A 288,358-nucleotide genomic window follows, 5' to 3' on the forward strand; every position below is an offset into this window, starting at 1 on the left:
TGCCCTACGACAGTTGTGATCTATTGCTCATCCTTTAGGTGAATGTGTTGGATTCCCTCTTGGAGGTGTGGTAGCCCATAACAGGAATGTCTGAAGGATGTAACTTCCCTTGTATTTTCTCTCAACTTTGACCTTATTGGCATGTTAAGCATTGATGGATATGTTTCAATACATCCCTCTTGAGTCTAGGTTAAACGAAACTTTTCTTTACTAACATGTAACTTGGGGTGTCCTTGTATAACTCAATATTCTTCTCTTCAATTTTCCACCTTGAGAACACAGTTAATTATTTAAGTACAAGCAATCATCTTATACCCTTGAATTTTCTTCATCTAATGGGCCATCATGCTCTGATATAGGGGTGAAGAATTTATCTAATCCATTTTTCTCCTTGATTTCAATGAGTAAGGGATTGGAAATCATAGTTATCATGAGTAAAGAGGATTTTTTGCTGAGCACATCTGTGACCACATTCTCCATCCCTGATCTCTAATTAATCTCAAAGCATAACCCTTTAAGAGTTGGCATCATCCATCTTCTTTATCTCATATTGAGATCACTTTGAGTGAAGATCCATTTTAAGTTCTTATATGCTCAGTTACCAGGGTGAATTTATGCTCAAGAATTTCACCATAGATTTAAAGCATGCACTATTGCAAGTAGATCTAAGTCATGGACAACATAATTTTGTATGGCCTCAAATTTAAAGATTCATATGATGCTATGGGGTGTCCCTCCTGCTTTAGGATTCTACCAATAATAAATCCATTGGCCAGTGATAGCTTCAAAAGGTTTGATATACTCTAGTAGCCTCAAAATAGGAATCTCATGATCTACTTCACGAATTGGACACATTTCAGTCGTCCTCAAGAAAAACATAAACATATTTCTTAATCATTTGGGTTCCTTGGTATTAGATTCGTTGCCTACAACATTCACATGGTAATTCATGAATCTACGTGGTACCTTCATAGGCTTCCACAAAAAAATAACACATATATATCACATGAATATAATGTCAAAATGTTTCAAAACATGATTTCAAGCAACATGCCATCATACATATAATCAAAGTAGTGTAAACCATCGTAAGTTTGAGGAGACATCCTCTAGCTAAAACTTTGAATAACTAGCCACATGTATCCTAGTGAGATCTTCTCAAGACACTTTCTTTTCAGTATTCTTAGGATTGCACTCAACTTTCTCAACGTGAGAACACAACTCTATTTCCTTTACGATCTTCTAGGCTCATCATAATTTTTGTTTGAATTCAATTTAAGATCCTTTCTTAGCCATTTTTAATCTAAGTTCATAATCTTAATGATTTATGATCCCTAAGGTTGATGATCTAGATTCCTTGCCATAGTAGTACTCCAACTAGCTCTCTCTCACCCTCCCAATGATGGAACAGCCAATGGTGTAACATCATTTGATCTTAGATTCTTCACTATTTATAAGGAGTTCTTGAGAGTCGAAACTATAGAGGATTGTGAATCATGATCCCCCAATATATGGTGCAATATGGGGATTGTTGAAAACATGGGAGAATACTCCATTCATACTCTCTCTATCAAAACTTGTTGTCTTTGTCAAGATTGTTTTAACAATACTGCTTGTTGTAGTCTTCTTTATATTTGCATCATCAACATAGTAATCCTTTGTTCTCTTCCAAAGTTCCTACTCTCTTTTTCTTTTCTTCCTCTGCTCCTACGTTTGTCTTTTGACACTTATGATCTCTGACTCAGGGGATGTGGAGGCATCTTGGCCGATGGAGGTATCCCCAGGTTGTGCATCACTCTCCAAATGCTGAACTGTCTATCCACCAGCAACAATGGAAAGCCTTCCATTGTAGCTAGTAATACAGAAAATAGTAGAGGGAAAGTCTAGAGACCAAAACAACAAGGTACCAAACAAAGAAAGAGAGAGAAAGACGTCGCAAACCATTCAAAGTGAAGGCATTACGTATGCACGTTCAGAGTGAAGGCACTACGTGCGCACATTTTGTAGAAGTAACTGAATTGAATTCTTTAATGTTAAACAATTTTTTGCACGTTTTGTAGAAGTAACTAAATTGAATTCTGAAATGTTAAAGAATTTAAATTTATTAGCATTCCTTCAAATTGGTAAATAACATTGGAGTTGCTACATATCACGATGTCTAGGACACTGCTTTTTGGTCCACCTTACCATGCTTCCACCACTTGTTATGTGTTAGTCACATCGAATTCTAGTTTCCTTTGGTCTTGATGGTGATGTATTAATTTAGCAAGCTTGTCTACATATATATGTGAAGGGATTCATGCTTGTGTTTTTGTTCTCTCTTATTGTGTGTCTCCTCATTACCTCTTCTAGGATGTGCCTAATTGATTCTTGTTCCTCTCATTGTACTTCAACAATTGTGCACCCAACAAGGTCAAATGGGGAGCCCTAGCATTTACATTGGTGAGAGTGTACATAACCCATAATTGAGAAGATAAAGAGCGTGGGTGGACTCTTGGGGCTTCCATGGAAGAGTTGGTAGTTCAGTACCCTTCTTTCTATACTTCTAATTTTTTCATTAAGTGCATAGCCTAGGTTGGTGAGGTAGCCAAACTGGGTTGCCATGCTCATAGAAATCGTGAGCTACAACCATCTATTTTTCCACCCATATTATGATACTTTGTAGATATCTAGACAATGATTTTTACAGTGGAGCTACCTTTATTAATGAAAGATGAAGGTTTGGTACCCTTCTTAGAATGAGCTTATGAGAAACCACCACTAGTTTTTGTAGGTTTGCGTAGCATTAATGATGAGTCTTGAGTCTAAAATAGAGAGGGCCCATCCACGTATGTGGATTTACCTTTGTCAACTCTATAGTGGTTATCTTCCGTGCTCTCATCAATGCTTTAGGGATTTTTATGAGAGGGGCTAATAAAGTGTTGGTTGTATAAAGTTTTTCTCCTTTGGTAAGGTTGGTTGAAGAGGAGTTCTGGGATTTAATCAGATTGTTGCCACTCAAGCTAAAGTATGCTTCAGCAGAGCAATACACTCACTTTGAAGGTTGACAAGATAAAGTTGGTGATGGTACCATTTTGTGATAGTAAATATATAACATTAAATGACCTCTGTGATGCTCAATGCAAAAGGCTACTGACTTCCTCCTAGAAATCTCCTCTATTGAAAAACGTGCTTTCTCCATCAACATCTCTCAGTTCCACCAATCCTGACGAGATAGACATTCCTAACCATGTTCCACCTATCCTGATAATAGCCATTCCTAAAACCACCAATCCTATTAACACCATCAATAGTCACCTACCCTCTACACCATCCCTTTATGTCGATAGTCCCACATAATGAAGCCTCTACTTAAGGAACTACATTAAGTGAGCTCCAAAGTATATATTGAGGTGGTGTCTTATTCCTTCACTTCAAAATCTCTACATTGGTTCTATGAGGCTTTGAGGTAATTCATCACATTCCAAGAATTACACTTTTGCACACTTTTATGCTCCATGTGGAGAATAAATCAGCTCAACATGCCAAGGTAAAGGAAATTTCTCAACCAAAAAAAGCTTCTTTTTTGTGATGCCTCTTGCACCTCATATGAATTTTTTCTAAGGTTGAGCTATAGCATCCAAAGGCTTGTAGTTTAATTTTATTGAGAAGAATATAACTTACACTAACATTATACTTTTCCCATTGCAAGCACAAGTGATCTGTGGTATTATTTGCTCCAAAACAAATTGAATTATTTTTGTGCCACTTATCCCATCACACTATCCTACTTATTTTGTGTCACATATCCCATCATTTATCTCATTAACTTACATCCCACTTATCCCCCCATGCATCTCATTGCCTTCGATCGGCCATGAACACTTGTTAACAAGTGTTGCTGCACGTGTGGATTTTATTTTTTTATGGGCAATTTTTTAGGTGGATGCTTCAGCAGTGGTGTGTAGTGCTCTTGCAAACAAGAAGAGAAATCTCAAAAATACTAAACTAATATATGCGTTGGAGATCATGCATTCACTGTGCGAGTCAAAAAGGTAAAGGCAAAAGCCTTTTCTCAGGGCAGCGTATAACCCAAAGGTAGAATCAGCCCATTCTTCTCGAAAGGATGCCAAGAAGGGGATATAAATCCTAAGAAGAAAGGAAAATACAACAATGAATATAAAAAAAGGCTAGAGAAGGAGAAGAAGAAAGAGTTAGGCATGGATGTGGCTAATGCATCAACACACAAGTGTTGAAAAGGAGGAGTCAGCAAACTATGCACATGATGATTGGTTCATTATGCACTCTAGTTATGACCCTTTTGTCCATGTGATGTATCAGTGATAGATCAACATGTCAAGTTTTTTGAAAGCAAGCACGTTTCTTAAATATCATTTGTTTTCCTCTCTTGAGTCTACTCCTCAACAAGAAGGCATAGTCACATGTGCAAACAACTTCTCATGTCCAATGAAAATAGTTGGTAAGGTTGTTCTCACTACTTTAAATGGTGGGAAAATCACTCTCTCAGACATCTTGTTTGTGTCAAGAATTAAAAAGGACTTGTTATCAGGCTCTTCCATTACTGGGGCAAGCCTAGTGGTCAGATTTGTTGATGATAGGTGTATAGTTCATGACCGAAGTGATGAAGACATTACTCTAGTATTCAATTATGTAAGACCTGGGCTTTACAGATTGGACAAATATGAGAGATCAACACATAACGCTTGTTCAATTACTAGCACACGTGTTATAAGTGATGTGGAGCTATGGTATGCTTGCTTTGGTCACTTGAATTTTGGCAATTTATTGCACCTTAAAAGACAAGAGATGGTGTTAAATTTGCCAAAGCTGGAGGCCCCTATCAAAACATGTATGAGGGGTAAATTTTGGGCTAGATGCAACGGGTAATCATTCCCAAAATATGGATCAGTAAGGGAAATCCAAAAATTATAGCTTATACATAATGATGTATGTGGTCCAATGAGGACACCATCGATTCAGGGATATCTCTACTTTGTGAATTTTATTGATGACTACTCTAGGCACATTTGGGTGTACCCGTTTTGAAGCAAAGGCAAAGGTTTTTATTGATGACTACTCTAGGCACACGGAAGTACCCGTTTGAAGCAATGGCAAAGGTTTTTACATGCTTTAGACACTTTGTTTCTAGGCTGAAAATGTGTTTGCGTGTAAAGTTGGCACCCTTCGTACACATTCAAAGAGGGGGGAATATATGTCAACAAAGGAGTTTCATGTATATATGGCTAAAAGAGGCATAAAACATCAATGTGCAATGCCTTATAGACCTCAGCAAAATAGTGTGGCTGAGAGAAAGAATATATCTCTCATAGAGATAGCATGTTACATGGTTAAAGAGACCAGGATTTACATCATGTTTTTCGGTTGGAGGTAATTATTTGTGCCACTTATGTGCAAAGTTGATGCCCCACCAAGGCCTTGCAAATAATTACCCCTTATGAAGCTTTGAATGGGAGGAAGCCCTTTGTGTCTCATTTGCATATTTTTTATTGTCTTGCTTATGCTCTTGTGCCTGAGCAACAACGTAATAAGCTAGATCATAATGCGATAAATTGTATTTTTATGGGATACAGCTCATAAAGCAAAGGGTATAGACTCTACCATCTAGTACTGTAAGATTTTTCCTCAACCTGAATAATGAATAAGCTTTTACCTCAATCCCTTGTAATCATCCCCTATTTCAGAATGCAAGAAAATATTATTTTTCCTTGTTTTGGCCTAGAGAGAAGAAATATTCTAGAGAGAGATAATTCAATATTGAGATATTTATGGATATAAAAATTCTCCTAATATCTAAGATATATTTCCCTGAAACAGAAGTTCAAAATAAATTCTCCAATGTGCCTTAGGAATCAATTAAAAATGTGTATTAAAGGCCTTAGCCTAAGGGTCCAAATTTCAAAAATTTTTGGATTATGGTCCAATTAAGGTTCCTATGGGCCAATTGGATTAATCAAAGTGTTGGGATGAGATGAATCCAAAGAATAAAAGAAAATACCCAAAAATGAGTAAATTCTCACATAAGATGAAGAGTTGACTGAGTCCAAGGTTTATTAGTTAAAAATTATGAGATATTAGTAAAAAAATGAGATGTTTAGGAGAAATGATAAATTTTTGACACCTTGGTAAGGAGGGGGAGCCCCATCAAGAGGCGCCTTTTTCTAAATCATTGCTTGGGTTTCCTAATTCAAAAAAATGTGATATTTTTATCTCTCCTCTCTCCTGGAAAACAAACTGGATCAAAAAGGGAGCCAAACTGGTCCAAATCTTGTCCAAATTGAGTCAAACTGAAGTTGGAAAGCTCTAGAACCTAGTTGGACTTTGTTAGTGGCCTCCCTCACATATAAATAGACTATCATTCCTTTTTGTATTTTCATCTTTGAGCTATACCATGCCAGTATTATCCTAAAAATAAGCATATTTCTATTATCCCTTATTTTTCCTCTTCTCTTGGGAGCTTGGAGCTTCTCTCTCTCTCCAACAACTCTTGAAGTTTGGTCTTCTCCTCTTGGTGGCCAATTGATTGTTTGGGGGCTTCACTGCTAATTAAAGAATCAAGCCAAACTTAGAGGTAAGACTAATTTTTATGGTTTTTTCAATTATCTCAATGACTTTCTTCTTCTCAACCCCTCTCAAGCTTGAGAAGCTTTCAAAATGATAGTTTTTATTCAAATCAAGCTTTCCCTGAGATTCTTAATGGCTAATTAGAATTAAGTTAATCTTTATGCTTAATTGTAATGCTTTCCTTAAGTAAATCTCTATTAAAAAGAGTAGTCATCTTTATGGCTAAATCTTTAGCAAAAGAATGTTTCTCAATGATAATCTCTTATTTCAAAACTAAACTCTAGGATTAATGAGTTAGAGATTAAGAATTAATATTTTCATGATTTTATGTTAGTAAAAATAATGGTTATTTCTTTTTAGATTGTTTATGAGTAGATAAAAATTACTTTAACTGATTATAAATGAGAAAAAGATTATCCTAACAAATTCAAAAAAGAGGAATGTTTAATTTAGCTTAATCAAGGAAAATAATCATAATCATGCTTATAATTATGGTTAAAATTATGATATGTATACATAGTTTAATTTTAAGCTTAAAAGAAGAACTTCTATCATATTTTCATTACAAGTTTTTATTCAAGTAGAAAAATTGAGAATTATCAGTAATAGAGCGAAGCTATGGCAAAAAATTTTAGGAAAAAAAATATATATCTTATTTTTATGCATAATACTAAAAGAGGAATTCCTACCATATTCTAGGTTTAGAAATTTTAAGCAAAAAGAATGATTTTTATCATATTCATGGAAGAATACTTTTTTGTATTTATGCATAATTATTTAATTTAAAAAGAGAAATTTTCATGGTATTTAAGTAGAAATGAAAGAGGAGTTTTCACCATAATTTCACATAAAAAATTAGGGTATACTAATGTTGATGATTAACTTGGTGGAAAGAATATTTTAAGATATTTATATGTGGATAAATCAACAAAATGATATATACTTGAAATTGGATTATTGGAAGAAGAGTATTTTTATAAAATCTCGATATTCTCGTATAGAACTATTTCTTAATTCTATTGTGGTTAGGAAGAAAAGAAACTTATAAAGTTAGAAATTTCCTTACGATTAGGAGTTCCGTTAAATTATCTGAACAAAATCCTTAGGAATCAAAGTTAGAAGTAAACCAAATAATTTTTGGTTAGACCTCGACCGTGAGAATGGCGGCCAGTAAATTACTTGCCCATCTCTCGAATCTGAATCAAGCAAAAACCTCGTGACCAATTCCAAATCTTCGATACAAAGAATAGACTACCGCTGAGTTAGAGAAGTTTTCCTTTAACCGAAATCACCAAGAATTAAGTTGAAAATTCAGTCAATTGATGGGTAGATTACCCTGATGCGAGACCAATGATTCTCATTAAGAAAATGTGGATTGTGGGAAAAAGGGTTTTGTGAATCAAACTCAGACCGAGAATTCTACTTGCATAGAATCTCTGCTTTTTTTAAAAGGACTGTTTTACGCCAGAATGCTGGAGAAAGCATTTAGCTTGTGATTTAACTAAGGAGAGATTCATTGCCAACAGCTTGCGGTCGGGGAGTCGTCGAGGGGCATCGCTCGAGCAGCAAAGCCTGTCGAGGTCTTGACCAGCCTCAGTATGGTTAAAATGGTGCACTTCCGTGTACGATAGGCGAGGACCGATGAAGCGGTCCCTCAGTGAAGCGCTAGGACACCTAAGTAGGATCCTAGAGGGTTCTATCCAGGTGATGCACGGGCTCGCGGTTGCTAGGATACCCATGCGTTTGTCGAGGAAGATATGGATGAACTGGAAAAAGGAATTATTTTTGTGAACTGGATTTTGATATTAGATCTCATTGGTTGACCAGTTGGTCTTCAAAAAACGGAGAGTCCGGATGATAATTTCTGTAAAACAATGGACTGGATATTTTGGAGGATTATGATCAGTAATACTATGGTTTCATTGAAAGATTGTTTTAAAGACAGCCGAATCTATTAAAAAGGCAATTTCATATTGGGTGTGTAAGTGGTGTGACTACCTTGAATTTTGCTTGAAGCGCCAGCTAGGGGGGCTGGGAACCCTTTTCCTCGGTACCCGGGCAAAACATAACCAAAATTTTATAAAGGAATCCCACCAATACAGTGGTTGGGCGGTTGGCTAACCCATGGGCCGGTTGAGGCTGGATCAGGGGATTCCTTCGATACAAATAGTTACGATTAAGTTACGTTAGTCAGATTAAGTCCTAGGAAGACCCTTGTTCTGTTTGGGAGGGAATCAACCGGCTATGCCTCGCTAAAGTAAAAGGGGGGAAAAAGCGATTATTCTATGGACCAAGTGCAAGTCTCTTCCTTGATCTGGCCATGTGACTTTCGGGTTTGGTCGGATCAGTTTGGTTAGTTAAGACTTTGACGACTCGATAGATTAATTCTCCCGTTAGATGATTTTCCTAGTGGAATCTCTCGTGCCTTCGGGGCGAGGGACGTTTTTCTGGGTTCGGTTTCAGAGGAACCGCCGAGCTAGTCTCTTGTCCGGACATCCGTGGGTGGGTGAGGCCCCGAGTGTGGATCCCTACCCCGAGAGGCTGACGCTGCTTGTGCTGCCAGCGCCGTCGGAGGGAGCATCGCGGAGGGGGCGGCGGGGGTCTCACAGTTGGTATCAGAGCTTTGTTGGAAGCTAAGAAGGAAAAACAAATTTTATCAACAATTTATATAAAAACTCAGAAAGAGCATTTATGTATTCTGTTTTCATTCTTTAAGCTTCATTAATGAAGAATGAATTTGGTTTTATAGATGGAAGTTCCATATTTATCTGGTATTCCCGATCTCACTCAGTCTGAGGATATGACTGCTTTCGCCTTTAAGCATATCCTCTCCTCCGCATGACTCGAACGGGCAAAGCAAGACTCACAAATCATTTCTAGGAATTATATTTCCCGGACCCAACTGAGAGACGATAGCATAATTGTACGGCACGCAAGGCAATATGTTCATGCCTCTTGCAACAACTAGCGCCTGATGCTGAGGAAGAATATCTCTTTAGCCATGGTCCTGTTGTTGAACCTAAAGGTGGTTTGCAGTGTTATCCTATATCACCCCACACCTCGAGATTTTAGACTTTCTTGTCATATTTATAGACTTCTTAGATGTTTTATCCCAAGTAGTAAGATTGTAGCACCTTTAGCGGTAAGGGAACAATTGTATCACGGCATGCCAGTAGCTCAGTATCGCCGTCTCTCATGCTTATACCACGAAGGTTTTGATTTTATGGAGCCATGATGCTCTATGTACATATTGCAACCTTTATATAAATAAAGAAGTGTTTTGTGGAAAATTCTTAGTTATATAAGTGAATTGTTTATTATATAATGAATTGAAGAAACAAGATCTGTTCCTCAGACATATGTCGTAGATCTCCAATAAGATTGACTATCTTGTTTAAGCAATTATTTTTCAAACCTCTTAAGTCTTAGGATCTCGTTGATGAAATCAAATAGGAATTTAATAATGTATCATTTTTGGCAGAATCATGAGGCGCGCAAACCGCGCGGCCGACAACCAGACCCTCTCACAGATGAGGAAGAGCTTGACCCCGATGTTCGCAAAGCCCTTCACAGAACTCAGCCAGAACCCTTCAAGGGTGAAGGGGAGAACTTGGGCGGCGTGAGGCTGTGGAGAACTGGATCGAAGCAATGGAACAATACTTCAATGTCACCGGATACAACGAGAGGAGCAAAATGGCTCTTGCAAGGCGAAAGAAGATAGCGGAAACAGCCAGGGTGGCATGGAAAAACCATTGCGAGACTAACCGTCTGGATAGGAACACCTAGTTCTGGAATGATCTCAAGACTTACTTAAGGAAGAGATTTTGTCCCCTCGGATTTTTGGAAACCAAGATGAACGAATTCTTAGAGTAAACCCCGGGGAGCAAAACTATTAAAGAGTACCACCAGGCGTTCGCTCTTCTCCTCAAGTACTCACCAATGCTAGATGAAGAGCAACTCATGGCCAGGTTCATTCGAGGAATGAACGAACCTTTGGACACCCTGGTCAAGAATGCCAAGCCAGTTTCAATGGGGCTGAAGCAATAAGGATGGCGAAGGACTTCACCAAAGCCTTTATTGTTAAAGTCCCGCCAAAGCCAGCTCCCTCATCCTTCAAGAGGTTCCAAACACCGAGAAGTTCTTCCAACCTTCCGCCTCCAAAGAGACACCAAGGTCCCAATCAAAATCAGGAGACAGGAAGTTTCAGGAATGAAGGGAGACCTTTTCCTCGAAGCTCTTTTTCAAGAACTCCGAGTCTTTCTAGAATGCAGAGGGAAGAGCTTCGAAGTGAAAACAGGTGTTTCGATTGTCAAGGGTTCGGGCACCAGCTCAAGGATTTCCCATCTCCTTGTGTGGGCCAAGGAAGCCAGGGTCCCAGAATTCAGAGGCAGACTCCTTCGTATCAGTCCTATCAGGGTCCCTCATGCAAAAATCAGGGCAACCCTAGAAGAGTGCCAGCTCAGCCTGCAGCCTTCATGCAAAGTAGTCTCCGAAATCCCTCCCAAAATTGGGGAAACCAAAGAGAGAGAGTTCCACCACCTCAGACAGCACACAGCTAGAGCCGTCACTATAGCTGAGGAAGTGGAGGAAGAAAAAGGTCAGATCTATGCCCGCGATTGAGCATCAGGGGTAGAATCGTCAATTCTCAATCCTCCAAACTCCAAGATAGTACCAGGGTAAGCAATTCAAGCTTTTGATTAATTCAAGCAGTACTCATTCTTTTATTTCCCCAGCATGTCTGCGTAAGTTAGTCCTAAATAAAAAATCAAGGAAACCTATGCAAGTGGAATTGGCCAGTGGAAAGATTTTTTTCAAACACCTTGAGACAGACCCTATTTAATTTAGTCTAGATGGGAACGTAACAGATTGCCAGTGCAGAGTCCTACCCTTGGGAATCTCTGATGGAATCCTTGGAATGGATTGGCTCCATAGAATCAGGCTGACATTCTTTGTCACAAGGGAATCATCACCTTCATGGGAATAAAGTTCAAGGAACTGGAATTTCTGGATCCCCAGTGCTACAATTAGTCAAAGCTTCAAAACTGTTAAAGGGGTGTAGAAAGAGGCAAGCTGTTTATGTCGTGAAGATGAATCCTGTAGACATAAAATGCAAGGCTAAAGAACCAGAATGGTTAAGTGAGTATGTTGATGTGTTCCTTGATGAGCTGATTGAGATGCCTCTGACTCGCGAAGTAGATCATGAGATCGAGTTAACCCCCCCCCCGGAGCTCAGCCAGTAGCCCAACGTGCATACAAAATGCCAGTTCCAGAAGCCATATAACTTAAGGAGCAGTTAAGACAACTGCTAGAGCAAGGATTCATCAGACCTAGTGTTTCACCTTGGGATACGCCCGTTCTCTTTCAGAAGAAGAAAGATGGAACGTTAAGACTCTGTATTGATTACAGAGGATTAAATCAATTAACAATTAAAAATAAGTATCCTATCCCTAGGATCGATGAACTTCTGGATGGTTAAGTGGAACCCAAATGTTCATGAAGATAAATCTCAAATCAGGGTACTACCAGATCAGAATCAAGGAACAAGACATCCCGAAGACAGCATTCAATACTCGCTATGGGCATTATGAGTTCAGAGTCATGCCGTTTGGATTGACTAATGCCCCGACGACGTTTAATTGTCTCATGCAGGATATTCTCAGAGAATACTTGGATGATTTTTTTCTTGTCTTCTTTGATGACATCTTGGTATACTCAAAGAATGCTTCAGATCATGAAGATCATGTGTACAAGGTCTTGGAAATCCTAAGGAAGCACCAACTCTTTGCAAAAAAGATCAAGTGTTCTTTCTCTATTGTGACAAGGTGGAATACTTGGGATTCATAGTGTCTAAAGATGGGATTTCTCTTGATCCCACAAAAATCCAAGTAGCCGTAGATTGGTCAGAGCCCAAGACAGTGAAAGAAGTCAGAGGGTATAGAATCTTTATACCCAGGTATGCTCAGATAGCATCCCTTTTAACTAACCTTCTTAAGAAGAGTACCCTATTTCAGTGGACTGCTATGTGTCAGAGTGCCTTTGATAAGGTGAAGACAACCCTAGTAACCAACCTTGTCCTTAAGTTGCTAGATTTTTCTAAACCTTTTGAGGTAGTTACTGACGCCAGTGGTTTTGCCTTAGGCAGTGCTCTTATGCAGGAAGGTATGAATCCAAAAAGCTCAGAACACATGAGAGAAATTATGTTGTCCATGACTTGGAGTTACTCTCAGTAGTTTATGCTTTGAAGTTGTGGAGACATTATCTTTTGGGACAGAGGTTCATCTTGATGACAGATCATCAAAGTCTGAAGTGGATCTCCAAAGGGATCTCAACATGCATCAAAGAAGATGGATTCAGACCCTGTAAGAATTCGATTTTGAAATTAAGTATCGGCCAGGGAAAGAAAATGTGGTAGCAGATGCGCTCAGTAGAAAAGCCTCCTTGCTTACAATAACATTGGTGTCAAATCCATTGATTCAGTGAAGCAAGGGAGAGAATCATGCAGGACAAATTCTTTGCCCCTATTGCTTCCCTTCTGATGCAGGAAAGCAAGAGTCCTCAAGAAATGAGTCGAGTTCTTGGGTACAAATTGGATGAAGGATACATTTATCATAATAATCGGCTATGCATTCCCAATGATGAGGGAATAAAGGAAAAGATTCTGAGAGAAGCCCATGATAGCCTGATAGCTGGACATCCAGGGTTTATAAAAACTTACATGTCTGTGAAGAAAAGCTTCTTCTGGCCAGGAATCAAAAAGGATGTACTTGATCATGTGCGGTAATGCTTAATGTGTCAGAGTCAAGGCAGAGAGTCAAGATGCCAGGAAAGCTGCAGCCCCTAGACATTCCACAGATGAAGTGGGAATGTATCAGTATGGATTTTGTCACTGGACTACCTTCAGTGCAATCAGGTTACAACTCCATTTTTGTGGTAGTTGACAGACTAACCACCCATTTACACCTGGTTGAGTTTTCTTACAATGCTTCTTATCATCAAAGCATCGGGATGAGCCCTTTTAAAGCTCTGTATGGACAAGATTGCCTTACACCATTGATGTGGTCCGACCCATTGATCAGGGTCAAGATTGCCTTACACCATTGATGTGGTCCGACCCATTGATCAGGGTCAAGATGTCCAGACAGATGCTTGATGACATGGACCAACAAATGCAATCAATCCGTAAAGATATTAAGGCTGCCCAGGATAGGCAAAAGTAGTATGGGATAAAAAGAGATCAGAGAGAGTGTTTGAAGAATCAGATATGGTCTTCATTCAAGTATGACCCAAAAGAAGTTCCTTATCTTTAGGGAAGTACAAGAAGCTCTCTCCCAGATACTGTGGACCATACGCTGTTGTAAGGAAAGTAAGTCATTTAGCTCATAAACTTCTTCTACCTCCCCATATCAATTTGCTTAAGAAGTATGTACCCAGCCCAAGTCACGTACTTGATGATGAACAATTGATTTCTCCGACTCAAAGCTAGATGGTACTCCAACTTAAATAAATCCTTGATGTTCCAGAGAAGGTTCTCAGGAGCAGAGTCCTCAAAGAATTTTTGGTCAAGTGGAAGTTCTTCCCTTTAGAAGACGCCACTTGGGAGAAAGAAGAAGAGTTGGTAAAAGATTACCCCCACTTTACAAGATAAGGACATCTCGCGTTTTTCAAGTGGGAGAGAATGTAAGATTCCTCCTCAGCCTGAATACTGAATAAGCTTTTACCTCAATCCCCTGTAATCATCCCCTATTTCAGAATGCAAGAAAATATTATTTTTTCTTGTTTTGGCCTAGAGAGAAGAAATATATAGAGAGAGGTAATTCAATATTGAGATATTTTTGGATATAAAAATTCTCCTAATATCTAAGATATATTTCCTTGAAACAGAAGTTCAAAAAAAATTATCCAATGTGCATTAGGAATCAATTAAAAATGTGTATTAAAAGCCTTAGCCTAAGGGTCCAGATTTCAGAAATTTTTGGATTATGGTCCAGTTAAGGTTCCTATGGGCCAATTGGAATCCAAGTGTTGGGATGAGATAAATACAAAGAATAAAAGAAAATACCCAAAAATGAGTAAATGCTCACATAAGATGAAGAGTTGACTGAGTACAAGGTTTATTAGTTAAAAATTATGACATATTAGTAAAAAATGAGATATTTAGGAGAAATGATGAGTTTTTGACACCTTGGTAAGGAGGGGGAGCCAAATTGGGTTTAATTCAAAAAAATGTGATATTTTTATCTCTCCTCTCTCCTAGAACAAACTGGATCAAAAAGGGAGCCAAATTGGTCCAAATCTTGTCCAAATTGAGTCAAACTGAAGCTGGATAGCTCAAGAACCTAGTTGGACTTTGTTAATGGCCTCCCTCACCTATAAATAGACTATCATTCCTTTGTATTTTCATCTTTGAGCTATACCATGCCAGTATTATCCTAAAAATAAGCATATTTCTAGTATCCCTTATTTTTCCTCTTCTCTTGGGAGCTTGGAGCTTCTCTCTCTCTCCAAAACCTCTTGAAGTTTGGTCTTCTCCTCTTGGTGGCCAATTGATTGGCTGGGGGCTTCACTGCTAATTAAAGAATCAAGCCAAACTTAGAGGTAAGACTAATTTTTATGGTTTTTTCAATTATCTCAAATGACTTCCTTCTTCTCAATCCCTCTCAAGCTTGAGAAGCATTCAAAATGATGGTTTTTATTCAAATCAAGCTTTCCCTAAGATTCTTAATGTCCAATTAGAATTAAGTTAATCTTTATGCTTAATTGTAATGCTTTCCTTAAGTAAATCTCTCTCTTAAAAAGAGTAGTCATCTTTATGGCTAAATCTTTAGCAAAAGAATGTTTCTCAATGATAATCTCTTATTTCAAAAATAAACTCTAGGATTAATGAGTTAGAGATTAAGAATTGATATTTTCATGATTTTGTGTTAGTAAAAATAATGGTTATTTCCTTTTATATTATTTATGAATAGATAAAAATTACTTTAACTCGTTCTAAATGAGAAAAGGATTATCCTAACAAATTTAGAAAAGAGGAATGTTTAATTTAGCTTAATCAAGGAGAATAATCATAATTATGATTAAAATTATGATATGTATACATAGCCTAATTTTAAGCTTAAAAGAAGAACTTCTATCATATTTTCATTACAAGTTTTTACTCTAGTAGAAAAATTGAAAATTATCAGTAATAGCAGCGAAGCTATGGTAAATTTTTTCAGAAAAAAAAATACATATCTTATTTTTATGCATAATACTAAAAGAGGAATTCCTACCATATTCTAGGTTTAGAAATTTTAAGCAAAAAGAATGATTTTTATCATATTCATGGAAGAATACTTTTTTGTATTTATACATAATTATTTAATTTAAAAAGAGAAATTTTCATGGTATTTAAGTAGAAAAAGGTCTAAATTAATTTTGATGATAAAAGATGAGTTTTCACCATAATTCCACATAGAAAATTAGGGTATACTATAATTGATGATTAACTTGGTGGAAAGAATATTTTAAGATATTTATATGTGGATAAATCAACAAAATGATATATACTCAAAATTGGATTATTAGAAGAAGAGTATTTTTATAAAATCCCGATATTCTCGTATAGAACTATTTCTTAATTCTATTGTGGTTAGGAAGGAAAGAAACTTATAAAGTTAGAAATTTCCTTACGATTAGAAGTTTCGTTAAATTATCTGAACAAAATCCTTAGGAATCAAAGTTAGAAGTAAACCAAATAATTTTTAGTTAGACCTCGACCGTGAGAATGGTGCCAATAAATTACTTGCCCATCTCTCGAATCTGAATCAAGCAAAAAACCTCGTGACCAATTCCAAATCTTCGATACAAAGAATAGACTACCGCTAAATGAAAGAAGTTTTCATTTAACCGAAATCACCAAGAATTAAGTTAGAAATTCAGTCAATTAATGGGTAGATTACCCTGATGCGAGACCAATGATTCTCATTAAGAAAATGTGGATTGTGGGAAAAAGGGTTTTGTGAATCAAACTCAGACCGAAATTTCTACTTGCATAAAACCTTTGCTTTTTTTTAAAGGACTGTTTTACGCCAAAATGCTGGAAGAAGCATTTGGCTTGTGATTTAACTAAGGAGAGATTCATTGCCAATAGCTGGCGGGGAGTCGTCCACGGACGTCGCTCGCCGGCAAAGCCTGTCGAAGGTCTTGACCAGCCTCGATATATGGTTAAAATGGTTTGCTTCCGGTACGATGGGCGAGGACCGACGAAGCGGTCCCTGAGTGAAGTGCTAGGACACCTAAGTAGGATCCTAGAGGGTTCTGACTAGGTGATGCTGCATGGGCTCATGGTTGATAGGATACCCATGCGTACATCGAGGAAGATATGGATGAACTCGAAAGGAACTATTTTTGTGAACTGGATTTTTATATTGGATCTCATTGGTTAATTTTTGTAAAACAATGGACTGGATATTTTGGAGGATTATGATCAGTAATACTATTGTTTCATTGAAAGATTATTTTAAAGACAGCCAAATCTATTAAAAAGGTAATTTCATATTGGGTGTGTAAGTGGTGTGATTACATTGAATTTTTCTTGAAGCGCTGGCTACGGGGCCTGGGAACTCTTTTCCTCGGTACCCAGGCAAAACATAACCAAAATTTTATAAAGAAAACCCACCAATATAGTGGTTGGGCGGTTGGCTAACTGGTTGGGGTTAGGCTGGATCGGGGGATTCCTGCGATATAAATAGTTATGATTAAGTTACGTTAGTTAGATTAAGTCCTAGGAAGACCCTTGTTCTATGGGAGGGATAAGCCTATGCCTCCACAAATATAGTGGTTGGGCGGTTGGCTAACCGGTTGGGGTTAGGCTGGATCGGGGGATTCCTGCGATATAAATAGTTATGATTAGTTACGTTAGTTAGATTAAGTCCTAGGAAGACCCTTGTTCTATGGGAGGGATAAGCCTATGCCTCGCTAAAGGGGAAAAAAAGCGGTGATTCTATGGACCAAGGACAAGTCTCTTCCTTGATCTGGTCATGTGACTTTTAGGTTTGATCGGATCAGTTTGGTTAGTTAAGACTTTGACTCGATAGATTAATTCTCTCGTTAGATGATTTTTCTGGTGGGATCGCCCGTGCCTTCCGGGCGAGAGAAGTTTTTCGGGTTTGGTTTCGGAGGAACCATCAGGCTAGTCTCTTATCCAGACATCTGTGGACGAGGCCTCGAGTGTGGATCCTTGCCTTGCGTGCGAGAGGCTAATCCTGCTTGTGCCGCCGATGCCCTCGGAGGGGGCATCGTGGAGGGGGCAGGGGTCTCACAAGTACAAAGCATATTTTGGTGAGTGGAGATGTTGTCTTTGTTGAGAACTCATTTCAACCCATGTCTTTATGTAAATTCCAGTTTGAGATCGGTTTCGATAACCTTTTTTCCGTAATTCCCAGTTTCATAATGAGGATCCTTGATCTCTCATGAGAGTAATCTACCCATCATTTTTTCCATTTGTCCAACTAGATTCTTGGTGAGTTTGGTCAAGGAAAAACTAGATTAGTTTCGGTAGTCTATTCTTTGGATTTAGTAACTAGAATTGGTCACAAAGTTTTTGTTTGATTCAGATTGAGAGAAGGATAATTAGGTTTACTGTCCGTCCCTCTCGTAGTCCAACCAAATTCATTCGGTTTAGTTCTACAAGGATTCCCTTCAGATAAACATCTAGTTTTAGGTAATTATCAATTTAGTGATTTTACCAATTAAAGTATCCAAAGATATTCCTTCTATCACATAATTTCTCAACCTTAATTCATTAGGTAGAATTATGGTGGAAATTCATCTTTTGACACTTAAATTTAATTCAAATCTATCTTTTCTTAAATATCATAAAAAATCTTCTTTTAACTAAAATATCAATACCTATTTTTTGAATAAACTTGAAATCCTTCTTTTTCCCATTTCAATGAGTGTAATCCAATTATCATGGGAATTCCTCTTTTACCATAAATCAAATCTATCTAAAATTCTTCTTAAAATTTTACATAAAAATATCCATTAATTCCATTAAGCTAAAAAATTTCACTTTTCTCATTTAAACATTTGAATTCCAATATGGTGGGAATTCCTCTTTCATCGTTTTAACTTATCTATGCAAAAAGATAAGTTTAACTAAATTTTCTCTTAAAACTTAAATAAAAATCTCCATTAATGTTGAGATATCGAGCTTATCTAGTGAGGTGCTGGTTGGACACTGATGACCCGCGTGGGGGATAGGCCCCACACTTACACCACTGGCATGGTTGGTGAGATCATGGGTGATATGCGGCCAGTGGGATGATAGGCTGTGTGACAACCATTCTAGAGATTGGCATAGTTATAGCCCCAGCTCATTTAGTTGGGTTCACACTATAGAGAACCCTAGTATTCAGATACTTATAGGGCACTCAGTCCCTTGGCCTATTCTATGCTAAGGGGGGTGATATTCAACTGCATGCTTTGAGTGATTTTGATTGGGTTGGATGTTATGATACGCAAGTGTCCAGTGGTGTCTTTTGCTTTTATCTTGGTGATTCATGTATATCATGGCTCAACAAGAAGTAGTTGACAGCCACTTCGAGCTGTGAAGCTGAGTGTAGGGCAGCTTTTACAAAGCAACTATGGAGTGTGTATGACTCAAATGCCTTTTGGTATATCTAGGTACTACACAATAATCTCCCACCTCCATCTTCACTAACACAACCAGAGTGCATTAGCCGTTAGTGAGGAACCTAGTCTTTCATGCTCTCACAAAGCATATTGAGGTGCATTATCATTATGTCGGGGAGAGGCTCCTCGCATGAGAGATTAGCCTGGCTTAAGGTATACACATGACAATGTGGCAGATATGTTCACAAAGGCTCTCTCACGAAAGAAGTTTGAAGTTTTTTGCAAATATTTGGGCTTATTACCATTGGGGGATTGATCATCCAAATGATATAGCCATTTATATGGTTGTGATGTGTGGACATAGGCTAATAATGGGTCGGGGCACTTTTTCTCTCTTTAGGAGGTTTTTCCCCTCGAGCATACGTACACTCTCTTATAAGTGTGTATACGTGACTTTATCATGTCACTTCACTTATACTTCAGTCATTCTCATCAATCTATTTTTTAAATGTTATGCCTTTATCTATCTCTTCTTGCTTGCTACATTTAGGTGTGTGTTGCTACTTGCTTGCTTGCATCTAGGTGTGATCTCCACTCCAACATGTAAAATATATAGACTTGCCTATATCATCTAAACTAGGGAGCGGGCAAACATCATTTAGCATCACCTTATTCTTTGGACAAAAATCCATTAAAAAACTTGTATTAGCCATGATCCTTCTTCACTAAGTGTGGTTTTGCTACCCAAGGATTGTGGAAGAAGACCTAATGACTCCTTTTTATAACATATCCTCCACATTTACACCTAAGAGCCATCTTGGTGGGGTTACCAACAAAGTGATACATATATGCAATTATAACACATTATCATTTGTTATCAAGAAGAAGTTTGGGAATTTTGTGACAAGGGACTTGAGGTCAATAGAACATTTAGTTGGAGAAGCTATGGGAGGCTCTAGAAGAGAGAGAGAGAGAGAGAGAGAGAGAGAGAGAGAGAATTCATGAAAATAACCAATGTGGAGAAGTGCAATAGAAGGCATGGAAGAGAGAGAAAGATTTGGTTTGTTAAAATCTAACTTGGCCTTAGCTTTGACAAACCAACCACAACCTAATGTTAAAAGTAAAAAGCTAGAAGAGGTATAAAACATCAATGCACAGTGCCTTACACACCTCAACAAAATAGTGTGGCTGAGAGAAAGAATAGATCTCTCATGGAGATGGCACATTACATGGTTAAAGGCTAGGATTTGCCTCATGTCTTTTGGTTAGAGGCAATTATGTATGCCACTTACGTGCGAAGCGGATGCCCCACCAAGGCCTTGCAAATAATTAACCCTTATGAAGCTTGGGATGGCAGGAATCCCTTTGTGGCTCATTGGCATGTTTTTTGTTCTCTTGCTTATGCTCTCGTGCCTAAGCACAACAGCACAATAAGCTAGATGATAAGGCGGTAAAATGCATTTTGTGGGATACAGCTCAGAAAGCAAAAGGTATAGACTCTACCATCATCCGACCACACAAAGCAGATTTTGGTGAGTGGAGATGTTGTCTTCATTGAGAACTCAATTCAACACATGTTTTTATGCAAAAAATAGGAAAATGTATGCTCACATGACATCTTTAATACACTCCTACCTTTGTACAATGCCACGCAACCATATGTTGAGTAAATGAATGCTCAACAAGGTGCTACAAAAATCAACCCATACCGACTAAAAATTAGCTCAAATTTTAACCACATATCACCTATTGATAAGACAATTGTGGATTATGCAATGGATGAGGAAAGGGCAGCCATACATGCATCCCAAAATGGTTGGTACAAACATTGCGAGACAACAAATTAGCTACTCCTTTATCTAGCAAGACACGTGCAGGTTCTTATCATGCATCTTATTGTTTTGTGGAGTCATAGTCTAATTGTCAATATATGCAATGAACAGGAACATGTTTCCTTTGAGGCATAGAAAAAATGATCATTGGATGCATGTCATGTAGGATGAATACAACTTAATCCTCAAAAATGACACTTGGTATTTAGCAGATTTATCTTATGGTAAAAAAGGCTATTGGTGAGAGTACGAGTCTATGTAAAGAGTAAAGATTATTTTTTGGTCATTGTTTTCTACGTTGATGTCATGCTACTCATCATCACATGCCCTAATGAGAAGAAGATTTCATTGCTCAAGGATGAATTGCATGTGCCATTTGACATGATCAATTTGGGCTCATCACATTATCATTGGGCATATAATTTATGCATCGTGATGATGGTATTGTGATGTACATACAGAGGTGCTTATATGGTTTGGTCTTATAGACTGTAAGCCTATTGCTACACCAGTAGAGACGTGCTAGGCTTAGTCTCCAGGATGCAGGTGAACCATTTGATGCATCACTTTATCTCAGCAGCAGCAGCAGGTTATTGGGTGTTTCATCTATCTATGCAATACAAGGCCATACATTCAATTTAGGATCTCAGTATCTCCCACTTAAGCAAGTTTATACACACTCCCGGAAGTAAGCATTGGCAAAAAGCTACCAAGTGAGTACTTTTAGATACTCGGTCCCTTGGCTTATTCTCTAATAAGGGATGTGATATTCAACTGCATGCTTATATCATGGCTCAGTAAAGGAAGTAGTTGACAGCCAGTCTGAGCTATAAAGTTAAGTGCACAAGGCAGCTTTTACAGTAACTATGGAGTGTGTATGGCTCAGATGCCCTTTGGTAGATCTTGGTGTTGCTACACAGCAATCTCCCACCTCCATCTTCACTGACAACCAGAGTGCATTAGCCCGTTGGCGAGGAACCCAATCTTTCATGCTCGCAGAAAGCATATTGAGATGCATTATCATAATGTCAGGGATAGGCTTATGGCAGGAGAGATTAGCCTGGCTTATGTCTCTACACACGACAATGTGGCAAATATGTTCATAAAGGCTCTCTCACGATAGAAGTTTGAAGTTTTCCACAAAATCTTTGGGCTTATTACTATTTGGGGATTGATCATTAACATGATCCCTGTATATTTTCACACCATCATCACTACAGGGAGGATTTGTAGCCATTTATATGGTAGTGATGCGTGGACATAGGCTAATAATGGGCTGGGCACTTTTTCTCTCTATAGGTGGTTTTCCCCTCAAAAGCACGTACACTCTCTTATACATGTCTGTAAGTGACTTTATCATGTCACTTCACATATACTTCACCAATCTATTTTGAATGTTATCCTTCTATCTATCTCTCTTTGCTTGCTGCATTTAGGTGTGTGATATCCTTCTATCTATTTCTCCTTGCTTGCTGCATTTAGGTGTGTGTTACCACCTTTCTTGCTACACCTAGGTGTGATCTCCACTCCAACATGTAAAATATATGGACTTGCCCATATCATCTATTCTAGGGAGCAAGTAAACATCATGTAGCGTCACCTTATTCTTTGGACAAAAATCCATAAAAAACTTGTATTGGCCAAGGTCCTTTTTTCACCAAGTGTGGTTCTGCTATCCAAGGATTGTGTAAGAAGACCTAATGACTCCTTTTTGTAACATATCCTCCACATTTACATCTAAGATCCATTTTGGTGGGTTAACCAACAAAGTGATACATAGATGCAGTTATGACACATTGCCATTTATCAAGAAGAAGTTTGGGAATTTTGTGACAAGAGACTTGAGGTCAACAGAACGTTTAGTTACAAAGTTGCAGGTCCACAATGTTGGCTCCACATTACAAGCCTGCATCCCTCGGCTTTGAAGACTGTGGAACCCTTTTTAAGCCTGTGGACTCAGAACACTCAGCAGTGAACAGACTCAGAGAGTGCTTGGGAATATAGAATGTAGTTGCTATCCATGTTTTCACCAACAAATTCATCCACTTCAGACTTGTATGCATTCATATATTTTTGGTTCCTTCACAATAGAGTGTACATATTTTCAATGGCTTGAAAGAAGTTATGGTAGAACTTAACCTTAACGAATTCCCACCTATGCTCTAGCAAAACTGGTCCTTCTTAGAAAATCTTGAAGATTGTGTGTATTGATGGCAGGCCATCTGCTATTGGGAAAATATACACAACATCCAGTCAGAAAGGCTGTCACTAGGAATGTTTCTTCTTGTCCTGCATAAAAAGTTAGTGTTCTAATATTATGAAGGAAAAAAGATCCAACTTCAGACACATCCCCAGTGCCCTGAAACACTAGGGGGTAGAGATCAGGTCCCAGACTTGGTTAAACAGTAGAATTGAGAAAATCCTAGCAGGAGCCTGAGATTCTAAGGATTTACCTGCAAACTTTGATCACCCAACTGATGAGTTTTTCAGACTTTTCACACTTCCAAAAGATGTGCACTAGGGTCTCTCATGCACTTTACAGAAAGCTACAGACTGTGGAGTTCATTGACCATTTCATAGTTCTGACCTTGACCCATAAACCTTGATTAATGGACTTGATTAAGCTTGGGAGTTAGGGTACAAGACGAAAGCTCTGTAAATTGGCCATTTCTCACAATGCCAATTTGTACCCACTTGAGGTTTAATCTGTTAGCCAGTTTAGGAGAGAAGCTCAAGCTTTTTAGGAAGGCCATTCAAAAGACCAGCACTCCCCCAATCTCCACATCTTCAGCCAGGGTTGCCTTTGATTTTGCAGATAATGGAGCTTTTTTGGGGGCTAGAGATTCATCCTAGCTTCCACAGTATACACGTCCACTTGGAAAAGTGAAAATTTTCTTGAATATAGTTCCACTTGTACCAATTTCTTGTGGAGGTTAAAGGCCCACTTAACATGAATATAGGTAGAAAATTAGATAGAATCACCTTCAGCAGCTCCCATCCTACCTTTTCTACCACCAATTTGAGACCAAGTTTGGCCCTACACCAATCTTGCCAAAGACACTTCGAGAGATCAGATTCTGATGTGTGAGTTTTAAAGAATCCACACATGATGGAAACTTATGGGAGATTACTCCACTTTCTGCAGATTGAGAGAGAGACCTTGTGAAGATTAACCGGCAAAACTTCACAACAAGCTTCCTCTCTGTTGTGGAGTGCTCTTACCAAAACATTTAATGGCTAGTTTGTCAACCACCTTTTTAAATTTGAGTCTCCCCAGTCCTCCAGTTTTCTTTGGGTACAACAAATGCTCCATTTTATTTTGGCTTGTTTCCATTCCAAAGTATACTTCTTATGAGCTTTTCAATCCTTTCTAGCTGTCTGTTTGAAAGTCTCCAAAAATAAAGGAAGTAAATGACATTGACCTCCATAATTCTATTAATAAGGAATAACCTTCACTTGAAGACTAAGAGCTCTTTTGAACCTTCTGTAAGACTCATCCCATCTTTGGGTCATTGAGACTTCAGTTCCCAGAGTGATTCCAAATACTCTAAGAATCTACTCGGAATTTCCATCTGATGTCAAAGTCTGGTGATATCCTTGTTCACTGCCCCAGATGACAGATTTCTCCTCTTTAGCCAAAGATCCAGAAGCGAGGCAAAAATCATTGATACTCTCCTCATTATCATCTGCAGACTGTTCTAGACAGTGATGATGCTTGCTTGAGGGAATACTTTCCACCTATCCAATACCTTGCTTCCATTGGAGGTCCCAAGGCAAGGGAACTCATAGTAGCTACACCAAAGAGAAGAAGAGAGAACGGGCAGCCTTTTCTTACACTTCTGCCTCGAGAACACCATTGACCATTGACTTTTATGGATTATTTAAAGGTTTTTAAAAAGTAACTTGACAGTTAATGAATTGATCCCCATAGACACAGGTGACATGAAAAGAACGAAGTCCCAATTCTTTCATTCGTATGCTTTGTCTAGATCAAGTTTAAGGAAGATGCCCTCTCCATTGATTTGTATCCAGTTTTGCCCTCCCCATATAAGGATGATAGAATCAAGGATGTATCTTTCTTTAATGAACTACTTCTGTTCACATTGTACGGTCTCTTTCATCTAACTTCTTAAGCTCAAGGCTAAGGCTTTGTCCAAGGTCTTGTATGAGACATTAATAAGCCTACTGCTAAGAGATCTGGCATTGCCTCCTTTAGCCATGAGTTGAACCCCTCCAAAACTCAGTGGATGTAGAAATCAAGTTGCTACAATACCTTCTAGAAGAGTTCTAACATCCAAAGCTTTTCTATCCTCCTAAGAGTTGTGATAACTGGCCACATTCTTAAAATGATATACCCATGTTAGAACATCCTCCACTGGGAGAACTGCAAATATTTTTGGCCACAATTTTGGATCTGATCTATGTCAGTCATAATGTTGAAAGCATCAATGTTTGGTTGTCTGATTAACTTGCATCATGAGATTGCAATAAAAATATGTTCTAAGGGGGCTGTGTCTCCAGCTGGAAATTCCAGTGCATGGAGGCATCAGGGGAAGCCAACATTCTAGGAGAGGTCATGGAAAGCAAAAACTGAAGATGGCAAGGAAGGAAAAACTAGTCAGTTTTAGCTTTCCATTGCCATGAGTTAGGTTAAATTCTAACTGAGTTTTAATGCAACGTCCTCAATTAGAATTTACCCTAAGACAAAAGGACAGCAGTTATTTTAATTATGGAACAGGCCAATTAACCAAACAGAGAGGTAGCCATCTACTATTATGGAAACAATTCATTACATTTCAACAGCCAATTAGGCAGTTATCCTAAGGTGCATGTACATCACAATATTATCAACTTCAGCCTAATGGAGAAAACCAAAAAAAAAATGGTTCATTTGCAACAGGCAAAATCATTAAGCCTGCCAGATCTGCACGTGATTGCCGAGGTATTACATTTAAGGACAAGATGAAGCCCAAACAAGAACACCAAAGGACTAATAAGCCAAGTCTTATTCAAAATAATAGAAAGCCCCAACTTGGATAGATGCACTGTGCACATGTTCTTAGAAACCCAAAATCTCTGTCAAGCCTTGCAAGGCAAGTTTTCAATGCAAAGTTAGAACTGATTGTCAACATTAGTACTACAACATCAGCCTCATTCATACTCACAAATACCCATCAAGCAACTGGCCTATTCCATGTGCATGTGTGTAGGGTGGGGTGGGGTTGGGTGGGGTGCAGATACACGAGGGAAAAAGCCCATCTCCACAGTGGAGATGAAGAACTTGTAAAAACAAATCGAGGAGAGGATGCATGCATATGGAGAGGAGAGCTCTTGTGTACCCATGAATGCATATAACCCACATAGCTACTCTCAACCCAGTAAGAGACCAACTGCATCACACTTATGAGCTCGTCCAACACCATGTATTACGCTTAGACATATGACATCCAACACATAGTTTGAACTCATGAGAGATTCAATGCAAAATTCCAAAGACAGTGCTGTAACACACATAATGCTTCTTTTTGTCATCAATCGATCTAAAAGCAACAATGCAAGCCATGAATAAGTCTCTAGATAGACTCAAAGTCACTTCTAAGCTTAATTCTTGTAATAGTAAACCAAAGCTGCTAAACCCATTGAAAAGAAAGATCTAACTCTAGAACCTAAAACAAGGGTGTGCTTCCACACACACGTTAAGAGCTCATTCATTCCATCCAGTTTTGTACTCGTAATCCTCTTGACTTGGCGGAGTCTCGAGTATATCCGACACCCAATGCAGCCCGAAAGCCGGGCTTCAAGCAGACGTTTCCGCCTTCATTGAATGAAGTCTTCCCCCGTCAAGTCTGATAAACCACACATGTATGCAAAGTTAGTAGAGCAGAGTGAGAATTCGACCTAATCAGCAGCTGTGGAGGTGAAGGTTCTGCACTCTGTAAGTGAAGGAGGGAGCTCTCCAACCTGGAAGGCACCAGGCATGTTGCTCCACACGCAAGAGCCAAGCTCCCAAGCATTGCTGATGTTGCTCACTGCCCCAAGCTGCTCGAAATCAAGAGCTACTTCATGCCCAAAAATGGCTTCGAGGCCCCCTGAGTGATCCCCTAATTCTTCTTGGTCACTTGTTGTGCTTACCTCTGCTCCTTGATGATACAAGTCTGTGACAGGCAATCCGTCTGGCCTCTCAAATGTAAGCAGTGTGAACAGCTCATCATCAGTGTAAGCTCCAATGCCATTGTCTTCAGTCTTCACACTATAGTGCAGCAATGCCTGCTCCTTAACCTTAGGCTGGGAGTCATCCCCTCTTTCTGGCATGCCCAAAGTGTCTAGCAGTGTACACAAAAGGAAAGAAATGAGAGTGATGACAAAGGCAGTTTGTCCACATACACCGCTACAATTTACTGCCCTTTACTGCCTATATACAATAGTAAAACTTAGGACCATCTTACCTGCTTGCAATTTGTTTGAAGGAGAGAAATCTTTGCATGCATTCGAACACGAGTCTTCAGATTTCACTACTGTGTCCTTAAACTCATCACTGAGGAGAGTTAAAGAGCGGCCACCCAAGAAAGAAAGAGGATCACTGTTTGTCATCCACTCTAATGTAGGTGCACTGGCACCAGACACTCTTGAAGAGTTGTTGTTTGATGTGATCACTAAGAGCTGCTCCGCTGTGTCTAACGATGGCATGGGATTGATACCTTCTTGCAAGCTTGAGCCCTGTTGAAGAAGCTCTTCAAGCAAGTTGTTATCAATGTCACTATGGTTATTATAGTTATTTTGGGCATCATTGCTTGCAGAACCAAAACTGTCAGCTTCTGAAGGTAGTTGGCTCGGCACTGTGTGACAAGATGCAAATGGGCTGGAGAGGCATGAGCTGGGCGTGCCGGCACTATCTGCAGACTCTGCCAATTGGACTGAGGGGAGCTCGACTTTCAAGCCAGATAACAGATTGTCTGGCCTGAAAACAGAGAAGAGGCAGCTATTCGTGCTGCCGCCGGCATAACAGTTGCTGTCATCGGTGGTGGTGTTGACAGAAAAGCCCAAACCATAGCTGTTGATTCTCATCTCTGGAGGCTCGGGATCGTACGGAAAGCCTTGAGAGAATGAATCCAACCTCACATGATGACGGTCAAATATGTGTCTTGTTTTGAAGAAAGGCTGCAGAGAGGAACCATTCTCAGAGAAATTCTGGAAAGTTGGGTCTGCTGGCACAGAATATCGTGTTGCTCCATCATATGAATAGAGTGCTTCTTGGCTGCGTTTCAAGCTATGGACAGGGTCACCAAGGGCACTTGGGCCCACTTGACTCAGCACAAGAGAGCTACCATTTCCTGCAGAGAGGGTAGTTAAACCCATACTGGCTTTTATCTCTACCGGATTGATACGAATTTGATGGGTTTTCATGTTGGTTCTGGCAGAGCAAGCTCCTCCTCTTAGGTTCATTTGCTTTGTGCTGTTTGGGATGTTAACTTGATTGAAAGCGACAGGCAATTCGGTGCCTGGGCTCAACACCATGTTGCCTTCTGAGTCTCCTCCAGAGCTCAGACTTGCACTTACAGCTTGCTGCTCGGGGCGGCATTGTGGGTCCTTGGCGCTGTGTGAGGCATGTGCGGCCGGGATCACATCAGGTGGGTACAAAGGCAGCCCAGCTCGCATGTGCCTCTTCATCCGAGTGTTCCAGAAGTTCTTAATCTCGTTATCTGTGCGCCCAGGAAGCTGCACATCCAAATGTACACGATGTCGAATTTGAGCGGTAATGATGAATCTTCACGTTTTCATTCACATTTGAATCAGGAAATGCCTAAAATTGTTGATTTAGCTATGAGTTTTGAAAAAAAATCAAAATAAAAACCCAATTGGGCGTCAAAATTCGGGTGAAAATGTAGGAACAGCGCCAAATTGTTTGTACAAATAAGTGAGAAAAAATCGTCGGTCTTTTTGGGTTTAAAAAATAGATGCGCGCAAAAGAAAACGTGTGAGAATTTGAAATTTGGAAAGCGCCATTCATGCCAATTGGACAACATAGTGCTATGGTAAGTGGGCGGGAAAAAGGGAGAAAACAAGGGAAGATCCTACGAGAGAGAGAGAGAGAGAGAGACACACACACACACACACACACACACACACACAGCGAGAGAGAGAGGGAGAGAGAGGGAGAGAGCAGGAAAAACATAAGTATTTGCACAATATGGTAAAAGAGAGATGATGATGGGTTATGCAAGAGATTGAAGTTAAAAGACAGTAAATGAGGGAATTAAAGGACAGTAGATTGAATGTAACAGACAGCAAATGAGGGAATTAATGGCGAGAGAGAGAGAGAGGGGGGGCGGGGGTTTACTAATGAATCATGATTAACATCTGGATGGGTGGAATGAAAAGAGGAAGTTAATGTAGAGAGATGAGTGAGAAAGAGAGAAACACACACACACACACACAGAGTGGTAAGTCCTTCTAAGTAGTAGCTAAGGCCCGGCGGGCGGGGGGGGGGTTGCAGGCGGGGGAGGGAGGCTGGGTTTTGAGGAACTGTATTCTAAAAAGATGAACCTCTACAGATGTAGGAATACGTATCATCCACCCTGCATAGCACGAGAGAGTCCTCAACAAATCCAAATATGTATATCGCTCTGTAAGACCTAACAAAAAGTTGCAACATTTCCATGAAAACGTAGAAAGAAACAGCCCTCAAGGAGATCAAAATATGGCCTATGAGACCTGAAAGTACCCATGGTAACGTAGTTAAGAAAAAGCCCTCAAAGATATCAAAATATGGCCTATAGGACCTTTACAAATACAAGAATGCATGGGACTAAACAGTAAAATGAGATCAAAATATGGTCTATGGGACCTTACGGCATGCGAAGAATGCAGTGATGGGAGAAGGAGTCTGGCCTTACCATGGTAGCAATGCGAGCCCAGCGGTTGCCGAGGGCTGCATGCTGGGTGATGATGGTCCTCTCTTCCTCTGGAGTGAAGGAACCTTTCTTGAGATCCGGCTTGAGGTGGTTGGTCCAACGCAGGCGGCAGCTCTTACCGCAGCGCCACACTCCCGAAAGCTTCTGTACAGAGTTCCAATTCCCCTCCCCATGCTTCTCCACATAGGCCACCAGCAGCGCGTCCTCGGCAGCTGTCCATGGCCCCTTCTTCATCATCACCATGGGTGGCCCATCCTCTCCAACCTCTTGCTGCTGCTGCTGCTGTTGATGATGATGATCTTGGTTATTATGATTATACTCATTATGACCGTGGTGATGGAAATGTCGGCGAAAATCCCTTTGCTGCTCCATCCCTCTCAAGTCACACAAGAATGAAAAAGAGAGCCCACCAAAATAGTGGCCACTTTGGCCCAACAGTAGCAGTGTAGGCAAGAGAATGAAGTAAAGTAGTGCCCAATCCAACCCTCAAATTGATGCAAATAGTTCCCAATCCAGCCCTCAAAATGGTGCAAAATGATGCAAACACTGCCCAATTATGCCCACAAAATGTTGAAAATGATGCCAGTAGTAATAGATGGAATGCCTAAAACCAAGATAATGGTGCGAAACACTGCCCAATCATGCCCACAAAGTGTTGGAAAATGATGCAAAAACAAGGGCTGAACAGTGCCCAATTCTGCCCCCAGTGTTTGAAATGGTGCCCGAATTAGTGCCTGATTCAGCCCGCTGAGTGATGAAAAGGATGATGCAATAGCCCACCAGATTGCCCAATTTGGCTAAGTCATGCAAAGCAGTCACCCAAATGCTGCCCAAATCCCTATTTCTGGCTAAGAGAGGACCGAAAATTCAAACAAAGAGTGCCCAAACCAGCCCACAAAATGATGACGAACAGGACCCAAATCAAAATAAGGGCAGTCAGAAGCCACCCCTTTCTGCACAAATTGAAGATAAAAACAAGTATAAAAGGAGGTTTAAGAGCGCCCTCAATTTGAGAAAAATGGCTGTGCTACTCAAGAACTCACCTGCTTTACATGGAGCTGAACGAATAGATGGGAAGTGCCAAACTGAGTCTCAATCTGGCTATGGAGGCGAGCATGGGAAAAGCGGGCTAAAAACAAAGGGCAAGGGCAAATTGGGCAGCAAGTGCATACAAAGAAGATGGAAGCACTGCCCAATTTGGCCCTGTGGAGAGATAAGGAGGAAGCTAGGCTATGGAGGTGGGAGGAGCCAAGAAAGGGGTGAAAATGGGCTCTATTGGAGAAGAACCCACTACTCTCTGAGCACAAAAGGGCGTTAAGAAATACACAGGAAAATGCCCAATTCAGCCATGAAAGCTTGTGCGTTTAAGAGAGAGATGGGGGGAAAGCAAGAAAATGGCAACATGGTGGCGGATTTCGCTTATTGGTGTTGGTGGTGGTGGTGGTGGTGGTGGCGATGACTGCATAAAAATGTTTGTTCTGTGAACAAAAAAAAAAAAAAGCTTCCCTATTTTATTGACTCCATGTCGTGGGATTGTGAAAGAAAGAGAAAGAAATGAAGAAGAGGAGGCCGCGCGCATCCCCATTGAATGGCCCCCATGCCCCATCATCATGATATTACATGTTTATCATCCCTTATATGTATCACTCTCTCCATCACCACCATCCATCACATCCCACACCATCCCCCTCCCATCCCCATCTCACAACATTCTTGGCATCTCCAAGTTCCATTTCTTTTATTTCCAAAATTTAGTAAATACACACCCCTTAAATTGAAAAAAAAAAGACTTTCCATGGTTTCGTTAGACCTAATCGCATGCACAAGAGAAGTGCCTCCATTTTTGGCCACCAATGTCACAGACACCCGTATGTGGCACCATTTCGGGTGTCTTCGACTCTATTTCCCTGCGCACTCAAGCCATTTCGGGTGTCGTCTACTCTATTTCCTACGCACTCAAGCCATTTCGGGTGTCGTCTACTCTATTTCCCTACGCACTCAAGCCACCAAACGGTCAAGACACCGGCCACCCACCGATGGCTATCTCATGAGAACAACCTAGTTGTCACCTTGTCCCAAAGGTCTTTCCTAACATGCCTGGTTTGGCACATGAGTGTGGGGAAAAGGTTCACTTGAGCTTTACATATCCATCTCATTGTGCGAGGAAAAAATCACCTAAGCTTTCCACAGCTTAGGTGGACCTTTTCCTTGTACAATGAGGATGATTTGTGGAAGGAGAAGAAACCTTACATGAAAAGTACAAATATGATCTGAATTTTGTCCCAAGGTAACGTAGAAATCGTGTTCATTTATGTGATCAATAAGGTTTGATAAATGGCTGACACCAAAGGTATCCCATGGAACTATCCAAGTTTCAGTCTAATAATTTGTCTCCCATTTAAAGTTCTTTTGGAAGGAGCTTGATGTGAGGTTCAAGCAAAAGAGGTCCCCCAAAACAATGCATGATACCAACCAAGCTTTAGTCCAATCTTCCTTTTGGCCACCACCACCACTCTTTTCCTAATTGGAAATAACTTGAGCGGCACTTTCGTTTTGTTTGCACTACACAATGTGTGTGACCATCAACTCTTCCCAAGAAGGGAGTGGCATGGGTAGCCATCAAACCAAACTTGTGTGTCCCCTTCCTCAAAATCGGTGACTTAGTGCCATGACTCGTGCAAACCTTGGGCATGAAGCACAAACTCTGAGCAAATCTCCTTATAGTTGTAAAACTTCAAGTTTCTTTATGTAGAGGTTAAAATATATCAATGTGAAGGCATTCTCAATCCTATCTAAAATTTTCCCTAGAGCCTTGTCTAGAAAAAAATTCAAAGTCTTCAACATCCTCACCAAGTCTTAACATAGACAGTAGTTTAAAAACTATTAGCATAATCCTTCTTCTTATTGAACCTTTTTTTTCTATGAGATCTACTTTTAGATTTGATAAAATGTGAATTCACCTCTTTCATAGCACACTCTCAATACTTAAATTTTCTCTTGTTGGAGTGCCTAATATTACTTTTACATGTACCTCATACAAGTTCACATTATTAACAAAATCATGATATTAGGAAGAGTCCTTGAAAAAAAGATAAGACAAAGTTCAAGGGAAAATAATTTCAATTTAATGAAAGACGCATGACTCTATAAGAGAATTATTTACATGGGCACACTCTTTTTAGCAACATGATGCTAGTGTATTAGTAAAAGGTAGAATGAAGGCCATCCTGTAACCTCATTGTGGAAAGAAGTGATGGACTTATGCATTATGCACACAATAAATAAATTTAATTTAATTCTAATAAAATAAGAGGTTACATTAGAAAAACAAAACTAAGACCCCCTCTCCTCCCACCACCTCTCTCTCTCTCTCTCTCTCTCTCTCTCTCTCTCTCTCTCTCTCAATAAATTTTATTTAATTCTAAGAAAATAAGAGGTTACATTAGAAAAAAAACTAAGACCACCACCTCCCTCCCTCCCTCCCTCCCTCTCTCTCTCTCTCTCTCTCTCTCTCTCTCTCTCTCTCTCTCTCTCTCTCTCTCTCTCTCTCTCTCTCTCTCTCTCTCCCCCCTTCGCGGTGTAGACATGGTACTTCTCAATTAGGATAATGAAATGTGAGAATCATGGATCTTGCAAAAGATGATGTGATATCTATAGCTTGGCATAGTATTTACTTTTACCTTCACAATGAAAAAACACACATGAACTAAAGTACAAGAAGATAAATATTGTCAAAATCAAAACTTACCTTTTGATGCGCGAGATAATTATGTGCTTAAAGTTGGAAGGGAGGTATACTACATGATGTCCAACCTTGTGTACACGTTGAGTATATATCTGCAAGTATTTGTGGCATGACATGTTGTCTTTTGATGGAAACAAATAATGTTGATTTAAATGACGTGTTTTGGTGCACTATTGTAAAGGAAAGTAAAAGTGTGAAGATGGTAGATAGTTTGATTTAGGGTGTTGTTGATTGAAAAGGGACATGTAGGGTGGTGTGAGGAAAAAGTGGAGAAAGAAACAAAATGGGAAAACAATAGATGGGAGTGAAAAGTATGCATTCCCATTTAATCCCATTTAACCATAGATAATTTTGAATCAAAAACACCAAAAGTAAGAAGACACGTAGCACAAGATCGGGTGCAATCCCCCGCCCCAATTGGTGGCTCCACGCTTCCCACTTGTATCAAACTAGATGGAGGAGCAAGTATGTGCATGATATGCCTTAGTCTCATGTATCATTACTTATGAATTGATATTTATCATTATTTACAACTCAAGTTCATGTGCAATACTCATAATCTTATGGATTGATTTTTTCCATTATTTAAAACTCAAGTTCATGTGCAACACTCATAATCTTATATAATAAATTTAAAATTATATGTTGCCTAAAGTTTTATCATACCTTATATTTTTATGGAATTAAGGAGTCAATTTATGATAAAGTATTTTTTATCTTAAAGGTTCCCATTTAAAAAATAATCATAAATTTATTGACATGGAAGCTTGTTGAAAGGACTCATCGGTTTCAAAAAAATAATTGGTGGAAAAAACTATGGTTTTTCATCTTTAAAGAAAACAATGGATAAAACAAGTCTCCCTCTGCCAAGAAATATCCATAAAAAATATGAACATATAGGTACTGCAAAAGTGTCTTGAGAAGACCTTCATAATAGCATTATAGCATTCCAATCCCTTAAGTGATTTACACTTAACGGATTGTAATATATTCATGGTTATGTATGATTCTTTCACCTTGTTTTAACATCACACACATGCACGTATGCAAGCACGCGTGCGTACGTGTGCACGCACTTGCACACACACACAAAATTTTGGATATAAAAGGGATAACAATGAGGGAAGCATGAGTCTAAATTGTCCTTATCCATCTTTATTTACACGTGTAGGTTCATCTTTAGATGAGAAGTCTTGATGCTTCCTATAAGTTCACTGTTTAGATGGGTCCAACATATATAAGCTTTGATGCATGCTCAAGTGAACCATTGTGCTAGGTCCTAGCTCAAGTGAACCGTTGTATTGGGTGTACTAGTTGTAGTTTGAGAGTGATAAATCATTACTCACCTCAACAAAGGTGCTTTTTTAGTAGCATGCCTCAACCACCTTAAGGGTATATTGTCTTTAGGGGTTTTAAATAAATATTAAATTAATCTAGGAATAAATGTTGCATATTGAAGGGATTTCTCTTTGGCTTCCGAATTTCTTTTGGCGTCTCTTGATTGGTTGTTTTTCTTTGGTACTTGTTACATAAAATGGAAAACATTTTGGAATCATCAATGATTTATTTAATACCTCAAGACACCCTTAAATTTGTAAAAGCATAATATCTTTTAATCACCTTTCACTTTAGGCAAGTATCTTGTTGAAATTTGAATTTAATAAGGAATATAAGGATCACCAAAAAATTAAAGTTGCATGAAAAGAGTTGCCTCTTTTAACAAGAATTTATATTAAAACCTTTTCTAAAATAAAGACATGAGACATTAAAAAAGGCAAAAAGAAGCAAAATGCAAATAGAAAGAATATTTTTCCATTGTCATCTTTCAAACTTTTTAGAATATTTTTGGTTGTCGTGTCTCAAACTTTTAAGTAAATGTAAAAACAAACACATCAATTATGGTTCAGAAAATGTCAAAGATCCAAGAACAATATATATTCTTATCGACAATCACATGAAATCTATAAGAAAAATTATAATATTCACCTTCCTATCAAAATACATGAGCAAAATCTCAACATTCTTGTCAAGATTGAGAGATTATCATAATTATATTGCCACTTGAGTTTGTTTTATCCAATCCTATAACTCCAATTCATCCTATTTTAACTATTGAGAGAAGTAGCTAACTTATAAGTAACTCTTGTGATACCACTAAAAGAACTATGAATTGTGCATTGAATCACTATAGTATGTATTATACAAACACCTCCACACCTTAGGATACCACTTAAGCACAAGGACTCTAGAGGAAATTTGTTACATTCTTGTCAAGATTGAGAGATTATCATAATTATATTGCCACTTGAGTTTGTTTTATCCAATCCTATAACTCCAATTCATCCTATTTTAACTATTGAGAGAAGTAGCTAGCTTATAAGTAACTCTTGTGATACCACTAAAAGAACTATGAATTGTGCATTGAATCACTATGGTATGTATTATACAAACACCTCCACACCTTAGGATACCACTTAAGCACAAGGACTCTAGAGGAAATTTGTTACATTCATGTCCCCAGTGAACTTTTTGCCTCAAAAAGAGTTTTCACTAAGTATAAGAAGCCAATACATTCAAGCATCTAATTTAAGATTATTGCTCAAATATCTTCTTTGACCATTAAAGCTTCTCATTTTTATAAATAACTCATGGTAACACACACTTCAATAGTTATCCTACCAACACATTGATTAGGAAAAAGGGCACCATAACTTTGGATTATTATTTGTTTGCAATTTCAATAGTAGAAAATATCTAAACTATAATAGACTCATGAATCTTCATCTAAATAATAGATTCACCTTGTCTTTAGAGTAAGTAGAATATATTTCTTTTAGAATTGGAGGGTATGTTAGAGAGAGAGAGATTCTAAATTTTTTCAAAGACCCCCTCCCCCCCTTATACACACACACACACACACCCATAGCAAGGGGTTCTTTGCTATCTTACGTATCGTTCAAACGCGCACACACACACCCCAAGCAAGGGGTTCTGTGCTATCTTCCATATGGTTCAAAAATTCATCATGAAATAACTCACATTGATTACAAGAAAAATTTTGAATCGTGTCTCTTTTATTAAAAAACCACATTTTGTGGAAAAACTATAAAAAAACGGTGCATGTGTGCTTGTTGGCTTGAGTTTACAAATATAAAATTTGGGGCATGTGATTACTAATGCCCTAGAAGTCATTTGAGAAGAAAATTAATGAAAGGACTATCACACATCCTTCCCATAGTATAGGTGAAGCTCTTGAAAATCTTTAATCTCTCTCTCTCTCATCCTAAAGACGATTCTAATAAGAAGAAGAACAAGAGAGAAGAGAGGGGAAAGTCCTGCAATAGCTCCTAATCTCATAATACTATTCTCAAAGTAGAGACCCATCACTAATATATTTTACCACATGGCTAAATAACTTGGCTATAATGCCATTTTGAATTTCAAGTTTGATCAAAGGTAATCATTATCAACTCCATGATAAACTAAACAAGATGATTAACACTCAATCACAAGGGCTTAATTAAGGAGAGAACTCAAGGCATAAGCATGACTTTCATTAATGATCAAAGGTAATCATTATCAACTCCATGATAAACTAAATAACATGATTAACACTCAATCACAAGGGCTTAATTAAGGAGAGAACTAAAGGCATAAGCATGACTTTCATTAATGATCTCACTCTCTAATAAGAGGTCAAGTACATCCATATATATATAACTCTAAGAGAAATCCATGCATCCCCAAAAATGCATGCTCACACTTTCAGACGTTCATTGATGAGATCACACTCTCTAATAAGAGGTCAAGTACAACCATATATATTTCCTAAGAGAAAATCCAGGCATCCCCAAAAAACTGGCACCTTGCATGCCGCCACCCATCTAGAATGAATCTCAAGTGTTTACTCATTCCCATCCATACCTTTTCTACTTGTCAATGTGGGATATAAATGAGCCTTTGGATTATACAATCTTATATTTAGAGAACTCTAACTTCTCACTTTTACATGCGTGCACACACACACACACGCACGCATGCACGTGCACACGCACACACGCACGCACAAATGAGAACTCTAACTTCTCACTTTTACATGCATGCACACACGCACACACACCGCATACACGTGCACACACACGTGCACACACACGTACACACGCACGCACAAATGAGCCACAGAGGGCTTCTTGCCATTCCAAGCTTCATAAGGGGTAATTGTTTGCAAGGCCTTGGTAGGGTATCTGTTTAGCACATAAGTGGCACAAATAACTCCTTCCAACCAAAAAACATGAAGTAAATCTTGGCCTTTAACCATGCAACATGCCATATCCATAAGAGATATGTTCTTCCTCTCAATCACACCATTTTGCTAAGGTGTATAAGGCACTATGCATTGATGTTTTATGCCTCTTTTAGCCATATATAAATGAAACTCCTTTGGCATATACTCCCCCTCCCTCGATCTGTACGAAGGGTGCCAACTTTGCATGCAAACACATTTCTAACCATAGAAACAAAGTATCTAATGTATATAAAAAGCTCTGACTTTGCCTTACAGAGACACCAAGGTGTGCCTGGAGTAGTCATCATCATCAATAAAAGTCACAAAGTAGAGATATCCCTTGATTGATGGTGTCCTCATGGGATCGCATACATCACTATGTATAAGCTATAATTTCTAGACAACCCTAACTGATCCGTGTTTTGGGAATGATGCCCATGCATCTTGGCCAAAATGCACCCCACATACATGTGTGATGGGAGCCTCAAGATTTGGTAACTCTAACACCATCTCTTACCTTTTAAGGCGCAACAAACTATCAAAATTCAAGTGACCAGAGTGAGCATGCCATAGCTTTGCATCACTCATAGCATGTGTGGTGGTAACTGAACAACCATTATGTGCCAATCTCTCACACCTGTCTAACCTATAAATCCCATGGCTTAGAGTAGCAGATACCATAATGATGTCTCCATCACTTGGGTTATGAACTATACATAAATAAATCTAACCAAGGCTTCTTCTTGCCCTAGCAATGGCAAAGACTGGGCGAGTTCTTTTTTATGCCTAGCATAAACAAGGCTTCTAAGAGAGTGATCCCACCATTTGCAATAGTGAGAACAATCTTGAGCAGTAACTCTTTTTACGAGGAGTTGTTTGCTCATGTGATGAGGAGCAGACTCAAGTGAGGAAAATAAATCATGCTAAGAAGTAACGTCATGGAAGGATCATAACTACAATGCACAATGAATGCTCAATTAGCACTTGGGCATTCATTGTGCATAGTTTTCTAACTCCTTCTTTTCAACACTTGGTGTGCTGATGCATCAGCCATGTGTGAATCTTTCTTCTTCTCCTTCTTCAACCTTTTTCTACATTTATTGATGTAATGTCCTATGTTCTAATAGTAGTTGCATTTGCCTTTCTTCTTACTATTGTCACTCCCCTTGGCATCCTTTCTAGAATACTTGATTCTACCTTTGGCTTATAGTCATCTTGAGAAGAGGCTTTGCCTTTACTTTTTTGACTGGTAGCGTATACTTGATCTCCCACATGCATACTAGTTCAGTTTTGCTAAGATTGCTCTTAGTTGTAAGAGAACTGCAACTTTACCTTTTTGATAGGCAGCAAGCCTGATCTCCCACTTGCATACTAGTTCAATTTTGCCAAGATTGCTCTTCAATTTTACCAAGATTGCTTATAGCCTCCCTAAGAAAAGGCTTTGCCTTTACCTTTTTGACTAGCAGTGAATGCCTAATCTCCCATATGCATATTAGTTCAGTTTTGCCAAGATTGCTCTTCTCATAAGAGCACTGTAACCAATTCATAAAAATTAAGGGCATTGGGGTTACCCTTCAGTTTTGCCAAGATTGCTCTTCTCGTAAGAGCACTGTAACCAATTCATCAAAAGTAAGGGCATTGGGGTTACCCTTCATCATGAGAGCCAAAGTGTAGATGCAAAACCCAGTTATGAATCCGAGAATTGTGATAATAGTAGATAAACCAAATAACTATCCAGGTAGGCCTCATCAATACATGCTTGCTCCCTGAGATCTTTAATCATTATGAGGAACTCATCCATTAAATCTCCCTTATTTAAATAATTGGACTCTAATTTCTTGCAAAGTGACCACTCGTACCTCATTATGTGCCACCTCGTAAAGCACAGCAAGCACATGCCAAGCATATTTGTAGTTTTACATGAGTGAATATTAGGAATAATGCTCTTTTTCACTGAAAGTTCCACTAATGTATATGTGAAGGTGCATCCCTGTCATCCCACCTGGCTTGTTCTACTATAGGAGGTGCAAAGGTGGATGCTACAGTTACATCAGAACTTGTATCACCATCCAAAGTACCTATACTATGCTATTGTGTTGGTGAGTATAGGACTACAATGGGTAGTTAGTCCCGTCAAGCTTATCCTTAGCAAAAAGCATCCCAAATACATCATTGCCTGCCATTCTACCTGTAAATAACTAATCTCTGACATAGAATGCAAATATCCCAACTACCTACAGGTACTATCAATGCCCACTAAAATGTAATCGAAATGGCTTCCAAAAGATCATTGATGGTGATGGGAACCTGCAATGTGTATGAAAAATTTGAGAGTGTAGAGTGTGGAAATGATACCTAGCAAGAAAGCAAAAATCGATGGATGATGTTGACAATGATGTTGAAATTGTTAAAGAGGAGCTCAAAGATGGGATGTCGAAGATGATGACATCATTGTCTACACACCAAATGCTATTGTATTGCACAGAAAACCCAAAATCGAACTAACACCCCTAGGATGCCTATGAAAACCTTATAGCATGCGAACGAGCCCCCAAACAAGTTCAAAATGCTCTAAAATGCGTAAAAATTATGTTAACGATTATTAACGTAGTAACACAATATATGGTATACCTTCTCCACCTAAGAGGACAGGTCAATATAAGACAATTAAAAGAAAAATTCGAGGAGAAGATGACAAGGGGGGTAAGAGCCAAGAGAACCTGATCTAACACCAATTATTAGAGTGGAGATCAATGTAGCATAATAGACATATAGATGCAATAAACAAGGAGAGATAGATGGAAGCAAAATACTCAAAGTAGATTGATGAGACTGAGTGAAATACAAGTGAAGTGACATGATATGGTCACTTACACACTCATAAAAGTGCATACATACGCTCAGGGGAAAAACCTCATGGCCTATTATTAGCCTACACATCACTACCATAATGCTATAGATATTGCAATTTTCCTTTCATTTGATTTGTTGATAACTTAATATATCATTGTGCTTGGATCTTTGAAATTTTTTGAACCATAATTGATGTGTTTGTTTTACATATACTTAAAAAAGTTTGAGAGACAAAAATGAAAAATATTCTTTCTATTTTCATTTTGCTTCTTTTTGCCTTTTTTAATATCTTATGTCTAACTTCTTGTTAAAAAGGCAACTCTTTTCATGCAACTTTAATCTTTTGATGAGACTTATATTCCTTATTAAATTCAAATTTCAACAAGATACTCGCCTAAAGTGAAAGGTCATTGAAACATATTAGGCTTTTACAATTTTAAGAGCGTTTTGGGATATTAAATAAATAATTGATGATTCTAAAACGTTTTCCATTTTATGTAACAAGTGCCCAAAAAAATAACCAATCAAGGGACTTAGGTAAGATCTCTAACTTAAAGGTGATTAAACACCATGAAAGAAATTTGGAAGCCAAAAAGAAATCCCTACACTGTCTAACATTTATTCCTAGATTAATTTAATATTTATTTAAAACCCTTAAAGATAATATACCCTTAAGATGGTTGAGGCATGCTACTAAAAAAGCACCTTTATTGAGGTGAGTCAAACTACAACAATTAGTGGACCCAATACTATGGTTCACGAGCTAGGACCTAACATAATGGTTCACTTGAGCATGCATGAAATCCTATATATTTTGGACCCACCTAGATAGTGAACTTACAGGTAGCATCAAGACTTCTTATCCAAAGATGAGCCTACACATGTAAATAAAGATGGATAAGGACAATCTAGACTCATGCTTCCCTCATTATTATCCCTTTTATATCCAAGATTTGTGTGTGTGTGTGTGTGTGTGTGTGTGTGTGTGTGTGTGTGTATGTGTGTGCACGCGCATGCACACACACGTGCTTGCATACGTGCATGTGTGCATGTGTGTGTGATGTTAAAACAAGGTGAAACAATCATACATTACCATGAATACACACGTGCTTGCATACGTGCATGTGTGTGCGATGTTAAAACAAGGTGAAAGAATCATACATTACCATGAATACATTGCAATCCACTAAGTATAGATCACTTAAGAGCTATAATGCTATTATGAAGCTCTTCTCAAGACACTTTTGCACTACCGATATGTTCATATTTTTTATGCATCTTTCTTGGTGGAGGGTGAATTGTTTTATTCATTGTTTCCTTTAAAGATGAAAAACCATAGTCTTTTCCCTTTAAAAAATGAAAAACCATGGTCTTTTCCACCAATTGTTTTTTTGAAATCAATGAGTCCCTTCAACAAGTTTCCATGTCAACAAATTTATTGTGATTTTTTAAAATGGGAACCTTTAAGGTAAAATATACTTTATCATAAATTGACTCCTTAATGCTATAAAAATATAAGGCATGATAAAATATACTTTATCATAAATTGACTCCTTAATGCTATAAAAATATAAGGCATGATAAAACTTTAGGCTTTACAAGATTATGGGTATTGCACATGAACTTAAGTTTTGAATAATAGAAAAAATCAATCCATAATATTATGAGTATTGCACATGAACTTGAGTTTTAAATAATGATAAATTATCAATTCATAAGTAATGATACATGGGACTACAACATATCATGCACATACTTGTTCCTCCATCTAGTTTGATACAAGTCACACATCTCCCCTCCTCTATTTAAATGGGATCCAAGGTTAGTCGATGCTAGTGGAGTCATACATTGTGATTTTATTAGTATGTAGGGTAAGACTCTCTCTCTCTCTCTCTCTCTCTCTCTCTCTCTCTCATCATTTCCTTTTATTACACTTTTAGCTAGCTCTACTATCATTGATAACGCTTTTAGAAGTATCACTTATTTTTTTTATTGACTCATATAATTAATTGGATATACTAGCATTGATAATGTTTTGAGATTCTTCCTTATTTTTTGGTTAACTCATATTGTGCTATATCATAAATTTTTTGGTTGACTCATATTATGCTATATTAATAGAACTTAATAGGCTCTACTAGCACTAATAATTTCTTGAAAAGTATTGTTTATTTTTAGATGAGTTCATGTTGTATTAATGAAAAAGAGAATTTAATGTAGTATTAAAAACTAGACTAAATTCATTACACCTTTTTGTCTTGTGTGTGTATGTCCTTGTTGATATGTTATAGCCATGTTTTTCATATTAATAGAAGTCTCCCTTATTTTTTTAAAAATAAGAAAACTTTATGTGTATAGAACAAAATGACACATTTAATGCACCTACCTTTCTTTTTTGTGTTTTTTTAGAGTATGTTTCATGCTTATCTTGTGAAGTATACAATGTGCACAAAACTCACAAGAAGTAGGATATTACATAGAAAAAAATATCAAACTCAAATTTTACAATAGTAAAGATAAAGAATAACACTATAATATGGATGTTTTTAGCACAACATATGATTGTCAGTTCCACATGTATATGCTCTACTTACATGTGCTTTAATTACTAGTGTTGAATGGTGAGATGAAAGCTATATGCTAAAGGAAACTTGGGTGCATTAGACATTGAAGATATACAATTACTGTGTGGATGGGGTGAATCCTAGCTTTCTCAATAGCCTCTATAGACCATGTTTATTCTTGGGGTGAATCCTAGCTTCTGTAATAGCCTCCATAGACCATGCTTATTTTTGGGGGTCATATGTTTCACCTCCACATACACATAGATACAATAGGTATAGTTACCACAATCACCTCTCGACCATAGATCCACTACTCCCCTAAAAATAGGAGAGTTAAGATGGGTCATTAGGGGAAATTTAGGCTCATTTTTGGGCCCTCTAAGGAATGCCACATCATAAAAAATGGGGCCATGGTAATTTTTTTGTAAATCAACTCCAATTTTTTTGGAGGTTGCATATATAGAATCTACTCTTCAAGATCTTTCCATTGATATATAACATGATGGGGTTTGGACATGACCCATGGAAGATGTACAAAAAGTAGGTTCAAAAGTGATGATGTGGACCGTTACGATAGCCTTTAAACTTGATTTTGAGGGAAATGGTATATCTTGAATTTAGCAACTCCAAATGTTTCGGAGTTTGAAATTATAAGATCTACTTTTCGTGATCTTTCTAATGATATGTCATATGATGGGGTTTTAACATAATGTAAGAAATGTTCACTACGGCCCCCATTTTCAAGGCAAAGATTGCAAAAAATCCTATAGAGGTCCCGAAAATGAGCCCAAATTTTCCCTAATGGGAGTTTATGAATGTGTTACCGCAATCACCTCTCGGCCATAGATCCTCTACTCCCCTAAAAATAGGAGAGTTAAGATGGGTTGGAGTTTCTAAATATGAATCCACCTAGCCTAAGGAGCACCTCATTGCCATACCAACATTGCATGTGTCCCATACCATGCATGACACTAGCCTTATTAATAACCCTACTTCTATATGAACATTAAGTAACCCTCTCAATATTCAATAGCTAACCCTTGTTAACTCTTATGGCACACAGAGTAATACCATACCCCATGCCAATGATGTAGTACTCCCATGTGACCACACCACATCACGGGTGTGTTGGTGGTAACACTTCCATGACCACTAACCAATAATGAAAGTGCTAACAAACCTAAAATTTTTGTAGCTTTCCTACTCATTTCTAAACATGTGGGCATCTAGTCAAGCCTCACAACTTAAGGATATGATGTCTCGAGTGTACTGCATGGCTTGATGTATGGATATATTAGTCCTATACAAACACGGTACCTATTTAGTAGTGCATCAATCTACAAAAGATAGGGTCCTAGGTGTATCTCGACTGCATGGCTTGATATAGAATAAAGATTTTGCCTTATATAACCGCATCTAATTTACATACTGGGGTCATCTCTCTATACTATATGTTAGTTAACTGATATGATATTATAAAATCATGCAATATATAATGTATACAAGGGGTACATTTATAGGTCTCCTTTAGAGTATGTATATAGGTGGGGTGTCTAAAATATAGGAGAATGAATGTATATGTACATTAGGCCCTCTAATTAAAATGATATTCTATACATTTAGGGATCCTAAAATCTCTCTTTAAAATAAAAATAAAAATTTGGCGACTACTAGAAGGGAGCAACATACTCCGTGAGGACCCCTCATATCCTCTACAAAGGAGGGCAAGGTAACAATCGAGTGTCTAGCCGAGGATCGAACCTGGTACCTCCAAGTTACAAGCCACCCCCTTTTAACCACTAGAACAAGCGTCCGATGTTAATCCTAAAATCTCTCAAACATGTGTAAAGGGGGTTCTTTTATAGGGGCTTGAATGCAAGTGATAGGAGCATTTATTGCATAGTGACTCAAGGACTAAAAGCACTTCGATCTTGTGTCTTAAAAGCCTAAGAAAGACATTGGAATACCCTTGTGACCAAATTAGCACAAGTATTTTGAACTACCATTATAAAGTTATTAAATAGTTTTTGAATGGGAATATATCTTAAAAGTGGGTTAATGCAATAACTAGATTGTGGAGATACATTCTTAAGAGCCCCTACCAAAAACCTAATCTAATAGCTTTGGAAATCTAGATGTCAATTTATGATCATTTTATTATTTAAATATTTATGTAATACCTATGCTATTATATTGAAGGAGGCATGATTGAGTCGTGATGACCACATATGAAAACTTTACAAACATGCTATTTTTCTTGGACACTCGACATTTCAAGGCCATAAGGACCAATCAATAAAAAGCATTCTTGACCCAAAGGCCTCTCACTCCTCAATATGAGGGAGTAACACTAAGTGCTATCAGTAGGATCAATGCCTTAGAAAAGGCTTTCAAGAATTTTAGGAAAGGTGTCACAACAGTGCTTTGGGTACCCTACCTACCGAGGGTGAGGACAAGTGGACTACTTAAGGAGCACACACCACATATTAGTATGTAATGTGAATGATGGGCAAGGCCCTTGTGCATAAATATTGGCATAATGATGGACCCTTATACTTATGTATGGTCATGACTTACGATCCATAAAGACCTCGGCCTACATGTTTTTGGCATGCCTTTATAAATGGTGAGGATGAGTGTTGTGTATTTTTGGACCTCGGCCTACATGTTTTTGGCATGCCTTTATAAATGGTGAGGATGAGTGTTGTGTATTTTTTGCTGGAGAGGGTAGCTAAAATAATTTGGAAAAAAAATAGAAGTAATTATGTCCCTCTTTCCTCTCTCTCTCTCTCTCTCTCTCTCAATTTTTTTAATTTTTTTAAAAAAAAGAAAAAGCTCTAGCCTCTTACAACTTACAAGGGAGAAATTCTTCTTCATAAGCTAATGGATCATGCCACATGGGACATTGATGATGGCATGATGATTGGCCTTATAGTAACTAGGTGTAGTTGGCTACCTAGTACCAAGTAGACTAAAGTACGAAATTCTACGAATGACAAAATATTCACTGCCAGCGCTCATGAAAGTAAAGGATCAAATCAATGGTGGAAGAGATTTGAAGCTTCACGTCAACCCCTTGAGAGTCCTTTTCGTAGACTCCACGCTTCCGCAGTTCCACTATTGTTTTGTTTTGTGAAAAAAAAAAGTGAAAAAAACTATTATTTGCAATTAAAAATCCACCAAACAAAAATTCGGAGCTAATCTCGAGGATACGGATCCCACAAGCAAGGTAGCCAATCAAAGCACGGTCAATATCAGTCAACGTACCATCATGAGCGAGCAAGGGCACTTGTGGATCCACGTGACCCAGGCGTGCCTCGTCATCATAGATCAACGTCGAACGTCGCACCATATATTCCCTCTTCAGATTCTTCTGGGGAATTTTTTTAAAAAAAAAAACAATCCTTGCCAGCTGGCTCAGCTCGCATGCGCCACGCATAGACTTTGCGTCCGACGTGTCTGGCTTCTTTCGGCGCTGTTTTCTTCCTCATGACGTGGCTTGACCGCTTCTAAATTCTCGCGCGTGAGAACCCCCTATTTTCAACCTCTCTAGGCCTAGGCACTGAGATTCCTGTAGCAGGTTGCCCAGATAAGCTTCAAATCTTTGATAATTAATTAATTGATTGAGAGAGAGAGAGAGAGAGCTTGATTTCACAAGCCATCACCATAGGGCCCATTAGGGGGTTTACACATGTTAGGGTGGACAAGGCCCCAGTTTTTATGGGGCTTTCACATGTGTCCTAAAATATAGGGTGGACAAGGAGATGGACGAGAGACTCCCCCCCGACACAAGGAGATGGACGAGGGAGACATGGGCGACAGAGACCCCCCCCTTTTCCCCTAAATTTCAACACTGATCAAAGGAATTTCAACGAATATCACATTGAATTCATAGGCTTCACACCTCACAAGGGGATAGGGGGCAAGGCCTACAACCGTGTTCATCATACCCTTGCTTGCAACCAGATTCTCTAACATAATGAGCAAGAGAGATGTGTAAACCTTTGTATATCGCATATCTTTATTCCCTATAATGTATGTCCTATTGAAGCTTTAGAGCCCGATCAACCCATTGGGAAGGGCTTGCCACTTCTCAACTTCGTCGTGTAAGCTTTGATCCTCCTTAGATCTAATTTTCAAGTTGGTATCAAAGCCTCCTAAGGAGGGTTAGCAATGCTTTTGTGGTTTATGTTTAGGGTTTTTATGTTTGCTTGGAAACTTTCATCTTATGAGTTTTTTTTGGATTAACCACCTTCATGCTCTAACAACAACCAAAAATACGTAAAAAGTGTTTATGATTGATTTAATTTTTTACATTCAAGTTTATGATTGATTTAAGTTTTTACATCATTCAAAAGCTGAACAACAAAGTAGAAGCTATTATTGGAACTTAAAGGGCCTATGTGCTTGAACTATCTAAAGTGATTTTGAACATCAATTCTTTGTTGACAATGGCTTTCATGATTAAAAAGTATGTCTCTCATTTACTAGACCTAGAGATTTTAATGTAGGAAAGCTAGATGATTGTCCCCTCTTCCATTTAAAAAATTATTGTGTTTGGAAACCTTCAACGACTTATCTTCAATTTTTATTGACCACATAAAAACTATTATTGGAAACCTTCAACGACTTATCTTCAAAGGTCAATTTTTATTGACCACATAAAAACTATTAGAATGGTAAAAAAGTTATAAACCAAGTTGGCCCCACAAGGGTTCCACTTTGTATCATGTGGGTCAGATTTGACATTTCCAGCTCATAGCTCTAGTCCTTGTTTTCTTTTGTACCATGATGAGATTACATGGACACTGTTGTATCACTTTTTGGTCTCATAGACCCACTGGGTGTTTTGAAGATGTTTCGTATCTCTCTCTCTCTCTCTCTCTCTCTCTCTCTCTCTCTCTCTCTCTCTCTCTCTCTCTCACATTTTTTCCATTAAGAGTATTTTTTAAAACTCTCCCTTTGACACCTTGTGCACACCATCCGTAACTCCCCCTTTGACACCTTGTGCGTGAGAGAATGGAGACGGCGACCTGCGTAGGACGGCGTGAAGCAATATCCGCAGGTAGACACACTCCCATTCGATAGGGTGCCATGAATATATAAACATTGATTGCATGGCTGCCTAGAGCAGAGTGTGCTGAGCGACGAGCCACATAGATGCCAAAATGACTATAGTGCTACACACGATGCGCACAAGATCACACCCCTCAAAATAATGGGTTATTCAACATGCCATTTTGCTTCATATAGTTCGTGCGGATAGTCTTGTACACTGCTCAAAAAAAACATTTTTTTTCAAACCTTAAAATTAAAGGTAATGCTTAGGCTTAAGTGTAAAAATCACTAAAAATTATACAAATGTCAAGATTAATAACTAAAATATTCAAATTTCATCCCTTAAAATTAAAGGCAATGTGAGATTCCGATCGGGATTTTTGAATTTTAGCTAGGAAAATTACACTACGAACCGGGTTATGTGAGCACTGGTCTCGTAACCTTGACCCGATCACGCTTGCCTGCCTTGGTGGACAAAGAGAGAGTGCTCCATTGAGAGTGCCTGTCTTGCCTCTTGAGAGAAAGAAAGGTGAATAGTGCCCTTGTGAGCATTCTTATTACTACTTGCCGACCCACGCCTTACTGTCACATTATTATTTGTAACTTCTAAAGAGACTTCTTGTTCAAACAAAGCTCACTGATCTCTCCCTTTAGGTATCTATTTTGTACTATTGCCTTTAGTGTTGGTGTCCCTTTAGGGATCTATTTGTACTACTGCCTTTAGATTAGTATTGATGTTATGTTAATCTGGCCCCTTCATTTGGGGGACATGTTGAGCTGCTCCATTCACTTGGCTTTGATGCAGAGCACTTTCGTTCAGAAATAGGTTCTCCTTCGCCTCTTTCTCGAACAACCCACGCACATTTCGATTACCATCACCATCAACAATTTTGTGAGCAAGCTTTGGGTAAGGGTTTCTATCTAAAATGAGGGACCTCCTCATTGGCCTACCATGGAAAATTTCCATTAGAATTTCCTCAGGATGGTATGCCTTCCTCCACTACCTGGAGGTAATGGAGCTGTAGCATATAGCTCATTGCCACCTACCTCACCTATCTTCACCCTCACCATCCCCACACATCTAGGGTCTTAGCCTCTTCAGAAAGCCTCTCTCCCGACTAATCGAGCACGTCCTTCTTTGATTAATGATGGTGATCCTCCACCAGTGAGGTGGTCCCCTACTCTTGTGATCAGAAAGCCACCCACTAAATGCCTCTGTTGCCCCCAAGTCTATGTGATAAGCACCACCTTCTTCCCCTCCATCACATCCAAGATGGAGGGGTTGACAATGGTGAAAGTAAACTTGAGGTAAGGGTAGAGGCTGAAGAAGATCTATCTGCCAGAGAGGAGGTTAGAGGGTGTAAGGAGGTGGGTGCATTGAGAGCTTTGTAGAGGCCTAGCTAAGATTTGTTAACAAACCCTAATCCACTTTACTGTTTGATTTCTTGAACTTCTTGATCTTCTTGATCTTGATTTTCGAATTAGGGTTTACAAAGATTTTTGCAAGCAATATTAAGGGATTTTCTTGTATTATCTTGCTTAGAGAGCCTACAGTTCCAATTATTAATCCTTTAAGCTCTTAATTCTTCAAGAATAGCCCTAGATTCCTAGATCTTGAGTTCTTAGAAGAAACATTGTAAGAAGCAGGTCGCTGTGCAGAAAATCAAGGTTGATGTGCAGAGTTTTCAGATTGTTGTGCAGAATATTCATATTGCTATGTAGAGTATTCATATTATTGTGCAGAGAATTCAGATTGCTATGCAGAGTTCTCAGATTTTTGTTGGAGAACTATAGAGTGCTATGCAGAGTTCTCAGATTTTTGTTGGGAAGAGAACTGTAGAGTGCTATGTAGAGTTCTCAGATTTTTGTTGGAGAACTGTAGAGTGCTATGCTAAGTGCAGATTCATTGCAGTTTTGAAAAGATTTCCAAAATCTTGGTGCAGATTTCAAGATTATATGCAGTTGATACAGATTTTCAAGGATTGGTGCAGATCTATAGTGTAGAATAGAGCAATTTACAATTTATGCAAAGTTTATTGTGCTAAAATCAAATCTTGATACAAAAACAAAACAATAAGTGATTCTTGATCAAATCTTTCTGATCTTGATACTTTCGTACAAAGAAGGTATACAAAGATTACAAATCTGTTGGAATAATACAAATCTACACATATTAGTATAAATCTTGATGTATTAGAAGTAAAGGAAGCAAGAAAAGTGTTGAGAAAAACAATGTTTACAAGCACATACCCTGGTTTACAGCATTTTAGCACATTGCCATCAAGAAGATGTATAGCATGTTATTCTATTACAGATCTAAGCATCAGTATTATGCAGAGAACATGTTGATGACTAGTTGATGCAAAAGTGTACAAGCTTTACAATTTTGAGTGCAAAAAGTTGTTAGTTAACACTGTGTTTGGAAGTATGGCCCTGCTGGGAATTGAACCCAGTCCATTGGTATGAGCAAGTGTGCCTCATACACCACAGGCCCTCTCCTAACTTGCATACAAAATTTCTTGAGTGTGAAGATCTCCAAGCAATAGTGCAGAGTTTGGATGAGAAGGCAAACAATTTGCAGCTTGAATATTGGCATTATTAATTAAGTCTTGAGTTTCTAGCTCTACAGAACATCATCACAAGACAATGTAAGATTCATGTTGTGGTCATTTCAACAAATACAAATTAAGTGTAGAATGCAAATGATATGAAACAAAACTGAACTCAAGTAGGTGCTGCTCTACAAGAAGAGTCCCTTTGTGAACAAAAGAGATAACTTGTTCTCTACACATAGCACATATGAGCTGGCTTACAATACAAAGATAATGGGAATAGCCTTAAAGACCAAGGATTTCTTCTTTTGCTGCTACACCATTAGAGGTCAAACAATCAACATAGATGTGGAAACCTAAAATTCTTGACCCCTTGGCTTCTAAACATTCTATATTCATGCTATTTGCAATAAGAATACTGATGGAACTTTGCACAATGCTTGTGCATTTAACTAATGGAAAAGAAAATGGAGAGGGGTTCATATAGCTTGGATAGAATGCATCCAACATTCATCTTAACTCAGATAGCTTTGATGGATTCAGTTTAAGCTCATCACAATCATCATCACACTTAAGCCAATATTTACCACATCATCTTTGCAGTTTAAGCTAGCACACAAATGGCCACACTGGGTACCACCTTGGGCAAACAAGCATTTTAGAGAATTGTCTTAGTAAGCTGAGGTGTTACAAAGCATCTCTCTCAATGGGTGACACACAAGTGATCAGTGCAACAATCAGTGTAGGGGGGAGATGGCTTTCAGCATCTTCATTCCATAAATGTAGGTGCACACGTCATCTAGGAGGTGAGGCATCTCAACGCATCCTTCTTGAGCACTTGAGCTTTTACCTACTAAAAATACCATTGAAATAGTGTTGGATGAGTAGGATTTAGACAATATTTTCTCCCCTAGAAGTCAATTTGAGAGCACTCAAAGCTCAAGTAGATAGAAAAAAAAGAGCTTAGACATTCCAACACATCATCGTTCTCAGCGCATCATTCTTTGCAGCACAAGCATCATTCAGTGGTGCAATCCAAAGCACAAGTACCATTTAGTGGCAGGCAAAGAAAAAACGTCATGCTCAACAGATCTTACACGTAGTAGCAGTGAGTGGGAAGCTCAACTGTTGCCGTGACTTCTACAGGCACAAGGTGAGTTCTCTGTTCTCCATTTTAGCACTTATTAGTCATGCTTTCTTTCATTGATACATCATTACAGTCCTACAAGGTCGGGCTGCTAGAAGTAAAAGCTACGCTACTCGTAGCATCTACATTGATTCGACAGTGTATCTTCCTGGCGAGCATGCAAGCATAAGTCATAGTGCAGTGCAGTGGGCTTGCCAACAACGAAGCGACCGTAAATTGTCCAGTTTAAAAAAAGAAGTAGACGTGATCCAAGTGAAGGCATCTCAGCAAGTGTTTCACCAGCGTCTTAGCACGGCAAGCGCAGATAAGATCTGGTCCATCGTTCATCACAAGCACTGTGACATGAAAAATTGATATCTTTCATTTTTAATTTTGTGCATATTTTGATGGTTTCTCAATGGTAATAAGGTGGAAGCTTGTCCAAGAAGATTGCGGTGCCCACAATGGAATAACGGCGTGGTGATACGGCGGCTTGACGGCTACCCTGATAACAGTATTCTATCTTCAAATATAATGGTTTTATATGATTTAGGGTGCACACATTGTAAATGCCACAAGTATGCTTGATAAATACTTTGGTATGGTAGATAGGCTAGTGATGTGGAAAATAAAAGTGGGCCTTCATGCTCACATGGATTTTAATTGTATTATTAATGTAGTATTCACCATAAGGCTACAAGTTGGGGAGTGTGGAAGGCATGTGGAGGAGTCTGTGTAGGTGCATAATTGGGAAAGATTCTTCTAGAATGCCTACATGGAAGAGGAGAATTCCGCCATGTGTAAGTGGAATCTCCACCTACATGCCACTTAGACTTGGCTATTAATCACACTTTCAAAGTAAAAAAGTCTTCAATTTTATAATCAATAGAAGACTTAGTCTAACAGGACAATTGATGGTGACATCTACCCTTATGTCACTGAAGGGTTGAAGATTTTTATGTTGTAATTTGTAACAATGGAAGAGAGGGTGATTCTCCATCTATAAAAGGAGCCCCCCTCTCCCTTTCAAATCAAGGAATGAGCCTCCTCAATTGAGCATTTTGTGTCATTGCCATTCTCTTATCTTCAAACCCTTATTCAAACACTCTCTTTACATGTGAATGTCTCATTTAGCATTAGCTCCTCATGCTCAGCCCAATTTTGGATCTCTTTGATGATTCATGATAAGTGGGATAAGGAGTTATTATCTTGGCGGGCCTGTGACTTCTCAAGGTAGCCCTTGCCTTATTGCCGCCCTCCTTTGGAGGTACCAATGGTTTTAGCGGTAATGAGCATGTGGAAAGACTTTGGGGACCATAGGTAAATCTTTACAATTGTCCGCTGAGAGCAATGTTAACTCTTACCCTCTAGCTTGAATCATGAAGGAGATGAGAGGCAAGAGGCTATGTGAAAATTGTGGAAGTGTAGTTTTGTGGTCCAATACCCAAATTTCAATTGGTAATTGCTCATCACTCGGGTTTTGTTTTCTAAAATTGATCATATGGCTAGGAAGCTCTTTATATTCTCTTTCCACTCATATAACTAACGTCTTAATCCTTTACTTCATTGATGATCATAATTTCTCCCAAAGTTGCTAACTTTTAGGCGAATTTTGGTAGTTTTATAGTAGTCTTGTAGTAAAATGCTCATAACTTTTCGCTCGGTTGCCCGTTTTTGAAAGTTTTTATATAGGCGTGAAGCTCTCTTCAAGCTCTACGCACCTATGTAATCCTCTTTTGCACAATCTATATGGATTTAAAATTATCATTCTCTGTGTATCTCTATTTTTATAAACTTTTGGCCATTCTTTCTTCTTAATAATGATTAATTCCTCTTAATCTCTTATCAAAAAGCGCCGATGTGTCTTATCCTCTTGTAAGTGATTGATATATTGTTTTACTTTAATATTTTCCGTCCAAATCGCCCAATTCGAACGGATGAACCTTACCACAACATTCCCCGTATGTTTCCGTTCACATAATCTTGAGTCGGAAGATTTTCTTCCAACAAAGAATTGCTCTCTTGTTTGGAGCTGCCAGACTGGCAGAAATTCTTGCTTCTCTGGAGCCTTTCATCTTTCCTTCCATGAATTATGATCTCACGTTTGATGTGTATATCTGTATCTTAACCTAGGGAGAGAAAGGGAGGTGAGGAGGCTGTGAGGTTTCATACAAGTGTGTTTTGATTCTAAGAAGTGACCGAAGTCAAAACCCCAACTTTGTGTCACATCTTTTTGGTGGAGATGGCGGGCAGGTTTTACTTAGAATTATTCTATTTTAACCTCAAGGTCCCGCATGATTAAAGGAAAGTTATTTTAAAATAAGTAAATTTCCCTTGTTGCTACTCATCTTTTGGTGCAAGATGTTCAACATTCCGGTGTTCCAAGGATCGGAAGGAGAAGACCCAGGGAGTTATCTCTGAGAGTTTAATCGAGCATGTCGCACAGGTTGGTCTATGAAGGAGAGGACAGAAATACTTCCAGATTTCTTGGAGGGTGTGGCCTTAACTTGGCATGAAGCTTTGCCAGAGGAGTCCAAGAATGATTGGGAAAGGTTGACCAAAGCAATGAAGGAGAGATTTGGGACAGAGGAGTCACCAAAAGCTTTACTATTGCAATTGGATCAAATTTTCCAAAAGGAAGGAGAGTCAGTTTCTGCCTTTTCATCAGTGAGGTATGAAGCCTTGTTCAATATGGGAGATTCAAAGAGTTCTTTAGCAATGGAGCACCTTAAGATGAGCAAGTTTATCAGGGCTTTGGATTCCCGCTTGCATGGAAAAGTTCTTAGCAAAGATCCCAATAATTTTAAAGAGGTTCTTTGTATTACTTCGAAGAAGGAGGCCACTGTTCATATTGAGTCCACATTCCAATCTTCTCCGAGTGTGGTGCCGACCCCACCACGAGTAGAGATAGCCTCAACATCTCAGGTATAAGCTCCATCCTTGGATCATAACATTGCACAACTTATGGCAGAATTTACTGATTTGAAGTTACACTTAGTCAACGCAAGGCCACCTAAGGTTCCACGAGTTGAGGATAAACCTAGGGATAGAAGTAGTGTCACATGCTATGAATGTCAAGAGAAGGGGCACTATCACACTGAGTGTCCAAAATTGAGGAAAAGAGAGGATAGAAGTTTAGCACTTTTAGAGAAAACATGCTCAGAAGAAGAAGAGGAAACATTGATGCCATTAATGGCAAAAAGGGGTCGTAAAACTAGGAGCCAAGAAGAAGAAGAACAAGAAGATAAATTTGAAGAAGAGGAGAAAAATAATAATAAGAAGAAGTTGTCTAGGAGAAAAATTGGACAATCTGACTTTCCTCTTGGACAAGGATCTCTTAGTTATGACCTCTTAACAGATCTTAGGGAGAAAACAGCACAAATCACATTTGGGCAGCTTTTGGCACTCTCTCCAAAGCTCAGAAAGGAATGGGGTAAGCTAGCTAGCATAAGGGAATCTAAGAAAAAGAAGAAGAGGGATAATGGGACTCCTATGGCAGCTCAAAAGGTGGATATTGATGTAGGAGATGATGTGCATGATTGATGTCATCATTGAGGGGCAAACAATTTCTAATGCATACATTGATGGAGGTGCATCAATCAATGTCATGAGTGAAAAAACAATGAAAGATGTAGATTTAAAGTTTTCTACTAACTCTCCCTAACGCATCAAACTTGCTGATAATACTAGGGTGAAAACCTTAGGAATTGTCAGGAATTTGGGAGTGGATGTATGTGGTATTTCTGTGCCTACAACTTTCCAGGTCATTCCTACAAAGCCTGATGCTAGGGCTTACCCATTGATATTGGGTAGGCCATGGCTTCGCCAAGTGAAGGCAATTCAAAAGTGGAAGACAAGTGATCTTATTCTACAAGGTGAGAATAAGAAGGTCCACTACAACATCAAGAGTTGTCGCAAGAAAGTGGTCAGAGGTGAACCTTCAACTTCTGAAAGTTTAGAGTCAAAGTCATCTGATGAAGAGGAGACAAGTGGTAGCTCCGAGGATTCCATCTCAGAAGGGGAGGTGGAGGGAGTTGCATTTGGTCTTTCCCTGGGAAGGGATCAAGGGGATGCTAAAGACAATGGAGCCTTGGAAGGGGAAGCTTCTTCAACCATGTGCAAGAAAGGAGATGTGGACCTCACTAGTCTTCACCAACAGAATGAACTTCTTCTTGATAGCAGGTACTGAAAGGGAGAATTACTTAAAAATGTTGGATGGGTTTCCTAACCTTTTTTGCAATAAGTACGACAAGCTATCCTAGTAGAGCACAAGATTGATCTCATGCCCCAAAAAGTAAGCCAGTGGTACAGCGGCCAAGGCGTTTCTGAGTAGTGCAAGCAGAGGTGCTTAAGAAGGAGGTAACTAATTTGCTTGAAGCTGGATTTATTTTCCCAGTAGAGAATTCAGAGTGGATTTCCCCAGTTGTAGTCACTCCCAAAAAGGGTGGAATATGGCGTGTGTGTGTGGACTTTTGCCCTCTGAATGCATGCACAAAGAGGGATTATTATCCTCTACCCTTTCAGGATGAGATTTTGGATCAAGTTGCAGGTCATGAGTTGTATTCAGTGTGTGATGGATACTCTGGATACTTTCAAATCCAGATTTGTGAAGAAGATCAAAGGAAAACCTCATTTATCACCCCTTGGGGAGTGTATGCCTATAGGGTGATGCCATTTGGCTTGACCAATGCACCAGCAACTTTTCAACGCTTCATGAGTCAGGTATTTGCACCTTACTTGGGAAAGTTTATAAGGGTCTTTTTGGATGATTTTGCATTTATTCAAGCCGCATGGATCACTTGGAAAAGTTGAGGTTGGCCTTGCAAAGTATTGATGATGCAAAAGGGTGTCTTAATCCTGAAAAATGCCGCTTGGCACGAAGGAAGGTGGTTCTCTTGGGACATGTTATCTCAGAAGACGGCATAGAGATGGATCCTTGAGAAGGTGCAGGCAATTGTGGCCCTCCCACCACCTACCAATGTAAGGGAGGTAAGGAGGATTTTGGGTAAAACAAAGTATTACCAATGCTTTGTTGACATGTTCTCTGAGAAGATGTATCCTATAAATTTGTTGACAAAGAAGAATGTTTCTTTCCAATGGGGGCCCGATCAAATTCAATCTTTTTGTTTGCTCAAGGAATGCATGAGTCAAAGTCCAATTGTGGAGCCTCCTAAAGGTGGGGGGAGGACTTTTATGTGAACCCAAGCATCTCATCACATTCAGTGGGTGCTATACTCTTGCAAAAGGGAGAGTGCAAAAGGGAGAGCAAGGGCATATGCAACTAGTGTATTATGCAAGCCGACAACTCACTGATGCCGAGGAGAGGTAGGTGAAATGGAGAAAGGTGGTTTGTCTCTTGTTTTTGCAGTAAAGAAGTTCAGGTCATACCTTACCTCGCCCTTTTTTCTTCCTCACATCTTAACCTTCTTTACAATTCTTGGTCCGCAAACCCAATCCTGTAGGAGGGAGGTTTGCAAAGTGGATTTGTGAGCTTCAAGATTCTCTTTCACTTTTATTACACAAAACACCACTAGGGCCTCTCTTGCAGATTTGCTTACAAGGAAGGAAGAGGAAGAGGAAGAAGGAACAAGAACAAAGGAAGAAGTATATGAAGATTTGGAGACACCACCAACTGCTTTCACTATGCATTTTGATGGAGCCTTTAGCCCCTTCCAGGCAATGTGGGCTGGGGGGATAGCTTTATTTGATCCAGAAGGAAAAGACGTATGGGCCAAGGGTAGGGAGTTTCCAAAGGCTATATCAAATAATGTGGCTGAGTACAATGCATTAATTTGGGGATTAGAAGATTGCATAAAAGATGGAATTAAAGAGGTAGAGGTTAAAGGGGATTCGCAATTGGTCATCCGACAAATGAAAGGAGAATATAAGGCAAGGAGTCCTAACCTCCAAGAATTGTATAAAAGGGCAATGGAGTTAAAAGAAGCTTTTGAGTTTTGTAAATTTGTGCATGTTAACAGGAAGGATAATCAAAAGGCTGATGAATTGGGTACTAAAACCTTGGCTTCTTTCAAAGTAGCTACTCTTGCATTAATGGATATAGGTTGGCCTGAGCTCCAAGATGTTCAACACTATTTAGATACAGGATACTTCCCTCCTCGATTGAATCCTCAACAGAAGCAAAGGCTTACCAAGAAAGCTCATCCTTACACAATTCTAGGGGATGCTCTTTACAAGCAAGGTAAGGATAAGATTCTTAGGAGGGTAGTGAGCGTGGAAGAATCTAAAAGGATTATGGAATTATGTCATGAATGTTCAAGTCACTTTGCCTCAGCTCCCCCCAGCACACCGAAGGATCCTTAACACAGGGTATTATTGGCCTCGACTCAGCAAAAGATGTCTATGAGTGGTGCAGAAGCTGTGAAGTATGCCAGGCATATAGGCATAAGCAATTGGTTCCCGGACCCTTAAACCCTATCCCAGCATATGGTCTATTTAAAAGGTGGGGATTAGATTTTGTGGACCCACTTTCTCATTCCTCACATGGGAAGTATTACATATTGGTGGCCACAGATTATGCAACAAGGTGGGCAGAAGCAAAGGCCATGGTCAATAATAAAGCAGTGGCTATGGCATCCTTTCTCACGGAATACATATGTGCCCGATTTGGGTGTCCATTAGAATGGGGGGAGGTCTTTCAGGAATGACTTGATTGAAGCTTTGATGCAAAAATTAAAAATAAAGCATGCTATGTCAACTCCCTATTATCCCCAATGTAATGGTTTAGTAGAAAAAACTAATGGACTGCTTTGTGGATCTTTGTCTAAGCTAGTGGATACTATGAAGAGAAAGTGGGATGTGCATTTGCCAGAGGTCCTATGGGCCTATAGGACAACTCACAAACTCTCTCTTGGTTTCACACCTTTTCAATTAGTTTATGGAATGGAGGCTATTTTGCCAATAGAATTGAAAATCACAAGCCTTCGCACATCTTTTGCGCACGCTTGAATAATGAAGAAGAAACACATGCCCAACGCCTAGTACAATTGGAGACATTGGATGAGAGGCGACTTCAGACACTTCAAAATTTGGAGGCTGCACAACAACGGTGCAAGGCAAGGCATGACACTCTCACGAAGAAGAAAAAGAAGCCAAAACTTAAGCAAGGAAGCTTAGTCATGAGGTATGATGGCCGTGTGGAGAAACGGCTAGATAAGAAGCTTCTTCGACGCTGGGAAGGCCCCTTCAAGATAAAGCAAAAGTTCAAAAATAACACCATCTTCTAGGGGATGCAAGTGGCCATGAGATTCTCGGATGTGCCAATGAGTACCGGCTAAAGATATTTTACCCTCGAGCACCATGGCCAGCAGATCCCCAAGACAAGCATGGAGGATCTGCTGGGGGGGAAAGATGTGACATGAAAATTTGATATCTTTCATTTTCAGTTTTGTGCATATTTTGATGGTTTCTCAATGGTAATAGGTGGAAGCTTGTCCAAGAAGATTGCGGTGCCCACAATGGAATAACGGCGTGGTGATACGACGGCTTGGCGGCTACCTTGATAACAACATTCTATCTTCAAATATAATGGTTTTACTTGATTTAGGGTGCACACATTGTAAATGCCACAAGTATGCTTAATAAATACTTTGGTATGGTAGATAGGCTAGTGATGTGGAAAATAAAAGTGGGCCTTCATGCTCACATGGATTTTAATTGTATTGTTAATGTAGTATTCACCATAAGGGTACAAGTTGGGGAGTGTGGAAGGCATGTGGAGAAGTGTGTGTAGGTGCATAATTGGGAAAGATTCTTCTAGAATGCCTACAAGAAAGCAAGCCTACACCTACCACCTTACTGGACTTCCAAGAGCTGGCCTCTCAACTGGAGAATGCCTGCTTGATGTTTGAACGTGACTATAATTCTTCAGCCTCTGGAGTCATGTCCTCACCTGCCGACCCTGTGGCCACACTCATAAGGGAGATGGATGCCCTGAAGCTTCACAAGGTGCAAAGTGAAGACAACACCCTAGCCCACCTAAAGAATGAGATAGAAGAACTCAAGGGGCTACAAGAAGCAAAGAAAACAGTGTGGTGTGCCATTTGCCAAGGCTCGCAGCACTCCCCCAAGAGTTCCCAAAGTACTGCTCTTTCTACGAGAAAGGTGGCCATGAGGACAAGGAGTGCTATTATTTGAAGGGCTTCCACAATTGCATCACTAGCAACCGTTTCATCCACCAACCAGCCCTGCCGATCATTTCACATCCTTCACCCTAGCACTCACACCTGTCTACCCACCCACCATTCCTACATACCCCCATGCACCCTCACCCCCTAACGCTTACCTTCCACCCCTCATGCCTAGTCCACCATCTCCTACACTTGCCACCCTTGCTATTACCTTTGCTCCCCGCCACCCTACTCCCTGTAAGCATCCCATCTTATGCTACCACCGTGGGGAATACGATCACTACCAAGGTCGATGTCCTCATCCAGAAGGGACACCCTCGTGCCATCACTGTCCTGATTCCAAGGATCACTACATCCGAGACTGCTTGAAGCAACGAGTTGGTGCCTCCATTGACTTCACCTCCCCAGAGCCAGCTGCCACTCACATAGTCTCTGTGGGAAGTGCTGTAGACACCCCTTCCTCAGTGCCAGTTCGCCCATCTGTCACCTTGGGAGTGTCCCCTCACCCAAACAACCCACCACCCTCATCTCATGTGGAGCACCCCACCATAGGTGTGGTCACGCGTGAACCAGAACCATGAACGGAGCAAGGTGAAGTCCCCTCACACATCTCTCATAATGTGGTAGACGCCTTTCTGCAAACTATCACAAAGATCTTCAGGAGAGGCATGTTCCCTACTAGGCATGGTGATGTGACTCCCCACCTCGCATCTTCAACAACTTCCTTGGCTGGCCTCCTCAAGGAGAGCAAGGTGGGGATGTCACTCTACCAATTGCTCCAATTTAGCCCGCCTGCCTGAATGCAATTGGATCTGCTACTACTGCACCAACTGGAGGAGGGTCCAAAGCTTCCAAGTAGCAAGCCATGGATTTGGGCGGGCCTGGAAGCGGTAAAATTTCTGGGCATCACTCTTGCCATCAGTGCCCTCACTAATTTCAAGATCCCTCACCTCATAATACAAATAAACGGCACTCCTATAGAGCTGTAGAGCCATTATAGATAGCGGATCCAGAGTCAACCTAATGCCAGAGTTCACTCTCAAAGCCACTGGTCTGGAGATCACCAGCGTGAGGTGACACCTCTGGGGGGCTCGTGGAGGGAGTACCGGTCCAAATTCAAGATGATATCTTCTCTCTAGATTTTGTGGTCATCCACCGTCTTCCCAAAGTCAAAGGGGCATAATCCTTATTGGTTGGTCAGCCATGGTTGCGAGGTGTGCGTGCTGCATGACTGGGGTACTGATAGGTTGCGGATCCCTTAGATCCATGGTAAAAAAGAGTTCAAACTCAAAGAAGGTCCTAGACTTGCTGGCCGTGTGGGGTGCGGTGATCACACCCACACCAATGGAGGAAGGCATAATGCCTTATTTTACGGGGATGACTCAGAGCTCTTAGACTCGCTCCAGGCTATGCAGGGATCTCTCCTGCTACATGGTGGACATCACGAAGGTTCATGACGCTTCCACCCCTCTGATACTAAGTGTGATGGCTGTACAAACGTGAGCCCAATACGAGCACACCATGCCTTTGTCGCACGCGGCCTTCCACGGTCCATGCTTTATGACGCGGCTCCATCGGTCCGTCGAGCGCGTTTTCCTTGGTTGCGGGTCTCACCGATCACTTGCGTTCATGCCCGGCTCGGCTCTATCGGCCTCGACTTGGGTCTTGCCTTCCATCCATGATCCGTCGGCCTGGCCTCATCTCAGCCCGTCGGCACGGCACGGCTCGCCGGTCCTGCCAGTCGGCCGTTTCCACCGTTTTTGATCCCGTCTCGACGTTTTCGGTCCCGACTCCGTCAAGGTGGGGAGGGCATCCCCCGGAGGCACTCGGCACCCATGAACACCTCCCGCACCCGGGAAAGCTCAGGATCCCATGATTGAGCACTTTGAGGTGATTAGCTTGGGAGAGCCTGATAGGAGGTGTGGCAAGTACTCCACCTCCATCACATCTGAACCAAGGGATCAGCCCCACAATGAAGGTGCACTCAAATCCCCCCATAGCCAAACCCATCTCAGGCAGCCAAAGGTCACGGCTACCATGGATCCCTCAATCCTTGTAGAGGAACTACCCCCATCTTGGACAAAGGAGCAGTTTGGTGACTTTCCTCTAGACCAACAACCAACACATGACCCCAACATCCTTTCTAACTCCGTGGCCACTGGAGAGCCCCTCCCACTTCCTTCATGTTAGGACCCAATCAAGGAGTTCAACCTAGGCACCCCTGAGGATCCATGTCCTATTCTACTAGCTTGCTAGTTATGGGATCACCCTACCTTACTTGACCAGGCCACCACTTTTTTCCACTCCTACAAGGATGTATTCGCTTGGACCTACCAGGATCTAGACGACATGCTAGTCGACATAGGCGTGCACACCATCCCTCTCCAGGAGGGTACTCGACCAGTCCGGGGCCGCGCCTACAACTCAACCCCAAGTATGTAAAAGCAGTGAAGGTGGAGCTTGAGAAAATGGAGGCCACTTGCATCATTGCCCCGGTTGAACAACACACAGAATGGCTCTCCCCCATGGTGATCACCCCCAAGAAGAAGACTAACAAAATCCGGGTTTGTGTTGACTTTCGTGCTCTCAACAAGGCCACAATCAAAGATGGATTCTCAATCCCCTTCATGGACAGGGTGCTAGAAGATGTAGCTGGTCACGCTCTCTATAGTTTCATGGATGGTTTTAGTGGCTATAACTAGGTGGCCATCCATCCGAATGACCGGTCGAAAATGGTCTTAGTCACCCAATGGGGCACCTACCTCTATAAACAAAATGCCATTTGGGTTGTGCAATGCCCCAACCACTTTCCAACGCATCGTGACCAACATTTTTTAGGAATTTCTCAACAGCTTCCTCCGAGCGTTTGTGGATGATTTCTCCAACTTCATCGGCACACATCTTGCAACGTGTCTGGAAGCCTTTGTTGACCATCTTCACCAATTAGCCTTAGTCTTTGGTAAGTGTTGCTCCTCTCATCTCCATCTAAACCCCTTCAAATGCCACTTCTTAGTTGCGCAGGAGGGCACACTTTTGGGCCACATAGTCTCTGCTCAAGGCCTCACCCCAGATCTCGACAAGATAGTTGCCATCTTGAGGTTACCCCCTCCCATCACTCCTAAGGGCACTCAGGTCTTTGTTGGGCACACCGGCGGCTATCACCGTCGCTTTATCCGCATGTATGCCGACATTGCCGTACTCCTCACCCGCCTTGTTAGTCTCACCACCCCATTCCTCTGGTCCACCCTTGAGTCCTTAGCTTTCTGCTATCTTAAGCATTGTCTCACACAAGCACCCATCCTCATACCTCCCGATGGTCCATCATATTTCATGTGCATGCAGATGCTAGCATCACTACTGTGGGGGTGCAGTGCTAGCCACAGTGAGAAGTACCAGATTGATCGGCCCATATACTATGCTAGTTGCCTCCTCAGCAGAAAGAAACTACAACACCACCAAAAGGGAGGTTTTGGCCATAGTGTATGCTTGCCAAAAGTTTTGCCCACTACTTATTGGGTGTGCACTTCATAGTCATCACAGATCATCACGCTCTAAGTACCTCCTCTCAACAAACCTCAAGTGGTGGGACGAGTGTGGAGATGGATCCTCTTATGCCAAGAGTTTGACTTTGAGATCCTTCTATGGCCAAGCAAGCACCATGTGATGGCAGATCATATCTCACGCATCAATTCCCGTGAGCCCGCCACCCTCGTAGGTATCCATGATGATCTTCATGATCGTGTACTTTTCAAGGTAGATGTTGCCCCAGCTTAGTATGGGGATGTGGTTGCTCTTTTGTTCACAGGTGGATTTCTAGTCAGTCTCTCTCCAAAGGACAAGCACCAGCTCTTGATGAAAAGCCATCCATTTCAACTGGTGGCTGGCTAACTCTACAAAGATGGTCAAGATGGCATCTACGTCAACTCCCACGAGGTCTCTATGCTTGTGGAGGATGCTCGTGATGGTTCATTTAGGGGTCACTACCTTGGTCACACCATGACTGAATGCCTTTTTCACTCAGGACTCTGGTGGCCCACCATGTTTAAGGATTGTTGGGTTCATGCCCAATTGTGTGACATTTGTCAAAGGTGGGCTCCCAAGTCGATTAAGCAAGCCAACAAACCTCTCCACATATCCTTGGGGTAGTGTCCATTTGAAAATGGGGGCTAGACTTTGTAGGTCTCCCATTGAATCCATGGCCCACCCCAGTTGATGCAGGTACATCCTCGTGACCACTGATTATACCAGTAAATGGGATGAAGCCATCGCCCACCAAAGACTGCATATCTCAGACAGTAGAAAATTTTTTGTATGAGCACATATTTGCTTGCTTTGGTTGTCCCCTAGAGATCCCCAGTGATCATGGCACCCACTTTGTCAACGAGCTGATCACCACCCTCCTCACTCATCTCAGTAGTATCAGATTTTCCATAGGAAGTAATGTGCCTATTATCCTCGTGCGAGAACGGTCAAGCCGAAAGCACCAACAAAGTCGTGTGTCGACTACTTTGCAAGGCTTGCCACCCACCAACATCCTTGACAATGGCTGAATACTCTCATTGGTGTACTTTGGGCCTATCGCACAAACTCCAAGGCCACCACCCAGCCATCACACTCCGTTCCAGCTTGCATTCAGTCTTGAGGTAGTCTCTCCCTTCGAGTTCAACAATGGCTCCCCTAGGGTGGCCGACCCTCTTACCTCATAGGCCGACCCTCTTACCTCACAGGCCGCTAGCATTTTGTGGCTCTCCATCCTCAAAAAAAGAAACCCATGCCCGTGTCGGTCAAGCATTGGCCGTGGAACAAAACCGTCACAAAGCATGGCATGACCGTCACTTGCATCCTTTCCCTTGCATCTATCGCACCCCCACACTACCCGGATACCCCCCTTCATTGCATCCCCCTTTGCCATATTTCCCTCCTGCACCCCCATACAGATCCTTACGCAGCTTCAAAAACAAAAATATCATTATCCCAAAAACACAGACACCCCCGGGCATACCCACCTCCGCGCGCTCGTCAATTTTGTGGTTTCTTTATTTGTCTCTCTCTTTCCAACTCGTGGGGCAATTATCCCTCTTTCTTTCTTTAAATCTTGTGGTGTATTTTTCTCTTTCTCCCACTTTGTATCCTGTGGTGGATAATTCTTTTCCCTTCTCTCTCTATCTTGCGGTGGATGTTGCTCTTCCCTTTTCTCTCACCTTCTTCATCTTGTGGTGGGTGGATAGTTCTCTCTCTCTCTCTCTCTCTCTCTCTCTCGGTGGTGAACTCTTTTGTCGTTGCTTTATGTCTTGTAGTGGACATCTCTCTAAGTCCTGTACTGCACCTCAACATCTGCCTCTTTGCTTTTGTGTTCACCGGGATGGTGAACGAATTTATTGGACATCTCTCTAACTCCTGTAGTGCACCTTAATATCTACCTCTTTGCTTCTATGTTCACCGAGATGGTGAACAGATTAATTAGATATCTCTCTAACTCCTATAGTGCACCTCAACATTTGCCTCCTTGCTTTTGTGTTCACCGGGACGGTGAATGGATTAATTGGTCAGGGACTTGTAGCCACCCTCACTGCCTGTGGGGTCAGGCAACCAAGCCCGTGAACCCCCACCAAGATCGAGCATCCCCAAGTCGGCATCCTCACTATTTTTGGTTGGACATCCCCAAGCTCATGAACCCCCAAGATCGGGCACCCCCAAGATCAGACATCCCAAGTTCATGAACCTCAAGGGCACCCACCACTCACCAGTCACACAAAGTGGGAATCTTCGGAGGCCCCACTTCCCAAGTTGGCTACCCACTTGACCGATGAAGCGATGCTCACCTACTCGTGCTCGATGCCTCTCACCTACTCCAACGACATCTGTCACCTACTTGTGCTCGGTGCCTCTCACCTACTCCAATGGCATCTGTCACAGCAGTGACCATTTTTAGTACTTGGCTCATGATAGCCCAAGGGGCCATGCCCATTGTATATAGAGAGACTCTAGTGTACTGAGAGGGGATCCCCAATGCAATACATGGTCTTGTGATGTCCCAACTATTGCCTACTTCTATCTTGTGTTGCGTGTATGTCACTTAGGTAGCTCTTGTGTGGTGTTCCATTCTTGAGTCTGTGTGAGTGCGTAGTGGAGTGGGACAGAGAGGTTGCCATCTCCCTAGCCTGTGCCAACTCTTAAGGGTATACTACCCCTGGAGAGGACCCTAGTGATTGTTTGGGGTTCTCAAACACAACACAACTAACTACTTCTGACACAGCAAAGACACCCCCATTAGGTAACACTAACCTCAATTCCCACATCAGGCTAAACACAAACAGAGCATAGAGAACACGGATTGAACAGAGATTTGCTAAACAAGATAGAGAATAACAGAACAGAACTGAAATACCATGTTTGATTGATCAAAATGAATCGTACATTGCTTTCTTCTTGTAAAAGACGACTACAAAGCCCCTATAAATAGGCAACTTCAGACAGTTTAGACGGATGTAACTAGAATGTCACAAGACACTAACAAATGATATCCGACTAACCAGATCATAACAAACTCCGACTGATCAACAATCCGACTGAGTAGAATTCCGACTGAGCAAAGATACATATATCCGACTAAGCAACTATTAGGTATTCTATCTGTAGTTCAACACATGGCACAGCCCGGTGGTTGATTTCAAGGAAATCGGACTTGAATTCACAATCCCTTGATCAGAAAATACTGGCCACATGACAAAATTTGATGCTGCTTCTTCAAATGTCAGGTACGACATCACTTTGCTGCTCAGCCTGCATCCCTTCAACAACTGGAACCTCCTTCAAAACTTCAGTCTTCTCTGCTGATTTATCTTCCACTGAAGTCTCCACTGGCTGCTCACTCTGACTTGCTGTTTGCACACTCAAATTTATAATAGGTACTTCCACCTGAACTTCTGGTTCCTGAAACACTTCCTCCACAGTCCTATCACTCTGAATCTTCACACTCTGCATCTTTTTCAGTTCCTGTACCTGCTGAATCCAGTACTCACTTTCTTTCTTCAACTGTCCAACCTCTTCTACCAATCTTGCCTCATGCTGAGTTACAAACCCTGTTTTCATAATATCATAGGGATAATTTATCATTGTAGACATCCTCTCCTTGATCATTCCCCAAGAATCCTGCATAGTGCTATGCATTTGTTGCTTCAGAATCTGTACATCCCCTTGTGCCATCAGCACTCCATTTACATCCAACTCTTCATTCATCAACATCTGTTTTTCCAGCACCTGTACCAATGCTGAACTTGCCCAATCCAAATGTGGTGGTTTTCCTTGAAACTTTTTCAACCTGAACCCATTAATTGGTTTCTCAACCCTAGTTCCAAAAACATCAGCCACAATAAAGGTTCCTTGTCCCAGATCTTCAACAATTTGATAAGGCCCTTTGTATCTCAGTGTTAGCTTACCAGGATGAGGTCCCAACCTGGAATTGTACACCATCACCCAATCACCAACCTGAAACACCTTAAATTTGACATTCATACTCACCCAAGCCTGTCTTCTTCTTTGAACCACCTCAGTGATGTAAGAACTGACTAATCTGTCCTCTTCCAACTGCATCAAATACCTGCTCCTGTACTTCACTGACAAACTTGGAGACATTTTCTCAGCAGTTACTCTTAAACTTGGTACCACAAATTCCATAGGCACAACTGCTTCTAATCCATATACCAACCTGAATGGTGTCATCCCTGTTGTAACTTTAAAAGCTGTTCTATGAGACCACAAAGCAGAGTCCAGCTTCAAGTCCCAATCTTTCTGGTTGTCCTGCACAATCTTCTTTAGGATCCTTACCAATGTCTTGTTGGTACTCTCAGCTTGTCCATTCGCCTGGGGATGATAAGCTGTAGACTTTTTGTGCATAATCATATGAGTTCTTGTCAGTTCAGAAATTACATCATTCAGAAAGTGAGTTCCCCTATCACTTACCAGTTCTACGGGACACCCAAACCTAGTCATGATATTGTGATACAAGAACTTTGCAACACTTGCAGCCTTGTTATCCTTCAGAGCTACAGCCTCAGCCCATTTTGTACAATAATCAGTAGCAACAAGGATATACCTGTTACCTCTTTGAGTTGTTGGTTTGACAGGTCCCACAAAATCAATTCCCCACTTCTGAAATGGTTCCAAAGGCAAAATAGGATGATCTGATATCCTATCTGAATTATCTAGCTGTCCAAGCTTTTGACAAATCACACATCTCTTGGCATATTCATGGGCATCTTTCAAAACTGTAGGCCACCACAAACCAGCCTGCAATATTTTCTTTCCTGTAATATCCCCTGAGAAATGTCCTCCTGCTGTTCCTGAATGTGCTTCCTGAATTACTGCCTTCTGCTCATACTCAGGTACACATCTTCTTATCACCTGGTCAATTCCCTTTTTGTACAATGCTCCAGCAATCACTAAGAATGGTCTACTCTTCAAAGCAAACTTCCTTCTCTGATCTGGAGTAAATTTTACTGGCATAAATCCCTCAGTTAAAAATGTCAAAAACTGATCATACCAAGAATCCGACTCAGCAGCCTGAACTTCAAACAATGGGGCATCTGGTAGATCATCATCCACCCCACTTGGTGCCAGTTTCCAACCTGCTAAAGTAATCAGCAATAGCATGCTCTTTTCCTGGAGTATGGACAATCACAAAGTCAAATTCCTGTAACAAAAGCATCCACCTGGCTAATCTTCCTGTCAACAATGGCTTCTTAATCAGATACAGCAGGGCTTGGTGATCCACATGAAATATTACCCTGTTCCCCAACAAATAATGCCTGAACTTATTCAAGGAATATACCATACCCAAAGCTTCTCTTTCAGTCACAGCATAATTCCTTTCTGCAGATGATAATATCCGACTAGCATAAAATACTGGCCTGTACCATCCTTTCACCCTCTCCTGCATCAGAATTGCCCCTAATGCTACATCTGAGGCATCAACAAAAATATGGAAAGGTAGAGTCCAATCTGGTGACTGCAAAACTGGTGCAACAGCTACCATCTTCTTCAACAATTGAAATGCCTTCTCTTGAGGCTCAGCCCACACAAAAGCCACATCCTTCTTAGTTAAATGTGTCAATGGTGCACAAATATTGGCTAAATATCTGAGGTACCTGGCATGCCATTTGATCTGACCCACAAACCTCATTACTTCCTTCACACTGGTAGGAGACTTTGCTGTTTGAATAGCCTCAACCTTCTTCACATCAATTGCCATGCCTTCCTGTGAGATCACATGACCCAACAAAATCCCACTCTTCACAGCAATCACACTCTTGTAAGGGTTCAAGGCCAGTCTGAACTGCCTACACCTCTCCAAACACAACTTCAGATGCATCAGATGTAAGTCCTTCTTACCAAAAACAGAGAAATCATCAACAAATACTCTCATGAAGTCTTGTAAGTGTGGCTCAAAAACCTTATGTGCCACATAATTGAATGATGGTGGTCCATTTTTCAAACCAAAACTCATGACAGTAAAATCATATGCACCAAACTCAGTGATGAAAGCAGTTTTATGCTGATCCTCCTCAGCAACACTAATCTGATTGTAACCTGAAAAGCCATCCAGAAAGCTATACATTTCATGACCTGCTACAGCATCTAACACTACATCACAAAATGGCATTGGAAAAGGATCTGTTATGGTTGCTGCATTGAGTTTCCTGTAATCAACACATACTCTCAGCTTCCCATTTTTCTTAGGCACCACAATTATTGGAGATAACCATGTCACCTGGCTCACAGGTTTAATGAACCCTACTGCCAACAACTTATCTATTTCTTCCTTCACCTGCAATGCAAAATTCGGATTCATCCTATACCTTTGCTGCACCACTGGAACTGCATCTGTTCTTAAATTAATCCGATGCTGATGTAATGCAGGATCTATCCCCTTCACCTGAGAATACTCCCAAGCAAAGACATCTATATAGTCCTGTAACAACTGCAAAAGATCCTCCAAAAATTGTCCTTCCACCTGCACACTTACTTTCACCATCCTTGGTTCTGCATCTGTACCCAAATTCAGTTCCTTAAGATCATCTTCTTTAACCCGACTGGACGTGCCATACTTCTTGTCATAAATCCTTACAGCCATCTCTCCTGCCTCCTTTTGCTCTTGTTCCATCTGTTCCTTGGTAGCAATCTCTGTTTTCTGTTCCAGCAACTGTCTGAACACTGTCCCTTCAATCTCTTGACCTGGCAAGAACTCAGACTCTTCCTGATTCTGATATTCCACAAGCTGCAATATTCTTTCTACATCAACATCAAATAGTGGCACCACTGTTGGATTAGCCATTAAAAACTGTTCCTCCTCATCATCTTCTATTTCTTCAGCAAGATTAATTGTCTGTGCAAACAATGGCTTTTCTTTAAGAGACATGTTTCTCTTACCCTGCATGGTTACAGTAATCTTCTTTTTCCCCTTGGTCAGAACCACCACATTCAATCCCCAATCCTGTTTAACTTTAGCCATTCTAAACCAAGGCCTACCCAGTAACATTTCATAAGGTGATAGTGATTCTGACATTCTGATTACCACAAAATTTACCAAGAATCCCATACCTGCAACTTCAATTTCCTGCTGCTTCAGAATTCCCAATGGTTGCACCCTGGTTTGATCTGCCATTTTCACCTGAAATGGTGCTGGGGCTAAACTTGCTGCACCCATTTCTTTGTATACAATTTCAGGGAGAATGTTAACCCCTGATCCTCCATCCAAAAGAACTTCATCAAACACCCTGCCCTGGTACTCAACCTTAATGACAGGAACCACAAAGTCCACATCGGCTGGATCAATGCTATTAACGGCTGGAACCAAAGTCGGATTATCTCCTGACTGCTGATCCTGAAGTCTTTTAAGCAATCTTTCCTTAAATGCTGGAACCAAAGCTAACAACTGATCTAATGACAATTGCAAGGGAGAATTTATGAGTACCTCAAACCAATCTTTGTCCCTTTCATCCTTCATCTTCACATTGCTTTCTGACTGATGCAGAACTAACTCTTCTTCATCCTCCAACTCCGATTCTTCTTGCTTGTCCTGATTCTTCAAAATTCTTCTTTGTACCTGGTCCCTGATGCCTTTTTGTTCCTTCCAATCAATTGGTCCTTTCTGTTTAGACCTGGTAACAGCCAATACCTCAATATCCTCAATCTGCAAACATTGGTTACAGTCACAAGCCCAATCCTCAGTATGCTCTTTGCTTTGCTGCTCCTGTATTTTTGGACCTTGCTTTACCTGTACCTGTTCATCTTCTAATTGAATCATGATTACATTTGCTTGAGCTGCTGGTTGATTCTGTTGTTGCTGCTGCCCCTGCTGGTTATTCTGATTGTACCTAATCACTGGGACACCTCTTTCTTCTCTATGTTTCACCCATAAGGCACATCCTGGCCCTATCCAATGATCTGGTGCTGAACAATAAACACAAGGCATGACTCTTGCCTGTCTTCCTTCATTGTTTTCCTGTTCCCTCCATGGTGGTCTATCAGATCTTGCTCTCTGAAATCCTCCTCTGCCCCTAGTTGGAGCAGCCTGGTTTGCTGCAACCTCACCCCTGCCTCTACTTGCATAAGGTGTAGTCTGACCCCTGTTCTTGGGATTATACCAACATAAAGCTGTCTTATGCCCATCCTTGTCACAAATTTCACAGAACTTCTTTTCTTTTGGTGCTGCAACAGAATAACCTATCTTTCTCAATTTACTTACCAAATCCTCCTCTTTGGATTGCTTTGCTTTGGTCTTGTGCTTTTTCTTTGTCTTCACCTCTTCTTCCTCACTGTCGGATCCTGCTTCTGAATCCTCCTCCTCAGAATCTGATGCTGACTCTGGCTGGTCATCTGAATCCGAATCATTCTTTCTGGTGTGTTTGCCCTTGCCGCTTCCAAGTCTTTTCTCTACTCTAGCTGCTGCAATTACCAAATCATTAATTCCACCTGCAATATCAATGCTAGCCACGGCATTTTTCAGCCCACTTCTCAATCCTTTCAGAAAATAACCTGCCAGCATCTCATTGGTGGGTCTCTCATTTCCCTGTAACCTTTCAACCAGAATTCTGAATTTCTGAGCATAGTCCTCTACAAGCATCTTCTTCTGTCTGATGTCTCGGAGTTTTCTTAAAATGTCTGTTGGAGTCTTTTCCCTCCTGAATCTCTGTAAAAAGGCTGTTCTAAGATCATCATATGTGGGGAAGTGTGGTATCCCATATTGGCTAAACCAACTCATGGCCTTCCCTTCTAGAGTTGCTGCAAATTGCTGCAATTTAACTGCATCATTGTACAACACAGTATACCCATTTGCTTCCCATTTTGTCTCAAACTGAGCTACATGACAATCAGCATCCTCCTTAGATCCTCCGCTGAATTTAGCTGCTTTCACCCTAGGGTTGGGTAGTTGTTGAGCCATCGGATTTGGCTGAGGTGGTTTCCTAGGTCTTTGCCTGGTAGCCCCCCTTAATGGGTTGAACTGAAGACTCCTTCTAACTCCTGCAGACCTTCCTGTCAGGATTAGGGCGCCTAGAAGTCCCCCCACTAGCCTCCTCTCTGGTGCAACTGAACTTTCCCCCCCTTGGCCTACAACAATTTCTTCAGGGATTTGGTGTTCCTGATCATCTTCACCCTTGTCATCATAATGAAACGGGTCAGTGTTACCAATTTGGGCCTGAGCCCTGGTATAGTAAACCCTTCCTACTCTTCTGTCCCCCTCTGACATTCATTTCCCTTCTCGTAACAGAACGGGACCAGCGGGATCGCCAATGTGTTTGGGGTTCTCAAACACAACACAACTAACTACTTCTGACACAGCAAAGACACCCCCATTAGGTAACACTAACCTCAATTCCCACATCAGGCTAAACACAAACAGAGCATAGAGAACACGGATTGAACAGAGATTTGCTAAACAAGATAGAGAATAACAGAACAGAACTGAAATACCATGTTTGATTGATCAAAATGAATCGTACATTGCTTTCTTCTTGTAAAAGACGACTACAAAGCCCCTATAAATAGGCAACTTCAGACAGTTTAGACGGATGTAACTAGAATGTCACAAGACACTAACAGATGATATCCGACTAACCAGATCATAACAAACTCCGACTGATCAACAATCCGACTGAGTAGAATTCCGACTGAGCAAAGATACATATATCCGACTAAGCAACTATTAGGTATTCTATCTGTAGTTCAACAGTGATTTAGTGTTCCTGCATGATGAGCATCCCAGTCTGCTACACATGCCTTGAAAGATTATGGACTAGAGATGAGTGTGAGATGATACGTATGACTTGTGATTGCTTTGTTTTGGAATGAATGATTTGTATGCATGTGTATGAGACTCGACATGAGATCTTGAGATTTGGGCCCCACAGGGAACGCTGGACAGATAACGAGATTTATGCCCTTTGGGAGCCATGTGGTGGAACCCGGAGAGGATTATCCAAGGTTACATATAATTTTATGATTGTTGGACTACATAAAGCACCCTTCCTTATATGCAAACAACTGGCATATAAAGCTGGTCTGGCTAGATTGAAAGGTGAGGAATTTTAGACACACCATTCAATACTGCACAACGGCTCGCTCTATGAAGATTGCAAGGTATAGGGATCCCAGTACCCAATACTAGGTTACCAAGCTTATTCCCTATCTTTAAAATCCACAAAAATAAATTTAGATGGATCTCAAATGCCTCCTTTTGTCTATTCTTTGATATAACAAACACTATTACTAAATCCCTCAATTTGATCCTAGCTGAATTTCATGAAATTTGTGCCAATAAATAAAGGCAGCTTAGAAAGTTCATTGGGATTAACACTAACCCCTTTTGGGATACGAAAAATACCACGGAAGTGCTCTTGAATTTACCGAACCATATCACTAATTTATGTACTACCGATATTACTCAATGTTATGAGAATATCCCTCTAATAGGCCAACAACACGGCCTGATCAATATCTTAGAGAAAATTTGTGATATGGCATTTAAGACAAGATCACAACATGGCTTCTACAAAATGTCACTCAAGAATAATGACCCTACTTGAGTAAAAAAATCTACACATAATTTTCCCCACCTTAAAATGGCTATTTAACAACAATGTTATCCAACTGGGAACCTACTACTTTAGACAAATGAAGGGCATCCCCATGGGTTTCTCTTACTCTCCCGTAATGTGTAACCTTTACTTCGCGGTTTTTGAATATAATTTCTTTACTACACATGCAGACATCCACAAGTACAAAACTACACTAGAAAGACTGATACACTCTGCGGTACATGGATGATATTCTTAGCATCAATAACCTAGATTTTCATCACATTGTTAAGGACATATATTCAACACAGGTAATTAAGATTGAACCAACTTCAACAAAAACAATAGTAAACGCAGGTGAAATCTTTGTGGTGACAACCACGTATCTTAATCTTGAAATCAGATTAAGAACACCTTTTTCTAGAAAATTCTTGGTCAAATACTCTTGGAAGCGGGATAAGTCTCCCATCAACCCCACTGAATTTGTCAAGAGAAAAACTAATAGACCATTTGCTCAAACAATTAACACAATCATTGGAACTTTCCACCTAATCATTTGCTCTTCTCATAACCCATTCGCTACATTTGAAGATTCAGTTAAACTCATGAATTTTTTTTGTAACAATGGGTTTAGGAAGAAAGATGTGATAAACATGTTGACTAATACACTGGTAAATGAATAACTAGAGAGGGCTTAAATTCAATCTGTCTCTACTCATCACACTGATGAGGTAGTAGGCCCATACTCATGGGGCATATTGCCTCAATACTTATGAGTATGATGCCTATTTAAGGGTGGGCGCACACACACACACACACACACACACACACACACACACACACACTCTCTCTCTCATTTATGTGCTCATGAACCATACATTAACCTTAATATGGGCATGAGACTCTAAGTGCCTTCACACACTTGCATTAATGTATGGGGATTTTATGCGTGTAGAAAAAAAACTTTTTTTCCCCTTTTACTTTCCCTCTTCTCTCCTCTATTTCGCATACACACAGTTCTACGTCTTGCAATAGTGATGGGGAGCGGTTATGCCGCGTCGCCTGCAAAGAGTAGTGCTCATTATCGTACTTGGCCAAGGTTGGTGTCACAACCAAGTAATGATTCAACTGGTGAGATCAATTGGTATAAAGAGGTGGGTATCAAACCCACTTAGCCTTGTGCGTATTCATTGTGTTCTAAAAGGATGTCTCTTGTGTGCTAGCCTCTGCTGGGAATCCTTCCGCCGAGGTACTTGCAACCTCCTTTAAAAAAAAAAGTGGTTCCACATGATATTTCTTTGGTTGTCCTTTACTCTGTGCAATCGGATTGATTATATTACTATAATACTTTTGGCCATGGCTAAGATCTATTCTGATCATTCTATGAAGTTGTTTCACATATTGATTGACAAAACTTCTTTTGGTTGATTCTTCTTGGTGTCTATACATGGTTTAATTTGACGACCTTATCTCTTTTTAGCCTTGAATGGCTATACGGCTATATCTTAAGAGTCAAGCTGTTGTCCTCTCAACATGGGGTTTAAATAGCACACGGCTCTCTATGTATGTACCTTTGGTTAGAGTGACGATTCTTACTATATTTAAAACCTTATTGCGTGGTCGGATAGCACCACCAACTCCTTTTGGTCAATTCATCTTGGTGTTTACACATGGTTTTATTTCACGCCCTTGTCTCTTTTTTGCATGGCTATATGGCTGTGTCTTATGAGTTAGGCTGTTGTCCTCTCAACTTGGGATATAGATAACGTTGGCTCTCTGTGTATATGCCTCTGGATATATTGACGATTCTTACTATTACTAAAACCTTGACTGAAAAATCGCATGGTTATATAGCACTGCTTCTCGATACCACATAATTTTTTTTGCTATATAATGATTGAATAATCATTTGAATTAACAACTGTTCTTTGTTTACTGTTTTCCTGCATAGTTGAAACTATGTAATGGTTTTATTAAAACTGCATGCATCACAATTTTTTTAAGGGATGCATAGGCCACCCCACAAGCCTCATAAGTTTGACGATGTGTTGGTCCTTGTATTTGTGCAGCAATAATGTTGAGTTAGAATGGCCGTCTCATGGCCGTATGCGCTCTGCTTATTCAAATCTGTGCTGTGTGTGCCATCTCCCGAAGCCATATATAATAAAAACCTGATTCCATAAATGTTTGGCAGATGCCCATAATGTCTTTTGTATGGGTTGGCTTACAGGAGACCAGGGGTATCTTCTAGCAATTACCTTATCTTTGTTGTTTGAGGCTCTGTTGGGCTCTTTTTTTCAAACTATGTTTTTCACTCGGGTTTTGACAAACACACGCACACACATGCAAAAAGTTTATACAAGTTACTTAACACACACCCCTAGGACCTAGACCCACTTTTGTACATACCTTCTCACTACATCTTAAGGCCATGTATTAGCTACATAATGGTAGGACATAAAAGACCTTGAGGACTTACAAGTTGAGCATTTTTTGCACACATATATGTAGTATTTTGGTCCCCACATATATGTACATGTATGGTTAATAATTAGCATCACATATGAAAGTAAACTAGGTTGAACCCTTTTTAACCACACTCTATAATATGACCTATTGCATATACAGAGTACATACATCTTTTTTACTCCGGCTAAACAGTCTATCTAGGGATAATTGTTGCTTGGATTATAACAGTGATCATAAACTCACTCGATTAAAAAGATTATACTGTAAGGATAGAGTGACCCTTTATAGCATGTGGATAGATTCTTTAACACTTGTAATACGCATTCAGGCTAACCAAATGTTTTGTCTGTTTGTATGGATGCAGGTAACAAGATCTACCTTCTCTTCTCTTATAGTAAAAATCGAATGAGCTTTTTCTAAACTTGATTTCAACTAGATGCAACTTGTCATCATTAACATAAATTGTATAGGACTTATAGTTGGGCTTGTTTCTTGTATGGCATTTCTTTAATTCAAGTTGGTATGGCTTCATAAATAGTTTGGTCTATTCATCTCTGAGTATTGTATATATCCTAAAACTAGCAACACACACACACACACACATGAGAGTTTCTCGTTTGCTCATTTGTTCCCCCTAGCACACATAAACACACTCAAACATGTGTGCATACACATACACATACACACACATATAATATTATATTATGTGCACATGTGTGAGAGAAAGAGAGCACACACACACGCGCTCGCGCGCACACACACACACACATTTATACATATATTTATAGGCATGTAAATATGTATATATAAATAGATCTATATGTATGCTAACATAAACACATGCATGTGCATGCACACAATGGACTAGAGACACACACACACACACACACACATGCACACAAAAAATAGACACACACACACACACACACACTCACACACTCGCACACACGTGCACATACACAAATATGCACACTTACTCAACCTTGCACATACACATACATGCATATGAACTTACATATATATACACACACTGACATACACAAATACATGTGCACATAGCATCGATAGGCACACATGTATACATAGATGCACATACGCGCACACACATTTGCACGTGCACATGCACACACTTTCACACACATATGTGTGTGCGCGTGCACACACAGACACAAAAATGCCCACATAAAAAAATTCACATGCCCGCACACACACATTCATATATATGTGTGTGTTTGTGTGTGTTGTGTGTATAATATACATATCTATATATTATATTATATTATATTATATTATATAAATAGTATAATGTGTATATAACTATACGATATATATATATATATATATATATATATATGTACATACATTGTGTTTGTTTGTTTTATTATGATAAATATATTAATTTTTAAAATAATTATAATTATATATATATATAGATATATATATATTCTCTCTTTCAATATATATATATATATGTATATATATATAATTACTACATATATATACATATAAATATAATGTAAATAAATATGTGTTTATATAATAAGTATTTGATTACTATAAAATAAACAAACATATTAAATATAATAAATGTATAGTAAATATAAACTTATATATTTATTCTATAGGCAAATATAAATTATATAAAAAGTAGAAATTTAATGTGTTTGTGTGTGTTAGTATGTAGATGTTATGGATAAAATCAAGATATTCAAGCTTTTATATATAAATATAAATATATTATAAACAATATGATGTGTGTATATATATATCTATGGTCCTGAGAGAGAGAGAGAGAGAGAGAGAGAGAGAGAGAGAGAGAGAGAGAATATATATATATATATATGTTTATTATATAAATATACATATATTTATATAGTAAATCTACATTTATATTATAAACATATCATAAATATGTAAATTTATATTTATTATATAAAATATATATAACGAATGTATGTGCACGTATGTATGTATGTATGTATATATATGTATATATATATATATATATATATATATATATACACACACACACACACATAAAGGCTCGGCATCTCCAAGAGTAGGTCGAGAGTAATTGGTGGAGAAAAATAGTATTTTGTTTCTTTGTTTCTTTTTTTCAAGGTTTTCAAATACGTTGATGTACCAAGGAGAAAAAGAAACCTTCAGGTTCGTCGTAGAAGGTTAGGCGTACATATGGGTTTGACATGCATACATACTACGACATAAACAAAGTTTGACGATAGAGAGAGTTTCGTGTGATGAAAAGGGAAAAACAATTGTGTATATATAACATGATGTGATGAAAATGGAAAAATAATTATATTCATACATTTCCCCTTTTAAGAGTGGGTCAGACCCATGTCCTATATGTGCATGTGCATGTGTCATAAACACTAACACATGTGAACAATGGTTTAGACCATTCAATAATTGAACCGCTGAAGGTTGGTCTGAGAGTGGGTTAGACCCACTGTAGGTGGGTCTGGGCCACTTGTATTACTAGTTGTCGAACCACGCCTCGCTGTCACATTATTATTTGTAACTTCTAAAGAGACTTCTTGCTTAAACAAAGCTTACTGATCTCTCCCTTTAGGTATCTATTTTGTACTATTGCTTTTAGATTAGTGTTGGTGTCCCTTAAGGGATCTATTTTGTACTACTGCCTTTAGATTAGTATTGATGTTATGTTAATATGGCCCCTTCATTTGAGGGACATGTTGAGCTGCTCCATTCACTTGACTTTGATGCAGAGCACTTCCATTCAAAAATGGGTTCTCCTTTTCCTCCTCCTCGAACAACTCACACAGGTTTTGATCCCCATCCCCATCAACAATTTTGTGAGCAAGCTTCGGGTAAGGGTTTCTATCTAAAATGAGGGTTTCCTCTGGATGGTATGCCTTCCTCCTCTGCCTGGAGGTAATGGAGCTGCAGCACATAGCTCACTATTGCCACCTGCATCACCTATCTTCACCCTCACCATCCCCACATGTCCAAGGTCTTAGTCTCTTCAGAAATTCTCTCTCCCAGCTAATCGAGCACGTCCTTCCTTTGATTAATGATGGTGATCCTCAAATGAGGTGGTCCCCCTACTCTTGTGATCAGAAAAGCCAACCACTATATGGCCTTTGATGCCCCCAAGTCTATGATATGCACCACCTTCTCCCCCTCCATCACATCCAAGATGGAGGGGTTGACAATGGTGAAAGTAAACTTGAGGTAAGGGTAGAGGCCGAAGAAGATCTATCTGGCAGAGAGGAGATTAGAGGGTGCATTGAGAGCTTTGTAGAGGCATGGCCAAGATTTGTTGATTGTTTTGGGTAGCAAGGCCTTCCATGGGCCACACTCTGAATAGATTCTTGAGAGGGAGAGCTGCTCTTGCAACATATTAGTGTAGTCCATCTGGCCACTTGCAATAAGAAAGCTTACACACTTGAAAAGAGGCTGAACGAGGAGGAGACTCCTCTCATCTGACCTCAACTCTTAAACCCAAGTGTGTGGGTGGTGAGATGATGATGTTGATGATAATGTTGCTAATGATAGTGATGATAATGATACCTGAAATCCCATGATCATCATCATGTGCTGAGGGTTAGAGGGAGAGGATTGAAGAGGTGAAGAGGGGGGCAGAGGGTTAGAGAAGAGAAGGATTGAAGAGATACAGGATTGAGCGAGAAATAGGGGAACTCTCTGGCTAAATCATTCCAGGCCTATGTTTTTCTTTTGCCCATTAGCTCCAATTCTCTTTTGTTCCAACCATGGTTCACTCCTCTGTTGCTAAGCGTATGTCAAGGTCAACACCTGCAAGTTAACATTGTGATGGGGTTAATTACATAGGACTCATCCATTGTTCTGATTCTTTTGCTTTATCAAAGGAGATATGTTCCTCTTTATTACATAAATTGGCAATAAGAGTATGACCTACGTCAACATGAGATGGGTGATGAGAACTTGCACATGTTCTACTAGGCAAAGGAGTTGTTCTCACATAGTGTTTGCATCAGCTATTTTGGTAGCTTTTTGACTCCTCAATTTCCTTTCTTTTCATGCATACTTATCTTATAAATAGACTGATCTATGGACTGAAGAATATACTGATTTTTAACCTGTGGGTTGATTTTTAGCATTCCTTTAAGTACCCAGATGCTCTATATCAATGTGTCCTACATTGAACAATGGAAGAAGAGTGTCGAATATGTTCTGCAAACATACATTTTACTATTTTTTACATGAAAGCAAGGGTTGAATTACATCTTCCTCCACAAATACGTCTCTACTCATAAGAATCCGCTTGGTAGTAGTAGGATGATAGAGATGGTAACCTTCTGCAAAGTTTCTCAGGCAAAGTGAGCCACAAAGGATTTTCTACCATTCCAAGCTTCAAAAAGTGTAATTGTATGTAAAGCCTTTGTAGGAAACCTATTCAAAACACATGTTGCACACATGACTGCATCTAGCTAAAAACCATCTACTATTTTTTTACATGAAAGCAAGGGTTGAATTACATCTTCCACAAATACAACATCTCTACTCATAAAAATCCGCTTGGTAGTAGGATGATCGAGATGGTAACCTTCTACAAAGTTTCTCAGGCAAAGTGAGCCACAAAGGATTTTCTACCATTCCAAGCTTCAAAAAGTGTAATTGTATGTAAAGCCTTTGTAGGAAACCTATTCAAAACACATGTTGCACACATGACTGCATCTAGCTAAAAACCATCTACTATTTTTTTACATGAAAGCAAGGGTTGAATTACATCTTCCACAAATACAACATCTCTACTCATAAAAATCCGCTTGGTAGTAGGATGATCGAGATGGTAACCTTCTACAAAGTTTCTCAAGCAAAGAGAGCCACAAAGTGCTTTCTACCATTCCAAGCTTCAAAAAGTGTAATTGTATGTAAAGCCTTTGTAGAAAACCTATTCAAAACATATGTTGCATACATCACTGCATCTAGCTAAAAACCATGAGATAAATTCTGACTTTTGACCATACAACATGCCATCTCCATGAGAGACTTGTTTTCATTACTCTAAACCATTTTGCTAAGGTGTATAGGACATAGTACATGTGTGCATGAAACTCCTTAAATATATACTTTCCCCATCAATCATTATGCAAGGTACCAATCTTGCATGGAGAAATATTTTCAACCATAGCAACAAAGTGCTTAAAGCACATAAAAATCTCGAATTTCTATTTTAATGAATATACCCAGGTATGTCTAGAATAATCATCAATAAATGTGATAAAATAGAGGTAGCTTCCAATAGATGGTGTCCTCATAGAACCACATACATCACTATGTATAAGCTGTAATTATTGGATTGAACCATCTTTGGGATTTGTCGCCTTCCTTGTCTACAGGCTTGCCCAATGACTCTGATTTTAGTTTATAACTACCTGAAGAAAGGATTTACCTTTGCCTCTTTGTTGTTAACTTGCAACAAAAGCATGATCTTCCCTGTACACCTGACAGATTTGTTTTGCCTACATTTCTTTTCTTGCAAGAGCACAGAAACCAACTCCTCAAAATTTAAAGTATTTGGATTACCTTTCATCACGTGTTTGATAGAGGTGTGCTCAGCGCATATCCTTGAGGGAGCTCTGGAGTGAGAAGAGGTCTAGGCCAAAGAGCTCCATAAACAGAGGTGTTGAGCTAGTCACATGAGCTTTTTTGGATAGTCCATGCTTGGTCATGTTTGGCTAGGCGTGGTGTTCATATTTGGTCACATTGTATTGGTAAGCCTTGTATCGTTGTTGTATTGGACTAACCTCCAGTACTACGATGCTTGGCTTGTGCAAAGCCTCGACCACTCATACTCGTCTTCTAGCGCTAGTGGTAGAAGGACCAAAAACTCACCCAAGTCATTATTTTTTTTCTTATTGTCGTGCTTGAAAGAAATAAAGAGAACTTTGCTTGCGTCTTTTCTTTCAGATATCAGCTTTTCTAGCCAGCTTAACGATAGGTGAAAGATAAGATAGTACATAGCCTTTGAAGGCTTTCTCGGAGGCCTGCAAGATTGCTCTTTTCCTTATGCAATGGCCAGCGAAGCCCTTCACTTCATAAGCAGCAGTGACCATGGCACGTCGTGCACCCCTCTTTGCACTATCAACAGTAGATGACTCTCCCCTCCCTACACACGATGGCGCGATCAAAACCTTCCTCTCTTGTGCAATGGTGTGAGCAGAATCTTCTCTCCTTGCTTCTTTGCCCTGCCACCAAGCGGCAACGATGAGCTTCACCTCTGCTTTATATTGTCGCTGCATTGGGCCAGGAGGTGATGCATTAACAAGGGCCATAGAAAAACGAGGCGTCCCGTGAGGGAGGGGGTAATCCTAGCTAAAGGAAAATGAGTAGTAAATTGATGATTGAATTGATTAACTGCTAAATGATCACACTTACCATCATACTGAATTTGGTTTAGTTCAAATGACGATAGTCTATGTCGCGAGCTACTGGTTGGTGGCATCTATGGCTAGGAAAACTGAAGAGAGGTGCTAATACTTTAGATGTGTATTACTTATTTCAACAAAAATATGTTCTCAATATAACTCAAGCCTTAATAATGAGCCCACTTTTGTTACAAGTTTCACTACCAATGGGTATCCAAGATGCCTTACCATTTGATTTGGCTAAACTATTTGACCTTATCATAGAAGTCGATGCCAATCCATACAACATAAAGAAATCAACTTTGACTTCTCAAAATTTATATACAATCCCGCAACATTACCAAACAACTCTAAGACACTCATGATGCGTGTGAGATGAGTTGGTTTATTTTTAGGCATGTTTCATCTTAATCACACACACAATCTCTCTCTTGCATGGGCACGTGCACACACACACACACATGCAACAAGGAAGATAATCTTTATGAACGTTGATGAGCAAAGTGAAAAGCAAAGCTTTTTTAACTGCTTTCCATTGCCTTCAAATAAATCCATCTATTGTGTAGAAGAGTGTATGAAACTTCCTCTAAATCATTTTAAATCCACATATGCATGCGCACACAAAGATGTCCATGCACGCATGAGCATGCATATATGAGCACTACATAAATATTTTCTTGTAAATGAAACACTTGTATAAAATGCAGTTATGATGGATTTCCTTGTATATCAAGTTCTTCATTAAAATAGTCAGAATCAGTAGCCACTTGGGTTCGAATCCACCCATAGTGGTTCATATCCATCAGTCGTGCTCTAGAGACACCTCAACCACAATGGTTGATGTTCTCCAAACATCAAGGACCTTAACATCTCCTATGGACCACAGCTAAAATGCACCTCAATGTGATCAAGGATAGTGAGCTCTCTACCAATTGGATCCTCTTGTATTCTACTAAGAGGGGGGTGATGTTTGTGGATATTGAAATTTCATTAATTAGTGAAAGAACCTTAGTAAGGATTGTTGCTCTAGAAAAACATTAATCATTCCTATTGATCCACCTTTGGTTACTCTCCCTTAGAACCGCTTCACTACATTGCTTACTGACTCTACATATATGTATTACAAACTTATGAGTTAAATGTTCATACTTTTGCTCGCTGTGTTCATCTGTACGAGAGTTCAACTTTTAAGGTTTCACCAAGTGACTGGTTATAGCATACATAACCTCTTCTACATGACCACCCTGTCCCTGCACCCATACCACATTCATGTGAATTGCATTTCCCAAAAACAAGGCAGTATATTTGCCCAAAAAATGGCCATAGAAAAATGACTAGAATTTGTCCCTCTGAGTTTTTTTCCAATCTCAGAATTTTAAAGCTTTATGGCCTTGTGTATGGTTTTCCCACCACAATACACTCCTTACAAAGTTGGCATCCCTCATATATAAAACAGATCGTTTACATTGGTAGGGTAGAAAAATTTCTGTCTCTAGAGGTATGTTATGTTTATCTATACTCTCTGCAGGTGCAAGCTCCTTCCAAACCTTTCTCAGACCTTTCCTGTCTTCATACTTATGTGGACTTCTTTTGTGACTCTTAGCAGGAAGGCCCCTTGAGATTTCAGATCTCAATCAACTTGAGGGCTCTCAAAAAGGTAGGATGGTCCCTTGGGTTATATCAATGCCTTATCTTCCTGAGTATTCTAGAGCATTGTTTGCTTTGAAAGCATGCAAATACGGATTGCACACAAGCAAACACAACAATGCAGATGTAGTTGTCAATGGCGAAGCATGTGGCAAGAGTATAAGAAAAGAAACCTCCAACCAATGAGGTGATAGCTCAATTGGTGAAGGCGTTTGTCTAGGACCAAGAGGTCCTGGGTTCAAAACCCCTCCCTTGGCGGCATCGCTTACGGGCGGATAATTAAGGGCTTAAGGGCGGTGAAAAATCAATAACTGGGCTTAAGGCCAGTCGGAAAAAAAACAAAAAAGAAAAAAAAAAGTAACTTCCAAAACTTGGTTTCTGTCTAGATTAGGCTGTGGATCCAAAAATTCAAAGGGGTTTCTAAAATAGCTCCTCAATCACATCAGCATCTTCAGAGCAGGTATGCAATCAACCTTTGAGCTGAAATTTCAGGAGCTCCATTTAACTCTGGTTTTGTGCCATGGTATGCGACTTGGCAGAGCTTAGCAGCTGGCATGTTATATTACCAGTGTCTATGGCTCTTTGCATTTCCGTAAGGACAGAGTTTCGAAGTCAGAGTCATCACTCGAACTCTCCAGAATTCGGCAACCTGAATTATCTTTCCTCTTCTTGCCTTTAGAAACCTGTCTACTTATGTTCTTACATGAAGAGGTCTGGGTTTTTCCATTAGTGGAGTTGTTTCCTTTTGCGGACATTGCTGGTTCCATCACACCATCGAGAAGATCATCAATATCCTTCAAGCTGTCCTGGACATCAACAACACCTTTTGAACTTATCTTGTGAAATTGCACCCCTCTTTTCCTCTTAAGTCTGCTCATAGAATCAGGCAGACTGCGGCCTGATTCTTTGTCTTCTGAGCATGCCTTGGAATTTAGATTGTCTTTGCCACTAGCTGCTTTGTGTTGACTCTGTGTAGAGGAAGAAGTAACCTTAGGACTCTTTGCATCAAAAACCTGCTGTGTTGTCTCATCTTTTGATTGATTGCTGATGCTGTCGTAGCAAACTGTTCGACGCATCAGCCCTGCTTTACCATGAAAATTTTCGACAAACCATCAAAATATTTTACTAAAATAACTTGTGTCGAAAGAAATACTTACCACCAAATATAAGAAAATTGAGGTCTTAAACTCTACAGCACAAACCTTTTGGGATGTCTGCCAGAAACCGAGATGGTAACATGGATTGTTGGCCATGAAGCATAACATGCGTAATCTGGTTGCCAAACAACCACATCATCAGCACTCAAAATCACTACTAATCCTGTAATTCAAGATTCAAGAGCCAGCCTAAGAATACAAGACTATTTAACAAAACAATACCTGGTGAAGCCACTCACAGCCAGCAATGCAATAATGCCAACGAGAAGGAAACACTATTACTGTAAGTGATGGTCTGAAAGAGTGCATCTATGACGACAGGGAATGCTCTAAACTTGGCTAAGATGATCTCATGCAGCACCAATGGCCAGAGTATATACATGCTGTATGTAAGTGATGGTCTGAAAGAGTGCATCTATGACGAAGAGGGGATGCTTCAATTTCATATCTCACGCAACACTCTGGATCATAGTTAACAGGCGCTTCCAAAAACACATCTCCGAAACGTTTCCTACAAATGCCAGAAGTTTCCTAAATGTTTCCTTTTGGGGAGGGGGAGAGGAGGGTGGGTGCCAGGTCAAAAAAATCATATATATGCTGCCTATTTTATGCCAAAAATCTGAACAAAGCAACAATCAACTTCAAGACAACAAGCATTGAATACAAATTCCTAAACGGGAGGGGGGTAGCAGGTCAAAAAAAGCATATGTATGCTGCCTATTTCATGCCAGAAAGCTGTACAAAGCATGGAAGCTATGAAACAATCAACTTCAAGACAAGATTAACATTGAATAGTTTCCTACAAAGACCAAAAGTTTCAAAACGTTTCCTACATGGGAGGGGAGTACCAGGTATAAAAAAGCATATGTATGCTGCCTATTTCATGCCAGAAAGCTGTACAAAGCATGGAAGCTATAAAGCGTGTGTCCTTGCTACTATGCTCCGGATCAATAGGTGTTAAAGACCATGACCTTGGTTTTGCCCAGGTTGACCATGAGGTCTCTCTTGTTACAAAACCTATGCAATGCATCTACATGCCATAACTGGACTGTCATCTGCACATAGCAAGATGGGCACCACTGTCTGAGCCAACCGTGAGCATGTCCCTCCAAAACTGTCTACAAATTATGTGATCTCATCTATATACAGCCCATAGTGTAGGACATAGTGAGCAGCCCTGCTTGAACACAATTTTACTGTGGATGTCTCTTGAGAGCCATCCACACCCTCGCCTCCTAAATGGTGGCTAGGAGAGTAAAGACGTGATTCAAAGTAAAGTAGTTTCTCCTAAAGCATGCCTGGACTGTGGCTCTCTGTCCCTGTCTATCTAACAAAAGACCAGCCTCCAAAACTGTCGGTCATGTAGTTTTTGAGATTGGTGAGGTCTCTTGCTTTATGGATGGAGATGATGGTATGGGTGGTCCGAGAAGGGGGAAAGCCTTCACATAAGGCCCTATTGAAAAGGAGAGAGCTATCCGATGGAGGATTGCGGTGCTTCAGAGGGAACATGAGAAGCATCCACATCCTCCTTGGATTTCAGATCTTTTATCTACCGTCAGAGCTGAGCTGCAGGTGGTCTTGGATAGATGTTCTGAGTTTTTGTTTCATGCTACTGAAGCATTCTGGGTACAGATGGGTGGCAGATGCAACACACATAGACCTACCCATAGCAACAGGGAATTTGTCAGGTGTTTGCAGGACTTGGTGGGAGTGATTTAGACTGAACCGGATACAGTGAATAGTATTGCTTCCGATTTTTATCGGATTTTGTTGTCTGCAGAGGCACCCTCTCCGCACAGAGATGTTGCACAGCAGAAAGTTTGGGAGTGCATGCCCAAACTCATTACAGCTGATGTGTGTTCCTCTCTGGATGCTCCTTTCTCGAAGGATGAGTTGAGGCTGGCTTTGCTGGCTCTCCCAAAAGCAAAATGCCCTGGGGATGATGGTCTCTCCCCATCTTTCTTTATTCAGTTTTGACATCACATTGGGGATGAGATCACTCTTACCTTGCAGGAGATGTGGTGTACATGCCATCTTATGGAGGGCCTTATCCACCTTATCCCAAAAGGTGGGGATAAGACCAACCTCAAGCAATGGAGGCCGATTACGTTATTAGGTTCTACATATAAAATCCTAGCTAGGCTCTGAGCATGAGGCTGCAACCGGTCCTCCGCATGGTAGATCTCTTGGCGCTGCCACACATATCCATTGGGCTGCTTGGGAGATGTTTTTTCCTTCTGTCCTGGAATGGAAGAGGTTTAAGAGCCTCACAAAGGATCAGAGGGTTGGCCTTACTCAGCACTTGAGGAGAGCTAGTCGGAGGATAATGCAAATTGATGCAGCCATACCCAACCATTGGGTTACACGGGCTTTTCAGGATGGATCTCCTTACTTGTGGTTTGGGGTTTTTTCAAGGACCGGGTTTCCTCTGTAGATTATGGGTCTCCCCTCGCTAGGGAAGGGTGACGTACCATTTTTCTTTTCTGTTCATGATGGGTGGCAGTTGGAGAAATGTGTGGTGCAGGATATGGTTGAGGGCTTGGTGGTTCGGCCTGTAAGAGTTGTTGTCAGAGCAGGGAAGCACTTTTATATTGAAACTGGAGTGGAAGAGGTTTAAGAGCCTCACGGAGGATCAGAGGGTTAGCCTTACTCAGCACTTGAGGAGAGCTAGTCGGAGGATAATACAAATTGATGCAGCCATACCCAACCAATGGGTTACACGGGCTTTTCTGGATGGATCTCCTCACTTGTGGTTTGGGGTTTTCTCAAGGACCGGGTTTCCTCTGTAGATTATGGGTCTCCCCTCGCTAGGGAAGGGGGAGGTACCATTTTTCTTTTCTGTTCATGATGGGTCGCAGTTGGAGAAATGTGTGGTGCAGGATATGGTTGAGGGCCTGGTGGTTCGGCCTGTGAGAGTTGTTGTCAAAGCAGGGAAGCACTTTTATATTGAAACACACGTCGCCCCCCACCTCCCCCCCCCTCACTTTTGGTTTGGGGTTTTTTCAAGGACCGAGTTTCCTCTGTAGATTATGGGTCTCCCCTCGCTAGGGAAGGGTGAGGTACCATTTTTCTTTTCTGTTCATGATGGGTGGCAGTTGGAGAAATGTGTGGTGCAGGATATGGTTGAGGGCCTGGTGGTTCGGCCTGTGAGAGTTGTTGTCAGAGCAGGGAAGCACTTGTCAAATGACACCGTGATGTTTCTAGAGGCCTCACATGCTAGTTTTTGTGCTTTTCGGACAGCCCTGGATATGTTTTGTTTGGCTGCAGGTGCCAAAATTAATTGGCACAAGTCTATCAAATTTTGGGTCAGTGACTCCCCATAGATAGATTGGGGCTTAGATGTGGGGTTTACTTGGATTGAGAGAGGGTGTACCGCCACATACCTTGGTTGTCAGGTTGGCATTGACATTTCCCCAGCACAGTAGTTTGCACCTGTACTCATGAGTATTAAGTGCAAACTTTAGTATTGGAGTAGCACAAAGATTGATCTGGCATCTAGAGTGTTGGTGGTTAACCAAGTGCTGCTGGCCACGGCCTGGTTCATCACCTCGTGTTGGGTTTTCAATAGAGGATGCATTGGCCAACTTCGCTGCCTCATTAGGAACTTTTTGTGGTCAAGGTTGGATGGCACTGCACACACCTGGGCTAGAGTTGCCGGGGAAACCATTATCAGACCTAAGCATGAGGGGGGATTGAATATCATCGACCTAGAGGTGCAGTGTAAGACGTTGCTTTGCAAGTTGATTGTCCGAGGATTTCTTCCTGGCACTGAGCCTTGGAAGGATTTTCTCATGCAACAGGTTATGAGATGCACTCCAGTCAGAGGTGGCGAATGGCTCTACAGCTCACGGTTCATCTTTTCTGAGGCAGATCACCGGCCCCCCACCTCCCCTCTGGTTAGGTCCCTTCTTTGGGCCTAAGAGTGCATGAGAAGTTTCCTAGTTCATACACCTCCTCGGTCAGTTGAGGAGGCTTACAGACAGCCCATTTTGTGGAATGATTTGATCGTGGACGAGCATGGTAGATCTCTTGGCGCTGCCACACATATCCATTGGGCTGCTTGGGAGATGTTTTTTACTTCTGTCCTGGAGTGGAAGAGGTTTAAGAGCCTCACAAAGGATCAGAGGGTTGGCCTTACTCAGCACTTGAGGAGAGCTAGTCGGAGGATAATGCAAATTGATGCAGCCATACCCAACCATTGGGTTACACGGGCTTTTCAGGATGGATCTCCTTACTTGTGGTTTGGGGTTTTTTCAAGGACTGGGTTTCCTCTGTAGATTATGGGTCTCCCCTCGCTAGGGAAGGGTGACGTACCATTTTTCTTTTCTGTTCATGATGGGTGGCAGTTGGAGAAATGTGTGGTGCAGGATATGGTTGAGGGCTTGGTGGTTCGGCCTGTGAGTGTTGTTGTCAGAGCAGGGAAGCACTTTTATATTGAAACTCGAGTGGAAGAGGTTTAAGAGCCTCACGGAGGATCAGAGGGTTGGCCTTACTCAGCACTTGAGGAGAGCTAGTCGGAGGATAATGCAAATTGATGCAGCCATACCAAACCATTGGGTTACACCGGCTTTTCTGGATGGATCTCCTCACTTGTGGTTTGGGGTTTTTTCAAGGACCGGGTTTCCTCTGTAGATTATGGGTCTCCCCTTGCTAGGGAAGGGTGAGGTACCATTTTTCTTTTCTGTTCATGATGGGTGGCAGCTGGAGAAATGTGTGGTGCAGGATATGGTTGAGGGCCTGGTGGTTCGGCCTGTGAGAGTTGTTGTCAGAGCAGGGAAGCACTTTTATATTGAAACACACGCCGCAACCCCCCCCCCCCCCCCGCCCCCACCACCAAGATGATCATAGATGCTTCTTGTCTTTGGCTGTTAGGTGGATGCCCTATCAAACATTTGCCTTGGGATCTCGGTGAGTGGGAATGGATGGATGCCACCAATCCGATGAAAGGTTTGCCTTTCTATAGCTACATTGTGAGGAATGCCAGGCAGCTTGTCTTGCACTTGGGACAAATTTAGAGTGTCCCTACCCTTAGACCTCATTGGGAGTCCTATGGTATTACCTCTGACATTCAAAGGAGTTTCTAGCAGAGGCTGTGGCACTCTTACAGGAAGGCACAAATATCCTCATTCTTTTGGATTTCACTACATAGTGGACTGGCCACCAACTAGTGGAGATCGGTTGTTGGTGTTAGCCCAACTTGCATGAGATGTGCAGGAGCTTCAGAGAGAGTTTATCACTGCCTATGGGAATGCAGGGAAGCACAGAGGATTTGGACCGTCATAGCACACCTATTTGGTAGGATTAGTAAGGATGCCGACATATCTTTTGGTGCTATCATTTGGTTGACTCAATCGGACCCCAACTTACGTATAAGGGGGACAACAGGAGTCATGTCATTTTGATCAGGCAAGGAGTTTCTCAGCGGGGTTGTCTTCAAGATTTGCCAGATTCAGGATACACCCCACCGGCACAGAGATTGGAAAGTGCATGGGAGATTATTGCTAGTATTACAATGTGGCACATCTGGAAGGCTAGATGCTCTGAGGCCATAGAGGGCACTATTGTCTTGTATGCACAGTGCCTTTGCAGGATTTGGAGTGATATTATCCATACCCTTATGGCAACCTGGGCCAGAATCCAAGGATCTTTGAGGGCCGCAGAATGAGAGTGGGATCATGGTCTATTCTTCATTTCCACTCATATGGGACCTTGTTGGCAACACAAGGCACCCAATTGGTTGAGATCTCCACCTAGTTTGGTTTGAAATCTCCCTTTTGTATATTTTTTCATACTTAATAGAAGTCTCTTCTCTGGGAAAAAAAGACCCAAAGGGTCTATGAGACTAAAAGGTATCACAATAAGTCCATGAAACGACCAAGTCATGGAAGAAAAAGCTTTTGTTTTTAAAGATATCTATATTATATAAAGATGATGATTTGCATATTGAGTTATAAGGTACTCGTGCAGCTAAAGCATGTGATATGGCAGTCCATACTATGTATCTCAGATACAACTACCCATAAGAAGAGAAGTCACTGAGTTGGGGCGGCATCTAAGACATCATATCCCCCTGTCTCCTAAGAATCTCTCGGATTTGAGGCTACCGTGCATAGAGGGCTGTGTGGATCTGATGGGCCTCGGACACTGGTGCAGTGGCTGGAGTGCTCTTTCCAATGTAACTCCTTGAACTCTAGACCCTACTGTATGTGCTGCCTAGTCCGTCAGGTAAAGTCCTCAAAGTAAAGGGCTCCTTGTGGTTGGCATCAGATAACTCCCTCTTGTGACACATGAAAGAGACTAGTGATAGGTGGCTAAGGAGTATCTGGTATTAGCATATAGGCTATGAGTAGTGCCACTTGTGAACATGGGCTAACCAAGGGCACTTTTCTCCCTTTGGGTTTTCCCCCTTGGATATTAGGTGTGAAAGGACACCACACTTATTTTATTGTATTAGATATTGTGGAGTCAACTCCCTTGCTCTCATCTTGTATTCATCCACTTGGAGTAGCTATCACTATCTCTCTCACTCTCTTGAGAGCTTGTTGCTGTGTGCATCTATGTGTGCGTGTGTTCTCTATTTCTTTGAAACCCTAATCACCCAACAGTGGTATCAGAGCTGGGCTGCTTCCTTCTGGCCTTGCAGTTTCTGGCGCCCGAGTTCCAGCCAGCTACCTGTGTTTTTCTGTCCCCTGCACAGTCTGTTCGTCCGTCACTGGGAGATTCCGTCGATTGCGCAGTCCCTCCATCCATCACTGGGAGATTCCGTCCGTCGCCTCCGTCCAGCACTCCGCTCAGCCTAGTAGGTCACGCCGCCCTTTCCAGCCATCTAACTGGGCAGCAATAGTGCAGAGGGCTCCACCACTGCCCCGCCAACAAGCGACGCTCGCACGAGAGGAGGTGCTCCCTGGCGGTGCAACGTCTTCCCGTCGCCGTCACCAGTCCGGTGGTGGAACCGTCCTGCGGCCGTCGCACACTCCCATCAATCGACTTCGCCGTCGACACACTGCCCGTCGTCCGTTGACGTTGCCAGTCGCCTCTTCCCAACTGTGACCCAATCGCCTGGTCTGCACGCTGTTCGCTGTTCTCTCCCTCCCGATCGCCATTCACTACCTTTGCTCCCTGTCGCATGCTCGCCACCTCCTGTACCTTTAGGGTCCATCAGACCAAGTGGATCAAATCCAAAATCAGGCTTTGTTTGGAGGCAAACCATAGCTGCCTGTCAGCCTTCATTGGCTTGTTGGAGGCAGCTCGCACAACCATAGAGAAGCGCTTGGTAGAGGAGAGCATAGAGGGAGCAGCGATCCGAAGAGCCCTACCGCCCACCAAGAACTGCTAGCGAGAGCAATCAGGAGAAGTACTGGCAGGAGCAATGGTTGAAGAGAGAAGACAACAACACCTTAGAAGCTACAACCACCCTTCAAAATCAAGTAACTGTTCTTTGATTCAAATCAAAGGGCTTTTGTGAATTCATTGCTTCATTGCAACATTCAAGTGCAGGCAGCTATGCAAGGCAACATTAGGGTGCAAGATTCAGGAAAACTTTGGGAATTTGTCAAATTTTGGGGATTTTCAGAATTTGGGGATTTTTCAAAAATTGCACAATTGCATTTACAGGACACAGAAAACTGGGGCTTTCGTGAAGTCATTGCTTAATCGCAAAATTGAAGCTCATTGGTACACAATTTTTTGGGGCTTTTGTCAATTATGTGCAATTGACACTTAAATTAGCCCATTGGTGCTCAAAAATTTTGGGATTTTTAGCATTGCAACTTGAAATTTGGGACAATATTTGCATAGGACATTGTGGTTGCCTGGCATTGCACTTCGGTGCATTTTGGATTTTGCCCACAGGTGCTTTTTACAACATATTTGGTGGCACATGTTTGCATATCTCTTGGTGAAGAGATTTGAGCAAATGGTTATAAATACGACCGACATATTCGAGGTTTTGTCCCAAGAGGACAAATTGGATGGTAGTAATTACTCCCTATGGAGTTTCATGGTCTGAAATCTACTTGTGGCCAAAGGATTATGGGGTTGTGTCAGGTGAAGATGTACGCGCTGTTGACATAGCAGCTAACACGCCTGGCCGTGGTGCTCAACAAGCAGCAACACCCACTCCTCCCTCACAAGGGCAAAAAAGATGGGATACTCGAGATTCCCAAGCGATGGCTTTGATTGCTTTGTTAGTAAAGTGATCAATCATACCGCATATTCGGTCTTGCAAGACCTCAGGGCGAGCTTGGGATGTACTTGAAACCATGTATTAGGCAAAGAATGAGGCCAGGGTTGCATTTCTAAAAAAAGAGCTTGAGAACTTGGACATGAATGAAGGTGATAGTATGGCTGATCATCTTACGAAGATCCAGGATCTTCCGGAGCAGCTGCTCAACATTGATGAGGTCATTTCCGAAAAAGAGTTAGTTTCCAGAACACTATCATCTTTGCCAAAAACCTACTTGAATTTCCACACATCGCTCACTCTATGTAGAGTAACCCCGAACCAATCTACGGGAGGAGCAGAATCCGAAGAACAAATCTTCCAACATGCATGGTGATGGGCTTTTGCTGCCCAAGACAAGGGCAAGGGAAAAGCCAAAGGTTGATTTGGGACAGCCTTCACAAAAGGCCAAAAATGATGCAGGCAAGCCCAAAAAGAAGGGCAAATGTCACTACTGCAAGAAGCCAAGTCATTACTTAAGAGTGCAAAAAGAGGCTTGCAAAGGGGAAGAAAAAGGAAAGCGGCATGGCTGTAGATTCTTCTTCATCACCCACAGGGAAAGATGATGCATCAGTAAATCTTGTGTTGGATGAGTGGACTTTCACCACTTGCAGTTATGATGCATCTTTGGAGTATATGTCTCTCAGTCTCAATGAAACACTCGACACATGGTATTTTGACAGTGGTGCTTCTAAACACATCACCTCATGGAGGGATTTGTTTAAGAGGCTGCCCCAAAAGGCAAGCGGGTAACATGTGTAACCAATTCTTCTTATCCAGCTCCTCAGGGTGTTAGTGAGGTGATCCTCACAACAACAGATGGTGCAGACTTACGTCTTTCAGATGTATTGTATGTGCCGGGGATTAAGAAGAACTTGTTGTCCATCTCCTCTTTTGCCAAAAGAGGATATGCAATCAACTTCGAGGACGACAGATGCAGAGTGAAAGACTGTGAAGGTGGCTATGCATTGGTCACTTCCAGCACATTGTACCATGGGTTATATCAGCTTGACAGGTTTGATAGGAGAGAGCATGATGCTCATGTGGTTACCACTCTTACACCTGCCATGCACGGCATGTGAATTATGGCAGTTTGATGCTATTGCAAAGGCATAATATGGTACAGGATATGCCTCATGTAGAGCTGTCACCAAAACATGTATGTGAAGGGTGCATTTTGGGTAAGATGCACAGAAATGCATTCCCAAAAGATGGATCAACAAGGGCTGTCCGAAAATTATAGCTTGTGCACAGTGATGTGTGTGGTCCTACGAGGACACCATCTTTTGGAAAGCATCTATACTTTGTAACCTTTATTGATTACTACTCCACATTTGCATGGGTGTATCCTTTGAAGGCCAAATTTGATGTATTTGCATGTTTTTAGCATTTTGTGGCACAAGCTGAAAATTGCACAGGTTGCAAAGTGCAAACCCTCTGTACAGATTGAGGGGGGAGATACATGTCCATTGCTTTCAAAGCATTTATGGCAGAGAAAGGCACAAAGCATCAATGCACGATGCCATATTCTCCTCAGCAAAATGATGTTGCTAAGAGAAAGAATAGGTCTTTGATGGAAATGGCTAGATGCATGGTTAAAGGCAAAGGATTGCCTCACAAATTCTGGATGGAGGCAATAATTTGTGCTACACATGTGTTGAACAAATGCCCTACCAAAGCATTGAAAACCATCACCCCATATGAGGCATGGCATGAAAGGAAACCTAAAGTTGATCACTTTAGAGTTTTTGGATGTATAGCATATGCACATGTACCTCAGCAGTTGAGAGGTAAGCTTGATGACAAAGCTACTAAGTGCATATTTGTGGGTTATAACAGTGGCAGTAAAGGCTACCGTCTGTTTAATCCTTCCACATAAAGAATTTTGGACAGCAGAGATGTTGTATTTGCTGAAAATTCAGACCAGCCATTGGCTGAATTTTTTGGACAGCTACCTTTGGGCCTACATAACATGTTTGAAGGACTTCTCCCTTTGGGAATTGACGGCTCTACAGATCAGCCCATCAACTTTGCCCAATGGACAGCATTTGGGTACTCCAAATCAACCCATGAATGAGCTCATTACACCTCAAAATGTGGAGGCAGCAGTGGAGCAAGAGCGGACAGCAACTGAGGAGGCTAGAGTTGTGCCTCGTTGGCTGCTCCGTACTTTACAAGAGAGCAAACTTGCAGCTCCACTTGGAAGCAGGATACGGGCTGGTTCACATAATGCAAGAGAACAAGCAGATGTTGCTTGCATGAGTACACTTTGTGATGTAGATGAGCCAGATTCATTTGAAGAGGCTCATGAAGATGAGCATTGGATGCAAACCATGCAAAATGAGATGGATTCTATCCATGAAAATAGCACTTGGGATTTGGTAGACTTGCATGCTGGCAAGAAGCCCATTGGCAAAACGTGGGTTTACAAATTAAAAAGAAAGTCTGATGGTACCATTGACAAGTACAAGGCCAGGCTAGTAGCCAAAGAATATGCCAAGCAAAAAGGCATTGACTATGATGAGACTTTCACACCCATTTCTCGTATGGCCACAATTAGATGTGTTGTTGCATTGGTTGCCCATCATGGATGGAAAGTGCATCAATTGGACATAAAATCAGTTTTTTTCTCAATGGGGATTTGCAGGAAGAAGTGTATGTAAATCAACCCATTGGTTTTGTGTTGCATGGTCAAGAAAACAAAGTATGCAAGCTTCGAAAAGCGCTTTATGGTCTCAAACAAGCTCCTCGAGCTTGGTATGAGAAGATCCATACTTATTTGACCACGCAGGGATTTTGTAATAGTCCAACGGAGAGCATCCTCTATGTGAAAGAGGATCATGGTACTTTGATTATGCTCATTTTTTATGTGGATGACATCTCTAAAAGGCCTTGCCTCTCTAAAAGGCAGATCTCTATGTGGACATAGCTCCATCAAGAGAGACCAAGGCAATGCTGGTCCGGACAATCAATGATCATAGAGAGTGGGCAAAATCTGTCTCTCAAGAAGCAGTGGAATCTCCCCCAAATCTCATAGTATACCGGGCATCTACAGATAAAGTGCTTGCTAATTTTGACCTATAGAGAGAAAATCTATGTCCTCCCATGCAATACCCAATGTCCTTCCTGTCTTCACTCTCGAGTGGCATCTGCTTGATCACAATCCTGCATGGCATGTGACATGTGTCTTTGAAGGTATCCATGCTTCTAAATGAAGCCATCCTCTGTCCCCAACAGAAAATGGTCCCAATAGAGCTGCATCTTTGGGGATAGCTGTGGTGGTGTCAATTATGTAAGAGAGTGTAGACAGAGGAGGTCGGTATGGATGAGTGGGTTAATAGAGCCTAGAGATAGTAGGGGGTGCGTCCAGACTAAAGTGGAAAGGTGGCAGATGGTCCATCTGGAGCCAGTAGGAGAGGGACCACAAGGTAACCTTGGCATACCAGATCGTGTCATGTCCGTGCTCTTTTAGTTGCTCAGACAACTCCAGTGCAACCCTGGGGACTCTATCTGTCCAGGGTGTAGACGCGGTTTGTCACTATCTTGAAGAATGCATCTATTACCAAGGCTGCTGCACCAAATTCTGCTAGTAAGATGAATGCGGTAGCAATGGTTTACTCCGAATCATGTGGGACAACATCGGCACCTATAGTCTCCCAATCCTCCACTCCAAGATCCGGCCCCCAAAAGGGTACCCCATACATCACTGCAGGAGTCACAAGTGTATCAAAAAGCCACCCCTTATCACTAGGTTCCTGGAAGTGTACCTGGAAACACTCTCTAGGAGAGCCAGAGCAGCATATCCCCTTGTCAGCCAGCTTTGGGTTGTTGGCCCATTGTAAAGATCAGGTGAGTGAATACAGCCCCCAATTATACATGGGATCTGGCACCATCCACAGACTCTCCTAAAAATGTGAAGTGATACATGGAGACCACTGGATGTGATGTCAAAGATCGTAACCTTGGTCTTGCCCAGGTTCATTGTAAGATCAAGTGCTCACAAAAAGTCTGCAAGGCATCCAGTCTCTGCAACCCCTTTGCTGAATCTGAAATAAGCACTGTATCATCTGCAACTTAAGGCCTTAGAAGAAAGACACAACATGTAGCTGTGCATAACGGAGATAAATGAGAACGCAATGCTGCCACTGAAGTATCATCGCATGAGTGTCCTCACACTCCCACCACACAACTAGCCAATAGTCAAACCACATTAGCGTGCCTACTCACCACCCATCTTGGACATGACACATATGGTGCAAGTGTTATGGTGGACTAATAATTGGCTTTTTGGCGGCTAATTGAGGTCTATCCTAGCAGATGTACCATTGTGATGCTTGGAGGCTGAAGCCTTGGCTGTTTTTCTGTTATGCTGCTGAGTTTGGGTAGTTTTTGGGGGCTGATTGAGATCTATCCTAGCAGATGTACCATTGTGATGCTTGTAGGCTGAAGCCTTGGCTGTTTTGCTGTTATGCTGCTGAGTTTGGGTAGTTTTTGGTCTGTTGTATGGAGACCCTGGCCAATAAGGGGACGTGTAAAAATCTATAAAATCCGAGAACAGCAAGTGCAAGATTCTTGACCTCAAGAGTCAAATCCTTGGATTTGCTTGATTGATTGTTTGAGAAGCCACGCTTCTGCAAGATTTCAGCTACAGCAGTTTCCTTGCCTAGTGTCCTAGTTATTGCTTGTTTATATATCTTTCTAGGCCGAAGTTTCAAACAAATGAAGTTAAAAGTTCTCAAATGCATGCTGAAAATACTTACAAGCAAATTCTGTTTTGCTCGTGTTAATGCAACATACATTAGCCTCCTCTGCAAGGGAAAAAAGAACAATTGTCATTTTCACATTAAAGATGTCAGCCCATCCTTTTGTTCAATAATTCTTCAAATTACATCACATTTCAAAAGGATCTTTCCACCACAAATAATGCTCATACAATAGAGATGAAAAGATGACTATACTGCTGAGTTGCTTGTACGGAAAATGGATAAACCTAACACCTATGGGCTAGCATTGACAGCTGCAATAGGAACATGTTGTAAACGCACACCTCTCCTTGCTGAAGATGATGGGAAAGGCTTCTTGCAATGCTTGTGTAGCTGTTTAATGAAAGGAGGCCCCAATATACAGCTCGGCCAGGCCTGCTCCTATCTGACCTTGATGGCCTGCCTCAAATGGGAAGCTGGCCTAGACACCCTCCCCTAAGGAGCTTTTACACCATTCTTACATCCTTCAATCAAGTGTTCCCTAATGGGATCACCTTTTGGGGTGAAACCATGATCTCTTAGGCATCCAGGTTGCTCAACTTCAGCAAACTTCATAAATCATGTTCTTACATATGTGAGCTTACACACACCTGGGAAGGTATACCAATCTCTAATCCCCCTCCTCTCTCAATATTTACTCAAAGGTTAGTAAAGTATATTTGATAACATCTTCTCATCTTGGGAAGCTGTGGAGTGGGCTATATCTAGCCAACAACCCCTTGCCATCCTCCTGTTGGACTTTGAAAAAGAAAATGAGGACACATTCAGAGAGCCTACTCTTTGATCTCATTGGGACGCTTATGGTATCACACCTAGCATTCAAAGGACTTTTTGTAGGAGGTTGTGGTACTATTATAGGAGGACACAAATATCCTCCTTTATTTGGTTTCCTTGTCTTGGTGGCCTTGCCACCAACCAGTAGAGATCAGTTGTCGGTGTTAGCCCAGCATGCCCGAGATGTGCAGGAGCTTCACAGACAGTTTACCATTGCTTATGGGAGTGCAAGCATAGAGGATTTGGACTCCGATAGCACATCTCCTTGGAAGGACGAGGAAGGATGCTCACATTTCTTTTGATGCTATCATTTGGCTGACACAGTCAAGCCCACTGCTCAGGTATGAGGGGAATGTCATGGATCTGGTCATTATGGGGTTTTCTCAGCAGTGCCCCTTCAAGACATGCTGGAGTTAGGATACCACCCCCCAACATAGACGTTGGACATCGCATGGGAGATTATTGACAGTACTACAGAGCCGAGCACATTTGGAAGGCTAGATGCACAAGGCCATCGAGGGCGATTTGGTTTATGAGTTAGAGTGCATTTGCAGGATTTGGAGTGATATCATCCACACCCTCATCATAGTTGTCAGGTACGATACTATACCGTTCGTACGATACAATACTGTACGGGAAAATACAATACGATATAAAAAATTTTCTTATCGTACAATAAAATACGGTGTCTTAAGCAAAAAAAGACCATTACCTCCCCAATTTTTTTATTTTTTTATTTTTAAAAAACCTGTACGAGTACGTACGGTATTCCGTACGATAAGCCGTCGTACGCCGTACGGAAACAACCCTGACCCTCATGGCAGCTTGGGCCAGAATGTAGGGATGTTCAAGGGCTACAGACAAGCGCGGCCAATTTCAGAGAGTGGGATTATGGCCTCTTTTTCAACTCCCACTCATATGGGACCTTGTTGGTAGGACTTTGTTTGGTTTGAAATCTCCCTCTTGTATATTTTTTCATACTTACTACTAGAACAAGCGCGGCCAATTTCAGAGAGTGGGATTATGGCCTCTTTTTCAACTCCCACTCATATGGGACCTTGTTGGTAGGACTTTGTTTGGTTTGAAATCTCCCTCTTGTATATTTTTTCATACTTACTACTAGAAGTCTCTTTTCCGGGAAAAAAGAAAGCATTATGACAAAGTGCAACTGAGTGGACACCCCCATGGAAGATGCAGAGTTGTCCACATAAGACGCTTCTCCACAGCACTCAGCAATAATTGTTTTTGGTAAAAGCTTTCCAATCTTAGACATACGCTTTGTTTAGCTTATTTTGGGAAAAACATGCGCAATTTTGGAGTCCTGCAATACTCAAGAAGCTACAATTCTGTCTCAAACTCTCTCTCTCATGCAGTCAACAGTCACTAACATCAGAGCAAGGTGTTAAAGCTTTAGAGGGAGCAACAAAGCCTTCAAAGATATATGGTGATTGTGGGTGCTCCTCGTAAGTCAATGTACCAAGTGGCTGGAGCAGGCAGAGAAGCCTGTACAAGCTACCACATTTATTGCTTCTCTGTTCAAACAGCAGTAACTGTGTGACGTTTAGGTGCATCTCTTTTTGCAGCAGTCACAGGAGCAATCAAGCATATCTATCTTCGCACAGCAATTCTTCTCAACGTTTCTCAGCTAAACAACATATAGATCGAGGAGAAGGCATGCAGAGCATCGCAGCGAAGATTCTATAGAGTGCCCTATTCTTGCAATTTTACAATATCCTCCAAAATTTTTCATTAAACCTCTTTAAGAGGTGGTTCACATGCAAGATAGTTCTTGGTGCATTGAAGTAACTCCCAGCTTCTAGTGATGATATTCTTAGCAAAACGATCATATACAAGCTTCATTTCCGACTTTATTTTCGTCCATTGGCTTGCTCTTTGAAATCCTCTCCAACTTCCTACCATCCCCTCAAGTCTCGTGGACTTATTTCTCAACTTGAAGAAGGTATATTTCCATGGACTTATGTGCTTCTGTTCGCCAGAATACTCTTCTTGCAAGTATCATGGCACGAGAAAGCGAACGTTGCAGTGCTATTCTTTAGGACAACAAGCTTGATGGGAGGAACTATTCCTTATGGTCTTCTATGCTTAAAAGCATATTGATCAGTAAAGGTCTTTGGGATCTCGTTAGTGGGGATGAGGTAAGGCATTCGAGGGTGGAGGAATCAATTGGCAGAAATAGGTTGGAAAGTTGGGGCAATTATCAGAAATTGGGGAAGTTGAGCACGAGGAAAGGAAATGGGGGGCAAGCAGGCAGCAACCAGCAGGCCTACAAGAGGGTGAACAAAATACGAGGGCGAGCAGAAATAATTGGGAAGGTGAGCAGGAGATGGGGGGACAACCAGGAAATGGCCGAGAAAAGGAGAGGAGCAGGGGGCCGAGTAGGAGTGAGTCTAGTAGAGTCAAGCTTACACGACCCCGCAGTATGGGGTTCCGCTGTGCTGCCCGTCTAGGATTTTGTCACCATGCCTGCCTTCTTTTGAATGTGCTGCTAGTTGGTGCTCTCACAAGTGGGCCGCCAGCATGGTCTGTGTTCGTGGGTGTTGTAAGCTTGACTCTACTCGACTCCCTGTTGAGAGAACGAAAGAGGGAGTAGAGAGAATGAAAGCACGCAGGATGGCCACGACGGCCATGCAACCCCACAGAGCACTCCATCCCTTACACCACTCACCCGTAAGAGGGTGTTGTAAGCTTGACTCTACTCGACTCCCTGTCACTCACCCGTAAGAGGGTGTTGTAAGCTTGACTCTACTCGACTCCCTGTTGAGAGAACGAAAGAGGGAGTAGAGAGAATAAAAGCACGCAGGATGGCCACCACGGCACCCCACAGAGCACTCCATCCCTTACACCACTCATCCGTAAGAGGAGGTTGAAGCGAGGAGGGGTGCCTAACCCTCATACTAAGGGTTTTAACCCTTTCATATTGCATGTGGGATAACTCAATCCACGTGGCAGCTGGAGAGGACAGTTCCAATACCCTCTTAGCATGGAACTTGATGGCTTGGCTCAAAGGCACAACAACAGCTTACGCTCAGAGCCGAGAGAGGCTTGGCTATGGCTGCAATGGCTTGGCTCAGCCCAGAAGCTTGTACACACAAGCAGGAGTAAATGACGACCTAGAGCACCTGCTGGGATCGCGCACGACGGCCACCATGGCCATGCCACCCCACAGAGCCCTCATCCCTTACGCCACTCACCCGTAAAGGGTGTTGGAGGGATGAGGGGGGCCTGAGGGTCCGTTGACCCTTATACTAAGGGTTTTAACCCTTTCATATTGCACATGGGATAACTCAATCCATGTGGCAGCTGGAGAAGACGGCTCTTCCAACACTCCCTCCACCTGACTCCTACTTGACCCTGTAGCCACCAAGGGTGCCCACACCGCAACAGTGTCACACTGTTACACTGCCACAGTTGATCAACTCTTACGAACCATCAAGAAGCAGCGGTGCACACATCAGGATTGAAGGCACCACACTGACACTCCAACGGCATCTCTGGGGGATAGGAGATTCTCCCAAAGGGCACCGCTCTGAGGGCATCTTCTAAAGATAGAGGATGCCACCGACTCAACCTCAGGCCATCCTTCATCCTTCATCCTACATCCTCACCCATCATCGGACATCCTTCATACCACTTGGTACCCTGTGTTCTACAGTTACTTGTCATCAGCTTGAGTTGTGTGTCATCCTCTTCACTATGACCTCTACTGAGTGTGCACGGTACAGAGAAGGACGTGTATCAGTGTTCTTGGAGTTCCTACACCTCCTCCTTGCCAACCCACTCCTCAGGTGACCTACCTTCCACCACTCATCCCTAATCCTCCTACACTAGCCACCATGCCAGCAACCCCCATGAACCATCCTACTCGCCCTCCCCAACCCTGCAATCGCCCTGTCCTCTGCTACAAATGTGGAGAATATGTTCACTAGCAAAGTCGTTGCAAAGTCGTTGAAGGTGCTCTGCCCTGAAGACATTGTCCCGAATCCAAAGATCATTATACCCCCGATTGCCCCAAACAATGGGCATCCACTTCCTTCAACTTCACACTTCCATTCCCAACCACCCACTTAGTCTCTGTAGGACATCCTCCATCCACTTGCCCCCCTCCCTCTCCCACCCTTGGTGCGTCACCCACAACACCTACTCATGAGCATCCACCATCCGCCATAGTGGTCACTCACAAAGGAAGGCATGCCTAAAGAGCAACAAGAGGATGAGCCCAACGGTAACACTCCTCCACTCCCCTCCACAGTCATAGATCAGTCCTTGCAAGACTTCAAGGACCTCCACAACAGTGTCAGACAAACCACCTACCCCCTTCCTCCCACATTCCAAACCACAGCTTACACCTTTCTCCATGGAGGATCTACTCGCGGAAAATACAATGTCGGTGAACCTCTTTGATCTTCTCCGGATTAGCCCTAGTATCCAACAATATCTCATTACACTACTGGAGCAACTCAATGGTACTTCCACCAATTCAAGTGGTGGATAGTATGGTGGGTTTCCCCTTCCCTCAGGTGTTGCTGGTTGCATGGGTATCAGCCGTACCAGTCCCTCCCTTACAGACTACCGAAGCCCCCACCTCTCAGTGGAGATAATGGTACCCCACTTTCTGGGGCAATCATCGACAATGGCTCTAGGATAACCTCATGCCAGAATTCCCACTTCATGCATAGGTCTCAAGGTGACGCGACCAACCCACTTTTGTGTTCGGATGGCTGACCAACGGGAGGTTATCTCCATTGGCCTAGTAGGTGTCATTGTAGTTATCCAAAGGATTCCATTCCTATTGGACTTTGTGGTGATCCGGCTTCTTGAAGTCAGAGGGGCCTACTCATTACTCATTGGTCATCCATTGCTTCAGAGTACAAGTGTTCTACACAATTGGGATTTCGACCGATTGTGGATTCCTCAAGAGCATGGTCCACAGGAGCTCAAATTCGAGGAAGGTTTGGACCAAGGGATCTGTGGTGCCACAATAGCCCCCACTTCATCTCCCAAAACTAGCAAGCAGCACCACCAAAAGTGTCTAAGGACACATCAACTTTTCCAGTGGGAGAGTGTCCTAAGTCCTTGACGGAAGACCACTATGGCACCTTCCCAATTTACCACTAGCCGGCCCAGAACCCCACTCTCCTCTCCACCAAAGCAACTGAGATAGGGGAACTGCTTAACGTTCCATCTTGCCAAGACCTCGTGTCATCCAAGAATTCAATCTCAGCACTTCCGAGGAGCCTCATCCCATCCTATTGGCATCTTGGATGTGGGACTACCCCACCCTACTTGAGCAAGCTACCGCCTTCTTCCAATCTTATAAGGATGTCTTCGCTTGGACATTCAAGGACTTCTTAGAAGGTGTTCTAACCGACATTGATGTCCACACCATACCTCTTCAAGAGGTCACTCGACCCGTTCGTGGGCGGGCCTACACTCTCAACCCAAAGTATGTAGAGGCTATCAAGGTGGAGCTGGAAAAGATAGAGGACGTCCAAATCATCTCCTAAGTGGAACACTCCGAATGGCTTTTCCCCATGGTCCTCTCTCCCAAGAAGAAGACAAACAAGATATGTGTCTGTGTGGCCTTCCGGTCTCTAAACAAAGCAACCATCAAGGATGGATTGCACCTTCCATTCATGGATCGGGTTTTAGAGGATGTTGCCAAGCATGCCCTTTACAGCTTATGGATGGGTTTAGTGGATACAACCAAGTTGCTATCCACCCAGACAACTGTGCCAAGACAACTTTCGTTCACACAATGGGGTACCTACATCTACAACAAGACACCAGAACTAAGCGGGAAGGCTTGGCTATAGTCTAATGCTTGCCAAAAGTTCTGAGTCCTGACACATCTCTTGGGCTCTCACTTCATCGTCATCTCGAACCACCATGCTCTCAAGTATCTTCTCAATAAACCCCAGCTGGCTAGTCGTGTTTGGTGGTGGTTGCTACTCTTCCAAGAATGACTTTGAGATCCTCCTTCGACCGAACAAACATCACGTCATGGCGGACCACCTTTCCTGCATCGACACTGGGGAGCTGCAATAGGTATTGATGATGACCTTCCTGATAGTGTTCTTTTCAAAGTTGATGCCGCCCTGGACTGGTATGGGGATGTCCTTGCTTTGTTTTCCACAAGACGCTTTCCAGTTGACGCTAGCCCCAAGGACAAGCACCGGCTTCTAGTAAAGAGCCGACCCTTCCAAATCATAGCTGGCCAACTCTACAAGGCTGGTCATGATGGTGTTTTACACAGGTGCGTCAGTCCTCATGAAGTACCCCACCTAGTCGAAGATGCCACTCTAGCCCTGGTGGTGTTCACTATCCCGGCCACATCTAGGGCGACCTTTTGTTCCAACATGGCCTGTGGTGGCCCACCATGTTGAAAGATTCTATTCAATTTGCCAAATCTTGTGATACTTGCCAACAGTCGGCGGGCCCAAACCCACCCGCCAATCCCACCGGCCCCTCCAAATCTCCCTTACTTGATCCCCCTTCGAGAAATGGGGCGTTGGTTTCGTGGGGCCCATCGACCCAATGCCACACCCGAGCTAGAGCAGATACATTCTCGTCCCACCGATTACGTGACCAAGTGGGCGGAAGCCCAAGCCACCAAGGATTGCACAGCCAACACAGTTCTTATATGAGCACATCATCGTCCGCTTTGGTTTCCCCTAGCAAGGCACCAGTTGACAGAGGCTCCCACTTCGTCAATGAAGTCATCACCACCTTACTGAGCAGCTTTAAGATCTTCCACCGCAAGTCATGTGCTTATTACTAGCAGGCCAATGGGCAAGCAAAAAGCACAAACAAAGTGCTATGTCGCTTACTCCGCAAGACATGCCATCAACACCCCAGTCATTGGTCGGAGGCCCTCCTCCGCACCTTGTGGGCTTACATAACCGCCTTCAAACACCACAGTCGCTTTCTGTTGGTTCACGGCTTGGAGGCCGTTCTGCCCTTTGAATTCAACCAGGGGTCATGCCGAGTAGGGACCACCTACCAGGATGATACTTACCACACTGGTTTGGTACTCCGTCTCACCATCCTGGATGAAGCCAGGGCATTGGCAAACCAGGTGGAACAAAATAGCCAGAAGGCATGGCATGACCGCCATATCAGGAAGCCCCTGTTCTCCAGGAAGTCCAACTAGTCTTGGTGTACCAAGCCCGTTATTTGAAAAAAACAGGCAAAGAAGCTCATCCCAACTTGGGAAGAACCATTCCTCATCCACCAAATTCTTCCTCACAGCATCGTGCAACTCCACACTTTCGATGGCTTGCTTCTCCCACTGGTTAACGGCTCCAAGATCAAGGCTTATCGCCCCCAAAGCCTCCCCTGCAGCCTTTTCCACCCCTTTCCCCAAGCCCCCAAAAAACGAAAGAAGAAGAAGAAGAAGAGAGAAGCCCCAAAAGAAAAAAATCCCCAACTACTCCACCCAACCGTGCTCCGCCAAGCCCACCCATCTCTCTCACTTCTCAATAGTAATCATTCCTTGTTGTGCTGAGGTGACGTACCAGGTGCCCCTTATAACACAGGTGCCTGCCACGCCACGCCTCAACCTCTTACGACTCATCAAGCCCACCACCTCCTCCTCACGACTCGACAACCCCTAACTGCAACTGCTCAACCCCTACTAGAAGATGACAAGAGCCCCACACCGTGCTCGAGACAACTACTACCACAATTGGTGACGGCTCCATCAATTATGTGTGTTCACTTGAGGATCGCCACACCAATCAACAGTGGCTCTATTGCTTGCCTCGCCATAGTTGTTATGAGGCGCACCTCTAACAGTTCAAGGCATTTGACTCCTTGATCGAGGCATCCACATTTGACTCCTCTCTCTCATGTACCCCATTTTGACTAGTAGCATTAGCTTCCCACTCTCCCTAGTTGCTACTTCCGGATGCTCCCTACTGATGTATTGTAGGGCTAGATACTTACCTTCAAATCTTTCTTTTCTTTTCCAGACAGTGTATCAGATGTCACATGGTTGTAACTTTGGTCTCATAGGTCACTTTGGCCTTTTGAAGACGTTAATATAACATTTCATTTCATTTCTCTCTCTCTCTCTCTCTGGCAGAACCTATGGCAGCTCTATACATGAGAGACATGGATATCACCTACATAGCCTCTTCCACCGAAGATGCTATACTACAGAGATCACTTCATGAGTATCACTGATGATGGATTTATAGAGAGGCCTAGATACATGGAGGGCTTTTTACCACACGGCTCCCGAGTAGCTATTGGTCAGCTTAGAGTCTCATCACATCGATTGGAGATCGAGACTGGCAGAGCAGCACGGATCCCCTGAGAGGAGAGGGTATGCAGATTGTGTAGAGAGGAGGTGGAGAGTGAGGAGCATTATGTATGCAGATGCAGAGCATATACAGCCATCACAGAGAGATATCCCATTTTATTCAGAGAGCCGCATTCCCTACGCCAGATCTTTGAGGTAGCAGACCACCGCATACTAGGGAGATTCATTCTAGACATACAGCGTCACAGAGAGACATCATTACAGGCTCAGACAGCTCCAGAGGGGGGACAACAGACAGATTACTACATTTTTTCAGAGATCCACCCCACTCCCAGCCCCTACACACCAGGGAATTACTCTCCAGAGAGCAGAGACACTCAGAGCCCGTAGGAGAAAGAGGAGACCTGGCTTTCGGACACCACGCCTATACCAGAGAGAGATGACAGAGATCAGAGCTCAGTTTCACAGAGAGGGTGCGGAGCGACTGGCTCGCTTCAGAGCAGACCCAGGCATGTTCTTCAGGGAGCTCTGGACACCCCCTTCATTGATGTATACCATTCTATACCCCAGTATGGTACAGGATGGAGCTAGCTAGGTTGCATATCATGATTGTATACTCCATGCATATAGCTTTGCATTCTCCTAGTAGTAGAGCTCCATCACCTCCCCCACTCATTGTACTTATTGCACACCCAGACTCAGCTTTTTTAGTTCAGCACTTTTTCATTTTGTTGGGATGACAGAGGATACCCCACACAGGTACACTGATTTGTCTCATAGGCCGAGTTCGGTCTTTTGGAAGACGTTAATAAAATCTTTCTTTCTTTCTTTCTCTCTCTCTCTCTCTCTCATTTGCTCTCAGCCGCACAGAGCGGAACAGGGTTATCAGGAAGGCCCTGTCATTTGCTCTCAGCCACACAAAGCGGAACAAGGTTATCAGGAAGGACATTGTCAGACTGGATACTCAAAGGACATGGAGTTCACCTAGTCGTCCACTGGGGACAAAGATTGCCTTCTACAGAGATCACCTCCTATGCCTGACAGAGGATGGGTTCATCATCCGTCCACGCTACATGGATGTGCGATCGGCCAGATCCGCACCTCGTCCCACCAGCTGAGAGTGGAGACTGCCAGACATGGGCCTAGGGCGGCCGCACCAGAGGACACGATATGCCAGCTCTGTCACACGGAGCCCGAGACAGAGGACCATTACATATGCCGATGCCCTGTGTACTATGAGATTCGGGGGAGGTTCCACTGCCTCTTCCGAGCTAGGTTCGGACCACGTTCCAGATCATGGACTTCTCGGATCAGAGATCCTGGGACTTTTTCTTCTAGAGCTCCGTAGACATGAGTCCTTAGTGAGATCCAAATCAGTTGTACTTGCTCGAGGACTAGCACAAAGAGCTCTCACTGACTTCTTCCATACCAACACTCCGAGGGCCGATCCACCCATCATACCCAGACCACAGGCTAGTGTAGGAGCTCGGCCGAGAGGTGTGACACTCGACAGAGCCATTGAGTTATGCAGAGCTCGACGCCCCAGACCCCATGGCCCTCGCCCACGGCCATGCCACCACACGAAGATCCAGGCCATCATCTCCCATCATCGCAGGACCTTCTCGCACTAGCTCAATTTTACCACCTTGAGCACCATGTCACAATGGCCCATGAGGGATGTATTAGGGTGATATGAGAGCTCTCTGCTCATGTACCTAGATCAGATTTTAAAGTTCTACATTTTTGTTGTCTTTCTTTATTACTATTTTGTACCCAGGATTATGTACCTCATGGATATGATGTAACCTTTTGGTCTCATAGGTCATTTTGGCCTTTTGAAGACGTTAATACAACTTTCTTTCTTTCTTTCTCTCATACATTCTCTCCCTCCCTCCAACCCTTCTCAAGATCCAAACACACACTAGGATGATGATGTTTTTAATACCCACTTTTGGAGCTATCTCTATACTTTACCATGTACTTTGTAGTTGGATCACCCGCCGTTACAACCTCAGCTCATAGACTTTAGAGCCTAGATAGCTTAACCTCCATTATACCCTACTCAGGTTTATCCCAGTTCATTCATTTAACTTTGTACCCTTGATGATTTATCCAAATGATGAGGATGTACTATTTTGGTCTCATAGGTCAATTTGGCCTTCTATAGACGTTTAATACAGCTTTTTTTCTTTCTTCTTTCTTTTACACACACATACTCTCTCCCTCCCTCAAGGCTCATACATACACACTCTACTCTCTCTCTCTCTCTCTCTCTCTCTCTCTCTTAACATGCTCACAATATCAGCACATTAGGAGAGATTTCAGCACCACTTTAGAAGGATACACCGACTTAGTGAATTTGCTCTCGCATGGCCAACTTGCTGCCCTTGGCATATACTTCATCAAAATTCTCAAGCACCGTGACTACCTTGTAACGCAATTGGCCACACACTAGTTCCCTCCCATGAAAGGAGGAGGCTTTGTTTACAACTTTTGTACTTACTTCGTGGGGGTCCCATGGGCCGTTTTTTCGGCCTCCCGAGGACGATAATATATTCTTCTTCTTCTTCTTCTTCTTCTTCTTCTTCTTCTTCTCTCTCTCTCTCTCTCTCTCTCTCTCTCTCTCTCTCTCTCTCTATATATATATATATATATATATATATATATATATATATATATATATATAACGTCTCTAAAAATATATATATATAATGTCTCTAAAAAATACAAGTCTTTCGAGGTGCGTACCATACCCATCTCATACCGAACGCCAACAACCTTGGGTGTGGCTATTGTTGAGAGCGCACGAGTTGCAATAGGTGGCCATCATTGACAACGAAGGACAAGCAAAAGAGGCGGCCAACCTCCAACGAAGAAGAAGAAATGCTCTAACCCCACCGCATCCTCATGACTCAGACAGACTCTTCACGGATCCTCCAACTTCCCTCTCTTCCCCCTCACGACTCAGCTAGATGTCCCTCCCACTCCCTCCCCACACTCATCTCACCCCCCCCCCCCTCTCCAATCGTCTGCAACCCCCCCCTCACACTCTTCCCAGCCCCCCCTCTCCACTCATACAACAACTCCCCCTTTAACTCGTCCAAAATCCCCCCTCTCACTCGTCCCACTCCCTCCCCTCACACTCATTCCACCCCCTCCACCTTGGTTCATCCGCCACCCCCCCCTCTCGGTTCGTCCACCAACCCCTCTCTCTCTCTCTCTCTCTCTCCCCTTTGCTCGTCCGACAACCCCCTCACTCTCGGTTCATCCGCCAACCCCTCTCTCACTCGTTCCACCTTCCCTTGGCTCGTACGACAACCCACTCCCCCTTGGGTCATCCAACAACGCTTCCCCTTGGTTTTTCTCTCCTTCCCTCATCTGACCATCACACCCCCCCCCCTAATCACTCGTCCACCAATCCACTCTCTCTCTAGGCCCCCCCCCACTCTTAATCTTTCCACCCCCCCTTCTTGACTCGGACAACCCACAACCCACCACTCACGAATTGTTGCCAGCCCCACCCCTCCACACCCCCCTCCCCCCCCCTTCTGACAAACTCCCAAACCCCCCCTCCCCCCTCTCTCTCATCTCGGATTGTCCGCCAGCTTTCCCCCTTTCCACTCGACTTCTCCGACAACCACCCAACACCCCCTCCCCCCCCCCTCGTCGACTCATCTGACAGCCACCCAAACCAACCCCCTCACAACTCGTCCATCACCATCGAGTTGTCTCGCCTGACCCATCCTCACAACTCGTCTTCCCCTTGGCCCATCCTCACGACTCCCCTGGCTTGCTCCCCTTCACTCACAACACAGCATATGGTTCCCTCCAGTACCTACCATACGTGCCCTGGTGCCTTTTGGAAGCAAGCCTGTATTCGGGTGGTGGTTGCAACAGTCGTGGTCGCATCATTATTTCTTTCTCAGGCACCTCTGCATGTTTCAAAGGCCTTCAAACCAACCGTGGTGTAGACGTGGAAGCTCTACAGTGCATAAACAGTACAAAGAAGAGTATGCTTAGACAGTGGAAGCTCTGCAGCGCATAAACAGTATAGACAAGAGTATGCTGTGCAGATGGGAGCAGAAGGTGAAGCAACCGAGAGGGTAGATCCCAAGGGGATGCAAGGGAAGCTTTATGACCTTACCATATGCTTACGTGGCTTCTTTGGGCAATACAACATTGGCATTCTAGGGATTCTTGGCAACTCCTCGACATCAGCATTACCTCTTGAGTGCATACACATGTATGCAATTATGTCAACTTGGTCGAACTTCCTCGACATCCCTATTCTACACTTGGGCATAGTACTTCAGTCACATATTAAAGTGTATTTCCATGCTTACATTGGTGTAAATTTTCATCATGTATCCAAGGTTGATGGTTGTATGGTTGGGCTTCATTTCCAAGTCAACAATATCTGTATGAGAAATTGTAGGTGCCACTGAGGTGTGGTGCATTAGTAATTTGAAGGTTGTTGGAGCCCCTGCAGTTAAGAGCAAAGCGGGCAGAATCAATGCCTTTTTTTTTTAAAAAAAATTCTCCCAGCATGCTCATTTCTTTGAAGCCATTTCTTTTCTCTCCTCACTGAAAATGGTGAGCACTCTAGTGGTGGGCGACCTATAGCCACCAAGGTGCCCACACCGCAACACTGTAGCAGTGTCAACAGTGCACACATTGAAGGCACCGCACTGTCACGCCAACAGCATCTCCCAGGGATAGGAGATTCGACCAAAGGCTGCTGCCACCGACTCAACCTCAGGCATATACGGTCCCTCGACTCATCCTGAAGGACATCCTTCATCCTCACCCAGCATCAAACATCCTTCATGCTTCGTCCTTCATACCCTGTGTTCTACAGTCACTTGTCATCAACTTGAGCTGTTTGTTGTCCTCTTCACTGTGACCTCTGCTGAGTGTGCATGGTACAGTGAAGGACATGTATCAGTGTTCTTGGAGTAGTGCAAGTATTCTTGTTCCTCTTGCAGTCTTGTCTCATGTGTTGTGTTCTGCTCCATAGTGTCTTGGGTGTTGTGCTGTGAGCATCGAGGACTCCAGACATACTGTCCAGAGAAGAGCCACCACTTATTGTGCCGGGCAACCAACCCTGCTAGAGACCCTTCTCCTCCCCGCCTCTTCTACACTCGGCCCCCTTTTCTGCCATTTCCAGCTCGCCCCCCATCTCTTGTTTGCCTTCCCGATTGTTCTTGCTCACCCTCCTTGTGTTTTGTTAGCGCCCTTTTAGGCCTGTTGGTTGCTACCCACTTGCCCCCACTTCCTTTCCTCATGCTCAACTTATCCAATTTCTGATAATCACCCCCCCTCCCCCACCAATATATGCCAATTTATAGGCTAAGGCAAGAGGAACTCTTAGATGTATGGAATTTTCTCAGAATTGGATCAGAGGTATCTCATGCTTGTATCAGGATGCTCACAGTAGTGTGCTTGCATATGGTGCTAGAGATGATCGCTTCCATATCTGTCACTCTATACGACAAGGATGCCCCTTAGCCCCCCTGTTATATCTCATTGATGCCGAGCATAGAAACATGGGACGGGGAACGGGAACGGGGATTGGGACGAGGAACGGGACGGGGACGGGGCAAAAGGCCATCCCGGGGATGGTGGAAAAAATGGCAACCTGAAAACGATTGTTTTTTTGCAATTTTTTTTAACACACTTGATTTACACTTAGAAACCAAGACATTAAGCACAAAATTGCACCAAAAAGAGGAGAAATGCATAGTCGTATTAGCAAAAAACTATAATGGGGCGCCGATGGCGTGATAAACAAAAGTGAGTGTACAATCTAAACAAAAATGCCCAATGGCATAATGAAAGGCCCAAGGAGGGTGTACACTCAAGGCAAAATGACTAAGTGCCAAGATACAAGATTGCTAGCAAAAAAGTGGGGCAAGAGTCGAGACTCGAGACTCTAGACTCAAGAGACTAGGCAAGAGGCTGAAAAGGGTGAAGATCAATCATGACCTCCTCAGTGAAGTCCTCCATAGGCTGGTCCTCAAGTGGAGGGGGAGGGGGAGGTGGGGGGGACAATGCCTCGGGCACAACCTCAAGCTCCTCTAAAATCTCGGCCCTTTGCTGATCAGAGAGATGTGGATCCTGCTGTGCCTGCTCCCATTCGGTGAAAGGATCTGCCTTCTTTGTCAAGCCCTTGCAAAGCATTCGCAAGTTGGCACTGACAAATACCAAATCATTTGCACGCTGTACACCAAGGCGGTTCCTCTTCTTAGAGGCAATGTGGCTATAAACTGACCAGAGTTGCTCTAGGCAACTGCTAGTGCAAGCCTGCGAGAGTACGCGCACAACAAATTCCTGCAACTTTGGAGTTTCCGCACCATAATCCTCCCACCAAAGTGCAGATTCTATCTTGAAGCGGTCCGCCTGTGCATCTGCCAAACCAAAAGCCCCCCCGCTTCTCTCTATAGATCTGCAATTGGTCCTTGATTGTGCGGCAATCCTCCTCACTAGTGTAAAGGCAATCCAAGGTTTGTCGAAGGCCTTTGCTCACCTCTTTGTCCTTGTGTTGCCCTTTGCCTTGAAACTCAGGATCAACAATGTAGGCAGCAGCATGGAGGGGAGAGTGGTAGGCTTGCCACCTTTTCAAACATAAGGATTTGACCTGTTTATAGTGAGGCTTGACTTTGAACATTGCTTTTAGCTTCTCTGTCATGCGATCCATTGCCTCGTACACTTTGCCAATGCATGGTTGAGTGGAATCCACTACCCTAAGGAGATCAATAATCGGTTGCGCCATCTCCACAAGCGCCTTGGCCTCCTCCCACCATGCCGCATCGTCCGCCCTTTCCCTGCAAAATTTGCCGACCGTCGTGGAAGCCTCTAAAGTGCGTGCAAACTCATCACTGAGAAAGAGTCCCCTCAATGCCCCGCTACATGTACACAAGCGGCCTAGCATGAGAAAGTTGAATGCAAACCTCGTCTCGGAATACTTAAGAAGAGAGAGGCTTGACTTCTTGGAAAACTCATGCTGCACCCTTTGATGGTTGAGGACAAAGGTCACTATTTTGTTGGCACCCTCAATGACAGGTGCAACCCAATCCAAGGCCCCTATGTCTTTGATAAGGTTGTTGAGGCAATGGGCCATGCAAAAGCACACAGTGATGCGAGGATAAGGTGCTTGGAGAATTGTCCCCGCCGCCCTATTTGCCGGTTCTCCATCCGCACATATGGCAATGACATTCTCCGCCCCCACCGTCTCTAGTGTTGTTGCCCACTCCGCAGCAAGTATCTCCGCACTCTTCCCCGTCCCGGAAGCATCATGGGAGTCGACAAAGTATGTCTCCACTCATGAGTAGGCAACAACTCCATGGATGGAGCGCTTTCTAGTGTCACTCCATCCATCAACGACGAGGGTAACACCATTTTCAGCCCATTGCTCTTTCATGTGGTTGGCCGCCACCTCCACGCTTGCCTTCTCCTTCTCAAGGAGAGAGGTGCGGATGGTCTCCGAAGAGGGAGGAACATAAGAGGGTCCATACTCCGCTATCAATTTGCACATGGTCCGAAAGTATGGAGATCTATCCAAAACACCATATGCAAAACACAAACAAAATTCAGATTTTTACCATCATTTAGTCTTTTAAGTTTGAGTCTTTAGAGCATGATATTTGAATAGTACATGAGCATAGTGCCGAGGACTTACCGTGCCGCCCGAAATGCTATGTGGTCATGAAAGAAGAATCGTGCAACCGCCATGTCCACCTCCTCATTCAATTGAGGGTTCCAATTCTCATCAAGAGTACTTTGGCGTCCCCGGGAAGCGGATGCCTCTCTTGATGAACGAGGTACATGCGGCGTTGATGTCCTCACAAAGGATGTGGGATCGACGGCCACTTGTTGAGGATTGCGTTTTGCCAACTCGGCCGCCTCATAAACCACAAGCTTTTCAAGGAGCTCCTTCTTCTTCTCGGCCGAAACCTCCTTGCAAAATTGCACTTCGTTGCCGGGCTCATGCAAGAAGTAAGCACGCACTTTGTGGGCACCGCCGGTTCGCTTGTAACCGCAAAGCTTACATACCCATGGTCTTGAACCACCCCCTTGACCGTATTGCGAGCACTCTACCTCATCCCACCAACTCCATCGATGTACGGCGGGCCTCCTTCTTCGTGATGGAGCGGGTGTTGAAGTGGTGGAGGCGGCGGCGGACCCGGGTTGAGGAGAGGAAGGGGTTTGAGAAGAGGATGCCCTAGTGATAGAGTAGAGCTTGAGAGAGAATCGGGATGCAGATGTTGGAGAAGGAGTCCCGGAACGCGTTCCCGGCGTCCCCACATCGCCGTCAGGAATCCGTCCCCGTCCCGCGGACGTCCCGCCCCCGTCCCACGCGTTCCCCGTCCCTAGGGTCCGTCCCCCCCGTCCCATGTCACTATGATGCCGAGGCTATGAGCAAGTTTCTTTGCTCTACTGCTGAAGTTTCTGGTTTGAGTCTTCCCTTCCACAGTGAGGATGAGCTTTTGGACTACTATGTTCCTCGAGGCCTCACACATGTTTATGTTCCTTTCGGATTGCTTTGGAGGTGTTTTGCTTGGCTGCAGGGGATCTCATTAATTGGCATAAGTTAGTTGGCTTTTGGATTAGTGACTCCCAAAGAGTCAATTTGGGTGCAGAGCTCGAGTTTACTTGGATTGAGAGAGGTCGTACTGCCAAATATTTGGGGTGTCAAGTTGGGGTTGATATTTTGCTTGCAGAATAGTTTGCATCACTACTCATGAGCATTAGGAAGAAACTTCTTTAATGGAGTTCTAGGAGATTGGATCTATCCTCCAAATCTTTGGTTAACCAAGTATTACTTGCCTCAGCCTGGTTCATTGCCTCTTGTTGGTGCTTTTCTCGTGGATGCAATGGCCAACTGCGGAGATTGGTCCGTAACTCTTTTTGGTCAAGGTTTGGGTGGTTCACTAGACACCCGGGGCAGAGTGGCTTGGGACACTATTATATGCCCCAAACACGGAGGGGGGCTGAAAATTGTAGATTCGGATATACAGTGCAGGGCATTGCTTTGCAAGCTAGCAGTCAGAGCATTTCTCCCAGGCCCTGAGCCTTGAAAGGATTTTTTTATGTTTCACATATTCAATTGTACACCTTGTGGTGGTGGAGATTGGATGTTCGGTTCACATTTCATTTTCACCAAGGCAGAGTATAGGCCACCTTCTTCTCCACTCATAGCTGCTATTATCAGAGACTAGTGTAGCATGAGACCTTTTTTGAGACAGGGGCTTCCTACATCAGTGGACGAGACTGATAGACAGCCCATTATGTGGAATGACCTCATTAGAGACTCCTCGGCACACTTCCACGTTTTTCTCTCTTCAAAATCGTTTTTTTTCCATCCCTCTGTATATTGTTGTAACCTTATCCCTTTATTGGCCAGACATGACGGCAGCATCATCTGGCATTACCCGCCCCCTACATTTGTAACAAAAACCTACGATGACATCTTCTCAGCATCATCACTCCGTACAATTACATTGTTATATCCATGACCAGATACTAAGCCTAGTCGTTGTCAAAGTGCTGACAAAGCACCACTTTCCCCATAAAATTCAGATATCAACATCACTGAAAGCAAAGACAAGGATCCAGGTGAGGTACTACTCAATAACCGCCTCCATCACCCTTCTTTTTAGAGAACAGGGAATCACTATCCTTGAATATTCAATTCCATTGTGACATCCACTCATCCTTTTGGGGACAAGGCAACCTGTATTTTTGCACCCTATACAACCCCTGAAGAAACCAGGCATATAAAAGTCAACCTCCAAGCCTTAGCATTTCAAGGAGGAAACACATACCTCTTCTTCAAGTGCCTCCAAGACCCAGTCCCTGCCCTTGTCTGCTGCTTTTAATGTATAGGTATCTCTTAGCACAATGATGTTGGCATTATCGGGATCATCAATCAAGAGGTTGTTCACTTCATCACTTTGTGCATCCACCGTTGCACATCCTCTATTCGATGCATGAGAACCACTATCAACAACTTGGGGAACAACTCTTTCTGCAGCACGTTCACAATCCATCAAAGGTAGGACACCTTCATTTGCCCGCACAAGAATAACAGCCGTCCACTCTAAACCCTTAGCCTGTAAAAGTATCCAATATTTTCTTTGAAATAAATACCACCGGGTGGTATACTGCTTTAATATTGTGTTGCTAGCATAAATCCAAAAACAAGCTAGGAAAAAAGATCACGACAGACCTGATGTATAGTGGAGAGAACAACTGAATCGGGAGATGCACTTCCACCTAAGCATTGAGCTTCTCCTGTGGAAATAGAGGTTTCACCACACTCCCCAAGCTCTCCATCATGCAATTTGAGGAAAACATGGTCTAAAAATGACTGCAGCCGCTTGATGTAACCATTCTGTGTTCTATCAAAATTACTTTGTGATGATGATCTATAGCTTTCTCGGAGAGACTGCCGGGCTGTTTTCTGCTGTATGAGATGCTTGTAGCTATTGGATTTTGCACCTCCTGCTTGACAAGGTTTTTGAAAATGACTAAATACCCATGGACAGTCACGTTATTTCAAGAACTTAAGAAAACTAAAGTCTGATCTTGACTTCATGAGAGTTTACTCACAGAGCTTCAAATCATCAGTCACTATCAAAAAACATATAAGTAAAATTTTCAATGGGTCAGTACTAGTGTTAAAAACCCTTTTTATGAAAGATAGATCAAATCTTCTAGATTAGAGACCAGATCAGATAGGAGACACAAGATAAGGAGAGAGCACAGCTGCCATAAAAACCATCACTGGTGAGGGATGTGCAGGCACTGGTGAGGGATGTGCAGATGGAGCATGTTGGCAAGATGCAACTCTCTGTGGTACTACAAGCCTACAGCATTTTCTTTTCTAGAAAGCGACTATAAGCCAAATCACGGCTATAATCCGGCTTGGGGTGATTCTATTGTATTCTGGCTTGGGGTGCACACAACAATCACCTTACATATTGGGGTGATTCTATTGTATTCCGGCTTGTAGCCGTGATTGTTGTATGCCTATAGCAATGACCTACAGAGGTATGCCTATCCTCGAAAAAAATCCCAGCCAACTCGGATGATAATCTCCATGAAAGGTTCCAGAGAGCCACTCATGCAGAATAGTTGCATCAATCTAATCAATACATATGCGAGAAACCCTAAGATGTTGAATGGATGCAACTCTCCGATCCACCGGAAGACTCTTAAAGGTCTTCCAAGCAAGAACTATGTATGCACATCTCTCCCATCCTGACCACTGCATGTAACAAGATGCACCAAGTGGCCGACCAGCCTCATCCTTGATGAACTCGTTCCACAAAATAGATTGTCGGTCAACCTCATCCAAAGACCTAGGAAGCCTTTGTCGCAAGAATGGTCTCATGCTTCTCCATGCTCTGACAATGGTTGCAATAAGAGGGGAAGATGGTGCCCTGATATCAGCCTCTATGAACAAAAACCGTGTGCTATGCAGCCAATCTCTCCCAACACAGGGTGTACATCCCGAAATCTGAGACAAGAAAAAATCCTTCCAAGGTTCAGTGCCTGGTAGGAAACCTCTAACCACAAGTTTGCAAAGCAACGCCCTACACTCAACATCCGGATCAATAACATTCAGCCCCCCCTCTTGTCTAGGCTGAATAATTGTGAGCCAAGCTACCCTTGCACGTGTCTAAGGTGCCATCCAAACCCGACCAAAGAAAATTGCAGATCAACCTCTGCAATTGACTAATGCACGCATGAGAGAAGCACCAACAAGAGGCAATAAACCAAGCTGAGAGAAATAATACCTGATTAGCTACCAATGCTCTAGAGGCTAAATCTAATCTCTTGGAGCTCCAATGAAGAAGCTTCTTCCGGATACTCATAAGTACTGGAGCAAACTACCGTGCAGAAGAAATATCAACCCCAACCTGGCATCCCAAATATCTAGCAATGCATCCTCTACTGGTCCAAGTAAAACCAAGCTCTGCACCCCAAGCAACTCTGGGTGATTCACTAATCCAAAAACCAATAGATTTGTGCCAATCAATGAGTGCCCCTCCTATCAAACAAAACGTTTCCAGTGCCACCCGGAAGGAACATAAGCATATGTGTGAGGCCTCCAAAAACATGACTGTGTCATAAGCCAACTTTGAGTCAACTAGCTCCTCTTGACTACAAAGAGGCAACCTCAATCTAGAAATACCAGCACTGGAGCGGAGGAAGATTGTCATGGCCTCTGCAACTATGATATATAATAATGGGGCTAAAGGGCAACCTTGCTCTACTCTACTGAGCAAGAGATTTGAAACCACTCTCCTCTATCACCGCAAGCGAGCACACTACTGTGGGTATCAAGATGAAACTCCCCTGGTCCATCTCTGTGAGAAGAAATCCATATGACTAACAATACCCTCCAGGAAGTCCGAATCCACTCTATCATAGGCGGCCTCAAAATCCAAGAGCCGAATGGCTAAGGACTCATTGCTCACTTTGGCCCATTCCACCGCCTCCCAAAAAGAGAAAATGTTATCAAAGATGCTCCTTGCGTGTAAGAATCCATTCTGAGTATCACGAATGACATCCTGCAAAATTGGCTATAATCTAGCAAGAATCTTATATGTACTCCCAAGTAAGGTGATAGGTCTCCACTGACCAATCAATGTCTTATCCCCACTCTTAGGGACAAGGAAGATAAGCCCCTTAGTGAGAGAATAAGGCATAGAACCTATGTCCCACATCTCCCAGAGAGCCAATGTGATCTCAGTCCCAATCTCATCCCAAAAAGTAAAGAAAAAAACAAGGGAAAGGCCATCCTCCCCAGGACACTTACCGTGATGTAAGGCATGATTTTCATGCCCTCTTTTGGAGGAAAGGGGAAGGAAGAAGAAGAAGAAGAAAAATAAAGATATATTAACGCCTCTTCAAAAGACCCACAAGGTCTATGAGACCAAAAAGGAAGTACAATGTAGTAGCGATTGAGTTGGAGCCCCCCTCTACCCACATTCGTGCACCTCCTCATCCCCTAGTTTCAGCCTCAACACCCCCCCCCTCCCAGCCCCCTCGGTCGTCCTCTGCTCTTCCCCTTCGTCTCACTATAGCCTGTGCCCTCCATCCTCTCACATCCTCTGCCACTGTCCTCCTCTACTGCAGTGCCCCTCCTATGCTCCTTTCTGTTGAAAATAAGTGCACACTAGGTGTACTATTTCTCTAGTCTAGTTTCAGTTGAGTCTTTGTGTCTTGAGTCTAGTGCCATGTGGCACCTCTACTGCAGTGCCCCTCCTATGCTCCTTTCTGTTGGAAATAAGTGCACACTAGGTGTACTATTTCTCTAGTCTAGTTTCAGTTGAGTCTTTGTGTCTTGAGTCTAGTGCCATGTGGCACCTCTACATTTATCCCATAAGTCAGTCTACTCAATCTTGTACTTCTCACCTATATATTGTAGGTGTCACATCAATGAAAGTATCAATCTTGTGTCTTGCCTACACTCATCTCAAGGTATGTCTAAGCTTTGTGTTTCCTTTTAGTCTTGCTCTCATTTCAGTTTCAGTTTTAGCTTTGTCTCTCCCATTTTTCACAACATGGTATCAGAGCAGTGCTACTATGCTGCATTTTTCTTTCCATTTTCTGAACTGCTTCATCACTGCCTCGCCACTGAAACCACTGTGTGTTTTTTATTCTTTCCGCTGACCAAAATAAAGGCACGTCTGCTGCCATCAGATCTTTTAGCGCCACTGCAGCCCACCTGTACCTCTCACAATGCTGCGTCGCTTTGCTGCAACGCTGCCCACCTAGCCACTGCCACCTTTGCTTGTTGTCTGTCATTGACTTGCTGCTGCAGCAGGTCACCCACCTCTTCGTGCCTACTGCTCACCTGCTCGCGCCCCGCTTACTCCTGTCCATCATCAATCTATTATCATTGTACGTGCTGCAACCATTGTCTCTTTCATTTGAGATTGTCACATCTCTCTCTCTCTCTCTCTCTCTCTCTCTCTCTCTCTCTCTTATGAGATGGAGGTACCTCCATAGTGTACCTTCCAGTTCCAGTTTCATTTTTTAGGTGCCAGTAGTATCATCTTTATTTTTTCATTTTCTGGGTTTTTTTTATCCAGACATTGTATCAGATCCACCATGATGTAACTTTTGGTCTCATAGGTCATTATGGCCTTTTGAAGACGTTAATATAAAATTTCATTTCATTTCATTTTTCTCTCTCTCTCTCTCTCTCTCATCCATTCACCACAATGGATGTTTTTCACCCTCCATAGCTGGAGTCTCTCCTGGTTGACATGTCTTCTCAAGTCGTGGACCTCCTGGATATTCAACTCATGCAACAACTCGCCATTTTTGGATCTCTGGTCTTCTCGATCAGCTCGACACCCCTTTTGTGAAGGTAAACTCCAATGCTGATTTTGGACCTGATTTGCAACATCTGTGCAAAAGGCATTTTCCCCTTTGTTATTTCCCATTTCCTCTCCATCTTCACATGTGGGTTAGCTGTCCATTGGACCAGCCAGACCTGCAGCAGCAAATTTAAAGCAGCAATCAAGTGTATGTTGTGTTCTATTTTCAGTCTACTCTTTATCTCTTGAAAAATAAAAATAAAAATAAAAAAAAAGGTAAAAAATAAAAATCTCAATACTGAATTTCATTGACTTCTCTATCTTGTACGGGATTAGACACTGCCCTTGCATTTCAGCAAGTGGTAAGACCTTCCCTTCATCTATCTGTCTCTCATGTACGGGATTAGACACTGCCAAATATGGTAAGACCTTCCCATCTCTCTCATATTTGTCTATGCTTTCATGCTATCTACCACCATTGATCACCAATGATGTAGATCATGGGGGTAATATCATGTCTATTTGTCTACATGGACTTATCTTAGTCCCTATCCAAGAGACACCCCTGCATTACCCACTCTAGCAGGAGGATTGACCTTGAGGAGGGATTATCTATCTAGGTCCATCTCTCTGTCTATCTACAATCAGTCAGTCTCTCTGTCTATGTGTCTATCCTGTGTGTCTATCTTGTCACATGTCTTTGACACTCTATCTATCAGTCTATATGCCTCTCTTTTGTGGTTTAGCTACCCACATTCTCTTGGCATTTTTTTGTCTATGTCCCCATTTATCTTCTATTTGTCAGTCTCTCTCATGTCTATCTGAAAGTCTCTCTCTCTGTGGGACCACTCTACTGGCTGATTGTCTCTCTCTCTGTCTGTCTATGATCCACTCTTGTCCCTACCCTTGTGGACCCATATGAGGATATCACTTGAGGAGGGGTGCCTCAAGATCTTTTGTCTCTCATGTCTTGTCTCTCAGTCTATCAGTCTTTATGTCTGTCTTCTAGTCTTGTCCATCTTGTCTTCTAGCTTGTCTCTCAATCCTTGTCTAGTCTCTCTGTCTTGGTTTTATCTTTTGTCATGTCATAGTCTTGTCTTTTTGTCTTCCTCCTAGTGTCCACTTAAGGAGGGTGTTGGAAATAAGTGCACACTAGGTGTACTATTTCTCTAGTCTAGTTTCAGTTGAGTCTTTGTGTCTTGAGTCTAGTGCCATGTGGCACCTCTACATTTATACCATAAGTCAGTCTACTCAATCTTGTACTTCTCACCTATATATTGTAGGTGTCACATCAATGAAAGTATCAATCTTGTGTCTTGTCTACACTCATCTCAAGGTATGTCTAAGCTTTGTATTTCCTTTTAGTCTTGCTCTCATTTCAGTTTCAGTTTTAGCTTTGTCTCTCCCATTTTTCACAACACTTTCTGCTCTACTTTAGTCCTTTGCTTCTCCCCCTCCCTTCTTCCCTCCTTCCACCTCCTTCCTCCCTTGCCACCCCCCCTCTTCCTTCCATCCCTTGGCCCCCATTTGTATCTGCGTGGTTTTGCATCACTCTAGGCCTTCCACCCGTGAGAGTGACATGATGATCTTCTCCTTTCCTCTAAGTGCGGTGCCGGGACGGACTGGAGCACTGAGTCTATGCATGCTACCATTCATGGGCGCTCTCACATCATTTGCATGATCTACACATTACCAATGTGCTCACTCACTTTTGGCAATTGGCACGATGGAGATGGGTGGCTCTGGCCACAAAGACCCAAGAGGGAGGTGCTTCTTTTCGTACTTCATGTTTCAGTGGCAGTACCTCTCCCTCCCTCCTACAGATATCTTCATAATAGGGACCGTAAAGAGTGGCTCCATATGGAGAGAAGGATTCGCCTCAAGACAGATTGTGATTACTCTCCATGCAAACCCATGTCCAAGACTCTTTGAGTGGAGGGCAGTTCCAAGAGTTCCACCTCCCACCGCTCTTAGTCATGCAGATTTTCTCATGGAACATTCACGGTTTGGGAGGATACGACCTTGGATAGATGATACTCTTGGAGGAAGAGAATACCAATAGGTCCGCCAACTACGGCTCTGCGAATCTTCTCTCTAAGGATCCCACACCTCTGCTGTGGCCTAGCGACTCTGGATGGAAAGCCCACACTTGAAGAAGAAGACAAAAAGGACAAGAGTAAGGAGGGCAGGGAGGCGCAAGCAAGCCCAAGGGGTGGGAGCCGAAGGCGAGGAGGGAAAAGGGGGGATAGGCAAGAGGTTAAGGTGAGGAGCACAAAGGCGAGGAGGGCAAAGGGTAACGGTCGGAGGCGAGGGCAAGGGCGAGGAGGCAAGGGCAAGGCGAAGGAGAGGCCAAGGATGCGAGGGCACGGAGGGCCAAGGGACGCGAGGCGAAGGGCAGGAGTGCTATTGGGAGGCTAGGGGCTACGCATAGGCGCAATGGCAGGTCAAGTGCAAATGCACAAGGGGGAGCTCCAATCAAGACAACCTCTTTCATAGCTAAGACGCCTTCTTTCTTGCAAGCCGACTTCTAGTGCATGGGTGGTGATTTTAACATATTAGAGATGGCAGAGGACAGACTCGGAGGTGGAACGGCCATAGTTTTAGCCACAGGGTACTTGGCCTGGGAGAAGCTTATTCTGACTTTGAGAGGACAGGACCCTTAGCATTTACCGGAGTTCGGATGCAGCATTGGGAGTTTGTACTTCTCGAGATCCGACAAGAGGGGTACAAGCCACAACCTTTCCATATTAGGCCGGTTTTATGTGGATGAGTGGGCTTGCGGACAAGGTGACATGGTTTTGTTTTTTGGCAGGAGACTCTATTTCTTCCATCATGCACCCGTCATTCTCTTCCTAGAGGACCTATGGAAACAGGGCAAACATTTGAGCACCTAGATCCCAGACAACCTCATACAGGATTGAGGAGATTTAGGAGAGTCTAAATTGCCATAGGGGCTTTGGACACAAGCCTTAGAGATATCAACAATTTGTTGCAGGAGGCCGCACAGAGTAGACTGGTTGGCTTTAGAGAGTAGGAGCGCAACATTTCATCCTTGCCTCCCTCCAGCAGCTTTAGAAGTGTATAGCCGGTGGATTAAGGCCCAATAGAGAAGTGGAGGTTGGAGTACGGGTACCATGCTAGAGCTTCCTTTTGGACCCAAGCGGGAGACAAGTTCACCAAAGATTTCTTCAAGATTTCAGGCCCACACAAGCGGAGCGATAGTATCCGCAGCTTGCAAGGCTAAGATGGATACATAGTTGTTGATCCCCCCCCCCTAAGTGCGAGCCATTGCCAGATTTCTTACATTCCCTAATCCCCTTATACTCTCAAGTGATGGATGCATGTGAGCGGGTTTGGTGGCATACGAGAGAGGTGGTCCCCCCTGCTCTTGAGACTTTCCTATGGACCCCCTGCTCTTGAGACTTTCCTATGGACCCCCTTTACTTCAGAGGAGCTTGCAAAGGCTCTATTGTCTCTACCCAAGGGCAAAAGGCCTAGAGAGGATGGGCTTCTTGTCTCCTTACTTCTTCGTCATTGGGATCTCATGGAAGGTGGCTTCAAAGCTGCCTTCGATGAGATTATGACCACGAGCTCCATGCCGCAGAGGTTGTTAGAGGGATTGATTCATTTGATTCCTAAGAAGGGTGGTGGCAAATTGGAGATTTGGCAACCATCATCCTCCTTGGTACGGCATACAAAATCTTAGCCAAATCCATCAGCCGGAGACTGCAGCCTTTCCTCCCCAATTTGATTCATGTTACCAAGACAAGTTTTGTACATGATCGGAGCATTATGGACAACATCTTCACTTTTTGGGAGGTTAACGCTTCCGTCAGGTTGAGGCTGCAGGACTTCTTGATTTTGAAAAAGCCTATGACAAGGTGGATTGGGGTTTTCTTGGAGGGGAGGATGTTCTGGATGGGATTTCCAGAGGAGCCCACTGGCACCTTTTCTCTTCTTGTTTGCTGTCGAGGCCATGAGCAGTTTTCTCTCCGCACAAGAGACTCAGAGTTTGTAAATGACACAGCGGCGTACTTATTCGGGGATAATGGGAATCTACAAAGATTTGTTGATGCGATTGAGATCTTGTGCTAATTCGGCACAGAGATCAACTAGCACAAGTCGTGTGGGTTCTAGGTTGGCTCATCGCCCACCCCGACTTGGAGGCCAGTTGAGAACTTGAGGCTTTTCAATGGATCCGAGCAGCACTCATGTTCTCTATCTTGGATGCCAGGTTGGTATCGATATCTCCCTGAAGCAGTGACTAGTCCTCCTCCTTTTAAGCATTCGGAAGAAATTGCTATACTGGAGTTCAGCCAAGCTTTTCTTAGTTGGCCAGGTCTTGGTGGCAAAACACGACCCGGGTCGCGGTGGCGAACCAAGTTCTGCTCGCTTTCTCCCAACCCAGATCTCCGCCCCCACACCCTTGCTTTGGGAGGTCACTGGCCCCAAAGCACAAGATGCATTTTCACAGAGATGGAAGCTCATGGCTTAAGCCTAGCATTTGAGGACAGATTTGCAACTAGCCTCCTGCGAGCTTGGGACCACCTTAGGCCGGCCTTTCACCACAGACCACTCCAGTTTCATCAGAGGAGCACCTCTGTCAGCCCTTGATATGGAACCCCCGGTCCATTTACTCAGTGGTCATATGTTGGAGGCCCGCCCACACAATCACGGGGGGCCTTGAGTATGGGCACAACGCGGTCACTTGGTAATTGGCTTCTTTTCAGACAACTCCCCCCAAAGGCCCAAGAGAGGAGCCTCACTGGTATACGAAGGAAGGAAAGACATAGCCTCGACAACGACTCTTCCATCCCCCGGAGTGGCTCGCCCCAATCCAGGACCCCGCGCCCCATGCAGTGGTTTGACTGTGTTCACTAGACATGACATACCCTTGGCTGTCCATGGTGCTGATGAGATCTCCGCCCTCCTCACCTCCATCGGACCACATGGCAGACCCGATAGAGCAAGGCCCCCTTGGAGGATTTTAGTGGATACACCATGCAGAGGGTAAGGGTGAAAGGATTCCATGAGCATAGTTGGCACGTTGACCCTCCATCGGCCAAGCTGGCTAGAGAGGGATTCTAGTGGTTGTGGCTATGGGAGGGGCCCCTCGAACACAACTTTAGTGGAACCCACGGGAGTGGACATGGCACAACCCCTTTGATAGAGAGGAGGCTCCTGGCAAACCTTTCTTTGCGAACACTGCACGGTTGGGCTGGAGGATCTTTCGTGGCCCTGGTAACTGTCCTACAGCCTGAGGGAGGGAGGCCCTGAGACTTTGTGTGCCCTGCTATTGCTGGAGTGCCCTCAATCTCGGGCATCTGAATCACTCTCTTTCTATGGCAATTGGTGCATTGGAGTCTGGCAGTCGGAGGTAGGCGAGCAGTTTGTTCGAGGCCATCTTTGGGGGGGGGGGGGGGGGGTTGCTTTTCCTTATATGTCATTTCATCACCACATCTCTGCAGTCCCAGTTCCAGCTCCCACTTCTGATCATTGGACTGCCAATTCCTGCGAGAGATGGGAAATTTCAGTAGTACTGCGGCATGGCATATTTGGAGAGCTCGTTGTATAGAGGCCATCCAGGGCACCCTCACCCCGCCAAGGGAGTCCATAGGGAGCATCTGGCTCAATGTCATTCATACCCTCCGAGGACATTGGGGGAAGCTCCAGGGTGGCTCTGATCCCATGCGGAAGCGTCACCACGAGGCCTTCCTGCGGATTTGGCATCATGGTCCTTTTCTCACTGACGGTGGTGGTGAACCCACTTGGCACTATACACAACCTATGTGGTTGCACCCCCCCCCCCCTCCCTTTTTCAGTTTTCATGATTATTGCTCCCCTCCATGGAGCTGAGTTTGTACTTAGCCAGCATGGCTGTTAACTAAGAGAAGGATCTCTTTCCCGGGAAAAAACAAAAGTTAGTACAATGTTTCCATTGAACCATGGAAAAGAAAAATACCTACAGAGAGGAAGAAGAGAGAAGAGGATAAATAAAGACAAATAGGAAGGCACACACGTGTGCCCACATGCACACACAGATGTTTGGCACATCCAGCTCTGCGTTTCCTACAATGCGACCTTGACCCCTATGGAAGAACCATCATATAAATTTAAATAAAACCATGCAGGATTTCCTTTTAAGGATACCTCTTTAGGTAAGAGCTCTAACAAAATCCAGAAGTTTACAATTTTCTTTCTCAGCTGATTGCACATGGTGAGATTGCCTCTGATGTTCTGCACAGTCGGAAACCATTCAGGCAATGTATTTATAAGGGCATCCACAAGATTGTGCTCTCTATGGATTAGTTCATTTAAATTTAAATAAAACCAGGAGAATTCTTTAAGTGAGTATGCAGCTCTGACAAAATCCAGAAGGTTACGTTTTGCTTTCTCAGCTGATTGCACATGGTGAGATTGCCTCTGATGTTCTGCACAGTCAGAAACCATTCAGCAATGCATTTATAAGGGCATCCCACAAGATTGTGCTCTCTATGCTACTCATGGATTAGTTCATAGCACAGCCATGGATCTCTAGTCCTGAATCTCATGGCATGCATTTCTTTATTTTTCCCCCATCTGCATGTACATCAACACACTCACTCACAAATTCTCATCTTATGTCACTTCGAAGAGCCAAGGTTTACAGACTGCAGACCCTTTTCAATTGGCGTACTACGACCACAATAACACAGTAGAATAAAGCTATCAACACATGCAGACAAACCAATCCATGCCTAGGTAATTCCCTTTTGAGATTAATGGCTCAAGACACTCTACATGGCCATAAGATCTCATCATGCAACTGACTGGGGAGAGCACCCAGATACAAATAAGTTTCTCTAAAGTTGTAAGAAGTTTTGAGTAAATTTCAGATGCAACTTTTGAATCATTGATGAAAAGAATTTAGATGAATTCACCAGAAAAAATAGCATCCAAAAAAATACATGCATCCAGTCATCTCACCTTTACTACTGATACTATCCTGTTCTTTGCATCCCCTTTCCATGTCAAACTGGCTAGCTTCTTTCAGGAGCGCCTTGATACCAGCAAACTCAATATTAGCATTTTGAGAGCGGTCAACACTTGATTCTTTGGTAGAAATCGCATCCCCCCTGCTAAAAGATTTAGTAGTAAGTCTTGTTCTGAGCGGGGAAATCTGCTGCAGCAAGTTCATGATAACATCTTTCATCCGAAGCTTTTTCAGATCTTCTTTAGCTGTTTCCAGAATCCTCATTAGTGAATGCAGACCCTCAACAACATGCTCATCAGCTTCACAGAGCCTTTCCTCTGAGCCGCAGAAGGCCAAGCTTTCATGTTTCTTGAGCCCAATCAAGTGAGAACGTGTGGACATCAAAGCTTCATATAACGGTACCCCTTGATGCCGTTGAAGGCGTTGCACACAGATAGATACAATTGATGAATGAAAATCAGGGCAAAGAGCCTCCATAATCTGCCTGCAAGCCAAATCATCTGATTCACATAGCAACAAACGTAGAATCGCCAATATGTCATGAAGTACGGCACCCACTGTATCCATTGCTCTCTGATACCAAAACCCTTCAAAGGAACCTTCGTCAACTCCAGATCCATGGCCTTTACTGCTACAAGGGATCCCCCTTGCTCGTAAAATCTCTTGAAGTTCAAGACCTACATGCTGAACCCGATAAAGAACTGCTATCTCTCGTAAAGGTATGTTCTGCTCTTTCAATGACAGGATAAACTGTGCCACAGCAGCTGCCTCACATTGCTCATTACGGCACTCACAAACTGACAATAGTAACCCAGTTGGAGATATTGTTCGTATTGTTTTCGGTGTTCTGTTCACATTCTTGGTTATTACAGATCTAGCAGCTGCCACTATTGCACCAGTGCTTCTAAAGTTTTGTTCCAACTTAGTTACTGTTGCTCCATTGAAAACTTTGTCGAACATTGTTAGATTGTGAAAGCCAGAAGCACCACGCCACGTGTAAATCTGCTGATCATCATCTCCAACAATTGTAAGGCAGTTATGATCTCTGCATAGCAGCCTCAAAAGCTGGAATTGATCCACATCTGTGTCCTGAAACTCGTCCACTTGAAAGTATGAATATGTCAGAAATTGCATAGTGTAAAATTTAAACAGAAAAGGAAATTGTAGAGCTTAAATGGCAAACCAAAATTTACCCAGAAGTAAACCAGCTTCGATATATGAGTTAAGGTATACTAACATACACACATAGGAATATACACTCTCATGCATATGTACTTTTATTTTAGTGAAACCAATGCTTTATTAATAGAAGTAATGTAAATTCATAGCTGTCCCAAACTGGGACAGCTACGCCTCAAATCAGAAACAGTAGGAAAAGCCTGGAGCTGCGGAAAAGAGAGCTCTCTAAGATCAAAAGAATCTCTAAGAGATTGGTAAAGTGATTTACGGAAGAAGGAAAAAGGGTCAACATGAACAACATAAAAAAGCAGCTGATTTGAGACATGGTAGATAGTCAGAGTGCCCAAAATCTCCTCCAATCCAAAAAGACTACATAAGCTGGCAATGGTGGAGAGTTAACCAAAAAGCCAAAACTGCCTCCCAAAAAGTCTGCCTGGAAATCGTGCGCATAGGTGCCTTGACAATCTGTCCAGGAGAGCTCGAGAGTGGGAGCAGTACCACAAAAGATGGGGCACTATCTCACGTAGGTGAGACCATCGCCTACATGAGGCTGAAGCAGTGTCTACATGCCAAAAGAATCCCCACCGGAAAACACCCATAATACATCTCCATAGAAAGAATCATTACTTCAAGGGAAATTTGCTCTTCCATATCCGTCCCAATGCTTCTTTCCACCAAGGCGAGGATTTAGACATCATCCATAGGTGATTTGTATGCTCATGAATCCAAGAGGAGCTTGTACACCCTAGAAACTGTGAGCTGATGACAAGGAAGAGTATATCCACATGCGTGTCAAAAAGCCAGCGGCCTTCTTCTTGAAGTGCATGCACTGGCTACAATGGTTGCATCATCTCCATAATGACCCTCCAAATCGACCTATAATGCAATTCCAAATGAGAATGTCTGATTATTTGAGGAAACAAAAAAACCATAACATGCTCATCAATAACATCCCGTATGTGGCGAATTCCAAGCACGAAAAGCTTATAGGCCTTCCTTGGCTGGGATAATGCAAGAGGCACTTCACACACCCTACTCCAATGAATGCTCTCTATAGTCAAAGAGTTCCCTGGTTTGGGGACCGGCCTAACCATGTAGGTAGTGTAACAAAGCTTTCTAGTCTTGAATGAGAGCATTCTGGAGATGAAGCCCATGTTATCTGTCAACCTCACTGAGCTTATTCATATATGTCAAGGGATGAGTAGCAATAGCATAGAGCAAGGCACTGAAAGGGCAGCCTTGTCAAGCAAATCTACCCAAAACCCATTGAGAGGATAAGCCTTTTCCGAAAAATGCATCTGGCAATGCTATCTCGATAAAGCCAACAAATTATATTCTGCATTTTTAGACCGAAGCCCAACTTTGCCATGACTTCTGCAATGTAATCCCATTGGATTGTATCAAAAGCCTTAGCAATATCAACCTACAATAAGATCACATCCTACTTGGTATATTTTGCATACTCTATGCCAACATAGACGTTAGCAATGTTACCTATTATTTGTCTACAAGGCACAAAACCATATTGCACTAGAATTTTTTTTTGACACAATCCTTTTTTGGCACCAGTCTTATTAGTCCCCCCTGCCAAGCAAAAGGCATGACACGTGAATCCCAAGCCTCATTGTTCATAAGCAAAAGTGACTTTTCAAGTATAGGCCAAAACTACAAAAATAACTCCACAGTCAATCCATCCCATCCTGGAGTCTTCCATATTCCAAGCGCCTTTACTGCCCTGTTCAATTCCATACCTGAAAACATGGACTCCAAATCAACCGCTTCATCCATATCTACAATGTTAGAAACGCGAGACAGAAGCTCGTGCTGCGGAGCCCTACGAATATCAGGGGTCTACAAACATCGGGAGTCATCTTGGGCGGTGTTGCAAAAACATGTTGAAAATGCATAACACATTCATGCTCTAGTTGGTGTATGTTTTGTCTAATTGTCATCCTCTTTTATCACTACAAATATACATTGTTTTTGTCTTGAAACATGCAAACTTTTGAAAAAAGCTTTGGATAAGCAACCCTTATCCAAAAGGATTTTTGGCGTGATCTAACTTAACATTTCTACAATTTCCGATGGCCATTGAGAGTCAATGCATGCTTTGCGTAGACAATATGATCTTCCTCTTGCTGGGATAGTATGCAAATATGATTGGTCTCCTCCAAAAACTACAGCATATTCCTCAGCTCCTAGAGATGAAGACAATCCTTCCCATGCATCTCATATGCTAGTGAATGAAAGACATGAATGGCAGAATTTTATCCTTCAAACGGATACCACTGCTTCATCAAGGATTGTATGGTAAATTTACAGATGTCCTAAGTTGGGAAAGCTGCTACTCATATATCAAAAATAGTGGAAAAAACACTTCCAACTGTTAAGAGGAAAGATCTCCAGATCAAAAGAATCTCGGAGTGAAAGGTAAAGAGACCTAAAAAAGGAAAGCATATGATCTCCTCAAGACTGAAAATGACCTGATTTTGTGCATAGTAGATCGTCCACAAAGCCCACTATCTGGTCCAAGAAAGGAAAAAAGTGTGATCCAGCAAAGGTGAAGAAAGGCGGCCAAACATCTAGAAGAATTTTCCGAAGTTGTTGCTCGGAAATCGCAATCTCAAGTGCCCTGACAGTCTGTCCAAGAGAGCACGAGAAGAGGGGCATCCTCATAACAAATGAATAACTCTCGATGATGACGATGAGAACACCGCTTACAAGAGGCAGGTGCAATGTTTCTCTTGGCTAAGAAGGTGCCAACTAGGAATGCACCCATAATGCATCTCTACAAGAAAAGTCTATGTTTGAGAGGCAATTTGCTTTTCCAAACCGCAGTCAAAAAGGCCTTCCACCATCGAAGAGGTTTGTTTACATGCCACAACTGATTTGCATGTGATTGTATCCAAAGTGGAGGGAGAAAATTTTTACAGGCTCTAGCTACCGTGTGGTGATGGAAAGAAAAAAGGAGTAACCTGGAAGTTTCCTGTCAAATTTCCAGTCTCTTCATCTTTCCTCGTCCTCAAGTGCAGGCACTGGCTGAAAATCTTGCAATATAGAGCGTATTTCATGCCATACATGCTTGTGATGCATACCCAAATTATATCTTCTAGTAGTCTATGGAAAGGAGAATACATTGCCTTGATCATCAATACCATCACGAACTAAGCGAACACCAAAGTTGGAGAGGAAGTATGCTTTTCGGGGTTGTAATGCAGCCAAAGAATGTTGAAAAGCCCTACTCCAATAAATACTTTCTTTTCGTAAGGAATTCCCTCTATCTGGCCAAGAAAGATAACAAAGAAGCATTTGCCAGTCATATATAAGCTTAGTGGAATAAGGGCAGCTCACAATCCGACCTTCAAATTTTCCAAATATTGTAAAAATATGGAAACAAGAACTAGAAACTAGAAGACTAGAAGTGAAATAAGAACAAGATTGAAGGACAAAGAGTTACCTTGAGATGAGTGTAGACAAGACACAAGCTAGATACTTCTTATGATGTGACACCCACAATATATAGGTGTGTAGTACAAGAGATAGTAGCCACGCTGATATGTGGGACAAATAAAATGCCACATGGCAGACACACAAGACTCAACACAAAAGTTTATACTAGACTAGAAAAAGAGTACACCTAGTGTGCACTTATTTTCAACACCCTCCTTAAGTGGACACTAGGAGGAAGACAAAAGACAAGACTGAAAGACAGACAAGACAAGACCAAGACTGAAAGACAAGATAGAAGACAAGATAGAAAAGATCCTGAGACACCCCTCCTCAAGTGATATCCTCATATGGGTCCACAAGGGTAGGGACAAGATGGATCTAAAACAAGACATAGTCAGATTGATAGACAAATAGACAGACAGACAAGACTAGATAGATAGAAGACTAACTGTAGACAAATAGATGGACCTTGAAGACATCCCCTCCTCAAGGGCAATCTCTGCCTCTTGGGTAGGGACAAGAGAGAGGTCCAAAAGCAAAATGAGTAAGACACTAGAACCCCTTGACCTACATCATCGGTGGTCAAAGAGCTGAACCATAAGACTGCGAAGATAATTGACATGAGAGGCTATAGTAGCTCCCTCCTGCATATATAGATCAAAGAATGAGATCATAAGTGCAATCTTAGAGTTTTTAGAACGGGGTCCAAAAAGGGTATCCAAAGTGATCCATCTTAGAGTTTTTAGAACGGGGTCCAAAAAGGGTATCCAAAGTGATCCATGCTCGAGAAGCAGACTCTATGTCGGAAATGTGATGAATGTAATCATCTCCAAGACCGAGCAAGATGATAGCATAGGCTTTGTCATTCTTGGCAGTGGGAACATAAGTGACAACTTGCTCAATGTCGGAATCTTCGGGAGCAGCATGGTGAACAACGTCCCAAAGACTTTCTTTCATAAGATAGCACTTGATTTTGATTTGCCAAGTATGAAAGTTGGACCCGTTGAATTTGTCGATAGACATGAGAGAATGAGTAGAAGAGGCCATGTGGGAAGGTCTTACCTCTTGCTAAAATGCAAGGGCAGTGTCTATTCCCTTACAAGATTGCATAAGTGAATGAAAGAAGAGATCAAATTGGTTTTAGAAGCCGGCTCTCTCACCACTTGTCAAGGCCATAGCATGTGACAGCCCATCGAAGCATGAGGAACCAGCAGTTTGCAGATATGAGGATAACAAAAGGACTGACCAGCAAACTGAAGGAGACAATGCACAGTACCTTGTAGACTCTTCAAGAGGAAGCGATGGCAGAACTGAATGCAGCAAATAGCTCGTTAACAGGAGGAAAGTCGATCTGCAGTTGCCTCTAGATGATGCGCAATAAATCCCAGGCAGAGACAGTCCCTTGAGTCGATGAAGAAGGCAGCCAAAGGAGAGCAGCAACAGTACAGCGGGCTATAGCAGTTATGACGGGCAGCAGCAGCTCAAAGAGAGATAACAGTAGCTCCATGAAAACTTTGAATAAGGATAGCCCGATGGCTGAGATGAAGGCAATGGGCTGAAGAGGATAGGAGGAACCTCGCTCTGATACCATGTAAAAATATGGAAACAAGAACTAGAAACTAGAAGACTAGAAGTGAAATAAGAACAAGATTGAAGGACAAAGAGTTACCTTGAGATGAGTGTAGACAAGACACAAGCTAGATACTTCTTATGATGTGACACCCACAATATATAGGTGTGTAGTACAAGAGATAGTAGCCACGCTGATATGTGGGACAAATAAGATGCCACATGGCAGACACACAAGACTCAAGACAAAAGTTTATACTAGACTAGAAAAAGAGTACACCTAGTGTGCACTTATTTCCAACAAATATGACATCTTGGTGAGAAATTATCCAATCCCCAAAAGGTTCTATTTTCATAGTCACAATCAAATGTGCCAGTATTTGAGTCCAAGGTAAGGAATTCAAGAAGTAAAGTTGCCTTTCTTGCAATGGCATGGTAGTGAATATTGAGTATATTCAAGCCTCCATGCATTTTGGGAGTACACACTAGTTCTTTTTTGAGCAATCTGACAACCTTTCTATCTGTTTTTGTGCGGCATAGACATTCTAAAGCTTTGGACATGAAATTGTCAATATCCTTATTTGACCGCGTCATAAGAGGCAAGTGGAACTAAACATAAGCCATGATGGATTGGACAATACGCAGTCGTACATGTAATGGCCATGTTGACAGTTTCCAATACTCAATCTTATGATTCAACTTATCTATGACCCCTTGTCTTTCTTGCTTGAGAGACACTTTCCATCCAATAGGATATCCAAGATGCCGCACAATCTGATGTGGAGGTAATATGAAACCTCGCCAAAGAACGGAATGGCAGTCACATTCTTTAAGAGGCAATAGCTTGGACTTCGTAAAATTAGCCTTCAATCGAGCAGCTAGTCTATATAGCTTCAAAGCATTCATGATTGCATTGAAATCATGTTGTGTGTTTCTGGGAAAAAAGGAGGAATCATCTCTACGAAAAAAGAAGGAATCATTTGCATACACTTGACTAACAAATTGGCTAGCTCTTGTAATGTCAATACCATGAAACTTCCCTTCTACAATCAAGTTATCCATATACAAGAGCAATGGATGAGTGGCTATGGACATCCTTGTCTCAAAAATCTTCCAAGCTTCCACGGAGAAGAGAGTTCATTTTCAATAATACATTGGGCTATGCCTTCCTCATACAACCAATATATGATATTCCTCATTTTTTGACCAAAACCCAATTTGTCCATCAATTGAGCTATGAATTGCCATTGAACACTATCAAAAGTCTTTTCAATATCTATGTGCATGATGAGTACATCCTAATTCCTATATTTAGCAAATTCAATGCCTACATAGGCATTTGCAATATTGTCCTGATTTTTCTCCTAGGCATTCGCAAAACCATATTGAGCAGGGTGCATCCCATCATGAAGGACATCTTTCAATCTATTGACCATCATTTTAGCAACTAGCTTGTAAATAACACGCATATGAGTGATAGGTCTCCAATCTATCAATCTGTTTTTTAGGGAGCACATGCACTAGCCCTTGCCTCCAAGAAGCTAGCAACATACCACAGTGCCAACAAATATTAATCATATAAAGCACTTCATTTTTAAGTGAATCCCAATTTTCAAGAAAAAACTCTGCTATCAAGCCATCCCAGCTAGGAGATTTCCATTTCCCTAAACCACGTAAGGCACCATGCAATTCTTCCTCTGTAAAAGACACTTCCATTTCCAATGCTTTTTGAGGTGTGAGAATTTGGTTAACCTGTTTGCAGAAGAACATGACGGGCATGCAGTAAAATGGTTCAATACTTCTGTCTCTAGCTAATGTTTATTTTAGGTCCACTATCCATTGTCCTTTTTGAGTCTATGAAAGGACTAACTCTACCTGGAAGCATGCAGATTTTTAAAGAAAGCATTTGAAGAGCAACCTTTATCCTTGAGAGATTTTCGTCATGCCCTAATTTGCCATTTCTTAAGCTTCCTTGCATCATTGCGTTTCAAGCAATTTTGAGCCTCCAAAAGATCATCTTGCTCCTAAGCATCCAATGTCCTATACTAAATATACTCCATCAGTAATTGTATTTTTTATTTTGCAATCAATACATTTTGCCTTTCCATGCCCACACAGCATTTCCCATATTTTTGAATGACATCTTGAAGTCTGATTGCAAATCTATACCATGCCACATCAACATCTATCTACATGTGAAGATTTATAGGCTGAATTTCAGCCTCCACCAAAACTTTGAATTGCTGATATGTCAGGTAACTATTATTAACAATAAGCATTTTTTTACGAGGCAAAGGTACATCACGCATAGTCATGCCAAAATGCAAAGTCATCCATATTCGAAATTTGCATAGAGAAGTCTATGGACAAGAAGTCTATGGACATAGTGCAAGTAAAGGCATCAAATTGATCTGCATATAGCATATACCATCGATCCAATATAGCCCAGAAGTCATTTAAGCCAGAATAGAATAAAATCAGCCCAATATGTAAGGTGATTTCAACCACTGAGGAGAATCATGATGCCATGACAGACTTGTGGTACTAGAGGAAAAGAAAATGCCATGGTCCCACCCCCGCATAAACACAACGCGCTTTGCCTGCGCGGAACAAGAGGACCCCTGAATAAGAGCCCAAGTAGCCATGAGAGTATGGATGATATCACCCCATATAGTACTAATGCACTGAGACCCAAAAATCTGGACACCCTCAATAGCCTCTGTGCATCTAGCTCTTTAGGTTTGCCATGCTGTAATATTGGCAACAATCTCCCAATTGGTGTCAATCCTCTGACGGGAGGGTGTGTAATCAAAGTGAGGGAATGGATGATATCACCCCATATAGTACTAATGCACTGAGACCCAAAAATCTGGACACCCTCGATAGCCTCTGTGCATCTAGCTCTTTAGGTTTGCCATGCTGTAATATTGGCAACAATCTCCCAATTGGTGTCAATCCTCTGACTTGAGGGTGTGTAATCCAAGTGAGGGACATCCTGCAATAAACCATGCTGGGCAATATCTCTACGAATGAAAATAATAGAGTCTGTACCACTACCCTCATAGAAAAGTTGTGGACCAGACTGGGAAAGCCAAGCAATTGCCCCCCAAGTCACATGCATGGCGCGGCCACTCTATTTGCCCATAAGTTGGGCTATAGAACCCCAAATATGATGTGCAGTGCTGCATCCCCATAAACAATGTTGTACAGTCTCAGAATCTGCCGCACATCTCACGCAAGTAGGTGCTACACTGAAAACCGATCTCCATTGATTGGTGGGGAGACCACCATGTAAAAATAACCAAAAAAATCAGAGATATGGCTCCTTCTATATGAATGCCAAAGCCTATGCCAATATCTGCACTGCATCACTGGAGAGATATCATAACTCTCCCAATGAGGCTGAGAGTAGGGATCCACATTCACTGTAACTCATATATTTCACATTCACCATACATTGAATGATCATCCATCTGCATAGAAGATACGAAAAACCAACAAAGAAACCTTCCCTCCCAGCAAAAAAATGTTGGTTGCCTTCTTGTAAGCAAACTATGTGCGGCAAAGTTCTATGTATGTAAGCCCAAATCAGCCTCCATTTATTTATTTGATAGAGGCCTTGTACATTATATGTCAAACATCTAAGTAGTATATACATATTTACATGTTTTGTAGTGGGAGCAACAGCTCTTAAGTTTCCACCAACATGGTTGCCTGGCTCCCAATGTAGCCATGCTCAACATTAAGCATAGCATCTGAATCACTTGCTTTTCTAAGGTTCTTTGCAAGGAGTAATATTTGGGTTTGCTCATATAACGGATCAGCTCTCACAACTGTTGACCAAGGCCAACTCCTGTAACATCATTAGTTATTTCATTAGTGCGATGACCACTAGTGGAGCCAACCTCCGTCCAATTGCGCCAGACAACAGGTCTCGGTCTTATTGTTTTTTTGGGGGTCTGCCAAGCATCGCACTCGCCCAACTTCACACACACTTCTTTTTTAGTTGTGACACGGTATATTACAAGTGGGAAACCTCCAAGTGCATGGGAAAAACAACAATCAAAATACAAGAAACATAAGGGAAGTTACAAACCCAGTTGTTCAAGTACAAGACAACTAAAGTTCAAATGCAGTGAAAGAGAGAAAGCTTACTTTTTTTTTAATGGCCCGAAAAGAAGTACGGCTGAACTGAGTGTGCTTGCGCTATTGCTTCCGCCGCCGCCTCTGTTTTCGCTGCACCTTGTTCCCGCGCCTCTACCCCTTGTGCTCCCGCTGCCCCCCCTTCTGCTCCCGCCCTTGCTTCTTCTCCTGCTGCCCCCCCTTCTTCTTCCACTTCAGCCCCTTCTCCTCCCACTGCCCTTCTTTCTTTGCTTCCGCCCTTGCGTTTGCTCCCGCTGCCCCCCCCCTTCTTCTCCCGCCACTCCTGTTGCTCCCGCTACCCCCCATTCTACTCCCGCTTTTGCCTTTCCCATGTCTGCCCCTCCTGCTCCTGCTGCTCCTCCTTCTGCTACCACCCTTGCTGCCCCCCGCTTGCATTCGCCCTGCTGCACCCGCTTGTCCCCTTCCTCCATCCCCACCACCTCTCCTACCCTACTTCCGCCCCCGGCCACTTCCTTTTCCTTGCTCCCACCTGCCTCTTCCTCCCCCCACCACCTCTTTCCTTCAACAACAATCTTTTATTTGGATTCGAGTCGGCCGCCCACTGTTGATTGGCTCTATGGCTTCTGCCACAACCAATCTTTCATCACCCCCACAAGCCGGGAGAATCATTAATTATTCGCAACACGAGCTCACCTCTCTTCAGCACGACATTGACATTGAGGTCCAAACCACCCTTGTTGTGAGGGTTTGTGGCTCTCACCCCTCTTGTTTGCAGGCCCGTGAATGGCTTCTAGGAGCTCTCCCTCCAGAGCTGATTGTGCACTTCCAAGATACTCATTTGCTTGGTCGAGGCTTCTTCCAAGTGGACTTTCATTCTCCAAAAGCTACTTCTCAGGTTCTGGCTGGCAGCCCCTTCCCTCTTGGCCCTAGGAAGATTTTCTTTTTTCAGTACAAGGTGGGCTTTGATCCAGTGGCGGAGGATCAACGCCTTACCCCGGTCTCATTACAGTTCCCTGCTCTTCCTCGGTCTTATTGGAAGCTTTTAGCTTCCATAGGGGCAAGCATCCTTTAAAAAGGTTCTAAAGGTACCGGCCCTTCCAAGCTATCCCGCATCAGCTTCCATGGCTGTTACCGCCACTTCTGATGGTGTACCCTGGGTCCTTGTGCTTGTTCTTGATCCATCGATTGTTGATGACCATATTATGCTTCAGAGACCTAACGACTCTCATTTTTGCCAGAGGATAGAGATTGCAGGCAGACCTGATGTCGGATTTGCCCTCGACAAGGCCACATTCCTAGAGATTGTCCTAGATCGAGGGGCCATGCTAAGAGGCGGCGTGGTCCTAACCCATCAGATGCCTTCTGCAGTTGCCCCTATGCCACAACAGACCACATAGCGTTGGGTTGTAGTTAGAGATGGCAGGCGCCCTCGGACCCCTGTACTTGCCCCTTTACCCGCAGTCCTAGTGGAGCACCCCAACCTGTATGCAACTCTTGCCTCACAGGATGTTGATTCTTCTTTGGAGGATGAGGCTCTGCAGGCACAGGATTTGGATCCCTCATAGAAGGATGTTGCATTATACTTACAGGATGATTGCACCCTTAAGGATGATGTGGCGCAGTCACACTGTCATGGTACCTCTCCAGTTTTGAGGACCAGCCCTAGCTTTTCCACGGAGTGGGAACGAGAGGTATGGTTTACATCGTTAGATTTTCCCTCCCTTACCTATGCGAGACATACTTCGTCTCTAAAAGGGGTCCTTTGTCGACCACAAGATCTGGCCATTCCTAATTTAAGTCACCTATGGATGTACAGCTCTTGCAAGAGCATAAACTGGACGCTAGCTAGTGTGGGCGATCAGGCAAGCTTCTCTCGGGAAACACCTTTTGGTCACCAGCTTTGGTACCAAAGGTGGTGTCTGTATCTCTGTTTCAACTTTGATCTTGCCTTGCATCATTGGACATGGTGTCATTTTGCCTGCGAGAGCACAGTGGATCCTTCTTATACACGCATTGGTATTCTCAACCTCTATGCTCCTAACCATAGAGGTGAGAGGATTGTCTTTTGCAAATCTCTCACTACATTGATGCCTCTTGCCAACCATTGGATTATTGGTGGGGATTTTAACATGGTTGAGTTGCCAATGGATAAAAGAGGTGGACATGAGGGCTTGGTGCATCCTCTTGAAAGAGCATCTTGGGAGAGATTTATACTCTTTTTTTTTTCTTTTTTTTTCCGAGAAAAGATCCTTTCATTAGTTATATAAAAACGCCCGTAGGGCTACAAAAGATCCTCTCTTGCTCACAAGAAAAACAGAGCAGAGAACAAAGCAAGGCAGCCAGGGAGACTCTCCCTAGGTGCTGAAAAGTACAAGTATCAGTACAAAGAACTGAGGGGCTATATCATACAATAGGAGGGGGGGAAAGCCAAACAGGTGGCCTGTAGTGCCAACGGGGGGACCCCGCGTGTAGGGTATAGAAGGGGCCGCTGCACCAGGTGGTGTGAAAGGCCTGGCGCCGCAAGATCGCCTCATCCGAGTCGCCCCGGATGCGGTCAAACTGTCCTCACATGGTGTGGATCAACTCTTGCCAAATCCCCCGAACAGTCTCTGCTGGTGGCTCCAGTCTCCCCTCAAAGGCCCTGAAACACCGGGCCCTCAAGGTGAACCAAATGGTGAGGCTGCTGAGGAGCTCCCATCGTAGATCCCTCCCCTGTGTCCACCTGGCGGACGAGAAATCCGGTGAAGGAACAAGGCGAGGCTGGCCCCTAATGAATCTGATGGCCTGGCTGTCCTGCTCCGTCTCATAGCCCATAGCAAGCCCTGACGAAGTCGACCAAGCAACGGCACCCCACGTATACATACCCTCTGGAGAGAGGGGGGCCAGAATCCGCAGCATCTGCAGCCAAATCTATTGTGCCTGAGGGCAGTCCCATAGGCAATGTCTCTGTGTCTCCATAGGGTGGCCGCATCGGACGCAGGCCGCCGGAAGACCGCTGTAGACAAGCCAAGTGCCACCAACTGTTGAGCCCCTGTGGGCGACCAGCCCCACTGGAAAGTCGAGATCCTGCGGGCCTGTCGACTAGCCCAGAGCCGGGCCCAAAAATCCTCCAGGAACTCCTGTGAGAGTCCTTGTAGCCGCCAGTGCCCCGCTGCAGCTGGAGAGACCATCCTCCTCGCCGTCAAAATATGCCGCCCCAACCGAACAGTATACTGGAAAAAGGTGATCTCTGTGGCCTCAAGGGATGCATAAGGATCATGCCACTCGTACTCACCAGGGTCCCACTGGAGCCGGGCCAAGGGGCGCGCTGCATATGCCCATATGCGCCAATCCGGAAGCACATCTGCAGGGTTTGGGTCAATATGCCACTTCTGAGAAGCGGCGGGGCCACTACCCGTATCCTCTGAAAGGTGCACTCTGCAACCAAAGGCGACTCCACCTCCACTCTCTGAAGTCTGCCCTCATCCTGAATCTCATAGTAGAGGCATCTGCTATCCTCAGTGCAAGCTCTGACAGCAATCAGGATCTCCAACTGTGTAAAGGCTCCCATCCACCGTGGGGCCGTGAGCCACTCCTCTGTGTGTGCCTCTTGAATGTCATCCCTCATAATCAACCCCCCTCTGAAGTGACTCAGCCTCTCCACCTGGATCTCCTCTGGGAGACTGCAGAAGGCCTGCCAGTCTCCAACGCTACGTGCTGGGCCTGCCGCCAAAGGTCCCCAGGCTAGACGAGGCCGAGAACCCAGCATATGACCCTGCTCTGTGCGAACCGCTGGGCTCCAGATGAGCGCCTGTCTGGCCCGCTCCTCAACACAAGAAGGAGGTCTCTGAGAGAGCCCCAGTCTCAGCAGCTCCCAAGCTCTCAGGATGCTCAAGGCAAATCTGTCCTCCCATCCTCTACTGAGGCCTATCCTCCTCATCTCTATGAAGATCCATCGAATCTCTGGTGCCCAAGTGCCCCCTGCTGGGGGAGCCCGAGCCTGCAGCCGCTGCAAAAGGAGCTCTTTCCAAGGCTCAGCGCCTGGAAGCAGCCCCCGAACAATAAGCTTCCCCAATAAGGCTCTACTCAGAGATTTATACTCTCCATTCATGGCAGAGATTGTTGGCATGAGGATGACATTTCGAGCAGAGCATCCACTCTTCTTTATTGATGGTCTAACAGGAGAAGGGATGCAAGATGTATTTATGCACAATTAGACAGATTCATGTGGATGATTGGGTGGTCGACAAAGGTGGGCATACTTTTATTGCTACAGGCACCTCTAAATCCGATCATTGCCCAGTGGTTTTATGCATTAGAGATCCGAGTCACCATGGATTAGCACCCCATGTACACATCCCTGATTATTTGTTTTCGGATGCAGAGCTACGTCGTATGCTTGATATTTGGAGGTCTCATGATTTCTCGCAGGCCTCGCAAAGCCTAGCCTCTGCTATTAGTGACTTTTATCACACATGTGCCCTTTCTAAGGGGCAACACACCTTGGATTTAGAAAAGGCTATTAGACGTAGACAGTCTGCCTTAGAGAAAGAGCAAGAGAAACATCCTCATGCTCAATGGGTTGCAGATTCTTTATGTATTGTTAAGGCAAAACTTCATCACTCTCTTGAGCAACGTGCGAAGTACTGTTACCATGCCCAAGAATCCTTTTGGACCCAGATGGGTGGCATATGCAACAAACATTTCTTTTCTACTCACGGCCCATCTCATGCCAGAGATAGTGTCAAGCAGTTGCAGGATTCACATGGCACTCTTAAGGTTAGACGGATTGCCACTGATTTCTATCGCCAGCTTCTTAGTGCTGAGCCGCACTCTGATTTGAGACATAGGGCACAGAGGAAGGTTTGGAATGCATTGGCACATTTGATCACTGAGGAGATGCGTGCCATTCTGGATGCCCCTTTTTCTATGCTGTAGTTCAATCATGCTCTTCATGCCTTACCTCATGGTAACTATCCAGGGGAGGATGGCCTCTCCCCTCTTTTTTTCATTACTTTTTGGGATGAGATTGGGGCTAAGATCACATCGGCTCTCCAAGAGATGTGGGACACAGGTTCTATGCCTTCTTCTCTCACTAAGGGGCTTATCTATCTTATCCCTAAGAGTGGGGATAAGACATTGATTGGCTAGTGGAGATCTATCACCTTACTTGGGATTGCATATAAGATTCTTGCTAAGGTTGTGAGCATCAGACTGCAGCCAATTTTGTAGGATGTCATTCATGATACTCAGAATGGATTCTTACACGGAAGGAGCATCTTTGATAACATTTTCTCCTTTTGGGAGGCCGTCGAATGGGACAAAGAGAGCAATCAATCCCCCCTTAGCCATTCTGCTCTTGGATTTTGAGAAGGCCTATGATAGAGTGCATTGGGAATTCCTTGAGGATACTCTTAGTTATATGGGTTTCTCTCAGAGATGGATCAAGGGAGTTTCATGCATGTATCGTGATGCCCACAATAGTGTGGTCACTTGCAGTGATAGAGGAGAGCGGTTTCAGATTTCTCGCTCAGGACGGCAGGGTTTCCCTTTAGCCCCATTATTATACATCATAGTTGCAGAGGCCATGAGCATCTTCCTCCGCTCCACTCCTGGTATTTCTGGATTGAGGTTGCCTCTTCGTAGTCAAGAGGAACTGGTTGACTCTGAGTTAGCTGATGACACAACCATGTTCTTGGAGGCCTCACACATATGCTTATGTTCCTTCCAGGTAGCACTGGAAGAGTTTTGTTCATTGGCGTAAATCTCTTGGTTTTTGGATTAGTGACTCACCCAGAGTTGCTTGGGTTATTGAGCTTGGTTTTACTTGGATCAGTATATGATGCGCTACTAGATATTTGGGATGCCAGGTTGGGGTTGACATTTCTCTTGCACAACAGTTTGCTCCGGTACTTCTGAGTATCCGGAAGAAGCTTTTTCATTGGAGCTCCAGGAGATTAGATTTAGCCTCTAGAGCTTTGGTGGTTAATCAAGTATTGCTTGTGTCGGCTTGGTTTATTGCCTCTTGTTGGTGCTTCTCTCGTGCATACATTGGTCAATTGAAGAGATTGATCCGCAATTTTTTTTGGTCGGGTTTGGATGGCACCTTAGACACTCGTGCCAGGGTAGCTTGGCTCAAAGTTATTCAGCCCAGACGAGAGGGGGGACTGAATATTATTGATCTGGATGTTCAATGAAAGGCATTGCTTTGCAAACTTGTGGTCAGAGGTTTCCTACCAAAGCACTAAGCCTTGGAAGGATTTCTTCTTGCTTTAGATTTTTGGATGTACACCCCGTGTTGGGAGAGATTGGCTGCCCAGCACATGGTTTTTGTTCACAAAGGCTAATAGAGGGCACCATCTTCTTCTTATTGCAGCCATTGTCAGAGCATGGAAAAGCATGAGATCATGTATGGGACAACGGTTTCCTAGGTCTTTGGATGAGGCTGACCAACAACCTATTATGTGGAACAAGTTCATCAAGGATGAGGCCGATCGGCCACTTGGTGCATCTCATTACATGAAGTGGTCAAAATGGGAGAGATGTGCATACACAGTTTTCGCTTGGAAGACCTTTAAGAGTCTTCCAGAGCATCAGAGAGTTGCATCCATTCAGCATCGTACGGGCTCTCACGTACGTATTGATCAGATTGATGCAGGTATTCCGCATGAGTGGCTCTCTCGGACCTTCATGGAGATTATCATCCAAGTTGGTTGGGAGTCTTTTCTAGGATAGGCATACCTCTGCACGTCATTGCTCCCCTGGGCTAGGATGCTTCAAATTGCATCATCTACTCTATAATGCCTAGAGGGAGATTGAGGAGATGTGGCATGGAGGGAATCATCCCAGATATTAGGCTTAGTCCACTGAGGATTGTTCGTCGTTCATTGGTTCATTGACCCTTCTCCTCAGATAGTGATTCATGGCTCTTGGTGTTTGTGGCTATATGGTGGTCGTCCTATCAGATATCTTCAGTGGGATCCAAGAGAGTGAGAGTGGATTGATGCTTTCGATCCATTGAAAGGCCTTCCCTTTTTTTGTTTCACAGCCCGGAATGCCAAGCTTCTCCTCACTCGACAGATGCATAAGATCCCTACTCCCAGGCCTCATTGGGAGAGTTATCATATCTCTCCAGTGAAATAGCGCAAATATTGGCATAGGCTTTGGCATTCATATAGAAGGAGCCAAATTTATCATTTCTTTTGGTTATTTTTACATGGTGGTCTCCCCACCAGTCAGTGGAGATCAGTTTTCGGTGTAGCACCTACCTGCCCTAGATGTGCAGCAGATTCTGAGACTCTACAGCTTTGTTTATGGGGATACAGCATTGCACAGCAAATTTTTTTATTTTATTTTTTCAAAAAGAGACTTCTATTAAGTATGAGAAAAACATACAACAATCACAGCTATAAGCAGAAACGGATTAGAATCGCCCCAATATGTAAGGTGATTTCAACCACTGAGCAGCATCATGATGCCATGTAAGACCTGTGGTACTAGAGGAAAAGAAGATGCCATGGTCCCATTCCGGCATAAATATCACACGCTTTGCCTGCGCAGAACGAGAGAGCCCCTGAATGCGAGCCCAAGTAGCCATAAGAGCGTGGATGATATCACCCCATATATAGTACTAATGCACTGAGACCCAAAAATCTGGACACCCTCAATAGCCTCCGTGCATCTAGCTCTCCAGATCTGCCATCCTGTAGTAATACTGGCAATAATCTCCCAATTGGTGTCAATCCTCTGTCTAGGGGGTGTATAATCAGAGTGAGGAACATCCTGCAACAAACCATGCTGGGCAATACATCTACGAATGAAAAAGAAGAATCTGTACCACTGCCCTCATAAAAAACCTACGGACTTGATTGGGAGAGCCAAGCAACTGCCCCCCAAGTCGCATGCATGACTTGGCCACTCAATTTGCCCATAAGTTGGGCTACAAGACCCCAAATCTGCTGTGCAATGCTGCATCCCCATAGACAATGTTGTACGGACTCAGAATCTGCCGCACATCTAGGACAGGAAGGTACTACACCGAAAACTGATCTCCATTGATTATTGGTGGGGAGACCACCATGTAAGAATAACCAAAAGAAATGAGAGATCTGGCTCCTTCTGTATGACTGCCAAAGTCTATGCCAATATCTGCGCTGTATCACTGGAGAAATATCATAGCTCTCCCAATGAGGCTTCAGAGTAGGGATCCTATGCATCTGTCGAGTGAGGAGAAGCCTGGCATTCCAAACACTGAAACTGAAAAAAGGAAGGCTTTCAAAGGATCAAAGGCATCAATCCACTCCCACTCTCCTGGATCCCACTGAAGATATCTGATAGGACTGCCACCATATAGCCACAAACACCAAGAGCCATGAGTCACTATCTGAGAAGGGTCAATATACCAGTGCTTCCCCGAGCGACCAACAATCCTCATTGGACTAAGCCTAGTATTTGGGATGATCTCCTCCATACTACATCTCCTCAATCTCCCACCAGGCATGATAGAATAAATGAGGCAATCTGTATCCTCCTGGCCCAGGAGAGCAATGACCTGCAGAGGTATGCCTATCCTCAAAAAAATTCCCAGCCAACTCGGATGATAGTCTCCGTGAAAGGTCCCAAAAAGCCACTCATGCGGAATAGCTGCATCAATCTAATCAAAACGAATGCGAGAGCCCCTAAGATGCTGAGTGGATGTAACTCTCCGATCCTCCGGAAGACTCTTAAAGGTCTTCCAAGCAAGATCTGTGTATGCGCATCACTCCCATCCTGACCATTGCATATAACGAGATGCACCAAGTGGCCGACCAGCCTCATCCCTAATGAACTCGTTCCACATAATAGGTTGTCGGTAAGCCTCGTCCAAAGACCTAGGAAGCCTTTGTCGCAAAAAATATCTCATGCTTCTCCATGCTCTAACAATGGCTGCAATAAGAGGGGAAGATGGTGCCCTAATATCAGCCTCTGTGAACAAAAAACGTTTGCTGGGCATCCAGTCTCTCCCGACCCTGGGTGTACATCTAGAAATCTGAGACAAGAAAAAATCCTTCCAAGGCTCAGTGCCTAGTAGGAAACCTCTCACCACAAGTTTGCAAAGCAACGCCCTGCACTGAACATCCGGATCGATAATATTAAAGCCCCCCTCTCGGTTGGTGGGCTGAATAACTATGAGCCAAGCTACCCTTGTACGAGTGTCTGAGGTGCCATCCAAGCCCGCGACCAGAGAAATTGCAGATTAATCTCCGCAATTGGCCAATGCACACACGAGAGAACCACCAACAAGAGGTAATAAACCAAGTTGAGGCAAGCAAAACCTGATTAGCCACCAAAGCTCTGGAGGCTAAATCTAATCTCCTAGAGCTCCAATGGAGGAGCTTCTTCCGGATACTCATAAGTACCAGAGCAAAATGCTGTGCAGGAGAAATATCAATCCCAACCTGGCATCCCAAATATCTAGCTGTGCATCCTCTACTGCTGATCCAAGTAAAACCAAGCTATGCACCCCAATCAACTCTCGTTCAATCACTAACCCAAAAACCAACAGATTTGTGCCAATTAATGAGTGCCCCTGCTGCCAAACAGAACTCCTCTAGTGCTACCCGAAAGGAACATAAGCATATATGTGAAGCCTCCAAAAACAGGGCTGTGTCATCAGCTAAAGAGTCAACCAACTCCTCATGACTACGTAGAGGCAACCTCAATCCTGAAATACCAGCAGTGGAGCGGAGAAAGATGCTCATGGCCTCAGCAACTATGATATATAATAAAGGGGCTAATGGGCAGCCCTGTCGTACTGAGCGAGAAATCTAAAACCACTCTCCTCTATCACCGCCGCAGGCAAGAACTCTACTGTGGCCATCACGATACATGCATGAAACTCCCTTGATCCATCCTTGAGAGAAGCCCATATGACTAAGAGTACCCTCAAGGAAGTCCCAATCCACTCTATCATAGGCCTTCTCAAAATCCAAGAGCAGAATAGCTAAGGGCTGATTGCTCCCTTTAGCCCATTCGACGACCTCCCAAAACGAGAAAATGTTATCAAAGATGCTCCTGCCGTGTAAGAATCCATTCTGGGTATCATCAATAACATCCTGCAAAATTGGCTACAACTTATGTTCACTGCCTTAGCAAGAATCTTATAGGTAGTCCCAAGTAAGGTGATAGGTCTCCACTGGCTAATCAATGCCTTATCCTTGCTCTTAGGAATAAGATAAATAAGCCCCTCAATGAGAGAAGCAGGCATAGAACATGTGTCCCACATCTCCAGCAAAGCCGATGTGATCTGAGCCCCAATCTCATCCCAAAAAGTAATGAAAAAAACAGGGGAGAGGCCATCCTCCCCTGGACACTTACCATGAGGTAAGGCATGAAGAGCATGACTGAACTCCTGCATAGAAAAAGGGGCATCCAAAGCAGCACACATCTCCTCAGTGATCAAATGTGGCAATGCATTCCAAACCTTCCTCTGTGCCCTGTGTCTCAAATTAGAATGCGGCTCAGCACTAAGAAGCTAGCAATAGAAGTCGGTGGCAATCTGTCGAGCATGACTGAACTCTTGCATACAAAAAGGGACATCCAGAGCGGCACACATCTCCTCAGTGATCAAATGTGGCAATGCATTCGAGACCTTCCTCTCTGTCCTGTGTCTCAAATCAAAATGCGGCTCAGCACTAAGAAGCTAGCAATAGAAGTCGGTGGCAATCTGTCTAACCATAAGAGGATCTAAGTGAAGAGTGCCATGTGCATCCTGCCAACTGCCTGACACTATCTCTGGCATGAGATGTGCCGTGAGAAGCAAAGAAATGTTTGTTACATCTGCCACCCATCTGTGTCCAAAAGGATACCTAGCATGGAAACGGTACTCCGCGCGTTGCTCAAGAGAGTGATGAAGTTCTTCTCTAATAGTACATAAAGAATCTGCAACCCATTGAGCATGAGGATGTTTCTTGTGCTCTTTCTGCAAGGCAGCCAATCTACGTCTAATAGCCCTTTCTAAGTCCAAGGCCTCTTGCCTCTTAGACAGGGCACATGTGTGATAAAAGTCATTAATATCACAGAGAGCAGAGGCCAAGCTTTGAGAGGCCTGTAAGAAGTCATGAGATCTCCAAATATCAAGCATACGACGGGATAGCTCTGCATCTAAAAACAAATGATCAGGGATGCGTACATGGGGTGTTCATCCATGGCAATTCGGATCTCTAATACATAAAATCACTGGGCAATGATCCGATTTGGAGGTGCCTGTAGCAATCAAAGTATGTCCACCTCTGTCAAGCGCCCAATCATCCACATAAAATCTGTCTAACCGTGCATAGATACATCCTACATCTCTTCTCCTGTTAGACCATGAATAAAGAAGAGTGGATGGACTCCTCAAAATGTCATCCTCATGCCAACAATCTCTACCATGAATGGAGAGTATAAACCTCTCCCAAGACGCTCTTTCAAGAGAATGCACCAAGCCCTCATGTCCACCTCTTTTATCCGTTGGCATCTCAACCATGTTAAAATCCCCACCAATAATCCAATGGTCGGTAAGAGGAATCAATGTAGTGAGAGATTTCCAAAAGGTAATCCTCTCACCTCTATGGTTAGGAGCATAGAGGTTGAGAATACTAATGCGTGTAGTACCCTGCATAAGAAGGATCCGATGCGCTCTCGCAAGCAAAATGACACCATGTCCAATGATGCAAGGCAAGATCACTGAAACAGAGATACAAACACCACCCTTGGTACCAACAGCCGGTGACCAAAAGGTGTGTCCCGAGAGAAGCTTGTCTGATCTCCCACACTGACTAGCATCCAGTTTATGCTCTTGCAAGAGCAATATATCCATAGGTCCACCTGTGATTGCACAATGAAGCTGGGTTTTTACAATTTGTTTCCGTCGACGTGGAAAAAAGCCCCCAAGACCCCAAATGTTCCAAGAGACAATCCTAATAAAGACTCAGAGTAGGAACGACCAGATCTCGTGGTCGACGAAGGACCCCGTTTAGAGGCGGAAGTACGTCTCGCATAGGTAAGGAAGGGAAAATCTGACGATGTAAACCTTACCTGTCTCTCCCACTCTGGGGAAAAGCCAGGGCTAGTCCTCAGAACTGGAGAGGTACCATGACAATGTGCAACATCATCCTCAAGGGTACAATCATCATGTAAGTGTAATGCAGCATCCTCCTGTGAGAGATCCAGATCATGTGCCTACAAGGCCTCATCCTCCAGAAAAGGATCAACATCCTATGAGGCAAGAGTTGCATAGGGGTTAGGGTGCTCCACAGGTGGTGTGGGTGAACGAGCAAGTACGGGGGTCCGAGGGTGCCTGCCATCCCTAACCACAACCCAACGCTGTGTGGTCTGCTGTGGCAAAGGAGCAGCTGGAGTCTCAGCATCTGCAGAAGGCCCCTCTGATGGGCAGGACCACGCCGCCTCCTAGCATGGCCCCTCGATCTCGGACAATCTCTAGCAATGTGACCCTATCTCGCGACGACAAATCCGACACTGGTCAGGTCTGCCTGCAATCTCCATCCTCTGGCGGAAATGAGATCCGTCGGGTCTCTGAAGCATAACATGATCATCAGTAATCGATGGATCAGGAACAAGCACAAGGACCCGGGGTACACCATCAAGAGTGCCGGTAACGGCCGCGGAAGCTAAAGTAGAAGAGCTCGGGAGGATTGGTACCTCTAGAACCTGGCCAAAGGATGCCCGTATGGAAGCTAAAAGCTTCCAATAGGACCGAGGAACTAAAAGAAGAAACTCTTCCTAGGACCAAGAGGAAAGGGGCTGCTAGCCAAAGCCTGAGAAGTAGCTTCTGAAGAATGAAAGCCACCTGGCAGGAGCCTCGACCAAGTAAATGAGTATCCTGAAAGTGCACAATCAGCTCCGAAGGGAGAGCTGCTAGAAGCTATTCACGGGCCTCTAAACGAGGGGTGGGAACCATAAACTCTCGCAACAAGGGTAGTCTAGACCTCAAGGTCAATGTCGTGCTGAAGAGAGGTGAGCTCGTCTTGTGAAAAATTGATGATTCTCCCAGCCAGTGGGGGTGATGAGAGATTGGCTGCGGCAGAAAAAGCCATAAGACCAATCAAGAAAAGTGGGTGGCCGACTTGAATCCAGATAAAATAGCTGTTGGGGAAACGGGAGCAAAGGCAGGAGCAGCTGGGGAAGCAAGGGCAAGGGGCAAGCGGGGACAGCAGAGGGGCAGGCGGGGACTGAAGAAGGCAGGGGGCGAGAAGCAAAGGGAGAGGCGGGCCAGTAAAAGGGGCTGGCGGGGGCAGCAAAAGGGGCAGGCGAAGGCAGGCGGGGGGCAGCAGAGGGGCTCGCGGGGGCAGCTGAAGGGCAGGCGAGGACTAAAGAAAGGCTAGCGAAGGGCAAGCCAGGACTCGGGAAAGGCTAGCGAAGGCTACACAGGGACACGCGGGGGGTTGCAGAAGGGCAGGCGAAGGCAGCAATTGGCAGGCGAAGGCAACAGAGGCAGGTGGGAGCAGCAAAGGAGCAGGCGGAGGCAACAGAGGGCAGGTGGGGGCAGCAGCGTAGGTTCACGACTTTAGCACGTCGAATTGCACAGCAAATTTAGGCTTCTATAGCCCAACTTATGGGCAAATGGAGTGACCGCCCCATGCATGTGACTTGGGAAGCATTTGCTTGGCTCTCCCAGTCTGGTCCACAACATTTTTACGAGGACAATGGTACAGACTCTGCTATTTTCATTCGTAGAGGTATTGCCCAGTATGGTTTATTGTAGGATGTTCTTCACTCTGATTATATACCCCTCAAACAGAGGATTGACACCAGTTGGGAGATTGATGCGAGTATTACAGCATGGCAGATCTGGAGAGCTAGATGCACAGAGGCTATTGAGGGTGTCCATATTTTTGGGTCTCAATGCATTAGTACTATATGGGGTGACATCATCCATACTCTCATGGCTACTTGGGCTTGTATTCAGGGGTCCTCTCGTTCTGCGCAAGCAAAGCACGTTATATTTATGAGGGAGTGGGACCATGGCATTTTCTTTTCCTCTAGTCCCACGAGTCTCTCATGGCATCATGATGCTCCTCAGTGGTTGAAATCACCTTACATATTGGGGTGATTCTGTTCTTTTAAGGCTTACAGCCGTGATTTTTGAATGTTTCTTTCATACTTAATAGAAGTCTCTTTCTTGAAAAAAAAAACCACTAGACTTACGGCGCTTTTTGGAAGTGAAACAAGAATCCACAACATTTTCCCACTTAAGCTTAGAGAAAACTTCATGTGTCAGGATTCCTTGCATTTCGACATCTATTGCTACCCTATGAGGAGTTTGTTTGTCTGTGTCCCAAAGGATACAGAATCTGTTTATGCTAGCAAAAGATCTAGGAGAGCATACAACCTTATCCAGTGATTCAACCAGAAAAGGCAATGTAGGGGGCATACACACCGGGAGATCCACCACTTCTACCCACACAGAGCATCCATGCTTGATAAAATTCTAATAATCTTTGGTGGGCAACCAAGGGTAAACATGCACGATTTGCTGTCCAAAGAACAAAGGTGACTTCCAACAACATTTGTTGTACTTGGATTCAGTGAGAATCAGCTTATAAAAAAACTTGCGCTACAGAGTAAACCCCGTCTATGAAGCAATCCCCTTATCCATTGACCAACATCTACTGTAGCAAGCATTTTACCAAAGAAAAAATGATTATTGCTTTCTGTGACAATTTCATTGCAAAGGATCAAAGAGAACATGGCTCGGGATTTTCAAATGAAAATCCGACATAGGCACATCCCATGCTCGTCTAATGTCCACAAATCCTTCCTCAAGAGTGTCACAATACTGTTGCAATTCCGGATTGTCGCCTAACGAGGAGGCTACAACTCAGATTGTAATTGTTTGTGAGGGAAGAATCTCGTCTACAATAAGTAGCTATAGGCTAGGCCATGAAGGAAAGGAAAGAAAAGTCACAGATTCCGCACACTTCTTTTTATTTTTTTGGTGAAAACCATGCTTTTATTAACAATGCCCTATGTACAATACAGGAGATGGACTCAAGATAAGTCCATCTTCAAAGAACTTCAGAAGCAATGGAAAAACACCTCGAACTGGCTAAAAGCAATGTCTCCAACTGTAAGCAGTCATGGAGGGATTGTTGCAAATCCATCTTAAAGTAAGCATATGCCTCTAGAGGCGTCTACCCAAACATAGCATTGTTCCTCAATAGATGTACAGTTTCAGAACGATCTCCACATTTGCAACAGGTGTCTCTAGCCATCTCGGTAGTGAGCATCTCTGCAATAGGGAGGACACCCACTAAACAATGCCAAAAGAAACAATCTTTGCTTTAAAGTAGCTTACTTTTCCATATACCCCGGAGGTGTTTCCGCCATCTTGCTCTTTTGCATATACCCCATAGAGTGTTGCTATGTGCGTGAATCCAAGGTGGTGGAAGCAAATGGTTATACATGCTAGCTGCATTTATCTTATCGAAATGTAATTCCCGAGCATTGTCAGTTTTCCCTTTCACTTTCCAGTCATGCAACCTGCCATTTGCAACAAGCGGAGGCAATGGTTCATATGGCTACAATAACCTTTTAATCTTCCTCCAAATCGGTCTATGATAAAAACCCAAGTTATATGCTCACTGCACGCTTGCAGAAAGAATAGCACATTTCCTGTATCATCCACAACATCCAGTAGCATGCATATACCCCAGGATGCCAAAACACATGCTTTACATGGCTCTTGCATGGCTAGCGGTTCTACAAACAAGGAGGACCAGTGTAGACTTTCCAGTCGCATAAAGGCATCCCTAGCACTGTTTCCCAATGTGAATTCACCCAAATTCCATCAGGCATAGTTTTCTTGCATGTACACATAGCTGCAACTGCAAGCATGATTGCCCAAGGCTGCTCTTGCCGAAAAAACACTGAATCATGGTAGCTTTTCAAGCTAAAACACGATAGTAAATATTGAGAATATTCAAACCACCATGCATCTTCACATATGCTTATGACAGAACGCCAAGCTTGGGGTCAGATGACTGATTCTTTACATGCTGGTGATTTGTGGTAGCACTTATTGCCTAGTCGTACTGGGTTTATTTTTCATCATACAGTTATCGGATCATTTTCTACTTTGTATGACGTTGTTTTCTGGTCTCCTAGTGCATGATGTACCACTGCCATGCAAGTGCTTGTTATTGGTCAATAACAGTTATATCAAACATCAAGCGTTTAAAGCTATGGTGGTTGGGCTTATTGATCGTCTTGCATTACATGCCTCAGTGGATGTTGATTGAGCATGGGACCGTTTTACTCTAGGCATGCCGGATGTCATTCGAGATTATGGCAAATGATATATGGGAGACTTGCGCCGACATGTTGCAAATGCTAAGAATTAAATTCAATCTCTCACAGATATTTCTCAACATTGCTCTTTGTCCTCTCATGAGCACTCTTGCTTTCAGGCTGCCTACTAGTGTTTAGCTGCAGTGATTGTCGTAAGCTCCGCAAATAGCAATTGCGTTCACGTCAGAAAGCCATGAAGGACACGGGGTGCTCCTCTAAGTCTTTTTTTTAAAGCCTTCATACCTCCCGTCGGATGCACTCACTTCATCAGGTCCAAAGGCCGGACGGATCCTAGATAGAAAATAAGCAGCAACTTGATGATGTTGTTCACAAATATTATACTGACTTATTTGCTGCCCCTTGCCCTTTTTCTTCTGCTAAGATGGATGCCAAAAATGTATTCCTTGGGCAAGTCCAACCCATTTAATCTTTGGATGAGGCACATGATTTTGAGTTGCCATTTACAGAGGATGAGTTGTCTCCTGCATTAGCATGATTGGGACACTCTAAATCCCCTGGATGGGATGGTCTGATAGTAGAATTCTTTGCTGAATTTTGGGATCAGTTGTGCCCTGTTCTGCTGCATATGATCAATCATTCATGGATCTCTAGTTCTTTGCCTTGTTTGTGGAAACAAGGTTTGCTGCAATTGATCCCCAAAAAACAGTTATGTGCACAATTGTTAGATTGGCGCCCGATTACACTAATGCCTGTGGTGTATAAGTTGGTTTCGAAGATGTTGGCTCTTTTCCATCGTGGGTTGTATCCAGCTCAGTATGGGTTTGTCCCATGCAGGCAGATCATGGATAATATTGCCAATGCTTATATAGGCAGATCATGGATAATATTGCCAATGCTTATATAGGCATTGAATATGCCAAATACACAACTCAAGATGTTCACATTATGCATGTGGATATTCAAAAGGCTTTTGACACAGTTCATTGGGACTTCATTACTACAGTCATGGCTCGATTGGGGTTTGTCAAAAATGCAGAATGTGGTTTATTGGCTCTATGAGGATGGCATTGCACGTTGTCTGTTGGCTAATGCCCTTTCCTCCGCTTGGACCTTAGGCCGCTCTATGAGGCAAGGCTGTCCATTGAGTGCCTTGTTATATGCTATTGCTACTCATCCCCTGCTATTACACATGGATTCCTTGGTTTCAACGCAACATTTACAAGGCATTAACATTCCTGGGAGTTCTCCTTTTGTTAGTCAAGCATATGCGGATGACTCTTTTTTCTTTTTACAAAACTCTAAATCGGATCTTCAACAGATTATGCATGCCCTTTGACTTGTATGGTCTCGCAGCGGGTTTAAAAGTAAATTTTGACACATCCAAGCTCTTGGCCTTGAAGGAGCGTGACTAGCATAAATTGTTGTGGCCGGGTCTTGTAATTCCTCCAAATCAGGTGGTGTGGCATTTGGGGTACCCCATTGGATGGCATATTTCTGTGGCACAAGAAAGGCAATGGGTGCTTCATAAGCTTGATTATTGGAAACTTCCTACTTGGCCGCTTCATGTTCGCCTTCAGATTGTTGAGTCTATCATTATGGCGTATGGCCAGTTCCATTTGCCTCTCATTCATTGGTCCTCTACAGATATTGATCGATTCATGTCTAAAGCGATGGAATGTCTCTAGCGCACTAAAACAAACCGTAAAGCGGTTCAGCTACTCCAGTTCATCTTCAAGATGCTCATTTCCTTGGACAGCTTTCCTTGCCTCAGCTAGAAGTGCTTTATCACTGTTTTTAGCTTTTTGATACTCATTGGCCCACTCTGGGACAGCTATGCATGTACATTTTAATTACAATGAAACAGTGGATTTCACCCCAAAAAAGTGTGTGTGTGTGTGTGTGTGTGTGTGTGTGTGTGTGTGTGTGTGTGTGTGTGTGTGTTTCTTCCTTGGCTCAGGCCTGGGATAAAGTTGTTCGATCCTATAAGGAAGTAGTTACAGGGGGCACCGCTTCAACGTCGGAAGGCCATCACTTGTTTCCTCCACATTCGAGTTTTGATTTGGCAGCTGATGTTTCCGCGACAGATGCGGATGTGCCCATGGGCACGAGTTCTTAAGCTTTCTGTTGGTTTTCTCGCCCACTGTATATACCATTTACGATGCATAGTTCTATACATTGCATTTCATATAATGTGCGCGGATTATGCAATCAGGATAAATGGAGGCTAATCTGGCACTATGTACATACTTGCAAAGCAGATATTGTTGTTCTTCAAGAGCATAATCAGCATAATTTTGCCGGACAAACTTCCTATTTTGCGGGATATTGGATAGCTTATGCAGGATCCGCTGGATACTCTGGAGTGCTGATGCTTGTTCGCCATGAATTATTTCCCATGTTGGTATTCAATGATCCAGCTGGCAGATGGATGGTCATTCAATGTATTATCAATGGGGAAGTTTTTGAGTTTGGTGGTGTGTATGCATACACAGCCTCTACTGACAGGGCTCGTTTGTGGCATGCCATCTCCTCTTATTGTTGGCGTTCTAATGCATTTCTTTGTGGCGATTTTAATAATGCTCCAAATCATGTGGATAATACTACTGGACATTCTCACATGCTTCATGTGGAACGACAAGCTTGGGATCTCTTTCAGCACACATGTAATGCCTTGGATTTGTGGCCTCTGTTGCAAGCCAATGATCCAGGATTCACATTTCAGCATAACGCTCGATCAATGTATCGTGCTCGTCTGGACCGATGGTATCTCTTTCAGATGCAGCAGTATGATGATTTTGTATGTGATATGTGGATTGATTACTCCTTGTGTCTCTCGGATCATGCTCCGATATGCTTGAAAATACAATTCGGCTCATGTTCTGCCAATGATTCATTAACTAGAAAGAGACTTCTGCATGTCAATAATGCTTATCTTAAGCATGAGGTTTTTCGCAATCTGATTGTGGATATTATTTCGCCATTGATCTCTCAAATGCATGTTGATATGGACACAGCATGGTTTCGTTTTGTTATGCGGGTTCAATGTGTGATCCAGGATTATGGCAGACACTATTTATCGCATTTCAGAGAGCAAGTTCAACAGGCCAAAGGCACTTGTCAAAGTTTGATGCATCTGGCTAACACTTCATCTCTTACTGAAATCCAGATGACAGAGTTGCTTTCTGCTCGTGCTTTGTTGCATCGTAATGATGAGAGAAAATTGGCAAAGTGGCAGACTAGAGCTCGCCAAAAGGCTATAGCGGATAAAGGATGCACTTCTAAACAATTCTTTCGTCATCTACATCTTTCTAGGCAGTCTCAAACTATTAAGAGGATTAAACTCCCGACTGGTGATTGGACTACCTCTCGTGTGGGGCTTGCACGGGCCATGGAATCTCATTATGGCAAGATTTTTGAGGCCTCTTCTCTCACGCAGGAAGGTCGAGAGGCTCGTCGCTTGTTTTTATCTCAAGTTGCACCGATTTTATCGGCGCACCAGGCTCAACTTTTGGAAGCCGCCTTCACGAAGACAGAATTGTATGCCAGTTTGTGTGATTTGGGCCGTTGGAAATCTCCCTTACTGTAGAATTTTTCTTGTCATTTTGGCACTACCTGGATCAGCCACTATTGTTAATGATAAACAGGGCATGGGAGCAACAGGTTTTGCCTTCATCTTGGAAAGAAGGCTGCTCAAGTTGATTCCAAAGCAAGCACTTTGTGAAGAGTTCTCGCAATCGAGGCCAATTACGCTCATGCCTGTGGTTTATAAATTGCTGGCTAAAATGCTTGTCAATAGACTTGAAGGGTTTTTGCATGATGGTTTGCATCCATCTCAGTATGGCTTCATTCCACGAAGGCAAATTACTGATAATCTAGCAAATGTCATCATTGGCATGGAGTATGCGAAATACACTCGACAAGATGTATTGGTCATGCAGGTTGACATTGAAAAGGCATTTGACACTGTTCTTTGGGATTACATTGCAGATACCATGCTTCGGCTGGGATTTGGGCCTAAGTTATCCTCTGTGGTTTATTTCTTGTATGCTGACAGTACCTCTGCCGGTTTGTTGGATGGTTTTCTCACAGATCCTTGGCATTTGGGACGTTCAGTAAGGCAAGGTTGTCCTCTCAGTGCTTTGCTTTATGCGATTGCTACTCATCCCCTGCTCATGTATTTGGAATCTTTGACTTCGTCTGGAAGATTGCAGGGCTTGAAATTACCCTCTGGGGAACATTTTATTGCGCAAGCTTATGCAGATGATTCTCTCTTTATGCCTCGCAATCACCGAGATGATGTGGAACAAATTATGCACACTCTTCATTTGTTTGGATTGGCAGCAGGCCTCAAAGTGAATTTTCGTAAATCCAAACTATTGGCTCTGACTGAGTATGATTGGCATAAGCTGCTTTGGCCAGGCGAACTTGTTCCTCCGAACATTATAGTTCGTCATTTGGGTTATCCGCTGGGTTGGACTGTATCGGCTACACGGAAATTGGATTGGGTAGCCGAGCGCTTGCACTCCAAGTTACATTATTGGAAGTTGTCCACTTGGCCGCTTCATGTGCGTCTTAGAATTGTGCAATGCATTCTTGTAGCTTATGTGCAGTTTTATCTACCTTTGCTATATTGGTCTCAATCCCGCTTGAAGTCCCTTATGTCAAGTATATTGGCGCATTTCTGGCGCACTTCATCTCGTGGAAAGGGCCTCAGATTGTTATCCATGGACAAGTTATGCTCTCCTAAGCGCCTTGGAGGGTCCCATTTGTGTCGGCATATTGTCACGCCATTCTATGGTCATTGGCAACCCACATACTGGGATCTTATATGTGGAAAACTTGAAGGACACATTCCGGGATGTCCTTTCACTTCTTCTCTCATTATTGATTGGAAGGAAGTTACTTCACATATGATATGGCATGGTTCCCGATCTATGATGGGTAATTCCCTGCGGCTAGAGAGTTTGCATTGGAGTCGTGTATTTTCTTCCACTTTGGTTGACCGTTCACCTCGTCAGGCATATTTTCTATCTCAAAAAGGAATTTGTCAGATACATCAGGTGGTGGATGACACTGGTCAGGTTCTTTCCTTCTTTGTTGCGGCGGATCGTTTTCAATTGGGATCCCATTATTCTCATCTTTGGACAGAAATTCAGCGGATGATTACTGATATTTCTCCTTTACCTCGCTTGAATGTGGATTCCCGTCTATCTGATTGGAATCTTGGAACCACTACTATGAAATGTATTTCAGCTGGGACAGTTTATGCCCTCTTGCAATCGGATGCATGGATAGTCAGACATGGTAATCAGCTATGGTCTCTCTCCAAATCTTCAATGTGGTGGAAACGTACATTGTTTCGCATTTGGAAAAGTCATCTGCCTCTTAAAGAACGCCTGTTCTTGTGGCGCTGTTTGGTTGGTGCTCTTCCTGTTGGTAGCTTGTTACATGCACGTCATATTGCGCCTTCACGTTGTGTCCGATGTAAAGCTACTGAGGAGACTGTCCCACATTTACTATGGGGTTGCGTATGCTCCACATCGTTCATTCGCCGGGTCCCGACTGCTCTTCGCCTTCGTTTCCCTTCGGGCATTTTTCACAGATGCTTTTGGCTTTTTAGGGTGTTACAAGCATCACAGTCTCAGTTTGCTGTATTTTTCAGCTGGGTCCGATTCTGGGTCTTTTGGACCATATAGCATGTTCGGAACAACCTCATGTTCCAAGCCAATGACATTGTTCCCTTCCATTACTTCAAGTTCTCGCTTGGTCACGCGCTTCATTTTGCTTATGATGCTGGGGATATCACTCTTGATGCTTATAGGATTTACTTTGATTGCTTCTAGGTAGTGAAGCCTATAGTTACTCTTCTTTTTCTGGGTTTTCCTCGCTTAGAGGTTTCCCACTTGTAAATAAAAAGTGTGATCTTTTTGGTGGGTTTTCCTCGTTTTGAGGTTTCCCACCTGTAATTAATGACATGAAGCTTTACAAAAAAAAAAGTGTGTGTGTGTGTGTGTGTGTGCATCACTCTATGCTTCCCAGACCTCTGCCATGAGGGCTTCATTATGGGATTCTTTATGCAGATATCCATGGAGATCCAATGCATTCATCTGTGGAGATTTTAATAATTCCCCTCTGCCAAGAGATAACACCACTTCAAGATCTCATATGCTATCATATGGAAAGGCAGAAATGGGACAGCATGCTTCTTTCTGTGCAGGCTGAAGATTTATGGGTGCTTCTCCAAGGGTCAGTGCCTGGATATACTTTTCATCATAATGCACTTACTACATACTGGGCAAGGCTTGACAGATGGTATTTGTTTTACCCTCAACAATTTGCAGATTTTAGCCCTCGTCTCCTTATAGATTTCTCATTGGGCTTGTCAGATCATGCCCCATTGTGGATGAATTTGCAGCTTGGCATACCTCTGGATGATTTGCCACCCCTCTCCAGTAGATTATTGCATGTTAATCAGGCTTATTTCCGACATCACTATTTCCAGCAAATGATCAGACTTGCAATTCATCCCTTGCCTTTGCATGCCCAGGAGGACATGAATTATGCTTGGGACAGCTTTGTCTCTCGTATGCAGGATGTCATTCGGGAGTATGGCAACTGGCATATGACTAAATGGAGGAATGAGGTTAAATGGGCAAAAAGGACAGCACAACAATTGACTGAATTTTCTCAGTTAAGGCCTCTCTCTGATTCAAAAAAGGATTCCCTTTCACATGCTCAGTCTAAATTGACTGTTAATGATCAGAAGAAATTGCACAAATGGCAGATTAGGGCAAGAATGAAGCCCCTCATGGATAAGGGTTGCTCATCAAAAGCCTTTTTTCAGGGCTTGCATGCTACTCGAAAGAAAAACTCATGCCTAAGGGTAAGGAAGCTAGATGGCTCTTGGACGCACTCTTTCTCTGATCTCCAAGATGAATGCCAAAATTATTTCCAGAAATTATTCTCCACTCCTAGTTCCCCTCAAATCAAATGACTGAGGCTAGGACTGAATTTCTTCAATATGTTTCTGGAATAGTGGAAATGGATGATGCTCATACCTTGGAGAGACCTTTTACTGACATAGAACTTGATAATGCATTGTTCCACCTCAGCAAATACAAGTCCCCTGGCTGGGATGGCCTTACGGGTGGAATTTTATATTTCTTTTTGGGATGATTTGAAAGAAGTCCTCTTGCAAATGATCAATGTTGCCTGGCAAGAAAATCAGTTGCCGCACTCTTGGAAGCATGGCATAGTCAAACTTGTGCCCAAAAAACATCTGTGTGACCATATGTCAGATTGGAGGCCTATTACATTGATGCTTGTAGTTTACAAACTCATTACCAAAATAATTGTGCATAGGCTTCACAGGATACTGGATGCGGGACTTCATCCTCATCAGTATGGGTTTGTACCGCATTGACAAATCCATGACAATATATCCAATGCCTTGACTGCGATTGAATATGCTAAGTATTCGCATCAAGATGTGCTTATATTGCAGGTGGATATTGCTAAGGCATTTGACACTGTTCAATGGGATTTTATCTCTCAAATCATGACCAAGTTGGGCTTTGGTCCCAAGATGGCAAATGCAGTTTACTGGCTTTATTCTGGCTCTACTTCTCAGTGCATTCTTGGGGGTTATCTGTCTCGGTCATGGACATCGGGTCGATCAGTTAGACAAGGTTGTCCTCTTAGTGCTCTCTTCTATGCCATTGCGACCCATCCCCTTTTAATGTATCTTGATCATCTTACAAACACAGGACAGATGACTGGTCTTAAAATCCCTGGGGCTGCATCTTTTTTGGCACAAGCATATGCTGATGATGTGTGTGTGTGTGTGAGTGTGTGAGAGAGAGCACCTTGCTGCCTGCCTTCAAGACGTCGACAGAGGATACCCGCTGCAAGCTCTGCCCTGCTTAACGCGGCCTGCAGCATCCGACCATCGTCTCCCAGACTGCCGCTCATCATCCTCCCTGCTCCTCGTCTGTCTGTCGCACCTGTGCTGCCCTCTTTCACTGTTTACGCTTCAGTTTTCTGCCTCGCAGTTTTTGTTCCAGTTCTCTCCTTTTCTGTTCTGCACTCTGACCGCCAAACAGCCCTCAATCTTCCTCCCCTATCTGTCCACGTACCTGCGTATCCACTTCTGCTGATTCTGCCCTCTCCTCGAATTCTCTGTCAATATCTCATCTGCCTCCTTCGAGAACCTCTCTCTCCTTTTCCTGCGTGCTTTGATTATGGCTCAAGGAATGGACGTCTGTACATATGCCAGGAAAGAAAGAAATACAGATGCGAAACGTCGCTTATCAGAGCCTCCTTTGTTGCAGGAAGAATCTACATCAGAAGCTCAATATGTATATGACACTCTTAAAGATGACTTCCAGCAGTCTCGCCAAGAATGGGGCAAACCCATTCCAGAGGTCACCTATAAGTTGAAATTGCCGTCCATTGTGAATCCCCTCAGGAAGCTCTCTCAAACTGCGGTCATAATATTCTTTCCAGGAAGAATTCCCGCAGCCAGTGATGTTGCACAACGGATCAAATCCATCCTTGGAGGATGCTTTGTAGAAGGAGTATACTTTGCTTCCAGAGGTTTTTATGAGGTGCATCTATCAGATGCTTCATGCAAACAGAGGCTTCTTGAGTTTTATCCGCTGTTTTATGGGAGGCAAATGGTGCATGCTATGCCCTGGTCCCCCAACAAGGATTACCGAAGCCTGATACGGCACCACTGCCCAGTATGGGTTGAGGTTGCAAACTTTCCGGATTATATGCGTGAAGAGTTGCCTGGCCTGGCTGCCACTTTGGGACAGGTTATTTGTCCTCCACGCCCCATGGGAAACCGTAACAGATTCTGTATACTTTGGGACACTGATATACCTACCCCTCCTTCTATTGCAGTCGAAGTTGAGGGGGTGCAATTGGGCAAAAAGTATTTTGAATTGAAGTGGGGTGTGTTTGCAGGTGCTTGTTGTACCTGTCACAAGTTTGGGCATCTAGCTTCTGAATGCCCAATGGTTCTCCATCAGCCCCCTCCAAATGCTTTGCCACCTCAGCCCCGGGAAAAGAATGAGAATTTGCAAGCTAAGGCAGCAAATACAAATGCAACCAAGAATGCAAAATCAGCTAATCAGGTGCACTCGCTTGTTGGAAAAGGAAAAGATAAAGGGAAAGAGAAGCTGAAGGAATCTGTGGGAATTCATCAGGATGGTTTCCAACAACCTAAGAAGGTAGTTTTTCTGAAGCAACGCCCTCTTCAATCTCGTCAATGGGATGCTTCTTCTCCTTCGCCAGGACAGACTTCTACTTCAGCCTCCGTCCCTGTCCTTCAAAATTGGGTGGGGGTCTTGAAGAAAGGCATCCCCATATGTGATTCAGAGGAGGGGGAAAATGCTATGTCCTACATGAGTAGTGAAGGCATGCAGCCTATGCAGGCAAAGGCTTAGCCTCTTTGAATTTCTCCTTTTATCCTCACTTTTTTGTACATACCCCCTTTATGCTTCAAACACTTAAGTGCTTTACATATAATGTACAGAGCCTCTGCAATGTTTTAAAGTGGAGGCTTCTATGGAATTATGTACATAAAATGCAGCCAGATATTGTTTGTTTGCAAGAGCACAATCAGCACTCCATGGCTGGACATCATGGCTTTTTGCATGGTTATGATATATATTATGCTGGTACCGCTACCTATTCAGGTGTATGCATACTGGTGAGACATGAGTTGGAGCCTCAGTTGGCCTTCAATGACAGCAGTGGCAGATGGATTGTCATACAATGTAATGTCAATGGTGATATTCTTGAGTTTGCATCAGTGTATGCCTCCCAGACCTCGGCCATGAGGGCTACATTGTGGGACTCTATATGCAGATATCCATGGAGATCCAATGCATTCATCTGTGGGGATTTTAATAATTCCCCTCTGCCTAGGGATAACACCACTTCACGGTCTCATATGCTATCTTTGGAAAGGCAGAAATGGGATGACATGCTTCTCTCTGTGCAGGCTGAAGATTTATGGCTACTTCTTCAAGGGTCGGTCCCTGGATATACCTTTCACCATAATGCACTTACCATATTGGGCAAGGCTGGACAGATGGTATCTGTTTTATCCACAACAATTTGCAGATTTCAGCCCTCATCTACTAATAGATTTCTCATTGGGATTGTCAGACCATGCTCCATTGTGGATGAATTTACAGCTTGGCATGCCTCTGGATGATTTGCCACTTTTCCCGAGTAGATTGTTGCATGTTAACAGCGCATATTTCCAGCACATATATTTCCGGCAGATGATTAAATTTGCTATTCATCCTTTGCTATTGCATGCCCAGGAGGACATGAATTTTGCTTGGGACAGCTTTGTCTCTCGTATGCAAAATGTCATTAGGGAGTATGGCAAGTGGCATATGACTGAATGGAGGAATGAGATTAGGGGGGCAAAAAAGATAGTGCAACAATTGACTGAGTTTTCTCAATCTAGGCCACTTACGGATTCAGAAAAGGATTACCTATCACGTGCTCAATCAAAACTTTCGACTAATGATCAGAGGAAATTGCACAAATGGCAGATAAGGGCGAGAATGACGCCCCTCATGGACAAGGGCTGCTCATCAAAAGCATTCTTTTAGGGGTTGCATGCTACTCGAAAGAAAAACTCATGCTTAAGGGTTAGGAAGTTGGATGGTTCTTGGACTCATTCTTTTTTGGATCTCCAAGATGAATGCCACAACTATTTTCAGAAATTGTTCTCTGCTCCTCCTTTCCCATCTAATCAAGTGATTGATGCAAGGACTGAGTTACTCCAATATGTTTCTGCAATAGTTGAGCTGGATAATGCTCTTGCTTTGGAGAGGCCTTTTACTCGCACAGAACTGGATAATGCATTGTTCCACCTCGGTAAATATAAGTCCCCTGGCTGGGATGGCCTTACGGTGGAATTCTACATTTCTTTTTGGGATGATTTGAAAGAGGTCCTCTTGAGAATGATCAATGTGGCATGGCAAGAAAATCAGTTGCTGCATTCTTGGAAACATGGCATAGTCAAGCTTGTGCCCAAAAACCATCTGTGTGATCACATATTTGATTGGAGGCCTATTACATTGATGCCGGTAATTTACAAACTTATTGCCAAAATGTTAGTGCATAGGCTTCATGGGATACTCCATGCAGGTCTTCACCCTCATCAGTATGGGTTTCTGCCGCGAAGACAAATCCATGACAATATATCCAATGCCTTGACTGCAATTGAATATGCTAAGTATTCTCGTCAGGATGTGCTGATATTGCAGGTGGATATTGCTAAGGCATTTGACAATGTTCAATGGGATTTCATTTCTCAGATTATGACAAAGCTGGGCTTTGGTCCCAAGATGGCAAATGCTGTTTATTGGCTATACTCTGGCGCTACTGCTCAATGCATTCTTGGGGGCCATTTGTCTCGATCATGGATATTGGGTCGATCGGTTAGACAAGGCTGTCCTCTTAGTGCTCTCTTCTATGCCATTGCCACTCATCCTTTGTTGATGTATCTTGATCATCTAACAGACTCAGGACAGATGACTGGCCTTAAAATCCCAGGGGCTAAACCTTTCTTGGCACAAGCATATGCAGATGATTCCTTAATTATGCCACAGAATTCTCCTACGGAACTTTGCAAGCTTATGGCCACTCTCTCATTATATGGACAAGCAGCTGGATTGCATATTAATTTTGATAAATCTAAATTAATACCCCTGAAAGAATGTGATTGGCATTCTATTCTTTGGCCGGGGCAGGTGGTGCATTCCAGAGATGTGGTCAGACATTTGGGATATCCCATTGGATGGCATATCTCAAGAAAGCAGCAACTAAAATGGATTTTCCAAAAACTCCATCATAAGCTGGAATACTGGAAGATATCTACTTGGCCTCTTCATGTCAGGCTCAGAATTGTGCAATCCATAGTGATGTCTTATGTTCAGTTCTATTTGCCTTTATTGCATTGGTCCTCCAGGGATATTTCAGCCTTTATGTCTCAAGCTATGGAGATATTATGGAAGACAAAATCTGCTTTTAAAGCTTTGAGACTGATGAAGATGGAAATGGTGTGTTCCCCATGGATGCATGGTGGACTCAATATTCTCAATATAAGATATCATGTACTTGCAAGGAAGGCTACTATGTTGCACACTTTCTTCTGCCAACAACAGCCATGGACTTGTATGTTAGCATCCATGTGTGTCAACATGAGGACTTCAGCTTATGGTCATTGGATTACGGATCATTGGGAGGTTGTTATTGGGAGATTTCAAGGCAGGATACCTAGCTGTCCTTTTTCCACTGCCTTAATACTTGACTGGAAACAAGTTCTCTCTAAGGTCAAATGGGCTCCTCGTAATTGCTTGGGGATGAACTCCATGAGGAAGGAAAGTATTCATTGGAGTGCCATTTTTGACACTCCACTTGCCTTGCAAGAACCTGTTCGGGCATACAATCTTATGAAACTGGGAATTAGGTACATACATGATGTGGTGGATGATCGAGGATATGCCTTATCCTTTCCTCGGGCCACTGCTACCTATGCATTGGGAATGCATCCTAGGCCAATATGGAAGAAAATTGCTGATATATTGCTTCCTTTTTTACCTATTCCAACTATGGCTGACACAGATAGGCTCATGGATTGGCAATTGTGCTCATCTACTACAAGCACTCATCATGTTCCCCTTCCAGCCTTGACCTCCATCAAAGCTTACAGGCTTTTTCAGCCTCCCCCATGGATTCAACAACATGCCAATTCTTTGTGGCATATGAGAAAGCCTCTCTCTTCGTGGCGGAAGAATCTCCGCATGTTATGGAAGTGTAAAATGCCACTGAAGCAAAGACTCTTTGGAGATGTTTGACAGGCACATTATCAGTTGGGGTCACACTTGCCAAACGTCACATTGCACCATCCACATGTCTAAGATGTTCAGCTCCCTCAGAGACCTTTCTTCATCTGCTGTGGCAATGTCCTTGTTCCAGGACCCTCCTCAGCAGAATTTCAGGCTATCTTCGGCTCCAATTCCCGAGTCACAGATTTGGGAAACATTTTTGGCTCTTTGGCAGATTATTGCAGTCTTTGTCTCAATACTCACTATTTCTTTTCTGGGTGAGATATTGGGCTCTTTGGACAATTTGGAGTGAGCACAACATGGCATACTTGGGTAGGCTGAATCAACAGTCATATGAATTCTTCAGAGCCTCATTGCGGCAATCCTTATATGATGCCTGCCATGAGGGTGATATGGATGCTTCTTGCATAGAGCTCTTCTGTTTATGTTTCTGACATTTGGGTTCCTCTCCTTTATGGAGATCTCCCATCTTTGTAAATTTGTGAACATATAAATATATTGCACTAGACATTACCAAAAAAAAAAGTGTGTGTGTGTGTGTGTGTGTGTGTACATATGTATAGATGTATTTATTTGCATACATGCAAGTGCATGCATGTATGTATGTATGTATGTACGTATGTATATGTCCATTTGTGTATGTATGTAGCTTTATGTTTAACATTTGTGTGTGTGAGTATGTGTGTGTTTCTTAGCACAAATGCTGAAAAGTTAAATAGAAATCTTTCTATTGGGCAACCATAAAGATACCACTTTGCTAAACAAAACACTTGGCACAAAAACAATCTCACCTAGAATATAGTGTGCTTGCAATCCAATAGCTGCTAATGCATCTTGACAACTTTCCAAAGCCTTTATGGCAAGTCTATGTAGCATCACAAACAACCAGATTATGTCTTTCTATTTAACTGCTAGAGAAATATATAGCATGTCACATCATTATGCTCCACACTTAAAAGACTTTCAAAACAAGCCAAAAACTCAGTAATCACCCACCTAGGGAAATCACTAAAATCAATGCCATTTATACTCTTTAATGCCATACAATATTTATCATAGACCCATTCAAAAAGGTCGTCATGTCTATCAGGGCCAGCTTTTCTGTTATCCAGAAAGCATCCCGACTTCTTGGCATTCTGAAACCGACGAAGTTGTTGATGCATACGGTACGCCTCAGCACGAAAAGTGTGTTTCTGCATGCATAGAAATATATCATGTAGCCATGCTGAAAAGGTGATAATAGATCGAAAAGCTTTACTTTGACTACTTTACCCCATAAGAGTCGACAAAATTCCTAGGCTTTAAAGGAGTGGCAGCTCTTGATTTCCCAGCAATTTTTTGGGTGTATTTTTCTTCATGCCAGCTTCTGATCAGGTCTTCCAGTATCTGAAGCTGTATACAAGGAAAAAGCTACTTTAGTCAATCAAAGTTCTAAATTACTAGCAGCATATCATGATGGAATTGATGGTGCATATGATGATGCATACAATGATGCATATGATAATGGATATGGTCAATCATGATGCATATGATGATGCTGTACCATTGCATACCTGCATTTTGGGAGTGAGAACAACAAATTCTGGAGACAGTCCAGCTCTACTAGGAAAGGCCCGTAGGACAGTTAAGCAAAAGGAATGGAAGGTGCGGACTCGGATTCCCTCTAATGAAACACGAGAATCAGCTGTTGCCGAAGAAGCAGCAACCGTGTGAAGCTTGTGAAGAAGATTCTTTCCTGCTCGTCTGGAAAACTGGCATGCATATTGAACCGATTTAAAAAGCTTTGACATGTTCCCATCCATTAAACCTTAACATCAGCAACTCCTTTCAAAGGAAAGTAACACACTGCTCACACCCGTAGGCAGACTCTCTCTCTCTCTCTCTCTCTCTCTCTCTCTCTCTCTCTCTCTATGACTGGAGGAACATCATTGTACTACTTGTTTGTCTCATAGGCCAATTTTGGCCTTTTGCAGACGTTAATATATATTTCTCTCTCTCTCTCTCTCTCTCTCTCTCTCTCTCTCTCTCTCTCTCTCTCTCTCTCTCTCTCTCGCCCACACCAAGGGTACACTGATTGATCGTGCGATTGAGCTTGGGTGGTCCAGACCCCCACGACTACGGAGGGGGGCATCCCAGCATAGACGGAGGTTGCAGCGGCAGATTCGGATTATTCTTGCGAGGCATGCGGGACACCCAGTCAGGGTGCTGACCACAGAGGATATTGAGGAGATCCGCCAGTGTCCGATGCGGCACATACTATGAGATGGAGGCACCTCCATAGTGTACCCCTCCGTCCCACATGATATTGTATCCCTTCACTATATTCCACTCACCTCCATAGCGTACCCCCCCCCTCGCTATATTCCAGTTCCAGTTTCATTTTCTAGGTACCAGTAGTATCATCTTTATTTTTCATTTTTCTGGGTTTTTTTTTTATCCAGACATTGTATCAGATCCACCATGATGTAACTTTTGGTCTCATAGGTCATTATGGCCTTTTGAAGACGTTAATATAACATTTCATTTCATTTCATTTCTCTCTCTCTCTCTCTCTCTTTTGGAGATAAGAAGGCTCAGAGAGTCCATTATCAGGAGCAGACGCCCGACTGGCAGGGAGTCCGCACACAGACAGATTACTGACTTCTTTAGAGGGACTACCCGGGAGGACACACAACCAACAGCCCAGCAACGGGCACCCCGTGGGACTCTAGTTGAGAGAGCTATCCAATTTTGCAGATCTAGATGCCCGAGGGTTCACGGATCCTCACATCGGAGACGGTGCCTACACCGGAGGATTCAAAGCATCATTGCGAGGCATTGGGCTCGTCCGACCAAGCATCTCACTATGGCAGAAATCCAGGCCATCCGGCAGAGACCCATGCTAGAGCTCCTAGGATGATTACGACTCCAGCCATATACTGTTGTACTCACTGTCACTTTTGTACTCCCCCATATTCATGTATTCATGTATCCATGTACTCATGTACCCCATTTTGACTAGTAGCATTAGCTTCCCACTCTCCCTAGTTGCTGCTTCCGGATGCCCCCTACTGATGTATTGTGGGGCTAGATACTTACCTTCAGTTCTTTCTTTTCTTTTCCAGATGTCACATGGTTGTAACTTTGGTCTCATAGGTCACTTTGGCCTTTTGAAGACGTTAATATAACATTTCATTTCTCTCTCTCTCTCTCTCTCTCTCTCTCTCTCTCTCTCTCTCTCTCTCTCTACTATCATTAATCAATCTATCATTGAGTCGTGCAATTACTCTCTCTACAATAGGATGGGTTGAGGTGGTGAAGAAGAACATCCGCAAAGAAGTGAGGGAGGAGACTCAAAGGGAAGAACATCAAATCATTCACACCACCATTGAGGAGGAGAAGATGAGGCATGCCCGCCGCCTCAACATTCGAGTCACAGGTATAGCCGAGACACCCAACTCCACTCCCGAGAAGAGGCTACAGGGAAGAGGACCCTCTCCCCTTCACCAAAGCATGGAGAGCCGGGAAAGACTCAACACGCAAGCGAGCCCTCATCCTACAGTTTGCAGGAGAGACAGAGAGGGTCACCTTCATGAGGAAGAGGTTCATACTCTACGAGGCTTAGAGGGAGCTCCTATTACAGGGGAGACTGAGAGTGGTAGCACAGGATCCAGAGGCCAGATACATGTGGATCAGCTTACAACTCTCACACGACAGGGTTATATACATAGCCCTATGTTACTTTCCTCCATCAGGATCCTCCTATGTCATTACATAGGACATGCCACAGGAAGAGGAGACAGGAGCCTCGCCATACACTTGTCTGTCAGAGGAGATTATGCATTATTCTACACTAGGGGAAGTATTTCTTACGGGTGACTTCAATGCCCACACACAGAGCAGACAGTGTGAGGTGTATGACTATGATGACATGGAGATCCTCCACCCTGTGGATCCAGAGGAGATAGGGGCTAGTCGGGCATCAGAGAACACTGGACCAGACAGAGGACATTATGGGGACCACTTACTAGAGTTGGGAGCCAGGCATCGTCTCGTTATTTATAACGGGATGCTACAGTGGCCGGGATCAGGAGGGCTGACATGCTTCCCACATGGGGGTCATACACGGACCGGAGGCATGGTGGTGGACTACATTATGGGATCTTTGGAGGCATCACAGCTTGTCACCTCATTCTCCATCCCACCTTGTCCTATTGGGGCAGATCATACATACTTGGCATTTTCACTAGCCGGATCACCAATATCACCAGCCCCCCACATACCGACGCCACACACTACCATCTACTTCACACATGACACGGCAGACATATACACTGGCAGAGTAGAGGATGGGCTCCTACTCATGGATCCCCGGGCACCTATGGATACCATTACAGCCCAGCTAGCATCACTCCTACACACGGCTGCATTACAAAGCTTCCCACATCGTGTCCACTCAGGAGAGCCTGCAAGATCCCCGGGCACCTATGGATACCATTACAGCCCAGCTAGCATCACTCCTACACACGGCTGCATTACAAAGCTTCCCACATCGTGTCCACTCAGGAGAGCCTGCAAGATCTGGGACTATGGCCCAGAACAGATGGTATGATGAAGAGTGCAGAGCCCTATACTGACGGCTCCGCATACAGAGAGCCTTGGGAGCCATCACAGAGCAGGAGTCGAGGTGAGAGATGAGGAGACTTACTCGCCGCAAAAGGCGGGCCTTCGCAGAGATACAGGAGCTAGAGATCTTTCATTTCTTCATGAGTAGAGATAGCCCTATCTCATGGCGGCACTTCCAGAGAGCCCCGGACACCGACACCCATTGTTGCAGACCCACAGACATGGCACACATATGCAGAGGGCCTATACCACGCCCCACATCAACCACCTATACCTCAGCCACAGGAGCCTCGACCTACCACAGCTAGCTTCTTTACCCACTCGATGGTAAAGGAAGCTATCCACCGCCTACAACATGGACGGGCCGCCGACCATATGGGCCTACAAGGTGAGCATCTCATATATGCAGTATATTCTTTGGCTCCTTTTCTTGCACACATGTTTAACACGGCACTAGCAGAGGGTTTGCCTGCGGAGTGGACGATGCACACCATTGTGCCGATCCACAAAACAAGGGATATGCTCGATCCGAGCAACTACAGGACGGCTATGGTTGGCCACGTGTTGGCCAAACTCTATGGTGCAGTGTTGGAGCAAGAGCTTAGCTTATATGCTGAGCGAGCAAGTTTACGCTCATCAGGGCAGGCAGGCTTCAGGAGAGCTTTCTCTACCACTGACCATGTATTCACTTTGAGATGTATGATTGATCAAGCCAGAGTGAGGAAGAGAAAGCTCTATTGCTGCTTTGTGGATTTCCGCAAGGCATTTGACACAGTACCACGAGAGAGGCTCTTTCAACGCCTGCAGTCTCTTGGCATACCAACAGATATGACATGGGGCATCTATGCATTATATGAGCAGGTTTTTGGGCGAGTCAGATGCCCAGGAGGTATGTCCGAGACTATTGCTAGCACCATTGGTGTGAAGCAAGGATGCCCACCTTCCCCCACGCTATTTGGGTTATACATTGATCAGGTGGCTGACTTCATTACACAGGGAGGCGGAGATGGAGTTGATCTAGCAGGTACCTCAGTACATATTATGCTTTATGCTGATGATATTGTATTAGTGTCTGAGTCTCCAAGAGGTCTACAGCAGCATCTACATGCACTCGATGATTTCTACACACAGAGGGGTCTTACTGTGAACCTTGGGAAAACCAAGGTTATGGTCTTTCATACATCGAGACAGGGCAAGAGTCAGCTAACATTCACTCTCGCAGGACGCCAGGTGAAGGTGGTGACATCATACGTGTACCTAGGGGTTACCTTCTCTGCAACAGCCACGCGCTTCACCATGGGTTCAGCAGCCAGAGCCAGATTGACACGGGGATATGCAGCATTGGCTATGCTAGAGAGACAGTGCCACCAGGCGCATTTTCAGGAACCCTGGACGAAGGGGTGGCTATTTGACACATTAGTCACACCGGCACTGATGTATGGAGCAGCGGTATGGGCGCCACGACTTGCTACCCATTGGTGGACACAGATAGAGAGACCACAGGCCCTCATGATGGCACGCATGATACGCAGCAAACCGTCAGTACCTCATGACATTATCCGAGCAGAGTTTGTTGCGCCTCCTATGATGGTAGAGGCCATATTCCATACTATATGCCTGCTAGATAGATTCAGAGAGATGCCACAGGACAGATTGTCATACAGAGCTTTTGAGGTATCTAGACAGCTGGCTGAGGCAGGAGACAGAGGATCATGGTATGCACAGGTCACACATTGGTTCTCACAGCATGGCCTAGACATGGATCATCTACCACCATTCCAGTATGACAGGGATGCACCACATATCCGTCTCTCTCATACTGAGAGGAACAGAGTATTGAGACAGGACCTATGGCAACTCTATACACGAGAGACATGGATATCACCTACACAACCTCTTCCACGGAAGATGCTATACTACAGAGATCACTTCATGAGTATCACTGATGATGGATTTATAGAGAGGCCTAGATACATGGAGGGCTATTTACCACACGGCTCCAGAGTAGCTATTGGTCAGCTTAGAGTCTCATCACATCGATTGGAGATCGAGACTGGCAGAGCAGCACGGATCCCCCGAGAGGAGAGGGTATGCAGATTGTGCAGAGAGGAGGTGGAGAGTGAGGAGCATAATGTATGCAGATGCAGAGCATATACAGCAGATGCAGAGCATATACAGCCATCAGAGAGAGATATCCCATTTTATTCAGAGAGCCACATTCCCTACGCCAGATCTTTGAGGCAGCAGACCAGCGCATACTTGCTTGGGAGATTCATTCTAGACATACAGCGTCACAAAGAGACATCATTGCACGCTCAGACAGCTCCAGAGGGGGGACGACAAACACAGATTACTACATTTTTTCAAAGATCCACCCCACTCCCATCTGCCACCCATCTGTGTCCAAAAGGATACCTAGGCATGGAAACGGTAATCCGCGCGTTGCTCAAGAGAGTGATGAAGTTCTGCTCTATCAGTACATAAAGAATCTGCAACCCATTGAGCATGAAGATGTTTCTCGTGCTCTTTCTGCAAGGCAGTCAATCTACGTCTAATAGCCCTTTCTAAGTCCAAGGCCTCTTGCCTCTTAGACAGGGCACATGTGTGATAAAAGTCATTAATATCACAGAGAGCAGAGGCCAAGCTTTGAGAGGCCTGTAAGAAGTCATGAGATCTCCAAATATCAAGCATACGACGGGATAGCTCTGCATCTGAAAACAAATGATCAGGGATGCGTACATGGGGTGTTCATTTATGGTGATTCGGATCTCTAATACATAAAACCACTGGGCAATGATCCGATTTGGAGGTGCCTGTAGCAATCAAAGTATGTCCACCTATGTCAAGCACCCAATCATCCACATAAAATCTATCCAACCATGCATAGATACATCCTACATCTCTTCTCTTGTTAGACCATGAATAAAGAAGAGTGGATGGACTCCTCAAAATGTCATCCTCATGCCAACAATCTCTACCATGAATGGAGAGTATAAACCTCTCCCAAGACACTCTTTCAAGAGGATGCACCAAGCCCTCATTTCCACCTCTTTTATCCGTTGGCATCTCACCCATGTTAACATCCCCACCAATAATCCAATGGTCGGCAAGAGGCATCAGCCTAACAATATTCTCACGCATATGTTTTTGATGCAACTTATCATAGAAGCGATGAGATTGACAGTTAGCATCCCGCAAAGCATCAAGACGTGCAAGTAGTTTTAAAGCGAACATATTGTGCTTCCTGCACCCTAGAGAGCTCTTTTTTCAGCCATTCTATGGCATCCACAACTTCAGCATCCATAGAGTCAGTAAACATGAACGCCTGCAAGCCCTTTAAAAGCAACTCAAAAAGAGCCACATGCTGTTTTTGTATAGAGGCATTAGCAAGACCATAATGCCGCGCTAATTTCCGAGTGTTGGTAAGGAACACTGGCCAAGCATGATAATCAGCCATGGACACTCTTGTGGACAAATGTCGTATCAACTGACGCATATAAACATCAAAAACTTCATGCTCCAAAAAAGTGTGATTTAAGCGCAAAGACAAGCGTCCCAACAAGCCTTTATATGCATCCACAGGATGATAGACCATTTCAAACACAAGCGGCCAATGATCTGACAAAACCTGTTGCTGATCGACCATCATAGTAAGAACCTCTGGCAAAAAGAGATCTTGATGTATGTCTTGTTTTAGCGACCTTGCTACAAAAGCTTCCCACGCCATTCTCTCCGGGCCATCCATTACAAAATGAGGCGACGTGGCTTGCTCCCTGGAGACACACATATTAAAATCTCCCATCACAAAGCCACGATGAGAGATTGAAAGAGCACACAAGTCATTCCACAGCAAACGGCGTGCACGAGCATTATTTGGAACATACACCCCTAACAACCATAAAGGCGTATCATCCCAAACAAACTGTATCACTAGAAATCTTCCATGAACATCTTGAATCACAAGAGAAGGCTGAAACTCCGAACGAACAGCAAACATAACACCTGACTGCGAAGCAGGCGAAGCAGGATGTCCGCTGTAGAAAACATGAAACCCCTTATATACATAGGCTTTGCCAGCCAACTTATGCTGCTTATGTTCAACTGCACACAAAACATCCCAACCATGACAAAAAGTTGTACGCCAAAGCCTGAACTGCTTTTGGCGCGAAGAAATACCCTTTACATTCCATTGTACAATTTTCATAAGCCTTCCCAAAAAAGGAATCAACAAGGCCATGTACTAGGCCCAGGACAATCTACCAAATCACGAACCTTTTGAAGCATTGCATTTTTAGACATGGTATTTGTGATCTCAGACTGCCCTTGGAGTTCCCGAGCACGTGCCGAAGGGTAATGACCATCCCATGGCAAGATGACCTCACCCTTCAAACCAAACACGAGGCAATTGTTGTTGTGCTTCTTTTGTTAGGCGACTTCTAATAGGATAGCATTCTACTCTATCCACCCCAAGAGTCCCTGTACCCTGAGAAAGTTGGCCTCCCGGCCTCTCAATCCTGGTCTGTTGCTGGGCACCTCAACCCAAAGGGCGACGAGTATGTAAGGGCCCCTGATGAGTACGCAAAGGCCCCCGACAAACAGCGTTTGAGAAATCCCCCTGCGGGGCAACAAATCGTGTCTTTTTACCACGTACTTCCACCCATGGCTGCTCAACCTCATTCTGAACATCCACATGTACATCCATGTGCTGGGCATCATGTAAAGGAGCGTCATGCTCATCTTCCACGGGCAACTGCCCACATCAACGATATCCTTGGTAGCAACAACTTGTTCTTTCTTAGGACATTCGGAGACAAAGTGGCCCATCTCACCACATTTGAAACAGTGGCCAGCAAATGTATCCCACCTCAATTCATACATTAAAGGTTGCAACCCAGCCATATTGACACGCAAATGTGTCGGCCTAGGTCTCCGAGTATCCCACAACATGCATAGACGATTTTGGTTTCTAGATGTCATTCGAGGCACCACCAAGACATCACCGATACCTCGCATGAGACCTGGTAAAACACGCCAAAACATTGGTGGGAATTGTTTCACTTCAACCCAAACTGGGCAAGCCTGGCGCAACATGTCTTGTAACTCTGTCATAGGCTTCCACGGAACCACATGAACCAACTGCCCATCCAAAAAGAGTGGCACCTGCTCCAAGATTGCCCTACGGGCTTCCGAAGTGCAAAAAAGTATTTCATAAAAGCCTCTCGGACCATCATAAATCTCCTCAAGTGCCTCAGGCGACACCAAGCGGCCCAACCATGCTCTAAGACGAGGCACCAACGGAATACTTCCAGTAAAGAAGAAGATAGCAACACGATCATGAAAATCTGCTAGCTGTTGTAGCAACAAAGGAGTGTCCATGCATACATCAGCCACACCACCATTATCTACTGCAGCCATTTGCACGCTATTTACCTTCACATATTCTTGCAGAAGCTCACCAGTGATCTGCAGCAAACGTGCAAACTCCGGAGAAGGTACCTGAGAACTTTCCTCTGCATTCTCTCCAACATTCACCGGAGTGTAGCTTGCATCAACATCAAGCCTTTGATGTTTCTGTTGCTCCGAGGCATCTGAAGCATAACCCACATCCTTCTCGATCATCTCCTCAATAAGATCCATGTTAAGGCTATTGGCAGCCATGCCACCAACAGCAGCAGCCGGGTCATCCAAATCCATGTACAAAAGCAAAGAAAACCCGTTCTCTCAAACCCTAATTCAACACCTGAAAACCCTAATTCAGCACCTACAAACCCTAATTCAGCAGTCTGCAAAGACTTAGAGTCGACATCTCTCCCACTTTCTATTGTCTCTCCCTCTCTCTCTTTGTGCTAAAAGCCTAAAACAGCGGAATACACCAGCCCCAAACCCTAAAACAACAGTTTGAAACCCTGAAGCAACAGCTTGAAACCCTAACATAGTAGATTGAAACCCTAAAACAACAGCTCGAAACCCTAAAACAGCAGTTCAAAACCCTAAAACAGCAGACCAAAACCCTAAAACAACAAAAATCGGCAGTAAGAGAGCAACTCCGAAACCTAAAACAGCAGGAAACAGAAATTCGAAACGCTAGAACAACAGTAGACAGCAATTTGAAACCCTAAAACAGCAGTAAGAGAGCAACTCGAAACCCTAACACAATCTGCTTCTCTCACAGGATCGTAGCTCCTCTCTCTCTCTCTCTCTCTCTCTCTCTCTCTCTCTCTCTCTCTCTCTCTCTCTCTCTCTCTCTTTTCGTGAAATGGTGTTTTATATTATATGTAAAAATGTACATCAACCACATGGCTCACACAGAACCTATGGCCCCAAAAAAACCCCCACAAAAGATCCTCTAAAGGATCATGACCATGCAAACCTGTACACTAATAAGAAAGCCTCCTAGCCAAATAAGCATCCCAGATAAAAGCATCAAAGATGAGCTAGCCGAGCAATCGTAGACCATAACGAAATAACATCTGCATCCAGTAGCTGAGCTGAGAGAAGCGAAGAAAACTGCCAAAGCAGCAAACCGCGGATACGTAGAATGTGCCCATGTATTCCAGACTAGGAATCAAAGATGAACCCATTCCGTGTAGTCCAAATATGTCAAAGTCCTGTCCATCTAAGGAAATGGAATATCACAAGGTGACTGTCCGAAGTAATGACTTGAGGACAAATCCCAAATATCCACTGATGAGCTGAAACAATAGACCTCTCTACTGCCTCCAAAACGCAAGAGACAAAAGACCAAATCTGACGGGCCACTGGACAACTCATGAACAGATGCATAACTGTTTCAGTGCATGTCGTGCAGAAGAAGCAAGAGGCCAATGTAATTTTACGACCACTGAGCTGATCCCGTGTAGGTAACCCTCCCACCAACATCCTCCAAATGAAAACCTTACCTTGGTAAGGGAGTTTAGACTGCCAACCACGCATAAGAGTTTTCTGCCACCATGATTTAGACTTGTGCAATCCCCACACCTTATTGGCCTTGGCTGAAACCCAATCTTTCTCTGATACGAGCTTATGATAGACCTGGTTAGCTGAAAGTGATATCAAGTCACCAGATTTACATAGTGCCCAATCAAGCCAAGGCTGATCTGCAATCCGAGGAACCCTAAAGTGCTGCCGAATACGACGAAACGAATATGGCCTGTCACGACCAGGTATCACAGCATCTTGGATTCTAACCAAGCCTAACCTGACCATGCGGTTGAGTCGTATGCGTGAAGCATCTCTGTCTGGCCATACAATGACACGCGACTCCACAATTGTTTCGAACCGCAAAGAGTTCAAAAGTAGTCTTTCATGACCAGGATCCCACCGAGCCAATAGTAGAACTTCATGCCAAGAGAGGAGAATATGCGATAAAATGTGAGATGAGCGAATACGGACAGGATGAGCCGCATTCACAATGTCCCACCATGAAGCCTGCACACGTGTCCATCCATGTGACAATCCCTCCAACTCAATCAAGTCACGAGCCATGAATACCCAAGGCTGCTCCTGCACATCCTGAAAAAGCGCCCACCTGCATGCCACCATATGCAAGCGGACATCCAGTAAAGCAGCCCGACCAATTCTTTTGGACGTCGTAATGTGATTCCAAGCTATCCATGTTTGACCCATAATGTTTCTGCTGAGCCGAAGCTGAGCCGCTGGGCAGAGAGGCATGATCATCGAGCACATGGACACACCGGCTTCAGGAGAGGATTTACTACCTTGGATCACATTCTGACACTTCGGGCACTTATTGAAGAGGGCAGGGCACAGAAGAGAAGGATATACTGCTGCTTTGTGGACTTCCACAAAGCCTTTGATACCGTACCACGTGCCAGGCTTATGCACAGATTGCATGACATTGAAGTACCCGAGGATATGCAGTGGGGGATATATGCTTTGTATGAGTCTGTGAGTGACAAGCAAAGTCCGAGCTCTAGGCGGACTATCTGATAGGGTGACCAGCATGATAGGGGTGAAGCAGGGATGCCCGCTATCACCCACCCTCTTTGGACTGTACATAGATGCGGTCTCTGATTATGTAAACAGATTGGGAGGCCCAGGGGCATGCCTGGCAAGGGTGTTGATACCCATCTTGTTATATGCTGATGATATTGTTCTAATCTCAAACTCTCTGGAGGGATTACAGAGACACCTAGATGCATTACAGGCTTTCTGTGCGGATAAAGATCTGACAGTGAACCTTGGGAAAACCAAGGTTATGGTGTTTAACACCACATAGGCATGGGTGACGAGATCAGAGCCTCGTTTCACTTTCCCACGGGAGCCGATTGAGTATGTCAGGTCATATGTCTACTTGGAGTTACTTTCACAAGACCGTGTTTCTCCCTGAAGGAGGCAGCAGCAGCAGCTAGATTAGCTGGAGGGCATGCAACCTTGGGGGCACTTGAGAGGCAGTGTGCACACATACAGTTTCAGGAGCCGCGCACCAAATTGTGGCTATTTGATACGCTTGTCACACCGACCCTCCTGTACGGAGCTCCAATTTGGGGGCCCAGCATACATCACAGATCTCAGAGAGGGACAAATGAGGGATGGAGGCAAATGGAGAGACCACTGATTATGATGATCGCCCGCATGATTCAGAGCAAACCATCAGTACCACATGAGATTGTTCGGGCTGAGCTGGGTGCTGCACCAGTAGTAGTAACCGAGGCCCTATTCCAAGCAGTTACCTTTTTACAACGGCTATGGGAGCTCCCTCAGCAGAGGTACTCCCGATTGGCATTGACCTCATCCATACAGTTGGCAGAGGATGGAGATACTCATTGCTGGTACGCTCAGATGAGATCATAGTTTGACCTACATGGTTTGCGGATAGAGGCACTACCACCCTTTCAGTACAGCCTGGATTGTCCATTTTTGGAGCTCACCCGCTCAGAGCGAAACCGCGTGATCAGGATGGATATCATCAGAGTGGACACAGAGAGGACAGGGACTAGCCCCCTTGAGCCCTAAGGCACGAAAATGGCTCATTATAAGAGCCATTTTCTACACCTCTCACCAGATGATTTTATCACCTGCCCGGCGTAAATGGATGTACACCTATCACATGGGATACGTTGTGCCATTGGACAGATCCGGACCTCATCACACCAGCTCTGCAGATTTAGACACGGCGATATGTGCATCAGATCTTGGATGACCGCATTTGTCAGCTATGCTACCAGGAGGCAGAGACAGAGGAGCACTACATTTGTCGATGTACAGTCTATTATGAGATCCGAGGGAGATATCACTGCCTCTTCCGAAAGGGTTTTGGGCCATTACGCAGGGTCATGGAGTTTGAGGATGAGAGATGCCTGGGATTGTTCCTACTTGAGCTCAGGAGACACAAAAGACCCTCTTGGCAGACAGGAGACCAAGCCATGATGTACCTAGACAGACGACCCGGACAGATTTCTTTGGCACCAGCACCAACAACCCAACCCACACACCTCCTGATACCTCCTCCATTGGGCCATCAGGACACCGACCACGCTCCCAGGGAGTAACCACTGATAGAGCAGTCATCTTATGTCGTACTCGTCGGCCACGCCCACCAAGATCCCGACCACGGCATCCTCACCATCGCCAGATATCAAAGCCATTATTGCTCGGCATCGGAGGCGCCTACCTCGCTTCTACGACCTATCCATTCTAGACAGCCCCATGGCGGAGATACTTGATCTAAGGAGATGGCAACACTTCAACTGATCAGCATACATGGATCTACCTGATATACATTTTCTAGTATTTTCTACTCAGTATCATCTCGGAGTCTTACAATTCTGTTCTTATAACTGTAAGACAATCAGTTTATTGTACTTTTTAGTCTCATTTAGTTGTTCTCTTTGACGAGACACCAACTTGAGATGTACTCTCAGTTTTGGTCTCATAGGCCATTATGGCCTCTTAGAAATATTAATATATCATTTCTCTCTCAAACATCACATGGTTGTAACTTTGGTCTCATAGGTCACTTTGGCCTTTTGAAGACGTTCATATAACATTTCATTTCGTTTTTTTTTTTTTCGTGAAATGGTGTTTTATATTATATGTAAAAATGTACATCAGTCATATGGCTCACACAGAACCTATGGCCCCAAAAAAAAACCCCCCACAAAAGATCCTCTAAAGGATCATGACCATGCAAACCTGTACACTAATAAGAAAGCCTCCTAGCCAAATAAGCATCCCAGATAAAAGCATCAAAGATTAGCCAGCCAAGCCGCCGTAGACCATAACGACACAACATCTGCATCCAGTAGCTGAGCTGAGAGAAGAGAAGAAAACTGCCAAAGCAGCAAACCACGGATACGTAGAATGTGCCCATGTATTCTAGACAAGGAATCAGAGATGAACCCATTCTGTGTAGTCCAAATATGCCAAAGTCCTGTCCATCTAAGAAAATGGAATATCACAAGGTGACTGTCCGAAGTAATGACTTGAGGACAAATACCAAATATCCACTGATGAGCTGAAACAGTAGACCTCTCTACTGCCTCCCAAACGCGAGAGACAAAACACCAAATCAGACGGGCCATTGGACAACTCATGAACAGATGCATAACTGTTTCAGTGCATGTCGTGCAGAAGAAGCAAGAGGCCAATGTAATTTTACGACGGCTAAGCTGATCCCGTGTAGGTAACCCTCCCACCAACATCCTCCAAATAAAAACCTTACCTTGGTAAGGGAGTTTAGACTGCCAACCACGCATAAGAGTTTTCTGCCACCATGATTTAGACTTGTGAAATCCACACACCTTATTGGCCTTGGCTGAAACCCAATCTTTCTCTGATACGAGCTTATCATAGACCTGGTTAGCTGAAAGTGATATCAAGTCACCAGATTTACATAGTGCCCAATCAAGCCAAGGCTGATTTGCAGATGGCCGAGACAATGGAGTAAAAGGCTCAACTGCATGCATCATGTCAACCCAGAGTGGCTGAAATGTCCGAGGAACCCTAAAGTGCTGCTGAATACAACGAAACGAATATGGCCTGTCACGACCAGGTATCACAGCATCTCGGATTCTAACCAAGCCTAACCTGACCATGCGGTTGAGTCGTATGCGTGAAGCATCTCTGTCTGGCCATACAATGACACGCGACTCCACAAATGTTTCGAACTGCAAAGAGTTCAAAAGTAGTCTTTCATGACCAAGATCCCACCGAGCCAATAGTAGAACTTCATGCCAAGAAAGGAGAATATGCGATAAAATGTGAGATGAGCGAATACGGACAGGATGAGCCGCATTCACAATGTCCCACCATGAAGCCTGCACACATGTCCGTCCATGTGACAATCCCTCCAACTCAATCAAGTCACAAGCCATGAATACCCAAGGCTGCTGCTCCTGCACATCCTGAAAAAGCACCCACCTACGTGCCACCATATGCAAGCGGACATCCAATAAAGCAACCCCAACCATTCTTTTGGGCGTCGTAATGTGATTCCAAGCTATCCATGTTTGACCCATAATATTTCCTTGCCTCTTCAACAGCATAAACCGAATGGGAGCAACCAAACGGAGAAGAGATTTGTGCGTCCAAGGTAGCAAAGACAAAAAATAGGAAATCATGCTAAGCATAATAACCTGAGCTACCTTAACCCTCACGTGCATAGGCCACCCTTGAGCTTTCCAATACACAAATTTATCCGAGATCCGAGCAGAAATCCAAGCAAGAAGCGCTTGGGGGTCCACATCCACACCCACCGGATACCCAAGATGACGAACAATGTCTCCTGTATGCACCACACGGCCTTGCCACCCTAATGCCTCAAGATCAAATTCCGTGCATACAATGAGGGCTGATTTTGTTGAATTTATTTTCAACCCAGAAGCCAATGCAAAATTATTCCAAGCTTCCATTGCTCGATCTATATTGGCTTTTTCGGCCCTGAGAAACATAAAAGTGTCATCCGCAAGGGCTTGAGCAACCAATTGCTTGCCATGAGGGAGATGCAAACCAACCACTTCACCATGCGATGCCATAGCATCTAGGCGAGATAACATAGGATGAGTGGCAATGGCAAAGAAAAGAGGGCTAAGAGGACAGTCCTGCCGGAGAGAACGGGTGAGAGAAATACCATCCATTGAGCATAATCCGCCTGATAGAGCCAGAGCCAAGTAAATGCACCACATTAGCCATTTTGGAACCAAAGCCCATGGCTGTCATTAACTGAGAAAGGAAAGACCAGCTGACATGATCAAAAGCTTTTTCAAGATCCAGCTGCACCATCACAATCTCTTGCTTCTTTGCCTTGGCATAATCCACTCCAATTTGAACATTAAGAATATTATGCAAAATATTCCTGCCATGCACAAATCCATATTGATATGGAAGAAAAAGAGTAGGAAGCACCTTCTGCAAGCGATTGGCAAGAATCTTTGTAAAGATTTTATACATAATACCCATAAGTGAGATGGGCGCCATTGAGCCAAAGAAGTAGGCGAAGGGACTTTGGGCAACAAACGAAGTATGCCCAACTTCCAATCGGAAGGCATATATCCCTCATCCCAAACCCTTTGACAAATAAGCGTCAAAGGCTCTGCAAGCTGATCAGCATATTTTCGGAAAAACTCATTTGTCAAACCATCCCAACCAGGGCTCTTTCCCATGGGAAGTTTGGAGAGGACAGCCGGCGAGACATCCTCTCGAGGGGCAAGCAAATCTTCATAAAACCTGATGCAATGCTGAATAACCTCAAAAGGTTGAGTAACAAGATTGCCTTGTGCATCCATCAGCCTAACAATATTCTCACGCATATGTTTTTGATGCAACTTATCATAGAAGCGATGAGATTGACAGTTAGCATCCCGCAAAGCATCAAGGCGTGCAAGTAGTTTAAAGCGAACATATTGTGCTTCCTGCACCCTAGATAGCTCTTTTTTCAGCCATTCTATGGCATCCACAACTTCAGCATCCATAGAGTCAGTAAACATGAACGCCTGCAAGCCCTTTAAAAGCGACTAAAGAAGAGCCACATGCTGTTTTTGTATAGAGGCATTAGCAAGACCATAATGCCGCGCCAATTTCCAAGTGTTGGTAAGGAACACTGGCCAAGCATGATAATCAGCCATGGACACTCTTGTGGAGAAATGTCGTATCAACTGACGCATATAAACATCAAAAACTTCATGCTCCAAAAAAGTGTGATTTAAGCACAAAGGCAAGCGTCCCAACAAGCCTTTATATGCATCCACAAGATGGTAGACCATTTCAAACACAAGCGGCCAATGATCCGACAAAACCTGTTGCTAATCAACCATCATAGTAAGAACCTCTGGCAAAAAGAGATCTTGATGCAAAATATACATCCTATCCAATCAAGCATAAGTGCCCCGAAACTGTTGTGAGGCATAAGTGTAACCCCTTTCATCTGGATGCAACCAAGACCACATGTCTTGTTTTAGCGACCTTGTTGCAAAAGCTTCCCACGCCATTCTCTCCGGGCCATCCATTACAGAATGAGGTGACGTGGCTTGCTCCTTGGAGACACAAATATATAAGTCTCCCATCACAAAGCCAGGATGAGAGATTGAAAGAGCACACAAGTCATTGCGCAGCAAACAGCGTGCACGAGCATTATTTGGAGCATACACCCCTAACAACCATAAAGGCGTATCATCCCAAACAATCTGTATCACTAGAAATCTTCCATGAACATCTTAAATCGCAAAAGGAGGCTGAAATTGCGAACGAACAGTAAACATCACACCGAGCCAATAGTAGAACTGCAAAGAGTTCAAAAGTAGTCTTTCATGACCAGGATCCCACCGAGCCAATAGTAGAACTTCATGCCAAGAAAGGAGAATATGCGATAAAATGTGAGATGAGCGAATACGGACAGGATGAGCCGCATTCACAATGTCCCACCATGAAGCCTGCACACGTGTCTGTCCATGTGACAATCCCTCCAACTCAATCAAGTCACGAGCCATGAATACCCAAGGCTGCTCCTGCAAACACATATCCTGAAAAAGCGCCCACCTACGTGCCACCATATGCAAGCGGACATCCAGTAAAGCAGCCGCACCCATTCTTTTGGGCGTCGTAATGTGATTCCAAGCTATCCATGTTTGACCCATAATATTTCCTTGCGTCTTCCACAGCATAAACCAAATGGGAGCAACCAAACGGAGAAGAGATTTGTGCGTCCAAGGTAGCAAAGGCAAAAAATAGGAAATCATGCTAAGCATAATAACCTGAGCTACCTTAACCCTCACGTGCATAGGCCACCCTTGAGCTTTCCAATACATAAATTTATCCGAGATCCGAGCAGAAATCCAAGCAAGAAGCGCTTGGGGGTCCACATCCACACCCACCGGATACCCAAGATGGTAGCAACAACTTGTTCTTTCTTAGGACATTCGGAGACAAAGTGGCCCATCTCACCACATTTGAAACAGTGGCCAGCAAATGTATCCCACCTCAATTCATACATTAAAGGTTGCAGCCCAGCCATATTGACACGCAAATGTGTCGGCCTAGGTCTCCGAGTATCCCATAACATGCATAGACGTTTTCGGTGTCTAGATGTCATTCGAGGTACCACCAAGACATCACCGATACCTCGCATGAGATCTGGTAAAACTGTTAGAAGTCATCTCCTGTCTAGTTTTATACACCAGGGCCTTTGTTGTGGGTGTGCCCGCCCTTATGAGGTGTTTTCCCATTTTTCCCCACTCTCCGCATTTTTCCCCTATTTTTTCCCATTTTTCTGAGGCTTGGGAGGGCTGCCAGGTGATGCCAGGAGCACTCTGAAGCTGGCCGACTGGATCTACATCAGTCGTGGGCTGTCAGAGTGCTGGCCGACTTGTTCTGTCTAGGCGGAGGCATCTGTAGCTGGCCGACTGCTATTTTCAGCAGTCATGGACATATTCCTCAGTCGTGGGCTTTCCTGATGCTGGCCGACTGCCCTCTAGGGGAGTATATATAGGTCCTCAGCCCCCATGCCTTATTTGTATCATATCTCGGGATCTTCTTGTGTATATAGAGCAGAGTTACACGCCTACATCTGTCTCTCTCTTGTGCTGTTTTTCTGCCTGCGTTTTTGCTTTTGCTCTTGTGTTCCCAGGCTTGGTCATCATCTCCGCTGCATATTCTGACATGGTATCAGAGCCTAGGCTCTAGATAGTTCTTGGGATTTGTGTGAGCAAGAGGGGGCTGTTTTGTGGCTGATTGGTGGACTGTTTTGGACTGTTCGGGAAGAGGAGAAGCAAGAGGAAGGCGGGCTGATTTGCTGGACAGCCACTTGCAGGTATCAGTTCTTCTTTGTTCCCACCCAGCCACCCTTTTCAGAGTACATCCCCGCGATGGCAGATCTGTATGAGATGGCCGAGAGACATGTGAAGATCCCGACACTCCCCACGTTCCCGGTGGACCGTCAGTTGGACGGGAGCAACTACGGCATATGGAAGGTGATGATGGAATCCGTACTGGAGTCTTACGACCTCGCCGATTTCGTCGTTGTTGGTGTTCCACGGCCGGAAGTAGAGGAAGGGGAGTTACCGTCAACCCGAAAGGACCGGGAGGCCCAGACGCAGATGTGGGATCGCGTCAACGCCAGGGTCCGTTCGTTTATTTTCCTCAACTGCACACCACAGGTAATCAATCATGTAAAGCACATGACGCTGGCCAGAGGTATATGGCAGCATTTGGCTTCTCTGTACAACAGGGTATCACCCATGAAGAGGATTTCTTTGGAAGTACAGATGCGGGTTATGAGCCCTGCAAAGTCGGCGACGATGCGGGAGCATATTAACAAGCTGCAGGCTCTTCAGCAGGAAGTTCTCCAGGCTGGGAAGGAGATATCGTCAGAGGACATGGCCATAACGTTGTTGTCACATTTGCCCTCTTCGTACTCAGCATTCTACTCTTCGTTGATTAGCAGTGGCAGGCTCAGCACCATCACGTGGGAGGAGCTTGTGCCCATGGTCCTGGACCAGGAGGAACGATTTACGAACCCTCCTCAGGGTGGAGGTTCGGAGGCCTTTACTGGCCAACGGTCGAAAGGCCGTAACTCGGGCAAGGGGAAGGCTTCATCGGAGAAGTCTTCTGAGAAGATGTCCGACGCTGACCGCGAGAAGCTAAAGGCAGAGAGGACCTGTAATGATTGTGGCAAGAAAGGCCACTACTGGAGGCAGTGTCCCAAGCGGAAGACCGCGAAGGGTGAAGACTCCTCAGCAATCATGAAGACTCCGGCTTTTGTGCACCTGGAGGTGATGGACACCGATGCTTCATTTTCTTCAGGCAGGGAGGAGATTGGAGGACTCTCCGCAACGGATACTCGGGAGTGGATTCTCGATAGTGGTGCTTCCAGGCACATGACTCCTTCCCGTTCCGGTTTACAGGATCTTTGCAGGCTTTCTGGTCATATTCTTACTGGGGATACGTCCACTATCCCAATTCACAGTGAGGGCAGGATGGAGATAGTTCCCGATGGCAGAGGGGGGAAGCATTCCTCCCAGGTGTTGTATGTTCCGGCACTTGGTTTTCATCTATTGTCAGTGCATCAGGTTTGCAAGACTGGCGTACGGGTGGAGTTTGATGAGCATTTTGTTGCTCTCCGGGACAAAGCAACATGCCAAGTGGTTTGGGAAGGTGGAGTGGAGAATGGAGTCTACAGGCTTTCAGCACTCTCTCTCCCAGGTCCTCAAGATTGTGATGAGTGGCAGGGTGGTAATAGCTACTCAGGTGTGGATACGCTGCAGGTGCGGGCTTTCCGGGACCAGATGGTGGATAGCGTACCAGTAGATGGCAGCAGTTGGCAGGAACTTTCCAGTAATGAGGTTGGTAGTTCTTGTGTTCGTGAGTCAGAGGAAGCTGAACAGGTCACTTATGCTCTGATGTCTCGTCGTGTTCGGGACATAGAACTTCCAGTAGTTGAGGATGTTCTTTCCACGGGGACCTTTCGGAAAGCCAGGCAGGTAGCAGGTGATTACTTGCAGAAGGAGGTGATTTCTCCAGGCTTTGTGGTTCCGGAATCAGAGGGGGTGGTTGACAGGTTTCATCAGGTTTCCAGGACTTGCTTGTGCACCGTAACAGGTGTTGATCCTTGTGAGCAGTGTGATGTCTCTGAGACTCAGAAGCTGTATGGTTCATTGATCTGGTTGATGGACACCGGATTGGACGGGAGCTTCCTGATGAGGCAGTTGAGCTCTTGGTTGCAGATGTCTCTTTGTGAGGCAGGATTCCGTTTCCTGTGGTTTCTGCGGCATGCGAATTATCCGAGATCGGAGCAGAAATCCAAGCAAGAGGCGCTTGGGGGTCCACATCCACACCCACCGGATACCCAAGATGACGAACAATGTCTCCTGTATGCACCACACGGCCTTGCCACCCTAATGCCTCAAGATCAAATTCCGTGCATACAATGAGGACTGATTTTGTTGAATTTATTTTCAGCCCAGAAGCCAATGCAAAATTATTCCAAGCTTCCATTGCTCGATCTATATTGGCTTTTTCGGCCCTGAGAAACATAAAAGTGTCATCCGCAAGGGCTTGAGCAACCAATTGCTTGCCATGAGGGAGATGCAAACCAACCACTTCACCATGCGATGCCATAGCATCTAGGAGAGATAACATAGGATGAGTGGCAATGGCAAAGAAAAGAGGGCTAAGAGGACAGCCCTGCCGGAGAGAACGGGTGAGAGAAATACCATCCGAAAGTCCTCCATTGAGCATAATCCGCCTGATAGAGCCAGAGCCAAGTAAATGCACCAAATTAGCCATTTTGGGACCAAAGCCCATGGCTGTCATTAACTGAGAAAGGGAAGACCAGCTGACATGATCAAAAGCTTTTTCAAGATCCAGCTGCACCATCACAATCTCTTGCTTCTTTGCCTTGGCATAATCCACTCCAATTTGAACATTAAGAATATTATGCAAAATATTCCTGCCATGCACAAATCCATATTGATATGGATGAACAAAAGTAGGAAGCACCTTCTGCAAGCGATTGGCAAAAATCTTTGTAAAGATTTTATATATAATACCCATAAGTGAGATCGGGCGCCATTGAGCCAAAGAAGTAGGCGAAGGGACTTTGGGCAACAAACGAAGTATGCCCAACTTCCAATCGGCAGGCATATATCACTCATCCCAAACCCTTTGACAAATAAGCGTCAAAGGCTCTGCAAGCTGATCAGCATATTTTCGGAAAAACTCATTTGTCAAACCATCCCAACCAGGGCTCTTTCCCATGGGAAGTTTGGAGAGAACAGCTTCCACTTCCCCTTGAGTAACAGGAGCATCAAGCTAAACCGCCACATCACGGTCAACTTGATATCGTACTTCAGCAAACAATGACTCCCTTGCAGCCAGGACAGCCGGTGAGACATCCTCTCGAGGGGCAAGCAAATCTTCATAAAACCTGATGCAATGCTGAATAACCTCAGAAGGTTGAGTAACAAGGTTGCCTTTGGCATCCATCAGCCTAACAATATTCTCACGCATATGTTTTTGATGCAACTTATCATAGGAGCGATGAGATTGACAGTTAGCATCCTGCAAAGCATCAAGACGTGCAAGTAGTTTAAAGCGAACATATTGTGCTTCTTGCACCCTAGATAGCTCCTTTTTCAGCCATTCTATAGCATCCGCAACTTCAGCATCCATAGAGTCAGTAAACATGAACGCCTGCAAGCCCTTTAAAAGCGACTAAAGAAGAGCCACATGCTGTTTTTGTATAGAGGCATTAGCAAGACCATAATGCCGTGCTAATTTCCGAGTGTTGGTAAGGAACACTGGCCAAGCATGATAATCAGCCATGGACACTCTTGTGCAGAAATGTCGTATCAACTGACGCATATAAACATCAAAAACTTCATGCTCCAAAAAAGTGTGATTTAAGCGCAAAGGCAAGCGTCCCAACAAGCCTTTATATGCATCCACAGGATGATAGACCATTTCAAACACAAGCGGCCAATGATCTGACAAAACCTGATCATAGTAAGAACCTCTGGCAAAAAGAGATCTTGATGTAAAATATACATCCTATCCAATCTAGCATAAGTGTCCCGAAACTGTTGTGAGGCATAAGTGTAACCCCTTTCATCTGAATGCAACCAAGACCACATGTCTTGTTTTAGCGACCTTGCTGCAAAAGCTTCCCACGTCTTTCTCTCCGGGCCATCCATTACAGAATGAGGCGACGTGGCTTGCTCCCTGGAGACACACATATTAAAGTCCCCCATCACAAAGCCAGGATGAGAGATTGAAAGAGCACACAAGTCATTCCACAGCAAACGGCGTGCACGAGCATTATTTGGAGCATACACCCCTAACAACCATAAAGGCGTATCATCCCAAACAATCTGTATCACTAGAAATCTTCGATGAACATCTTGAATCACAAGAGAAGGCTGAAACTGCGAACGAACAGCAAACATAACACCTGACTGCGAAGCAGGCGAACCGCTGTAGAAAACATGAAACCCCTTATATACATAGGCTTTGCCAGCCAACTTATGCTGCTTAAGTTCAACTGCACACAAAACATCCCAACCATGACAAAAAGTTGTACGCCAAAGCCTAAACTGCTTTTGGCGCAAAGAAATACCCTTTACATTCCATTGTACAATTTTCATAAGCCTTCCCAGAAAAGGAATCAACAAGGCCGTGTACTAGGCCCAGGACAATCTGCCAAATCACGAACCTTTTGAAGCATTGCATTTTTAGACATGGTATTTGTGATCTGAGACTGCTCTTGGAGTTCCCGAGCACGTGTCAAAGGGTAATGACCATCCCATGGCGAGATGACCTCACCCTTCGAACCAAACACAAGAGGCAATTGTTGTTGTGCTTCTTTTGTTAGGCGACTTCTAATAGGATAGCGTTCTACTCTATCCACCCCAAGAGACCCTGTACCCTGAGAAAGTTGGCCTCCCGGCCTCTCAATCCTGGTCTGTTGCTGGGCACCTGAACCCAAAGGGCGACGAGCATATGTATGTAACGGCCCCTGATGAGTACGCAAAGGCCCCCGCCAAACAGCATCTGAGAAATCCCCCCGCGGGGCAACAAATCGTGTCTTTTTACCACGTACTTCCACCCATGGCTGCTCAACCTCATTCTGAACATCCACATGTACATCCATGTGTTGGGCATCATGTGAAGGAGCATCATGCTCATATTCCACGGGCAACTGCCCAATCAACGATATCCTTTGTAGCAACAGCTTGTTCTTTCTTAGGACATTCGGAGACAAAGTGGCCCATCTCACCACATTTGAAACAGTAGCTAGCAAATGTATCCCACCTCAATTCATACATTAAAGGTTGCAGCCCAGCCATATTGACACGCAAATGTGTCGACCTAGGTCTCCCAGTATCCCACAACATGCATAGACGATTTCGGTTTCTAGATGTCATTCGAGGCACCACCAAGACATCACCGATACCTCGCATGAGACCTGGTAAAACACGCCAAAACATTGGTGGGAATTGTTTCACTTCAACCCAAACTGGGCAAGCCTGGCGCAACGTATCTTGGTACTCTGCCATAGGCTTCCACGGAACCACATGAACCAACTGCCCATCCAAAAAGAGTGGCACTTGCTCCAAGACTGCCCTACGGGCTTCCGAAGTGCAAAAAAGTATTTCATAAAAGCCTCTCGGACCATCATAAATCTCCTCAAGTGCCTCAGGGGACACCAAGCGGCCCAACCATGCTCTAAGGCGAGGCAACAACCGAATATGCCCAGTAAAGAAGAAGATAGCAGCACGATCATGAAAATCTGCTAGCTGTTGTAGCAACAAAGGAGTCTCCATGCATACATCAGCCACACCACTATTATCTACTGCAGCCATTTGCACGCTATTTGCCTTCACATATTCTTGCAGAAGCTCACCAGTGATCTGCAGGCAAACGTGCAAACTCCGGAGAACGTGCCTGAGAACTTTCCTCTGCATTCTCTCCAACATTCACCGGAGTATAGCTTGCATCAACATCAAGCCTTTGACGTTTTTGTTGCTCCGAGGCATCTGAAGCATAACCCACATCTTTCTCGATCATCTCCTCAATAAGATCCATGTTAAGGCTATTGGCAGCCATGTCGCCAACAGCAGCAGCCGGGTCATCCAAATCCATGTCCAAAAGCAAAGAAAACTCGTTCTCTCAAACCCAAATTCAGCACCTGCTGCAGTGCTGGCTGGAAACTCTTCTGTACCTGCAGTACCTGCTGAAACCCTACTGTACCTGCAGTACTGGCTGGAAACTCTTCTGTACCACCTGCTGAAACCCTACTGTACCTGCAAGTCACCTGCTAGAAACCCTACTGTACCTACAGTACCAGCAGCTGGAAACTCTTCTGTACCTGCAGTACTTGCGGAAACTATTGTACCTGGAAGAACCCCTACTGTACTGCAGCACCTGCTGGAAACCCTACTGAACCTGCAGTACTTGCTAGAAACCCTAGTGTACCTGCTGTATTTACAGTAATACCTCTTGTTGCAAGCAGCTCCACTGATAATGAAAGGCGGTGTGTTGTCTTCTCTGCAAGGATGTCGATCACACTGCCACGTCCAGGTATCGCGCCAACACAGTCACCAACGTAAGAAGAGGCTTGTTTACAAATTCGACTTCTCTACCCATCTCTCTCTCTCTCTCTCTCTCTCTCTCTCTCTCTCTCACACACACACACACACACAAGCCCTGAGGTAGAGCAAAAGCAGAAGCTCGACTATGAACAAGAACTGGCGACGACCAGCAAGTGGGAAGGACCAACAGTAGGGCGGAGGCGGCGGGGCAACGGCAGAACTTTGCTCTCTCTCTCAACGTTTTTTACATCCTGAGAGATGAGTTGGTTTGTCTTCGCCCCCCTTCTCTCTCTCTCTCTCTCTCTCTCTCTCTCTCTCTCTCTCTCTCTCTCTCTCTCTCTCTCTCTCTCTCTCGCGCGCGCGCTACGCGCTGGTGGTCTCCTCCCTGCTCGCGCTGGTCCTTGCAGGAGCACTCTAGCTCCCCCTGTTTGTTTTCCTTTTCCTCTCTCTCTCTCTCTCTCTCTCTCTCTCTCTCTCTCTCTCTCTCTCTCTCTCCGAGAGAAGGGCAGCCCGAGAGAAAGGGAAAGGGGCCTTCTATAGAGATGGTAGAGTGGTGATTGTGGAGAGGCGCTCTTCATGACGGCGCGAGACCTATGGGACTACACTCAAAGTTGCTACTTGGAATTGTAATGGATCTCTACCCCTTGATGTAGGGGCTTTTGAGGATAGTTTTACTGAGAGGGACATCATCTTCTACTCTGAGACGCATCAAGCTCCTGGACAGTCCATGCCACATGTTAGTGGATATCGATGGGAGACAGCTTGTAGACAAGAGACTCGTTCAGAGCATAGAGGATGGGGCTCAAGAGGAGTGGCAGTATTGTTTAGAGAGGAGCTACAGCCACTGATACATATAGTCCGCAGAGATGAGCAGGCTAGGTACATGTGGGTTGGACTCAGGGCAGAGACGGGCAGATATCTCTACATTGCTATATGCTATTTTGCTCCTAGTACATCAATGTATGCATCACCTAGAGGGCAGTTGGGAATTATCGTACCATCATGATTGGTCACACATTGGCTAGATTATATGCATCTATTCTTGAGGAGTTGAGTAGACGGGGAGGAGAGAGAGGGCATACGTGCATCAGGGCAAGCAGGGTTCAGGAGAGGTTTCTCCTGAGGATTATGTTGTTAATCTCTCATATTGTGTACTAATTACTACTTAAGTACTTAACTTAGAACAAGAACCTTCAGGAGAACACTTGAGAGAAGATTGAATTGACTTGTTGTATTAAACTGAGTACAATAGGTCTCTTATATAGGAGATGAAGAGACACATTTGAAGAGGCATGTCCTTTGACGAAAGGACATGACCTTAGACGAAAGGATACAACTTTAGGCTAAGGGATGTGTCTATTCGATGTAGAGGCACAACCATTCATCAAGGGATACAACCATTCGTCGAAGGGATGTGGCTATTCGATGAAGAGGTACATCCTTTGGCGAAGAGTCGCAACCAGTCGAGGGTAGGGGTTCCCTTTGGCTGGTTACTCTTTGCATCTGCAACAACAGGAATCAGCAATGAAGAGAGAATCTCATACATACATACGTCACAATCGTGACATCTCCACTCTTGACCATATCTTGACACTCAGAGCTATTATTGAGGAGGGCAGATCATATGGCAGGAGGATTATTGTTGCTTTGTGGATTTCCGCAAAGCTTTTGACATAGTACCGAGAGCCAGACTGATGCGCAGACTACAGGAGATGGGAGTGCCCACAGAGCTGATTTGGGGAATCATGGCTTTATACAGGACAATTGTGGGGCACGTACGTATTACTCAGGGTATATCTAAGATGGTTCACTCCACTATTAGGGTGAAACAGGGCTGCCCCCTTTCTCCCACCTTATTTGGGATGTATAAGGATGAGGTTTCAGACTATGTAGAGCGGAAGGGTGACAGAGGAGCACAGCTAGCAAGGACATGGATTCCGTTGTTATTGTATGCTGATGATATTGTGTTGATCTCAGATTCTCCAATGGGGATGCAGCGTCATTTGGATGCATTGCACACGTTTGCACAGGACAGTGGATTGTCTGTTAACCTTGGTAAAACCAAGGTGATGGTGTTTAACACCACAGCACAGTAGGTTAGGAGGTCAGCACCCACCTTTACATATGGTCAGGAGAGACAGTGGAGTATACAGATGCATATACTTACCTTGGTGTGGTTTTTAGTGGCCCACTATTTTCCTGGAGGAGAGCAACGGAGACCAGATTGACCAAAGCTTATGCAGCATTGGGGAGACTAGAGAGGATGTGTTTGCAAGTTCAGTTTCAGGAACCTCGAACAAAGCTCTGGCTCTTTGACACTTTGGTCACTTCAGCCATGCTGTATGGAGTGGAGATATGGGGACCCTCAGTGGATCACCACAGCCGAGCTGGTAGCACTGATGGATGGAGCTGTATGGAGAGGCCCTTGGTTTCTATGATTTCCCGGATGATAAGGGCCAAGGCCTCCGTACCACATGATATTATCCGTGCAGAGATGGCTGTCCCCCCATTGGTAGTAGAGGCACTCACTCGATCAATCTCCTTTATACATAGCACCTGGGCTCTCCCTAGAGACAGATATGCTCGCTTAGCCCTGACCTCATTCAGTTGGACACTAGGAGGACATGGCTAGAGCCCTCACAGGAGTTAGGGACGAAGATGGCTTTCTATAGAGACCATCTTCTCCGCACCACTGAGGATGGCTTTATACTTAGAACGAGCTACATGGATACCCATTTGTCTCATGGATTGAGGTGCGCCATTGGGCAGATCCGCACCTCTTCACATCAGTTAGAGACAGGCAGATTTAGAGGCATACCTCCAAGAGACAGGATATGTCAGATTTGTTGGATAGAGCCAGAGACGGAGGAGCACTACATCTGTCGCTGCACAGCATATTATGAGATTCGAGGGCGCTACCATTGCCTTTTCAGAGAGGGATTTGGACCACTGGATAGAGTCATGGACTATTGTGATCAACGATGCTTGGGTTTTTATCTCCTGGAGATCCGCAGGCTCAGAGAGTCCATTATGAGGAGGAGACGCCCGACTGGCACACGGAGTCCACACAGAGACAGATTACTGACTTCTTTAGAGGGACTACCCGGGAGGACACACAGCCGACAGCCCAGCAGCGGGCACCCCGTGCGACTCTAGTTGAGAGAGCTATCCACTTGGGCAGATCTAGACACCCGAGGGTTCGCCAATCCTCACATTGGAGACGGTGCCTACACCGGAGGATTCAGAGCATCATTGCGAGGCATCGGACTCGTCCAACCAGGCATCTCTATGGCAGATATCTAGGCCATCCGGCAGAGACCCATGCAAGAGCTCCTAGGATGATTACAACTCCAGCCATATACTCACTGTCACTTTTGTACTCTCCCATATTCATGTATTCATGTATCCATGTACTCATGCACCCATTAGCTTCCCACTCTCCCTAGTTGCTGCTTCCGGTAGGGCTAGATACTTACCTTCAGTCCTTTCTTTTCTTTTCCAGATAGTGTATCAGATGTCACATGGTTGTAACTTTGGTCTCATAGGTCACTTTGGCCTTTTGAAGACGTTAATATAACATTTCATTTCATTTCTCTCTCTCTCTCTCTCTCTCTCACACACACACACACACACATCGACATATGATCAAGGACATTCGAGCACGACACCAGAGGCGACTACAGGAGAGAGGACAGCCGGGACCCATTGATCTAGCGGCCATCGTGCATATTATTACAATTGGCGCTGACATGTATGACATATTACACCCCCCCCCCCCCCTCACCACAGGATGGAGCTAACTAGGAGCATGCCTGCATTGAGCATCGTTGTATCACCCCGGCATATAGTTGTGCATTTACCCCAATAGTGCCCCATCCTTATATATGTACATACATCCCGACCTCACAATAGCAGTTTTCTTTTAGTTTTCTTCCAGTTGTTGTATTCTGCACTGAGCACCATCTGATACTCAGAGATACCACATACATTGTACATGGTTTTGTCTCATAGGCCAGTTCTCTTCGGCCTGAGAGAGACATTAATACAATCTCTCTCTCTACCTACCTACCTACCTACCTATATATATATATACATATACATATATATATATATACATATACATATATATATATATACATATACATATATATATACATATACATATACATATATATATATATACATATATATGTATACATATACATATATATGTATACATATACATATATATATATACCAGGAGGCAAAGACAGAGGAGCACTACATTTGCCGATGTATAGTCTATTATGAGATCCGAGGGAGATATCACTGCCTCTTCCGAGAGGGTTTTGGGCCGTTACGCAAGGTCATGGAGATTGAGGATTAGAGATGCCTGGGATTGTTCCTACTTGAGCTCAGGAGACACAGAGAGACCCTCTTGGCAGACAGGAGACCGAGCCATGATGTACCTAGACAGAGGATCTTGAAAGATTTCTTCAGCACCAGCAGCCCAGCCCACACAGCTCCTGATACCTCCTCCATCGAGCCATCAGGACACCAGCCATGCTCCCAAGGAGTAACCATTAATAGCGCAATTGTCTTATGTCGTGCTCGTCGGCCACTTTGGTCTCATAGGTCACTTTGGCCTTTTGAAGACGTTAATATAAGTTATAACATTTCATTTCATTTTCTCTCTCTCTCTCTCTCTCTCTCTCTCTCTCTCTCTCTCAAACTCGAGAAGGGATTTGACAAAATCCAAGAGCTCGAAGAGAGAACATCCAAGCAAGAGGCTGAGATTTCAGCCTTAAAGGAGGAACTAGTGGAGCCCAAATTGCATGCTAAAAGTCAAGCGGCTGAAATCTCAGCCCTCTAAAAGGAGTTGGAAGCCACTTCAAAAGGCAAGCTTGAGGATGGGAAATTTCAGCCCTCCTTTATTGAAGAGCTGAATACCATCAAGGAACAAATGAGGATCATTCGAGAGGAGGAGGAGCAACATAAAGAGAAGACATCTTCATGGATGGAGGTGATCTCACAAAGACACAAAAGAAGATGGACGAGGCAGAGAAATGGATCAAGGTCGCCAAGAAAGGGAAAGGTAAAGAATCGCCACCCATCCCCACTCCCACCATCATCAACATGACCCTTGAAGAGGAGCAAAGGAGGAAGACCCGGGCCTTACATGTACGAGTGTCCGGTCTAAAAGACCGTGATGATGCGGAAGGGGAAACCAAGGAGCTCTTCTCTATGATGGGCATTGAAGCCACGCACACAAAGGCATGGCGAGTGAGAAAGAAGAGAGAAGGTAGTGGCGAATCTTCTAAGGAGAGAGCACTTATCATTCGTTTCCCCTCCATGGAAGCGAAGGACTTCTTGAAGAGACGTCCTACACTCAAGAAGACGGGAATATTTCTTGGAGATGACCTCACACTCTCGCAACTTGCCCACATGAAAGAAGTTATGCCCGAGATAAGGACAGCCCGAGAGAAAGGGAAAGTGGCCTTCTATAGAGATGGTAGAGTGGTGATTATGGAGAGGCGCTCTTCATGACGGCACGAGACCTATGGGACTACACTCAAAGTTGCTACTTGGAATTGTAATGGATCTCTACGCCTTGATGTAGGGGCTTTTGAGGATAGTTTCACTGAGAGGGACATCATCTTCTACTGTGAGACGCATCAGGCTCCTGGACAGTCCATGCCACATGTTAGTGGATACCGATGGGAGAGAGCTTGTAGACAAGAGACTCGTTCAGAGCATAGAGGACGGGGCTCAAGAGGAGTGGCAGTATTGTTTAGAGAGGAGCTACAGCCACTGATACATATAGTCCGCAGAGATGAGCAGGCTAGGTACATGTGGGTTAGACTCAAGGCAGAGACGGGCAGATATCTCTACATTGCTATATGCTATTTTGCTCCTAGTACATCAGTGTATGCATCACCTAGCGGGCAGTCTCCCTTTTCTATTTCGGATGATGACATTTGGAAGTTCTCCAGGGATGGTGACATCATTCTCCTGGGGGACTTCAATGCCAGGACCGCCCATAACCAGACAGTATTTTATGATACCTCAGAGGAGATGTTGAGGGAGCTTGATGTTAGGGATATGGGCCTATCTAGACTCTCACAAGATGAGGAACATACAGTGTATGGGCGGTATTTGATAGACATGGGGATTGCACATGGATTGGCCATCCTGAATGGCCTACAGAGATTCCCGACGGCGGGCGGTTTCACTAGCTTTCCACATCGGCATGGTGCTAGTACAGTGGACTATGTTATAGCTCAGCCCAGTCTCATTCCCTCTTTTCAGGATTTTATGGTAGGCACTAGGCCGGTTAAAATAGCAGTGGATCATGCTATCTTGTCCTTCACTCTCACATTTCAGTTCAGCACCGCTCCATTGGGACAGGTCTCCAAACACACTCGTTATACCTTTACGAGGGAGACTGACACCGTGTACACGGATGAGATATACAAACGCTTATGTGCCGAGGAGCCGGAACGGCCATTAGATGAGCTCACTCAGATATTGATAGAGACGCTTCATGCTACAGCATCAGAGGCATATCCCCATAGTCAGCCTACACGGAGACAATCTAGGAACATGCCCTAGGCAGCACATTACCGACAGTGGCGGGATACAGATGGGAGACGACTTGTAAACAGGAGGCCCGTTCGAAGCATGGTGGTCGCGGATCCGGAGGAGTTGCAGTTCTTTTTAGAGAGGAGCTTTAGCCACTCATCCATGTTATGCGCCGTGATGAGAGCACGAGGTACATGTGGACAATGGGTCAGAGTGAGGGCAGATGAGGGTAGACCCCTATACATTGCTATATGTTACTTTCCACCCAGCACATCTCATTATGCAGCGCCCAAGGGGCAATCTCCATATATGATTCTAGATGAGGACATATGGGAGTTCTCCAGGGAGGGAGATGTTATCATACTTGGGGACTTTAATGCTCGAACGGCTCAATGTACCAGACCTCCTTCTTTGACACTTCGGAGGAGATGTTGAGAGAGATAGATGTGGAGGAGATGTGTTTGACTTGGAGATCACAGGATGAGGTGGAGTGTACTGAGTATGGGAGATACCTCTTGGAGATGGGGACTGCACATGGGCTGGCCATTTTAAATGGCCTAGCAAGGTATCCACTTGCCAGTGGCTTTACTTGCTTTCCACACAGACATGGGGCAAGCACAGTGGATTATGTTCTAGCCTCGCCAACCTTCATCCTGAGTATCTTGGATTTTGCGATTGGCCCCAGGCCCATCGGAGTTACGGTGGATCATGCACTTCTCTCCTTTACGGTGGATTTCCACTATAGTACCCGCCAGGTTGGGCAGTCCTCCTATCACCCGAGATATACCTTCTGTAGAGAGACTGATGGAGTATACACCGCAGAGATCTACAGCTTGTTGAGTGCAGAGGATCCACAGAGGCCATTAGCAGAGCTCACACAGATCCTGACAGAGGCTTTATATACAGCTGCAGCGACGGCCTTCCCACACACGCAGCCCACAGTACGACCACGTCCTGGGAGCATGCCCCAAAATAGTTGTTATGATGATGACTGTAGGGAGTTCAGAGCCCGGCTACAGAGAGAGGTGGCCACAGGTGTTACTACATATAGACAGTCACGCATCATCTTCCGATCCCTCATTCGGCGGAAGAAGAGAGCATTCTTAGCTCGGCTGGAGAGAGACATCTATCAGTTGTTTTTGTGTCAGGATTCTGGGTGGGGAGGCCTGGAGATTGCTTAGAGAGCACCCCCCGCCTCCGGCCATTACCTCTCCAAATACATGGGGCAAGTATGCAGCCTCCCTCTACATAGTACCATGGCAGCCACCACTACCGAACCCTCCAGAGCCTTGTCCACCCACTTCTACCTTCTTCACAACAGAGATGGTGAGGAGGGCCATCAACAGATTGCATACAGGGAGGGCACATGATCATGAGGGCATTGTAGCCGAGCATTTCATACATGCTAGAGATATGATTGTAAACTTGCTAGCTCTCATGTTTAATAGAGCCACGTGTGAGGGGTTTCCTGGGACTTGGAGTACTTCCACGATTGTGCCGGTACTCAAGTCTAGAGATCCGAGCCTGCCAACTAACTACCGCACCATTATGATTGGTCACTCGCTGGCCAAGCTATATGCCTCTATTCTTGAGCAAGAGTTGAGCAGATGGGCAGAGAGACAAGGGGTCCGAGCTCAGGGACAGGCTGGTTTCACGAGGAGATTCTCTACTTCGGATCATATCTTTACCCTCAGGGCTATCACTGAGGAGGGCAGAGCACATGGGAGGAGGATCTACTGTGGCTTTGTGGATTTCCACAAGGCCTTTGACACAGTGCCCAGAGCTAGACTGATGCGCAGGGTGCAAGACTTGGGGGTTCCATGTGAGCTCATTTGGGGTATTATGGCACTTTATGAGACAGTAGTTGGGCAGGTGCGGACTTTAGAGGGTCTCTCCCAGCCAGTGCACTCCACTATAGGGGTGAAACAGGGCTGCCCGCTCTCTCCGACTCTATTTGGACTATACATTGATAAGATCTCTGATTATATTGGGACACGAGGGGACATAGGAGCCCAGTTGGCTGGTACTTGGATACCCCTGCTCCTATATGCTGATGATATTGTGCTTATAGCAGACTCACCAGAGGGTATGCAGAGGCACTTGGATACTTTATATGCTTATGCACAGGACAGTGGGCTCTCAGTTAACCTTGGTAAGACCAAGGTTATGGTGTTTAACACTACAGCTCAGTGGGTTTGGAGATCAGCGCCTATTTTCACATATGGGCAGGATACAATGGAGTATGTTGACTCATACACACATCTTGGAGTGGTGTTCACTGGGCCCACATTTTCCATGAGGGGGGCAGCAGAGGCCAGATTGACTAGAGGATATGCAGCACTAGGAGGTCAAGAGAGGATGTGCTCACAGGTACAGTTTCAGGAGCCACGCACTAAGCTGTGGCTTTTTGACACACTGGTCACATCGGCTATGCTATATGGAGTACAGATCTGGGGGCCTAGCCTAGATCGTCACAGTCGATCAGGACGCACATACGATGGATGGAGATCGATGGAGAGACCACTTGTGTCCATGATCTCCAGGATGATTCGGGCTAAGGCCTCGGTACCCCATGAGATTATTAGAGCCGAGATGGGAGCACCACCGATCGTAGTCGAGGCTCTTGCCAGATCAGTGTCCTTCATTCATAGCACATGGGAGCTTCCCCGACACCGGTATGCACCACTTGCTTTAGAGTCCTCTCATCAGCTAGCCATGGAGGGAGACACTTCATGTTGGTATGCGCAGATAGCATCCTGGTTTGACCTCCACGGGTTCAGTTTAGACAGACTTCCACCCTTCCATTACTCTCTGGAGGCACCCTCCCTCACCTTGACACATTCTGAGATTAGTAGAGTCATCAGACAGGACCTCATTCAGTTGGACACTAGGAGGACATGGCTAGAGCCCTCACAGGAGTTGGGGACGAAGATGGCTTTCTATAGAGACCATCTTCTCCGCACCACTGAGGATGGCTTTATACTTAGACCGAGCTACATGGATACGCATCTGTCTCGTGGATTGAGGTGCGCCATTGGGCAGTTCCGCACCTCTTCACATCAGTTAGAGATAGAGACAGGCAGATTTAGAGGCATACCTCCAGGGGACAGGATTTGTCCGAATTGTTGGATAGAGCCAGAGACGGAGGAGCACTACATCTGTCGCTGCACAGCATATTATGAGATTCGAGGGCGCTACCATTGCCTTTTCAGAGAGAGGGATTTGGACCACTGGCTAGAGTCATGGACTATTGTGATCAGCGATGCTTGGGTTTTTATCTCCTGGAGATCCGCAGGCTCAGAGAGTCCATTATCAAGAGCAGACGCCCAACTGGCAAGGAGTCCACACAGAGACAAATTACTGACTTCTTAGAGGGACTACCCGGGAGGACACACAGCCGACAGCCTAGCACTGGGCTCCCCGTGGGACTCTAGTTGAGAGAGCTATCCAGTTGGGCAGATCTAGACGCCCGAGGGTTCGCGGATCCTCACATCGGACACGGTGCCTACACCGGAGGATTCAGAGCATCATTGCGAGGCATCGGGCTCGTCCGACCAAGCATCTCACTATGGCAGATATCCAGGCCATCCAGCAGAGACCCATGCTAGAGCTCCTAGGATGATTACGACTCCAGCCATATACTCTTGTACTCATTGTTAATTTTGTACTCCCCCATATTCATGTATTCAGGTATCCATGTACACATGTACCCCAGTTTGACTAGTAGCATTAGCTTCCCCCCTACTGATATATTGTGGGGCTATCTCTTTTCTTTTCCAGACAGTGTATCAGATGTCACATGGTTGTAACTTTGGTCTCACAGGTCACTTTGGCCTTTTGAAGACGTTAATATAACATTTCATTTCATTTTCATTCTCTCTCTCTTTTTTCTTTTTTTTTTCGTGAAATGGTGTTTTATATTATATGTAAAAATGTACATCAGCCACATGGCTCACACAGAACCTATGGCTCCAAAAAAACCCCCACAAAAGATCCTCTAAAGGATCATGACCATGCAAACCTATACACTAATAAGAAAGCCTTCTAGCCAAATAAGCATCCCAGATAAAAGCATCAAAGATGAGCCAACCGAGCCGCCGTAGACCATAAGGAAATAACATCTGCATCCAGTAGCTGAGCTGAGAGAAGAGAAGAAAACTGCCAAAGCAGCAAACCGCGGATACGTAGAATGTGCCCATGTATTCCAGACAAGGAATCAGAGATGAACCCATTCCGTGTAGTCCAAATATGCCAAAGTCCTGTCCATCTAAGGAAATGGAATATCACAAGGTGACTGTCCGAAGTAATGACTTGAGGACAAATCCCGAATATCCACTAATGAGCCGAAACAATAGACCTCTCTACTACCTCCCAAATGTGAGAGACAAACGACCAAATCTGACGGGCCACTGGACAACTCATGAACAGATGCATAACTGTTTCAGTGCATGTCGTGCAGAAGAAGCAAGAGGCCAATGTAATTTTACGACCACTGAGCTGATCCCGTGTAGGTAACCCTCCCACCAACATCCTCCAAATGAAAACCTTACCTTGGTAAGGGAGTTTAGACTGCCAACCACGCATAAGAGTTTTCTGCCACCATGATTTAGACTTGTGCAATCCCCACACCTTATTGGCCTTGGCTGAAACCCAATCTTTCTCTGATACGAGCTTATGATAGACCTGGTTAGCTGAAAGTGATATGAAGTCACCAGATTTACATAGTGCCCAATCAAGCCAAGGCTGATCTGCAGATGGCCGAGGCAATGGAGTACAAGGCTCAACTGCATGCATGATGTCAACCCATAGTGGCTGAAATGTCCGAGGAACCCTAAAGTGCTGCCGAATACGACGAAACGAATATGGCCTGGCACGACCAGGTATCACAGCATCTCGGATTCTAACCAAGCCTAACCTGACCATGCGTTGAGTCGTATGCGTGAAGCATCTCTGTCTGGCCAAACAATGACACGCGACTCCACAAATGTTTCGAACTGCAAAGAGTTCAAAAGTAGTCTTTCATGACCAAGATCCCACCGAGCCAATAGTAGAACTTCATGCCAAGAAAGGAGAATATGCGATAAAATGTGAGATGAGCGAATACGGACAGGATGAGCCGCATTCACAATGTCCCACCATGAAGCCTGCACACATGTCCGTCCATGTGACAATCCCTCCAACTCAATCAAGTCACGAGCCATGAATACCCAAGGCTGCTCGTGCGAACACATATCCTGAAAGAGCACCCACCTACGCGCCACCATATGCAAGCGGACATCCAATAAAGCAGCCCCACCCATTCTTTTGGGCGTCGTAATGTGATTCCAAGCTATTCATGTTTGACCCATAATATTTCCTTGTTTCTTCCATAGAATAAACCGAATGGGAGCAACAAAACGGAGAAGAGATTTGTGCGTCCAAGGTAGCAAAGGCAAAAAATAGGAAATCATGCTAAGCATAATACCTTGAGCTATCTTTACCCTCAGGTGCATAGGCCACCCTTGAGCTTTCCAATACACAAATTTATCCGAGATCCGAGCAGAAATCCAAGCAAGAAGCGCTTGGGGGTCCACATCCACACCCACCGGATACCCAAGATGACGAACAATGTCTCCTGTATGCACCACACGGCCTTGCCACCCTAATGCCTCAAGATCAAATTCCGTGCATACAATGAGGGCTGATTTTGTTGAATTTATTTTCAGCCCACAAGCCAATGCAAAATTATTCCAAGCTTCCATTGCTCGATCTATATTGGCTTTTTCGGCCTTGAGAAACATAAAAGTGTCATCCGCAAGGGCTTGAGCAACCAATTGCTTGCCATGAGGGAGATGCAAACCAACCACTTCACCATGCGATGCCATAACATCTAGGCGAGATAACATAGGATGAGTGGCAATGGCAAAGAAAAGAGGGCTAAGAGGACAGCCCTGCCGGAGAGAACGGGTGAGAGAAATACCATCCGAAAGTCCTCCATTGAGCATAATCCGCCTGATAGAGCCAGAGCCAAGTAAATGCACCAAATTAGCCATTTTGGGACCAAAGCCCATGGCTGTCATTAACTGAGAAAGGAAAGACCAGCTGACATGATCAAAAGCTTTTTCAAGATCCAGCTGCACCATCACAATCTCTTGCTTCTTTGCCTTGGCATAATCCAATCCAATTTGAACATTAAGAATATTATGCAAAATATTCCTGCCATGCACAAATCCATATTGATATGGATGAATAAGGGTAGGAAGCACCTTCTACAAGCGATTGGCAAAAATCTTTGTAAAGATTTTATACATAATACCCATAAGTGAGATCGGACGCCATTGAGCCAAAGAAGTAGGCGAAGGGACTTTGGGCAACAAACGAAGTATGCCCAACTTTCAATCGGCAGGCATATATCCCTCATCCCAAACCCTTTGACAAATAAGTGTCAAAGGCTCTGCAAGCTGATCAGCATATTTTCGGAAAAACTCATTTGTCAAACCATCCCAACTAGGGCTCTTTCCCATGGGAAGTTTGGAGAGAACAGACTTCCACTTCCCCTTGAGTAACAGGAGCATCAAGCTGAACCGCCACATCAGGGTCAACTTGATATCGTACTTCGGCAAACAATGACTCCCTTCCAGCCAGGACAGCCGGCGAGACATCCTCTCGAGGGGCAAGCAAATCTTCATAAAACCTGATGCAATGCTGAATAACCTTAGAAGGTTGAGTAACAAGGTTGCCTTGGGCATCCATCAACCTAACAATATTCTCACGCATATGTTTCTCATGCAACTTATCATAGAAGCGATGAGATTGACAGTTAGCATCTCCCTCTCTCTATCTCTATATATATATATATAGAGTATATATATATATAGAGAGAGAGAGAGAGAGGGAGATGCTAACTGTCAATCTCATCGCTTTTATGATAAGTTTAGAGATATATATAGAGAGATAGAGAGAGGGAGATGCTAACTGTCAATCTCATTGCCTCTATGATAAGTTGCATCAAAAACATATGCGTGAGAATATTGTTATATATATAGAGAGATAGAGAGAGGGAGATGCTAACTGTCAGTCTCATCGCTTCTATGATAAGTTGCATCAAAAACATATGCGTGAGAATATTGTTAGGTTGATGGATGCCCAAGGCAACCTTGTTACTCAACCTTCTGAGGTTATTCAGCATTGCATCAGGTTTTATGAAGATTTACTTGCCCCTCGAGAGGATGTCTCGCCGGCTGTCCTGGCTGCAAGGGAGTCATTGTTTGCTGTAGTACGATATCAAGTTGACCCTGGTGTGGCGGCTCAGCTTGATGCTCCTGTTACTCAGGGGAAGTGGAAGCTGTTCTCTCCAAACTTCCCATATAGAGAGAGAGAGAGAGGGGGGGGGAGAGATTCTCTCTCTCTCTCTCTCTCTCTCTCTCTCTCTCTCTCTCTCTATATATATATATATATATATATACATATATATATATATACATATATATATATATACATATATATATATATACATATATACATATATATATATACATACATATATACATACATACAAATATATATATATATATATATATATATATATATATATACACATGTATATATATATACATGTATATATATATATATATATATATGTACACATACATACATACATACATACATATATATATATATATATATATATATATATATATATATATATATATATATATATATATATATATATGTACACATACATACATATATATATATATATACACATACATACATACATACATACATATAGATATAGGAGGTCTAGAGAGGATGTGCTCACAGGTACAGCTTCAGGAGAGAGCCACGCGCTAAGCTGTGGCTTTTTGACACGCTGGTCACATCGGCTATGCTAATCTGGAGGCCTAGCCTAGATCACCACAGTCGATCAGGACGCACATACGATGGATGGAGATCGATGGAGAGACCACTTGTGTCCATGATCTCCAGGATGATTCGGGCTAAGGCCTCGGTACCCCATGAGATTATTAGAGCCGAGATGGGAGCACCACCGATCGTAGGCTCTTGCCAGATCAGTGTCCTTCATTCATAGCACATGGGAGCTTCCCCGACACCGGTATGCACCACTTCCTTTAGAGTCCTCTCATCAGCTAGCCATGGAGGGAGACACTTCATGTTGGTATGCGCAGATAGCATCCTGGTTTGACCTCCACGGGTTCAGTTTAGACAGACTTCTACCCTTCCAGTACTCTCTGGAGGCACCCTCCCTCACCTTGACACATTCTGAGATTAGTAGAGTCATCAGACAGGACCTCATTCAGTTGGACACTAGGAGGACATGGCTAGAGCCCTCACGGGAGTTGGGGACGAAGATGGCTTTCTATAGAGACCATGTTCTCCGCACCACTGAGGATGGCTTTATACTTAGACCGAGCTACATGGATACCCATCTATCTCATGGATTGAGGTGCGCCATTGGGCAGATCCGCACCTCTTCACATCAGTTAGAGATAGAGACAAGCAGATTTAGAGGCATACCTCCAAGGGACACGATTTGTCAGATTTGTTGGATAGAGCCAGAGACGGAGGAGCACTACATCTGTCGCTGCACAGCATATTATGAGATTCGAGGGCACTACCATTGCCTTTTCAGAGAGGATTTTGGACCACTGGCCAGAGTCATGGACTACTATAATCAACGATGCTTGGGTTTTTATCTCCTGGAGATCCGCAGGCTCAGAGAGTCCATTATCAAGAGCAGACGCCCAACTGGCAGGGAATCCACACAGAGACAGATTGCTGACTTCTTTAGAGGGACTACCCAGGAGGACACACAGCAGACAGCCCAGCACTGGGCACCCCGTGGGACTCTAGTTGAGAGAGCTATCCAGTTGGGCAGATCCAGACGCCCAAGGGCTCCTGGATCCTCACATCGGAGACAGTGCCTACACCGGAGGATTCAGAGCATCATTGCAAGGCATCGGGCTCGTCCGACCAGGCATCTCACTATGGCAGATATTCCAGGCCATCCGGCAGAGACCCATGCTAGAGTTCCTAGGATGATTACCACTCCAGCCATATACTGTTGTACTTACTGTCACTTTTGTACTCCCCCATATTCATGTATTCATGTATCCATGTACTCATGTACCCCATTTTGACTAGTACCATTAGCTTCTCACTCTCCCTAGTTGTTGCTTCCGGATACTCCCTACTAATGTATTGTAGGGCTAGATACTTACCTTCAGTTCTTTCTTTTCTTTTCCAGACAGTGTATCAGATGTCACATGGTTGTAACTTTGGTCTCATACGTCACTTTGACCTTTTCAAGACGTTAATATAACATTTCATTTCATTTCTCTCTCTCAGTTGTCGTTTCACTTTCAATTAGTTGTTTAGTTGTTTTAGCTTTTCTTACACAGACATTGTATCAGATCCACCAATTGTTGTAACCTTTTTGGTCTCATAGGTCATTTTGGCCTTTTGAAGACGTTAATATATCATTTCATTTCTCTCTCTCTCTCGGTATGATGATAAATGTCAGGCCACACGCTCCCGTCTTAAGCATGAGGTACGGATTGGGAAAATCACGAAGTGCCAAGCGCAATGGATTTCTCAATGGCTCACCCAACACAAGAAAAAGGAGTCCTACGCTCGGAAAGAGGATGAGTTATACCGACTTTTCTTAGGGCCAAGCTGCAAAGAGTCCTGGAGGAAACTCCGAGAACATCGCCCTCCCACACCTATCACCTGCCCGGACACATGGCACTCCTATGCATGCTCCCTCTATCATATCCCCCATCAGCCACTCCTACCCCCACGACTAGATCCCCGTCCCACCACCTCCACCTTCTTCACAAAGGACATGGTCCTCAAGGCCATTCATAGACTACGCAATGGGCGAGCCCAGGATCATGAAGGACTCACTGCCAAGTACATCTCCCATGCCGATGATATCCTAGCGCCCCTACTAGCCTACATGTTCAATAGAGCCCTTTGTGAAGGATTTCCGCCCTCTTGGTCCACCAACACCATCACCCCATCCTCAAAGCCGGAGATCCACTTGATCCTAGAGCCTCCACTATGTGCCTCAATATCAACTCAGCCACCCCCCTTCTCAGTCCTACCGACCCTCTGGATGACCCCTGGATGGCTTTATTCTCTAGGTCTTGGATTTTCCCTCTTGATTCTTGGCTTGGTGGGAGACCTACCGTTGATGACCATGGAGGTTAGTCCCCACGGAAGCCTCACCTGCTCATAGCAATTCTTCAATGGCACTAACCCCACTCCCCTCCCGAGAGTCCGCATTGTGGCACTACCCCCACTACCCTCCAGAGAGTCCACGATGTGGGCCTACAGGGGCAGAACTGGCACATTGATCCTCCCCCTCTTGAAGTTATAGGCGTCGCATCCTAGCACTTATGGCTTTGGAAGAACAGACCCTTGCTACATGTCCAGTGGGACCCCACCAAGTGGAGGTGGCACAACCCCACTGCCTCTCCCAATGACCCCCCATTTCCTTCTTCAAGTACTCAGCGAGGACTGGGCATCGAATCCTTCTACAGCAGCTCGACAGCACCCCCACTGCCTCCCCTCACTAGCAAGCCCAAGGGATCTGGACCACTTTCCCGGAGGATTTCTGGTAGCACCTCTGGTGCAGCTTCTGCCCCCACAAGGTTTCATACTTATGTTGGTTGCTGACTCATCGGAGCCTTGTGGTGGGCACTTGGCCAGCAATCTCAGGACGGCCAGCTGTTTGTAGCAGATGCCATGGCCTTGATGAGTCCCAACGACACTGCCTTTGGGATTGCAGAAGGCCCATCAAGTTTGGTGGCCCTCCGAGAGCCATGGAGGGGGAGCCCCCCCTTCATTCTTCAGTTTTCTTACTGTCATGAATAGGGTTGTATTTTGCCTCTTGAAAGATTTTCTTTTTAACTAATGGAAGGATCTATTCTTTGTTTTTTGTTTTTTTTTTTTAGTCCGGTTCATTTCATTACACAAAGCTTTAGCGCCCCATATCTTGTAACAAAGGAGCTGCTCACCGTAACAGCGAGAATATCCTTTGCAGCCGCACCCTGCCACAAAACAAAGAAACTTATTCAGGACCCAAACAATTTGTATGCATTGCCCTCTGCTTTCAGAATTCCTTAAATGAACCTGCACTGTATGAACTTGAACCCATATCTTGATCAGATATTTGTACATTTCATAGCAAACCACCTTAGAGATCAAGCATCACTTTAAGTGTACTTTTGGACAGGGTAGTGTGGCTTATATCAGCACATTCAGGACATCCATTGAGATCAAGATCACTTTTACTTGTACATGTGTAGGAAACACTACAGGCCTACCATTCTTTTTGTTGATACTGTTTCTATGTGGCAACATAGATGGTGCTCCATGTATCAAGTGGTATTAGCTATTCCATGTGCATTGTCAATGCGAAAGCTTTCAGGGATATGTGCTTGGATGGATCTACTTGTGAATGTAAAGTGACAACTTGTACATATGTGTTTGTAAGTGTGTCGCTGTGTATGTGCACATGTGTTGCCCGTGTGCATGTGCATGACTACATACATGTGTTGCCCGTGTGCATGACTGCGTACATGCATACAAATGTGCACAAGTTCAATCATTCACTTTAGACTGCTCATTGTCTTTTTGAAGTATTGCATTACTTGAGTAGCAGGTTCTGCATCATACCTGAGAGATAAGATGCAGTATGCGATAGCAGAGAACCGTAGTCTTTCCTGACCCCTGTTTGTCAACCATTAATTTAGCAAGGCTATAAAACAGACAGATCTTTTTATGTAGTTGTGACCACATTTGGAAAAATAAATGTGACATAAGAAAAAAGAAATCTCACAGCCGCAGCAAGGATGAGAGAGGGTTGATCAATAGGCGCTTCAATCGCTTCCTGTTGAGCCTTGGTCAGTTGAACAGACATTTTACTAACTGCTGTTAACGAAGACAAATACAGCCAAAGGATCCTCAAGACAAACCCCCCAAAAGAAAAATTGACCTTAATAAGCCTACAACAGAACACTTGAGAGAGAACTTCAAGCCAACTATCAAAACAATACGGGAGCTGCATCAATTGGAACTGGTTCAACAACATGGTTTGACATTCTCTCAATGGTGAATTATGACTGAAAACTCAAGAAGATTAGGCAAAACCTGTTTTACTTAATATATGCAAAGCTATATATTTGCGCTCACATTTAAGAGAGGGAAACCTACTGATGCATTAAAAAACAAGATGGCTCTACCAAGTCTTTATCTGCAAGCCAGACTCTTTCTCCACCATCACATGCCACTCCTTGAGCCGAGCAAAAGCTTGGTCCTTCTGTGAAAGAAAATAAACCTAAGAGAATCTACTACAATCATCAACAAGCAACATGAAGCACAAAGAACCTCCCAAGGATGGCGTCTGCATAGGTCCACACAAGTCAGTGTGTACCAACTCCAAAGGTTTCGAAGCCCGCCTGGAAGCCTGCTTCAAAAAAGATTCCCTGTGCTGCCACGAATGCAAGAACTACAACGTCCCTACCTGCTGCCAACATCTGGCAAGCCAACCACCATTTGGTCCCAGAAAGCTCGCCGCAGCGTCTCCACATTCAAGTGGCCAAACCGAAAGTGCCACAAATCACGAATCTAAGAACCTGTCAAGGAGGAGAGTGTTGAGAGTTTGAATATACCATTCTCCACTCCGCCTTCCCAAACAATTTGGCTAATCTCCCGGTCCCTTAGAGCAACAAAATGCTCCTCAAACTCCACCCGGAAGCCAGTCTTACACACCTCATGCACTAACAACAGATGAAAACCAAGTGAGGGGACGTAAAGAACACGAGAGGAATGCTTCCCCCCTCTGCCATCGAGAATGATCTCCATCTGGCCCTCATTGTGAATTGGTATGGTGGAATTGTCACCAATGAAAATGCGACCTGACTGTCGTTTCAGATCCTGAAACAAGTCACGGGAGGAGTCATGTGCCTAGAAGCACCATTATCAAGAATCGATTCCCGAGTATCCTTCGCGGTGAAGCCAACTGCCTCCTTGCTCGAAGAAGATGAAGCATCGGTAGTGCACAAAGGCTGGAGTCTTTGCAGCTGAAGCTGAAGAATCAGCACTCTTCACAGTTCGCTTGGGACACTTCCTCCAATAGTGGCCTTTCTCGCCACAATCATTTCAAGTCCTCTCGGCCTTTAGTTTCTCACGGTCTGAATCAAGCTTCTTCTCAGAAGACTTCTCCGATGAAGACTTCTCTTTACCCTTGTTGTTGTTGTTACGGCATTTCGACCGTTGGCCAGTCAAGGCCTCAGAACCTTCCGTAAATCACTCTTCCTGGTCCAAGACCATGAGCACAAGCTCCTCCCATGTGATGGTGCTAAGCCTACCATTGGTGATCAAAGAGGAGTTAAATACTGAGTACTGAGAGGGCAAGTGTGACAACAACGTTATGGCCATATCCTCTGACGGTATCTCTTTCTCAGCCTCGAGAAACTCCTGCTAAAGAGCCTACAACTTGTTGATGTGCTCCCGCATCGTCGACGACTTTGCAGGATTCATCACCCGCATCTGAACTTCCAAGGAGATCCTCTTCATGGGTTATACCCTGTTGTAGAGAGAAGCCAAATGTTGCCAAATCCCTCTGGCCAGCGTCATATGCTTTATGTGATTGATCACCTATGGTGTGCAATTGAGGAAGATGAAAGAACAAGCTCGAGCATTAACACAATCCCATAACTGTGCCTGTGCCTCCCGTTCCTTCTGTATAGAGGGTAACTCCCCATCTTCCAACTCCGGGCATGGAACCCCAACAACAATGAAATCACCCAAGTCATAGGACTCCAAAACAGATTCCATCATTACCTTCCATATGCCGTAGTTGTATACAACTGTCATTCCACCGGGAACGTGGGGAGTGTCGGGATCTTCACGTGCTTCTCAGCCATCTCAAGCAAATATGCCATTCGAAGGGTTCACAAGGTCTTGTGAAGGGAGGGTAGGTGGGAAAAAAGAAGAAGAAGAGACTACAAATAGAATGCAGGGTGGATGTCCAACGGTGATGGCTGCCTTCTACCTGATCTCCAAGTCCCGTACAGCCCAAACAGTCTCCAATTAGCACCTCAATCACCAAACCCTCGACGTCCCACTGTCTCCAAGCTTCAAGCCACCTAGGGCTCTGATACCATGTTAGAATGCACAACGGAAATGAAGATAACTACTGTAGAGAGCAATACACATATGAAAGAGAAAATATGTACCTGAGTGCTGCCCGATTGGTTTTTCACTGGCCGACTGTCAGGTTGCTGGTCGTGGGCAGCCAGGGCAGCTATCGGCTGATTCTGGGCTGGCCGACCAGCAGCTAGGGGCCATATAAAAGGGCCCCTTGCCCCCACACTCCCACATGTATATTTCTAGGATTTTATTGGTGTATATAGCAGAGTGATGGGTCAGGCAGCACCAGATCAATCGGGCAGCAAGCAAACACAGTCAGCTAGCATTTGGGGCAGCCAACAACCCATACACAGCTCCAGAAAAATAGGAAAAAATATGGAGAGTGAGGAAAAATGGGAAGACACTAAATACGGGCAGGCACACCCACAACAAAGGCCCTGGCATAGTGTACAAACAGGAGATGACTGCTCTTAGACTGCAGATAGGGAGAACAAAGGGTATTGGGACAGGTGGGCAGAATCTATACTTGTAGACTTTGCTCTACAAAGGTTGAGACAGTAGAGGAGCACTACATTTGCAGATGCCCAGTGTATTACGAGATCTTGGGAGATTTCTTTGCCTGTTCAAAGAGGGATTTGGCCCATTGTCCAAAATCATAGGCTTCCCTAACTAGTGCTGCTGGGACTTTACCTGACAACGCTCACCATGCATAGAGACTTTGTCCTCAAAGAGAGCAAAGTCAAGCCCCATGACACATCACAAATGTCCATCACAAGTTTCTTCAAAATACTAGAGGGCAACACCAAATGACGACCTCGAGAGGCATTGAGGGGTGGGGACTCAGGACCTCCCTGGGAGGAGCAGTTTCACTCTTCAAGTCCAGGGACAACTCCAGCCACCCTTGACCCCAACTCGAAAAACAAAAAACACCACACTGAGCTAATACACGGCCCATCACGGCCTCCTCAAGCCACCCTTGCCCTCCAGCACACACATTATCCACGGTCTTGTCCACGGCAACCTTCCATGCAGCAACTTCACATCAGGGAGATAAACGATACAGCGAGCCCCCCATGAGTAGTAGACATGGCGAACCTCTAAGCAGTCACAAGAACACTTGCAATACTCCAAGAACACTAATACATGACCTTCACTGTACCGTGCACACTCAGCACCAAGCAGAGGTCACAGTGAAGAGGACAATATAGCTCAAGGTGATGACAAGTGACTGTAGAACACAAGGTACAAGTGGTATGAAGGATGTCCTTCAGGTGATGGTGAGGGATGAAGGGTACAAGTGGTATGAAGGATGTCCTTCAAGGTGAGTGGAGGGACCATATATGCCTAAGGTCGAGTCGGTGGCTTTGGTAGATGCCTTGAGCTAGTAGCCTTTGGTAGAACCTCCTATCTCTAGGAGATTCCGTTGGAGTGTCAGTGGGAGTGTCAAGAGTGTCAAGAGTGTCAGTCAGTGCCATTGGAGCCTTCGATGCTGCTGTGTGCACCTCTTTGTGTTAGTTGTGGTGTGTCTCCGCTTCTGATGGTCCCAAATGCTTGGTACTCTGTTGGCTCATTGTGACGGTGTGGCGGTGTGACACTATCACGCTGTTGCGGTGATTCGTCAGTGTGGGCACCCTTGGTGGCTACAGGTCGCCCACCACTAGAGTGCTCACCATCCTCAGTGAGGAAGATAGAAATATGTTGCCTTGAGGAGGATTCCATATATGGAAAGTATGCATGATGTGGTGATGACATTATATGAAAGATGTAGGCATGCACTGATTACATTATGAAGATGGTGCAGAAAATAAATGACATCATATAAAGATGGTATATACAAGGGGGTTAATAATTGAAAATGTCCATCATGATAGTAGGGTTTCTAGGTACTGTCACAGTAGTAGTGCTAGGTTTGCCAAAAGTAGTGCTAGCGCTAGCAGATGAAGAAGAGGGAAGACTAGAGAGAAGGAACTAGAGAGGGCGGAGGGATGCTCGAAGGGTATCCAACTCGGTTGCTTGGGTCCGTAATAAAAGAGACCAGCTCTCAATTCTACTACTCCACAAGATCATGTAATCCCACCACCTCCTCAATGATGTGGGAAGATGAAGAGCGGAGGTGGGTGAGCTCGAACTCTATGTCCTGCCAGCGCTACTCTAATGTGGACACCTAAACCTGGACACTATGGCGGATGGTGTCCGCAACCTGGTGGGTGCGATCCCTCTAACGGCGGCAATCACTAGAGAGCTCAAAAATGTAATCAATGAGGTACGCAGAGTAGCTGCAAAGATCAGCCAAGAGGTTGTCGAGACCCCGAACGATACAACGAGCTCGACGAGGATGTGGCAAGCAGAGCTGCTCTGGAGGTCGGGAAATCGGAGGCATGGAAGATCTCCCACCGAAATGTTCGGAGCACTGTAGGAAAATGGGGAATCAAGAAGGTCAATGCACTCCATGTCCTCCTCTTGTTCAACACGGAATATCACCTCATGTGGGGAGCCAAGAGTGGGGCACACATGGAGAGCCCTCCAGAGACAATGGTAAGGGTGGCTGCAAGGATGGTGACAGCCACCATCAAGGATGTCTCCTGAGCAGCTAATGGAGGTAAAGAGGATGATGTAGGTGGGGAAACAGGTGAGATGGTGAAGAAAGAAACAGCTAATGTCAAGGATGGAATGGTGGAGAGAGTAAAAAGAGCTGATGTCAAGGATGGAGTGGTGGAGAAGGTAGAAACAGTTGATGTTGAGGATGGAATGGTGAAGAAGGTAGAAACAGCTGATGTCGAGGATGGAGGGGAGGAGAAGGTAGAAACAGCTGATGTCGAGGATGGAATGGTGGAGAAGGTAGAAACAGCTAGTGTCGAGCATGGAGTGCACTGGGATGATGCAGGGCCGCTGATAGTGGGAATAGGTGGGATGGGTGGCTTGTCAAGGGAAACAGTGTGGCAGCAGGATGAAGCGGGAAGATCACGTTGCACCTAGGGGCGGATGCGAGATACAGGAGTGGGCTGGCGAGGTTGGCACGGTGGTGGAGATGTAAGGGGAATGGATGGCTGTTGTAGAAGATATGTGAGAAAGTGAGCAAAAAGCCCAAGTGAAGGAGGCGATTTCAGGCTTGCTAAGTTGGGTACGAAAGCGGCAGCAACAAAGGCAGAGGGATTCATATAAAAGATGATGAAAGAAAAGGGGTGACCGGTCCTTAAACAGTGGAAAGCCTCTATGTGGTGAATGGAGATGAAGGGCAACGGAGCAGTAGGAATTTCATCGCAGACTAGAAAATAGTAGTGGAACTGAACATAGATATGGATGATACGGGGCTGGGAAGTGAAGGGGTGGGAGCCCGTAGTGCTATGCTGGCAGCAGTAGAAAGCTCAACCTGATGGAGGTGGCACCGGTACGGAAGTATGAAAAGATGGAGGTGTGATAGAGCCACCTTCCGCTGTCGAGGGTGCTGGTCCACGTATCTAGGACTGTAGTGCTGTAGAGACGCCTTCCATGGCCAACAAAGGTGCTGTCGCAGAGACCTGTGCAAGAGAAGGTACCTGAGCGGGAGGTGGCACTAGGGAGGAAGAAGAAGGCCCCATCGATCGGAGGAAACAGGCGATGGTGTGCCGGTACAGAACGGGGATGTGAGGTAGTTCGTATGCCATGATGGTCTGAGAAGGAATGAATGAAGTGAACAAGAAGAAACACTTTTGGAGATTTTTTTTTCTCTTTTTTGGGAAGACGAGGGGACGAAGAGGCGGAGGTTGAAAGGGTGGATCGGGCGAGTAGACGAGGAGGAGGCGGGTGAGGGGTGGGAGATGGGCAAGGCAAAAGAGGGGGGGGGGGGGGGGATTAAGTAGATAGTAAGAGAGAAAGGAAGGGTTTTGTTGGTGATTCGTGAGGGGAGTGAGGGGAGGAAGGGTTAGGTAGCAAGGATGGGTGCGGGGTGTGACAGGGACTGTCAGACAATCTGAATCGAGAGGGGGCCTATCCGATGGCAAGGGAAGAGATGGAGGCTGGCTGAGTTGAATAGAGGAGTTGGGACGAATCGAGAGGGTGGCGGATGAGGTGAGATGTGGGGCTTGCGACAGGTAGACGAGTCGTTTTGGGGATAGAAGGCTTGTCCACGGCAACGGGTCGTGAGGGGAAATTTTCCAAGGCGAGGGAAGGGTGCAGGCAAGTTTGAGGGGTAGATGGGGTTGTCCGATTTTAGACGGGTGGGTGTGGTTGAGTAGACAAGGGGGGCAGGTGTGGGTGAGTCAAGAGAACGATTTGAGAGGGGTGGGGTTGTGATGGTAGGCGAGTCGACAAGGAAAGAGGGGGCTGTCCATCAATGAGTCAAGAGAGGGAAATTGCGAGTCAGGGGAAAGGTGCGGCAAGTCGACAAGGATGGGGGTGATGGGTTATCGAACGAGTCGGCAAGGACCCCGGGGCTGTCTGGCTCGACAGGGGAGGGTGGGAAGGTGGGCGGATGAGCCAAGGGGAGAGGGAATTGGCAGACGGTGGAACGAGATAGAGAAGAGAAGCCAACAGATGATCCAAAAAAAAAGGGGTGTGGCAGATGATTGGAGAGGGGAAAGGCTAACGGACGGTCCGAGAGGAAAGGGGGAAACGACCGATCCAAAAGAGGGAGGAGAGGCGGACAATCGAGAGGGCGTGGGGGTGGACGAGTGGTGACGGACGGTCCAAGAGAGGGAAGGGGTGCAGACAAGTGTGGTGGGGGAGTTTGGGGTTGTCCGATGGCAAGGGGGGAAGAGGTGTGATCAAGTCAACAAGGGGGTGAGTCGACAAGGGGGGGAGTTGACAAGTGTTGAGGCGAGAAGCGGCTGTCGGGCAGGTGGAAAGAAGAGGGGGTGAGCGTCTGGATGGTCCAAGAAGGGGGAAGGCGGTCGAGCAGAGAGAGGGAGGGAGATGAGGATTGGCGGATGATCAAAGATGGGGAGTTGGCAGAATGTCCAAGAGCAGGGTAGGTGCAAGCGGACGAACCAAGTTGAGAGTGCACGCTGACGTTCCAAGGGCGAAGTGTAGGCGGATGGTCCGAGGGGGAAGTGTAGGTGGACGTCTCAACTGCTAGCTTCTCTCTCCGAAGCTCTGTAGTATGCAAGGCCTCATATGAGGGACCATCCCACTCACAACCTATGTGTGAGATTGCTGTAATTGTTGTCCTCCATCGAGGAGTCCGCAAAATATTGAAAGACAATGCACACTGCACAAAAAGCTTTGTTATCTCCCTTGTTGCCTCCTTCATGGCAACCTTTTGAAACCCTACCTTCACATGCCCTTTCTTCAACAAAGATAAAGATGTCCTCTTTGCTCAAGGTTGTGAGCTAGAGCTACCCCCAACAGTAAAAGTCCCATGATGCTGACTTTGCATATCACCTACTGTAGAATCTTGCTCTTCCACAATCATGGCAGGCTCTCTTAAATGCTCAGGATCCATAATCTCCTCAACAAGAAGGCCTAGTTCCTCAACGTTCCAAGCCTTAAGGATTTCATAAATGTGCCTTGGTACAGCCTTACAAGGTCCCATGGCCCTTTGTATGTGTGAAGTGTGCCTTCAACCGTGTAATGCTGCCAAGATGCACTTTAGCACAAAAATTGCACCTCCATTTTCCTGAGGCTAAGCCTACATACTTGCTCTCCCATGTGACATTGCTCCACAAGGGATCTTGTGTGCGAGGCATCTTGCAAAGTTGCAAGAGAAATACCCTGTTGCTTGCATCGGTTATGGGATAAAATCCCCATTTTAGTTGTGGGAAAAAAAGCCTAATATAAGCTGCAGGCAGCAGGCTAGAGCAGCCTGTATAGTTGATAGTATAGAAACATAAAACACCTGCGCTTTCCTTGACTCTTGAGACTTGGCAGCAGGCTTGGAGTCTCGACAGCAATCGTGACTCATTAAGGTGGACAAGTCACAACAGTCGGCCAACAGTTGTGAAGGTGAACACGTCACAGCAGTCGACCACAACACTGAGCAGTCGGCTATGAAACGTGAGGGTGGACAAAGCAGTCAAGACTCGCCCAGCAGGGTGGAGTCGTGGACAGCAATCTTCAGTCGACGAACCATACACAGGCGGCAATGACGAGAGTCGAGAGTCAAGACAGGTCACAGAATCACTCGAAACGTGTGCCGCTCTGAAAGTACAGTGAAACAAACGTAAAGTTGGCGAATATCTAATAAGACTTTTTTTTTGGAAAACATGTTGGATAAAAAACGTGTTTCACTTAATGAAACATTTACGAAACGTTTTAGTCCATTTCAAATGGTCTGAAACGTGTTTCGTTGCTACACTGGACCAGTGGGAGAAGTAGGCCGTCCAAAGTGCGGAGTTGTACAGCCCCATGAGGAAGAATTTGGTGGATGAGAAATGGTCCTTCCCAAGCAGGGACGAGCTTCTTGGCCTGTTTCAAATAACGAGCTTAGTACACCAAGACCTGTTGGCCGTCTTGAAACTGGGGCCTCCTGATATGGCAGTCATTACATGCCTTCCTTCTTTTTTGCTCCACCTCCAAAGCTGGATTTGCCAATGCCCGGGTTTCGTCCAGGATGGTCAGGCGGAGCAGTGAAGCGCTATGGGTAGTGTCATCCTAGCGGGAGGTCCGGACCCGGTAGGACCCTTGTTTGAATTCGAAGGGTGGAACGGCCTCCAAATCGTAGACCAGCTGAAAGGGCCTTTAGCGGGTCATGGCTTTGAAGGCAGTACTGTAAACCCACAAGGTGCCAAGAAAAGCCTCTGACTAATGACTAGGGTGTTGACGGCACGTGACTTCCGGAGTAGGTGACGGAGCAATTTGTTGGTGATTTCTGCCTGCCATGCAATCCTTGGTGGCTTGGGCTTCCACCCACTTAGTCACGTAATCAGTGGCGATAAGAATGTATCTGCACCGGCTCGGGTGTGCCACTAGGTCGAATGGCCCCACGACATCAAGACTCCATTTCTCAAATGGGGGCCAAGCGAGGGTGATCTGGAAGGGTTGGTGATATTGACAGGTGGGTTTGGGCCCGCACCGTTGGCAACTGTCACAAGATTTTGCAATCTGAATAGAATCTTTGTTAACATGTAGGGCCACCCTCCAAGTCCTTGTATGTCCAAGCAAAGACATCCTTATAAGATTGGAAGAAGGCGGCAGCTTGCTCCAGTCGGGTTGGGTGGTCCCACAACCAAGAGTCCAACAAGATGCGATGAGACTCCTCTATAGTGCCAAGGTTGAATTCATGGATGGGGTCTTGGCAAGAGGGAAGGGAGAGGGGTTCCCCCATCTCAACTGCTTTGGAGGAGGGTGGGATTGTGAGCCGGCTGGTGGTAAATTGGAAGGTTTTACGTTGATTGTGTTTTTCTATCCAAGACTTAAGACACTCTCCCAAGGGAAAGGTTGGTTCTTCCACAGACACCTGTGTTGGTTCTCTATGCTAGTGCAGTGGGGAAGTGGTCAGGCCTGTGGATAGTGCTCTAAGGGAGGGTTGGTGGTGTCATTTGGTACCTCTATGATGTCTACCATGTAGAATGTCAGACCTTCCGCCGCTTGGAGCCAGTCAAGGAGTTCCGACTCATCACCATGGGGAACAAGGCCTTCTTTAAGCATAGGCCAAGACGTGGTCTACTGAGGGTTGGAAGATGAAGTGGGGGCTACTGTGGCACCACAAATCCCTTGGTCTAGACCAATTTCAGCTCTTGTGGACCGTGCTCCGAGGGGAATCCACAAATGGTTAGAACCCCAATCGTGCAGTACACCTGTGCTTCTAAGTCATGGGCAACCAATGAATAATGAGTAGGCTCCTCTATGTTGCATGCACGCAAGCCTCGCTATACTAATCCACAGCCCTAAGCATGATTAAGAACAAGATGTTGATGTAAACATGATTAAGACAGAGAAGAGAGAAGAAGAGAGAGAGAGAGATTGGTATCAAGGTTTTTGTGTATTTAATATGGTACAAAAAGGTGACATGGTTGTCTGTACATGCTTGGGCCCTTGGTCAACCCCAAAGGAGTTGACCTCTAGCCCCTTACATAACTTTTAATAGCTAGATTGATGAATGAATGAAACTACTAAATGAGTGAATGAATGAAAGACTTCATGCTTATATATATATATATGTTGAGGTTCAGGTCGGACAACATCAGGGGCTATCAACTAGGTCCTAGACAAGCTCTAGGCAATAAATGCCATGATTGCTGCGCTTTGCTTTTGTTGTTGCCCCTCCTTTATGGCCTTCATCTGGTTGCTATCCTACTGCTGCTAGGCCTTCTGCTGACTGTCGACAAGCTGTCTACAAGAAGCCAACAAAAGTCCATGCCCTCAAGTGATGTTGCTAATGTTGATGCTGTGGCTGATGATGATGATGCTAATATTCATGCTAAATGCTAACTTAATCAAGGATTAATGATGTTCATGCCAAGGATTAGCCATGGCACGAGCGTGCATGTGACATTCCCTCCTGCTAAACTTGATGTCAGGGTGGACACTACATCATCCTTCCTCCCTCGTCTACTGACTTTGACCTTCTACTTGCTGAAGAACTGAGCATCTGTTCCACTGTTGTGCCCGTGCTTGCTATCCCTTACCCTTAAGCTAGTGGTGGGTCATCTGCCGGAACTAATCATGGCTGTTGCTAGGCCTTTGGAATTGATCTGAGAGCTTAATGATGTATTGATTTTACATACATACCCTCAGTGAATACTTCCTCTAGCTTTGCCTGTTGTAGGCCACTCCATTTGCTACCTTGTTGCATTTTTTTGATAGATCGTGCACCTTCCTTGGGACTATGCTTAGTGGGCTAAGCTTGAATGCTCTAATACCAATGTTGCATGCGCGGAAGCCTTGCTGTACTAATCCACAGCCCTAAGCTTGATTAAGAACAAAATGCTGATTTAAACATGATTAAGACAGAGGATAGAGAGAGAGAGAGAGAGAGAGATTGATTTCAAGGTTTTTGTGTATTTAATATGGTACAAAAAGGTGGCATGGTTTTCTGTACATGCTTGGGCCCTTGGTCAGCCCCAAAGGAATTGACCTCTGGCCCCTTACATGACTTCTACTGATAGCTAGACTGATGAATGAATGAAACTACTGAATGAGTGAATGAATGAATGACTTCATGCTTATATATATGTTGAGGTTCAGGTCAGCCAGCACCAAGGGCTGTCGGCCAAGTGGACAAGCTCTATGCAATAAATGCCATACTTGTGCTTTGCTTCTGTTGTTGCCCCTCCTTTCTGGCCTTCATCTGGTTGCTGTCCTTACTGCTGCTAGGCATTGTGCTGGCTGCCGACGACAGGCTGTCTACAAGTAGACGACAGAAGTCCATGCCCTCAAGTGATGATGTTGATATTGATGCTGTGGCTAATGATGATGATGCTAATACTGATGCTAAATGATGATTTAATCAGGGATTATGTTGTTCATGCCAAGGATTAGCCATGGCACGAGAGTGCACGTGACACTCTTTCACAGAGCCAAATTACCACAAAGTCCAATAAGAATGAAATCCCCTGGATTACTACAGGGACACTTTCCATTAGGTTGATGGGGGTCACCTCCCGTTGGTCGGCCATCCGAACACAGCAGTTGGCTAGTCATGTTACCTTGAGAGTGTGAATTCTAGCATGAGGTTTACCCCAAAGCCGCCACCGTCAACAATTTCCCTGGAAAGTGGGGTACCATGAATCTCCACAAAGAGGCGGAGGCTCCAGTGGTCAGTAAGAGAGGGGCTAGTGCGGATGATACCCATGCAACCAGCAACGCGTGACCCTGTAGGGAGTGGAAACCCACCATATTGCCCACCACTAGGACTAGGTGGCATACCATCGAGATGCTCCAGTAGTGCACTGAGACATTGTTAGACACCAAGGCTAATCTAGAGAAGATCCAAGAGGTTCACTGTCATTGTATTTTCCCTGAGCACATCTTCCACAGAGAAAGGTGGAAGTGATGGTTTGGAATGTGGGAGGGAGAGGGTAGGTGATTTGTCCGACATTTGTGGAGGTCCTTGAAGGCTTGGAAGGACTAGTGTATGACTATGCGGGGGAGTGGAGGAGTGGTAACATTGGGCTCATCTCACATTGGCTCTTCAGGCATGGCCTTTCTTTGTGATTGGATGACCATTATGGCTAATGGTGGATCCACATGAATGGTTGGTGTGGGTGTGAGGGACACACCAAGGGTGGGGGATGAAGGGGAGAAGTGGATGGTGGATGTCCTACTGAAACCAAGTGGGTGGTCGAGGCTGGCTGGAATATGAAGTCGGATGAAGGGGAGCAAGTTGATGGTGGATGTCCTACTGAAACCACGTGGGTGGTCGGGGCTAGCTGGAAGTGGATGCCCGTTGCTTGGGGAAATCCTGGGTATAATGATCCTTGGACTGGCTTTGGTGGTGACCATATTCCCCACATCTACTATAGTAGAGGACAGGGCGATTGCGGGGTTGGGGAGATGGGGAGTTGGGGGTAGGACGGTTCATGGGGGATACTGCCATAGTGGTTGGTGCAGGAGGATTAGGAATGAGTGAATCTCTCCACGACTCTTATGCCTTGGATGAGATCACTATTAGGCAATTAGATGTGTTTTTTCCACTATTTCTAGCTTGTCGTTCCTCATGGACAGTTATGCTTGTACCATACCTTGAGTAATTGATTGGACAGTGGTTTCACAAAAAAAAAGGTGGGCGTGAGTTCAAGAAACACAACCCCCCCATAAGAGTTCGATTAAAGAAAAGAACCTCCTAAAAAAAAGTTTGGGTTGAGGCAACTGGGAAATAGAGGGTGCCATACGAAGACTACAACACTGTGCATGGGCTATCAACGGAAGTACACATCTAAGGGAAGGCTCATCAAAACAAAAAGAAACAGTTGCCTTCTTATATTAAAAAATCGAACAAATTTCAGGCCATAGAAAGCAGAAGTGGCTCTGACCTAGCAAAGGTGGAGTATAATGCTTGAATTAATTAAAGAACAGTGGGAAAATGAAATTACAGTTAATTATTCTAAAAATCAAATCACTTTTCTTAGGGAACAGGGACATGCCTGAGCTAGCGCTGATGATTTGATACTGCAAGCAAGAGATTAGGGTGAGTTGGAGTGTACACAGAAATGTAAAAACAAAATTTCCCAGCACAACCACCACTCCCGTTGGAGACGATACTTCTTTTTTAAAAATGGAGGGAACCATTGCATAAAATAATGGACCATTACACATATTCACTCCTTCGCTATTATTATTATTTTTTGGGTGCGTATTAACAAATTATGTTGAGTGTGGGGTGCAAGGGGCGAGGGAAGGCGACACGTGTACAAGGAGTGGAAGAGTCAGTTCGTGGTGATTTTACTTCACACGCGTAATGCATGCAACCCGTACGTCGACCGTGGTTGACAAGACGGGCCCTACATGGCTAATCCAGCCAGTTCGTGGCATCAGGGGGATGAGGAGAGTTCGAGTGGATGGGGAGATTAGGAGCCTGAGTCTGAGGAGGAGATGAAGCATCGAAGAGAAGAAACAGAGGCAGAAGGTTCCAAGAGGAAATGTGTGTCCGACTAGTTGAATGAGAGATTATGCTCGCATGCAAAATCCAAGGTATGTTTGAAGCTCAATCAAGATTTTGTCAGAAGCCAGATCGGGCTGTTCTCAATGTGCAGCGTCTTCATTTTTTGTCCGGGTAAACCTCCATTGAGGTTAGAACTAGGAAGATGGCTTTAGGAGAGTATCATGCATGATAGCGTAGTATCCAAGGTTTTCTATTTGGGAAAAGGTTTCTTTAACGTCCTTTTTGGGTAAGGGTCAATCTGTCTCTGAGTTGTTTGCTAAAGGGCCTCTATTTTTTGGACAATGTCTAGTGCATGTTTTTCCCTTTGATCCGTTATTCGATGTTAACAAGAGCATGCAGAGTGCATGTCCAATGTGGGTCGAGGTGATTGGTCTTCTCCCCTTGCTTAGGCCAGCAGCCCTGCGGGATATTGCTCAATCTCTTGGGCCAATGTTGTATGTCCCTAATGATGAGATAGGGGGGAGGCAAGGTAGTAGTGTCTATATCACCTAGAATACTTCCATTGGAACCCCAAAGTCAATAGATGTGGATATGGGTCAATTGAGTACCTTGGAATTAGGTCTTAAATTTGGTGCATTCCCAGGTGCATGTTTCAAGTGTGGAGGGTTTGGCCATATTGCAAAAAATTACCCTCACCTGATTGCCGCTAAAGGGGAGGAGGTAAAAGATGATAGCTTGAGTGGAGTGGATAAAGCTAAAGCTTCTGCTGCTGAAAAAGCCACAAGAACGAGGAGAAAAGGCACATCGGCGGAGGGTGAATGGGTTAAGGTTAAAGGGAAGTCCAGTGTTAGACAGGCTAAGATAGAAGCTACGAAAACTCAACCTAACTGGGGGTTAGAGGGTAGAAAGTTAGAATCTCTTGGGAATCTGAGTCCCATCTATTGCTCTAATCAATTCAGTCCACTTAATGATAATAATAGCTGCCCCTCGTCTGAACAAAGATTTGATTTCATAGATGGAGAAGCTTGGAAAGGAATCCAAAATGAGCATAATAATACGAGGAATGAGGAGGAGGTTGATATGGTTTTGGAGAGTGCCCTCTCATGAAGAAATATTCAAAGTTTTTTGGTTGTACGTGGAATGTTAAAGGAATCAAATATAAAAAGAAGAACGCATCATTTTGGGGGTTAGTGAAATTTGGGGCTTCTCGGTTTTTGCTATTCAAGAGCACAATCTTTTTGGAGAAATCCCAAAATCCCAAGAAAAGATAGATTTAGAGAATGGGTGATTTTTTATGAGGGTGTTAATTTGGGCTACAGTGGGGTAATGACCTTAGTGAGGGGAGATCTTAATCCTAGTGTCATTGCCAACCACCCTAATGGTAGGATTCCGGTAGTTGAGGTTTTGGTAATGGGAAAAGAATATGGATTATCAACATATATGGTGCTCACAATCATCAAATTAGGAGTGATATGTGGAATTGGATTGCCAACTTAAATATCCAAGTTCCTTGCATTGTTCTAGGTGAGTTTAACATGGTGGAAAAGGTTGTGGATAGATGTGGTGGTAGTACTGTCCTCTTAGGGAAGGAGAGAGAGAAATGGGAGGAGCTAAGAAGGGGTTTGGGTCTTAAGGATAGTTGGCATTTAGGGGACTGGAGAGACAACCCGGGCCATACCTACTTCAGTCTTCAATATTTATCCTCCTCTTCTAGAATTGACAGGGTTTTCTTTAGCCATTAAGCTTGGTGGGTGCCCCACACTTTGAGAGTTTTTGTTGCAGCTCTACTCTTTCTGATCACTTGCCTATGAAGTGGTGTTGGAAGACAAATGATGGGGCTAACATTGATCTCTCTCACTACCCCACAACGAAACTGAGAGTGAATAACTTGCTTCTTAAGGATCCTGTCTACGTGGAATATACGGAAGAAGCAAGTAGAAAACTAAAAAGGAGAGGGGGGGAGGGCTTAAGGTGCTTGGAGGCAGTTTGCCAATGAAATGTAGGGGATTACTAGAGCTTTGGTAAACTAAGAGCTAAGAAAAGGAGAGGTGAAAGAAGGAAATGGGCTGCTTTGTTAGAGGAACTCCTTATTAAGAGACAAACTAGAGGACTAAATGCTGAAGATACCTCCTTGTATTTCAAGTGCCAAGCTGGCATCAAGGAGGAGGAAGATAGATGCATTAGAGAGCAGGATAAATGGTCTAAATGAAAATTCTTTAATAGCAAAAGAAAATTCTTTAATAGCAAAAGAAAACCTGACAAAACTCTCAAAAGGGAAGAGTGATAGGGAGGTTATGGGGAGCATCTTGGATGAAGATGGTCTTCCCTTGAATGATATGAATACTCTTGCTAAGAAATGGGTTAAATTTCTAGGCTCTACTCTTAGCGTGAAGGAAGATTGCTACTTGAGGAGGTTTCAAGTTGAAGATAAGCTATGTTGGTGTGCCTTGTTAAAGCTGGGGAGAGATAAAGCCCCAGGTTGGGATGGACTCTCCACAGAGTTTAGCCTTTTGGCCTTCCTTGAATGTTGTGGATGAAATTTGTAGGAAAGCTTTCAATACAGGATATATGGATAAGGACTTCAAAGAAGGGCTTGTGAAACTTATTCCAAAGAAAACTACTTGTAACAGATCTCGTCGAACTGGAGGGCCCATCACCTTGCTAACGGTGATTTATAAAATTTTGGCCAGAGTGATTGCTCTTAGAATTACCCCAGTGTTGCAAGAAGTCGTGTCCAAAAAGCAACATGGTTTTATCAAGGGTAGGTCAATATATGATAACATGTTTGTTGCATTGTTGTTAGGAAGAGATGTGGCTATCAAAACCCAACAAAAATGCATCATGCTCCAACTGGATCTAGAAAAAGCCTATGACAGGATCCATTGGGCTTTTGTGGAAAGAGTTATGGAAAAGCTTGGCCTTGGGACCAAAATAGCAACTTGCATTTATACTCTTGCTTGTGGTGGATTCTCCAATGTGCTGTTGAATGGAAGAGTTGTAGGTGGGTTTGAGATTAACAGATCAGTGAGACAAAGGTTGCCCTTTGGCCCCCCTTTTGTTTGCCATTGCCTCTCATCCTCTGGTGATTTCCTTACAGAAGGTGTACAGAGATGGGAACATCACTAGATTAAAACTTAGGCATAGTGATCAACTGGTTATTCAATGTTTTGCTGATGACTCCCTGCCTTTTCTAAGAGCTGACAACAATTATGTCAAACTGGTGCAAGATTTTGCTATTGCTTCTGGTTCTAAATGCAATATTCAGAAATCCAAAATTATTAGTTTGACACAGGATGATGACTTTGATATGCAAAGGTGGGATTGTGAGCTGGTGCAAAAGGGTCATATTGTTGGGCTAATGGGAATCCCCTTTGGAGTGGGGGTAATTAATAAACAACTGATGGATTGGGCAATAAATAGATTCTTGAAAAAACTAATGAAATGGGAGGGTATCGGAGTTCCTTTTCATAATAGAGTTGATATCTGCAACACAGTGTTGAATGCTTATAGTATGTTTCTTTGCCTAGTGTTGGATTTTGGCAAGTGTCATTGGAAGAAAATCATAGGACCTGTTAGAGACTTTTTATGGAGAAATGGTAATGGTATTGGAAGCTCACAGTAGGCCCTCCATATAAATAAACTTGAGAGGAATACTCAAAGCTCAAGAATGGGTTAAATCTCCCCCACCATGAGAGTGGCTCACATCCTCTTCATGGTGTATTTAAATATATTTCCTTGTACAAAAACAAAGAGCCAAAAATACATGTTGCCAAAAATATGGATCTCCACTTTGAGCTTGCATAAGCCTAAATACAAAAGTGTGAACACTCTAAGGTTCACTCATGAAGTAGAACTAATGTATATCAAAATGTTGCACACTAATGTGCACATAAAATATCACTGCCATTGCCAATCATAAATAATTGCCACGCGCCATGCATCAATAAATTTCCGTTGATGCAAGCCCAATGGATCCATGCACATCCCGCACACTAACCATGCCACTGATCTGCAAAACTGACATTCACAATATAAGCTCAAAATATGTGACAAGTTAGAGGTGATCAGTCTCGCTTGCACATAAAATAAATATCCATAAATGGCAAATAATTCGAATAATTCCAATGTTTCTCCGTGGTGAAAAGCAACTATCCTCATTTGCTAAACATGCAATACCTCAAAGTCGATACCTTGCATATTTAAATAACTACGTGAAATACCTCAATTCGATCACCTTTGCACGAAAGAAAATATCAAGTTCAAAATATCCATCACAAAAAAATTGATTCCACAGTATCAAAACCTTGTGCAATACCTCAATTCGATGACCTTTGCATGGAAAATAACCATGTGTGATATCTCAATTCCGTGACCTTCACACATACCAATGCCAAATACCAAAATAAAGTGCCAATCGTATGATACCTTAAATCGGTGACCTTCACATATGTCAATATCAAATACCAAAATAAACTGCCAATTGTGTGATACCTCAAATTGGTGGCCTTCACACGACTACACCGGTCTCAATACCAAGTGTAAAATTCACTGCAAGTGTAACAAGGGCATGGTCTGGAATCCATTGAGATTCTTCTACAGGATGATTCTTGTACTTAACCAAATATCTGACATTGCCATTGCGAGTTGTAGTTTGCTCACGATCAAGAATTGCTTCAGGAACTAAAATTTTTGTATCAGTCTCTAAGAGAGGTGGGTCATAAACGAGGGTAGAAGGTGGTGTACCTTTGAAGGGTATAAGTAGACTAATGTGAAAGGAATTATGAATATTCCAATGGTCAGGAAGGGACAACAATAAGCATTACAATTTTGATGCTACCCATATAGAGTATCCAACTATAAACGAAGAAGAAATTCCTAACTTACGGGATTTTATTAAGTCTCATAAGCCATCCATGCAATTTTAAGGACAAGTTATCTTCAAAGAGGAGTTATTTGTGGTTGCCTTGCATCCAAAATGAGGATCATTGTCTAGAGATAGGAAGGTTTTCACGTCTAATGCCTCTCTCAGAAGTTGTATAATGCCAAGCAGTCAACTGAAGCTTTTTTTGAACTTCATTGCATCCTCAGAGAAAACATCCATCACCATCCTTTGAAGACTTGTGACCTGACACATGAGAGTGGTAGCGGTAATTCTAAAAGACCCATAAAAATCATGGAGATAATTTAATGGTTGGATGTTTCTCAACAGACTTTAATCTATGCTTTTCTATGTGAAGCCAAACTAAATCATTTTCTTCAAAAGTCTTTAGTCTTCTATGCTCGTTATCTTGTCTAGTTTAAGCTTGTTGAGTCTTGAGAATAGACTCATGAGCTTCGGCCAAAATATGGTTACGAGTCACGACAAAATCATCGGCGGCCGCGCTGGAACTTCATGAGAAAGTCTAGTAATTGGAGTTGGAAGTTTCTTACCATAAATAATCTCAAAAGGATCTTTGCTATAGTGGTTGTATGAGGTGTGTTATCATATGCAAATTGCAAAAGATGCAAATACTGATCCCAATTTGCAGAAGATGAGATATTGTAAGACCTTAAAAGATATAAAATAGTGTTGTTTGTGGCCTCACTTTGTCCATTACTTTCTGGTTGATATGCAGAACTAAAATCAATCTTAGTGCCTAAGTTTGAAAACAATGCCATCCAAAAATGATTACAAAAATGAGAATCACGATTTGAAATAATGATTTTAGTAAACCATGATTTGTGAAAATTGTTTTGATAAACAATTGTACAGCATGTGAAGCATTCAATGTTTTATGCAATGAAATAAGCTTGCTTACTAAACCTATCAACAATTGTCCATATCATATCATTTTGAGAAAATGTGGTAGGTAAACCAGTTATATACTATTTTCCTTGGCATCTTTTAACTCTTTGACATGTCACACAGTCCAATATAAAAGAAGCAACATCATTTTTTTATTATGGCCAGTAAAAATAGTCTTCTATAGTGCGAAGAGTGGTGAGAATGCCATAATGACCAACATACGGGGGATGATGCATCTCTTCAAGAATAAAATATCTATAAGGAAGTGTAATGCATAAATGCTTTTAAAAGAAAAAGAAACCATCATTATATGGATAATCATGAAGAGGCAACCAATTATTAGTTTCTAACTTGTGCCAAACATCATAAAAATCAGGATCTGTAACATATGAGTCATGCTGCATATCATGTAAAGAATGAATGTCAAGTGCTGAAATGTTAGAAATAGAAGCTCGTGTCGAGACTAAATGCATCAGCCACCACTACATTCTCTTTACCAGGTTGATATTGGATAAGAGGATGAAAACTATGAATAAAAGATGCCCATTTAATGTTGCGGTCTAAGATAAGAGATTGATTAAGAAGATATCTAATAGTTTGTTGGTCGGTCTTAATCATAAACTCAGAACCCATAAGATAATGTTTCCACATGCATAAGGCATGGACAATGGCTAATAACTCCTTGTCATATGTACTATATGAAAGTTCAGAAGGTGTCAATTTTCTACTCTCATAAGCCAAAGGATGTCCATCCTGCATGAGGACAACACTGATTCCTAAGAGCCACTAGCATCAGTGACTATGAGGAAGAACGGTCGAGTAAAGTCTGGAAGTTGGAGGATAGGGGCATGAGTCAACAAATATTTTAGTCTATCAAATGACTTGTTGTTTTTCACCCCATCAAAAAACTAGACCCTTCTTAAGCAACATTGCCAAAAGGAAGTGCTATCAATGAGAAATTACGAACAAACTTCCTATAAAAACCATCCAAACCAAGAAAATATCTATGTTGGAGTAGGCCAAGTCTCAATGACTTTTACCTTTTTTGGATCAACTTTGATACCTTTACCCAAAACAATGTGGCCTAAGTACTTAATTTCATCTTGGAAAAAGACTTTTGACCGAATTACCATAAAGTTGATTTTCTTTAAGAAGATTAAACACTAATGCAAGATGCTCTTCATGTTCTGTATGATTCTTACTAAAGATAAGCAAATCATCAAAGAAAACAATGACGCAATTCTAATGGTTAAGAAATATACGATTTATCATGCATGCAAAAGTAGCAAGTGCATTGGTTAGATCGAAAGAGCAATTTTATAAATGTCAGAACTAGTCATTCGAACTTGATGATATCCATATTTCAAATCAATTTTACTAAAGACATATGCACCTTTAAGCTTGTCTAGCAAATCATCAACATGAGGAATGGGATACTTATTCTTAACTGTGACCTTATTTAGAGCCCTATAATCAATACACATTTGGTACTAAGGCTTATTTTTATTTTCAACATGAGGAATGGGATACCTATTCTTAACTGTGACCTTATTTAGAGCCCTATAATCAATACACATTTGGTACTAAGGCTTATTTTTATTTTCAATAAGAAGAACATGTGCACCAAAAGGAGAACTACTAGGTCAAATAAGTTTCTTGTCTAATAATTCTCTAATTTGGTGTTCTATTTCTTTTTATTAAAGAGGGTTTGAGATTGATAAAATTGAGGGCGTCGAAAATAAAATCTGAAACCTTGATTCCCCCATGAAAGAAGATTGTCGATTAGGTGGAGAAGCATACTGACCATTGTGAGGTAATGGACGAGGCAAACCTTTCTTGCGCGCTCGGAATCATGAGCAAGAGAGATAGCGTCATCAAGAGAAGCTAGCTTGAACATGTTCACATCCGCTTGAATAGTTGTCTCAGGATGATCTTCATACTTTTGTTGGAGTGACTCTTCGAGGATGTTGAGAAGATTCCATGTTCGATGAGTGTTAAGGTGGAATTGTGGAGGAATAAAAGCAGATTTGAATTTGTCTTCGAATTGATCCCATGTGAGAGGCTTAGTAGAACCCATGTGAGAGGCTTAGTAGAACCCATGTGAAGTGCATTCCACCACAATGAAGCTTGATCACTCAAATGATTAGTAGCACACTTTATTTTATCTTTCTCAGAGAAGCGTTCACTAGCAAAATAATTAGTAAATTGAGTGAACCAAGAAAGAACTAAATGACCATCTTTTTTACCATTAAATTTAGAGAACGTGAATTCACGAACGACTGATCTTGGAGTCCTTGTGAGTTTGTTATGAGTTGAAAAAAGAAGATTTGAATTTGTCTTCGAATTGATCCCATGTGAGAGGCTTAGTAGGACCCATGTGAAGTGCATTCCACCATAATGAAGCTCGATCACTCAAATGAATAGCAGCACACTTTATTTTATCTTTCTCAGAGAAGCATTCACTAACAAAATAATCAGCAAATTGAGTGAACCAAGAAAGAACTAAATGACCATCTTTTTTACCATCAAATTTGGAGAACGTGAATTCTCGATGGTTGATCTTGGAGTCCTTGGTGAGTCCGCTATGAGTCGAAAACGGATTTGAGAATCTTGCTCAAGCGATCATCTTCGAGAGGCATGACTGTTAATCCAATTCTAGGATTAACAAGAGCTACCGCCATTATCTTACATCAAGGAGTCACTGTAGATACACCAAAGGGTCATACATTCAAGATATGAAGCAATAGTGTCCAAAGCTACAACTTAGACGGGCGCCTGTAATAGCGTGACGGAGTATTTAGGGCGATTCTCGCTTCAAGAGCATGTGGTAGCAAGTTAGGATGAAGTCCTAAGTGATATACTTCATGGATATATTATGATAGTAGTCATTGTAATAGTATTAGGTCTCTTATGAGCCTAAAGTGCCCGGTCGACCATAGTTTAAGTGAGTGTGAACACTTATGGCCATGTATATAAGTGAATTTCTCTCATAATACAAGATACTCTCCCATTGTGCAATTGAGTCTTACTCTTGCTAATCATCTCGGTAATCTGTCTCCCTAATGCATGCTAGTTAGTGTGTGTGAGTGAAGTGAGGTGAGAGGAGGGAGGAGGACCCATAGTGAAATCCGGCGGTGTGACAATGCTCGCGGCGGGAGATGCGGTGGGATTGCTTCTCAAGGAGTTGTAGAGCTTGGAGACCTCAAGGGTTACGAGCTCGGCCATTGGAAAGATCCTCACGACAGTTACGGTTCACCAAGTAATCTCTTTTTGGATGTGTTTCAAAAGGAGGGTTAGGGTGAGCCATAACATTTTTGGTGCCGCTGCTGGTGGGGAGCCATTCCTAGGCTTTTTCCATCGTTTTGCCTCTAATCTACGCATAACCCATTGTCCATTATCTTGATTAGTGGTTTCCCATGAAAAAGATGTGGATTTGATGGGATTTGTGTGAGATTTGGTGTATAATAGCTCTCTTTTTTGTTTTTTTTGAAAAGAATGCTTTTTGCATAATTTTTAGATTAATTTGTTGATTTTGTTATTGTTTTGATGGTTTTTCATGTTCTTAGGGCTTGCACATAGTTTGTATTAGGCTTAGTTTGCATCCATTGCATCAAACAATGCAAGAGAATGCATTTCTTAGTGAATGTTAGCTCTTTTTAGTTTAAACATAGAACGAAGATCATTATATTTAGTTTAATTGTGTGTTTTTTGTTGAAATTATTTGGATTAGAGTGTTAGCAACATTAGGAGTAGCTTACTCTTTCAAAAAATTTCTTAAAACCATAAAAAAATCCTTGAATTTGACTAATTTCTCTTAATAGACTGGTGTTTGCCATTAATGGTGAGTAATCTTGTTCAAGAGGCTAAAAAATTAGAGAATGTGTTAATTGGGGTCTAAATTGATCATTTGAGTAGTCGAAAATGAGATTTTTGAGTGTTTTGAGAGTATACAGATGCATCAAAACACCTAATCACGTCAATTTTTTGATCAATTAGAGAAATTTGACTCTCTTTGCTTAATTTTACCTTAAAAGAGGGGACCATAATTAAGAGTCTAATTAATCTTCTATTTTAGATTAATTTATATAGTTGTTGATGCACAAAGATTAGCATTTCCTTGCTCTATCCAATGATGTGCTCAATTGTGTGAATTAATTAGGGATTAGTTGGTTAATTAGAGTCTTTAATTAGTATAAAAGAGGGAAAGATTAGTGAAAAGTTTAATCTTAATTAATTCTTAATCATATTTTTACATAACTCATTAAGGCTAATGAGCATTCAATGAGTAGATACTCATGAGTTGTCAAAATTGTCCATTTTGGGGGTCATTTATGAAGGGTGTAAGGGATGTCATTAAAAGGTTGACTTTTTTTTATTCCTACTTACTTTTTTGGGAAAAAACGTCCATACCCTTCATTTTAAATTAAAAAATATCTCCCTCCAAAAAGAAAAATTCGTATTTTTCACTAGACTCTAAAAATAAAAAAATAAAAAAAATATGGCCGCGTGAATGAAAATCCAACCGTTTTGAATGGGAAAATTTAAACTGTGAATGGAAATCTGGCCGCCGTGAACGAAAAAATTCCGGCTGTGAGAACAGGAAAAATCCGACCGTGAATGAAAATCCAGCCGTGAGTGAAAAAATTCCAACCATGAAAGTTTAGACGTGAAAAAAAACCGAATTTGATATTCCATGGAGTTCGGCTCATGGCCTGAACCATTTTCTACACTTTCACGAAACTAGAGTTCACGTGTAAAAAATAAAAATAAAAATCTAATTTAATATTTCGTGGAGTCCGGTTCACGGTGTGAACCATTTTCTGCACTTTCATAGAACTAGAGTTCACGCGCAAAAAAATAAATAAATTTAATATTCCGTGGAGTCCGGTTCACGGCGTGAACCATTTTTTGTACTTTCACGCAACTAGAGTTCATGCGCCAAAAAAAAAGAATTTAATATTCTGTGGAGCTCGGTTCACGGTGTGAACCATTTTTTACAATTTCACGGAACTAGGGTTCACGTGCCATAAAAAAAATATCAAAATTTATAAAACTTATGAAGTCTGTCAACATGAAAAAGGGTCCGTATGATTTAAAAAAAATCAAATTTAATATTCCGTGAAGTCTGGTTCACAGCATGAACCATTTTCTGCACTTTCATGGAACGAGAGTTTACGTGAAAAAAAAAATGAATTTAATATTCCGTGGAGTCCGATTCACAGCGTGAACCGTTTTTTGTAATTTCACAAAACTAGGGTTCACGCGCCAAAAAAAATTTCAAAATTTATAAAACTCATGAAGTCCGTCAATGTGAAAAGGGGTCCGTCTGCCGAAAAAAAAGAGACTGTAGAAAATACCCTTGTTTGGAGGCCCATATCTCCTAAACCGTATATCCGATGAAGACGCTCTAGGGCTCATCGAAAAGCTAACATCGAGCTCTTCGTCTTTGGATTCGGTCGTACGAAGTCAAAATCGACCATTTTGGACTCTGACCAGCACCCTCAAAATTCGACCCGAAAATCGAGAGAAAAAACAACCCAAAAACCACGAAAAATTAGCGTGACGAGCCATATTCATGCTACTTTTTGAGGATTTAAACGACAAAATCATGGATGACTCAGGGAAACAAAGTTGTAGTACTTCAAAAATATTACAACTCCCTCATATAAAGTTTTTCAAAATTCCTTTTGGAACACCCTAAAAAACGTGGTGAAACAGGGAAAAAATTCTCAATTTTTTTTCCCATCTTGAGACAGTGATGGAAAATAGGTTTTAGGACCTCCTCTTCCATCTGGGAAGTTTTTAGCATATGTCTTTTTCGAAAAAATATTTAAGGTTCACGTGCGTATAGCGCCTAAGTTAATTAGAGCAAACGGACACCCATTAACGAAGAGTACGCCAAGTCTCTTGAGGCTATAACGAGGTGTGGGAAGGTATAAAAAGAAAAGAAAAGAAAAAAACTGTGATTGTTCATTAAGGAACATTTAGGCACTCTAATATGGCCATGATAGAGGGATTGCTAGGGATTACACAAGCATTGAACCCAATGGCTGACATCTTCGAGCCATTGAGATCTATGCCACAAATTCACCTCCCAATGCCATTGGCCATGCCTATAACAAGTGTGTCATCAAGTTTTACATCCCCTATGACTTCGTCGATCCCGTCGGGCTTTGGTCCCTTGCCTAACATTCTTGCAAATCCTATAAGTACCAACCCTTTCCTGGATGCCCACAAGAGCACTCACATATGGCCTCACTGACTCATATGTAAATACGGCCATTCAAAATTTCAAAATTATGGGCAAATACGACGGAACAATAGACCACGTTCAATTCATTCAAATGTTTGAATAGAGATGTGAAGCCTTTGGAAATCTTAACTACCCAACTAAGGTACATGCGTTAAACTTGCTCAGAGGGAAAAGCTAGTTGATGGTTCATCGCATTGATGCCTGTGAGCGATCAAGACCAACTTCAAAACCTTGAAATCAGCCTTTATACATGGCTTTTCCAGACAAGGTGATCGATGGAGTAGTGTAGTAATAGAACTCTACTCAATTGAACGTTAACCAAATGAATCCATTAGAGATTTTATCCTCCTTCGGTCAAAAGTCTTGGACTCACGTTGTGAGTCATGGGAAAAATTAAACGATGTTCAATTGAGGAGATGTTTCATGATGGGCTTGAAGAATAACGGCTTACACAACTTGATCATTGTATCCAATCCGGAAACATTCGATCAAAGGCTATGGTTGTTAGTACCTACCCATGATACCAAAGGTCTTGCGGCTAGTACCTACCCATTATGATGCCACCAAATGCCAAATCTCATGTGTAAACAAATAGTACATATTCTTTCTCATCACTTTGGTCTTTATCTGTAGTTCCCTATCTCCCCCCTCTCTCATATTTATCCCTATATCCCATTTCTCCCCTCTCTCTCATATTTATCTATAGTTCCCTATCTCCCCCCTCTCTCATATTTATCCCTATATCCCATTTCTCTCCTTCCCCATTTATAGTCCCAAATGCCTTCCTATGAATAGTTTCTAAGTAGCATAGCTTCATTAATATTCCTTTATACATTGTAACTCTAAAAATTTACAAATCTAACCTCCTCCTTCTAGCTTTATATATTAAACATATAGAATATTGATTTATACTAAGTATATCTTGCTTTTTCTTTTAGTTTTTCCCATTCATTAAATTTTCCTTTATCTCACTTGGTAAGAATATTTCTTGTGGCCACTATCTCTTAATGAATGTTCAATTTCTAACTTACCACACGTGCATCTTTCTCACTTACATTTCAAGCAAGCCAAAAAATGGCTACTTGTTGCCACTGTGGGTAGCCATGGTCCATGACCAACTGCCATGGCATAGGTGCCTACTTTGGAGAAAAATTGTTGTAGGGCATTTAATGGAGAGATTGATTGTGGATTTTGGGATTAAGTGAATGGTGGATACAGTGGATTTTATAATCTTTGGGACATAAGAGAAACCGTAATGTATGTTTTAGGATGTGGATGAGCTTGGGGGTGGACCCTTCACAACCACTTGACATTGGTTCATTTGGGGGTGATAAAGTTTGTTAGGGGGAAAAGTATAGACACTATCCCATTGATCGATGAGTACCTACTCTACAAAGGTAGAGTTTGTATACCAACTATTGGTGACTTTCGGTGTACTAAATTCTCATTGAAAGTCACGATAGCACAAGTGTTGGTCATCGTGGGATACAGAAGACCTATGAACTAGTAAAGATAATTTTATGGGCTAATTTTATTTAAGGAAGTCCAAGACTTTGTGCTGAAATGCAAAAAGTGTCAGGTCAATAAACATGAGTACCTCAAGGTTGGAGGTTTGCTATATGAATTGGATATTCCCAAAGGGAAATGGGAGTTTGGTTAGTGGTTGATAGATTGACTAAGATGGTCGAATCTATACCTACTAAAAAGGAGGTAAAAAACTCATGAGTTAGCTAGGTTGTTTATTGAACATCTCTACAAATAGTTTTTGATAGAGATAGAAAATTTGATATTCACTTTTGGAGGGAAGTCTTCAAAAAGTTGGACACTACTTTGAGTGTGAGTACAACTGATCATTTGCAGTCTGATGGTCAAACCGAGAGAGTCAACCAAGTGTTAGAGGACATTCTTTGAGCGTATGTTAATAAAAAGCAATCCAATTAGGAGGAGTACCTACCACATTTGGAGTTTACTTATAATAGTTTGAAACATTTAGCAAACCAGATTTAATCCATGCATGTTAATGTATGGTTTCTAACCAAGATCTCTTGTGGTTGTAGGGCTACAAAAGGAGAAGATTTAGTGTGTCTCTTCAAGGATTTCCTTTAAGACATGCAAGATATGCTAAAAGTAGCAAGAGATAGCATTCTTAGTGCACGAGGTCGTGCAAAAACGTATGCTGACAAGAGCCATAGAGAAGAAACCTTTGAAGAGGGTGACTTTGTTTTCTTGAAAGTCCCTACACAAAGTAGGAGACTCTCAAGATGAGAAATTGTCAAAAGCTTTCTCCTAGATATTGCAATCCGTTTAAAATCCTTAAAAAGATTGGTACCATAGTGTATAAACTTGAGTTGTCGGGGAGAGCTCTCGAGTAAATCCTATTTTTCATGTTAGTAGACTCCGAAAAACCATCGACCATAAGGAGAATATAGTTACTCCTAATGTTTTGGTGGAACTTTTTAAACCGTTTTCTGTTCCACATGAACCTGAGAAGATTCTCAAATTTAGAGAATGGAAGACCATGTATACTGTGTACCAAGAGGCACTTGTTAAGTGGAAGGATAGAGAGGATGAAACGTCCACATGGGAATGCTTAAGAACTATCTAGAGTTTGTTTTCACACGGACAAAAACTCTTCTTAAGGGGGGGTTAATGTCACATAGTGTGTAGCGCATACATGGGCTTGACCAGACTTTGAGTATGCATGTCGGAGAGCAGGTAGTGAGTAGGTTTAGGGTTTAGGGGTGAGAAGCTTGGGTTAGAGTGCCACGGGTGTGTGAGCTAGTGTGGGCAGGCAAGCTACTACATATATCCCAGCGGGCTGGGGGACTCCTGATTCAACTCTATGGATGGGAGGTGAACATGAGCCTTACCTTCTCCATCTCTGCGTAGTTGGAGTGTGTCCTGTACATGTGTGTAGTGTGACATGGATGTCATAGCCTTACTTGTGAATAAGTGTATAAGGAGGACTTATACATTCCCCCTTAACACAATCACAAGGCTCCAAACCAAGACAAGGGTAATACCTAAGGAAACATCCAACGTAGCTAACAAGTAAAAAAGCTCGAGCTTTAATCTCAAAGCCAGCAGAGCGAAAGAGCCTTAGGTGCAAGCCATAAAGACTACAGTGGTCCTTAAAGGCTAAAGAATCATAACTAAAGGTCCAAAAGAATAAAACATCAAAGAGCATGTGAAAACATGATGTATGATCAATTGTTAAGGATGATGTCATCATGATAATTGAAAGTGGTTATGATGAGAGCTTCAAAGTTGCCTGCTTAATGGAGACAATGAGTGATCTCTTGCTAACCCATTGACTACGCAAACCTTTCAAAGAAACTCAAAGAGTACCGCAACCTAGTGTTGCACATGAAGCAAGGCCAAGAGATTGTGAGGTGGAGAGACTCAACTAGAGTCAATACTTGAGCAAGTGGTCAAGTACAAAACGAATGACTCCACTTGAGCATATCTTGACCCTATTCCTAGAGATAATCATAGATCCTAGGAGGGAACATTATAAAGTGACAAAGGGCTTGATCGAGCCCATAACCATTCTCAAGAGGCCACAAAAAGAGCCAGTTTCAAAGCATTTATCTCTAGAGCTAATTCTCCCAAACCTTGCATTGCTAGATGTAGTGCTAGATGTAGTAAAGGAGGAATTAATGGGAGGCAAATTTAGCCTTTCATGGGTCATCACAATATTTTCTTAGAGGTCATTGGTAATGATTTTTTTGTAACCCCATTAGAGGCACCATCTCTTAGGGAAGGATTTAGTATATGAGTCCCTTATAGTAGGTCCAAACCCACCTTAGAGTGTACAAACCAAGTAAGTATGAATATCATCTACAAGACATAGCAAACCTCACACCCTTCTTGTCCCCTCAGCAAAGATTTGAGTTAGTAAGTTATCTTTCATAAGGAAATTCTCAACTTTGGAGAGACTTATCTGATCAGATGACTAGGAGGAACCTAAGAGCCCACACACCAAACATGGAGAGGAGAAGGATGAGCCGTGCCATAGTGAGCATCCTTTTTCTATACCCAAGACAAAGGACAATTGAAAGTGCCCATGAAAGAGCTTAGAAAATACTTCAAAAGTGATGAAATGAATGGTGCATTACTTGTTGTATATAAAGGAACGATGGTCTCTGTAAATTTGGAAGGTGGTGCTAGTGCTAGCATATCATAATCACCATATATTGCTGGGAGGCATAGGGAAACCCACCACTCATAGGCACAAGCCTCATGGTCAATCTTGCCAATGGAAACATAGCTTAGACACTACTTCAAATCAATGAAATGAATTTTGCATTTCTTGCCAATGGAAACATAGCTTAGACACTACTTCAAATCAATGAAATGAATTTTGCATTTCTTGTTGTATATGAAGGAATGATGGTCTCTACAATCTTGGACAGTGGTGTTGGTGTTACCATAATCACCAAGGATTGCTGGGAGGCCCACCACTCATAGACACAAGCCTCATGGTCAACACAACTAAACTTTCAAGATGAAATTTTTAAGACCTTTAACCTAAGCTTCCACCACACCTATATGGTGATGGATTTCTAGAGAAGAGAGTCATACACCAACCTTACATGAGATATGTAAGGTTAGTTCATGATTGGGAAACCAATCACACTTATATGCACGAGTAACCAATTAGTGAAAATAGATCTAAAAATAGGGGCTTCCACCACACCTTTGTGGTGATGGATTTCTAGAGAAAAGGGTCATACACCAACCTTACATGAGAGATGTAAGGTTAGTTCATGATTGGGAAACCGATCACATTTATATGCACAAGAGTAACCAATCAGTGAAAATAGATCTAAAAATAGGGAAGACTCATCCCATGAAATAAGGCAGTCTCACCAATGAGTCCGTCACAACCGTTTAAGTAGATATCTATAGAGTATGCAACAAAGAAGCTCACACCACATCAATTGATATATGTAGAGATTATAACATGATATTGTATGGTGAAGATGATGACCAAGGATATGAGCCCTTCTTGGCCTCTGAGGATTAGATTCACATTCTAGTAAGCATGGGCACTCTTTTACCAAAGTAAGGTGTGGTGGAAGCTTAGGTAAAAGGTCTTAAAATTTGAACCTTAAAGGATTCCCAATAATGGTGGTGGATTTCCAGAGAAAGGGTCATACACCATTAGCCTTGGAAGTCCTTACATGAGAGACATAAGGCTAGTTCATGATTGGGAAACCAATCACATTTTTATGCACAAAAGTAACCAATCCTTGAAAATAGATTTGAAAATAGGGAATACCCATCCCATGGATCAAGGCATTCCTCACCAATGAGTCTGACAAAATAGTCCAGACCACTTCAATAGATATGCACAGAGCATGCAGCAAAGAAGCTCACACCACAAGCTTGTAACAAGATATTAGATGGTGAAGATGATGACCAAGGATATGAGCCCTTATTTGGAGCCTGCCAACTCTGAGGATCGGATTCACATTCTAGCAAGCATGGGCACTCTTCCACAAAAGCTTCGGACAAGGATTGCACGATTGAATAGTACCAAAATCACATCTCTATTCATGCCAGATGCATTCAAAATAGAGCCAATAGTGGTACCTTTTCGTCTTGGTTAACACCAAGGCTAGTTAAAGCATTTTATTTTGGGAGAGGTAAGGACTTCATTGGCCCACCCACCCCTCACACCATCGGTAGCTACCATCACCAAAATGAACACATAACCAAAGATTGTTTTGAAGTTGAATTTTACATTAGAGCTAAACTTGAGTAGGAGGCACTTATGTGAGTTCTTCTGGGAATACATGTGCATACTTACTTAGCCATTGTGGTTCCTTGGGTTTTCACTCTTGGGTCATTGGATTCAACTTGATTATGTAGATGGACTATCTCTTTCTTATCCCTTTCAGTAGCTTAGAGGCATTCACCAATTGAGTGTGGGAGACCTTGGGGTCCTAATCCCTTGGACCTTATTTCCTTGAAGGTCAAGAAAAGATATAGTTCCCTTGTGTGACAATGAATGACAACTCGATATTTGGTGAGCCAATCCATCCTAAGGATTCCATCATAGATCCCTAGAGGTAAGACCTTGAAATTGCATTTAGTGGTGTTTCTATCTAAGAGAAACTAAATGGGGTCAATCTCATGAAGAGTCAAAAGGATCTTTCCACTAGCCACCTCTACTTCTTGCATTGCTTTACCCAATTTTTGGTCTAAGACTAACTTTTTCAAACATCCCGGTGATATGAAAGAATGAGAGCTACCAAAATTAATTAAAAGATGAAATCACTTACCCTAGTAGTTTTTCACGGTTTGAATCACTAAAGGTTTTTTGTTTTGGCCTTGGTGCTCTATAGCCGCATCATGAATTTTTCCTCTTTCACATCATCTTTATGATCCATAATTATGACTTCTCTGGTAGGAACTAATGAGTGGAGTAGAAATCCTCTCAAGTTCTCTTGATTTGAACTGGGAGCTTGATTACTTTGAATAGAAAATGGCTGGCTTTTGGTATCAATAATTTTGATTTAATTAATTAGGTATAAAAAGGCCTTGGTGGATTTTAGTAGTCCTTGTCAATGTGTCCTAGCTCTACTCTACCAAAAGCAGTTAGATCTCTAAAAAGTATATCCTTTTGAAAAAGAACGGTTGAAAAATTGGAGGCTGAGAAAATAATTCCCTTCTTGACTTGGATCTACCTTCCATTGGTGGTTGGTTAACACTATCCCAACATTACTTAAAAGCTTAACCTCTACTTAATGAACATGGTTATAAAGCCTTTCCCTAATCTAAGTTTGATTCAAAATCCAATAACAACATGGAATAATACCAACTTCTAATCCTAACTTGACTTGCAGAACCAATAGTATTAAAGAAACTTTCTCACTCTAATCTACGTCTATAAAGATTTAACAAGCCAATCTTTACTTGAATATGGTTAGCATCATGATAAAAATAGGGTTAAGTTATTAATCTATCTTAATGACAACAAGACTAATAGCTTTATGAGATTACATAAGCATAATATCAAGATGAAACTTACTTTAAATCTTCAATAAATTTAACCTTAACCAAACTATTATCTAATCAAAGATATGGTGAACCACCATGCCATAGCATTATCTAATGAAGGATTAGTGAACCATACCATAGGATTATTGAATCAAGGATTAGTGAACCATACCAAAATGTTATTTAATTAAAGATTAGTGACTCCACAAGATAACATGGTTAGTTTGTTAATCTAAATATTAGAGTAGCTTAAAAATAAAATGCTTGAACTCACAAGGATTAGTATTACAAATAAGTGTTGAACACATGGGCAAGTGAGAAAGGTTAGCATACTTTGTGAATATTTGAGAATACATGTTTGGATTTCCTTGTGGTCATTTGAGAGAGTTTATTTTGATTTGCTGTCTGATAACCAAGATTAAAGAGTTACTAGTGCAAAGATTGGATGACTCTAGGAGATTCTCCTTCACCATTATTGTTAAAACCCTAAGATCTCTCTAGATAATTAACATGCATAAACATGCATAAATCAGGCATAAACTCTACCACCCAACCACCCCCGAGCCCAAGGGTTGCACACATGAAATATAATGGAGTACCACATACCTTCACCTTAGTGTCCCATACCACCAAGAGGTATAACTCCAATACAGCAGCACTCAGCTCTATAGTGAAATGGCAAGAATGTAGATATAATCCTCTACACAAGAGAACATCCCTTGAGTGTGCCCCATGCCCCTACTATATAGGAGGGCCCTCAAGTGACTCTTGACTCTCCATTTCCCATGTGTGACCCTTGGATGCCTGACCCTAACCTTAACCCTTAAGGTTAGTCCTAACCCATGCTCCACTAGAGCTTGTTCCCATGCTCCCATGCTCACAAGCCTAATGTGGGTTAGCCTCCTAGTATATGCACAAATAATGTGTACATAACATACTTCCCCTCTCTCAAAACATTGCACTCTTGCAATGAAAAGAAGGAAATTTGCGCTGAATATTCTCAACCGACTCCCAAGTCGAATCCTCTATTTCCCTATCTTTCCACAAAATTTTAACTTCAGGAATTAGTCGACTACGAAGTTTCCTTTCCCTGAATTCAAGTACCCTTTCAGGTTCATGTGGAACATAAGATAAATCTTCGACTTCAACGAGTTCTTGAGGAGTAACTATGTTATCCTCACCTCCCAGCTTCTCTTTCAATCTACTGACATGAAAGACTGGATGAACTCTAACATGTGGAGGCAGTTTTAACTCATACGCAACCGTGCCAATTCGACGAATAACTCGAAATGGACCACAATATCTAGGAGATAATTTCGAGCATTTTCTCGTTGATAAAGTTTGAGAGTCTTTAGGAACTTTTAAATAAACCAACGCTCCTGGTTCAAAAGACCGAGATGAGCGTCCTCTATCAGAATAAAACCGTGCTCTATCCTGAGCACTCCTGATAGAATCCCGAGCTTCGATCAGCATTTCCTGCATATCACGCAAGAAATCCCTCGATGCATCAAGCTCGATGTCCTTAAGACCAACATCAATAGGTGCTCTGGGTTGATATCCATACATAAGCATAAACGGACTAAAACCTGTAGCCGTATGTTTAGAACTGTTATAGGCAAATTCCATCAGTGGAAGATACTTTTCCCAATTTGATGGTTTTCCAGAGACATATGCACGAAGCATATCCTTTAGAACCTGATTCACCCGCTCTGTTTGCCCATCAGACTGCGGATGATCAGAGGAACTCATACTTAAAGTTGTTTCCAATTTCTTGAAAACTTCCTGCCAAAAATTAGCTGTGAACTTAGAGTCCCGATCGCTCACAATATCAGAAGGTAGACCATATAGTCTAAACAGTTGTTCGACAAATTGGTACGCCAATTCCGAAGCTTTAACTGTTGTTTTTGTGGGTAAAAACCTAGCCAACTTTGTCAATCTATCCACGACTACCCAAATGGCATCGTGACCCCTGCTGGTATGTGGAAGTCCCGTGATGAAATCCATGGAAATACTTTCCCACTTTCTAGACGGAATGTCCAAAGGATGTAATAACCCAGCAGATTTAAGGCGTTCAGCCTTGTTTATTTGACATTGATGACATTGGACCACATAACTCTGAATAAAATCTTTCATTTTTGGCCAATAAAATGTCCTTCTAACTAAAGCCAAGGTACGCTGTATGCCAGGATGTCCTGCCGCGCCGATGGTGCATCATGGCACTCAAATAGGATCCTTAACTTAATTTTCGGCACATCCGGCACGCAAACCTTATCATTTCGGAATAAAAGACCATTCCGAAGAAAAAATTGGTTGGCTTTTCCTTTCACCAGGTTTTGATCTACTTCAGAGTTGGACCCTGATTTTGCCAAATTCCAATATTTTCCAAAGAAAATATCTGTGCTGCATTTTTCCCTGAGTGAATCGTACAAGTTAGAAGTAATCTCAGTGAAGCAAAGCTCATTAACTTCACCGATTCGACTCAATGCATCAGCAATGCGATTTAAGCTACCCTTCTGTATTTAATCATAAAATCAAAATCTTGCATCAACTCAGCCCATCTTGCTTTTCTACCCTTCAAGTCCGGTTGATCACAAATATATTGTAAAGATTGATGATCTGTTAAGACCATAAACTGAGACCCGTAAAGATACTGTCTCCATGCCTTTAAAGCATAAATGATTGCATACAACTCTTTCTCCTGAACTGGGTACCTAGTCTGTGCATCATTGAGTTTCTTACTCTCGAAGGCCACAGGCTTCCCATCCTGGAACAAAGCTGCGCCTACCGCAAAATCACTAGCATCAGTCTCAACAATGTAAGGTCTGCTAGGATCTGGCAAAGCTAACACAGGAGCATCTCGAACTTTATTTTTCAAAATTTCAAAAGCCTCCTGTAGCTTATCATTCCAACAAATTGGAGAATTGGACTTTTTATTTTTACCTTTAAGAAGATTGGTAAAAGGTACAGTCAACTTCGAATAATCTTTAAGAGATTTTCGAAGAAATACCACAAAACCTAAGAAAGATCTTAGCTGTTTGACCGTACGCGGAACTGGCCATTCCAAAACCTTTTGGATCCGATCCAAGTCTATACTTAAGCCATCTCGAGAGATTTTATGACCTAAATATAACAATTCCTTTTGAAAGAAATCACACTTAGATAATTTACAATACAGCTTTTCCTTCCTGAGCCTTCCTAGAACCTCTTTAAGATGACTCTCATGCTCATCCAAAGTTTTGCTGTATATCAAAATATCATCTAAGAAAACCACCACACATTTTCCTAACAGATCTCGGAATATATCATTCATCATCTGTTGGAAAGTTGCTGGTGCATTAGTGAGACCAAAGGGTAACACTAAAAATTCATAATGGCCATATCTTGTCCTAAAAGCAGTTTTAGGAACATCTTCCTTTGCTATACGGATCTGATGATAACCTGTTCGCAAGTCAAGCTTAGTAAAATACTTAGCTCCATGCAACCTATCAATAAGATCATCTGATCTAGGCAATGGGTATCTATTTTTAATTGTAACCTTGTTAAGACGTTTATAATCAATACACATCCTCCAGGTACCTTGATCCTTTTTCTTAACCAGGAGAACTGGTGCACCCCAAGGAGACTTACTTGGTCTAATTTGACCCATCCTCAAATATTCAGCTAGTTGTTTGGCTACCTCATCCTCCTCAGATTGGCTAAGCCGATACGGAGGAATGCTAACAGGTTCTGCCCCTGGTACTAGCTCTATTTTATGGTCCACCTCTCGTTTAGGAGGTAATCCATGAGGCAATTCATCAGGAAATACATCCTGAAATTCGCTTTTAATGGAACTTAACACTTTACTTTCCCAAACATCTAAAGAAACAGTGTTTGCATCAAAATGAATATACGAAGACACTGGATCCATAACCAACTGGAAAAGTTCATAGTTAAAAATATCTTCCATTAATTCCAGCTCATTGATAAAAGTTTCCTTGGGTACAACAATGTTTCCTTTAAGAGTTACAAGGCTTCCATTGTGATGAAAAGACATCAAATGTTTGACCCAATCAATAGAAAAATTCTTATTTTTGCTATGAAACCATTCCATTCCCAAAATTATATCAATATGACCCAAGCTCATGACATGGAAATCAAGCCTATCTGAGTACAATTGGATGTCTAATGGTAAATTTGACACCTTCTTGTCCCAAAATTGGACTTGTCCTTCAGCCATCCTGACCTTGTACATGTGATCATTCTGCATGGTTTCCAGCTTCATCTTATGTACCACAATATTGTCAATAAAATTGTGAGTACTACCAGGATCAAACAAGATATGAACCTGATGTCCCTTTACCGATCCATAAACACGAAATAATTCGTTTGGACCATAAACGTCTTTATTGAAAGTACAATCTGAACATTGGGTTCCTTCAAGATGTGAAACATTAACTTCAGAGAATTTACCTTGAAGTTCTGTAATGTGAACAGATTTCCTTGGAATAAACTTTTTCGGTGTTGCCTTTTGAACAGGCGCCGAAGTTGTTGTAGCTTCATTCAAAGGACAAAATTTCTTTGTATGCCCTTTCTCTTTGCATTTAAAGCATGTGAGTTTTTCCCTACTCACAAACTTCGGTTTCTTGCTGGCATTGTCACCATTTTTGGGTTTTGGTGTGAAAACCAGTTTCCTTTTTTGTCCACTGTTTGAATAAGTGAACGTGGGTTTCTTTTCATTTGACGCTGGTTTTGATGAATTGGCGCCAACCATTGTCTTATGAAAAACCTGAGCAGCCTGAATAGCATCTTCAGCCGTTTTAACTTTGCACTTCTTTACCTCGTATTGATAATCACGAGATAATCCATTGATGAAAATACCACACAAAGTATGATCATCAGACTTGGCTTTAGCAGCCAACTGTCTAAACTTTTGCACATAGTTATCAAAAGACTGATTAGTTGTGCTATTTTTAACCAACTTGGCAATAACTTCGAATTCATCCTTTGGTTGGACAAATTCTTTTTTGAATGCAACTTCAAAATCTAGCCAAGTAGTGGGAATAGAATCCTCTTTTAGATCCTTCCACCAAGTCAAAGCTTTCCCCTTTAATAAACCCTGTGCCATTTGTAATTTCTGCACATCAGTGAAAGGGTGAAAAGCAAAGTGTGTATTCCACCTGTTAAGCCAGGCATCCACACATTCCTGTGTCTTTTCTTTCTTCTCTCCGCCATACACCTTTGGTGCAAAAGACGGAGCAACTGCTTTGGTAGCTATAGGTGAGGTGGCCAGAAGAGCTTTCTGCAGAGTTAAAATCTGCACCTTAAGTGATTCCATCTCATCATGGCACTTTGTTATAGTAGCCTCGAGACGTTGTGTCACCTCCAAAAATTCGCTCTTTGCTACTGCCTCCTCTTCTTCTTCATGGAACTTATGATCTTCCCTTCTAAGGTTGGGATGATCACTCATGTCATCGACATTATCATTGACTGAGAAGTCAATATGAGCCATGGTAAATGAGTTCTCTTTGGATCTGGGTTAAACTTTTCTTCACCTTTTTCTTGACCCCACTTGACCAAAAGCTCTAGCAAATTAATTCACTAGAGATAACTGCACATAAGAAAAATGCTTTAATTAGCATTTGGTGGCTAGATATTGGCCAAAAAATCATGAAAACATCGTCTAGAATCAATCCAAACGACTAAAATATTAATACAAGGCATGCTCGTATTAATAAAATGCGAATAACCCGCATTTGTTTAGTGAGAGTACATAAAAAACCTACTATAACACCAAATATCCCTCGAAAATAAAAAATTCTCGAGAAAAAAGAATTACCATGATTTTTTCCTAATTTTCCCTAATTTCATAGGGTCTCAAAATATGTTAATTTTGAAAACCACCAAAACCCATCTTATGGCATTCCAAACTTATAATTTTCCAGAAAATTTTTAGCAAAGAAATTTGCCAAAATACCATTGATATTTAAAAAAAAATACCAATTTCTAGGATTTCTAAAAATAATTTCTAAAAATTTCCTAAGTTTTCCTGAGAATTCCATCGTTCACGAAATTACCAATTTCGCCCGACAATTCTCAAATCCAATGAAAATTTATAATTTTAATGGATTTTCTAATTTTCTGGGTCAAAAATATATTTTTAAAGGAATTTGAATGGTCACAGGCGTCCGAAAGGACACACCACATGCCAAACAGCAATCCCACATTTTTCCGAAATTTAAAATAACCTTTCTCTCATTTTCCACTAATTTTAAAGAATTTTTTGAAATTTTTAATCAACCCCGAACGCATTAGAATACGAACGGTCAAAAAATTTCGGAATTCCAATGGTTTTTCCGGAATACGGAAAGCCAAAAGTTTTGGGAAAATGAAAAGAAAAAAAAAATCGGAATGTGAAAGGTCAAAAGTTTCCGGAATACGGAAGGTCAAAAGTTTTTCCGGAATTCGGAAAGCCAAAAGGTTTCCCGAGAATGCGGAAAGCCAAAAGGTTCAATGAAGAGAAAAAAAAATTCCAGAATAAAGAATACAATTTTCAGAGAAATAATGTATTTTTTCAGAATTTTTTCCTTTTTCCAAGCCTTTCCAAATGAAGGTATCTTGAAAAAAAAATATACCTTTTCTAAAAAAAGATTTTTTTTTCCAAAAAAAAAGTTTATAAGCTTTTATCTAAAAGCTGTAAAAAAAATTTTAGGGGGGGGGGGGGCGAATTTTGCCCGCCGGGCTGCTGCGCAGCCCCCCGCCCTGCGCTTGTGCGTGGAAAAACAAAGGAGAGAGGAGGGAGCAATCCTCTCCTCTCTCTTCTCTTCTCTTCTCTCTATCTTTACATACCCACCCATCTCTTCTCTACTCTTCTCTGTTTAGAGATTAGAGAGATACTTAATTACTTATTAATCATAATTAGTGTTTAATTATGATTAATATTTAATTAAATTATCTTATTTAAAATAAATTTCACATATGAGAGAGAAATGGAGGTAAAAAATCCAGATTTTGAGGAAGAGAAGATCTTTACGCACACGGTAGAGAACTCATGCATCAATTGACTGCCCCACATTGCTTTTCAGCAATAAAAATTGGCAGAAAAATGAAAACATGCCCGCGGAAAACCCGCAAAATGTATTAAAAAATACATTTTTACCAAAAAAAATGCTCAAAAAATCTCTAAAAAATTAGAAAAAATTTCCTAAAAATTTTAGAAATTTAGGGAATCCATTCTACCAACAATATTCACAATAAAATATGTGAAATTTGGTAAGAATTTCCATGAATGCTTATTTTAACCATAAAAAATAGGGAAGAAATAGCATTAAACTCACGGGATTCCCCCGCAACGTCGATTCGTCCATTGAGTAGAAGTAACATGCGTTCCAATCGCCATATCGACGATCCACGAGCAAAATCACCAAAACAAACCAATAAAATAACATTTTATTTAGTAAATATAAAAATTTACTTTTAAAAAAAATGCCAAAAATTGGAGTAAGAAAGTAGAAACAACAACAATTAACTAGAGATTGCTCTGATACCACTGTTAAAACCCTAAGATCTCTCTAGATAATTAACAAAGGGTTGCACACATGAAATATAATGGAGTACCACATACCTTCACCTTAGTGTCCCATACCACCAAGAGGTATAACTCCAATACATCAGCACTCAGCTCTATAGTGAAATGGCAAGAATGTAGATATAATCCTCTACACAAGAGAACATCCCTTGAGTGTGCCCCATGCCCCTACTATATAGGAGGGCCCTCAAGTGACTCTTGACTCTCCATTTCCCATGTGTGACCCTTGGATGCCTGACCCTAACCTTAACCCTTAAGGTTAGTCCTAACCCATGCTCCACTAGAGCTTGTTCCCATGCTCCCATGCTCACAAGCCTAATGTGGGTTAGCCTCCTAGTATATGCACAAATAATGTGTACATAACAATTATAGTGGGTCATAGATCCTCAAAGTTATCGAAATGAAAGGCATGCATAAATCTAATCACGTATCTTACCTTAACAATCACTAATACACTTCAAATGACAAGTTCAATGCTCATGTATAGAAGTAATAATCACTTATCTTACCTTAACAATCGCTAATACACTTCAAATGACAAGTTCAATGCTTAGAGGTTATTTATGCTAGGTCTTTGATGGTTCTTGGGGACTTCTTGAATAATCAAAATTTCCCATCATGCTATATATCATTGGAAAGGTCTTAATGAGTAGATTCCAAATGTGCAATCTCTGTCAACTTTTGATTTGATTTGCAAAAATTTCACCATGAGCCTATTTTTCTAGAGAGAGGAGGTGTGCAATTTGATGAAGAGTCCGCAAGTATATGCTGATGAGGAGGTGTGCAATTTGATGAAGAGTCCGCAAGTATATGCTGATGAAGAATCTTGTCCACGGGCACTCAAGTGTGCTATTGTCTGTGTCGTAGCCACATGCTTCTTCTCTTGTGTATGGGAAAGCTTTATCTTCGGAAGTCCACAAGGTGAGTCCTCCCTTGGGTCCTAAGATTACAATATCCAACAAGTCGTTGCGTTCTAGAAATCATTATATCATTTTCTTATGCTTTTAACATTTCCATTTTGGTTTATATTTTGTTTGTTCCTTTTCCTTACCACAGCAACTCGATAGGGACTAATGAGCTTTTCCTTCGGACCTCATGCCTTCTCACTGGGTCTTACGGGCGTCTCGGTAGGTATCTCACTGAGCAATTCCCCTCTAGTTTTCATGCCTCTTTATCCAGAACTTACACAAGCAACTCAGTAGTAGGGATCTTCCTTCGGACCTTTTTTAGGACTTACAACAGGTGATGCAGTCGAGACCTTGCATGGGCTTCCTCCGAACCTCATGCCTTCTCTCACTGGGTCTTACAGGTATCTCGGTAGTATCCCAGCTAAGTCTCCTCTGGCCCTCTCATGCCTCATTCTTTCAATATTAATATCGTGGTCAGGACCTCGCTGGGCTTTCTCTAGACCTCATGCATTCTCACTAGGTCTTACAGGCATCTCGGTAGCATCCAAACTAAGCGTCTTCTTCAGCCTGCTCATGCTTTATTCTTTCAATATTAATATCATTTTTCCTTTGACACCATATTTCAAGACAATACTTCAACAAAAATTGATGTAATTAATTTGGCTAATTACTTTACCATTCAAGTTCATTAGGTCGTCCACCTCGAGTTTCCTATGGAGGTGAAGGATGTTGTCCATGTACTCCATGTAGTAGGAATTGATGAGCTGGATCATCAAAGCCAACATGTCATATGCCATATGTGTGCTTCTTTCCTTCTCATTTTTAGTGTTTGATTTGATCTAAGTCCCCACACTAATGGAAGACCAAGTGTGCTCCTAACAAGTAGAGCTTGGTGCAATACCAAGGTTTTTACCGTTCAGACACTTAATGGGGTGTTACTCCCTCATAATCTCATAAGGATAGATTTTAAAAACTCTTCCCAATTACTTGGCAGACTTACTGGACGAGTGGTCTTGCGTGAATTGTAGAGTTTAAAAACTCTTCTTTAAACTTACATGATCACACATCCATTGTAGAGATTACAACCTTTAAAAAAAAAATTTATTTTATTTTATAGCTTTTGGATTTCCGAGTCAAGTGAGCTTCAATGCTTACCCACTATGATGCTGATCGTTGGATGGGTTACTAGCTTCAAGATTTAATTCTTGGTCCACACACTCACATAGTAGAAAAGTTCTTGTTTACAGCACATGTTTACAGCACATAGAAGAGACACCCCATAGAGAAGCTCTAGAGAGTAGACCAATGATGCCCGGATATCCAACACACTCAGACGAAGCTTAGCTGCTACAAAAAGAGGAGGTATCTGCGGCCAGAAGGAAGAGGTATAATTGTACACAGGCATGCATTGGGATTGGACTCCGTCAGCTCTTTGGGGTGGTCGGAGATGAGGTTCACAGTAGAAGGCACTGTTTGTAGGCATGGTGGTTTTGTACAGGTCTTCTCCTTTCCTCATCCTCCTCTTCCTGCTACTCTCAGCGCATCTTGCTTTCTCGCATCATACATGCCGGGTGTTGTGCTACTGTTGATATCGTGCCCCTTGCAGGCTTTGCATGCTTGCATTGCTGCCTGCTGAATGTTTTGTTTACCTTTGCAAATAACAAGGCCAATGGCCCTCTTGTTCGAACACACACTTATACGGCCTCAAACTTCTTCTTCTGAGGCAGTTCTATTAAGCCTATGTAGAGGTGTGAGAGATGGGAGCTCAGCCCACAAGTTGTGCTTTTCTCTCTCTTCCACACTTTCCCTATTTCATCACTTTTCTAAAGAGCATATTCAGAATTATGCAAGATTTCTCACACAGAAAGGCAATTAAGAAGCTTATCCTCTCTCCCAAGACAACACATAAGAATTCTCTTTCTCTCTCTAAAAAAAGCTTATTCTCTCTAATATTCCATACGAAAAATAGTATTAATCCATTAAAACCAAACTTATACTTTCTTCTTTTCTCTCTAGCACACACTCTATGATCAAAATAATGCCGAGATTTTTTTCTTCCTCATGATTCTAGTACTTAAGATGATCTAGAAATCTAGAAAGAATCATGCATGCTCCTCATCTCTCTTCTTGCAAGAAATGTGTATGGATTAGGCATGAGACTTCTAATCAAGAGCTTTTGGGCAAAGAGAAGATTGAAGCTTCTCGTCCCGTCGTGATGGTCAAGTGCTAGCATCACCTTGCTAACATGGGAGAAAACACCTGCTCCTACACACATAGCCATGGCGTACACATGTACACATGAGCATGGAGTAGGAGGCATGGATCAAGTACAAGAGAAAAGACACAGGATAAAGATACAAGAAAAACATCATTGTGTATTCAATATCCATCATATACATTGTATTCAATATTCCATTATCGTGTATTGTGTATACAAGAATCATGTATATTGTGTGTGCCAAAATCATGTACATACAATATTCATGTCCAATTTACATACAAGAGGGGCTTTATATAGCCATCCAACTATGTGACTCTTGGGATGAAACATTTGTAGAGTTGAAAGTAGAGGATAATGTATAATTATATGCTCATTTTAAGCCCCAAGACACATAAGAAAATGTAATGTAAATGCTTACATGCTAGGTACGGTTTGTTGGCTGATTCTCTTTTTTGGAAATCTATGCATGTGCACAATGGTTCTATCTTTATATGCATGTCATATACAACCCCCTCCTTCTCGAAGCCAATGGTTCTTTGCACAATGGTTCTATCTTTATATATACGTCATATACAACCCCCTCTTTCTCAGAGCCAAATGTGGCCACATGAAATATAACGTGTTGTGTAGGTTCCACCATCTGCGATGATAGCATCTGCGATGATAGCATCTCGCATATCCTTAGCCTTCTTGATTCTTTTTCAGCTTTTCTTAGATATCATAGGTCTCAACCTTAACAAGCATCATGTTGTGTTGCGGTTAAGTCCATGAGTCATGGATTTTGATGGTGATCCATGATTTGTATCATGATTTTGATGGTGATCCATGATTTGTATCATGCTAATCCATGATGTGTATCATTTGGGGCCGATGGTATTCCTTGAAATGCATCATTTGGTAATGATGTGCGTCCTGTGTACACAGTTTGATGCTCTTAGAACGATTTATCATTTGCAATCTAAAACCTGCATTAACCAAGGTGTTTATTTCCATCATTTGCAATCTAAAACCTGCATTATCCAAGGTGTTTATTTCCATCATTGTGATGTTTGTTCCTACCTCCACCTTCCATACCGATGGAACTTCTTCGGCCCCATACAAAGGTATTGCCCATTGAACATAGGGGTCCCATTGAACATAGGCATGGATCAAGTACAAGAGAAAAGACACAAGATAAAGATACAAGAAAAACATCATTGTGTATTCAATATCCATCATATACATTGTATTCAATATTCCATCATCGTGTATTGTGTATACAAGAATCATGTATATTGTGTGTGCCAAAATCATGTACATACAATATTCATGTCCAATTTACATACAAGAGGGGCTTTATATAGCCATCCAACCATGTGACTCTTGGGATACCCATGTGACTATTGGGCTACCCATGTTACTATTGGGCTCCCATTACCTCCACAATATCCTAACTCCCCACTAGTCCTCTTGTAAAACCACGTCTTAATATGACATCTTGTAATCACCAAATCCCACAATTCATTAGCCTAAGCTAATGCCTACTAATGCTAGGGGGTGTTCACATCCAAGATAATGCCAAAATGCTAGGGGGTGCTCACACCCAAGCTAATGCCAAAATGCTAGGGAGTGTACATACTCGTTAAGTAATGTGATGGGGTGGGGTGGGCAGTGCATATAACCCTGGGTTATGCAATGGAGGCGACGGGCCACCTGCACACAGATTGGCGGTGTCATGGACGGGATGGCGTGGTGGTGCAAGTAGGTCGTTGGCCGGATTTCATGGGTGATGAAGGTGCAACCAGGGCATAAGGGTTGGAGGCCCAGAGCTACATGGGGTCAGGGAGGTTTAGGGGTGCTCCCTCCATGGGGGAGGGGGGTTTAAGGGTGCTCCCTGCATGGTGGGGGGGGAGGGAGCATGTAGGGTTGTTGAGGTTAAGGTTTGAGGGGTGGTCTTTGTATTTAGGTTTAGGATCTCTATAATGGTGTGAGGGGGTGGCTGAAATGGTGAGGTAAGAGTATTGTATAGTGTTAAAGGTTATGTGAGGTGGTGGATCATAAGTGGAGGATGAGGCTTGGGATGTTGATAAATTCGAGGTGCCCTCATCCCCACCAAGGGTACAATAACCATTTTAAAGGAGAGCTTAGGCATTGTGGTTTTTCTCCACCTAGTTGTTGATAATGTAATCTGTGGCTATGATTGATTCTCATCTTCACCATCTATCTTATTACAAGCTATACATATATTAAGTTGATGTGATGTGAGATCTTACGTTGGCATGCTCTACATGAGCTTCTACATCGCATGGTCTACAAATATTGACTGAAGCGGTCTAAGGAGTTTTGAGACACATTGGCAAGAATGTCGTGACCCATGCAATAATTCTTCCATGTTTCCAAATTTTATTTCAAGGATTAGTTAACCCTTATGTACATAAATGTAATTGGTTTCCCAATTGTGAAGAACCAGCCTTGCATCTCTCATGTAAGGCCTTTCGAGAATCATGGTGTATGACCCTCTTCTTTGAAAATCCATCACCATGAATGTAAGGTGGAAGCTTAGCCCAAAGGTCTTAGTTTTTACATCCTAAAGGTTCAACCATATTCTCGTCCAGTAAGCTTGACCAGCAAGTTTGACCACGAGGCTTGCACCTACAATGAGTGGTAGGATGCCCAAAGGTTTAGTTATGTTTTTGTTGGTATTAATCTTTGCATCTTGAAGGTTTAGATGTGTTCTTGTCGGTAAGCTTGTCCACGAGGTTTGTGCCTACGAGTGGTATGATTCCCAAAGGTTTAACTGTGTTTTTTTTGGCAAGCTTGTCCACGAGGCTTGTGCCTTTACATCTTAGTGGTGATGACAAAAATGAATCAAAGACTTATGTAGGGCCATGCATGCTTCATGGCTTTCCTTGAATGTAAAGGAGAAGCTTAGATTTTGCTCTCATGATCCTTGTATTCGGTGATGTAGGGCAAAAAGCGTGCCTATTTTGCTATAGATGATTTTGTTGGGGAGAGCGGCGGGTGTTGGGCTAACTTGTTAGTTTTCATCATCTCAGATGGCCACCTCATAATTAGCCTATCCAAGTCTTTTTGCAATCTTTATATGAGGAAATTTACAAAAGTGGCTATTTTTTGTTGGAGCAAGTGTTGGGCTAACTTGCTAGTTTTCATCATCTTAAATGACCATCTCATAGTTAACCTATCCAATTCTTTTTTTCAAGCTTGATATGAGGAAAATTTTACAAAAGTTACTAATTTTTAGATGGTTAGGACTCACGTGGATCTCAATCTAGGCATGATAAATAGATTCTCTGCCATTTAAAGAAAAGAGAGATTTATGAGGCTTGCTTTAAAAAATCCAATTGTAGGCCCATTGAAAGTCATTCTTATCACCACCATCAAAGAAGAGGATTGTCATCTAATGTAGCTACCATTTCTAGTTAATAGGCTAGGTTCATAGGCACATTGCATACTGTGCTTACTCACCACCACCATTAAACATAAGGAATGACATTTGATGGATATGGAGATTCCATTTCTAGTTAATAGGCTAGGCCTATAGGCACATTGCATAGCGTGTGTGCTTCATAGGCACATTGCAGATTGTGCTTGCTCACCATTCCATAAATCCCATCAAGGGGCTTCTTGGATCCATGTAAAAACCCCCTTCATTCCTCTTTGTCTTTTAATACACAACCTAAGTTGGCTAGACACATGCATTTAATTTAATCCTCCTTGAATGCACTTCCTTAATAGAAATAATTATACATAAAGAGTGATTAGTCTTCTCAAACCAATCCATTTATGCTAGGTTAATACCTATCTACATTACCAAGAAAGTTCTTATGTTAAGTCAGACACTATTTCCTTTGGGCATCCAAACCTATCTACATCACTAAGAAAGTTCTTACATTGGTTAGACACTATTTCCTTTGGGCATCCAAACCTATCTACATCACTAAGAAAGTTCTTACATTGGTTAGACACTATCTCCTTTGGGAATCTAAAGCAAGTAATGATCCTTTCATACATAAAGCATGCAATCTTCTCTTATGTTGCATTCTTGATAGGCCTCATCCCATTTGGTATTTACAAAGGTTTAACAAATACCACCTTACGAAAAATCCATCACCACCTTGGAAATAAAGATTATTTCCAATTACCATATAAAGTCCGTTTTTATGTGCAATGCTTTGCTTCCTTTTCTAATCTGCACCACTAAGAAATTTTCACTTTGTAAGATAGTCCCAAATTTTCTTAAGACCCTATGGAGTAGAATTTACAACCATAAGGTTAGCATCAAGAAAATCATCATCCTTATTATCCCCCCACATTATCATAGGCTTGAGATAAGGCATTGGTATTGATATACTTAGACCTTGGCCTATCCATAACCTCAAACTCATACTCCTGCAAGTTTTATCCACCTAGCCATGCAACCACAATTGGATTAGGATTATTGAAAATAAACCTTAAATCTCTATGGTTAGTGACACCAATGAACTTATTTCCCAAAAGATAATGGCAGAATTTCTTCACATCAAAGATAATGGCAAGAGCATCTCTTTTAGAGTATTAGTTAACAGAGTAGTTTCTTTTGACAGAGGGGGGATTTTTCTATGAGCTTTCTCTCTTGAGCTTTTCAGCCACTCCTTAGACTTTGTTAGCTTACCTCCTATGCAATCCATCTATAAGAAATCATTCTCATATGTATATGTATTATGACATAACACATGTATCTATATTATGATGTATTTCAAAACCAAAACTTAACTAAAGGATAGCTAAGATGGATGGTTACATTAGACATAGGACTGGTTATTCATAGACGATGAGATGTAGGAGTTCACAACAAAATTTGAGTAAAAGCAAATGTGGACTTTGACACTAAACATTGTTTCTAGGATGACTAAGTGACGATGAAACATTTGTAGAGTTGAAAGTAGAGGATAATGTACAATTATATGCTCATTTTAAGCCCCAAGACACATAAGAAAATGTAATGTAAATGCTTACATGCTAGGTACGGTTTGTTGGCTGATTCTCTTTTTTGGAAATCTACGCATGTGCACAATGGTTCTATCTTTATATGCATGTCATATACAACCCCCTCCTTCTCGGAGCCAATGGTTCTTTGCACAATGGTTCTATCTTTATATATACGTCATATACAACCCCCTCTTTCTTAGAGCCAAATGTGGCCACATGAAATATAACGTGTTGTGTAGGTTCCACCATCTGCGATGATAGCATCTCGCATATCCTTAGCCTTCTTGATTCTTTTTCAGCTTTCTTAGATATCAGGTCTCAACCTTAATAAGCATCATGTTGTGTTGTAGTTAAGTCCATGAGTCATGGATTTTGATGGTGATCCATGATTTGTATCATGATTTTGATGGTGATCCATGATTTGTATCATGCTAATCCATGATGTGTATCATTTGGGGCCGATGGTATTCCTTGAAATGCATCATTTGGTAATGATGTGCGTCCTTGATGTGTACACAGTTTGATGCTCTTAGAAGATTTATCATTTGCAATCTAAAACCTGCATTGACCAAGGTGTTTATTTCCATCATTGTGATGTTTGTTCCTACCTCCACCTTCCATACCGATGGAACTTCTTCGGCCCCATACAAAGGTATTGCCCATTGAACATAGGGGTCCCACCACAACTATTACATATACTGTGCACACAACCTTTGGTGGAGTTGGTGTTCTTCTTAATGATACTCTTTACATCAAGGCCTCGAAGCTAAGACTGTCATTAATATGCCTACCCATCATGTACGCATATTCTTTAGCACTTTGTAGTAAGACATTTGCCATATTGGAGACACATGCATCATAGAGAGTAATCATAGCTCCCATGCATGCTCTTGGCTATATTTGTTCTTGGAGTGCATGCATCTTTTATTGGACTCTTTGCCACACCTAAGTAACAAGAACACACATTTAGGAATTTTGGCACTTATTCAAGTGCCATTTTAAAAGGTCCTTACTAAATCTTGTACTATTTGAGGGCAAAAATGAATGTAAAGATAATATTTTAGTGGATGAAGTGGACACATTTTCTCTGCATGTTAATTGTAACTATATACTTTTTTTGTTATTTATTTATTTTCCCCTACAAGGTTGAACCTAAAGAAATTATTTCATGATCAAACTCAAGTGTGAGTCTCTAATATATAGAGCTACAATGTACGATGATGATTACTTTTATGCACAAACTTAAGTTTGAGGCTCAACGTGAATTAATGAACTTTTTGTCAATTAAAATTTTTTAAAGAATTAATCAAAGTCATCTCTTGATTAAAAAATAAAATTATTATTTTTAATAAAATAATTAATTTTTTTAATTAATTAAAATAATATTTATATAAATATATTAAATCTACCACCTATTAAATATTTATTTTCAAGGACATGTTATAGAGATATGTCATTTATGCATATAAAAAAATGCTCAAAGTTCTTGCAATATTAGCAGAACAATCTATCATAGTATGCACATCAAAGCATAAGCTTCTAATTAAACCAACATGAGAGCAACTTTCCTTGATTTGGTTTAAAAGTCAAATATTTATCAACACATCCTAAATTAAAATCACTTAAATAAATTTTTTTGATAAGCATCTCATGACTTATGTGGTGTTGATAAAAACCATTATAATAACTCCAAATCTTTGTTGGGGTTTTGCAATGAGATATGATTGACAGTTTCAACAATGTTTATACTGAACATGTCATACAAAGTAATAAAGAATTTACATTTTCTGTAGTGTGGATGAATAAGGTAGTGTTAAGTTTGTAGAGTCGAAGGATCTCTATGCATAAAATGAAGTTAAGTGTACTGTGCTAAGAAATGAAGCAGACTTCAAGAAACAGCTTCTACTTCTCTATTTCTGTAACAAGAAAGAAAAAAGACATTGTTAGAATTGAAACAGTCAAGAAGGTAGTCCATGAAACCATTGCCAATATTGGTGATTAATAAATCTTGTCATTTGTACCTTCATAAAATTAGAAGAAACCATATGTTTTTTGGAGTTGCCTTAAGAACTCCTTAGCAACATGTGGCTTGATTGTGGTACCTTTGTATCCTAGTTGTTGAGCAAGTAGCATAGCTTCCATACCTTTCATCTTAGCTATGTACGGAGATTTTGACCTTAAAATGTTTATTTGTAAAGGACTAAGTTCAATGCTATAACTATGGATCTTTCTCCTGTTAGAGCTTACACCTTGTGACTCTCTGCTATCAACTTCATCATTCTCCTTTAGGGAACATGCAATAGGAAGGCTTCTGTTAACCCATGACGGACACATACTATGTTTTACATCATTAATTTAAATATTCTGAGTCATGGGCCGGGCTTGTCGGTACCATATGTTAAGGATGAAGGGATTGGGTGATCGCCGATGAGAGGCGCACCTTGGATATTAGTAGGATAAGGGTTAGGGTCGGCCGGCCATGTATGGGCGCCCAAGTGTGAACGGCCAAGTCACCTATATGAGTCAAATGTAACCCTAAAATCCTCATTCTCATGTGTTGTGAATAGAAGAGTGCTCTTGCCTTATCTCCTTGTTTTCCTTCTCCTGCGTGTGTGTGAGAGAGAGAGAGAGAGTGAGAGCGATCGAGCGCACTGTGTAGCGGCACAGCGAGGCGGCGGAGAGGCGGTAGAGCGGCGACGGCGGCTCCTCCTTCACGGCTGCGACGCGGGAATCCTTCAAGGCGGCAGTTAAGCGGTGAGTGACACACCTTTTGCATTCTGTTTTGAGCTTGCCTTCCTGGTTGTATGCTTGCAGCCATTCGTGGCTCGCATACGGTGTTCGGTAAGTCCCCAGCTACGACCTGTGCGGCAAAAGCGCACATTTTTGGCGCCGCTGCCGGGGAGTTGCCCTGCACCAAGCTCCAGTTTGCAGCTCGGCTGCTGCTGCGTGAAGTTTAATTTACACTACTGTAGGAAAGGCGTCTGTGTTGCTGTTGTGGTGTTTCGGTGGTTTTCAATCTCTGTTTCTGCAAGTTGTCTTCTGCATTTCTGTTTCTTTTTTGTTATTTTTCCGCTCCGCGTGTGGGCGTGCATTCTGTTATCTGGTTTCCGCGTGTGAGAGGGATTTCTGAATCCCCAGATCTGTGCTGTGTGTGCGAACTGCACCGCGGCCAAGGCTGAACCCTAAGGAAACCCTAGAAAACTTATCTCACAAAAAAAAAACAGAAAATAAAAAAAAATTATAAAAAATAAAAAACAAAAAATTAAATTTTATTTTCAAAGAAAGAACCGAACATGTGGAGAGGAAAGATTTTCTAATTGGAGAAAAAAATTTTGAAAAGAAAGAACCCCACTCGACCCACGACCACGACCCCGACCCCGGCCTCGGCCTCGGTCTCGGTCTTTTGATATATATATATAGGAGAGTGAGCCTCCATAGCTTTCTCTCAAGTGAGAGCTTATGGGAAGTTGTGCCCTATATGTAGCCCACTCCCCAAGGAGTAAAGTGAGTATGTGGGATAAAGCCCTCACCCTTTCCTCCACAAGCAAATAGGCTTTTGCCCCTTCCCCCCAAGGGAAACGGACTGTTTTGAGGACTACAAGAGCTCTAGATAGGCGAACACGGTGCTGTAAAGCACACTAGGATCCTTTGAACGATACGCTCGTTTCGAGCTATCATACGCCCTAGTCCAAGTTCGACCGTAAGTAAGGGGGTCAAAAACGGGTTAAAAACAACACAAAAACAAGTAAAAACGGGGTGCGAAACACCTAAGAAACCACTTGTGTGAGTTTCAAGGGTAGTTACCAACGCACGTAGGGTACCCACGTCACATGCATCTACGTTCTGGTCGGGTACTAGAGCCTGAGCCACTAGAAAGCGTTTCAGTTTACGCAGGCTCACACCATCCCTCCACGTTGGCATCTTGGCCTTCGGCTGGAACCCAAGGGAGTGCAACCCAAGATCCACGAATAGTGGATAGTGACTCGTCCTCTGACTCAGAAGCCATGGAAGGGCACCCTACCAAGAACCCTGAGGAGACAAGCCAAAACATGCCAGTGTGGGCCCCACAACCCGGATCTAGCATGTTTAGTCGTCTAATAGAGACCTTTAGTAGAGCTACACGCTCTGAACATGCGGCAAGCGAAGTAAATGAAGAAGGAGGGGTAGTAGATTCGCCATTCACATCTTATGTGGACCCTACCCTCCCAAAGAGTGTCCATGTGGATATTCTACCTACTTCGTTTAATGAGGGCCCTACTGAGCTACCAACTTCCGATGCTCTTCCTAAAGTAGAGGTCCCTAGAAGCCAATCCATAAGAAGTGACATTGCGTCCACTTCAAGAGAGCCGTTTGGCACACCAAGTCTAGATGGGATATTTCTCAATGAAAATTGGGAATATGATCTACACACAGAGACTCTAACTGACCTATACACAGGTTACACATACCATGTAGGTTGGTTAGAAGTCCTACGATCTACATCTAGCGCCACTAATCTAGAGGAGCAACAACACATGATATGTGAGGTGATTCATAGAATTATCCAAATTGAGAGGCAAAATAGGGGAGTGAACTTAGTTTCCACTGGCCCTATGAGGTTTTTTGATACGGGCAAGGCCAAACAACCAACCCTATCACAATTGGAGACTCCCTCGGTGAGTCCCATAGACCCTTCATATGTTGTTTCGCCTGGAGTCTCAATGCAGGGTGAGCCCACGAGTAGTAACTTTAGCTTTCCAACCTTGGCTCAACTTTCCATTAGGGAATCCGCAATGCCTACCCCAATGATGAGCATAGCTGAAAGTGCACCTGTTACCGCTGTAGTTAGTACGACACCACTACCTAGTGGAACAATACCTACAACAGTGCGTGGCAGTGCCTATCGGCCTTATGTACCTATTGCTACTCATGCTCATGTAGCTCCTACGCCTCCTAGTATGCCAATGGCGTATGCTCCAAGACCGCCTTATCACCACCATTATCCAAGAGGAGTTAGGCCTAGCCACATATCATATCCTACGTCATTTGCCAACCTACTCAGACCAACGCCAACTCCTATCAGCCAGGCTATCCCAGAAGTGCCTCCACCAACTATGCCTGCTCACCTAGGTGATCTCGCAGCGTTTGCTCAGACGATCGGACGATCTATTGCGGAAAACATGCGGGGTATGCCTGAGAGAGAACCTAGAAGCAAGGCAGTACAAGTGGCCAAGCTCACTCAAAACTTCAGTGGTAACGAGGATGTTAGGAAGCACATTGAAGTCTTTGAGCACGTGTGTGATTCCTTGGAAGAACACAATGAGCTGCATAAGTGTAAAGCCTTAGGCTTAACCTTGAGTGGGAAGGCTGGAGATTGGTATCGAACCTTAAGGGTTGAAGAGCGCACTCACTACCCCACTCTCAAGAGACTGTTCTTGAAGGAATACATACGTGAGGGTGTGCTTTGGGGGGTAGCATCTCAACTTCAAAAAGCCGAACGCGAGGAAGGGGAGTCAGTGAGAGACTTTATAAGCCGATTGAAGCATCTAAATTCTCGCTGCACTCCTGATGAACGCTTCAATAACAACCAACTCCTCGATAGATTCATCCGAGGATTGCGCCACGAGGACATTTACAATGGCCTAGTCATTAGAGGTCTTACAACGTGGGAAGCAGTCACTGCCAATGCAATCCAGTTAGAAGACAACTTGATGATTGCAGGTAAAAAGGTGTCTTCAGAAACAAAATCCGTTAGTTCACAAGTATCTGGGCACGAGCCAATGACGGTAAAACCTATTGCCAAGGAGCCCAAGATATCTGAAATGTCTGTGACCGACCTTACTAAGGCTCTCCAAGAATACTTTAGGGGTAATCGAGCTCCTCAGAATAGCCATATGTACCCAAGGAGAGAGCAACAATGGTGTTCGGTGTGCTTAGGACCACATAGCACGAGTGAATGTCCCACATTCAGAGTCAAATTCAATGGGAATTGCAATGCATGTGGTAAGTATGGCCATCAATCTAAAGATTGCCTAACACTTAAGCGAATGTTGGCAAACCAGGCACCACTAGCTTGGTCAAGCACACCTCAAGTACCCGCGCTAATGCCTGCACAACCTATCGAGCAACCGTCACAGCACATAGTTCCAAGGAATTCGAATGTAGTCCAGTCTGTGCCGTTACCACCGCCAGTGCTAGGACCACAACCTCCACATCCAAGGATTACCCCAATAAACCAGATGGGTTGTGAGTCACATAGTGCGTGTGGGGATTATGAAGAGGAGATAGACCCCACTGCTCCATACGGGATTGATACGTTTGAAATGATTCCCCAGTACTACATGGAGGATCATTTTGGGCAAGTCAAGCCTGTATATCAAGCGGCTGCTCTCGCCACAAGAGGGCAAAACCTTAACACCTTGGCAAGGAGACCACCTCTTCAATGCTACGAGTGTGGTGGACCACATCGTGTAGCAGAGTGCCCTAATAGGCTACAGAAGATCTCTACTCAAATGCAACCAAATCAAGCGAGCACATCGGGAATGCCGGTACTTACATGTAATCGTTGTGGCATAGATCATTTGATCGCTCAATGTCCACATAATCCTAATGCGCCCAAGATTACGCCATTGAATTTGGTTGAGGTCACCAACCAAGCACGAGGAACCACACCTGTTGTACCCGTGAATGTAGTTACACGGTCAATGCTTCAAAATCAAAACTACATTCTTGAAGAGAGGGATACTGCATCAATCGCTCAGGCAAAGAAAAAGAAAACACGGCGAAAGAGATCGCTTAATGCCACGAGCTCCAAGCCCAGTTCAAAGACTAACATAGGGACAGGAGACGACCCCGTGTATATGAATGATCCTGAAGATGATTCTGATTCAATAGAAACCATGGGGACCAAAGCCACTACCTTAAGGGAGGAACCCACTCGGGAGCTCAATGAAGGAGAATCAAGCGAGTACCTAAATAAGGGAAAACAAAAGGAAACTTCCTCGACCCCACAACCAAGTCAGTTAATGCCCTCTCGACCACCCAAACTGACTGAGACTCCCCAAGACAAGCCACATGGGCCAAAAACCCTCAAGAAAAAGATTGGAACTTACCCGAGCCCAGTTGAGGAGATTGAACAAGTGCAACACTTAAGGGGTTTGGTGGAAGAAACACAAAGAGAACTGGAGCCAAGAAAAATCAAAATTCCAGACACAGTGTTTCCTACGCAAGTTCAGCCTCACCGGACCCATAAACCGTTAGCTATACCTAGTATCATTCGGGAAGAAAGCGAGGATAGGACATCCGGAAGTGGGCAAACACCCTTCTTGCTGGACAGAATGTTTAGTGACGGACTGCCTGACCCCATTGAAGAGGAAGTGATTCCATCTTCACCAGTCCCTAGTCAAGGGGCGATGTCTCGAAAAGTACCATTGAATGTGTCTAAGCTAATGGATTTCATGTCCTCTGAGATCAGAACCACGATCATATCCAAATTATACGGAGATCCTGAGCTATTCTTAGCTCTTCGGGCATTTCTCAATGGAGAACTAAAGGCAGGGCTACCACAATTTGCAAATATGGATAGACCCGACACGCTTCAAGATGAAGGAGAACATTGGGATCTACAACCCAACCTAGATGAAAACTCGGTCGTGGAAATACCTGTTAACAAGTTGGGACAATACTTTGAAGGGGACGAATCTAATGCCACCCTCCCCATTACTACCAAGGGATTAACTCTAAAGGGAATCCTTGATGGTGGTGCTGGAGTGAGCATTGTGACTAAAAACTGTTGGGAATCTATGGGAAGGCCTCACCTTGAAGTCACAAACATAGTGGTTAAGATGGCAAACGGGACCATAGCTAAACCTATTGGAATGTTAAGGGACCTTAAGATCAAGGTCCTGGGATACAAGGTAAAACATACCTTCATTGTAATGGATTTCTCCAAGCATCCTATGTCATATCAAATGATCTTAGGACGTCCTTTCATGAGGGAAGCACAAATGGTGCATGACTGGTCGAAAAACCATGTCTACCTACAATTCCAGGACTCTGTCATTCGAGTTGATCTTGAGAATGGTCGCGCGCATCCTTTAGGAAGCAAGGTTATCATCGATAATCGATTGGATACCACTGTTCACTCTGCCCCATTAAGGTATTGCTATACATGCAAAAAAGAGACTGATGATGGGAAGGATTCTCCTTATATGGATGTCCTACCGGGTATGACTGAGTCGGATAACGTGGATTGGGTACACCTAGCGGCAACCATAGACACATGGGGAAATAGAGGTACAAGTTGGGTAACACCTGAGGGGCAAGATATGCCACCGTTAGTGCCAATAAACATGATAGGTGTTATGCACTTGACACCTAATGGCGAGAAAGTGGCAAACTCCACTGACACTGAAAGTAGCGAAGACTCTGACCAATGCAACTCTGAGTATGAATCTCAACAAGAAGAAACTGACTCTGAGCCTGATGGGGGGGATAAATCAAATATTCACCCAAATGTGGAAGCAAGGTGCTCAAGGCCTAGGACAGTGGCCTCCTGCAGTTCGTCCGAAAGTGAAGATCGACCAAGTGAGTCCGAATCTGATAGAAACAAAAATCAAAAACTTGGTAAGAAGAAAACGAGACACAAGCGCCAACGCTATCGAGCTAATGTACGCACTGCAATAAACAAGGAAAGATCTACTGCAGAATGGCTTAGTTATGTAGGAGCCATTGACGCTCATCGGAAGATAGCGGATAATTGGGGACAATACCTCCAAAGTGTCATGTGGTGTATTCCGCAACCTCATGACGTCGCCCAATTAGAAATCGAAGAGAAGCCAAAACTAAGTCGTACTGCAAGAAGGCGGCAAAACCAAGAGTTGGCTCAACAACAAAAGGAGGCGGAATTAAAAGAAAAAAATCGGGCACAACAAGAACCAGTAGACTTACACCCCGCCCCCGAGCATTTCAAATCTTTCACCACAGGGGAACGTAAAGTAGTCTACACAAAAGCCCAACGAACGCCTACCAATGGGAGTAGCGGTGTCTACGATGGCCCTGCGGTAGTTAAGGAGATAGACTTAGCAGATCCGGGTGAGGAGTCTAAACCAGTTTTTATTGCTCAAGACCTCACCAAGGCAGAAGAAGCTGCACTTACGAAGCTTCTTAAAGAATTCAAGGACATATTTGCATGGACATATCATGACATGAAGGGTGTTCCACCCTCGGTGGTGCAACACACGATTCCAATGATTAGCACTGCTAAACCAGTCCAGCAACGTCCCTACCCAATGAATCCTAAGTATGCAAAGATTGTACAAGAGGAAATTGAAAAGCTGGTAAAATGTGGATTCATATACCCAATTGAGCACTCAGAATGGGTTTCTCCGATAGTCATCGTGCCAAAGAAGAATGGGAAACTCAGAGTGTGCGTTGATCTCAAAAAGGTTAATGCAGCCACCAGAAGGGATCATTACCCCTTGCCATATTCTGAACATGTGCTTGAAAGAGTGGCAGGCAAGGAGGCATATAGCTTTTTAGATGGGTACTCGGGTTACAATCAGATCACAATTGCAGTCGAGGACCAAGCTAAAACAGCATTTATCACGGAGTTTGGAGTGTTTGCCTTTCGCGTCATGGCCTTTGGCTTGACCAATGCACCTGCAACATTCCAACGATTGATAAACACGGCCTTTAAGGAATATCTAAGGGACTTCTGTGAAGCTTTCTTAGATGATCTTTGTGTTCATTCCTCGTGGGACGAGCACTTGATGTGTTTACGAAAAATATTTGAAAGGTGTAGATTATATCGCATTTCCTTGAATCCTTTCAAATGCCAATTCTGGGTTAAACACGGAGTTATCTTAGGGCATATAGTGTCCAAAAATGGGATTTCCACTGACGAGAGTAAAATCAAGGTCATTCTGGAATTGCCACCACCCACCAACTACAAGGGAGTCCAACGCTTTATGGGCCACGTTGGTTATTATCGAAGGTTTATTCTATTCTTCGCCGAGATAGCTCGACCATTGTATAAGCTTCTCATCGAGTTTATTTGGACCGAAGAATGTGACCGTGCCTATGAGCTATTAAAGAAGGCCTTGGCGAGTGCTCCAATCTTGAGAATGCCTAACTGGGATTTACTCTTCCATGTGCATATTGATGCATCAAACTTTGCTATTGGGTGTGTTTTAACTCAACCTGGAGAACACAAGCTAGACTACCCCATTAGCTTTGCCAGTCGCCAGTTGAACGATGCTGAGATGAACTACACCACTACGGAGCGAGAAGGGTTGGCAATGATATATGCAGTAAGGAAATTTCGTTATTACCTCCTTGCCACCAAGTTTGTTTTCTATGTAGATCATCAAGCATTGTTGTATCTGGTAAACAAACCATGCTCCACAGGAAGAATCACACGATGGCTATTGATTCTTCTTGAGTTTGATTTCACTGTTGTTGTGAGACCTGGCAAAAAACATGTTATGGCTGATCATTTGTCTCGCATACCTAATGGTGAGGCTCCTACGGGGGTTGATGATGACTTACCAGACACTTCCCTGTTCATGGTGGAGACAATGCCTGAATGGAGTGAGAAGATTGTTAACTTTTTGGTTAATGGCTTTCCACCCAAGGAGCTTCGTAAAGATCTAGCTCGAAAGCTGATCAAAGAATGCGAACCCTATTGCCTGATAGCAGGGACTCTTTATAAAAGAGGAAAGGATGACGTTCTTAGGCGTTGTGCCCGAGAGGATGAATATCTATACATTTTGCAAGAGGCACATATGGGCGTAGCCGGTGGTCACTTCTCAGGAGACTTAACTGCGCGAAAGATCTTACAATCAGGGTATTGGTGGCCCACTATGTTCCAAGATGCATCACTCTTTGTGAAGGGTTGCGATGAATGCCAACGATACAAGAAACCCCAGAGGAAAGATCAGATGCCCCTACATCCAATCAAAGTAAACCAACCATTTGAAAAGTGGGGTTTAGACTTTGTAGGTCCGATTAGCCCAGCGGCCCGAAACACACAATCTCGCTATATTATTGTGGCCACTGACTATATGACCAAATGGGCTGAAGCGAAAGCGACTCGTAAGGCAGATGCAAGGACAACAGCCAAGTTCCTCTTTGAAAATATAATCACACGCTTCGGTTGTCCTTTTGAACTTGTGAGCGACAATGGTACACATTTTATAAATGAAGTGATTAAGGAGCTCACAACAAATTTCATGATATCCCATCATAAATCTACTCCTTACTATCCGCAAGCGAATGGCCAAGCCGAGAGTACCAACAAGACTTTAATCTCTATTTTGACAAAGACAGTTGAAGCTCATCGCACGGATTGGGATCTAAAGCTTACGACAGCTTTATGGGCCTATCGTACTGCGTACAAAGTGGCTATTAATTGCACACCATTCAAAATGGTATATGGCCAAGAAGCAGTCATGCCGTGGGAATTTGTCATTCCTAGTCTTCGTGTTGCTACTCAAGAGGGATGGGATGGTAATCCCTTAGTAGAGCGTCTATATATCCTTGAGAGGCTAAACGAAGAAAGACAATTGGCTGTATACAATGCCCTTGTGGAGAAGGATAGAAGGAAAAAATGGTTTGATCGCCATCTAAAGGACAAGGACATCAAGGTTGGGGATAAAGTCCTGATGTATGGAGTGCGAAACGAAAAGAAGAAGCTCAAATATGCTGGTAAGGGACCATATAGAGTATGTGAAATTACCCCGCAAGGTACCATCAGAGTGGAGACTCTCGACGGAGTTGAAACCATTGGATTCCTTAATGGGAGTAAATTCAAACGATACTATGACCCCCTGAGCCAGGAGGAGTTACATGCAATCCATCAAAAGAAGGCAGCTAAAGAACAAGCTGAGCTTAAAAAGATACAAGCGAGAGTCGAAGCTAAAGAACGTCAACAGCGTGCTAGGAGACAACGAGAAGCCAACTTGGGGATTACGCAAGTATTTTTCGAGGAAGCAGAGGAGGATGCACTGGAATCTGACCCACCTCTAAGATACCCAATTGAGTTACGGAGTCCTTACGGGGAGGTGTTGTATAATGCATTATTGGATACAGGAGCTCAACACAATTTGCTATCATATGGTGTGTGGTGTCAACTGGGAAAACCACCTTTAACCAAGAGTTCTATCCAAGTTCAAGGAATCAACAAGAAGAAAACCCCTGTCTCAGGAATTCTGCACACTCCGGTTGCTTATGACAAGGGAACCATAATTCAAAGCTTTTTGGTTATGCCTGCTGGTACCATGGAAGGGACTGTAATCTTAGGGCGCAAATGGATGATGGCCACCAAGTGCAATATCGATTGGGCAACCAGACAAGTCACAACGCAAGAACCAACACTAGGTCTGACCGCTCAAAATCTCGCTCCTAAGCCATCCACTCTGGACAAAATGATGGATAACGAAAAATCACCAAGTCCAGTGGCAAAACCATCTTCGATTGTTGGCCACCCCTCTAACGCTTCAATGCCAAGAGTGGAAACAGGCAAGGTGGTCCCTAAAGCTTCGCTTACTATGCCAAAAAACACATACAAATGGGTCCCAAAAGCTTCGTTAATAGCTAATTCCCCTGCTCAATCTCGTTCAACCACCAAGAAGCCTCGTAAAAGGAAAGCAGCTACCCACCCGAGAAAGGGCAATGTAACATCACGATGGATCCCTAAAAAATTACTAGTAGCCCAAGGGTACTACGAGGGAAATGACCAGATTTGGGTCCCTAAACATAAGCTGAATCCCTCTACATCACCTGTGAAACCTTGCAAACCAATTGTTGCCACCCCAACGATAATTCAAGATCGTGGTAAGGGTAAGGTAACAGAGTGCTCCATACCACTTCTTCCAGAGTTAGTTTGGATTCCCAAACGATATCGATCACTACCACCTAGCTCAGGAAGGGGGGAGCCACATGAAGCTTCTAGCTCCTCATGCCACGCACACACTCATATAGAAGTTTCTACATGCTCTACACCTACTCTTGTCAACACCCAACAAAAAACCGATAAGTCTACGTCTCCCCTTGTAATAGTATCGTCGGAAACCATTTCCTCCATTCGTCAATGGGAGCGTACACTACCATCTCTGCAATTGGATGTGGCCACAAGGGTCATAAAGAGCTATCTGCCCACATCACAACCTATGACCCGCTGGGCAAATTGGTTCCAAGAGGCTGCAACATCATTGCAAATAATATGATCTGTCCAAGGAAAGGCGGAGTATGTACTCACGCTTGACATTTTAATGCTTCCTCCTTAACCTTCTCCCCTGACCATGTAATTGCCAAATTCAAGGGGATGTATATATATAGCTTCATACATAAAAATTTGAGAAAAGAAAAACAAAAAATAGTAAAAAGAGCAAGAGCACAAAACAAAGAAATATCCGTATACAATCAAGAACTAGATTGACCTGTCTAAACCTACTGATGCTATATCTGTGTTTGCAGATATGGCAGATGCCCGATCATCATACACTTCATCCACTCCTACCTTTGGTGAGAGGTATCATCTATACCTTTCTCAGATATTCCACATGTGCTATCCGGTAATTGAAACTGAATGGGATCATATAGATATATCAGCCAGAGAGGAAAATGTTGAGGAATTAGAATGGCTAATTCGGCTATTGACCATGACTGACCCCTACTCCGTAGAGGACATATCCCCGATAGCCCAATGCTTTCCTTTTCCACAAGATGACTATCCTCGCATGGTTATATTCTTGATCAGTCTATGTGGATGGGAAAATGAAAAGGAAATATCTGACAATGATGAATGGACGGATGAAACTCATGGCACTACTGAGGTTGATTTTATTTATTTGGATGATGCGGATAGAGGCTTAGCCTTAGGGCTAGAGCCAGGACTCTACAACATCCTCTTACCGTATCCTCAGTAGTAGTGTGGTGACTGGTAGGTAGGTTAGTGTTTTCTAGTTTTTTCTAGTTCAGATTCCTTAAACAAGTCTTGAAATTTTCACACTGATGTGCCTCTCGAGGTATAGTGCTTGTTAGTTGATTGTACAGGTTAAAAACTTTGAGGTGGGTTCGCTTCCAAGTCCAGAGACTGCCGCAACGTTCATCAAAATATATCTACATCAAATTGCAAGCTGTCTCGTCAAATCAAGGAGATCTCCAATTACAGGTGTAATTCTTCCATACCCACTCTCTTTCGTTTTTACCGTTCAATCAATTGCATAAACTATAATGCATGACCACATGGAAATTGTCAAGGTACTACTTAGTTTTTGAAGTTACTTGCATGCTAGTGTAAATCATTAATGAGCTTAACTTTATTGGAAATATTCCTAGGCAGCATGACGTCTTTAGTTAACCTTGGAATACGATTGTCTTAGGTCTAGGGTAAAACCATCTTAATGTTTGACACCTGGCCATGTGTGTGTTGACCTCTAGGACATAGCTATTACACCTTTGTCGAAAAGATGCAAGACAAAATATAGTTCAGGAGCGAGGATCAAAAGAAATAGATTTAAAAAAAAAACAAGCCTACAATAAATGGCAATACAAGTCTATGATGTGCTTCAATGTTGGCCTATCGCCTTATTGACACTTGGTAGGCGAGGAGTATTCTACTCCAAACCGATGCCTTGGTTGGTAGGGGGTAGCCTTGCCTAAAGTGAGCTAATAGATCCCTGGATAATGCCTTGTGTTAAACATGGTACCAGGATCGATGTTAGTTTTGCCTTAGGAAGGTCGCCATTGTGTAAAAATTGTCACGTGCATTTAAAAAAAAAAAAAAGGCAAAAGGCTCCTGTAACTCTAATGTTTCTTGTGTCCCTAGACTCGTGGTATTAACTTGTTCTTAGAGTAGACACAGTGTGGTCATCTGTTTATTTATTAAGCTTGGTTATTTACCTTGACTTACGCCAGTTATAAACCTTGATTAACCTTTGACACCTTGCTTACTCTGGATTTACTTTCAATAATTTTAAACTCCTGTTAATTTGCTACACTAGCTCATTCATGTGACCCTTAAACTAAGTTCTCCTAACAACATCCATTGTGGTCTAACATGCTTGAATTTATACACTTTATATCTTTTGAATTCCAGCATACTTTCACTCTACTTCCCTGTTTTGCAGACGGTCAACAACAACAACCCTCTCGAGCTTACCATACCATAGCTTCCGAGGACGGAATCTACATCAGGAAGGGGGGCATGTTAACCCATGACGGACACATACTATGTTTTACATCATTAATTTAAATATTCTGAGTCATGGGCCGGGCTTGTCGGTACCATATGTTAAGGATGAAGGGATTGGGTGATCGCCGATGAGAGGCGCACCTTGGATATTAGTAGGATAAGGGTTAGGGTCGGCCGGCCATGTATGGGCGCCCAAGTGTGAACGGCCAAGTCACCTATATGAGTCAAATGTAACCCTAAAATCCTCATTCTCATGTGTTGTGAATAGAAGAGTGCTCTTGCCTTATCTCCTTGTTTTCCTTCTCCTGCGTGTGTGAGAGAGAGAGAGAGAGAGTGAGAGCGATCGAGCGCACTGTGTAGCGGCACAGCGAGGCGGCGGAGAGGCGGTAGAGCGGCGACGGCGGCTCCTCCTTCACGGCTGTGACGCGGGAATCCTTCAAGGCGGCAGTTAAGCGGTGAGTGACACACCTTTTGCATTCTGTTTTGAGCTTGCCTTCCTGGTTGTATGCTTGCAGCCATTCGTGGCTCGCATACGGTGTTCGGTAAGTCCCCAGCTACGACCTGTGCGGCAAAAGCGCACAGCTTCCCGTGTTAAACCTCATTATTGACCATTGTTTATTTTGATCCTTCCATTCATGCACCACTTCTTCCACCAAATGGTATAAATCATGACCCTGGCACATTGGCCATTCTCCATACCGATTAGAGTCTATCAAATTGCGCACATCAGTAGCTTCATCAAGCTGCTGCAAGTAAGGTAGCAACTTGTCCGTTAGAACATTGTCACCATTGTCAATGTTAAATGTAGGAGGAAAAATACAATTTGATGGTGGGCTAACGCAACCCTTGTATGGTGAGTCATCGATCAAAACTGTTCTTTGTGCATCACATCCAAATACCTTTGCAATTTTAGCCAAAGGTTTGAACATTGCCTCGGCACCTGGATTATCTGGACGATATAATTTTCTCCTTCCATAGGTATAGCATCCCTCTTGGCTCCAAATCACAAAGAAAGGGAGTATTTCCCCTACATGCTTTTGCAAAGCTTTCACCATACATATAACATTATGTGTCATTGCAGTTGACCAAATGCCTACATTGAACTTCCCCAACAAGGTCTTCAAAAATGTCATGCATCCAGGTCGAAGAACCATAAACATATTGCCACACGGCAAGGATATGTGTATTGGTGACTTGTACCAGCAACGCTTCAAGAGCAACCCATTCAAATCCAATATCACTGTTAACTTTGGCTTCTCCAAAGGTGCCAAAAAATTTGGATTATCATCAATGTTGCTTGCCATAGATTCGTCTAAATTTCTTGGTGGTACAGTTTTGATGAAGCTTGCTACTATGTCCATTTCTTTGCACTCTTGATTAAATTCTGTATAATTAAACATAAAGAATATTTTGTCAAATTCTATTTTGTCTTATAATTCCTAGTACTTATAACTCTAGAACCATAACTTGTAGTAAAAGGTTAAGATTATATACAATCAAACATTGTTTTGTTAATTTTTATATATCTACTGTAATTCCTAGTACTTATGACTCTAGAGCCTTAACTTGCAAGTTAAGGCATTGGCCATTGATACTATGAGTCATGGCCTCAAAGTCACAACAATAATTTATATTTGTTTACTAAAAATCCTAGTATCTATGGTTCTAGGCCTTTAATTTGGCCCATAATTATAGCCTCAAGGCCACTCCTCCCTCAACTGTATACAGTCGAGGGAGGAGTGTGACTGTATACAATCAAGTGCCATGAGTATATGTGACTGTATACAGTCACATATACTTGTGGCACTTGACTATTTCTATATAGTGTATAGTTTTATTTACGCATATTTATAAATAATCCAATACCTTTTGTTTTTGACATTGTAGAATCATCTTCTATGTCTCCTTGGATGTTTTTGTTTTGGCAATTTCCAATTAGAAAGTCTTTATCTCCTTGAAGATCATAACTTGTTTTGTGTTCTTGCATGTCCTTGTCTTCACACTTTCCAAGCAATCTAGTAGATTTATTTACATTTAAATCCACTATATTGCTAGTTTGTAGAGTTTCTTTTGATTGATCTTGTTGCTGATCAGTATGGCATGGCGAGTGCAAATCATCTCCACCTATAAAAACACATGCGATTTTAACTTGAAAACCAAATTGAATATGTAATCTTGCTATATAAACATCTATTTTACTTAGTATATAACACCTATTTTGGTCTTTTGGTCATCTATTTTAGACAATGGTCACATAGTTTATTGTAAATCACCTTCACTATCTTTGAGAGTCCCCATCTTCTGTTCTTGAGAGTTTATGAGAACACAATCTTTTTGATCTATAAAATAAAATTGATTTCAATAATGTATACATACCAAAACACAAGGTGAAACCATCAATGAAAGCATTAAACCATTACCATTAAGAAATAATCAAATAAGACATCACATTTGATAATTATTTATGTGACAAGTAATGTAAGAAACATTGCTTTTCAAGCTCAAAATTATGCTTTATCCTATATTATAATTCTTAATATGTAGGGTGTCTCATTCAGCTCAATTAAATTTTGAGCCTTTTTTTTGATATATTAACAAAATAGTTTATGTTCCACTAGAAACTTGATCTACATTATTCCACCCAAGAGATATACTCAAACTTAAGTTTGAGCCTCTCGATTACTTGATCTAAATTATTCAACTCAAGAGATATACTCAAACTTAAGTTTGGGCCCGATGTAAAACAAGAACAATTACGACATCTATAAAAAATAACCATGACCTTGATCTAAATTATTGAATCAAAGAGATATGCTCAAACATAAGTTTGAGCCTTATCCCATCATTGAAAAATAAGAATGATATGGTATCTCTAAAAAATAACCAATTAGTACAAGACCAAGTTATCATAAGGTTGTTTATAGAACATTTTCTAAAAGGAAAAAGATAATATTTATACATTCAATCTAATCAATTTCTTGTGCACGAATATAACAACTTTTGAAAAGTCAATGAACATTTTTAGGTTCAAAATGCACATTAATTGTCACTTATTCAATATAGAGAATAGACATATTAAGGATGAGACATTAATTGTCCTACACTTATTCAATATAGAGAATAGACATATTAAGGATGAGACATTAATTGTCCTACACTTATTCAATATAGAGAATAGACACATTAAGGATGAGACATAGAGATTAAGATTTTTTCATACACTTAATCAATAGACAATAGACACATTAATGAATGAGACACAAAGATTTTTTCATACATTAATCAAGACTTAATATTTGTCATATATGCATAAAAAAGGAAAATATTAATCAAGACTTAATATTTCATACATTAATCAAGACTTAATATTTCATACATTAATCAAGACTTAATATTTGTCATATATGCATAAAAAAGGAAAATATTGTTCAAAGTTAAAACCTCTAGCTTTACATGAAATAATCATGTTCATTTTAGGATCCACATCATTTAACTATCATTTTTTGCTTTCATACATCCATACTCATCAATCACTATGTTTCCTAATGTGGATTGCATCTCTATATTTGTCATAGATGATTCAAATAGTAGTTTGTCTCCAGCTCTCTCAAGAGAATATAAGCTTCCTAATGGTCTGCATTGCCCAACTTCACAAAGTAGTTCTCCAATATGCAAACCTTGTTCTTGTGGTTGTCCTCCACCATTCGCTTGATCACAAACAACTTCAGCCTCTACCAACACATGACTTGGTCCATCTACAAATATTTTTTCACGAGCTCCCATTAATTATTTTTTATAGTATGTCTTGAAATTGATGAAAAAAGGAACAATAAGCACACCTTGCACATCTTTTTGTTCATAGGTTTTTTCTCTCTCCATGTAATTGTTCATAGGTTTTTTCTCTCTCTCACATCTTTTTGTTCATAGGCTTGAGTTCCTTGAGTTCAAGCCTCACCAATTTTAATATTGATTATGACACAAAATAATGAACTTGATTGCAATATGAATCCCTTATACTTTGATCAAAAAATGACAACTCTTAAAAGATATACAAGCTTGAATGAGTTTTAAAAGATAACTTCATCACACTAAAATACATGAGATCTAAATATCATGTTTTTAGGCTCCTAATTTAGTTTTTTATCTAAAAAAGTATTGCTAGTGCTTTCATTCATGGAGATCCATTGTATGGCATGCTCAATACCTTTTATAGTGTTGATGTAATAGCATCACCTTCCTTATCTTCTTGGAAATCATGACTTCCTTCATCTAGTTGCTCCTAAGCTTGGGAAGCTAGCTCTATATGATTCATTTCTTGATCTCCATCTATAAAACAAAACAATAAACATTAACTTGGATACAAATTTAAATGCATGACCTTAACATAGATACTAATTAACTTGGATACCTCCTTAGCTTGGAAAGATAACTCTATATGATTCATTTCTTGATTTCCATTTGCAAAACAACACAAGAAACATTAACTTGGATACCAATTTAAATGCACAAAATTATTAAATATGCATATATGCCTACCTCTGCCTTTTGTTGTAGCACCTACTCTTTGTGATGACTCTCCTTCATCTTCTTGAAATTCATTATCATTCTCATTCCCATCTTCTTTTTGTTGATCATACAGTAAATCATCATCCCCTAATGCATCTATATCTGCAATGTCTGCCTCATTAAGGTCGAGAGCCTCTATTTTCTCTTCAATTATTTCAACTTTTGCACACCACTCGGTTAGAGATGCATCTTGCTCTACCAAATTGGAGCATGTCACCTCCAATGATCCTGCCTCGGCATCATCCATAGTCATTGCAATACATTTTCTTTTTGTAAGGAGGCATTCCACAAGCACAACCCCTCCAGTCAATACATCAATGACATAGTTATGCTCTGTGCAAAGTCCCATGATGAGAGATCGAATAAACTCATGATCTTTGATATCACAACTGAATTTAACATTCTTATCCTTTTGTTGGCTTGAGGATGGACTCCATGAAATGTGCACTTTTTGAGCTTGGTTATGGATCTTGTCAATGCTTTCAAATGTGTCCACCTTACTTATGAAAAGAACCAAAACTGCAACTCCAAGGGTCCCACTTGTCCAACTTTTGGAGTCGCCCGAGTCATAGCTTCCTATTTCATAATGGAAATTTGAGACCACTTTGTCCACAGCTTCCAAAAGGGTACCAATGTGTGCAAAGTTTATGAACACAACAAGCACATATTCTAGTTCTGCATTAAGGTCATTCAACCCTTTAATCAAAACTTTGAAAGAATCCATAGTCCAAAAAGGGGAGGCCTTGTTTCGAAGGTGGACATCCAATACCGCTAGACCAAATGGAATAGGAAGCACATTTCTACTCATCTCTCTGATCTTCTCCATGTCCATGCCAATTGTTGTGATGCTCCATGGAAGTGCTTGTTCTTCAGGAATGTGACTAGTTGCTTTTCTGTATAAGTAATGCAAGTAAGATATCACTGCCTTAGGTAGGGATGGGGTGACTTTTGTACGATTGAGCCTGTCTTTGACCCAGTCCATAGACCAAGAGCACAATTTATCATACTCCTTGTCTCCTATTTGGTATGTCTGGCAAATTTCATCCCAATTTTTTTGCATTGTTGTAAGGTCATAGTAGAATCCTACAATTGCTTCTTTAAGGACACGATCTGTTTTCATTTTCTTTCCCACTTCCTCCATGTCTTTAAAGTTACTCAGATTCTTTCCTTTCTTCAATAGCACTTTTCCTTCCATTATTTTAGCTTGAAGTGTCCTAACCTCATTTGGCAAAAGGCCAGCAATACACCTAAATAAGGTGGGTCCTAGTGCCACAGTGCCAGAAGCTTGCTTAAGTTGGCCACCCTTAAGAGTACTATCTCTCTGTATGTTATCAAAAGAGCTTATTTCTCCCTTTGTGTTTGGACGCTTTCCATGTGCATATTCATCCAAATTGAATTGCCAGTTCTTGAAGATATCATCCTCACAAAATAGAAGATGGCATCAGCAAGATATGTATTCACACTAACAATTATTAAGGACCATGAATAGTTTTAAAAAAGAGGTATGAGACACTTACCAGCCAATCATAGTGGTCTTTCTTTGTGACATTTACACCAGGTTTGGGTCTTTGTGGACGACCACATCCCAACCATTGGCCCCTTGCTTGAGTGAGTTGATCTAAGAACGGCTCCTTTTGCATGGACTTGGCAATAGAAATATTGGCATCCTTGGATATTAAAGTAGTCAACTTTGGAGGGAAATTAACTATGATGTTTGCCTTTCTGTATTGAAACTTCTGCTTCACAGCCTCCAGCTTTGGATTGTTGGATTTTTGCAACCGCTTTGCTGCACTAATCGAATGTTGACCAGAGATGATCCAGTAATGAGCATTATAGACTTCAAGACTCAAATCTTCTAGTGGCTTGTTTGTATCTGGATCATATGGCATCAAAATGGCCAAGATCTGCTAATGTTTTGGATGAGTGGCCATGTCATGTGTTATCAACCTCACCAACATCGCAAACATCCGCACTATTGCACCACATCTGGGACGCAGCAACCATCTGATTTGCGTTAATGTCGCACAAAAGGTTGCACACGATTGCATCATCAAAAAATCAGAGCACTGTTTGCGCCCTTCAAAATGAATGATGTGCGAAAATGTGTGGTTAGATTCTGAAGAACCGCAGTCTGCTCCCGTCAATGCTAGTGTCATAGCATCACATAACGGCACCACCAGCACCGTTACTGCAATTTGCAACAACCGCAAACCGCAGCCGGAACCCATGCAATCTGCGGCGTCAAACTGGTGCTCCGATTTTTGCTGCTCCGTGGCCACTACTACAAACTCGGCAACACCCCGCAATAGTGTTCCGCCTTGTTAATCCTGACATTTTGGTCGTTGGACTTGCGGTCAAGCTCTGTGAAGAGATTCTTCACATGCAGGATCTGATCAACGGCTCCCTTTGAGAACAGATTCTCTATATTTTTGAGCTTTTGCATGCGATCTCCCACCAGACTGCGGCCTGCTAGGTCATCCAAGATGTCTTGTTCTTGTGTGGTTAGATTCTGAAGAACCGCAGTCCGCTCCCGTCAATGCTAGTGTCACAGCATCACATAACGGCACCACCAGCACCGTTACCGCAATTTGCAACAACCGCAAACCGCAGCCAGAACCCATGCAATTTGCGGCGTCAAACTGCTGCTCCGATTTTTGCTGCTCCATGGCCACTCCAGACTCGGCAACGCCCCGCAATAGTGTTCCGCCTTGTTAATCCTGACATTTCGCTCGTTGGACTTGCGGTCAAGCTCTGTGAAGAGATTCTTCACATGCAGGATCTGATCAACGGCTCCCTTTGAGAACAGATTCTCTATATTTCCGAGCTTTTGCATGCGATCTCTCGCCAGACTGCGGCCTGCTGGGTCATCCAAGATGTCTTGTTCTTGTGCATCCCTCAGGTAAACCATGGAGTTGAGAACGCTTCGGAACAGAGATCTGCACACCCTTGCGGCCTCCCAGCTGGAATGCAAGAAAACCATAGTATGCTCATGGCTTGCTGGGTGCCCATGTGCTCCGCCAGCCGTCTTCTCCAAGAGGGGAATTCGATTGATCGTGGTCGCCAAGTGTAGAGGGGCAAGAACCCTCCACGAGACTATGCTCACACACAGATATAAAGATGATATTACACAGAGATTGTAAGAGATAGCAAACACGCGAGAGAGATGACAATTATCCACACATCCCAAGACATAATTGTATTAAGAGAATGAGCGCTCCATGAGAGAGGATATTCTTTTATAGCTATTGTGCACACCTATTCATATCCCCGAATAGCCACTCGTGCATGCCCCTTGAGATCTCCACTTATGCTAAGGTATGTTCCCACAATGTGGTTGCGGTATAACGTGCATACAAGGCTCAAACTTGAGTTTGAGCCTGTCTTACACTTGTGTGTGTCAAGGACATTTCTTTTCTTCTATTTAAACTATCCCTCTCATTCACACATGACCAAAGTGAGCAAGTTTGTGTATGTCAAGGCCATGTGTCTTAAGGCTCAAACTCAAGTTTGTGTATGTCAAGGCCATGTGTCTTAAGGCTCAAACTCAAGTTTGAGCCTCTCTTTGAGTTTGAGCCTCTACTTGTGTGTGTCAAGGACATTTCTTTTCTTCTATTTAAACTATCTCTCATTCACACATGACCAAAGTGAGCATGGTAAAAAATAAACTACTTAGCCACACACCACTTCTTTTCTTCTATTTCAAGATTTCTCTACTTGTGTGTGTCAAGGCCATGTGTCTTGAGGCTTAAACTCAAGTTTGAGCCTCTCTTTGAGTTTGAGCCTCTCTTCCAATGCTTGAGTTGATGGGAAGTCTTATGAGGCTCAAACTTGAGTTTGAGCCTGTCTTACACTTGTGTGTGTCAAGGACATTTCTTTTCTTCTATTTAAACTATCTCTCTCATTCACACATGACCAAAGTGAGCAAGTTTGTGTGTGTCAAGGCCATGTGTCTTGAGGCTCAAACTCAAGTTTGAGCCTCTCTTTGAGTTTGAGCCTCTACTTGTGTGTGTCAAGGCCATTTCTTTTCTTCTATTTAAACTATCTCTCTCATTCACACATGACCAAAGTGAGCATGGTAAAAAATAAACTACTTAGCCACACACCACTTCTTTTCTTCTATTTCAAGATTTCTCTACTTGTGTGTGTCAAGGCCATGTGTCTTGAGGCTCAAACTCAAGTTTGAGCCTCTCTTTGAGTTTGAGCCTCTCTTCCAATGCTTGAGTTGATGGGAAGTCTTATGAGGCTCAAACTTGAGTTTGAGCTTGTCTTACACTTGTGTGTAAGACAGGCTCAAACTTGACACACTTGTGTGTGTCAAGGACATTTCTTTTCTTCTAACTATCTCTCTCATTCACACATGACTAAAGTGAGCACGTTTGTGTGTGTCAAGGCCATGTGTCTTGAGGCTCAAACTCAAGTTTGAGCCTCTACTTGTGTGTGTCAAGGACATTTCTTTTCTTCTATTTAAACTATCTCTCTCATTCACACATGACCAAAGTGAGCATGGTAAAAAATAAACTACTTAGCCACACACCACTTCTTTTCTTCTATTTCAAGATTTCTCTACTTGTGTGTGTCAAGGCCATGTGTCTTGAGGCTCAAACTCAAGTTTGAGCCTCTCTTTGAGTTTGAGCCTCTCTTCCAATGCTTGAGTTGATGGGAAGTCTTATGAGGCTCAAACTTGAGTTTGAGCCTGTCTTACACTTGTGTGTGTCAAGGACATTTCTTTTCTTCTATTTAAACTATCTCTCTCATTCACACATGACCAAAGTGAGCAAGTTTGTGTGTGTCAAGGCCATGTGTCTTCAGGCTCAAACTCAAGTTTGAGCCTCTCTTTGGGTTTGAGCCTCTACTTGTGTGTGTCAAGGCCATGTGTCTTGAGGCTCAAACTCAAGTTTGAGCCTCTCTTTGAGTTTGAGCCTCTCTTCCAATGCTTGAGTTGATGGGAAGTCTTATGAGGCTCAAACTTGAGTTTGAGCCTGTCTTACACTTTTGTGTGTCAAGGACATTTCTTTTCTTCTATTTAAACTATCTCTCTCATTCACACGACCAAAGTGAGCATGGTAAAAAATAAACTACTTAGCCACACAACACTTCTTTTCTTCTATTTCAAGAGAAATCTCTTACCTCCCAAACTAGTGCACCACAATCAAGCAAAGAGCTATTGTTTCAATGGCTGAGAAGTTGATAAGCCCCTAACCTACTTCATTTGCAACAAAAACTAGTGAGATAAGAGAAGAAACATAGTGCATGCATAAAGGTAAGCAATTTCTCATTCACTATGTATATTTTTTGTTATTATATGTATGTTAGATAATGAGATATAAAGAATAGAGAGAGAGGACTATGTGAGAGAGTGGATTTAGTTTTGCAAGATAAAGAATAGAGAGAGAGGACCGTGTGTGTGATAGAGTGCTTTTAGTTTTGAGAAGCATTACCTTAGCAAACCTTAGAAGCAAACCTTAGCAAACCTTAGCAAACCCTAAACCTTAGCAAACCTTAGCACGTGCTCAAAGAGAGATGTGAGCTACAGGTGAGCTATAGTGCGGCTTCAAAGGTGGCTTCAAGGAGGCTTCAAGGTGAGCTTTAGTGGTGGCTTCAAGGCTTACAACCTCTTACAACTTCAGGGTGGCTTCCTCTAGCTACAAGGTTGGCAGCAAGGCTTCCTCTAGCTACAAGGTCAGCAGCAAGGTAGCGTAAGCAGCAAGGCCGACAGCGTAAGCAATGGTGTAAGCAGCAATGGTGTAAGCAAGGCCGGCAACGTAAGCAATGGTGTAAGCAGCAAGGCCAGCAGCAAGGAAGCGTAAGCAATGGTGTAAGCAACAGCGTAAGCAGCAAAGAAGCGTAAGCAACGGCACAAGCAACGGTAGCGTAAGCAACGGCACAAGCAATGGCACAAGCAATGGTGTAAGCAGCATAAGCAACGGCAGTGTAAGCAACAGCAGCGTAAGAAGCGTAAGCAACGGCAGCGTAAGCAAAGAAGCGTAAGCAAGGGCGAGGGCGGCAGTACAAGGGCGGCAGTACAAGGGTAAGGTGAATTTTTTGAAAAAATAAGGCTTCTCATTTTCAGCATTCTGCATCTTTAATGCATTCAATACCTTTAATGCAATCAATTTCATATGAATTGAATTTTGAACTATATGAATTGACATATATATAATATACATAACCCATCATGTATATACATATAAAAAACACACTTATAACACTATAATGCACACGTACACACATATAACACTATAACACACATGCACACACATGCACATACACACGTACGTGCACACACATATAGGTGTTCATAAATATACGTACATACGCACATGAGTACATGCATAAACACACATATACACATAATTATAGTTATATATATTAATATATATAGGTATATATATATATAGTTATAGTTATAGTTATAGTTATAGTTATAGTTATACATATATATATATTTATTTATAGTTATAGTAATAGATATATATGCGAATATTTTTCAAAAAAAAGGCAAGTGAATTAATAAAAAAGGGAGAATCCGATACATAGACCACGTGTCAACACGTGTTTAGTGGTTTCCTATTGGCTTGGTACACCATTTTGCATGCGAGCATGATGCCAGAAATACCTCTCTTTCCTTCGTGTCGTCGGGTGAGGGGGGTCTCTTCCATGGCTGGAGGCCTCTCTATTCTCTCTGCGCAGCAGTTTGGGAGGCTCTTCCTCCTGCCGCTTTCTTTCCTTCCTGTCTCGCCGGGTGTGGGGGTCTCTTCCGTGGGCTGGAG

At 43.1% G+C, this 288,358-nt stretch overlaps 2 protein-coding genes across 5 annotated transcripts; both read right to left on the reverse strand.

Moving 5' to 3' along the window:
• Positions 1-26,533: 26,533 nt before the first annotated feature.
• Positions 26,534-31,466, reverse strand: LOC147637600 (uncharacterized). Of its 4 annotated transcripts, none has more exons than XM_086799427.1 (4): positions 29,924-31,466; positions 27,476-28,745; positions 26,991-27,352; positions 26,534-26,875 (listed from the first exon to the last, which is right to left on the reverse strand). In XM_086799427.1, exons 1-4 carry the CDS (start codon positions 30,311-30,313, stop codon positions 26,870-26,872), a joined length of 2,028 nt encoding a protein of 675 aa, XP_086655553.1. In that variant the 5' UTR covers positions 30,314-31,466; the 3' UTR covers positions 26,534-26,869. The 4 variants fall into 4 exon arrangements, with proteins under 4 accessions (XP_086655553.1, XP_086655551.1, XP_086655552.1 ...); XM_086799425.1 differs by having other exon boundaries at positions 26,534-27,352; positions 29,924-30,894; positions 30,985-31,435; XM_086799426.1 differs by having other exon boundaries at positions 26,534-27,334.
• Positions 31,467-84,633: 53,167 nt separating this feature from the next.
• Positions 84,634-226,827, reverse strand: LOC147637601 (uncharacterized). The gene is made up of 14 exons (XM_086799428.1): positions 226,683-226,827; positions 213,368-213,491; positions 213,205-213,258; positions 212,544-212,576; positions 170,368-170,565; positions 170,087-170,206; positions 169,811-170,007; positions 169,606-169,679; positions 129,359-130,468; positions 118,285-118,559; positions 117,881-118,168; positions 98,996-99,043; positions 86,060-86,129; positions 84,634-85,938 (listed from the first exon to the last, which is right to left on the reverse strand). The coding sequence occupies exons 2-14, from the start codon at positions 213,446-213,448 to the stop codon at positions 85,430-85,432; spliced, it is 3,057 nt and encodes a 1,018-aa protein (XP_086655554.1). The 5' UTR covers positions 213,449-213,491; positions 226,683-226,827; the 3' UTR covers positions 84,634-85,429.
• Between the last annotated feature and the right edge of the window lie 61,531 nt (positions 226,828-288,358).

Source organism: Cibotium barometz, chromosome 6 (assembly GCF_041138505.1).
Source record: "Cibotium barometz isolate CiBa-2024 chromosome 6, ASM4113850v1, whole genome shotgun sequence".
Classification (NCBI taxonomy): Eukaryota; Viridiplantae; Streptophyta; class Polypodiopsida; order Cyatheales; family Cibotiaceae; genus Cibotium; species Cibotium barometz.

Excerpts from the sequence above, each read along its gene's own strand:
- LOC147637600 (XM_086799424.1), bottom strand. The coding sequence starts at position 30,313 with ATGGAGCAGCAAAGGGATTTTCGCCGACATTTCCATCACCACGGTCAT. Across the intron at positions 28,746-29,923 it reads GGGCTCGCATTGCTACCATG|CTTCCTGGGCGCACAGATAA; the intron begins GTAAGGCCAGAC and ends TTGGATGTGCAG. Across the intron at positions 27,353-27,475 it reads TTCAAACAAATTGCAAGCAG|ACACTTTGGGCATGCCAGAA; the intron begins GTAAGATGGTCC and ends GTACACTGCTAG.
- LOC147637601 (XM_086799428.1), bottom strand. The coding sequence starts at position 213,448 with ATGTCTGTTCAACTGACCAAGGCTCAACAGGAAGCGATTGAAGCGCCT. Across the intron at positions 212,577-213,204 it reads TACTGCATCTTATCTCTCAG|GGTGCGGCTGCAAAGGATAT; the intron begins GTATGATGCAGA and ends GTTTTGTGGCAG. Across the intron at positions 118,169-118,284 it reads TTCTCTCCACTATACATCAG|GCTAAGGGTTTAGAGTGGAC; the intron begins GTCTGTCGTGAT and ends ATACTTTTACAG.